Source organism: Homo sapiens, chromosome 9, assembly GCF_000001405.40.
Source record: "Homo sapiens chromosome 9, GRCh38.p14 Primary Assembly".
In the NCBI taxonomy this organism is placed as follows: Eukaryota; Metazoa; Chordata; class Mammalia; order Primates; family Hominidae; genus Homo; species Homo sapiens.
Genome location: NC_000009.12, coordinates 22606440 through 22894797, shown reverse-complemented (window position 1 = coordinate 22894797; position 288358 = coordinate 22606440). Strand labels below are relative to the sequence as shown.

Sequence of the window (288358 nt, the reverse complement as noted above, 5' to 3'; positions counted from 1 at the left end):
AATAAGGGCTTCTTTTATTCTCTTTTCGCTATGATGGGTTTATATCCCTGTTAAAATTCTTAGCATAAAACATTCTCCTTTTATTCTCCTTTTATTGTAAGAGTACCTTCATCCGTTACTTGCTGTGCTACTTAAGTGAAAAATTAAGGGTAAGTATGTTACCTTTTTCCATGGTGTGTTCCCAGATTCTGCCATAATTCCTGATACATAGTAGGCATCCAATAAATATTTATATAAATGATGAAATTAATGACTAAATAGATAAATGCGGCTGGAAATTTTGTAAAAAGTGAATTCATAAATATATTTTTACCTTTATACAGAACACTTGTCTGGAAAAATTTTTTTTTAATTATTTTTTTCTTAAATTCTACACTAAGGGATTTCAAAGTCATAAAGAAAATTTACTGGTTAGAGTTTGAGGGTAGGGGTCTAAAAAGTCATTAAGGTTTTATAAACACAAAAGGGATCTTATATATCAAATTTTTAGAAATGGTATTTGATGAGATTATCACTCACACAAAGGACGCCAGTAGCTGACATGAACCTATAGTTAGCTCCTTTATTCTCCATTGCTGAGGTGCTAATTAATATTTGTTAGTGATGATGAAATGCAAAATTTTAAACAGAAATATTTTTTCTTGCTAGTTGCACATAAATATTGATCAACTGCTTTGGAATAAATTTCCTCTTCAATAAGATAGCATTTCAGTGCTTTTGTAGCCAATATAATCTTATGTATCATCGCAGTAGACTAAATAATGCCCCCTGAAAAATGCCTGAATTAAAATTTCTGGAACCTATGAATATGTTATGTTTTGTGGCGAAAAGGACTTTGCAGGTGTGATTAAGTTATCTTGATAAGGGGAGATTTTCCTGGATTACCCAGGTAGATCCAATGTAGTCTCAGAAGGCCTGATATAATCAGAGAGATAGAGACAATATGACAGTGGAAGCAGGCAGAGGTTTTAAAATGCTACGCTACTGGAGTTGATGATGGATGAAGGGGCCATGAGCTAAGGATGCTGGTGGTCTCTAGCCATAGAAAGTAAACCTGCTGACACTTTGATTTTTGCCCAGTGAAACTGATTTCAGACTTCTGAGCTCAGTATCTATAAGACAATAACTTTTTATTGTTTTAAGCCACTAACCTTGTGGTAATTTGTTACTATGGTGATTGAAAACAAAATCATTATGAGGAGAAGCCTTTTGACTTACTCTTGGTAAGAATTCTGTATTGAATGTGTAACTATATATGTTTATATATCATTTTTCCATTTTCTGTAGGTAAACATTGTTTGAGACTATACACCATTCTATAAATATGCTAGAAGTATTCATCCATTCTTATCTATTCTATCGTCTGTCAAGCCAGTTGCTCTGGGATAGTGGACAACATGGTTAGTACACTTGGGTAGCTGCCCATGTTCAGTGACGCTGTGAACAAGCTTGTATGTAGATCCTGAAACACATGGGGTGTCCATCTATGCCAGAACTATTCTCTTATGATCTGTGTGAAGTATAAAAGCTTTGCAATAAGTATTGCTATCTAGAAGTTCTTATAATTTTATTTAAGTGTCTCGACTAATTTGGCCTTTTGTATTCTTGTGATTTTATGTGGTGTTTCAATGTGTCTATATATTGAAATGGAAAGAAATGACATCTTTATAATATTAAATATTTGGATCTTCTTTACTGCATCTAACAAGCTTTTCTGTAAAGCAAACTTGCACATCTTCTGTTTGATTTACTGTTAGGTACTTATTTACTTTTAATGTAAATGGTTTTTTTTCTAACTTTGTTCTTAGCATATAGGAATAAATGGGCTTTGAATTCAGTAACCTAGATTAACTCTGTTGTAAATTCTAGTAATTTATTAGCAGTTTATTTAGGAGTTTCTATGTATATAGGAACCTTATCTGCAATTCTTTTTCCTCTTATTTCTTGTTCCTGGCTTAAAGAGCTGCTAAGAATGGAAACAATAACAAAAAACCATATCTTGTTTCTGATCTCAAAGGGAAAGCGTTCAACACTTCAATTTATATATGATGGTGCTGAAATGGGTTTTGTTTTATTGTGGAATAATTTGAAGGTAGAACAAATAGGATTTTATGACAGAGTTGATGTGGCAGCGGATTGAAAAAATGTGGTAAAATATGATTTATTTACCTTGGTGTAATGCAGTTACTATGCTAGGAGGATTGGAGGAGGCTATAAAATCAAGAGCTCGGTTTAAACACGTTAAATTTGAGATGTATATTAGATAGGCAAGTGGATATGGAAAGTAATCAGTTAGATATTATATTAGTCAAACGTCTCCAGAGAAACAGAACCAATAGGATATATAGAGATATGTAAGAGAAGATCTAGTCTGAGAATTGGCTCATGTAATTATGGAGGCTGAGAAGTCCCATGACATACCATCTGCAAAGTGGAGGACCAGGAAAACCTCTGGTGTCATTCAGTCTGAGTCCAAAGGCCTAAGAAGTAGGGAAGCTGATGTTGTACATCCTAGTTCAACGCCAAAGGCCTGAGAACTGGGAAGGGTAGGCCATGGGTCAGACAGGGGAGGTGTTATTATGTAAGTCCTGGAGTTCAAAAGCCCAAGAACAAGGAGCTCTGGTGTCTGAGGGCAGAAGAGGATGGATGTCTCAGCTCAAGAACAGAGAGAAAATTTACCATTCTTTTACCCTTTTGTCCTATCCTGGCCTCCAGTGGATGGGTGATGCCTGTCCACATTGATGAGAGTGGATCTTCTTTATTCAGTCCACTGATTAGATTAGTCAAATACTAATCTCTTCCAGAAGCCCCCTTACAGACACACCCCGAAATAGTTGTACCAGCTATTTGGGCATCTCTTAGCCCAGTCAAGTTGAAGCATAAAATTAACCATCACAAGTCCACTGCTTGTCAGCTTGGCATTCATATGTATCTCCTTAAACCATACTTAATCTCTAAATAAAGCAAGCACATAATTCTCCCTAACATGTTAGGATCATCCCGCTTACACCCAGACATGTACTAATCTCTTCAGAAGAGTTGATGAAGTCTTTGAAGACCTTTACCCTTCTCCTGGTATTCTCCTGTAACTTAAACACATGACCTAAAATTACCAATACTCAAATGATGATATAAAATTAATACATCTTATGTTACTAGTTAAAGGAGTAAGAGAGGAAAGAACAAAAACATTTACTTAATATACATGTATATACACACAATATATTCATAACAAAATAAGAAAGAAATGCCCATCACGATTATAGTTTTATTTCCTTAACTGCTCATGTGATTGTAGCTAACATTTAAAACTACACTTTTCTACTCCCCATTCTGTGTTCCTTTTGCTATTATTTCTGATAGTTGGTTATTTGTAGTCCTCACTGAATTGGGTTGCTGTAATTTTCCGTTGACCTTAATCACAGAGCATGGCAATACTAAGAGATATTCTAAGGAATCTTTTTGCCTTAACCCGCAAGGTATCACCAACTAGTTGATCCTACAGCTGAATCTTCAAAAGGCCGTTCCATCATCTATTCAGCCAGTTGCTTTGGGATAGTGGAGACAGTAAGACTAGTGAATTCTATGAGCATGGGCCTATTGCTGCACTTCATTGGCTGTAAAATGTGTTCTTGGTAAGAAGCAATGCTCTGTGGAATACTGTGGTGGTGGGGAAGGTGTTCTGTAAATCTACAACTGATTGTTTTGGAAGAAGCCTTGCATGCAAAGAATGCAAATCCATATTCAGAGTAAGTGTTTATTCCAGAAAGGACAAAATTTCACTTCTTCCAGGATGGAAGTTGTCCAGTGTAATCAACCTACCACTAGATACCTGGATGACCACCTCAGGGAATGATGTTATGTCAGGAGCTCAGTGTTGGTGTCTACTGCTGGCATATGGGCACTCAGCACTGACCAAAGCCAGATTAGCCTAGGTGAGTAGAAATTCATGTTGCTGAGTCAATGCTGCCACCATGGCCACTTTACTTATGAGCCCACTGGGCAGTGATGAGTGACTGAGGAAAGAAGCTGATTGGTTTCCACAGAATGGATCATTCTATCCATGTGATTATTAAAATCCTCCTCTGCTGAGACATCCTTTTGTGAACAATCAAACGGGACACAAATATCTTCATGTTTTTTCCCCCATTCCGAGACATCTATCCATATACCTTTTCACTCAATTTCTTTGTCACCAATTTTCTTTTAATGTTACTTTCAAGTCCCTGATCATCCAGCCAAACTTTGACTACAGCCCATGAATCAGTACACAATCCCATGTCTGGTCATTTCTCCTCCCAAGCAAAGTATACAACCAGGTTCCCTGCCCAAAGTTATGCCTATACCTAACCCACAAATTCATAAAGTGGGGAGTGCATAGCACACTCCATTATCAAATGGAAGTGGTATGTGTGTGATAGGGCCTGAACAGCCCCTGAAGGCACAAGTAAGTTTCATTAGGAAGAGGCCCAAATGCCCATGGTACCCACTCTTGCTACACTGCCTCATTTCTCCAAACGCTCACCTATGGCATCATGAGGAGTTTCCTACGATCAGTTGACAGAGAAAGAGAAGACCTGGTCATGGTTTACATACAGTTTTGCAGAATATGCAGGTAACACCCAAAAGTGGACAGCTGTAGCACTACTGCTCACCTCTAGGACATCCCTGGAGGTCAGTTGTGAAGGAAAATGTTCCCTGTATACGAAATATCGGCATTGGATAATTTGTAATCAACCTCTTATAAGAAGCAAGGATATTTTTGAACATTTGGGGAAAATTAAGTGAGAGATAAGTTTTTGCATCTGGCTCCTAATACAATCAAGAAAGATACACAACATCTAGTGGGCCAGTATGGATTTTGGAGACAATTCACTCAGTTGTGTATACTGAAAATCTGATAGTTTTGAGTAGGTCCCAGAATACCGGAAGGCTCTGTAGCAGGTCCAGTATTCTGTGTAAGCTGGTCTGCCCCTTGGAGCGTATGATTCAACAAATCCAAGGGTGCTTCAGGTGTCCATGGTAGATAAAGATGCTGTTTAGAACCTATGGCAGGCCGCTATAGCTGAATCACAGTGCAGACCTTTAGGTTTTCGGAGCAAGGACTTGCAACCTTCTTCAAATAACTTTTTTTTTTTTAAAGATGGTCCTCGGCCTTGATACTGGACCTTAGTAAAGACAGAATGCTTGACTTTGCGCTGTGTAAGTAACCATGTGACCTGAGCTACCTATTATAACTGAATCTCCATAAATAGTTGCTCACGATGGACCACCAGCGGTCTTTTTACTACTGGAAATAGAGTCATCAGCCTATTCAAATCTAAAAAGATTAAAAAGCCAATCCCAGAAACCCCAAAGCCAACTTAGAAAAGTCATCTTTAAAATTCCGTTTCTCTGGAACCACTCTTAGTATCAAAATGAAATATGTCTTGATTTTAGAGAAAAGGAACAAGAGAAAGAATGAGGCAAATTATCAATGTTTAAAGGCTATTTAAAACCTTAATATTGGATAAAATACCAAGGCATAAAGGGTAGATCAAGAAAAAGTTGAAAGAAGCTAGCCCTGAAGCACTCGACTATTAACAGTTCAAGGTGATGAAGAGAAACAGCCAGGTCTGGAAGCAGTGGCTCAAGAGTTAGAAGGAAAACCAGAAGAATAAATGAAGTATCCTTGAAACCAAGCATAGAAAATAAGGAAATTTGCTTAAACTCCAATTATTATTATATGAATAATGCTTAAATAAATATTCTTGCATCTATATCATAGATCACTTGCAGTAGTTTTTCTGGTAGACTAAATTTCTACAGCAGAATTTTGAGGAAAAAACCTATGTCAATTTACAATATTGATAGGTGTTTTACAATTGCTACCAAAAGAGGGGGATTATACAACCTTACCTATCTGTCCTTAGTATAAGATAATACATATAGAGAAATACATATCTTGCTCCAGATATCTTTCAAGTATAAAGAAATTTTGGCAGGTTGTCAAAGACAGAATCTGAACTGGTTTGCCCATTTACAGACACTGGTTAAGTCAGAAATCTCTGATTTTCATTTGATCCAGACAAAAACCATCATTAAATAGTAAATTCTAAAATTGAACATATAACCAGACACACACTTGGTTCTCCCTGAATGAGACTTTTTTTATAGGATATTGGCAAGCAAATCATATTGGAAGCAAGTGAGATAAGGTTATTATGATTATCTAAGACATCAGACGTGATCAGGAGAGCTGCAAATAAATCACATCTACTTCTAAGTCTATGCTTTCAAAATCTTCAGACATCTAATTATCACTTTCACTATTTTTATTTTATCCACATGTGACCTATACTTTTAATCATTTATTATGTTTAAAATCAATTTACTTTCTTTTGCCTAAATCTACTCTAGAAGAAACATTTATATCACCGTTATGAATGGGGAGAAGGTATCACTTGTCGTTAAAGGAAGGTAACTGTAAGAATAAACACAATCAGTACAAACAATGTTATTAAATTTCAGGTTGATGTTATTGCTTGCCAAAGGCTTTGAACCTATGGAATATAAAAAAGAAATTACCAAGGGTTAGAGAAAAATTAAAGGTATATTTGTTTTTACTTGGTATGCTTATTGAATTGTAGAGGCATGGATTGAAAAAGTCTGAACTATATTTCGTCACAGAATGTTTTACTTAGAGCAGCATTCTAGTCCATTAACAAAATAAAAACTAGTGGTAGCTCTTATTTTTCTATTAGAATTATGACTGCTATTTTACATGAATGTCATGAATGTTACTCCACAGGGCTTAAAGCAAACATCAGTGTCCATCTCCTGAAACCGTAATAATAAGAATTTCTATTTAAAAGGAGCCCTAAAAATTAGATTCTTTTTTTTTTTTTTTTTTTTTTTTTTTGAGATGAAGTATCACTGTGTTGCCCAGGCTGGAGTGCAGTGGCACGATCTCGGCTCACTGCAACCTCCGCCTCCCAGGTTCAAGCGATTCTTCTGCCTCAGGCTCCCGAGTAGCTGGGACTAGAGGCGCACGCCACCACACCTGGCTCATTTTTGTACTCTTAGTAGAGATGGGGTGTCACCATATTGGTCAGGCTGGTCTTGAACTCCTGACCTCGTGATGTGCCCACCTCTGCCTCCCGAAGTGCTGGGATTACAGACGTGAGCCACTGTGTCTAGCCAAGAATTAGATATTTTTAACTCTCTTCTTTTTTTCCAGGAAAGGTTATGCTTAAACCATGTTATTGTCAAAGATCTTTAGAGAAAGACTTTTTAAAATTTATATTTATGTAAGTAATTTTAGATTATTTTTATAGCTGAGAAGTGAGTCCAGAAATCGTCCAGTGCGATAACTTCACTTTTTATATAATAAAACGGAATCTTAGACACATTAGAAGTCTGAGAGTAGAAAAATCACACACAAAAAATGGGTACAGACTGCGAGTCTGTTTAAAGTTAGCATTTCTTGGACATAGGACTCTATCTTATAACATCCTTTTTTAAAAATTTAATTTAATTTAATTTTTTTATTATACTTTAAGTTCTAGGGTACATGTGCACAACGTGCAGGTTTGTTACATATGCATACATGTGCCATGTTGGTGTGCTGCACCCATTAACTCGTCATTTACATTAGGTTTATCTCCTAATGCAATCCCTCCCCCGTTCCCCAACCGCACGACAGGCCCCAGTGTGTGATGTTCCCCTTCCTGTGTCCAAGTGTTCTCACTGTTCAATTCCCACCTATGAGTGGGAACATGTGGTGTTTGGTTTTTTGTCCTTGTGATAGTTTGCTGAGAATGACGGTTTCCAGCTTCATCCACGTCCCTAAAAAGGACATGAACTCATCCTTTGTTATGGCTGCATAGTATTCCATGGTGTATATGTGCCACATTTTCTTAATCCAGTCTATCATTGTTGGACATTTGGCTTGGTTCCAAGTCTTTATTATTATGAATAGTGCTGCAGTAAACATACGTGTGCCTGTGTCTTTATAGCAGCATGATTTATAATCCTTTGGGTATCTACCCAGTAATGGGATGGCGGGGTCAAATGGTATTTCTAGTTCTAGATCCCTGAGGAATTGCCACACTGTGTTCCACAATGGTTGAACTAGTTTACAGTCCCACCAACAGTGTAAAAGTGTTCCTATTTCTCCACATCCTCTCCAGCACCTGTTGTTTCCTGACTTTTTAATGATCACCATTCTAACTGGTGTGAGATGGTATCTCATTGTGGTTTTGATTTGCATTTCTCTGATGGCCAGTGATGATGAGCATTTTTTCAGGTGTCTGGTGGCTGCATAAATGTCTTCATTTGAGAAGAGTCTGTTCATATCTTTTGCCTACTTTTTGATGGGGTTGTTTGTTTTTTTCTTGTAAATTTGTTTGAGTTGTTTGTAGATTCTGGATATTAGCCCTTTGTCAGATGAGTAGATTGCAAAAATTTTCTCCCATTCTGTAGGTTGCCTGTTCACTCTGATGGTAGTTTATTTTGCTATGCAGAAGCTCTTTAGTTTAATTAGATCCCATTTGTCAATTTTGGCTTTTGTTGCCATTGCTTTTGGTGTTTTAGACATGAAGTCCTTGCCCATGCCTATGTCCTGAATGTATTGCCTAGGTTTTCTTCTAGGGTTTTTATGGTTTTAGGTCTAACATTTAAGTCTTTAATCCATCTTGAAATAATTTTTGTATAAGGTGTAAGGAAGGGATCCAGTTTCAGCTTTCTACATATGACTAGCCAGTTTTCCCAGCACCATTTATTAAATAGGGAATCCTTTCCCCATTTCTTGTTTTTGTCAGGTTCGTCAAAGGTCAGATGGTTGTAGATGTGTGGTATTATTTCTGAGGGCTCTGTTCTGTTCCATTGATCTATATCTCTGTTTTGGTACCAGTACCATGCTGTTTTGGTTACTGTAGCCTTGTAGGATAGTTAGGTAGCGTGATGCCTCCAGCTTTGTTCTTTTGGTTTAGGATTGTCTTGGCAATGCAGGCTCTTTTTTGGTTCAGGGAAGAAGTTGAATTCCTGAATAGACCAATAACAGGCTCTGAAATTGAGGCAATAATTAATAGCCTACCAACCAAAAAAAGTCCAGGACCAGACGGATTCACAGCTGAATTCTACCAGAGGTACAAGGAGGAGTTGGTACCCTTCCTTCTGAAACTATTCCAATCAATAGAAAAAGAGGGAATCCTCCCTAACTCATTTTATGAGGCCAGCACCATCCTCATACCAAAGCCTGGCAGAGACACAACCAAAAAAGAGAATTTTAGACCAATATCCCTGATGAACGTCGATGCAAAAATCCTCAATATAATACTGGCAAACTGAATCCAGCAACACATCAAAAAGCTTATCCACCATGATCAAGTGGGCTTCATCCCTGGGATGCAAGGCTGGTTCAACATACGCAAATCAATAAATGTAATGCAGCATATAAACAGAACCAAAGACAAAAAACACATGATTATCTCAATAGATGCAGAAAAGGCCTTTGACAAAACTCAGTAGTGCTTCATGCTAAAAACTCTCAATAAATTAGGTATTGATGGGACGTATCTCAAAATAATAAGAGCTATTTATGACAAACCCACAGCCAATATCATACTGAATGGGCAAAAACTGGAAGCATTCCCTTTGAAAACTGGCACAAGACAGGGATGCTCTCTCTCACCACTCCTATTCAACATAGTGTTGGAAGTTCTGGCCAGCGTAGTCAGGCAGGAGAAAGAAATAAAAGGTATTCATTTAGGAAAAGAGGAAGTCAAATCGTCCCTGTTTGCAGATGACATGATTGTATATTTAGAAAACCCCATCATCTCAGCCCCAAATCTCCTTAAGCTGATAAGCAACTTGGGCAAAGTCTCAGGATACAAAATGAATGTGCAAAAATCACAAGCATTCTTATACACCAATAACAGACAAACAGAGAGCCAAATCATGAGTGAACTCCCATTCACAATTGCTTCAAAGAGAATAAAATACCTAGTAATACAACTGACAAGGGACGTGAAGGACGTCTTTAAGGAGAACTACAATCCACTGCTCAATGAAATAAAAGAGGATACAAACAAATGGAAGAACATTCTGTACTCATGGATAGGAAGAATCAATATCGTGAAAATGGCCATACTGCCCAAGGTAATTTATAGATTCAGTGCCATACCATCAAGCTACCAAAGACTTTCTTCACAGAATTGGAAAAAACATCCTTTAAAAAAATTTTCTGTTTTATCTCAAAGTCTTAGAAAAACCTATTAGGAGCTTTAATTGCTTTAAAAGGGAATAGATGGATGATTATACATTTGCATTAATTATAGAGAGATTGCCCTAGTGGGAACATTTTAAAGATAGGAACTGTAGTTGTGTCAGAACATGGAGAGCCGATGGAATGACATAGAGGAAAAGCTTCATGAAGACAAAACACCTTTTGCTGAATGTTTGAATGCTGGTGTCCCTCCAAATTTCATATATTGAAGCCTAACTCCCAAGGACATGGTATTAAGAGGTGAGGCCTTCAGGAGGTCATTAAGTCATGAAGGCAGAGCCCTCATGAATAGGATTAGTGCATTTATCAAGAGGCTTGAGGGAGCCTGCTAGTTCCTTTCCATCATGTGAGGACACAGCAGCAAAACACTATCTATGGAGCAGAGAGCCACCCCTTATCAGATACTGAATCTGCTGGTAACTTAATCTTGGACTTCACACCCTCCAGAACTGTGAGAAATAAATTTCTGTTGCTTATATATTACCCAGTCTAAGAATTCATTATAGCAAGCTGAACAAACTAAGACACCTTCCATTAAGTTTTTGTACACACAGATGTTCTCTGCCATACCCCAATACACTGGTTTCTTGCTCCAAAAACTAATTCTGTATGTTTATAAGTGTTAACTGCATAGATAAGATCCAAAAAAAAAAAAAAAGAAAATGTCCTTAATCATAATAGCTACTAATTATTTTAAATAACAAATATGTATAGAGTGCTTATTATGTTTCAAACACTCTCTTGGGTGCTGGGTAGACTCTTCATCTCATTGATCTAATAAGAAAAGTCAGCAGTAAATTAACATTGTCTATTAATTTCCCTTTTTGATGAGTCAAGAAAGAATTGCCAAAACCACTATCATCATTTATAGGGTCAATACATGAATTGGTACAGGCTCAATTTGCCAATGATGCTTAGAGGACAAGGAACTGAAAAGGCACAGGATAGCATAAGAATTTCTGTTCCAGTCCCATAACAGTCATATCTTATGTATTACAGTTTTGTTTTTTTGTTTGTTTTACTTTAACCTCATGCCCAATGAGAAACAGCTTTTGCTAGAATGGAGTTGCATTAGCCATGATGACTTCTGCCTGTAGCTAGTCCCACAAATCTTTCAAATTTCACTTGTAGAAAATGTAACTAAGACTAAAATTAAATAAACAAACCAATGCCGATGAGAATTGTTTGTCTTGTAACTTTAAGCATAAAAATGTCTTCTTTGAAACCTGACCTGTTTTTACAAGGGCGAGCATATGTAGTCTTCACATTTCTTACGGCAAACAAAGCTCCACATTTCCCTACTGGAAAGAAGCAGCATTTTAACATTGATGAAGCTTTGTGCTGAGAAGCAACATCCTCCTGATCACTGCTGTCTGGATACTATCTGTGCTTTGTTTACACTTGCATTATCTATTTAAAATGGAAGTTTTGCTCCAGATCACTAACGTGGTAAAAATAGACGGATTCCATTCTTTCCCTTACATCTGTATGCGTTCTTTCTTGCTCTTCACTTTTCCATTAAAACTTAATTTATCTGTAGACAATTCCTGATGGTTTTAGTAAATTTATTCCTGAAGAAATAACATAGAACTTCCTAACTGAACTTATAAGTAGTATAGAAAACAGACACAATACAAAATAAAAATAAGTTTACTAAAAAAGAAGATTGACTAAAATCAACTTTTATATAGGAGCATGGTTACACAAGAACATCCAATTAATATGTGTGTGTCGTGTCTTTGTGTATCTATTTCATTCCAAACTGCTTAATGTTGGAGAGCAAAAAAGGGCTGAAAAACACTAACACCACACTATTGTTTTGGCTTATTCTGTCAGTGAAAAGTAATTTATTATTATTGTTATTATTGCTGGCAATCAACCAGTTAGTAAAATTTATTGAAGACTCATTATTCACTATAATGGTTGATGCAAGGGGAGTATCATGATTCCCATCTTCATGCTATGAATGCTAAAAATTCAGTTTCATTGTTTATCAGTAAAACCTTGAGACATTCAAAGATTCCTAAATACTGGTTATGAAATATATTCTACATTATGATATTGATTCTATGCATGCATACACATTGTATGACTATATCAATTGCATGTGTGTAATGAACACTTTTAAATATATATATAAATATATTAATAATAGTTTTCATTGGGTGCTGTGCTGTACGTGCATTTTTTCTTTCTCAAACTTTTATTTGCCAAATTTTAAACAATAGAAATGTTTTATCAGATTAAAATAATACATTTTTGTATTATTATTAATAATATTATTTATATTTATATAAAATATATAAATATATATATTTTAATATATATTTAATTATATATAATATAATATATAAATATATTATTATTTATATTTATATAACTCATAAAAGTGGGTAATTTGTTTCCAAAAGGTGAGATAAAAGATCCAGTTTGGGCCAGGGATGGTGGCTCACGCCTGTAATCCCAGCACTTTGGGAGGCTGAGGCGGGCGGATCACTAGGTCAGGAGATCGAGACCATCCTGGCTAACACGGTGAAAACCCATCTGTACTAAAAATACAAAAAATTAGCCGGGCGTGGTGGCAGGTGCCTGTAGTCCCAGCTACTTGGGAGGCTGAGGCAGGAGAATGGCATGAACCCGGGAGATGGAGCTTGCAGTGAGCCAAGATCGCGCCACTGCACTCCAGCCTGGGCGACAGAGTGAGACTCTGTCTCAAAAAAAAAAAAAAAAAAAAGATCCAGTTTGACATATTTACAGACTACCTCAATACTGTTCAAATATGAGAGACTATGTCACATGAAAGACTCATAATCACAGCTAATGTTTGTTTTTTTTTTGCAAGACCAAGAGTAGCAAATATTGCATGGTTATTGTATATGGCAACACACAAGGTCTGGGTTTCCTCTGGAGGTTTTACCATAAAGTTCTTTGTTTAATGTATACAACCAGTCACCTGACAGATATCTTCTGCCTAGAGTGAGGTTTAACACTATTAATTTTAATTTAATTTAATCTTTGTCTTTATTTTTATTTATTTATTTTGAAAGCAGATCTCACTCTGCTGCCCAAGCTGAGCTCAGTGACGTGATCATGGCTCACTGCAGCCTCAACCTCCTGAGGCTCAAGTAATTTTCTTGCTTCAGCCTCTTGAGTAGCTGAAACCACAGGCATACTCCTCCACACCCAGCTAATTTTTTTGTTTTTTTGTAGAGATGAAGTCTCACTATTTTGCCCAGGGTAGCCTGGAATTCCTATACTCAAGCGATCTTCCTGCCTCAGCCTCCCAAAGTGCTAGGATTACAGGCATGAGCCACAGTACCAAGCCAGGTTTAGCCTTTTTTTTGTTGTTTTAGACAGAGACTCTCTGTTGTTGGCTTGGGCTGAAGTGCAATGGTGGGATCTCAGCTCACTGCAACCTCTGCCTCCTGGGTTCAAGCAATTCTCCTGCCTCAGCCTCCCCAGTAGCTGGGATTACAGGCGTGTGCCACCACGCCCAACTAATTTTGTATTTTTAGTAGAGACAGGGTTTCTCCATGTTGGTCAGGCTGGTCTCAAACTCCCGACCTCAGGTGATCCGCCCGCCTCGGTCTCCCAAAGTCCTGGGATTACAGGCTTGAGCCATCATGCCTTGCCAGCACTTTTTAACTTAAAGAACTTTCATCCCTCTCTCCCAGAAACATTTTAGTCCCCTAATATTTCTGACACCCCTGTGTTTTCTATTTTTCACAATTGTGCTTCTAAGGTTTATTTTGTGAGGGAGACGTGTGAGGGGAAAAGAAAAGGCACACACACAATACCTTTAAGGGTAAACAAGCTTTATCCCACATAAATGGCAATGCAGATATAATAAGCAAATTAATATAATAAGCAAATTGATATAATAAGCAAATGACATAATAAGCAATTTGATATAATAAGCAGATTGATATATTAAGCAAATTGCAATGGGAAGGGGAGAAGGGAAAAGAGATTTACATTCACCAAACTATGGAGGATTCACCACCAGACTGGGAAGCAACAGCCTGGGCTCCAGAGTGGGCCACTCCTCCATGCAAGATGAGGAGAGGTCTCATGAAGCTTCTGTGCAGTCTGGGACCTAGCTCTTTTTGTAACAAGTTGTTTGGCATGAGGCCCAGTCATGAAGGCCCTCTGCAACTGGGCTCAAGGAACACAAAGAGGTCAACTTGTTTTGGGGATTGTCTATTGTTTTTCAAAAACTAACGTATAGGAATAGATTGAAAGAGAGATTTTTCCAAAACAGTGCTGGATGAACGCTTCAAGGGGCTCACACAACCTGTTCCAGGACTTGGTGACCATTGTGTCCATGTTCGATTGAGTTCATATTTAATATTTAACTTTTCCTCCACAAAGTTCTATTTATTAAATATGGAAACTTCATGGGACTTTATTCTCAGTCCTTTTCTTTTATATCTCTATCTCTTTTCCTGGGACAACTCATTTCCTTTCAGAAAACGAATCACCATCATATTCCCTAATCTATTTCTGTGATTCACATGGTTTCTAGAGTATTTATGTACAGTTCTCCAAACAATCTACCTTGACATCCCATGGCAATCTCAAAAGAACATATTTGAAATCTGCATATTCTTCTGCAGCTCTGCTAAACCTCTACTCACCTAATTGCTCAATATATGAAGACGTTTGTTTCCTTGGCTCCTTTCAAATTTCACTCACTCAGCAATGTTAAGGTCTGTTTGTTCCTACTTCCTAAAAAAAATCCTCAGTGTATCCACTGTTTCCCATCCTCATTGCCATCCCCCAAGTCCCAACTTCAATAATTTCTTTCCTAAACTGCACAAAGAGACTTCTAACTGTTATCTTTACATCTGTTTACTTCCCAGTCATCACAAATGGTCTCCATAATAATGCAAAAATTATCTTCTTATTATTAATTTTTCCATGGCACCAGTTCTTTATAAAACTACCTTCTTTTTTTTTTTTGAGATGGAGTCTCACTCTTGTTGCCCAGGCTGGAGTGCAATGGCGCGATCTCGGCTCACCGAAACCTCTGCCTCCCGAGTTCAAGCGATTTTCCTGCCTCAGCCTCCCGAGTAGCTGGGATTACGGGCATGTGCCACCACGCCTGACTAATTTTGTAATTTTAGTAGAGACAGGGTTTCTCCGTGTTCGTCAGGCTAATCTCGAACTCCCACACTCAGGTGATCCACCTGCCTCTGCCTCCCAAAGTGCTGGGATTATAGGCATGAGCCACCATGCCTGGCCAAACCTATCTTTTAAAGTGGTAAAATGATGTCGTAATTCCCCTAACACAAATAGATTGGTAACTTCTCATCACCTTAAAAAAACTTTCAAAATCTTTAAAATAGATTATATACTGTGTATGGGACAGATTTTATCTCCCTCTCCAGGCCTAGCTCCTAGTATTCTACATATTGCTTTCTCCACTCAGCTCTCTGGGGCTTCTTTCGGGTTCTTGAACATACGACACTCTCTCAATGTCCTAGGTTTTCATACATGCAGGCTTCTCACTCCTGGCTAAATGCCTATCCACTGTCTGTTTAATTAACTCACATTCATTCCATAAAGTTCAATTCAATTATTGATTTGCTTATCCATGAAAAAAATTGTTGCCTGTTTGTTACGTGTCAGGCACTGTAATAGATGCTTGGAAAACAAGGCTGAGCAAAGAAAACAAAGGGTATTTTTTGATGCTTAAGCACAGGGTAACATAACTGTATTCATTAAATGTTATAAATATTTTTTCCGCTGTAGCTATATGCTTAACATCATTTTATTATATTTTAATTTTTTCTTTATTATCTGTCTTTTCCATTAATGGTGAGTTCTATGGAGGCAGAGATAAATTATTTGCTGTATATATAGCTAATATTTTTTGATTAACTAGTACTAATATACTGAAAGAAAATCCCCAGGATAATATCTAAACTACTTGCTGATGTATATAAGGCCACTAATGCCCTGACTATAATTTCTCACTTCTCTACCAAGTACTATCTACTTTTTAGCCATGACAAATAATGATTAGCTTTTTTTTGAGCTGGAGTCTCACCGTGTTGAGAGACAGGACTAGCTGGATTTCCTAGGCCAACTAAGAATCCCTAAGCCTAGCTGGGAAGGTGACTGCATCCACATTTAAACACAGGGCTTGCAACTTAGCTCACACCCGACCAATCAGGTAGTAAAGAGAGCTCCCTAAAATGCTAATTTGGCAAAAACAGGAGGTAAAGAGATAGCTAATCATCTATCCCCTGAGAGCACAGCGGGAGGGACAGTGATTGGGATATAAACCTAGGCATTCGAGATGTCAACGGCTACCCTCTTTGGGTCCCCTCCCTTTGTATGGGAGCTCTGTTTTCACTCTATTAAATCTTGCAACTGCACACTCTTCTGGTCCATGTTTGTTACCTCTCGAGCTGAGCTTTCGCTCGCCGTCCACCACTGCTGTTGGCTGCCATCACAGACCTGCCGCTGACTTCCATCCCTCCGGATCCAGCAGGGTGTCCCCTGTGCTCCTGATCCAGTGAGGCACCCATTGCCGCTCCCGATCCGGTAAAAGGCTTGCCATTGTTCCTGCATGGCTAAGTGCCCGGATTTGTCCTAATCGTGCTGAACACTAGTCACCACTTTCCGTGGTTCTCTTCTGTGACCCACAGCTTCTAATAGAGCTATAACACTCATCGCATGGCCCAAGATTTCATTCCTTGGAATCCGTGAGGCCAAGAACCCCAGGTCAGAGAACAAGAGGCTTGCCACCATCTTGGAAGCGGCCCGCCACCATCTTGGGAGCTCTGGGAACAAGGCCCCCCCCGGGGCAATGTTGTCAGCCAGGCTGGAGTGCAGTGGCGTGATGTTGGCTCACTGCAACCTCTGCCTCCTGGGTTCAAGTGATTCTCCTGCCTCAGCCTTCTGAGGAGCTGGGATTACAGGGGTGCACCACCACGCCCAGCTAATTTTTGTATTTTTAGTAGAGGCGTGGTTTCACCATGTTGGCCAGGCTGGTCTCGAATTCCTGACCTCAGGTGATCCACCTGCCTCAGCCTCCCAAAGTCCTGGGATTACAGGCGTGAGCCACCACGCCCAGCCCATGTTCAGCTTTTCAAACCGACTTTCTTATTATTATTTTTAGCCTTTACACAAACAATTTCCTGTATCTTTTTTTTTTTTTTTTTTTTTGAGATGGAGCCTCGCTCTGTTGCCTAGGCTGGAATCCAGTGACTTGATCTCGGCTCACTGCAACCTCTGCCCTCTGAGTTCAAGCAATTCTCCTGCCTCAGCTTCCCTAATAGCTGGGATTGCAGGCATGTGCTACCACGCCTGGCTAATTTTTGTATTTTTAGTAGAGACAGAGTTTTGCCATGTTAGCCAGGCTGGTCTCAAACTCCTGACCTCGTGATCTGCCCGCCTCAGCCTCCCGATGTGCTGGGATTACAGGTGTGAGCCACCACGCCTGGCCTTGCATGGTGAATTTTTACTTTCCTTTCAGTCTCAATTTTGTGAATAAATTCATAAAGCAATCCATGAATTGTGAATCTAAGTTGTTTTGAGGAGCCACAAACGTAGATGTTAATTCTGGACATTTGACTGTAAGAGGACAAGATAAAAGCAATGATCCCTTTATATTTGCATCATATCCTGGTACATGGTTGACAACTCTGGAGAACGTGGGAGGTTTCTTCCAGTAGATGAAGTAGATGTCGAAGATGTTGCTTGATAGTACCAAAGGAGAAAGAAGAGATGGTTCCTTTCCTTGAAGAATCTACACTATAGTGGAAGAGACAGAGTGGTTAATATGTATAATTATGGTCATGCTTTAAAAATTGATATATGAAGGAAATATAAGAAAAATAACTGAGGGCTGGGTGTGGTGGCTCACGCCTGTAATCCCAGCACTTTGGGAGGCTGAGATGGATGCATCAGTTGAGGTGAGGGGTTCAAGACCAGCCTGGCCAACATGGTGAAACCCTGTCTCTACTGAAAGTACAAAAATTAGCTGGGTGGGGCCGGGTGCGGTGGCTCACGCCTGTAATTCCAGCACTTTGGGAGGCCGAGGCAGATCACGAGGTCAGGAGATCGAGATCATCCTGGCTAACACAGTGAAACCCCGTCTCTACTAAAAATACAAAAAATTAGGTGGGTATGGTGGTGGGCACCTGTAATCCCAGCTACTTGGGAGACTGAGGCAGGAGAATCACTTGAATCCGGGAGGCATAGGTTGCAGTCAGCCGAGATCACGCCACTGTGCTCCAGCCTGGGCAGCAGAGTGAGACTCCGTCAAAAAAAAAAAAAATAAAGAAATGGAACATAAATTTTTCTGGATTATTAAATAAAGTTTCATTAAATAAAGTGACTTCATTAGATAAAGAAGATAAATGTGATAGTGGTAGAAATTGAGGAATAGGGATAAGAAGAAAAAAGCCCTCAATAGTGACTTTGAGTTGAGAGAAGCATAACTGTAGAAAAAAATCACTCCACTGTGCATCCATCTTTCGGGGTCTGAAATGTATATAGTCAGGAAGCCCATCTTTCAGAAAATAAACCTAAAATTACAATCACAAAAGTAGTACAAGCCAAATATAGAATGAGAAAAGAAATTACACAACTTACAAAACCCTTGAAATGTCACAAGGTAACAGCATTTTCAATAATGTTTTTTATTCATCAAGGCATAATTTACATAAAATATACAAATCTTCGTAGAGTTTTGTGAGTAATCAGCTATCTAATCAAGATATAGAACATTTCTATTAGTGCAGAGAGTATCTTTATGCTTCTTTCCAGTTAGTCTTCACTCCCAAAGGCAATCACTGTTCTGATTTCAATAATCATAGAAGGCTGGGTATGGTGGCTCACACATATAATCTCAGAACTTTGACAGGCCATGGTGGGAGGATTGCTTGAGCCTGGGAGTTTGAGACCAACCTGGGCAACATAGGGAGACCCTGTCTCTATAAAAGCAAAAACATTTACAGTATAGGCTGGGTGTGGTGGCTCACACCTGTAATCCCAGTAGTTTGGGAGGTCAAGGCAGGAGGATTACTTGAGGCCATGAGTTTGAGTCCAGCCTAGGCAACATAGGAAGACTTCGTCTCTACAGCCATGGTGGCATGTGCCTGTAGTTCCAGCTACTTGAAAGGCTGAGGTGGGACAATGGCTTGAGCCCAGAAGATTGAGGCTGCAGTGAGCTGTGATCAGGCCATTGCACTCCAGCCTGGGTAACAGAGTGAGAGAGTGAGATCCTATCTCAAAAAGAAAAAAAAAAGAATACTTTTGCTTCATCTTAATCTTTCAATAAAAGAACCATTCAGTGTGTACCTTTTATGTAAATGTATATATATATGTATATGCATATGTTAATGTATGGCTTTTGCTCAATGTACTAATTTTGAGATTTATTGATGTTATTAAATGTATGAGTAGTTTGTTTCTAAAGCTATGTTGTATTCCACTGTAATAATGGGCCATAGATTTCTTATCCTGTTATGGAATATTTTGATGTTTAGTTTGGGGTATCATGAGTTAAGTTGCTATGAATATTCATACAAGTCTTTCTGTGGACATAAGTTTTCATTTTTTATTTAACATGAGTAAATATCTAAGAGAGAAACTAATGGGTCGTGGGTTTAATTTTACAAAAATTTGTCAAACTGGTTTCCAAAGTATTCATGCCATTTTACATTCCCAGCAGAAATTTAGGAATTTCGGGTTTTCCAAATACTCTTTTTTTTGGATGTAAAGTACTATTTAATTTTGCTTCTAATTTGCATTTCCCTGTTATCTATTGATGTGGCTAATTAATGTGTAAAAAGATGTTCAACATTAATATGTATCAGAAAAATGTAGAAATTTTAATTTTCAAAAAGCTCCAATTGATAATTTTTTCTTCTATTATTATTGGTTTTGGTACTTGTTAATTCTTTTCCCACATTAAGATTGGTTCTTCCTTCTACCATTGAGGCAATATTTAGATAGTTTCCATATTTAGGGTATTGTAAGTGAAATTGCTACAAACATAAGTACATAGTTGTGCATATTCTCACATATTTCTCCATTCACATACAAGTATTTGATATGACATAATTCTTCATTTACTATGGGTAAACTCCTGAAAAAGAAACTATGCATTACCAACTACTTCTTTGTAAAGTATGCATTCATATCTCCTATTTTTATTTATTTATTTACTTACTTATATATTTATTTGTTTATAGAGACAGTGTCTTGCTGTATCACAAAGCCAGATCCAGTGCTGGGATCACAGCTTGTTGCAGCCTCCAACTCCTGGGCTCATGGAATCCTCTTGCCTCAGCTTCCCTAGCAGCTGGAACTACAGGTACATGCCACCTCACCCAACTAATTAAAAAAAATATTTGTAGAGACAGGGTCTCTCTCTGTTGCCCAGGCTGGTCTTGAACTCCTGACCTCAAGCAACCCTTCTGCCCCAGACTCACAAAGCACTGAGGTTACAGGTGTGAGCCACCACACCTGGCCCATATTTCCTTTTAAGTTGATTTCCAAAAGTTCTTATATATTATGGATTCAAGTCCTTTTGAGATTCATGTACTGAGAATATTTTTCCTGAGTCTATGACTTGCATTTTTATTTTCTTGGTGTTTTTAATGAGCAAAGCATTTAATTTTGGTGAAGATAATTTTCTGTTTATTATTCTATGTTTGGTATCTTCTCACTCTCAATGAAATTTTTTTCTATAAGATTAAGAAGATATTTTTCTATGTCATCTCAAAAGGACATGCACATTTAGATTTTATGTGTATGTCTTTGATCTATCCCAGATATTTGTTTATGGTATAACAGGCTTGTAAATGTAATTTGTTTTCCCCATGTGGATATACAGTAGTTCAAGCAGAATTTGTTGAAAATGATTTTCTATTACCTATCAGAATATCTTGGAGCATTTGACAAAAGTCAATTTTCTATTTATGTGAAGTTTGTTTCTGAACTCTGTTTTGTCCTATTGATCTACATGTCTATAAGCCAATTACAGTAGCCATGTAATAAGTTTTTTTTATTTTTAGTAAACAACTTTAATTAATAAAATAGGCAACTTTTAGAAAATTTTACAGGTGATTCTAAGAAAAATTTCTATATTGAAATAAAAAGTTGTCTATTAGAAAATATATCGACAAGAAACTGATTAAAATATATAAATATGCATATTCTGTTCATATATTTTTAATGCTCAGATAACTAATAGAAAGTTCTTCTCTACTTATTTTACCCAGATATAGTATTTTAAAAATAATTTTATTTTATTTATTACTTTTTATTGAATCATTTTATATTGAGAAATGGCCAAACTGTCATCCAGGGTGCATGTACCACTTTTATTCCCATGGGCAATGTATGAGTAGTCTATCTTCTCAACATCCTTTCCAGCATTTAGTGTTTTCACTATTTTTAGCCAGGTAAGTGTGTGATGATATCTCACTGTGGTTTAAATTTGCCTTTCCCCATTAGTTAATGGTGTTGAATATCTTTTCATGTGCTTATTTTCATCTAAATGTCGTTTTCAATGAAATGTCTGCACATATCATTCACTCATTTTCTAATTGGATTCTCTGGTTTTCTTATTGAGTTTTTAGAGTTCTTTATATTATGATACTAGTCCTTTGTCAAATATATAGTTTGCAAATTTTTCTTTCTGTCTGTAGCTTGGCTTTTCATCTCCTTCACTGGTCTTTTTAAGAGAACAAATTTTTGTATCTTGATGAGGTCAAATTTATCATTTCTTTTATGCACATCCCATTTGGTGTCAAGTTTAAGAGCTTTATTTGACCTTGGATCTTAAATGTATTTTCTATTTATTTTCTAAAATGTTTAGAGATTTACATTTAAGTTTATGGTAAATTTCGGGTTGACATCTGAGATTTAGATCAAGATTTTTGGTCCATGGATTTCCAGTTGCTCTGTTTGTTAAAATGGCTCTCCATTAGATTGCTTTGGTCACTTTAAAAACTCAGCTGGGACTATTTGAGTGGGGCTCTCTGCTAGGTCCCACTAACAGCTGGAGAAGGGGAAGTGAAGGGAAGTTAATTATTCATTAGCTGCACCTCACACTGTCTCATTAAGTCCTTTCTGCTAAGTGAGGATAGAGGCTCAGCTTTACCAACATGGAAGAATCAGAACACTGTTTGCTTCTGCTGTGCTGGGGACAGATCAGCTTCCTGCATGCTCTGTCAACACCACCCAAGTGGGGGAAATGAGAGTGCCACTTCCTGTTTTCATGGAGTGGGGTTTGTGGCAGTAGAATATCCGTGTCCCACTTTCCCGGGTGAAGCCATAGAATGGGAGCGATTTATTCATTTGTGTTGGGGTAGAATAGAATACGTATTGCCCGAATGTTTTCTGTTGTGTTAGGCCACCCTTTGTCTGGTGCATTGATTAGGAAGAATAGGCTTTTCTTAGAGTTTTTTTTTTTTAATCTGTGCCTGTTAGTGGTGGTTTTGGAGTCTCCTGTGGTATACATGGGAGGCCTTATCTGGTATATATGGGAAGAAATACGAAAACCCAGGGAACTCACTGCCATGTTGATATAGTTTGGATGTATGTCCCTGCCCAAATCTCATTTTGAAATATAATCTCCACTGTTGGAGGTAGGGCCTGGTAGGTTGTGATTAGATAACGGGGGCAGATTTCTCGTGAATGATTTAGCACCATCCTTCTTGGTACTGTCCTCCCAATAGTGAGTTCTTGTGAGATCTGGTGGTTTAAATGTATATAGCACCTTCCGCCTCACTCTCTTGTTCCTACTCTGATCATTTGATGTGCCTGCACCACATTTGCCTTCCACTCTGTTTGTAAGTTTCTTGAGGCCTCCCCAGAAGCCGAGCAGATGCCAGCAGCATGCTTCCTGTACATCCTGCAGAACCATAAGCCAGTTAAACATCTTTTTATAAATTACCCAGTCTCAGGTACTTCTTTATAGCAATGTAGGAACAGACTAATACACATGTCATTGATCAAGTCCTGAAGTTCCTAGGCAGTCTGCTTTTTTCTTTCTACTGGTGAAAGTCTTATTCTTCTTGTTTGTGTTGTTTGTCAGGGCTTTTTAGTTGTAAGAGGGAGAATATGGAAAGAATTGGGCTATTCCATCTTGATCAGAACCAAAGTCCTACAAATAATGTTTAAAATATTGGAAAACATTTGTGTTATCAACAGGTATTATAGTAGTACATTTTTAGAGTTCCTTATATAATTAATAGCTTGATGTATAATTGTATGTCTCTTTACAGAAAAACAGACATTTGAAAGGAGTACTTTGCCATCGTTTTTATTTGTTAATGTTCAGAAATTAATAAATAATACTTCATAATTTAACACTTCTATCTTGAATATATTTCACATATGGTAAGTTCTACCTTTTATTAAAAAACTCCAAGTATTGACTCTATAAGTACATTTATTGCACTTGTGCTACTTCCATTACAAATGTATGATTCCTCTTTTACATGCAGATATCTCTGGCAATCTTTAATTTATATTAACTGAATGTTTCACAGTCTAATAAAAAAATCGCATAACTAAAAGTCATAGATTCCATTCAAACATATTTTTATATTTTAAATTATCTCCTTTTTTTTTAACTTGAAATACTTTGGGAAACCTTATGCATACAAATGGGAGTATTAGATCAAATTATTCCATTTAGCATTTTAAATATGTAGATGCATTTATGCATTTTAAATTTTATATTTATATTAATATTCTGAAGTTTTCTAATCTTTTAAATGAACTTTCACTGTGATATTTTTCTTCTTGTGAGATTGAAGATACATACATCTGTTATATAATTGTTTTTTCACTAGCTGTTTTTCTATTTGTAGTACATTGCAACAAAAATTGGCAATTTTTAAAATAATCTTTAACATTTACAATATCAATGATACATTTGCAATGATGCTATTATGTAAACAACAATACCTAGATTAGTAAACTATAAATGGTTACAAACCCTCCATAGACCTCTTAGGGTTTAAGTAGTCTCCCAGGTCACATTCTGGAACTCAGACTGGCATTTCTTATTTCCTAAATTGCAATTTACAGAAGTTTAAATGTATTTATCTTTTCTATGGAACTAACTTCCTTCTTCCATTAGGCTATTGAACATTGGCTCTTTTCAGTGTCAGATTTTACTGCTAATTACTAATGGAAAATAGGAATAATAAAGAGCAACAGACATGGGACAAGTTTTCAGGATCTTACATACTCCCCTTTCCCAAAAGCAAGAAATTGTTTCCTGTCTTCTCCAATCTATTATTATGAGCAACATTTATTTCTCTTCTTCCTCTCCTGAACTCTGCACAGCTTGAATTTCACTTTCCTCTAACACAATCAAAAGTTATTGCTGAAATCTACTGGTGTGGCCTTTTGCTTGGTCCCAACTAGAATTACAGAAGTGCTTTTAGGAAGCTCAATATACTTGTTACTTATTAAGCAATTCAGTGGAGGGAGGGAAGCCGTTTTTAACAAATGGAGCAATTAGAAATCCATAGGCAAAAAAAAAAAAAAAAAAAAAAAAAGAAATGAACTTCAATCTAAACTTCAGAACTTAACTGAAAATTGATCATAGACTTACATGTAAAACTATAAAACTTTTAGGAAAAAAGAAAAACTTTTAGAAAATCTTTGAGAGCTAAGTTGTCAGGTAGCATAAGATGCATTTCTGAGGTAAAAGAGATACACTATTTTTGACTTATGTGGTGATTATTTCAATGTTCAGTGTTGTAGTGTTAGTTTACATGTACATATTAAGTTATGTATTTATATTATAGTTTATATTATAGTATAAAGTTATTATCAAAGTGCAAGAACAGCCATTGGTTTTAAGAATGGAGCATTTGCTCTTGAAGGCATCATATCCAGGCAGGCATTTAACATGGAAGTGAATGAGACATCCTTGGCCAGCTACTCTGACACTGCTCAACTATCTATGGCAGGTGCATATAAAACACCACATGGTGACCTCAAAACTAAGAGGAGTGTCAGCCTTTGAGGAAAGTCGTGCTTCCTAGGCATTCCCAGGTATTAAGGGGTTTATTATTATCTTGTAGCTAAACTGTACCCCAGGCTATTGAAGCCTACGGATATACTTAATATAGTAACATTAGGCAAATAAATGCAAGTCTTGCTGTTTTACATTCCATATTCATCCAATCCATCTCTCTGTCCATAATTGTTGGAAATATTGTTTTTAGAAAGCACCTAATATATTATTTTTAACTTTAATAACATGTATTATATTATATATTGGAAGTAACATGTTCAGTGAAGACAATTAGGAAACTAGAGAAAAGAACATAGAAACTTTAATGACAAGGTAGTCCAAAAATCCAGATTATTATTCAGGCAATATGTAATGTATATATATCATAAATATATATATGATTATTATAAAAAGCATCTGTATATAACACTTTGACTCCTTGATATTGATATTGCAAACACTATTTCTTGTTTATGATTTGCCTTTAATTTGCGTAGTGTTTTTAATGTAATTTTTAAATTAAATATTTTTATATAACCACTTGTATCAGAGCTTTTAATTATTATCATTAATTATATAATGAAATCATTGTGTTATGTGATTATTAATTATTATTTAATAGTAAATTTATCTTTATTTTTAATGGACACATAATAATTTTACATATTTATGAGGTATGTGTGGTATTTTGACACATGCAACAGTGTGTAATGATCAAATGCCCAAACGTGTAATGATCAAATGCCAAGATGGCAATTGGCATATCCATTACTTCAAACATTTATCATGTCTTTGTGTTGAGAAAATTCAAAATCTCTCATTTAGTTGTTTTAAAATATAAAACAAATTTTTGTTAATCCTAGTGTTATAGGGCACTATATTTATTGCTCCTAACTGTAATATTGTACCCATTAACCAAACTTTCTCTATCCCCTCATATTCTCTACCCTTTCCAGTCATTGGTACTACTATTCTACTCCTCTACTTCTATGGGATCAACTTTTTTAGCTGCCAGTATGAGGGAGAACATAAAGTATTTGTTTTTCTGTACTTGACTTATTTCAGTGAACATAGTGTCCCTCTAAGCTCATAAATGTTGGGCTAGACTAGAATGTTGTACACCAAAAACACAGAATATGTGATGGGCCAATATTAGGAATGAATCTATTGGAATTGTCCAACAGGTGAATAGTGGTATGGACAATAAATATAGGGAAAACTGGATAAAACTGGTTATTATTAGAGGTTATTTAATGATATGAGAAAAGCTCAAAAAGAAACATTCTAAAGGGTTTTTATGTGACATATAAGGTAATTCTCATGCAAATCCATTTATTATATCACTAATTTGCACTTCTTCCCATTGTCCTCAGAATAAAGTATGAACAACTTGGAATGTTTCTGAAGTTCATAGATGATGCAGCCATTGCTTACTCCTTTTAATCTTTAACATTTTCTTATCCAAGTACAGGGTATACTTCCATTCAGACTGAACTATTTTCATATTCCTGAAAGTAAAATTATTTGATCTTCAAGGATTTCTGTACATGTATTCCCTCTGTCTACATAAATCACTTCATTCTGTCCAAACCTTGGCCCTCAATACACCTGATCTTGTGTGTTCACAATTTTAGCCTCAGAAAATATGATTTAATGACTTATCAAGTTTGAGTTAAAGACCCATTGTCTATATTCTCATAGTATATGTATTTTATTCATCTAAATACTCACCAAAATTCATTGTCTCTTATCTGGTTACTCTCCATTATAACTACATGCTGTATGATCAGGGGCCATAATATTTTCATCATTTTTTTTGGCAAAATCATGAACAGTGCAAGACAGCAGTTTTAAAATAGTTTTTACACATTTTTGAATAAATGAGCTTCTTAAAGCTGTTCTTCAAACCACTGATTAATTTTCTACAATATTGATTTTGCAAATTAGGCTTTAGAATATATTTAAAAGTTGTTAGAGCATCTTTATTTTATTACATTCTTCCTTTATATTATGATGCCCATTAAGGTATTGTTGGCCTCTCAGCAAAGCTCCCTTTTAATCTTAATACTTCTGATTTTTTTGGATCTGTGTCTCTGCCCAAATCGCATGTCAAATTGTTATCCCCAAAGTTAGTGGTGGCGCATGGTGGGAGGTGATTGGATTTTGGAGGTGGATTTCCCCTTTGGTACTGTCATCACGATAGTGAATGAGTTCTTGTGAGACCTGGTTGTTTAAAAGTGTGTAGCATCTCCTCCCTCTTGCTCATCCTCCTGCTTGGCTATGTGAAGTGCTGGCTCCCTGTTCACCTTCTGCCGTAGTTGTAAGTTTCCTGCGGCCTCCCCAGAAGCAGAGGCTGCTATGCTTCCTGTTTGTACAGCCTGTAGAAACATGAGCCAATTAAATCTCTTTTCTTTATAAATTACCCAGTCTCAGGTATTTCTTTAGATCAGTGTGAGAATGGACTAATACAACTTCCTACTTGTATCATATTCTATGTCATAATTCATAGTGCCAATATATCTTTGAATTTTTTTCAGAATAAAAGGCAAGATTTGTGGCCCTCAATAGAAAGAAGCAATCTGAATTTTTAAAAACTATATGGAAAAATCACTATAATTGACGCCAAATAAACAAATGGCAAACCCCCCAAAATTTTTTTATTTATCAGTTTGTCAAAAATAAAATTATTTTTATTTGTAGGAAAACATACACTTATTAATTGAGATTTATTTGGTAACAAGAGCCATAAAAACATCAATGCATATATACTTTGAACTATAATTCCAACATAAATTTGGACACAAAATCTAAAACCTTAATCCAAAACATATTACAGAAAGCCATATATGATTTTATATTACTGAAATGACGTATTAGTTCAGTAATACCCAATATGAAATAGTTATTGAGACCTTTGAAATATAGTCATGTTTATTATATTATCTGAGCCTCCCACACACCTTGTCATCTCTACCTCCATGTTTATTAGGGCTCTTTTCCTTGCTGTTGCTTTAAAGTCTTCATCATCTCTCTTTTGAAGAAATATGTAAAGCGCCCCCTCTCATCTTCCTGTCTCAGTTATCTTTCTAAAATATAGATATAATCCTGCTTTTACATATTATTCACCATTGTCTAACACATAAAGACCAAATTCTTTTGCGTGAAATTCAAGGCCCTACAGTTTGAATTTCATTTTCTACCAGCAAGTCTATTGAGGTGCACAGCTTTCCGAAGAAGGACATCTTTCTTCTTTTGTCTCAATGACTTTGCATGCTTTTCCTTTGCTTAGAGTTTCTTTGTATCATCTGTAACTTGTAGGGTTCTACTTATCTGTTATTACTGTGTTAAAAAGTGATCACTCTCTCTCTCCTCCTACAGTTTTGCACACATTGTGCCACAGTATCATATCACCACCATAGCAGCATCCCCACACTGGTCGGACTTCCATGAGCACAGGGATATAGTATTGACACAGATCAAATGTTTATTGAATAAAGAAACTATTTGGTAGAAAAATATGTATTATAGCCATTTTATTATTTTGACATTTCACAGCTTATTAACATATAAATGAAGTACATTAAACTATACATATTTAAAGTATATAATTTGCTAAGTTTTGACATATGTGTAAACCCTTTAAACTCTCATCATAATCAAGAAATGAACATTTTTACCCCCAATTTTTCCACATGCCCCTCTCTAAATCCTCCCCCTCCCCATTCAGTCTTCTCAACATGTTCAGACTATTGTGCCTTTCTTAAAACAAGTTATTGTACAAAAAATTTCAGGGCTGAGCCTTGTAGTTCTCACTTATAATTCCAAAACTCTGAAAGGCTGAGGTGGGAAGATTGCTTTAGCTGAGAAGTTTGAGACCAAACTGGGCAACATGGTAAAACCTATCTCTACCAAAAAAAAAAAAAAAAAAAAAAAAATTAGCCAGGCATGGTGGCACACTACCTGTAGTGCCAACTACTAGGAAGGCTGAGGTGGGAGGATCTCTTTAGCTCAGGAGGTTAAGGCTATAGTGTCACTGCACTCCAGCCTGCATGACACAGTGAGACTCTGTCTCAAAAAATATATATTTAAAAAGTTATGGCCAGGCACGGTGGCTCACGCCTGTAATTCCAGCACTTTGGGAGGCCGAGGCAGGCAGATCACGAGGTCAGGAGATAGAGACCATCCTGGCTAACACGGTGAAACCCCGTCTCTACTAAAAACACAAAAAATTTAGCCGGGCGTGGTGGCGGGTGCTTGCAGTCCCAGCTACTCCGGAGGCTGAGGCAGGAGAATGGCGTGAACCCGGGAGGTGGAGCTTGCAGTGAGCCAAGATTGTGCCACTGCAATCCAGCCTAGGCAACAGAGCAAGACTCCATCTCAAAAAAAATAAACAAAGAAAAGTTATGTGTTATTGCAAACAATAGCATGTAAAATTTAAACATGTAAATTTAGTGCGTAGCTGCTATGGTCTGAATGTTTGTGCCCCCTCAAAATTCTTATGTTGAAATTCAAATCCCCAAGGTGATGGAATTAGCAGGGGAGGCCCTTGAAAGGTTATTAAGTCATGAGGACAGAGCCCTCATGAATAGAATTAGTGGCCTTGTAAAAGTGGCACAAGAATGCTACCTTGTCCCTTCAACTGTGTGAGAACATAGCCAAAATATGGCCGTCTATGAACCAAAAAAAGGCCCTCATCAGACACTGAATCTGCTACCACCTTGATCTTGGACTTCCCAACCTCCAGAAATGTGAAAAATAAATTTCTGCTCTTTATAAGCCACCTAGTGTGTTACGTTATAGCAGCCTGAATGTACTAAGACAGAAGATTTGTGCTGAGAGTGGAGGTACTACTGTAACAAATACCTAAAAAAATGAAAATGGCTTTGGGACTGAGTAATGGTCAGAAGTCTTAGAGTTTTGAGTTGCATGCTAGAAAAAGCTTATATTGCTGTGAATAGACTGCTAAAGGCAATACCGGTAAGGATTCAGAGAGAGGAGAGCTGTAGAGAGATCCCCAATTTTCTTAGGGAATATTGAAGTGGTCATGAACAGAATGTTAGTAGAAATATGATTAATAAGGGTCATTCTCAAGCAGTCTCAGAGGAAAATAAGAAACATGTTATTGAAAACAAGGAAAGAGGTGATCTTTATGATAAAGTGGTAAATAACTTGGCTGAATTGTCCTAGTGTTTTGTGGAAGGTAGTTGTGAGCAATGAAATTGGATATTTAGCTGAATCTATTTCTAAGCCAAGTGTTGAAAGCGTGTCTTGGTTCCTTTTGACTGCTTATAGTAAATTAGAGAACAGAGAAATGATTTAAAGGCAGAATTGTTAATAAAAAGAAAAACAGAACTTAAAAATTTGGATAATTCTCAGCCATCCATATTACAATAAATGAAAAAAAATCTGTTTGGGAGAGCATATAAATCTCTTTATCAAACTTGTGGCCAAATTTGATAAAGAGATTAACATGTATTGGCCACATCAACAGAAGCTGGGAGCTGTTAAGACAATGGAGAGATTAGTCAGCCATCTAAACAAAATCCAGGACCCATTGTTCATGACAATGAAAGAATACTGGGAGGCATTTTGGAGGTCATCAGGGTTGCCCTCCCATTACAAGTCCAGAATGTAAGGACCTGGGGGTCAGAATGATTTCAAAGAAGGGGACACTGTTGCCTGCAGGTCCTTGGCGCATGCTGGCTGGCACTGTGTAAATGCTTCACTTCTCATACTACTGTGTTGCATGCTCCTGGGCTGTGTTGGGTGTGTGGCTCTGGTGCTGTCTCACTATGCCCAGTAAAACTGTGGGGATGTGGCTGCCTCCACCTAGGTTTCAAAGGATGCCCCAGGGAGCCGTGTGGCAAAAAACTGCCATGGGAGCAGGGTCACTGCAAAGAGTCCCCATAAGGGCAATCTCCAGTAGATTCACAGGGGTGAGCTGCCCCTTCTCCACCAGATGAGTAGAGACACCAGTATTATATTCCAACTCACACAGGACAGCCACAGGCATATTGAGAGGTGACAACGTGCTAGCAGCCCTAGCTGGCTCTCGGCGCCTCCTCTGGCTGCACTAGAGGAGCCCTTCAGCCCGCTGCTGCGCTGTGGGGGGCCCTCTCTGGGGCTGGCTAAGGCTGGAGCCAGCTCCCTCTGCTCGCGGAGAGGTGTGGAGGGACAGGCGTGCGTGGGAGCCGGGGCTGTGCACAGCGCTCACGGGCAGGCGTGGGTTCCGGGTGGGTGCGGGCTCCGCGGCCCTGCACTCAGTGCAGCTGGCCTGTGCCTGCTGGGCTTGATCGGAGGCTGGGTCCCATGCGTGGACCGCCGTTCCCTCTTTGCAGGGTCGTTGCCCACAATGGCGGGTCTCCATCTCTTTCGCGCTTCCCCCCTTTTCCTCTTGGTTGTCTGGGACAAGCTCCCTCTGGGCTGCCGGAGTGCCTGGGCTAGGTGCCACAAAGTCCCAGGGCCAGTGCCAGTGAGAGGTGAAGCCGCTGGACTTCTGGGACAGGTGGGGACTTGGAGAACTTTTCGGTCTAGCTAAAGGATTGTAAATGCACCAGTCAGCACTCTGTGTCTAGCTAAAGGTTTGTAAATGCACCAATCAGCACTCTGTCAAAACGGACCAATCAGCTCTCTGTAAAATGGACCAATCAGCTCTCTGTAAAATGGACCAATCAGCAGGATGTGGGTAGGGCCAGATAAGGGAATAAAAGCAGGCCACCAGAGCCAGCAGCGCAACCTGGTAGGATTTCCTTCCATGCTGTGGAAGCTTTGCTTTTTTGCTCTTTGAGATGAATCTTGTTGCTGCTTTGTCTTTGGATTTGCACAGCAGCTCAGTGCGAAGGCCTGGAGCTTCATTCCTGAAGCCAGCGAGACCACGAACCCACTGGGAGGAATGAACAACTCTGTACATGCTACCTTTATGAACTGTAACATTCACCATGAAGGTCTGTGGCTTCATTCTTAAAGTCAGCGAGACCATGAAACCACCAGCAGGAAGAAACTTCGGACATGTCCGAACATCAGAAGGAACAAATTCCGGAGACATCATCTTTAAGAACTGTAATACTCACCATGAGGGTCCCCAGTGTCATTCTTGAAGTCAGTGAGACCAAGAACCCACCAATTCTGGACACAATATGACGCCATTTCATGAGAGCTGAGGGTTGGGCTGTGCCCAGCACAGCTAAGGGAGCATGAATCCTGTCCCAGTATATCTGGAAGGTGAAACTTATACCCCAGTGGGTTTGGAGGGCAGAACATTGAGACAAAAACAATTATTCTTGAACTTTAAGGCTTTGATTTGTCATTCCTTTCTTTTTTTCTACTTCTCTTTGTGATGGGAATGTTTATCCTGTTCCTGTCCTTCCATTGTATTTTAGAAGCACGTATCATGTTTTATTTCATGAGTTTACAGCTGGAAAGTAATTTTTCTCAGGATGAATCACACTTTGAACCTCACTCATATCTGATTTGGATGATATTTAGCATCCTGTGCAACATAGTGAGATCTCATCTCTGAAAAAAAAAAAGTAGGTGGTGCTTGCCTGTGGTCCCACCTACTTGGGAGGCTGAGATGGGAGGACTGGTTGAGTCAAGGATGTCAAGGCTGCTACTCCAGCCTGGGTGACAGAGTGATACTCTGTCCAGACGAAAAAATAAAAGAAAAAAGAACACACAAAAGCTATGAGGGTGGAGCCGTTATGATTGTAATTAGTATCTTTAAAAAAAAGAGTCCCTAGAGAGATTCCTTGTCCCTCCCACTGTGTGAGGACATAGTGAGAAGGCACTGCCTATGAGGAAGTGAGTTTTCAATAGTTACTTAATCACCCAATGCCTTGATCTTGAACTTTCCAGCCCCCAAAACCATGAGAAATGAATTTCTATTTTTTAAAAAAGCCATGCAGATTATGCTGTTTTGTTATAGCAGCCTAAACAGATACTATCTTATGAGATATGAATATTAAATTTAGTCAATAATTTTACCTTCAGAATGCAGGGTTTTTTTTAGGAAAACATTATTTTTTGTATAACAAATTACCTCAAAACTGAAGTCTGAAATAGCAATTATTTTATTTGTTCACGAGTTTCGCGGTTGTCTAGACAGAACTCAGCTGGGATGGCTTAAGTCTTCTCTATGTTGTGTCAGCTGGGCTACTCCTGCATCCACAATTTTAGCTAAAGAATTCAGGATGGTCTCTCTCACTTTCTTGCTTTTCAATGGGACTGGCTCAAATAGTAGACTCTCTTTCCTGTTTTATCATTCTCTAGGACCCCTTTTTTAGACTGTCTTTTAACTTATACATCTGTTTCTCCAGTCTCTAGCAGTCTCTAGTAGTATGAAAACAGAGATTTCCATGAGTCTTAAGGCCTAAGCTCCAGAACTGGTATAACTTTAGTTCAACTACATGTATTTTTCAAAGCAAGTCACAAGATTCAAGAACAGGTTTAAAGGAAGACAAAATTGACTCAATTTCTTGATGGAAGGAAAATAGCCAAAGGGGCTTTGAGTAAAGAACACAACCAGAAACATCCAAAAATGTTTAGGGAAACAGGAACATAGTATCTGAGGTCCTGCAACAGAAGTATATTGGGAACCCATAATAGAAATATTACTTATATCTTCTTTATTTTTTATTAGACGAAGGATGGTCTTCTATTTTTCTGTTTTTTTTTTTTTTTAACTTCTAGGTTCGGGGTACATGTGCAGGTTTGTTATAGAAGGAAATTGCATGTTACAGGCATTTGCTGTACAGATTATTTTGTCACATGGGTAATAAGCACAGTACCCCATAGAGAGTTTTTTGATCCTCACCCTCCTCTCATCCTCCACCTTCAAGTAGGCCTTGGTGTCTGTTCTCTTCCTTGTGTCCATGTGTACTCAGTGTTTAGCTCTAACTTATAAGTGAGAACATGTGGTATTTGATTTTCTGTTCCTGTATTATTTCACTTAGGATAATGGCTTCCACCTCCATTCATGTTGCTGAAAAGGATATGATGTTGTTCTTTTTCATGGTTGCATAGTATTCCATGGTGAATATGTACCACATTTTCTCTATCCAGTTTACCTTTGTTGCACATTTAGGTTGATTCCATGTCTTTGCTATTGTGAATAGTGCCATGATGAACACATACACGCATGTGTATGGTAGGATGGCTTATATTCCTTTGGGTATATACCTAATAATGGAAATGCTGTGTCAAATGGCACTTCTGTTTTAAGTTCTCTGAGAAGACACCTCACTGTTTTCCACAATGGCGGAACTAATTTATATTCCCACCATCAGTGTATAAGTGTTGCCCTTTTTCTGCCACCTCTCAAGCATCTGTTATTTGTTGACATTTTATTAATAGCTATTGTGACTGGTGTGTGATGGTATCTTATTGTGATTTTGATTTGCATTTCTCTAATGATCAATGATGCTGAGCTTTTTTTTATATGCTTGTTGGCTACATGTATGTCTTCCTTTGAAAAGTATCTGATCATGTTCTTTGCTCAGTATTTAATCAGGTTGTTCCTGTTTGCTTGTTTATTTAAGTTTCTTATAGATTCTGAATATTGGACTTTTGTTGGATACATAGTTTGCAAATACTTTCCCCCATTCTGTAGAGTGTCTGTTTACACTGTTGATAGTTTCTTTTGGTGTGCAGAAGCTCTTTAGTTTAATTGGCCCTACTTGTCAATTTCTGTTTTGTTGCAGTTGCTTTTGGTGTCTCCATCCTAAAATCTCTACCAGGGCCTGTGTCCAGAATGGTACTTCCTAGGTTATCTTTCAGGGTTTTTATACTTTTAGGTTTTACATTTAAGTCTTTAATCCACCTTGAGTTGATTTTTGTATATGATGTAAGAGAAGGTTCCAGTTTCAGTCTTCTTCATATGTCTAGCCAGTTATTACAGCACCATTTATTGAATAGGGGGTCCTTTCACCATTGCCTGCTTTTTTCAGCTTTGGCAAAGATCTGATTGTTGTGGGTGTGAGGCATTATTTCTGGGCTCTCTATTCTGTTACATTGGTCTATGTGTCCATTTTTGTGTCAGTACTGTGTTGTTTGGGTTATCGTAGCCTTGTAGTATAGTTTGAAGTCAGGTAATGTAAAACCTCCAGCTTTGTTCTTTTTGCTTAGGATTGCTTTGGCTATTCAGGTTCCTTTTTTGGTTCCATAGTAATTTTAAAATAGTTTTTTCTAATTCTATGAAGAATGCCATTGGTAGTTTGGTAGAAATAGCATTGAATCTGTAAATTGCTTTGGGCAGTATGGCCATTTTAACAATAGTGCTTCTTCTATTTATAAGCATGGAATGTTTTTCAATTTATTTAATGTTATTTCTGATTTCTTTGAGCAGTGTTTTTTACTTCTCATTATAGGGATCTTTTGCTTCCCTGCTTAGCTGTATTGCTAGGTATTTTATTCTTTTTCTGTGGTTATTGTGAATGGGATTGCATTCTTGATTTGACTGTCAGCTTGGGTATTGTTGACGTATAAAAATGCTACTGATTTTTGTACATTGATTTTGTATTCTGAAACATTGTTGAAGTTGTTTATTAGATCAAGGTGCTTTTGTGTAGAGACTACAGGGTTTTATAGGTATAGAATCATATCATCTGCAAAAAGAAATAGTTTGAGCCTCTCTTCTCATTTGTGTGTGTGTTTTTTCTTTTTCTTCTCTGATTACTCTGGCCAGAACTTTTAATGCTATGTTGAATACGAGTGATGAGAGAGGGCATCTTGATCTTGTTGAGGTTTTCAAGAGGAGTGCTTCCAGCTTTTGCTCGTTCACTATGAGGTTGGCTATGGGTTTGTCATAGATGGCTCTTATTATTTTGAAGTGTGTTCCTTCAGTGACTAATTTGTTGAGGGTTTTTAACATGAAAGGATGTTGAATTTTCTCAAAAGCCTTTTCTGCATCTATTGAGATGACCAGGTGGTTTTTGTTTTTAGTTCTGTTTATGTGGTGGTCACATTTATTGATTTGTGTGTGTTGAACCAACCTTGCATCCCAGGGATAAAGTCTGTTTGTTCGTGGTGGATTAGCTTTTTCATGTGCTGCTGGATTCAGTTTGCTAGTATTTTGTTGAGGATTTTTGCATCTGTGTTCATCAAAGATATTACCCTGAAGTTTTCTTTCTTTATCGTATCTCTGCCAGGTTTTGGTATCAGGATGATGCTGGCCTCATAGAATGAGTAAAGGAGGATTCCCTCTTCCTCAATTTTTGGAGTAGATTCAGTAGGAATAGTAGTAGCTCTTCTTTATATAACTGGTAGAATTCAGCTGTGAATCCATCTGGTCCTGGGCTTTTTCTGGTTGGTAGGCTTTATGTTACTGATAATGGAGGGTGTTTTAAATATTTAAAACTGATATCATTAATTATTTTTAGTTTGTTTTATCTGCTGAACTAACACTTGTTACTTATTTTTTTAAAATTAAACTTTTTTCTGAAGACCTTGTGTCAAAGATACTAGCAAGGACATAGTACCAAATCCTTCCCATCCTTATGGCAATCCTTCTCTGCAGTGCTATATAATGAAAATATGCTAGCAAAGGCAAAGTTCTATAGAAGAGCTAAGACCTATGGAACTGAGATAATTTATTCAAAGTAAATACCTGAAATGTGAACCTGAAGAATACGTCTTTGACCAAACTTAAGTAAAAACTTTTAAAATTTCAAACTATTTGGATAAGTTTTTCATACTGAAGCTTTATTATTGTACTTGTTTTTTGTTTGGTTGGTTTTTACTTGCGAGCAGAATTCTAAGACAGTAAAAGAAGTAAAGCCTCTCAAGCTAAGTATGATGTTCATAAATATCCTCAAAATTGCAAAGAACCCTAAACTGACCCACCTACTTGTTTAGGTTGAAATAGTGCATACAAAGGAGATTGATATACTTCATTTATTCTTAGGGTGAGTTATTGAACCAGAATCAAATTTAAAACCCTTGGAGATATGCCCATCCATACAAAAGGCAGAAATACTGGCATTTAGAAGATAAAAATTTGCAAGATGGCACAATGCCTAGAGTAAAATAGAAAATCTGGGCTCATCCCCAACTCCATTGCTGACTTTCTGCATAACCTTGAAGCTTATCATTTAACTCTTTCAAAACCTTTTCCTCGACCACATAATGTGATCCATAAGAAACCTACTTATTTTATTTATATGTATCTGAATATATGTAAAATACCTTTGTGAGGATACACAAGAATCTGGCTACATTCTCTGCTTCTGGGGACAGCTCCCTTGTCGATAAAAAACAAAGATGTGCGGAAGCCATAATTTTCACTGTGTACTCATTTACTTCTTTTGCATTTTGTTCCCTATATGTGAGTTATTGAGAGAGAAAAAGAGAGAAAGAGTGGAAGAATGGAGAGAAGAGGGAGAGAGGAAGAGAGAAAGAAAAGAAGGAAGAAAGGAACAAAGGATATTTTAGATTTATTTACATTCACAGCTAAGCACAAGGCTTTGGAGAACTGACATTTATTTTGTTCAAAAATTTTGAAAAAAATTAGATGCTCATATTATTATGGGTTTTTCTTAATATAACTTGGTGTTATTTTCTTCATCTTATATCTTAAATACTGCCTTGTTTATTTCAGTGTATTTTTTTTCACCTCTTATCATTCACTCTTACGCCAAGAAACTGGGTAAGCAGGTGGACAGTAGCCTCTGAAATAATCACCATGAAATGAAAAAAAAAAGTTGCATTATGTATTTTCTATTAATATAGAAGCATCTGTTATTTGTTAATACAATATATAGGGATTCCTTGGAATTTCACAAGCTTGAGCAGAAAGTTAGACATGCATGACTTCTTAATCTCTCAACTTCTTGATCATGTTATTCTACCTTTGAGTATAAGCTAACTCAGGTCAACTATTTTAAGGGTAGAAAGGAAGGATAGAAGGACATAAGGGACATTTAAAAACAACACTTGACTAAATATAGTAAATTAAAATAAGGTGAATCAACAAACTATATGTTGCAAGTGTTTTATGTTTAGATGCTGGGGGGAAAATTGTGGTACTTCTAGCAATTAAATAATAGGAGATATTTTATTAAGGTTACTCATTCAGCCTGCAGCCTCTAAATTTACCTGGGTATGAGAGATGTGTGATTACTTGGAAGGAAAGATTGCAAGAAAAGAAGTCTTTGGGGGCAAGAATGTTAATGTGTACAAGCCACTACACTTCAAAGATGGGTACCAAATTTGAAATGTTGCTGCACTGAGGTTCACATGAGGCTGAGAGATACAAGCTTAGTCATCCTCAGGCTTTTGAAGAGGAAGCAACAGGGGGCAAATCAAGAAACACATCAAAGTGCCCTCCCTGAATTGCCAAAGAAAGGTGAAACTGCAAGTGGCTCTGTTAGTAGTGCTCTGTGTGCTGAGGCCACAACCAATGGATTGCTTGGAACACAAAGGGCTCTTCTCATTAACTTTCTGTTTCTCCTATGAAACCTCCCAGTGGGCAGTAGAGTTCTGTCAGTGAGTTTACACCCTTCTTCCTTAAGTGAGAACTACTGACTGTGCAATGACTGCAATTTTATATGTTGCCACCTTACTAGGAGGAAACATATTATCAATATTTTTTAAATAAACTTCCTTAAGATATTTTCGAGTTGCTTTAGGCAATCCTTGCATCCCATGCTCTCAGAAAAACTTCAACTCCCTCCCCCAAATATAATACATGATCATTGTAAATGGATCATGCATTATTGTTATTTCCATGTTCTTTGTGCAATGCACTTTTAAAAGTACATTTATATATGGTATCCAGCGTTGTGGCCATTTTAGAAAATTGGGGTATTCAGCATTCGTAAAACTACATGTGGGATGGCCAGTGGACCTTTCCTGAAAACCTGCTATGTTCTTCATACTGTACTACACATCAGTGAGTAAATATAAACATAGTTTCTGCCCTCAACAACTGTATTGTAGTCATTCCATACTGACAATAGTTAGTTGCATGTATTTTCTGTCACAAAGTTTCGAGCATCAGCTCCCTAATCTCTGTATCTCTAGTTTATTTCTTCATGCATCTACCCCATCAACTCCTCACATCAGATTTCTTAAACATTTGTGATCATGTTTAGTGCAAAGGGAAAATCAGTAAGTCCCCATTGGCTCTTTTAAAAATGCAAATGTTTTACTCTTTTCTAGAAAATGAATGGGATCATGGCTTTTAACTCTAGGCTTTCCCCCCGTATGCTTTAAAAGCAAGATAATATTTTGTTCCCTCCTTACTCAACTCCCTGGTTAGTGCTATGTCTCCTTCTGGAATGACCTTCCTTATGTTTGTCCACGTGACACAGCCCTTAACCATCTATCCAGGCCCGATTTCATATTCCTTTTTATAGCTTTCCAAATATTTTCTCATCTGCCACCTGAGAGTATTTACTCCATCATTTGTATTCCTGTTTTACTTTTAAAAATAAAGCCAGGTTGATATTCTGTAGATATTTATTTTCCTGCCAGTTTTAGCCATTGCCTACTGAGCACTTTGTGGTCGCAATGGTAATGGCTTACTCCTGTTTATAAAACAGGGTTAGTTAAATATATTTGTGTTTTACTGACTATGTTTCCAAAAATCTGGATCATTATCAATTATCTTCAAAACCTGTATGTTTTACCAATATCAGCAATGATTATATATAGCAAAATAGAAAAATATTTTAAAAAGGTATTGTACAAAAAGTGAGCACAATGGTTGAAATAAAGTTTGTTTCTGAGGTGTTTCAATCATTTCTTCTCCATCTCAAAGAATAAATAGGCAAAAATATCAATAAAGTAATTCTTAATTTCTAAGTTGAACAAAAAACCAGGCTGGCTTGAAGGACTGGACATCAAGGGGTTCCTAGACCCATTGCTGCTGGCAGCATCACAGGAAAAAAAAATTATAGTGATTTGGATTGATCTGTTTATCTGTTTTGCTTTACTCTCTTTATATTCTGCCTCGACATAGCATAAATCTTTTGCTTCTCTCTGAGTATCATTTCTTTAGAAATAATAATCTTACTTTCTCAAATTTATTAATTAATGTGACATAACACTGTTTTTCTCTTTTGTCCCTATAATTTGGACCAGGAACGTATATTCTGCACTTCCCAGCTCGCTTTGGCCCTTGTTCTGCTCACTTAGATTTCCTCAAGGTATTCCCTGAGTTTTACGTCAGTCGAAGGCTAACTCTATAGGCCATAATGTAGAATCCATAGTAGAACATCTATTAGAATGGGAACAGAGGGCTGGGCATGGTGGCTCATGCCTGTAATCCTAGCACTTTCAGAGGCTGAGGCGTGCAGATCACTTGAGGTCAGGAGTTCGAAATCAGCCTGGCCAACATGGTGAAACCCCGTCTCTACTAAAAATACAAAAAAATTTAGCCAGGCATGGTGCCGTGCACCTGTAATCCCAGCTACTTGGGAGGCTGAGGCAGGAGAATCTCTTGAACCCAGGAGGTGGAGGTTGCGGTGAGCCTTTTCTTCTCAAAAGAAAAAAAAAAGAGAATGGGAACAGAGAAGATTGTGTGTCCTAAGGCATGGAATCTCTCTATTATGAATCCTTTATCACAATCCCAGAAGAATATACATACGGTTCCTTTAAATAATTTTTTAGAAATGTAATAATCTGTATAAATCATAACAGATTTTCAATGTCGATGAAACAGCTTTCTATTAAAAGAAGTTGCCATCTAAGATTTTCATAGCTAGAGAGAACTAAATTGTCAATTACCTATGCTGATAGAGATGTGTTCACAACTTTTTAAATACAATAGACTTTGATACTCATATATAAATTATATAGCATTCTTAAGTATGTATAAAACATAGTATACACATGCATAAGTTGGTTTTCTTACTCCAGGTTGATAGTTTATAAATGTTTGTTAAACTGATATAAAATATATATATTATTTTGACTTTAAAAAGAATGTTTTAATGTTATCTACATTAAATTCAATAATATTATCATAATTGGTTTGCAGTTGAATACACTACATTCTTCACTGTAAACAACTTATGCTGCTAATTATTTAAATTTAATCTTCAGTGATATAAAAAATTTAATAGAAAAATGTCATTTCTCTAGAATTTTAAGTATTGCCTAAACATATGGGGAACATCAACATTTACTGACGCTATGTCACATGAAGCTTTTAGTGAACTGCATTGATTAAAAGTATTAGGAAGTATCTGAATATGTTTTTGTGAGAGAAAGAGAAAGGATCTGTATCATGGTTAATTCTCAGTACTCCCCTTTCCTATATTCCTATTAGACATTCTGCATTTTTTCCATGTATATCATACCAATCTATATTAATGTCAATAAACTTATAAGGTGTTTTCCAGTCAATGATGTTGATTTTTGAGGGAAGTGTTAGAAAAATGCCAACAGATACTATTTTAAAAATATATTCTTTATAGATTTGGTCACTCATTTGCCATAGTATTTTGATGGTAACCATGACTACACTGTGTGAGTTGGACTGTCCAATATCTGTTAATCTCAGCTCACTCTATTCCTGTTTACGTCAAGGAGATGCACAAAGCCATTTTGCTGTAACAGTGAAAATGACAAAATACTATAGGCACAGAGATAGAATAAAGGGCACTCTTCACATCTCTGTATCTTAGGGATTATTTGAAGGGTAATAAAAGCTTGTGGCTTTCAGAAATGATAAAATATTAGCATAAGAAAAAAGCAATAAGACAGTAAGTCAGTACCTAAATAAAATGAGTAAGTGGATACATTCAAGGTACACACACACAGAAAATAAAAAGAAAAGCAGCCCATGAGACAACAAATCTAAACTAATATTATTTTCAGCAGATGAGAATGGAAAATGAACGATTCTAGAGTGTATCAACACATTGTAAAGGAATCAACTGATTTTTTTAAAGCATAAAAATGCAAAAATAACAAAAATTATTTTAAGAAATCAGTACAATACAAGCTCTATTTCATAGAAAAAGCTCAAGGAATAAGACAATTTTTTTTTTTTTTTTTTTTTTTTGAGAGGAGTCTCACTCTGTGGCCCAGGCTGAAGTGCAGTGGCGCGATCTTGGCTCACTGCAAGCCCCGCCTCCTGGGTTCACGCCATTCTCCTGCCTCAGCCTCCCTAGTAGCTGAGACTACAGGCGCCCGCCACCACGTCCAGCTAATTTTTTTTGTATTTTTTTGGTACAGATTGGGTTTCACCGTGTTAGCCAAGATGGTCTCGATCTCCTGACCTCGTGGTCCACCTGCCTCGGCCTCCCAAAGTGCTGGGATTACAGGCGTGAGCCACCGCACCCGGCTGGAATAGGACAATTTTTACACAGTTATTTGCACATCTTATTGTTCAATTTAAAAATTAAAAGAGAACTAAAAGCATCAGATTAAATAACCATTCATATATAGGCGTACCTTGTTTTATTGAGCTTCACAGGTGTTACATGTTTTATTGCAAATGGAAGCTCTGTGGCAAACCCTTGTGGAGCGAATCTATTGGCACTGTTTTCCCAACAGTATGTGCTTACTTTGAGTCTCTGTCACATTCTGGTAATTCTCACACTTTTTCATTATTATTAGATCTGTTATGGAGATCTGTGGTCAGCAATCTTTGGTGTTACTGTTGTAATTGTTTTGGGTCACCACAAACTGCACTCATATAAGATGGCCAACTTAACAAAATAAATGTTTTGTGTGTTCTGACTGCTCCACTTACCAGCCTTTCCCCATCTCTCTCCCTCTTCTCATGCCTCCCTATTCCCTGAGATACAGCAATATTGAAATTAGGTCAATTAATAACCCTACAGTGGCCTCTAAGTGTTCAAATGAAGGGAGGAATCACACATCCTCACTTTAAATCAAAATCTAGAAATTACTAAGCTTAGTGAGGAAGGCATGTCAAAAGTCGAGATAAACTGAGAGCTTGACCTTTTGTATCAAACATTTAGTCAAATTGTGAATGCAAAGAAAACGTTCTTGAAGGAAATTAGAAGTGCTAATCCAGTGAACACATAAATGATAAGAAAGCAAAACAACCTTATTGTTGATATGGAGAAAGTCTGAGTAATGTAGCTAGAAGATCAAACCAGGCACAACATTCCCTTAAGCCAAAGGCTAATCCAGAGTAAGATCCTTTCTTCAATTCTATAAAGGTTAAGAGAGGTGAGGAAGCTTCAGAAGAAAAGTGTGAAACTAGCACAGATTGGTTCATGAGTTTTAAGAAAATAAGCCGTCTCCATAACATAAAAGTTCAAGATGAAGCAGCAAGATGATTCAGAAGCTACAGCAAGTTATCCAAAAGATCTAGCTAAGATCATTGATGAAGGTGGCTACACTAAACAGCACATTTTCAGTGTGGACAAAACAGCCCTCTATTAAAAGAAGATGCCATCTAATACTTTCATAGTCAGAAAGAAGTCAATGCCTGACTTCAAAGCTTCAAGGAACAAACTGACTTTCTTGTTAGGAGCTAATGCAACTGGTGACTATAAGTTGAAGCCATTGCTCATGGACCATTCTTAATATCTTAGGACCCTTAAGAATTATGCTAATTTTACTCTGCCTGTGCTCTTAAATGGAAGAACAAAGACTGGATGACGGTATATCTGTTTACAGCATGCTTTACTGAATATATTTTAAACTCACCATTGAGACCTCCTTCTCAGAAAAAAAAATCTTTAAAAATATTTCTGCTTCTTGACAACGCACCTGGTCACCCAAGAGCTCTGACATAGATGTACAAAGAAATGAATGCTGTTTTTATGCCTGCTAACACAACATCCATTCTGCAGGTCATGGATCAAGGAGTAATTTTGATTTTCAAGTCTTATTATTTTAAAAGTATGTTTCGTAAGGCTATAGCTGCCATAGATAGTAAAGCCCTGATGAATCTGAGCATAGTAAATTGGAAACCTTCTGGAAAGGATTCATAATTTAGATGCCATTAAGAACATTCATGATTCATGGGAGGAGGTTAAAATATCAATATCAGTATCAACAGGTTGGGTGGAAGAAGTTAATTCCAATCCTCATGAATGTGTTTAAAGCATTCAAGACTTTAGTGGAGAAGTAACTGCAAAAGTAGTAGGAATAGCAAGAGAAGTAGAATTAGAAGTAGAGCCTGAAGATAGAATGAATTGTTGCAATCTCATGATAAAACTTGAATGGATGAAGGGTTGCTTCTTATGAATGAGCAAAGAAAGTGGTTTTTGAGGTGGAATCTACTCCTGGTGAAGATGCTATGTTGAAATGACAGTAAAAAATTGAGAAAACTACATAAACTTAGTTGATAAAACAGCAGCAGAATTCGAGAGCCTTAACTCCAATTTTGAAAGAAGTTCTACTGTATGTAAAGTGCTATCAAGCAGCATCTCATGCTACAGAGAAATTTTGTGAAAGAGAGTCAATTACTGCAATAAACTGCATTTTTGTTTTATTTTAAGAAATGGCCATAGCCACTGTAATCTTCAGCAACCACCACCCTGACCAGTGAGCAGCCACCAACTTCAAGGTAAAATCCTTCACCAGCAAAAAGATTATGATTGGCTAAAGGCTCAGATGATCTTTAGCTTTTTTTCAGTAGTAAAGTATTTTTAATTAATGTATGTACACTGCTTTTTTAGACATAATGCTATTGCACACTTAATAGACTACAGTATAGTGTAAACATAACTTTTATATGCATCGGGAGACCAAAACGTTAGTGTGTTCACTTTATTCATTGTATTGCAGTGTTCTTGAACTGAATTTGGAATATCTTCAAAGTATGCCTCTAATAGGTTGAACCAACATGCATCCTGAATGTGCTCAACCTGCTTATATATCCATGGAAACATTCTTTAAAATTATTAAACAATGTAGTGTCCTGCAAACATTATTCACTAATCTGGTTTAAATTCTGTGTCTTTTACTGGTTCTAGTGACTGTAGGCACCAGATTTTAGCTATTTTTGCTTCAGTTTCTGGATGGTTGTAGCTCTTCATATGGTCACGTATCTCTGATTTAAAAAGTAATGTATGACGTTCAGGATGGCACAATTACTTACATTTTACTCATATTACCTTCTTCAAACATTTATAGAAGATAAAGAGACAAATTTGGAAAAGAAAAACAGAAAAAAGAAAGAAAGAAATAGATCTTAGCAAATAAAATTACAGAATGCCAAGTTATATTTAAATGTCATATAAGTAGAAAATAATATTTTAGTGTAAATGTTACTGACCACAGGTTCTTAGGCTCCTATGCAATAGAAATTAAGGCCAAGTAAGTTTCCCAGACTAAGCTTTATTAGGGGCTTGTGCTTGAACTCAAGGGAGACAGCACTGGAACAAGAGTTCCCTGGCTGGCTCTCTGAGAAGGGCTGCTTAGGACCTTTTATTTGGGGAGGGAGAGGGGTCGAGGTTAAAGGAAAAGTAGGTAAGCATAAGTAGGGAGGGGTTTCATTCATGCAAGTGCAATGTAGAAGCATACATCTTTATATATCTCATGATAAAAAAATGGCAGATAAGCCCCTCCCTGGACAGACACTTTAGTACTATAATGAGGTAAGGGGTAAAAATTGGTCATTAATCTGGTCTTCTGCAGGTGATAGGGTTAACTCCCTTGAGTAAGATTTAAGGTGGGGACACTGTGGGTATGGCACCTTGATTAAACTTATGGTGGGATGCTGCTTATCTTAGTTTCTTCAAGTCCCCTAGTCAGTGGGTAAGAAACAATATGTTAGTGGCAGTTGAAGGGCTGAGGTCTGTCCCTACTCTGTCTCATAAGTATGTTTTAAATATTACATGGGACAATCCTACCATAACCCTAAGTAGACTAGAAATGGAGCAATAATGAAAAACAGTTTAATGGGCAGAAGCTATGGGTTTGCTGAACACTGTTGTCTGAAAATATGTGGTATTGTGGGGCTCAGAAACCAATATCTCCAAATCCTGTGTTTTGACATACTAAACTGAAGTAGAAGCCTCAAGGTTTCTCTAACCTTCCCCCACCCTTCACCATTTCTCCCAAAGAGGCTGAAGTTTCCTTATCTGGCTATGATCAGACCCACCAAGAACAATAGTTTTCCTTCCCTCCCTGTAAGACCAAAAGGGTAACTATACTTGAACAGGCCTTTCTTCTCAAGATAAAGACTGCTTCCAAGGATCATTTAAGTTTCAAAGAGAATTATTTACAAGCTAGTCTCTGTTCACTGATCCATTCATTCTTATGTAGTAAGTATGTATTGTCCCTAAATAGAATTCCTCTCTACCCCCTCTCATAATCTGTTTTACCAGGATCCAAGTCCCCATTCTTTCTGTAACCTTTAGATTGTATACAAGTTTCTGTAACTCATTGGGAAGGAGAGTATTCTGAAGGCTCCTATGTATACATCTTAAATAAATGTGTATGCCTTTTCTCTTATTAAACCACCTGCCTCATGTCAATGGCTTTCAGGGACCACTGAGGGGGCCAAGAACCTATGGCTTCCAGAGTAGCAAGAATTTTAGTGCCCATGAGACAAAGTGAACAAAACTGTCAATAAAAGCAAAGTCAAACTTATTTGACATGAAGAGGGGAAACAGAATTCAAAAGTAATAAAACGAAAAGATTCCTGTCAAAATTAGTCTTCAATTCTAAAACTAGTGAGAAATATAATGTTGAAATAAAATGCCACAGTGTAAACTCTTGGTTTATAATTCTATAGAAATAAAATTAATATAGTTTAACAGTGCAAAATATTATCAACTGTTTTGGAGTAAGTATGTTTCTTAAATACACATATAAATTCCATTAAAAGGGATTTATTAAGAAAAAGGTAAATGAAACAAAGATAGATAAAATATATATTTAAAAGATCCCATTTTTCAAGCTTTATTGAGATATTATTGACAAATAAAAATTGAACATATTCGTTATAGCTCAAGCAGATTCTTCTTGCCCATTGCACAGAGAAAGCCAATACACTGAGACAAAAGGTATTGCAGTAGAGAAAGAATCTAATTATCACAGGGCAGCTGAGGGAGGAGATGGAAAATATTTCTTAAATCTATCTTCCCAAGAATATGGAGGGTAAGGTTTTTAAGGGTAATTGGCAGGCAGGGGGCTAGGAAATGGGTACAAATAATTGGTTGGATGAGGGATGAAATCACAGGGGTGTCAAAACTGTCTTTGTTCATGAAGTCAGTTCCTGGGAGGGCATCAAAGATCCAATTGAGTTAGTTCCTTGGTATGGTTCACCAGTCTGGATGGAGTCAGTTGGTCCACCAGGATGCAAAGTCTCCAAAATATCTCACAAAATAGACTTAGGTTTCACAATAGTGATGTTATCTATATGATCAATTGGGAAGTTACATATCTTGTGACGACTATGTGACTTCTGAGCAGTAAACAGTTAAAAAATAAAAGGGCAAGCAAAGAAACAATGACTGGTTATTATATAACTCTCCTTATCTCTTAGCAAAATTCAGAACCCTCCACAGTTTTAACTGGGGCCTTTCATTAATTTTATAAAGGCAGTTTCATATTCAAGGGGGACAGTGTAATGATTTGATATATGTATACCTTGTGAAATGACTACTACAATTAAATTAATCAATACATTCATTACCATACATAGTTACTCTGTGTGTGTGGGGGGGCGGTGTTGAGGACACTTAAGATCTATTCTCTTAGCAAATTTCAAGTAAATTACACAGCATTATTAACTAAGTCACCATGCTGTCATTAGATTTCCAGAATTAATTCATCTATACCTGAAAGTTTGTACCCTTTGACCAACATTTTCTAATTTCCCCATTGTCCCAGCTCCTGGCAACCACCATTTTACTCTGTGCTTCTATCAGTTCAACTTTTAAAAATTACATGTTTGAGTTTATGCAGTATTTGTATTTCTGTGTCTTGTTTATTTTACTGAACATAATATCTTTCAGATTCATTCTTGTTGTTACAAATGTCAGAATTTCCTTCAAAAAAGAAACCATTATTAATGTACTAAAAGCCATTGAATTACTTGTTTTAATTAGTAAATTTTGTGATATGTAAATTATACCTAACTAAAGCTGTTAATTAAAAAGCCCATGATATGTTTGGCTGTGTCCCCACCCTAATCTCATAATGCACTGTAGCTCCCATAATTCCCATGTGTCATTGGAGGGATGTGGTAGGAGTTAATTGAATCATGGGGTCTTGTTTTTTCCATACAGTTCTCATCATAGAAAATAAGTCTCATGAGATCTGATGGTTACATAAAGGGCAGTTTCCCTGCACACAATTTCTTGCCTGCTGTCATGTAAGACATACTTTTGTTCCTCCTTTTCCTTCTGCCATGATTGTGAGGCCTCCCCAGCCGTGTGGAACTGTGAGTCAGTTAAACTTTCTTTTCTTTATACATTACTCAGTCTTAGGCACTTCTTCATAGCAGTGTGAAAATGGACTAATATAGTAAATTGGTACTGGTAGAATGGGGTACTGCTATTGAGATACCTGAAAATGTGGAAGCAACTTTGGAACTGGGTAACAGGCAGAGGTTAAAACACTTTGGAGGGCTCAGAAGAAAACATGAAGATGTGGGAAAGTTTGGAGCTTTCTAGAGACTTGTTGAATGGTTTTTACTAAAATGCTGATAGTGATATGGACAATGAAGTCCAGGCTGAGGTGGTCTCAGATGGAGATGAGGAACTTATTGGGAAATAAAGCAAACTTGAGTCTTGCTATGTTTTAGCAAAGAGACTGGTGGCATTTTGCCACTGCCCTAAAGATTTGTGGAACTTTGAACTTGAGAGAGATGTTTTAGAGTATCTGATGGAGGAAATTTCTAGGCAACAGTGTATTTAGGAGGTGACTTGGGTGCTCTTATAAGCACTGTTTTATTTATTCACAAAGATATGGTTTGGAATTGGAACTTACGTTTAAAAGGGAAGCAGAGCAAAAAAGTTTGGAAAATGTGCAGCCTGATGATGCAATAGAAAAGAAAAACACATTTTCTAAGGAGAAATTCAAGCCAGCTGCAGAAATTTGCATAAGTAATGAGGGGCCAAATGTTAATCACCAAGACAATGGTGAGAATCTTTCCAGGGCATGTCAGAGGACTTCATGGCACCCCTCCCTTCACAGGCCCAGAGGCCTAGGAGGAAAAAATGTTTTCGTGAGCTGGGTCCAGGGCCTTGCTGCTTTGTGCAGTCTTGGGACTTGGTTCCCTGCATCCCAGCTGTGGCTAAAAGGGGCCAATGTACAGCTCAGGCCATTGATTCAGAGAGTGAAAGCCTCAAGCTTTGGTGACTTACACATGGTGTTGGGCCTGCAGGTGCACAGAAGTCAAGAATTGAGTTTTGGGAACTTCTACCTAGATTTCAGACAATGTATGGAAATACCTGGATGTCCAGGCAGAAGTGTGCTGCAGGGGCCAGCCCTCATGAAGACCTCTGCTAGGACAGTACAGAAGGTAAATGTGGGGTGGGAGCCCCCACACAGAGTCCCCACTGTGGCACTGCCTAGTGGGACTGTGAGAAGAAGACCACCATCCTCTAGACCCCAGAATGGTAGATCCACCAACAGCTTGCACCATGCACCTGGAAAAGCCACAGATACTCAATGCCAGCCTGTAAAACAGCCAGAAGGGGAGTTGTACCCTGCAAAGCCACAGCAATAGGGCTTTCAAAGACCATGGGAACCCACCTCTTGCATCAACACGACTTGGATGTGAGACATGAAGTAATGGAGATCATTTTGGAGCTTTAAGATTTGACTACCCCATTGGTTTTTGGACTTGCATGGGGACTGCCCTATGTTTTGGCCAATATCTCCTATTTAGAATGCGTACATTTACCCAGTGGCCTGTACACTCATTGTGTCTAGGAAGTAACTAACTTGCTTTGATTATACAAGCTCATAGTGAGAAAGGGACTTGCCTTGTCCCAGATGAGACTTGGGACTGCGGACTTTTGAGTTAATGCTGAAATGAGTTAAGATTTGGGAGATTCTTGGTAAGGCATGATTAGTTTTGCAATGTGAGGTCATGAAATTTGGGAGGAGTTAGGGGTGGAATGGTAGGCTTTGACTGTGTCCTCACCCAAATCTCATCTGGAATTTTAGTTCCTATAATCCCCATGTGTCATGGGAGTGACGCAGTGTGAGGTAATTGAATCATAGGGGCAGGATTTTCCCATGCTGTTCTTGTGACAGTGAATAAGTCTCATGATGGTTTTATAAAGGGCAGTTTCCCTGCACACACTCTCTTGCCTACCATCATATGAGATATGCCTTTCCTCCTCCTTTGCCTTCTGCCATGATTATGAGGCCACCCTAGCCAGGTGGAACTGTGAGTCCATTTAGCCTCTTTTTCTTTAGAAATTACCCAGTCTCAGGTATTTCTTTATGGCAGTATGACAATGGACTAATACAGCCCACTAAGGCTCTTTTTAAATATGTTAAAAATTATATATACAAAAACAAATTGAGTATTTGTATACTGTGTGTATATGTATACATATAGACGAATTGTGTGTGTAGCGTAGAGAGAGAGAAAAAAAAGAGAGAGAGAAAAGGAGAGAGAGCAGGAGACAAGGAGAGAGACAGAGAAAGTACACATTAAAGTACTAAAACAATTCCCCCAGTATGTCTGATAGACAAAGAGATTTAAAATATCAAAGAAAACTTGTGAACCACCTAAAAGGCACTTAGCTTATCAACTGACTTTTCCAAGTCAGTTGATATTGGGAAAAGATAATATTGGGAAAATAAGACAATGAAATAGTATTTTCAACATTCTGAGAGAAATAACTCTCAACCTCAGATTCTAAACACGTACTTATCTGTCTAAAAGAAAGGTCTGGCAGGGAATGCTCTGATCTCACCAAAACATTGTTCCTTCTCCTTCTGGTACATACTTAGATTATTTCTCCCACACTTGCTTGAAATTAGGTGGAATCATGTTTTAATTCTGGGCAATAGAATGTAGATAGGGCTTGTGTGTACCCTATCCACATTCTTTCCTTTTTCTCTCTTTCTTTCTGTCTCTCTTCCTGGAAAAATATGTAACTGAATAACCCTTCTCTTTTCTTCTTACCCTATGCTGTCGCAAAGTGAAGAATTTAGATTTCTTAATGGGTGTCAGAGACACAGGATAAGAGGGGATACCCAAATCACTGAATGGAGGCAGCCTGCTGAATTCCCCCTTTTATTCAATATGAATGAGAAATAAACTTCCATGGTATCAGATATTGAGATTCGGTGTTTTGCTTATCATGGCATTAGGAAGAATGAAAACATTTTAGGTAAAACAAAATCTGCATTTATATCCAAAAGTTGCACATTAGGAAAACTCTAGAGCAGGAATCCCCAGTCCCCAGGCTGCAGACTGGTACTGGTCGGTGGCCTCTTTAGGACCTGCCACATAGCAGGAGGTAAGCAGGGACCAGCAAGCATTACCATCTGAGCTCCACCTCCTGTCAGATCAGTGATGGCATTAGATTCTCATAGGAGCGTGAACCCTATTTTGAACTGTGCATAAGAGGGACTTAGGTTGTGTATTCTCATTAGGAGAATCTAACTAATGCCTTAATGCCGTATGACCTGAGGTGGAATAGTTTCATCCCAAAACAACCCCCTGCCCACCCCACTCCTCCACCTGTGGAAAATTTATCTTCTACGAAACCGGTTCCTGGTGCTAAAAAGGTTGGGGACTGCTGCTATAGAGGATGTACTTCATTAGAATTAAAAAAAAAAAAAAAAGGCAGACAAGAGCAAGGACATCCTATCAATATTTGGATAAATCTCCACAAAAAGTGCTTGTACATTAAAACAATACATGATACAAAAGTATAAAGGCTTCAATTATTTAGTGGATGAAATATGTGGAAAAATAGAAATTTGATTAAAATAATTTGGAAACTTTTGTATTATTCAAAAGTAGGGTAAAGATAATTCATTGTTATATACACATATTAAAATATCTTGACTTCTAAAAAACTAGCCATGGTGTCAAAAACTTCTGTACAAATAGAAGGAAAAGTAGAAGGGAAAGAAAGAGTTAAAGGGAAGGAAAGAAAGAAAAAGAAAGCATTCAAATAAAAAATAAAAAAAGACACAAAAAGAAATTAAAATCATAATAATGTAGGAAAACATATCCACATGCAATTCTAAACACAGACTGTGAGAATTAATTTTAAAAATTCATCTATATGTTATACATGGAATGCATATAAAGCCAAGGTTACAGAAATAATAAAAGCTAAAGTGTGTGAACATGTGTATGTTGGGATAATGCTAAACAATATTTTATGAGAGATATATTGATACTATGGCAAAAAAGCCAAAATAAAAATGAAGCAGTTCACTTAATAATGAAACAAAATTTTAGTTCTCAAAAACGATTCAGTACACCATGATGACCTAAACAAAGCTTAATTTTTATGGAACATGACACCCCCAAATTAGGGAACATAACATAATATTCCAACAAACTTGTAATATTAAAACAAAATAATTTTATACAACACCAACAAGCTTATTTTATCAAATTTAAAAAGGTTGGAATTTTTGAAATAACACTATCAAGCAACAATGCAATTAATTTAAAACAATATATTTAGAGATGTAAAAACATAGATTTAACATCTCGTGCTTCAAATAAGAAGTCATATTTGAAATTAAAAAATATATACAAGAGAAAAAGTTGTGGGTTGCCACTAAGCACAAATATAAGAAAATAATTTTATACAAAGAAAGACTAAAATTAATTAGTGAACAATGTATTTAACAAGTTATAAGAGAATAACAAAATTGAGCAAAATAAAATATAAGTGAAAATATAAAATAAGAACAATTTTTAATAACATTATGTAATTCAATTATACAAATTAGAGGTAATCAACAGTGAAAAACGGATTGTAAAGAGATTAATAAAACAGACAATTACTTACAAAATTTATCAAGAAAATGAATGAAGACATTAATAATGTCAGGAATACATTTTATATAGCCACAGATGCTGTAGAGATTAAAATAAGTGGATATTAGGAGTGAAGGTTATTGTCTACATTAAGCAAGCAGGTTTAAAATATGAAAAATAAAGTAATTGAATCAGAAGGTAAAAATCTTACTTCAGTAAAACACTGGTACCTGATGAGTCTATGAGCATTTCATCAAATATTCAAGGAATATTTCAAAATTTGCAGTTTCAAAATTATCTACACTATTCCAGAGAACATAAAAAGAGGGGCTACTCTTCATCATTCTCATTTATATTAGTTGGAGAAACCTTTATTTTCAAGCCAAAGAGTCACAAACAAGGTAGGAAAATTACAGGGCATTCTCATTTGTGATTGTAGGTACAAAAGATAAAGAAATCCTAAAGAAAATATTATAAAATGTATTATAACAATATTTATTTTAGCAATACAAATTTGATTTAATATTAGGCAATTTTTTAATGCCTCTTACTCTGCTCTGTAAAGGATGGGAGAGACGGTGAAAACTGAATTTCCCAGACTCCTCTGTCAATTGGCTTCTCAGTAGGAGACTCTGGCAAAAAACATAAACAAAAACAAAAACAAACAAAAAACAGGTAGGAGAGGAGAAAGAGCCTCTGTTCCTTAGTAATCTCTCTTTCTCTCTCTCCCCTGACCTCCTACCTCTCCATCTCCCTGCTTCATGGGCATCTCAAATTCCTGAGTCTTCTTGGGAACTCTACCTTTAGCCTTAGCAACCTCTCCTCAGTCCTCACAGCTCTAGTCTGATTGTTCCCTCTTCAATGGCTACAGCACCTGGAGCAATTACAATGGCACCTCCAGCAGAGCAATAGCATGTAGGCTCTTGGACTCCTACAGCACCCTCCCCACTACCACAATATTCCCATCATTATTATTCTCTGGTTGCTTTTTTTCCTCTTTTATGGAAATATAGTAGTTTGTACATATTTTTGGGTTACATGTGATATTTTGATACATCTATACAACATATAATGATCAAATTAAGGCAACTGAGATATCCATCATTTCAAACATTTAACCTTTCTTTGTGTTAGAAACATTGTAATTCTTCTGTTCTAGTTATTTTGAAATAGACAATAAATTATTTTTAACTATAATTTTCCTACTGTGCTGTTGAATACTAGAACTTAGTATTTGTGGCAATTCACTATTAACAGTTTAAAAGAGGAAAATAACATACTGTGCTCACTAGATGTAGAAAAATATTTAATACAATTCAAAATCAACCATGATTTTTAAAATTTCAAAACAATTTTATAGTAAACTTTGTACTGAAGTGAAAAATTTTAAATTGGTGTAATGCATCTACAGAAAATATACTCATCATACAGGTGATAAAATATAAAAATTATTTCTTTTAACAGGTCAAAGATGTCAGCTACCTCTTCTGATTCAGCATTCTACTACAGGTGTTATTTGTTCAGAAATACTGAAAAAGCATACATTGCCAATTATTGACAGATGATATATTTGCGTGTGTGTGGCAAATTCAAAATAAATAATGAGCTTAGAAGAAAATTTAACAAAATTTCTGGTTATAAAACTGATATTAAAAAGTCAATTGGCCAGGCATGGTGGCCCACACCTGTAATCCCAGTACAGCACTTCAGGAGGCTGAGGTGGAAAGATTGCTTGAATTCAGGAGTTCAAGATCAGCCTGGATAATCTGGTTAGACACCATCTCTATTTTTAAATAAAATATTCTAAAAATTAAAATAAGATAATGTAGGGTATTTGTTGCCATGGGAAAATGTAGGTTGTATATTTTTATTCTATAAATATTATTTCTGTTGTTTGCTATTGCCACAAAGGAACTAGAAAAATAAGAGCAAATGAAATACAAAATAATCAGAAAAAATAAATTATAGAAGAACAGAACTAACATCAAATAACTATAAACAGAAGTATAACCATGGAGTTGATAAAAAATGTAAAGTTAGTTCTTTGAGAAAGACCTCTAGCCAGACTAACAAGGATTTTTAAAATCCCACAAATTACTAATATTAGGAATGATAAGAGACTCAATTGTTAAAAGGCCTGTTCTCCCAAATTGATATGTTTCTTCAACTTTGTTACAATCAAACCCATAAGGATTTTAAAAAGTAATTCTGTAACCTGATTTTAAAATTCTTGTGGAAATGCAAATGACCTTAAAAAAGGCAAAGCAACTTAAAATTTTTTTTTCAAAAGGAGGACCTACAGTGCCTGATATCAAGAGTATTTATAAAGCTGCAGTAACAAAGACAGTGTAGTATTGGTATCAAGATACTCAAATACATCAGTCAAAGATGATACAGAGTTCAGAAACAGACCCATACATTTGTAAAGGTGCAAAGGTAATTCAGTGGGAGAAAGAATCCTCTTTTGACAAATGATTAACAATTGGATATTAATATTATAAATACAAAAAGTGATCTATACCTTGTACAATATGCCAAAAAAGTTCTGAAGACATAAATGTAAAATATAAAACTCAAATATAGTAGAGGAAATAAAAGAACATCTGTGTGACATTGAGTTAGGCAAAAATTCTTAGATTTAATACCTAAGGCAAGACCAATATAAGAAAAATCAATAGAATAGTCTTCACGGAAATTAATAATTTCCCAGAAAAAGACACTGTTAAGGAATGGAAAGACACAGACTGAGAAAAGATATTTGCAAATCACATATTTGATAAAAGATTTATATTCAAAATATGTAAGGACTCTTAAAACTTATCAATCAAACATCCAAAAAAGCTCTTTCAGAATGGTGGAGTAAGGAGCTCTGCTCTCCATAAAAACAGTAAGAAGAATGCCATAAACTCTCAAAATCAACTTTTTCAGAATTCTAGGAATTAGAAAGGGCTTGTAACAATGCAAGCTGCATTTATTCAAGACAGACAGTTAAAAGAACAATGAGAGTTGTAGCATTTTAACTTTACCTAGTTCCATTTTTCTCTCCTCAGATACCTTAGCCTTGAAAATCAGCAGCCTTAGAGCCACTGCAGCTGTGAAAACGAGCAACCTAGAAGCCACTTGATGGGGCAAAATAAGTTTGGCACTCCCAAAGGGTACACCCGAGATAATTGTCACTCTTTGACCTCTCAGCTTTATGAAAAGGCACCATTTATGGCACCAGCTTTATGAAAAGGCACCATTCACAGGGCGTGCCTTTATTTGATCTGACTTAGGAGTCACATAGAGAAGAAAACCTAAACCCTAGGATGTTTGTTGATAATTCTCAATGGCTATTGTTTAACATGGCAAATGCCTAAAGCAGTAATTCTAGTTAAAACTAACAAGAGGCTGACCAAAAAACTTAAGACAAACACATAAACTGGGAATTGAAATGTTTATTGAAGCCTTTGAAAAACTTCTAAATATTCTAAGGAAACTAGGACACCACATGTATGTACAGGGCTGTTTGCATGTCTAGGAAGAGAGAGCTGAGAAGGCCTTCATCTCACCTGGCTAGCCTCAAGGTTTTGCACAGGAACGAGGTTTAAAACTGCCTACTAGAGCACTGAAGATGTTCCCTGACACATTTATTGGTTTAAGACATTTAAGGACATCTATGTGTAATCATTAATTGACATTAATCTAAAAAAGCCACCTTCAGTGACCATGCACAAGAAAGAATACAGACTTTAGAGAGAGACCTGAGAAAGGAACTTTAAAAAAAAAAAAGAGCAATAGAAACAACAACAAAGAACAATGAAACAAACCTGAGGTGGGGAAGATATTGGATTTTCCAATATGCCACATTATATTATTTAAAGTGTTCAGTTTCAACAACAACAAAATTATAAGACATGCAAACAAACTCAAGAAAGTATTGCCTATACATAGAAAAGAAAAACAGTTAATAGAAACTTCCTGAGAAATCCTAGATAAATAATTTAAGTAAATATTATAAATATGTGTGAAAAACTAAATATAATAATATTTTAAAAAGTAAAAGGAATTATAGAAATGATGTCTCACTAAATGGAGCATATCAATGAAGAGGTAAAAAATTGTTTTAAAGAATAGAGATTCTAAAGTTGAAAATTACAATAACTAAAAGAAAACTTTACTAAAGATGATCAAAAGTGGATTAAGGATGACAAAAGAGAGAATTGGCAAACCTGAAGAAAGATCAATTGAGATTACCAGTCTGAGAAACAAGAAGCAAAATAATAAAGAAAAATAAATACACCTTCAGAGATCTTTGGGGAACCATTAAGTATAACAACATACACATAATAGAAATACCAGAAGATAGCTAAGTGAAATTATAGTAAGAATGTCTGAAGGAAGAGTGGCCAAAACTTCCCAAATTTGATGAAAAATATTTATCTGTATGTCAAAAAATGAACTGAGGCAAGATGGTGGAATAGAAGCCTTCACCAATTTTCCCTCCCATAAGAACATCAATTGAATATCTACAAAGAACAGTACTTCCATAAGAATCAAAAATCAGGTGAACAATTACAGTACCTTGTTTTAACACCATACTGCTGAAAGAAGCACTGAAGAGGCTAAGAAAGACAGTTGAATCACTGATGCTGCCTCTCCTCCATCCTCCCACCAGCCACTGCATGGCATGGATAATCTGTGCACTTGGAGGAAGAGGGCAGCAGTGATTGTGAGACCCTGTGTAGAACTCAGTGCTGCCCTGTCATAGTGAGAAGCAAAACAGGGCTAAACTCAGCCAATGGCCATGAACAGAGGGAGCATTTAGACCAGCACTAGCCAGAGGGGACTAGTCCATCCCAGTAGTTATAACTTGAAGTTTGGCAAGCCTTGCCACCACAGGCTAAAGTGCTCTGGGGTCTTGAATAAATTTCAAAGCCATCTAGGCCACAAGGACTGCAATTCCAAGGCAAGTCCTAATGCTATGCTGGGCTCAAAGCCAGTGGATATGGGACACCAGCTAGGGAAGCTATGGAAGTGCTTGTGTCACCCCTCTCCAAAAGCCAGGTAGCTCGGCTCACAGCAACAAAAGTGACTCCTTCCATCTGCTTTCAGGAGACGAAAGGGAAAAGCAAAGAGGACTTTGGTGTCTTGAATGCCAGCTCAGCCACAGTAGGAGAGGCACTGGGAAGAGTCATGTGGTCTTTGTTCTGTGCCCTACCTCCAACATGGTATATTTAGATATACGCTGAGCAAGAAGGAAACTGCCTGTTTTGAAGGGAAGAACCCAGTCCTAGCGGGATTAATTACCTGCTGACTAAAGAGCCCTTTTTCCCTGAAGAACCAGCAGCAATAACCTATAGATAGTAAGCCATGGGCCTTGGGTGAGACTCTAATTCAGGCAGGCTTCAGGAATCAACTTGGCCACAGTGGGGTAGAGCACCAAGTGAGCTTTTGGGGTCCCCAGTTCCAAGCCTTGGCTCTTGGATGGCATTTAAGGACCTACCCCAGGCCAGAGCGGAGCCCACTGCCCTGAACGGTGAGTCCTAGGCCTGGCAGCATTCACCAAAGGCTGACTGAAGAACCCTCGGGCCTTAAGTGAACATTAGTGGTAACCTGGCAGTACCCTCCATGGGTCTGTGGTGGTAGTGGCCAGGGGGAAAGGCCCCTCTGCCTGTGAAAAGGAGAGGTGAGAGTGGGAAGAACTTTGCCTTGTGGTTTGAGCACCAGTTTAGTTGTAATAAAATAGAGCACCAGGTAGATTGTTAAGGTTTTTGACTCTAGCCCCTGACTTCCAGACAGCATCTCTGGACCCACCCAAAGCCAAGGGGAACTCTGCCCTGAAAGGAAGGACACAATCCTGGCTGGCCTCACCACCTGCTGATTGTAGAATCCTAGAGCCTAGAGCAAACATAAGCATTAGCCAGGTAGTGGTTCACATCGGGCCTTGGGCAAGACACAGTCCTGTGCTGGCTTCAGGTCTGACCCAGTGCAGTCCCAGTGATGGTGGCCACAGTGGTGCTTGTGTCCTTGCACCCCCTAGCTCTAGGTGGCTCAGTACAGACAGAGAGACTCCATTTGTTTCGGAGAAAGTAAGAAAATAAAACAAGAGTCTCTGCCTGGTAATCCAGATAAATCTTTTGGATCTTATTCAAGACCACCATAGTGGCTCCTATACAAGGCTGCAAAAATCACAGCACTACTGATCTTCGGGTGCCCCCTAATACAAATATAGCTAAGATCATAATATTCAAGTCCCTTTAAATATTTGGAAAGCCTTCCCAAGAAGGATGGGTACAAACAAGACCAGACTGCAAAGACAAATTAAATACCTAACTTTTCAATTCAGAGTCTTCAATTCAAACCAGAAACTGATGAACATCCACAAGCATCAAGACCATGCAGGAAAACATGACCTCACCAAACAAACTGAATAAGGCACCAGGAACCAATCTTGAAAAAACAGAGATATATGGACTTTCAGATAGAGAATTTAAGGTAGCTGTTTTGAGGAAATTCAAATTCAAGAAAAGACAGAGAAGGAATTCAGAATTTTATCAGATAAATTTAACAGAGATTGAAATGATTAAAATAAAGTAGAAATACTGGGCTTCAAAAAAAGTAATTTATATACTGAAGAATGCATCACAGTCTCTTAATAGCAGAAATAAGCAAAAAAAAAAAAAAATTAGTGAGCTTGAAGATAGGGAATTTGCAAATACTTGATCAGGGGAGAAAAAAGAAAACTATAATAAAAAAAGAATAAGCATACCTATAAAAAATAGCCTCAAAAGACCAAATCTAGGAGTTAGTCATCTTAAAAAGGAGGTAGAGAAAGAGATAGGGATAGATTATCTATTTAAAGGAATAATAAAAGAAAACTTCTGAAATTTAGGAAAATATATCAATATTTAAGTACAAAAAGATTATAGGACACCAAGCATATTTAACTCAAAGAAGACAGAGTATTAGGGTTCTCTAGAGGGACAAAATCAATAGGATATGTACATAGATACAGATATAGATATAGATATGGATATAGATATAGATATAGATATATAAATGAATATATATCTATATGCAACAAAGCCCAGTAACAGGCAAAGGGCAGTCTCTCAAAAGGAGAGTAGTTACCTGCAGAAGATGGCAGGACCTTGCTCCAAAATCCTAGAGGCCTCTGCTGTGATTCACCTATGGGGGCCTGCCAAAGGCTCCGAACAACATGCCTATCTGCCACTGCCACCTCAAGCACCATTGGATCTGCTGGGTCATACGGCCTATGTGGCATAGCAGCTTGCACAGCACCCTGGAACTGTTGCAGAGCCTTCTCCTGTTCTGGACCCACTCAAAACTGGCAGCCTTTTGGGTCACTGGATAAATGGGCCAGAGTAACACACCCAAATGTGGAATGTGGTGCCTCCAAAATCCAAAAGACTCACTAGGCGTTGTACCTCTTTCCTGGTTATAGGAGGGGCCAAATGCAGCAACTATCCTTAACCTTAGAAGGAATATCTCAACAGGCCCCACACTACTGAACCCCTAGACATTCTACGGAGTAAAGGGTCCCTGAATTTTACTCAGATTTATTTCCCGTCCCCTAGCACACAGATGTCTCACCAAATAAATCTGGTGTGTTTGATACTTCTTGCTCACTGGATCCAATCAGCATACTGTAATCAGTGTAATATCTTGTGGAAGTGAAAACCAATCAAGGTCTCTCCAAATCAGCTAATGACACAAAAGCGGAGAGTTGATATACCCCTGATGTAGGAGAGTAAAGGTGTATTGCTGGCCTTGCCAGCTGAAGGCAAGTTGCTTCTGCTGGGCCTTGTGGACAGGAATGGAGACAAAGGTATTTGCCAAGCCAATGGCTGCATACCAGGTACCAAGGATGTGTTAATTTGCTCAAGCAATGAAATCACATCTGGTACAGCACCTGCAATTGGAGCCAACACTTGGTTAAGCTTATGATAATCCACTGTCATTCTCCAAGATCCATCTGTCTTCTGCAAAGTCAAATGGGAGAGGTGAACGGTGATGTGCTGGGAATCATCACCCCTGCATCTTTCAAGTCCTTGATTGTGGCACTAATCTCTGCAATCCCTCCAGAGATACAATGTTGTTTTTGATTTACCATTTTTCTAGGTAGAGGCATCTCTAGTGGCTTCCATTTGGCCTTTCCAACCATAATAGCCCTCACCTTACCAGACAGGGAGCCAATGTGGGGGTTCTGCCAGCTGCTAAGTATGTCTATGCCAATTATGCATCTGGCACTGGGGAAATGATTATAGGATGAGTCCAGGGACCCACTAGACCCACTGTAAGTCGGATCTGAGCTAAACCTCCATTAATTTCCTGACCTCCATAAGCCCCTACTTTAACTGGAGGACCACAATGACGTTTTGGGTCCCCTGGAATCAGTGTCAGCTTGGAGCCAGTGTCCAGTAGCCCCTGAAATGTCTGATCATTTCCCATTTCCCAATGCAGAGTTACCCTTGTAAAAGGCGAGAGATCTCCTTGTGGAAGGACGGGAGAAAGATTAACAGCATAAATTTTTGGTAGTGTAATGGGGTCCTTCCTCAGGGGGACCCAGCCTCCCCTTCATTCAAGGAATTCTGAGTCTGTAAACTGAATCAAGTCTGGAAATTGACTGAGGGGCCCCAATTCTCTGTTTTTTATTTATTTATTTATTTATTTTTTATTTTTTGCTTTTGTTTTGTTTTGTTTTGTTTAGAGGTGGAGTCTCGCTCTGTCACCCAGCCTGGAGTGCAGTGGCGTGATCTCAGCTCACTGCAACCTCCGTCTCCCGGATTCAAGCAGTCCTCCTGTCTCAGCCTCCTGAGTAGCTGGGACTGCTGTTCACTACCACACCCAGTTAATTTTTGTATTTTCAGTAGAGACACGGTTTCGCCATGTTGGTCAGGCTGGTCTCAAACTCCTGACCTCAGGTGATCCACCCACCTTGGCCTCCTAAAGTACTGGGATTACAGGTGTGAGCCACTGCACACAGTCAATAATCTGTTTTTTTAATTCAAATTATTCTTTTGTCCATTTGATCTGGAAGTTTTCTGCTTATATAAATTAAGTAGGAATGCAGTAGGCTTCCTCTCAATTTCACTTCTAGAAACACTGTGCTTAATTAGCCAATGCCAGAGCTCTACCTGAGTCAGACTATTCTGATTGCTGCTTCGCCTCTACTATCCATTACAGTAGCTACACCCACCTTCCCTTTGACAGTTGAGTGCTGCCACTTGGTCCCTGCCACCTCAGGGATCCAATTATTCTCATTGTCTTCAAGTTTTGTAGTTGAGTGACTGCAGTTCCCACCATTAGATCTGACATACAGAGAAGAGCAATTACAGGGTTCTTTAAAGATGCAGGTGCTGCCCTCACAAATCTATTTTGCAAAGCATAGGTCAAGGGTATATTTTCTGGACTCTCCCAGCTGGGATGGTAGGTATAAAGTAACTAATCCACTCCACCATCCCTATTTTCCCAAGCCTTTGGATCCCTTTCTCTACATTAAACCAAGGGAGATCAGGCATTTCCAGCTCACTCACAGTGGACCATCTTTTAATCCTTATCTCAGCCAACCAAGAAAATAAACTATTACAACCTGTTTTAACTCATCAAGCTGCAACGTTAAATGCAGAATCCCTATTTAGTGGGCCCAAATCAATAAATTCAGCCTAATCCAAATCTGTGTTCCTTCCACCATTATTCCATACCCTTAATATCCATTCCCATACCTGTTCTCCAGATTTTTTGCTTATATAAATTAGAAAACAAAAGCAGTTCTTTACGAGTGTAGCATACCTCCTCATAGGTCACACTCTCAACCTCACGTCTAGGAGCCCACCAGGACTTTAGTCTACTTATAGGTCTAGAAGTAAAAAGGGGTATTGGGAGTGGATCCTGAGGAGAATCAACATTATGTTGCCTGGAAACTGCCTCAGAGGAGGCCATCACTGTTGCCTCAGGCAGCTCAGGGTTTATCTCCTAGGACAAAGGTGGAAAGGCTGATAGGAGTGTGGGTCGGGGAGGGGATGTTGCCACTACTGGGGATAGGAAAGCTGTTTCTTCTGGCAAGAAAAGTTAATCAGAGTTTACGAACTCGTTGTCCCCAGCTTCATCAGGGTCCTCCCACATATCCCCTTCCAAGTTGCAAGCTTTCATTCTTTTCCAGTCAATGCCCTCACTTTAACAGTAGCCACCTGGTAAGGCTGTGCATGCACCTTTTATTGCAGGTCAGCCACTTGCATGATAAGAGCTTGTGTCTGTTTTTCCACAATTACAGCTCTTTCTCTGCAGGAGATAAGACTCTTACTCATGGCAATCTTAGCAGATTTGAGACAGTATCTGCTTCTAAACTGGGAGTTAGAATCTCTGAGCTCATCATTTTCTTTCATCACTTTGTCCAGTGAACTTAGGAGCAATCAACCAACTTTTTATGTTCCTTGGTTCTACTCATGTAGTCAAATGTCTTTTGTATAGAGTCACTAAACTCCTTGCCTCTCATGAGTGGTGAATCGGGAGTATCAAATGAATTCATTTTGCATAACTCTCTAAACAGTTCATGCCAAGGACTATCAGTGTTCTCCATACTATTAGAAGTAGAATGCTCAGCATTTTTGGATCTAATCATATTAAGCATCCAACTCCAGAAACCCCAAAATCAATGAAAGAACTCCATTCTTAATATTCTCTTCCTCTAGAATCACTCCTGTTACCAAAATCTGTATTAGTCAGGGTTCTCAAGAGGAACAGAATATATATATATATATATATATATATATGTATATATATATACATGTATTAACTCACACAATAACGAGGTCCCACAGTAGGCTGTCTGCAAGCTGAGGAGCAAGGAAGCCAATCCGAGTTCCAAGGCTGAAGAACTTAGAGTCTGATGTTTGAGGGTAGGAAGCAATCCAGCACAGGAGAAAGATGTAGGCTGGGAGGCTAAGGCAGTCTAACCTTATCACATTTTTCTGCCTGCTTTACATTTGCTGATAGCTTATTAGATGGTGTACATCCAGACTGAGGAAAGGTCTGCCTTTCCAAGCCCACTGACTCAAATGTTAATCTCCTTTGGCAATACCCTCACAGACACATCCAGGATGAATGTATTCATCCAGGATGAATACTTTGCATCCTTCAATCCAATCAGTTGGATTGGATACTAAGCTGACGCTCAGTATTAATAACCTCAACTACCTCAAGGCATTCAATAATAAAATTTCCAAATGTAAAGGATTAAAAAAAAGAATCCTAAAAACAGCAAGAAAAAAGAAATAAATAACATACAATGAAGTTCCAATACATATGGCAGTAGACTTTTCAGTGAAAACCTTACAGGCCAGGAGAGAGTGGAATAACATATTTAAAGTGCTAAAGGAAAAATATTTTTATTCTAGAATAGTATATCTGGAACAATAACTTTCAGATATGGAAGAGAAAGACATTCCCAGACAAACAAAAGCTGAGGGATTTCATTAATGCCAGACCTGTCCTACAATAAATGCTAAATGGGGTTTTGCAATCAGAAAGAAAAGGAGGTTAATGAGCAATACAAAATAATCTAAAGGTACAAAACTCACTAGTAATAGTAAGTACCCAAAAAAACTCAGGCTATAATAACAATGTTATTTGTGGCGTGTAAACTAATCTAATCTTAAGTGGAAAGACTAAAAGATGAACCCATTGAAAATAATAACTAGAACAGCTTTTCAAGACATAGACAGTTCAAAAATATATAAATAGAAACAACAAAAAGTTAAAACGTAGAGGGACAATGTTAAAGTGTAGAGTTTTTATTAGTTTTCTTTTTGCTTGCTTGTTTGTTTATGCAATTAGGGTTGAGTTGCCATCAGTTTAAAATAACAGGTTATAAGACAGTAATTGCAAGCCATGTGGTAACTTCAATCAAAAAACATACAATAGGAGTATCAGAAGGAATACATTTTTAGTGGAATTTTAGAGGTCCTAAATTGTCACCTGGCCAGAGTGGCAGAACAACATGGTGGAATAGAAAACTCCACCAATTATTCCTCTTGCAAGGACACTAAGTTAACAACTATCTACACAGAAAAAACACTATCATAAGAACCAAAAATCAGGGTCATAACAAAGACATTACCAGAGAAGGAGTGAGAACCTGAGCATGTCTTGGGCACAGTCATCAAGTCTCCCTCTTTCAACCTGCTGATAGGACTCCTGCAACTCCAGCTTTGCCAAGAACTTTGTGTGCTTTTCACAGCAGATAGTAAATAATAATGTGAGAGTCCACACACCAGGATGAATGAATCATTCTTGGGGACTAGAGAAGTGCCACTCATTTTGCAAATAGAAGAGAATAAAATTTCAAGAACGTGAAATGGCATGCTTTACAACAGTAGATTGGACAGTCAGGAGCAAGATTGAGGAACAAAAGTCAAACCTCAATATTCTCTCATCAACTAGTAATCAGAATCAGATTACGTGAAAGTCCATTGGAAAGAAAACAAGAAATCAGGCTAATACTTCAAATAAAAAATATGCTTGAGGAGTATTGAATTGTTTACCTTGGCTGTCATCTGCCCTTTAAGTGGCCTTGACCCAATAGGTAGTTGGGATGCTTAAGGTCGATCTCCTAGTCCCTAAGCAAATAAGACTTCACTGCAGTTAAAATAAGTTGAGTACCAGGAAAGGAGAGGATGTGCCAAACCATCTGCTTGTTGATTAATTTCACTTCTTGGTCTATAAATGGCTATTACTTTGGAAATTAAAAGAGTCACTCTGTTGTCGAAAGGTACCAATTGTAGAAAGAAGCAAACAGATTTACTTCTTTATGTCAGGATTTTCTTTTGTGATTTAAAATTGTGTATATTCTACAAATAAATATTGAGCAAGCCTACCCATGCATGGCGCTCGGCACAGAATTATAGGCCTGGATGGAGTTGTAGAGATTACCCAGAATGATTCCTTAATTTAACAGCAGAGGAAATGAAGATGACAGAGAAAAGAAAAAACAAAAACAAAAAAATCCCTCCTTGATGTAACTTTCTCATCTAGTAGCAGGATTGCGACTTGAACCCAGTTCACTTAATCCTAAGTAATCTCAAGTTCTATCATTTCCTCCCACCACCAGCATTCATTTTCAATTCCTCACCTCAAATAAGGTCACTCAACTAATAAAAAATTAAAAAACATAAAATAGATTTACAAAAGATAAAAAACAAGAAATTAATTTATACCACCATAGAAAATAACCTTCACTAAAAGGAAGACAGGAAGGAAGGAAAGAAGGAAGAGAAGATCACAAAACAACAAACCAGAGAATAAATAACAAAATGGCAGAATTAAGTCCTTACTTATCAATAATGACATTGAATGTAAATGAAATAATTTCTCCAATCAAAAGACATAGAGTGGCATAACGGATTTTTAAAAAGACCCAGTCATCTGTTGCCTACAGGAAACATATCTTACCTATAAAGACGCACATAGATTGAAAATGAAGAAATGAAAAAGATATCCCTTACCAATAGGAACCAAAAAATAGCAGGAGTAGCTGTACTTACATCAGACAAAACAGGTTTTAAGACAAAACTATAAGACAAAAACTGTAAGAAGAGACAAAGAAATTCACTAATGTTAAAGGGGTCAATTCAGCAAAAGGATATAGCAATTTTAAATTAATATAGGCACCCAACACTGGCGTACCCACATATATAAAGCAAATAACAGAGGCAAAGAGAGATAGAGACTTCATTACAATAGTAGCTGGAGACTTCATTGCCCCACTTTATGGATTGGACATATTTTCTAGACATAAAATCAACAAAGAAACATTGGACATAATCTGCACTGTAGGACAAACAGAAGGAATAGATATTTACAGAACATTTTATCATATGGCTTCAGAATACACATTCTTCCCCTCAGCACATGGCTCATTCTCAAGGATAGACAATATGTTAGATCACAAAGTGAGTTTTAAAACATTAAAATAATAAAATAATATTAAGCATATTTTCTCACCATAATGGATTAAAACTGGAAATCGATAATGAGGAATTTTTGAAACTATGCCCATACTTGGTGTGATGGTTAATGCTGAATGTCCGTTTGATTGGATTGAAGGATACAAAGTATTAATCCTAGGTATATCTGTGAGGGTGTGGCCAAAGGAGATTAACATTTGAATTGGTGGGCTAGGGAGGGCAGACCCACCCTTAATCTTGACGGGCACCATCTAATCATCTTCCAGCAAATAAAAGGAAGGCAGAAAAACGTGAAGAGGTGAGACAGGCCTAGCCTCCCAGTCTACATCTTTCTCCCATGCTGGATGCTTCCTGCCCTCGAACACTAGACTCTAAGTTCTTCAGTTTTGGGACTCGGACTGTCTCTGCTTGCCCCTCAGCTTGCAGACAGGTCCTACTGCAGGACCCTGTGATCATTTAAATTAATACTTAATAAACTCCTATATATACATATATATATTCCCATATATATTATATACTATATATATTCCCCTTTGTATTTTATATATATAATATATAAACTCCCCTTTATATTGATAAGAAATTACTACACACACTGGTTAGAATATGTGAAATATAAAAGACTGACTATATCAAGTGTTGGTCAGGAGGTATGTAAACTACAACTCTCATCCACAGCTGATGTGAATGTTAGATGTTACTTTGGAAAATATTTTGAAAGTTTCTTTAAAAAAGTAAACAAGTACCTATCTTATGAGGTGGCCATTCTACTTCTAGATATTTGCACAAGGGAAATTAAGTAGATATATCCAAACAAAGACTTAGAAGCAAATGTTTATCTAAGCTTTATTTGTAATAGCCAAAAAAATGAGGAAAACTAAAATGTCAACTTTATCACAATAAACAAATTGTGATATATCTACACCACGAACTACTACTTGGCAATCACAAAGAGTGGGTTATAGATATGTTTAACAATGAGAATAAAACTCAAAATAGGCTGGGTGTGGTGGCTCATGCCTGGAATCCCAGCACTTTGGGAGGCCGAGGCAGACAGATCACTTGAGGCCAGAAGTTCGAGACCAGCCTGGCCAACATGGTGAATCCCCCATTTCTACTAAACGCGCATGTGTGCGCACACGCGCGCACACACACACACACACACACACACACACGGAAAACCTCAAAATAACTAAGCTGAGTGAAGAGTCAGACCAAAAAGAATATGTAGTGCATTATTTTATTTTTATAAAATTATAGTGAATGATTCAAAAAATACTTAGTAACAATACAAATATAAAAATTATGGAAATAAATTCAAGTAATTCAAGTAATATAGTGATGTATTACACATTGTTGACAACATTTCTTGACATCCCTTTAGAAACTATAAAATCAAAAGTATTTATGGATACCAGACCTCCTTAATTCCCAAAATACAACTGTGATGGATCCATGGATAGGTGAGTGATTGGAGGTGTCAGGGAAAGCCAGAGGCGTTAATGAGAGAAAAATGTTAAAGGAAAATTCTTTTTCTCTAATCTTTCCCCTGCACTGCCGTTGGATTATTATACCCTGTAATTTAATCTATTGACACCAACAGTCAAGTTGGTTGGCATCTGTGTGGTTGATTTCAAAGGTGGAGTTGAAAGTTAATGAGAAAGGTAAAGGCTGAACATGACTGACAAGTATTTACTCAATCATTTCCCTCTGTGTTTCGTACATCTGGCTCCTCAAGATTGATAGTTAAAGTCTGACAGTATTGCCACTTTTTGGTACTTCTTCTCCATGAGTTTAAAGATGAAACTGATGAAAGAAAAGCAAACTGCTATTATTAATATTTAGTTTATTGTGCTTCAGTTTATCTACTTTAAGGATTAATCTCTCTCATCTCCTTGAACTCACCAAGACTGAGACAGACTGGGGTTTTGCCATCAGCCATTCCTTTATAGATATTATCGAACAAAGTCGCTCATAGCATTGGGGACTATGACCCAAACAAGCCAAAATAGCTATACATCTGAATAGTTCAAATAGACCTAAACAAGCCAAAATAGCTACGTATCTGAGGAGTTCAAATATTATTATTTTAAAAGATTATTTATTATTTTAAAAGATTAATTATTATATAACATTTTATACCCTCATATACCACCATATTTGTGGAACAGGTGGGGCAATAATATAAAATAGGCAGGATAAACATATTTAATTAGATAAAGAAGCTATTATTCATATAAAGCAAGAATAGAAATCATACAAATAACAGAAATTTTCATTTAGTGAAAATGTCAAGTGTGAAAAAAGTTGCTATCTAAAGAAAGAAATCAATATCTTGAAAATCAAGCATATATGGAAAACAGCAGGATTGATAAACGTTTGGAGTAAATAATAAATTAATGACATATTAAAATTGAGAAAATTTTCCATAGGGCAATAGGAAGTCATAAAATAGATTAAAATAGTAAATAAAATTAAGATATACAGATAGTATCTTTATTTAATATATCTGTATTCTATTGTTTTATATAATTGCACTTAGAAATAATATTTTCTTTTTGGGATTTTCTATTCTTTTTTATTAGAAGCTTTAGCTTTCAATAAATATGTACAATTAAATTTTCAATAAAGATATACAATTTCACACATTTTAATATGGTAATACCATAAATACTATAAATCATTTGAGCTATGTTTTGTTCTAAACAATTTAAATTATGTTTATTATTTAACTACCTATCTGGGAAAAACTTCCAAAAATCTTATAACATTTGTGTGTGTGTGTGTGTGTGTGTGTGTGTGTGTGTGTGTGTGTATTTTCGTTCATTTACAAAAGAGTCAAGAGCAACTACTGATTTTCAGTCGGATACCTAGAAGACTACACTGTGGAAGCAGGGTGAATCCAATTCAGACTCTTACCCCCGAAATGTAGCCAAATGTTGAGTAATCTCAGTTTCTGAACATCATAAAAAAAAACCATGTAAGACACTTTGGACAACAAATACTGAGAAAACGTTTTGCTAAAATATATGAATAAAAAGAAATACTAATAGAGAGAAGGAAATGATGACAGATATAAAAGTAGAAAATTGTAAGAATGCATAGAGAGCAATAAGAAAACTGTACATATGTGGGTAAATATAAGTAAATGTTTGCATAAAAACAACAACAATCCCTTATGAGGTTTCAACTCATGTAGAATGAAATTCAGGACAACAATAACATAAAAGGTAGAAGGAGTTAAATAGAAAAGTTTTGGATTACTGACATTGTCAGTAAATGAAAAAAGTCATCTTTACGTTTAAGACTAGAATAATTGAAAGATGCATCTTTTGAATAACTAAAAAGTAAGAGAAGCTCTACATAAAATGTTAGAGATAAAAAATGGTAGATTAAAACAGCTTGTTGATCAATCAAAGACTCTGGCAAATGAAGAGAAAAAAGCATATGTAATAATAAAGTCAAACAGAAAGAAATACAAGACGTAATACTTTTTAAAAAGTTGGTGTATTTTTATTAAGATTAAAGTAGAAATTGAAGCAATCAACATGTCTAGATAGATAGTAAGTAAGTAAGTCATGCCAGTAATGATCATGGTTTACTCCAAAAGAATGACACCACAATTCTACATTTGTATGCAGGAAATAATACAACTTCAAAATGCATAAGGTAAAAAAAGAACAAAACTGAAAGAACAACTCAAGAAATTCACAATTGAAGTGGACATCTTTAACACATATTCCTGGATACTTGATAGAACAAATAGAAAAATGACCAGTAAGAATACAGAAAACATAAAAAACATCATGGATGAATTTAACTGATATATAAAAAAGTTAATTGTTTTTCTTTTCTTTTTTTTTTTTTTTGGTAGTTGAAAGATTTAATAGAGTGAAAACAGAGCTCCCATAAAATGGGAGGGGACCCAAAGTGGGTAGCCATTGCTGGCTTGAATGCCTGAGTTTATATCCTGATCATTGTCCCGCCCCTTGTGCTGTCAGGCGATAGATGACTGGCTATTTCTTTACCTCCTGTTTTTGCCTAATTAGCATTTTAGCAAGCTCTCTTTACTACCTGATTGGTCGGGTGTGAGCTAAGTTGCAAGCCTAGTGGTTAAAGGTGGGTGTAGTCACCTTCCCAGCTAGGCTTAGGGATTCTTAGTTGGCCTAGGAAATCCAGCTAGTCCTGTCTCTCAGTCCCCCATCTCAACAGAAAACCCAAGTGCTGTTGGGGAGGTTGGCCAACGACCACTCTAACTGCTTCCTGCTGAATTGGGGCGTAGTAGGTGTCATGCAGTTGAGATTTCCTCGGGAGGGGTGCCTTTGATGTCATTAATGTGGGAGCTGGGCTAGCAGGCCGGTCCAGAGGTCCGCAGTAGATCTTAGTCATGGACTGCATCTGGGGCTCCATTTGGAGAACCATTTGTAGTTTTATAGCTTTGATTCTGGAAGAGACAAACTTAACAAGGAGGTTAAAGATACAGAGATTGAAATGTATGGCCTGCATACAGGGGATTATTTCTTTGGCACACTTCACAGGACCTGACTATCTGCTTGATAGTTTTGAAAAGGCCTGGTCCAACAAATAATAATTTGTCCATCTGATGGGTGCTATCAATGCCTAAGTGAAAGGTTTGGTGAAGGATTTTAAGTAATTTCCATTGGTTAGTTGCAGGCAAAATATAGCAGCATCACAAAAATGTGCAAAATAAAATACCAAGTACCATGGAATAAACCTGTAAAACAACAAACTTTATGAATGATATTTAAAAGAACTCAAATATATGGAGGAATAAATCATCTTCATGGATTGGAAGACTTTATAAAGATTTCAGTTATTCTCAGATTGGTTTACAAATTCAATGCAGGACAACTTTGGCTATTATTTTAGGGATAACAACCATACATATATACTTAGATGTCAAGTGGTTGAAAAGTAAGAAAGAGAAGAATGTATAGGGATGACTGAGGTTTTGTACCTAGGTGGCAAGGAGGGTAGAGATGTCGTCATCTGACATTACATGTCCCTCTCCAGAATTTAGGTAACAAAATGCAGGCATGTAGAATTAGTCACATACTTTCTTTTGAAGTTTCTTTCGAAATTCCCATATAAATACCAAAATCATTCTGAGAAATTCTGGAATGTGACAAGAGTTCTGAAGGAAAATGTCTCGAAATTGCTGACCCACTGCTCCTTTGATAAGTTAATGAAATCTGGTTGCAAATCTAATCTATATTTATAGCAGGTTTTGCTTTATAAAAAACACCATTGATCTAATTCCAGTCGTTTTCCTAACACCTCAAATAAGGCATCAAATATTTTGTCAGAACTTTGCTTTGCTAATGAAAATAAACAATTTAATTTTATTGAGGAATTTGGAATCTTCAAATACTGTATCTGTGAACAGACAAGAAACTTAAATAATCGATGAAAAAATGATAGTATTTAAACAATACTGGCCCTATTACTAAGTGCTGGGAGGACACTGAGGAAGTTATTAAAATTTGGAGTTAGGCTGATAGGTTTTTGGATTCTATTCATGTATATATGGCATTCATCTAGCACTGATGCTGCTGACTTTTAAGTCAAGAATTCCTGAGTAACTGTGGTTTTGTTGCTCACAGATCTATTCCATCCGTCCATCAAGCATGGAGTTTACACAAACACACACTCACACGTGTGTATACGTATGGTCAGTATATATGTTTTATATATGTGTGTGTGTGTGTGTATATATATATATATATATATATATATATATATATATATATATATATACTGTTTTACTGTTCACCCAAAAGACATATGCCTGTTATTTTGAATTAAAAGGCTTTGTAATTTAATATTGTTAAATCTATAGTATTAGGTTGATACAAAAATAATTGTGGTTTTGGATTGTGAATTTTAAATTGTTATAGCTAGGCTCAAACACATCTATATTAATCAAAATAGACACCATTACAATCAACACATTTTTGCCAACAAGAAATAAGTTTGCTTACTCCCATGGCATAAAAATCCATGTTTTGGGATTCAGTGAACTCTTGGAAAGCATTTTCTGCATCCTGCTGGTTGTAGAAACAATTTCCCTGCAAAAAATTGTCGAAATACCTGAAGAAGTGGTAGTTGGTTGGTGAGAGGTCAGGTGAATATGGCAGATAAGGCAATTTTGTAGACCAATTTATTCAACTTTTGAAGGGTTGGTTATGTGACATGTGGTCAGGCGTTGTGGTAGAGAAGAATTGGATCCTTTTGGTTGACCAATGCCGGCTGCAGGCCTTGAAGTTTTTGGCACATCTCATCGATTTGCTGAGCATATTTCTCAGACATAATGGTTTCGCTGGGATTCCGAAAGCTGTAGTAGATCAGGCTGGCGGCAGACCACCAAATTGTGACCATGAGCTTTTGTTGGTGCAAGTTCAGCTTTGGGAAGTGCTTTGAAGCTTCTTCTCCATCCAACCACTGAGCTGGTTTTTGCAGCTTGTCATATAAAATCCACTTTTCATCACATGTCATAATTCGATCCAGAAATGGTTCATTGTTGTGTAAAATAAGAGAAGACGTCACTTCAAAACAACAATGTTTTAAAATTTTTGCTCTGTTCATGAGGCATTCACTTATCAAGCTTTTTCACCTTTCCGATCTGCTTCAAATGCCAAACTACTATAGAATGATTGATGGTGAGTTCCTTGGCAACTTCTCCTGTAGTTGTAAGAGGATCAGCTTCAATGATTGCTCTCAATTTGTCGTTGTCTACTTCCAATGGCTGGCCACTACACTCTTCGTCTTCAAGCCTCTCGTTTCCTTCGCAAAACTTCTTGAACCACCACTCCACTGTACGTTCATTAGCAGTTCCCGCGCCAAATGTGTTGCTGATGTTTTGAGAGTTGTCTCTGCTGCTTTACGACCCATTTTGAACCCGAATAACAAAATTGCTCAAATTTGCTTTTTGTCTAACATCATTTCCATAGTCTAAATAAATATAAAATAAATAACAAGAAGTCATTAGCAAAAAAAATTATAAATTGAGAAATGAACAGTTAAATGATGTATAACCTACATTCATTTAAGAATGTATTCCAATATCAAACAGCAAATCTCAACAATGCAAAAAACCACAGTTATGTTTGCACTATCCTAATACTGTCTGCCATTATGCTTTTTCTTTATCAATGATATTACAGGAGTTTATCCACAATAATTTTTGATATTATCGTAATTGATTTTTCGTGATTGAAAATGCAAGAATCACAGCCCAGAATATGATAATAATTGGTCATGGTCATATTAATTATAAAATTATCTTACAATGTGTGATAATTATGAATTTTATATTAACATAATCTCTTAGTGATTAATGTGCAATCTCTTCAGTTTTATAGTATACAAAATGCATTCCTTTATGCTCTCTCATTGACTTTCTAGCTAACTTGGTGAAGTAAATTTTATTACATACAGATGCAGAAAATAAAGTTCAGGGAAATTAAATTGTTTGTTAAAATATCGTATAACTTCTAAGTGTCTGATTTGAAGTTAGTGTTCAAAACTAAGCATCTACCCTACAAATATGTTGCTTCTTTTATTCTGTGTTTCTATGACATCGTGAAGACATTGAACAGGTTTTCAAATTTTATTTCCTGAAAGATTAACCCTCTATCATGTCAAAATATTCAGACTCTTTAAATTCTATTTTAACCCCAAAATGGAGTGGCAGAGGGTAAGTTAGATTGATAATGTAGACATGTTCTGATCATTTTGTAATTGCAACAGCTACTAGCTCTGGTTCTCTACAGCTCTTTTCCCACACTAAAATTTCCTAGGCTCTTGAGATGCAGTAAAATTTGAATGTAGATGGAAATGGATTTGTGTGTGTGTGTGTGTGTGTGTGTGTGTGTGTGTGCGTGTGTGATTCACAATGCTCTACAAAAATCACCTTAATGAAAGAGGATCAGAATTTTTCACATCAATATAACAAAACAGAGCATTTATGCAAATATCCCCATTGAGTGTTTCCATTATCAGACTATTCTTCATTGATTCATGCAATAACAATACCAACTTGATACCATAATGACTCAAAAAGAGCATCTCTAAAGTGTGCTTTTCCTTGAGCAAATAGAACTCAGTGAATACCTTTATTACAACAAGACTCTCCTAAACTCTCTGGGTATCTTATAGCTGCTTCCATTCATAAAAATAAAGGTAAACTAGACCATAGGTAGGGAAGGTACAGATGGTAGCGAAAGGCCCGAAAGAGGAAGTAGCATGAATGTGGCGGCACTGGGGTTAAAAACATAATCTACATCAGGTGTGTTCTGAAAACTGTACATATTCAGTAAGTGTGGAGTGTACATGTGACTATGACAAGAGGCATAGTCAAGAGATAAGCAGAGGTCAGAACACATAGTCGTATGATAGGCATAGGAATTTGAAGATGGCAGATTGGATGTATGGGAACAGTCATTTTGGATTCACTGTGGAGAATAGAATAGAGATGGGGAGAATGAAAACAATGAGAATCAATTTGAATACTTCAGCAGCACAGGTAAAATGTATCATGGGTCTGAAATATGGCAGTAACCATAGATATAGGAAGAGTGAATGCAAGTGGAAATATCAGGACGTAAAACCGTGAAATGATTCACGTGTTCATGTAAGTGGCATTTGTATATTTGAGCTTAAATAACTTGAGTTTTCTCATTTGCCTATTGTTGTTTTGTTGTTGTTGTTTGTCTTACAATATATTGTGGGCAAAATTCTAAAGAGTGCAAATTTGACTTCAGACTTCCTCCCATTCTCCAATCACATGATTTTAATTTGACTTGTTGCCTACATAGTTTCCCACAGCTAGCCCTATATACTCAAGTTTACTTCCAAGGACATGAACAATAGCCTGAGACTTCTATTCTCTAATCAATTTAATTATTTTTTCCAAATGTTTCCTCTATGATAATTGAAAATGATAAAACAAACTAAATCAGAGATGTCCAAGAGTTGACTTTACATTAGAATCACCTGTGTTACTAAGTTGTAGGATGTCTAAGAAACTCAGAGCTATAGAGATGGAATGTATAACCAGGAATGGGGGCTTACTTTTAAAAACATTTAAACATTAATTCCCCAGCAAATCCTTGGAATTTTAATATGATTATCACCACAAAATACAGGCTTACAAGGTAGTTTAATAGTTTGGTTGCTGCTATATTCCCTCTTAAACAACTTATTTCATTTTGAGATCATTCTGATTTGTTGAAGAATATGTAAGTTATAAGAAATATTTTGTAAACTGAGAAAAAATATTGTATTAAGTTTAAAGTACCAGACATGGAAGTATTTTACTGTAGCTGCTTTCTCTGTTAGAGTGGAGAGGGTGTATTGAATTCTGCCTTCTCACTTTGTCCTTCATTATTCTTTCCATCTTTTTTTAGTGTTAAGATCAGCTACTCTGCCTTTATTGTAAAAGCTTCTTTTCTACAGATTACGTTGAGTGTCCTACATTCTTAACCTCAATTGGCTTCCATCTAGAGCACTTTGTGTAAGAAGCTGTATATCAACAACTGTGATATGGAATGCAGCATCACAGGTTTCTTTGTTTCCGAAATAGGTAATGCATGTGCTCAGGATAAGTTCTCAGTGAAAAGCCTAACCTGTTGCAATATTCAGTTGAGGTGTTACAACAATAGATTCCTGGTATTTTAAAACACCATCAATATGCTTTGAGAGAAATAGGCATATGTTATTATTGCCAGCACTCATACAAGATCCCACCAGGCTGCCAAAGAATCTACTTACTATTTAAACATCTAGTAAATATGCTTTCTCAATGAAAGTCAGTCACAGGTAATTATGGAAAACTAATGTAGTCTGTATATTCAGTTCAGTTTTGGAGTGAATACTAACAAACTCAAAGCTATGGCTTTTACCTTATATGGAAGAGAAAGGAAATGGAATACTTTGATCAAAGTCCCGCTACGTTCATACTATATTCACAAAAACACTGGGTAATGCTATTATTCTTAGATTATCAAAGAGAAAGTTGGGACCTGGAGGATTTTTTTTTTCTAAACTTGCACAAACAATAAAACAGTGAAATTTGAAGTTTTTCCAATTGCAAATCTGTGTTCTTTCATCTGTGTGGAAGCCCTATGTATATGCTAGCCCTCTTACTTGCTTTCTTCTTTCCTTTCTCTAGGCTGTTCTAGGGATCATCTGGCTCATGATATCAGAGTTTGAAAGTTCTCAACTTGCTCCTTCAAACCTTCCCCCCAACCCCTAATCAGATGACTTGTTGTCTAGGAATTGCAATGTTGGTTTCTCACAATTTCTTTTGAACTGAGTCTGATTATTATACTTTTCAGCAGGGTGGAAGTGGGAGAGAATGCTGTCATAGCTATGTCACCATCACTCACATTCCTTCCAAATTCCTCCTAACTTTCCTTCATCTGACTCAGTACATTTTCTGCCCATGGCCCCTCAAATTCATGTCTTTCTCACATACAGAATATATACATTTCATTGTAATAGTCCCCCAAATCTTAACTCTTTACAGCATCAGCTAAAAAAATTAAAATCTCATCTAAATATCATCTAAATCTGATACAGGTGAGTCTCAATGTATGATTTATCCTGAGGCAAATTCTTCCCCAGTTGTGAACCTATAAGTAAGTTTTGTGCTTCCCAAATACAGTGTGAGATAGGCATAGGATAAGCATTCCTATTCTAAAGGGAAAAATAAGAAAGAAAGGAGAAACAGGTTCCAAGTAAGTTCAAAACCAAACAAGGCAAATAACATTAAATCTTCAGGCTTAAAAATAATCTTCTTTAAATCCATATCCCACTCCCTGAATATGTTGGGGTAGGGGTTGAGTCCCCAAGGCCATGGGGTTGTTGGGGGGTTACCTTCACTGCTTTTCTAAGCATAGCACAACAGCCGCTCTCATGGATTGGAGTTGGGTAGATGTGGGCTCTTCTAGGCTGGCATTGCATGCTGGTGGCTCTATAATTGTGGGTTCTTTGAGGTAGCCTCACCTGCACATCTCCAAAAGGCTTTTCTCTTGTGGAGACCCTCTTCAGTGGTCTTAGCCCCATGGTGTCACCTTACTGGGAGCTTTCTGTGGCATTTGTCTGCCTGGTCCCCAAGGCTCTTCAAGGCATCTTTTAAAATCAAGGTGGAGGCAGCCATGCTTTCATAGTTCATACACTCTGTGTGCATGCAGAGTTAGCAGCACATGGACGTCTCCAAGGTTTACCACCTGGGGCCATCTAAGCTACAGCTGGAGAGGCCAAGGAGTGCTGTGCCAGAATGTATGGAGCAGAACCTTGAGGCGATGCTAGGCAGTGACCTCTGAGGTCCCATGGGCAACATGAGCCTCTCTCATAAAACCATCCTGCCCTCAAGGGCCTGGCACTCTGGGTCTGTGATGAGAATGACAGCCTCAAAGATATCTGAAATGCCTTTAGGGTCATTCTTTCATTGTCTTACTAAATAGTATCTGGCTTCCTTCTATTCATACTAATGTCATTATCAAATGTTCACTTGGCCACACCGTTAGTGTCTTCTCCCTAACACACTTTTTAATTTTTTACAATCTGGACAGGCTGATACTTCTTCAAATCTTTAACTTTTTTTTTTAATTATAAATTCCATCTTTAAATTATTTCTCTCTTGCTACATTTTGCTATAAGCAGCCAAGATTAGCCATGCAGCTCCTTCCACATTTTGCTTAGATATTTCTTCCATCAAATATCCTAGCTCATTGCTGCAGGTTCTGTCTTCCACAAAGCACTAGGACACAGACATAATTCAGCTGAATTCCTTGCCATTTTATAACAAGGGTAGCCTTTCTTTCAGTTTCTAATACATTGTTTTTCATTTCCACTGTAGACCTTACCAGAACTAGCTCTCATGTCCATATTTCTACCAACATTATAATCATGACCACTTAAGTAATCTCTATGAAGATTCAAGCTTTCTCTACACTTCTCCTTCTCTTCTAAGCCGTCACCAGAATAGCACTTTAGGGTACAGCCTCTATCCATTACCCAGTTCCAGAGTCACTTCCAAATGGTATTTGTTACAGAAGCATGCCACTTCTCTCTCTCCCTCTCTCTCTCTTTTTTTTTTTTTCTCCTCTAGCAACGCCAGCCTGAGATAGCTACCCCAGCCCGAGAAACACACCACTTCTCAGTACTAATTTCTGTCTTAGTCTGTTTATACAACCATACGAAATACTTGAGACTGGGTAGCTTATAAACAACAGAAACTATGAGTTTTGAAGGATGAAAGTCCATGGTCACAGTTCTGGCAGATTCAGTTTCTGGTGAAGGCCTTTCAGCTGGGAGGCCTTGTGCCTTGCAAAAGGGTGCCTTTTAGCTGTGTCCTCACATGGCAGAAGGGAAATATGCTATGTCCTCACATGGTAGAAGGCAGAGGGGCAGAAGGGCCTGAACTCATTCTCTCAAGCCTGTTTGTAAGAGTGCTAATCCCATCCATGAAAGTTGAGCCCTCATAACCTAATCACCTCCTAAATCCACCATATCTTAACACGTTGCACTGGGGATTAAGTTTAAATTTGAATTTTGAAGATGACACAAACATGCAATTCATAGCATCAAGAAATGTAGCATATGTATTCTGCTTATCCAAGTGAAGATAAGAATGTAGATATCTACATAAAATGACTGTCAATTTATCTATTTTCATGTTTAAGTAACCTTTTGTTGAAGGCAGTGAACTGAATTTTAGATATGATAGGATCAGGCCCAGACAAAACTAATTAAACAAACTGTTGATCACTTGTATTTCACTAAAAATAGGCACGATCTTCAGGGACTTGTAAATTCCCTAGGGATCCAAGAAAATCATGATGGATGTACTTAATAAAAGATAATTAAAGTGTAAGAGGCAGAAAAGAATGGTCTAGCTGATTCTGAAATAAACCTTATCAATTACTTGAAGTAGTTTATAATTATTTTATTGAATTGTCAGATAATCATTTCAACTTTATATTGCCTATTGATCCCTTAATTCATATTTTCTTATTTATTCATTCATTGAATTATTTTTCAAAAGTAAATGTCTGAAATATAGCAAACTTATGTTTACTATGTTTTAGAAACTGTGATAGGGGTTAATAATAGAACAAAGAATAAAACAGATATGGTGTTCCCCATAACAAAGGCTAGATTCTGCCTGTAGAGAGACAGTAAAGAAGTGATGACATAAAAATCATAAAATTATAATTGTTAGAAATGTCATAATGAAAGCAATCGTTGTATGCTGTTAAACTATATTATAGGGAAAACCAAATGTAAATTAAGTCTGGTAAATTGGGCAGTTTTGAGTCAAAACTGTGATGGGTGATGAGACATTTCTGAGATGAAGGATCTTAGTCAATCTAGTGTAGTATAACAGAGAATAAAATTATTAAAATATTGGGTAAAAAGAATTAGGGTAGTGTTAAGTGTATGATCAGGTGGACAGTCATATGAAGAATACCTGACTGAAATATTAGATTGATGCAAAAGTAATTGCAGTTTTTGCCATCAAAAGAGAAAGAAATATTAATAGATTCCTTGCAGTCATCCTAAATGAAGAGCAGAATTTAGTTATGTGAAGAAAGGAATAAAAGATGTTCTTGACCTGGAGAAAACAAGAGGCATAAAGATAAGGCAAGGCACTGTAATTATTGTACTGTGCTATTCATGGAATTTGCAAGTAACACTACTGGAAAGGTTGGCAGAGCCAGAAAGCCCACGAGTCTTGATGTCTTTCCTCAGTGTGGATGCCAGATGTTCTTGGTCTTGCCATATCATCGGAGTTGTAACATGTGTGTTCCAATACATGGGTCTCAGAGGGCAACTTAAAGATGGGTTTTTTTACAATGATTCAGAATTCCCTAGCACATTATAGTAGAGATTTTCAGTGCATGGAGATACAGAGCAGGTGCCAGTTCTTTCCCTTGAACAGAACAGCTACTTACTGCCACCATGTGGAAGTCTTGAAGTTTAAATAAACATGAATATCTAACATGTTCTAACACATAGATTATTTTAGATCTACAATTGGAATGTTAATTTTTAAAGAGGTACAAGAAAGTCCAGTGGGTTTTTCAAGGAGAATCATCTGTGTTTTCTGTGAGCCTGAGATTTACATCTGCGGTATTAAATCAGACATTAAGCTACACCTAACTCTGCATTACAGTGAACTTTAAGTATGTTTGTGATTAAGGTTGAATTTGTTCTGATATTTATTAATCGTCTCGTTTTCTTATCATTGTTATGTTACTTAGATTCTTCCATATATTTTAACCCTCCATTCCAATATCCTGCCTCTCTTGTTATTCAAGTGAGAACTGATTCCGTGAAAATCTTTATTTTTACCCTCCCCACTAATATAATTTAGCTCTGTTGTTTTTCCTGTAAATACTAAACTCTTTTTTTTTTTTTTTTTTTTTTGAGACGGAGTCTCGCTCTGTCGCCCAGGCTGGAGTGCAGTGGCGCGATCTCGACTCACTGCAAGCTCCGCCTCCCAGGTTCACGCCATTCTCCTGTCTCAGCCTCCCGAGTAGCTGGGACTACAGGGGCCCGCTACCACGCCCGGCTAATTTTTTGTATTTTTAGTAGAGACGGGGTTTCACCGTGTTAGCCAGGATGGTCTCGATCTCCTGACCTCGTGATCCGCCCGCCTCGGCCTCCCAAAGTGCTGGGATTACAGGCGTGAGCCACCGCGCCCGGCCTACTAAACTCTTTAATGACAAATTTTCTTTGTCTCATCCTGGCTCATGTACAATCTCTGTTGTAGAAGAAACATAGCTAGTTGAATCTGAGGTGTTCTATATATAACCAAAGATTTAATGTCTTGGAAGTTATCAAACATAACTGAAACTTAAAAAGCATATGGATAAAAATAAGACACTTTAAGGCCTAATGCTATAATTTTTTGTGTTCTGTTTACTCTAAGACTCGTATTAAGGCTTTCTTGTCCGAGAATACCTTTATAACAGTGGAACCATGTATACACATTACCATCACTGGGAGCATTTACAAAAATATATCAGCTGTATAGTCCCCACCCCAGATGAATTAAATTAGAATTCTGGCACGGGCATTGGTAATTTTTAAACCCTCCCCAGCTGATGCCAACATGCAATCAGAGAACCACTGCTCTCTATTAAAAAGCTTCCTTAATTTAGGACATTATAGAAACAACAAAGGAATTGATAGAGAATAAGTGGATGAGGAATATTGAATGACAACTGCATAAAGGTCAATATTCAATTAATAGAAATCTATAAATATAAGATGGCCAGGTGCAGTTGCTGACGCCTGTAATCTCAGCACTTTGGGAGGCCGAGGTGGGAGGATTGCTTGAGGCCAGGAGTTCAAGACCAGCCTGGCCAACATGGCGAAACCCCGTCTCTACCAAAAATACAAAAAAAATTAGCGAGGTGTGGTGATGTGCGCCTGTGATCCCAGCCACTTGGGAGGCTGAGGTGGGAGAATCCTTGAGCCTGGGAAGCGGAGTTTGTGGTGATCCAAGATCGTGCCACAGCATTCCAGCCTGGGTGACAGAGTGAGACCCTGTCTCAAAACAAAACAAAAAATATGTATGTGTATGTGTGTGTGTGTGTACATATATAAAACAATATATACACATACACACACACACGCACACACGCATATGTACTCATATACATTTTCTTGTATTACTCCATATATATGTATGATGTAATGCAATAAAATTTAAATTTCCTACTTTTCTTTATAAGAAATTGGTAAAAACCCTTGGTAAATGTAGCTAGGAGAACTGATTTTGTTTCAATACATTCCAGATTTATATTACAATTGTATTATCCAAATTCTGCGGTATCTCTTCATTTTATTTCAGGATACTCCAGTATCATAGCAGTTTGCAGTTGGAGAATTAGTTCAGTATGTCAATCAAGGTTCCTGTTTCTACTTAAAACTGTATTCTGCAATAATTCCAAGTCTTCATTTAACGGAGAATTAATTTACCAGTGAAGTCTACTTTCTTCAAAATGTACTTTGAAAATGTCAGCTTTGGCCGGGCACCATGGCTCACGTCTGTAATCCCAGCACTTTGGGAGGCTGAGGCACGCAGATCACTTGAGGTCAGAAGCTTGAGAACAGCTTGGCCAACATGGTGAAACTGCATCTCTGCTAAAAATACAAAAATTATCCAGGCGTGGTAGTGCCCGTAATCCCAGCTCCTGGAGGCTGAGGCACAATAACCCCTTGAACCCAGGAAGTAAAGATTGCAGTGAGCTGAGATCGTGCCACTGCACTCCAGCCTGGACGACAAAGTCAGACTGTCTAGAAAAAGAAAGAAAGAAAAAAAAAGTCGGCTCCTTCTCTTATATAACTGAAAAATATTTGAGCATACTCTGAACATACATCCTACATTTGGTGCCCTTGAACATACATTCTATGTTCTTGGCCACATATGGGGGGATTTTATAATATTCTCCCTGTTGCAAGAATCATAAATTCTAAAATTCCCTTCTCCATCCCACAGGCTGAAACATAGTTACCATGATATTGTCTGTGTAACATAAATTTGAGTCACCTGTGCTTGCAAGTATGCAAAATTCAACTATTTAACCATTTTATAGTCATTCTGATATATATTGCATAACCAGTAGATTATTTCTAAATGAATGTTAATATCAAATAATATTTGTTCATCTTTGGAATATATACTTTTCTCCTCACAGCCATTTAATTCCCTCTCCCATCTATTTATGTCATTCCAGCTTTATTTTAATATTTTCAGAAAGATCTGGTAAATGAAAACAAATTAAAATATCAAGGAATATTTAAATTATTCCTCCTTCCAGTGGCACAATGGACCCTTATAGACCAATAAATTTGGTTATTAAAAGAATACATCTCTAAGATACATGCACTTTTAAAAATGATAGGTTGGCAAAAGCAGGGACAGTAGATATTTTGTGATAAAATTTTTATTCCGCCAAACTTCTCAGGTCACTTTATTGACTTAAAATACTTGCCTTGCTCTAACTCAGAGTTGTAGTCTCAGACATTTATGTATCACATAAAATCTTCCACAGACTAGGAATCGGTAGCACACGCCCTTGCTCTTAAGGATATATATGTAAAAAGGTAACTTGAAAGCATAGGTCTGGCTCAGATTTATAGGGATTCATGTAAGCCATCTAGAGTTAGGGAAAGATTCTTAGGAGAATACACCTAAAGTTGACCTTAAAAAACAAATAGGAACTACTCTAAAACAGAGAAAGATTATTCAGTTGGATGAATCAATACAGCAAAGGCAGAGAAATGGAGGTCTGAAGTGACATGCTACCTTTCAGGAGCTACAAGTAGTTTGGCATTACTGAAATGTAAAATGCAAGACAAAAAGTTGCTAGAGATGAGGCTGTAGAGGAGCTTAAAACCTACTGGCATGTTAAAGATCTTGAAATTTAATTTATTGCCTTTTCTTTTTGTTCAAATCATGCCTTTTGTAACCTCTCCAAAGATATCAACAAAATAGTTGCCTTCTAGCCCCACCTCTTATTCAAATACAGCAGCTCAGTTTCTGCTTGTTGTTTTTCATTTATATTGGCAACTAATATTTTACCTAATCAAAGCTTGTTAAGGCTAAAACCAAAAATTCATACCTATATTGTCAACAATAAGGAACCAGACTTTTTTTTTAACCTGAGGATGATCATGATCGGATTTAATTGTAAGTGGACCTTTCTGGTAGTCTTTGTAGATTCTGATTTCAAGGTCAAGATTTGTGGCCAGGAGATAAGTTAGCAGGTGAGGCTTTGAATATTAAATGACTTGCCTAAGTGGCCAAAATTACAACAAAACATTAAGATTAATTTGCTGATTACTTAGTCTGTACAATAACTCTTTCTTTTTCTTTGGTAAAAGATATGCTACTAATGAAGTCATAATTGAATTAAGATGATTAATACACATTTTAATAGAGCGTGTTTGTTTTTACAATTCTCAGATTATCTGCTCATCTAGCCTGTGCCATATTAAGTGCTTGTCCTTGATTCCTCTATTCTTTATTCTTGATTGTCTGGGTGCTCCTTGGTCCTGCTCTGAAGGACTTCACTGATATGAGTTGTGGTTGCCTGGGGCAATGAGAGAAACCAGGCACATGTCTTCAGCACTACCAGGCCAGCATTGGTTCTTCATCTTCTGGCTCTGGGGTCCCAAAACAGCAACAGGGAACAAGCCTCGATGCACAGGTCCTTTTTAAGTCTCTAATTTCAGATTTGCTAATGTGCAAACCTAAATCAGATAATCAAGCCCAGATAGAAAGGTAGAGGGAAAGATGCCACAGCTTTATAAGGAAGAGCAACTAAGTCACATTGCAAAGGGGATGCATTAAAAATGGGAAGAATTTGTGGCCTTTTTTTTTTTTTTTTTTTGCAATCTGTCACAAAGTATGTTTTGCCCAAATATTCCATATGAAATTACGTCCTTGCAAACTATCATAGTCTTTTCTATGTTGATTATATATTAATTATACCTTAAATATTCCTTAATGTACAGGCAGTAATATCACTAGCATGAAGGCATTCATAGTCACAGACTGACTTGTTTTGACTTGAAATAACTTGCCTTGGTTTCTTCACACTTTGTCCAGTACCTGCTGTGGCTTCCACAGTGGCTGCCCTTAAATCAAGAGTATCTACTTACTAGTTTTGGAACTAACTAACTGGATTTTGTTTAGACTGAACTCAGCCTTGACCTCATCAAACACTACATTCAAAACAATTGAAATAGCTGTCTTAAACTGACATTAAACATAAATCAGGTTATAAATATCATAATTCTTGGATATGATTTTGATGTTTACTTATAATTTCATTATTGCATCCATACAATGTTTTTAAAACTCAAACTGTCTTCTTTGCTAAGATTTTTAGTAAGTCTTTTAAATGCTCTGTTTTCAAATCATGCCTTCTAAATATATCTTCATCCTTTTGTCCTCAGCCTTACTCGTGAACCTATGTTAACTCTTCAAAAGATTAGTAACTCATGGAATGTTAAATCTAGAAAAAAATTGGGGTATAATATAATCCAAAGTCCTAATTTTTTATGAAGAAAGTAAAATTCAAGTAATCGGCTTATCCAAAGTCATACAGATACGTATAGGAGAAGCAGAAATCTAACTTGCCTTTCCCATTTGTTCTTCTTCAGTATTTTTTTTTCTCTAAATCACCAGATGTTCTCTTTTATTTTCAATTGTAGGGCAAGAAGCAGTATTTGATCATGGCAAGGTAATGAAGGCACAGGAATCAAGAGAAAAGTAATAGTTATTATTTAAGAATAATACATCCCTTTGTTGAGTGATTTATTGGTAATGTGTGTGTATATATGTGTGTGTGTGTATATATACACACATATATATATATATATATATACACACATATAATTTTCACTCAGTCTCTCAAGTAATCAACTGTATCGTAAGAACTCTGGTTTCCTAGTAGATGACACTTCCAAGGCATGGATAAATTTGATGCTTATATTGTTTGTAGGTTATAAAATTATCCCCTGTTTTTAAGCCACTTATTTTAAGGTATATATAATCATATTAGGAATCTTGTAGCATTTTCTAAACTCCTATATATCTTTTTGAACTCTACAGCATCTGAATTTGGCCAAACACAACAAATCAGACTTTTTGTACTCCAGGCATTAATGCCCATCTCAGGTAGTACACGTCAAAGTGTCTGTAGTCCAACTGTTACTGAAAGCCTCACTGGAAAGGTGATAGTTGTGGGGAGTTATATTAAAAACATGTAGATCCTCTATCTCTCTAGATAATCTATGAGTTATTGGATCAAGCTATATCAGTGAAAAGGAAAATGTTGGGCCATCTAGTTTTGGAGCCTTGTATAACTTCATTCAATAGTTTGCATTTTAGTGAGATGGTAGATTTCTGGAAGAGTTACTACAAAATGTTTTCCTGCTGTATCCTGTCAGGTGATGACCCATTGCTCATTATCTCCTATGTAGCTAAGTGCCTACCCCTTTTTTGATGGGCCCTGTAAAAAAGTAAAATGATTTTAGAGCAACTGCAAGAAAAGAAAATAACACAGTTGTTTGGAATGACTAATTAGAACCATGTAGCTAAATACGCTTCCCTTTTTTACTTTGACTTTCAGGAAACAGAGTAAAATATATGACTCAGCTACACGATTTATGTAAGCTCTTAAGACTTCTTCAGTTGTGTATTGTTCATCTCTCCCCAACTCAACCTATATTTCTGATCTACATTTCTATTTCCCCCAATTTAATGTAAAACTAAAAATATTTAGTTTTAATTTCTATAAGCGATTCCAAATTTATTGTAAATAAGGCCTTAAAGTGTGGGTTGAATGGATGAGCGAATGAATGCATACCTAAATGCATATATTCTGAATAACGACCATAATAGTTTTCTTCTGTCATTATTTTTTCTTATGTCATCATACTATTCTTTTCCATGCAGGCTTATGGCATAGGTACTGTTATTTTAGACTAGGAAACTGGAGTTTAAAAGAGTTAAATTGCTCAAGTTTAGATCAGCAATAAAAAAAAAAAAACAAAATAATACTAAAACTCAGGGTTACTAATTACAATACAATCCTCTTTACATTGTACCATGATCCTAATAAAATTTCTTGTGAATTAGAGATAAAGTCAGCTACTGAGGTTGAATTCTTTCAGTAACATAAGTCCTCTGCAGCACAGGAATTTGAATAGACAGTCAAGTCCATGGGTTTCTGCTTTTTTGCACAGAATTAAGAAATATTTAAAAAATTTTAAAGATACTGTGTCATATAATGTGTATTTTACTTTTCAAGTTCATTAGCCAAAATTGAATTTATTTTGTTTTTCTCAACATGACAGTAGAAAATATTCTACCAATACAGTTTCTGTTCTTAAAGAAAAGTACATTAAATTATTTTGTGATTCTTTGCAATATCCTGGTTTAATTCTCTAATTTCTAATATTTTAGATGAAAATTATGTCTTTTAGTTGAGGCATCAAGTTCTTGTTAATTAATAATAATTATAATGGTGATGATTATGGTAAACAGTATTTAGAGGTTTCTCTATGCCAAGCATTTATAATTATTTTCTCATTTAATCATTTCAAAGTATCAATAGATATGATTATTGTTATATAAAAAAATTAAAAAATTAAAAATGGATCTATAATGTTCTGAGGAGTTCACACTAGTATACAGAAGAGCAAGGCTTTGAGTCTGTGTATGGATGGCTAACTGTAATCCTCATACTCAATATATTACTACTATAACAAGTACTGCCACTACTACCACCACAAGGAAACATTGCATAATGCTTATTCCAGCCAGATACTGTTCTAACAGATTTATGTACATAAACCTATTTAATTCTGAACATAATCTTAGATGGTTTCTCATTTTAGAGAAAATAGAGACTCAAGGAGTTAAACTTGTTCAAAATTTCAGTTATTCAATTATAGAGCCCAGATTCTATCCTATACAATCTCATTTAAGAAGATATGGACTTGTCTACCATTTTACATTCTCTGTCTACTAGCAGTTATTTCTTCTCTGGTTTGCTTAACAATTGTTTATATTGTGAATACTTTTCAGAAAGAAGTGCATTCTGATTTTATGAGATGGGGTCCATTTAAATCCCATCTGGTTTGTTTACTTCCAAATTACTCTTGTTGTCTAGAGATATTGACTTTATTTGTAAATTTTGTAAAAATCTAATGGTACAGAAACCTGGAGGAAAGAAGAACTTGGAGATAGCTGTAGAACTTAAGGCATATGTGTCTGACTTTGCATACTATTTTGTTCATAGAAAAATACTTTCTGTAATTCTATGTGTGGTTTGAGAAGTTTGAGAAGGATTGGCATTAGTTCTCCTTTAATGCTTGGTAGAATTCACCAGTGACACTATCTTGTCCTGGGCTTTTCTTTATTGGAAAGTTTTTGATTATTGATATACTTACTAATTATTAGTCTGTTCATGTTTTCTATTTCTTCATTACTTATTCTTAGTAAGTGGTATGCTTCTAGAAATTTGTCTATCTATTCTAGTTTATCCAATTTATTTGCATATGATTGCTCATAGTTTTATGATGCTTTATTTCTGTGGTATCAGTTTTAAATGCTTCTTTCATTTACATTTTTATTTATCTGAGTGCTCTCTTTTTTTCTTGGTTAGTCAATATAAAGTTTTGTCAATTTTGTTTATCTTTAAAAAGAAAACTCTGTTTTGATAATTTCTATTGCCTTTCAAGTCTTTATTTATTTATGCTCTTATCTTTATTATTTCCTTCCTTCTGCTAATTTTGGGCTTAGTCTCCTCTTCTTTTTCCAGTTCTCTGAGGTGTTAAGTTAGGTTGTGAGCTTGAGATTCTTCTTTTTTCATAAAGTAGATATTTATCACTAAAAGCTGCCATCTCAGAACTGCTTTTGTTGCATCCTGTAAGTTTTGGTATGTTGTAATTCCAATTTTATTTGTCTTGAGGTACTTTTAGATTTCCTCTTTGATTTCTTTTAGGATGAATTTGTTGCTAAGGGGTTTAGTTTTTAATCTCTACATATTTGTAAATTTTCCAATTTTCATCCTGCTATTGATTTCTAGTTTCATTCCTTTGTGGTTGAAAAATATACTTGAAATGATTTCAATTTTCTTAAATTTGTTAGACCAGTTTTATGGTCCAACATATAATCTATCTTGGAGAATATTTATGTGTTTTTGAGAAGAATGCATATTCATCTGCTTTTGGATGGAATATTCTGTACCTGTATTCTAGGTCCATTTGGTCTATAATGTTATTTGCATCCATATCTCCTCATTGATTTTCTGTCTAGATGATTTATCTGTTGTTGGAAAGTGGGGTATGGAAGTTCCCTACTATTCTTATGTTGTTATCTATTTCTCCCTTCAGTTCTATTAGTATTTGCTTTATTTATTTAGGTGCTTCAGTGTTGAATATGTGTGTGTCTATGTGTGTGTGTCTATGTGTGTGTGTGCGTGTGCGTGGGTGTGTGTGTGTATCATTGTATCCATTCCGTGTGTATATCATTGTATCCTCTTGGTGGATACAATGACCCCTTTATTATATAGTGACCTTATTTGTCTTTGTGACAAGTTTTTGATTAAAGGTTTAATTGTTTTAAATGCAGCCACCACTGGTCTCTTTTGGTTATCATTTGCAGGGAATATTTTTTCCATCCCCTCACTTTTACTCTATGTATGTTCTTAAAGCTAAAGTGAGTCTTTTGTAGGAAGAATATTGTTGTATCTTGGCTTTTTATCCATTCAGCCACTTTGTAACTTTTGATTGAGAATTTAATCCATTTACATTTAATTGTTGATTGGTGAGTACTTACTATTTCCATTTTGTTGTTTTCTGACTGTTTTGTGAGACCCCAGGTCTGACTGCTCGAGGCTGCTTTAGGTCTCTGCTTCCTGCATTCCAATTCAGCACTCCTTGGCCACCTCAGTTGTGACTCAAGTGGCTAAGGTGAGGCTCAAGCTGCTGCTCCAGTGAGAACAGGTGGTAAGCCTTGGTGTACATGGTGCTAATTCTGCAGACATATAAACTGCACAAATTGTGGAGTCATGGCTTCCTCCAGCTACGTTCCCAAAGGATTTCTTGGAGAGTTTTGGAACCACTGCAGAACCCTGTCACAGGGGTGGAGCTTTCACAGATAGCTTTCACTAGAACAGTGCTTACTGGAGTTGTGGGTACACAGCTGCCCATGAAACTCCAGAACTTCAAAGCCTCCAGCATGCTATGCCATGACAGCCTGGTAGAGCTTCAGCGATCCAGCTCCAAACAATAAGAGCATTATAGGCTGAGCCTAGAAAAGCTATAGGGACAAGGCTACCCTGGGCTTTGGGGTCCCAATCCCTGCCCAGTTGTGTCTGGAAGGTGAGATGTAGTCAAGGCTATTCTCAAGCTTCAAGGCTTAATATTGTTTGCCCTGCTCGGTGTGGACTTATAGGAATTTATTATTCCTTTCTTCTTACCCATTTCTCATTTGGAATGGGACTGCCTACCCTCTGCCTGTCCCACCATTGTATTTTGGAAGCACTTGTTTGATTTCACAGTCTCGCAGCTGAAGGGAAATTTGCCTCAGGATGTATTGTGCCTTGAGTTTCACTCATATATGATTTAGATGAGACAATAGACTTTAAATTTAGTGCTGGAATGAGTGAAGACTTGGGGCTATTTGGATGGAATTAATGTATTTTGTATGTGAGAAGAAAATTAGTTTTGGGGGTGGGGGCAGTGACAGAATACTATTACTTGAGGGTTTTTTTTTTTTTTGCCTTCTAAAATTTATGTTGCAATTCAATCCTTGATGTGTCAGTATCGGGAGTTGTGGACTTTGGTAGGAGATTGAGGAATTAGGGATTAGGCGCTCTTGTAAAAAATAACTTGACAGAGTTACAGAGTCAGTTTGCACCTTTTTGCCCTTCTGCCTTCTGCCTTGTGAGCAAACAGTGTTCCTCACCTCCAGAGGACACACAACATGCTATCCTGAAAGTGGAGAGCAGCCTTCACTAAATGCAGGAATCTCAATCTTGGGCTTTCCAGACTCCAAAACTGTGAACAATAAATTTCTATTCTTCATAAATTACCCAGTATGGGATAATATTCTGCTATAGTAGCCCAAATGGACTAAGAGACTCCATTAACAAATTATTATAGTGTCTTAGTCTCTTTGGGCTGCTATAACAAAATACCTTACACAGGATAAGTTATAAGCAACAGAAATTTATTGCTCACAGTTATGGAGGCTAGGAATTTCAAGATTAAGATGGTAGCATATTTGGTGTCTGGTGAGGGCCTGTTGCTCATAGATGGTGCCTTCTATATGTGCTCACATGTTTAACGGGGCACACATTTCTTCAGCCTCTTTTTATAACGGCCATAATTTCATTCATGAGGGCAGAGCTATCCTAAAAAGTCCAGCTTGTTAACACTATCACATAGATGATTAAATTTTAACATATGAAGTTTTGGGGACACATGCAGAGTGTCACATGTAGCTATTATTTTTAATAATTTTGCCTTTAATGTTTTTTACTGGATTTAAAAATAAGACCCACCATTATGCTATTAAAGTATTCTGAATTTAACTACATATTTAACTTTACCAATGAATTTTATACTCTCATATATTTTTATGTTATCATTTAGCATTTGTTGGTTTCATTCAATTTGAAGACTGCCTTTTAATGTTTTTTGTAAGGTAGCCCTAGTGATGATAAACTTCCTTAGTTTTTGTTTTTCAGGGAATGGACTTATCTTTCCTTCAGATCTGAAACACAATTTTATACAAAAAGCCAACATTATTATTGGCGGGCATTTTCTCTTCTTTCAGCACTGTGAAAATATCGTCTCAGTCCCTCCTGACCTACAAGGTTTCTATAGAGAAATCCACTCGTAGACTTAAGGGTGTTCCCTTGTGTGTAATGAATTGCTTTGCTCTCGCTGCTTTCAAAATTTCCTCTTTGTCTTTTGACAATTTGATTATAATGTGTCCTGGGATAATGTTGCTTGCAGTCCTTTGAGCTTCAAAAATCTGGATGTGTCTATTCCTTTCAAGATTTGAGAAGTTTTCAGCCATTATTATTTTCTTTTTAATAAGCTTTCCTTACCTTTATCTCCCTCTTCTCTTTCTTTAACTTTCATAATGTATATATTTGTTTGAGGATATCCCAAAGGTCCTATGTGCTTTCTTCACTGCTTTTAATTTTTTTTTCTTTTTGTTACTCTAACTGGGTATTTTCAATGACCTGTCTTTGAGTTTGTGTATTCATTCTTTAGCATGTTAAAGTCTGCTGTCGAAGTTCACCATTAAATGTTTTTAGTTCTGGCATGGTATTCTCCCTCTCACAGATTTCTGTTTATTTCCTTTCTATGGTTTCTGTTTCATTATTAATTTTCTCATTTTGTTCATTCATTGTTTTCTAGATTTGGTTTAGTTGTTTTTATCTGTGTCTCTTGTGTTGCACTCAGCTTCTGTAGGATGATTATTTTGAATTATTTCTTAGTCGATTCATACATCTTTATTTCTTTAGGGTTGGTTACTGGGTCTTTGTTTTCTTTGGTAGTGTCAGTTTTGCCAATTTCTTTGTGATCCATGTAGCCTTGCATTGGTGTTTCAATTTTGCATTTGGAGGAGATAACACATCTTCCAGATTTTATAGCTTGCTTTTGGCAAGTAAAGGCCTTCTCATGTTGAGTGTCTGGGCTGATGGGATTACTGCAGGGATTGTAGTCAAATAGGGTTACAGCTAATTATGTGGCTATCGCAGGGCAGGCAGAGGGGTCTGTGGTTGTGACCAGGGGCTTGGGTGAGTGTCAATTATGTCTTATTTCTGGAAGGACCAGCCTGCCTTTTGCACCTTGGTCAGTAGAAATGATATGTAACACTTGATTGGCACACTTCAGGGTGTGCAGTTGAGCCCACAGATAGCCGGCCTGTTATCACATGTACAGATAGTGTGGCTACTGCCAGATCCCTGGGAGGGTTCCTGCCAATTCACTGGGAAGGTTCCTGGGCAGGCAGCATTGACCCTGGACCATGACTAAAAGGGGCTAATACTGAATCACAGGGGGCTGCTTCAGGATCTGCAGTCAGATCCCCTTGGGGCTCCCTGGACAGGCAGGACTGTTCCTGGACCTGAAGCCAAATTACTGGGCCACCTCAGGGTCCACAGTCAGGACCTTCTGTTATCTGAGGTACAATGGGTGTGACTTGTCTCAGTCCCCTTAGTGGCATGCACTGGTGGAAGCATCAATGCCAAATGAAGCCATAGAGTCCACAGGAAGACAGGACTATTTCTGGGTCTGTTTCCAGGACATAGTCAAAAAGCCTGTCACTTAGGCTTGGTCCTGCCTTCTCAAAATGACCTTCCTCAGTCTTGGGCTCCACTGGGTTTTTGCAACCTCCTACCTGGATCCTAAAGCTCCTACAAAGGCACTTTTTTCCCATGATGGCTGTTAAATTATGGTTACTATGTGGGGATACAAGATGAAGGCTTCATATTTCACCTTGCTGATGTCACGAGCCTGTAATTGTCTTATGTTACATCTCTGTAACTCCATCAGCTAATGCTAAATATCTTGCTTTCAACTGTCAAATGTATTTTAGAGAACTCAAGAGAAAAATGGTCTATTAAATTTACCCAGGTATTTCCTAATTCTGTTGCTCTTTATTCCTGATTTTCCAAGTGTCTTTCTGGTATATTTTCCTTATTCTCTAAATAATTAATTTTCTTTGGCAATTCTCTTAAAATAGGTGTGATAGCCACAAATTATTTTAGTTTTACTCCATCTCAGAATGTTATTTCACTTTCGTCCTGAAGGATATTTTCAGGATAAAGAATTATGAGGTGACAATTATTTTCTTTCAACACTTTCAAAATATTGTGCCATTTCCTTCTAGTCTCCATGAAAATATATACGGTTATTTGAATCATTATTTTCCCATTGGTAACATGTCATTTTTTCTGGATGCTTTCAAGATTTTGTTGTTTTTTGTGTTCACTACATTTATTATGATATGTCTAGGCATTACTTTCTTTGGGGCTATTCTGTTTACAGTTCCTGAACCAATTGGACCTATAAGTTTATGTATTTGCCAAAATTAGTAAGTTTTCAGCCATCATTTCTTCAAAAGTTTTTTTTAGAACTATGCTCTTTTTATTTCTCTCTTTCTGGAACCCTAATGACACAAATTTTAGACCATATTATTCAATAGTTTCCTGATGTTCTGTTTATTTCTTAAAATCAGTATTTTCTTTGTTCAGATTCAATCAGGTTTATTGATGTATCTTCACATTCACAGATTATTATCTTTATTTTGCTATTGTGTTCTTCCAGTGAATTTTCTATTTTGGTTATTGTATTTTTCAGTTGGTGACTTGCCATTTGAGCTTTCTTTATATTATATTTTTGCTATTACATTCTAAGTAAGTTTGTTCCAAAGTTGCTCGCTCAACATTTCTTAAAAAGCTGCCTGAAAGTCTTTATTAGATAATTCCAACATCTGTATCACTTCGTCATTGGCATGTATTGGTTGGTTATCATCTTTTGACATGTAAGTAAGTTGAGATTTTCATGATTCTTTTTATTCTGCTGAGTAATTTTGAATTATATCCTAGACATTTTGAATATTATATTATGAGACTCTGGGTTCTTTTTAAATCCTGTGGATAATGTTGATATTTTTGCAGGCAGTTGTCATGTTTTGGTTGAGACCAGAATGTCCAACTCAACTACATGGGCTATGTTTAAATGTTAGCTGAATGGTTAAAGTTTGCCCTGCTACATAGATCGGTCCCCCATGTGTGGCACCCAGAATTCAGCTTGGAAGCTGTGTGGAGGTATGCACATTAGCTCAATTTTCTAATTTGTATGCCAATTAGGATCAGATTCATGCATTTGTAGGTCAGGGCTTACTTTGAGTTTTCTGGCTTTGGGCAGCTCGATGCGTTTTATGTTGCAATCAGAGAAAGGATATAAAAGAAAGAGAACATGTTTGGTTTTGTGTAATGAGAAGTCTAACAAGTTAAATTCAGGACGTGAAAGCACGGGAACGTGAGTTCAGAAGAGAGAGATATCAAAGAGGAAATATCCATTAAGCATTTGGAATTAAAAATCATATCACAGGAGAAATCACAGTGTTACTTCTATCCTCAAGGAAGCTAAATTCCTAGGAATGTAAAGAGCAGTCTTTTATACCCAACCCTCCATGTTAAAATCTGTGATTTGGAGCAAATATTTTGTGTGCATCAAGTGACCAATTTGTAAATGGCAGCAGTCATGTATTTTTGAAGTCCCTTTTAGATCTTGATGAGGGGTCTTGTATGTATTCTAATAATAATTAATATATATTTCCTTGACTCACCACCCTTTGGGGAAAAGAAATATGCTGTCCTATTACAACTATGCTACTGCTATGCCTTTAAACCAAATGGTGCATATCTCTGTAAAGCCTGTGGGAGTTACTGATTATGAATCTCAAGGGCTCTTGTTCGAAACTGGCTTCTTTGAAGTGCAGGACATACACACACACAGCAGTCGTAGATATTGGATGGAGACCCTGCTGAGTGGTTAAGTCTCTGCTTGCTGTGTCTAAACCATTTGGCAGGCACAACAATCTTCTTTTCCTTCACAAGCTTAAATTTGTCCCATTTGGCAAACCAATAGTAGACCTCCATCAATGCATAAAATCATCCAATCATGTTTATTGGCAACTAAAAATATTATACAAGGGTGTGAATCAATTTAGTATCTTGTACTTCACTTAGAATCATTGAAGACCTATCTATCTTTTAGTGTATATTGAAAAGATTATATATCAAGGAAAGGTGAACATCCTAACTAATAATATCTAGTATATTTTGGCAATAAATAATTTCAAAGCCTAGTATATCTTATTTGGCCCTATGCATTTCTGTATAGAAGGTAGGAAAGTCACCCTGAGCAGTGATGCAAAAATTATTGTTTATTTTTGAAATAAATAGAAACCTGACCATATTCCTCCCTTGCCCATAAAAATTCAATTGCATATTCAATATTTGAACAAATCCATGTTTCTTTGTATGGTATATAATTTTGATGCTCAAAATATGAGCATCATTACTTGTGTGCTTGTTAGAAATGCAGACTATCAGGCTTTTCCCCAGACTTTTCTAGTCAGAATTTTCATTGGAATGAACACCTCAAGTAACTCTCATGCACTTTAAAATTTGAGAAGCACTACTATATATGATTCTTTAGAATCCTCCCCCAATCTGATACTTCTTTCCTTATATCTAGGATTCTTTCTTCATGTTCACCAGACTAGCCTGAATATTCTAAATCCTAGCTACAGTAATACCATCTTTCTCTGAACTTCCTTTTCCCTTTTCTTTGCCTAAGTCTTATTATCAATTCCTTCCTCAAGTGGCAATCTACATTTTCATGCCAAGTTCAAATGTCACTTCACCTTTCCCTAAAAGAACTATTCTCTTCAGTTTCTGGACCAAAGGAACCAAAAAGAAAAGTCTAGCACTCTTTGTTACCTCTATCATTGCTATAATATTGTAGTGGATAAGTGAGGCAGTATGGCATGATGTTTAAAAGTGGCCCTCTGGTGTCAAACAGTCCTAACTTTGAATCACTGCATTTATTAACTAGTGGACTTTGGAAAAGTCATTAAAATGTATGTTTTAGTCATTTTGTTTACAATATGCAAATAGTAATAGTACACATGTCATTGAGTTGTTATTGTATTTGAATTATATTATGAATGCAGGGCACAGATGCATATGTGCTAATTTTCCCCATGACTATGGATTTACCAGTTTATTTTGTCAGTAGACTATGTAGATTAGGAGTTCTTTAAGGGCAAATAGTATATGTTAGTCATTCTGTTAACCGTTCCCATTCTGCTCCTACCACATAGTAAGCATTTAAAAAGGGAGGACAATGAGATGCAATGCTTGCCCAAAACTACATTGCAAAGTTATGAATGGCATCAAGGCTAGAATTCATGTCTACATATTTTTAATGTGCACTCATCCCTCTGCCTGTCTCCTATACACTGTGCCTTCATATACATATATATATACACACACAAGTATATTCACACAGAAATGCTGATATACTTTCCAAAAGTTTAAGGCAAGTACTTTAAAACTTTCTCCACAAAAATAGACATTGAACACATTTTAATGAACTTCTCACCACATTGGCTGTGGTGAGAAGTAAACATAGTTCCATAAGAAACATGAAGACTAGTGATTTAAACAAAATCCAGCCAAATCTTCTGAAATAACTGAGAATCAAGCTATCAATGTAGCTCGTACATGGCTTCATGCACTATGTCATTTCCAGTGAGACAATGGAAAGTTTCAGTTTAAGGTTTCAGAGATGAGATGAGAAAATAAAGATAGCAAGAATGAGATCGGGATAAAAGAAAATCAGAACAAGAAAGATGTGATCCTAAGACATGGTGATTATTTGATACTCATCTTGTGGTCTGACAAGGAATAGTATTAAACTAGTTTGGACAGCCTTACTGGTAGGCAATTATCTTTCTCTCTCATGAAGAGCTCTATTTGGACTTGGAAATTTGCATGATCACTTCTATTTGACAATGCGAAAGAGAATTAAAGATGAAAGTAAGGCCAGACATGTCGGCTTACGCCAGTAATCTCATCACTTTGGGAGGCTGAGGTGAATGGATCACTTGAGTTGAGGAGTTTGAGATCAGCCTGGGCAATAGCGTGAAACCCCATCTCTACAAAGAATACAAAAATTAGATGTCCATGGTGGCACATGCCTGTAGACCCATTTACTCAGGAGGCTGAGGTGGGAGAGTTCCTTGAGCCTGGGAGGTCAAGGTTGCAGCGAGCCGAGATCATGCCACTGCACTCCAGCCTGGGCAACAGAGTGAGACCCTGTCTTAAAAAAAAAAAAAAAGAAGACGAAAATAAAAATAAGTTGACTACTTGCTCATAGTTCTTAGAAAATGCCTACATATAGAATGTAAAAATTTTATTGGCTAAAATTAGATTTCCTGATAAACCTCACTGTCCGGTCCCAGAACCTACTGCTACGGATGAAGGAGAATTCATTCTTTTCATGAAGATTATTGTTTCTGTTTGTTTAGTATTAATATACTTTGAGTTAAAGTACTCTTAATCGAAGAGTTCAAGCATAAGTGATATTTTTACAGCAGCTAGTTATGCTTGAATTTTAGCTCCTCTTTCTCAGTAAGATATTTTAGCAATACAACTCAAAACTGAGAGAATAATATCTTGCATTTATTAAGCATTTGCTAGAAACCAAAAGTGGCATGTGTTCCACTGATCTTCTCTAGACAGAGCTAATGTAAGCTTTCTTGTTGTTTAAAGAAAAAAAAAATAGGACATGAGTTCATACTGGTGACTCCCATTCAAATTCAGGATCATGGATTTCCATTTAATCTCCCCAGTTCTGTACAGCTTTCTTCCAGGGTGAGAAATCCAAGAACCCAGCAACACATCATAATTATTCATTCACTTTATTTCACTTTGCACACATAACCTTTTCAGAATAATAGTACTAACACTACCGTCTATAATATAAATACTAAAAAGAGTTTAATAGTTTTTATTCTATTATTTTCATTCTCAGAATGTACAGTCAAATTACCATGTCTTAAAATCATTTGAAATAACTTCTTTCTATGTAGTCATGCCAGTAGCTTGAAAGATAGGTTTATTTATTTAACTGTGCTATTATTTTATAGATTATTTTATATACTTAGCTTGGCTTTAAAATTATTTGAAAGGTTTATATGGTTCCAGAGTCAAATCTACAAATAATTAAATTTAGAGAAGTCTAAATTCTTCTTTTCAAAATCCAGCTATCTGTTCTCCTCTGTATGGAACTAGTTTGTCCTCAATAGAAAACCATTTACATTTTTGACTTCAATTTTTCCTACTTTAAAAACAAATAAGCAATGCCTACCCCACGCAAGACACATATTTGTATTCTTTCCTTTTGTAAGCAGTAGCTTATTATATCCATCTTGTGTATCTTGTTTTGTTGACCCTTCTATACTTGATTTTCTACAGTGCATAAAAAAGAATTTAACTCCTATTAATAGGTAGATGTAGGAATTAGATAAAATAATGTGCAGAAACCAGATTTAATAGTAATTCAGTGACTGTTAGTGAAAGTTGAATATGAAGTAAGATATTTGACATTCTTATGAGAAATTGGAAGGGATAAGTAGTAACATTGTCTTCATATTTGGTGTGTGGTCTTCACAAGCATGACAAGGGCTACAGGGTATAGCTTCATCTGATAAAATTGAAAATTCTTGGGGGAACCAATCAATCCAAGTGTGAATTTTACAAACCATATGGAAGTAGATCAAAAGAATAGCAAATAATCTTCTATATGTTTTTGCAGCACTTCTTCTGGCCAAATCATAACCTAAAAACTGGCAAGACATGCATCGTGAAGCATCATTAGACTAGAGCTGATTTCTTGACATTAAAGTGAATCCTGTAATATTTTCAAACAACTGTGCCTCTATCCCAAGGACATCACTGGCATTCCCCAAGCATTTGATTTTTAAGTGTTTATAGCACCCTTGTTTCTAACAGAGTGGGAGGGAGAGAGGGAGAGAGAAGAGAGAGGAAGGATGAGAACACAGAAAAAGGGCAGAAGGGAGACAACAGAAAATGCATTGATTACTACTGTGGGCAACACATCTCATTCATTTATTTATTGGCCAAATAATGTTCAATGTGGGCTTACTTAGAATCAGGAACTAAATCTGCTATTATATCAATTTTTCCTTCAATGTCTTTGCATTTGCCTACTATTCTGACTTGAGTATCTGCCCCTAGATTTTTATATATATCACTTTATTTCTGTCATAGACATAATAATACAGCCCACACCAAAGACGCTCATGGTCTAATTCCTGGACCCTGTGAATATTTTACTACACATGGCAAAAGGAATTTTGGGGATGTGATTAACATTAAGGACTTTGAAAAGGGGAGAATGGCATATAAAGATGTGATGCTGGAATAAGAATAAGAGAAATGTGAGAAGAAACTTGACTCACTGGCTTTAAAGATGGGTAACAGACACCATATACCAAAGAATGTGGACAACCTCTAGAGGTGGAAAAGGCAAAGAGACCTATTTTTCCTCGAGGACCTCAATACAGCCCTACCGATATCTTGATTTTAGTCCAATGATACCCATGTCAGACTTGTGACCTATAAGATAATAACTTTGTGTTGTTTTAAGTCACTGTGTGGTAATTTGTTACAGTAACATTAGAAAACTAATATAATTTTTTTCAGATCTTTGAATAATGTCACTTTTGTAAATGGGGCTTTTGTAATTTATCTATCTACAGCAATCACCAATGACTCTCTATTCCCTTGCCCTGTTTGGTTTTCTTCATAACAACTAGTATATCAGAGATTATATAATCTGTTTATTGCTTTTCTCTCCCCAGCAACAGAAGGTAAGCTCAATGAAGGCAGTAGATTTGTTTTTTATCTTAGGCACCCCCAGTAATTAGAAAAATGCCTGGCATATACTAAGTAGCACCCCAGAATTATTTATTGTATGAATGAGTGAATGACTTTCAATTCCATAAAATTAGCAGTGTTACATAAGAGAAACCACCTAATCCGCGGGTTCTGGAAGGTGTTTTGGGTAAGTAAATGTTAAACTGAATTAGGTATTTTTATATGTATCTATATGCTTGTCTCCCACAATGGATTACTAAGCTGATGGCAGAAACTTGGTTGTATCTGTCCCTGGATCTGCAGCCCACAGTAGGGGCTGCAAATGTTTGAAATATTTGAAAATGAATATGATATATTTGGCAAATGAATATGTATTTATATGGCAATTTGGGGGGCAGTCATGGAGGAGGTTGATAAATGTTAATTTTTAGCTGAACATTACTGCCTTAACCTGATGTGAAATAGCTATGGGTTTTTCTGCTACCAGTGAGAGAAAAGCTGATTGAAATAATTAGAATTTTTCCCCCAGAATAAGCAAAAATACAATTATATGAAAGTCAATACATTTTTAAAAAGGAATAAAAATGTGCTCTTCATTTGGAAGAACATTTTTTTTTTCTTGAAAACACCAAAGATATTTGTTTTGATATTTTTAAAGAGAAGGAATCCAAGTAGTTCATAAGAGAAAACAAAGTAAAACTAGGGCTTTCAAGACAAGACTTGAAAATACAAACTGACTCCTTAATAACTACCTGGATAAGAGTTTTATAGAATAGTTGTCAATAGGTTTCCCTTTTTTTTTTTTTTTTTCTCAGTAAGGTGTTTGTTTGGGATTGCTGTGACCTAATTTTGGACCCTGCCGGGATGTGTGTGTTGAGCAGTTGTTTTTTTGCAGTTTTCTTCCATCACATCGCAGTCTCGATGTTACTGATGAACTAAACGATGGGGTCTGTGTATAAGCTATGGTAAATGAGTTCTCTCCTCCACCTCTTCCTCATTACTTCTCTTCTTGTTCTTTTCTCATCTCCTATTTACTATAATTTCTATGTTCCATATTAGGTAGTGTGCTTGTTAATTCTGCCAGAAGGGAGCTTGTTGTCTATTTTTACCATGCATGACAGTCATTAGCAAAATTAAGTGATTTGTATTGACTTGATACTGTTTTGTTAATTGTGTGCTTTGTGACTTCTGTTCTCTCATGGCACCATGTGGTTGTTCTTGGGTCTGTGCTATTTTTATTCACATACAAAACAAAAAAGAAATTTTTAAAAACATCAGCCAAATTCCCTCAAATGTGTAACATATATCAACATTTCCAAGTCATTTGGGGGATTATATACATTTACAACTATGTTGCAGTTATTCTGATTTTGTCTTTTTGTAATTATGTTATTAGTTTTGGAATCTGTAAAACTAAATTCTTATCTCTAAAATGTCATGATAATAGAAAGTTTAAGTGAGAATTTCATTTTAGTGGATGAATGGATATTCTCTGAAATGTGCTCACAGGAGAACATTTTGATTGTCAAGGTAATTCCTGGAACTTGAAAAAATACCATTTTTATAGAAACAAAACCTGAATTTAAAGGTCTTAAAATAATGAAAAATTTCCCATATAGTATGATATGACATTATTTTCACACAATATGTAAAGAAATCTCATTAAAACATAAAAGTTAGGTCATATTCTTCTGCCCAAACCCCCAGTGGCTGACCCTTTTTTGAGAGTAAGAGTCTAAATGACTTTGAATGTGGCTGACCCTTTATTGAGAGTAAGAGTCTAAATGACTTTGAATGATGTCTGCCCACACCTCTCACATCCATTGTGTGTCTATCTGCCCTTGTTTCTTACCACTCATTTAGGTTCTCACCCCAGCCACACCGACCTCATGGATAGTCCTTGAATATACCAATCTGGATCTCATGTTAGGTTATGTATATTTTCTATTCTTGCTAGGTAGAATACTCTTCACCAAGATATTTTCTCACACTCTTTCTTACTTATTTCCAGATAATTGATTGTTTTTAGATTTTCACTATTATGAATAATACTGCTATGAACATTTACATACAGGTTATTTTGTGGACATATCTATATATTATCATTTCTAACGGGTAAATATGTAGAAGTAGACTTGATGATTTATATAATAATTAATTATATATTTAACCATTTTTTAACGAAGCTATTTATTTTGAGGCAGTAGTATATATATGCAGTTGTAAGAAATACTGCAGAGATATCCCATGGGTACATGGGATATCTATTTGGCCAGTTTTTCCAGTGTTAACATTTTGCAAAACTACAGTACAATATTACAACTGTGAAATTGACATTAATTTTATTCAGATTTAACCTGCTTTAAAGTACTCTGTGCGTGTGTGTACTTCTTTGTAATCTACCACTACAGTTGTGTGTGTGTGTATGTTTACTTCTCTGTAATCTACCACTACAGTCAAGATAAAAAAACAGTTCCATCACCACAAAGAAAGATCCCTTTTTATACTTTTATAGCCACAGCCACTTCCCTTCCCCAACACCAACCCTTATCTGATCCCTAACAACCACTAATATGTTATTCATCTAAATAATATGTTCAAGAATGTTATATAAATTCATAAAGTATATATATTATTGATTTTGCAGTATATATATTATTGATTTTGCCTTTTTCCACTGTAGAATTTCCTTAAGATTCATCCAAGTTGTTGCTTATGTCAATAATTTGTTCCCTGTTATTGCTAATTAGCATTCCACTGTATGGGTATACCACAATTTGTTTAACCATTCACCTGTACAAGGACATCCAAGTTGTTTCCAATTTTTGGCTGTTATAAGTAAAACTGCTATAATTGTTTTTATTTTTAATTTTTATTTATTTCCTCTTTTTTGAGATGAACTCTTGCTCTGTTGCCCATGCTGGTGTGCAGTGGTATAGTCTCAGCTCACTGCAACCTTTGCCTCCCTGGTTCAAGTGATTCTTCTGTCTCAGTCTCCCGAGTAGCTGGGATTACAGGTGCCTGCCACCACACTCGGCTAATATTTTGTATTTTTAGTAGAGATGGGGTTTCACAACGTTGCCCAGGCTGGTCTCGAACTCCTGACCTCGTGACTCACCCACCTCGGCCTCCCAAAGCGCTGGGATTCCAGGCACGAGTCACTGCGCATGGCCTGCTGTGACTGTTTTCATGTGCACATAGTTTTCACTTTTGTGGGACAGATGCCCAAGGGTACAATTGTTTAATCACATGGTAATTGAGTGTTTAGTTTTATAAGAAATGCCAAATTGTTTTTTCAATATTGGCCTTACAATATTGCATTCACACAGGTAGTGTATGAGTAATTCAATTTCTCTATATCCCCTCCAGCATTTATTTTTTAATTTAGCCATTCAGGCAGGTAAGCTAATATATCTGGTTGTGATGTTAATTTGCATTTGCCTAAAGGTAATGTTGAACATCACTTCCTTTGCTTATTTGCCATCTGTATGTCTTCTTCAATAAAATACCAGCACATTTTCTATTTGGAGTGTTTGATTACTTTAAGGTTGATTTTTGAGAGGTCTTATATATTCTAGGTACCAGTCCTTTTTTTAGTAATGTGTGTGTGTGTTTTCCTGTTCCCTAGTTTATTCTTTTCACCCTCTTTTTTTTTTTCTTTTGAGATGGAATCTCACTCTGTTGCCCAGGCTGGGGTGCAGTGGCGCAATCTCGGCTCACTGCAAGCTCCACCTCCCAGGTTCACGCCATTCTCCTGCCTCAGCCTCCCGAGTAGCTGGGACTACAGGCACCCGCCACCACGCCGGCTAAATTTTTTGTACTTTTTTTTTTAGTAGTGACGGGGTTTCCCCTTGTTAGCCAGGATGGCCTCCATCTCCTGACCTCGTGATCCACCCGCCTCGGCCTCCCACAGTGCTGGGATTACAGGCCTGAGGCCCCACACCCGGCCTTTTCACCTTCTTAACAGGGTCTTTGGGAGAGCAAATGTTTTAAATTTTGATGAGATTCAGATAATCAGTTTTTCAATTTATGGATGACGCTTTTGGTGTCCAATCTCAGAATTCTTTGCCAAGCCCTAAAACCTGAAAATTTTCTTCATTTTGTTCCCTAAAACTTTTATAGTTTTATGTTTTACATTTATTTATTTATTTTATTATACTTTAAGTTCTGGGATACATGTGCAGAACTTGCAGGTTTGTTACATAGGTATCCACGTGCCATGGTGGTTTGCTGCCCCCATCAACCCCTCATCTACATTAGGTATTTCTCCCAGTGCTATTCCTCTCCTATCCTGCTACCCCCCAACAGACTTCAGTGTGTGATAGTCCCCTTCTTGTGTCCATTTGTTCTCATTGTTCAACTCCCGCTTATGAGTGAGAACATGTGGTGTTTGGTTTTCTGTTCCTATGTTAGTTTTCTGAGAATGATGGTTTCCAGCTTCATCCATGTCCCTGCCAAGGATATGAACTCATCCTTTTTTATGGCTGCATAGTATTCCATGGTGTATATGTGCCACATTTTCTTTATCCAGTCTTGGGCATTTGGGTTGGTTCCAAGTCTTTGCTATTGTGAATAGTGCTTCAATAAACATTTGTGTGCTGTGTCTTTCTTTATAGTGGAATAATTTATAATCCTTTGGTTATATACCCAGTAATGGGATTGCTGGGTCAAATGGCATTTCTGGTTCTAGATCCTTGAGGAATCTCCACACTGTCTTCCACAATGGTTGAACTAATTTATACTGCCACCAAAAGTGTAAAAGCATTCCTATTTCTTCACATCCTCTCCAGCATCTATAGTTTCCTGACTTTTTAGTGATCACCATTCTAACTGGTGTGAGATGGTTTCTCATTGTGGTTTTGATTTGCATTTCTCTAATGACCAGTGATGATGAGCTTTTTTGCGTATGTTTGTTGGCTGCATAAATGTCTTCTTTTGAGTAGTGTCTGTTCATATACTTTGCCCACTTTTTGATGGGGTTGTATTTTTCTTGTAAATTTGTTGAAGTTCCTTGTAGATTCTGGATATTATCCCTTTGTCAGATGGATAGATGGCAAAAATTTTCTCCCGTTCTGTAGGTTGCCTGTTCACTCTGATGATAGATTCTTTTGCTGTGCAGAAGCTCTTTAGTTTAATTAAATCCCATTTGTCAATTTTGGCTTTTGTTACCATCGCTGTTGCTGTTTTAGTCATAAAGTGTTTGCCCATGCCTATGCCCTAAATGGTATCACCTAGGATTTCTTCTAGGGTTTTTATGGTTTTAGGTCTGATGTTTAAGTCCTTCTTTCATCTTGAGTTAATTTTTGTATAAGGTGTAAGGAAGGGGTCCAGTTTCAGTTTTCTACATATGGCTAGCTAGTTTTCCTTGTACCATTTATTAAATAGGAAGTCCTTTCCCAATTGCTTGTTTTTGTCAGTTTTGTCGAAGATTAGATGTTTGTAGATGTGTGGTGTTATTTCTGAGGGCTCTGTTCTATTCCATTGGTCTATATCTCTGTTTTGGTACCAGTACCATGGTGTTTTGGCCACTGTAGCCTTGTAGTATAGTTTGGATTCAGGTAGTGTGATGCCTCCAGCTTTGTTCTTTTTGCTTAGGATTGTCTTGGCTATACAATCTCTTGTTTGGTTCCATATGAAATTTAAAGTAGTTTTTTCTAATTTTGTGAAGAAAGTCAACGGTAGCTTGATGGGGATAGCATTGAATCTATAAATTACTTTGGGCAATATGGCCATTTTCACAATATTGATTCTTCCTACCCATGAGCATGGAAATTTTTTTGTTTCCTCCCTTATTTCCTTAAACAGTGGTTTGTAGTTCTCCTTTAAAAGTCCGTGAAATAACCTGCTGGTATCATAATGACAGGATCAAATTCACACATAACAATATTAATCTTAAATGTAAACAGGCTAAATGCCACGATTAAAAGACACAGACTGGCTAATTGGATAAAGAGCCAGGACACATCGGTTGCTGTATTCAGCTGACCCATCTCACATGCAAAGACACACATAGGCTCAAAATAAAGGGATGGAGATTTACTAAGCAAATGGAAAGCAAACAAACAAACAAAAAAGTGGAGGTGCAATACTAGTCTCTGATAAAACTGACTTTAAACCAACAAAGATTAAAAAAGACAAAGAAGGGCATTATATAATGGTAAAGGGATCAATGCAACAAGAAGAGATAACTATCCTAAATATATATTAAATATATATGCACCCAATACAGGCACACTAAAATTCATAAATTAAGTTCTTATAGACCTACAAAGAGACTTAGACTCCCACAAAATAATAGTGGGAGACTTTAACACCCCACTGTCAATATTAGATCACTGAGACAGAAAGTTAACAAGGATATTCAGGAGTTGAACTCAGCTCTGGACCAAACGGACCTAATAGACATCTACAGAACTCTCCACCCCAAATCAACAGACTATACATTCTTCTCAGCACCACATAGCACTTATTCTAGAATTGACCACATAATTGGAAGTAAAATACTCCTCAGCAAATTCAAAAGAATGGAAATCATAATAAACAGTATCTCAGGCCACAGTGCAATCAAATTGGAATTCAGGATTAAGAAACTCACTCAAAACTGCACAACTACATGGAAACTGAACAACCTGCTCCTGAATGACAACTGGGTAAATAACGAAATGAAGGCAGAAATAAAGATGTTCTTTGAAACCAATGAGGACAAAGACACAACATACCAGAATCTCTGGGACACAGCTAAAGGAGTGCTTAGAGGGAAATTTATAGCACTAAATGCCCACTGGAGAAAGCGGGAAAGATCTAAAATGGACACACTAACATCACAATTAAAGGAACTAGAGAAGTAAGAGAAAACAAATTCAAAAGCTAGCAGAAGACAAGAAATAACTAAGATCAGAGCAGAACTGTAGGAGATAGAGACATGAAAAACACTTCAAAACTCAATGAATCCAGGAGCTGGTTTTTTGAAAAGATTAACAAAATAGACAGATACACTGCTAGACAGACTAACAAGAAAAGAGAGAAGAATCAAATGGAGACAATAAAATATTGTAAAGGAGAGATCACCATTGATACCACAGAAATACAAAGTACCATCAGAGAATACTATAAACACCTCTACGCAAAAAACCTAGAAAATCTAGAAAAATGGATAAATTCCTGGACACAAACACCCTTGCAAGACTAAAACACCCTTCCAAGACTAAACGAGGAAGAAATCAAATCTCTGAAAAGACCAATAACAAGTTCTGAAATTGAATAACAAGTTCTGAAATTGAGGCAGGAACGAATAGCCTACCAACCAAAAAAAAGCCAAGAATGGGATGGATTGACAGCCGTATTCTACCAGAGGTATAACAAGGAACTGGCACCTTTCCTTCTGAAACTATTCTAAACAATAGAAAAAGAGGGACTCCTCCCTCACTCATTTTATGAGGCCAGCATCATCCTGATACCAAAACCTGGGAGAGACACAACTAAAAAAGAAAATTTAAGGCCAATATCCCTCATGAACATTGATGAGAAAAATCCTCAATAAAGTACTGGCAAACCAAATCCAGCAGCACATCATCTGTGGGATGCAAAACTGGTTCAACATACACAAATCAATAAATGTAATCCATCACATAAACAGAACCAATGACAAAAACCACATAATTATCTCAATAGATGCAGAAAAGGCCTTTGATAAAATTCAACATTGCTTTGTGCTAAAAACTCTAAATAAACTAGGTATTGATGGAACATATCTCAAAATAGTAAGAGCTATTTATGACAAACCCATAGCCAATATCATACTGAGTGGGCAAAAGCTGGAAACAATCCCTTTGAAAATCGGCACAAGACAAGGATGCCCTCTCTCACCACTCCTATTCAACATAGTATTGGAAGTTCTGGCCAGGGCAATCAGGCAAGAGAAAGAAATAAAGGGTATTCTTATAGGAAAAGAGGAAGTCAAATTGTCTCTGTTTGCAGATGACGTGATTGTATATTTAGAAAAACCCCATCGTCTCAGCCCAAAATCTCCTTAAGCTGATAAGCAACTTCAGCAAAGTCTCAGGATATGTTTTACATTTAAATCCATAATTCATTCTGAGTTTTTAAAAATAATTGTGAATATTATGTCAAAGATATCATTTTTTTTCTTTTTTGCCTCTAGATGTACATTTCTTCTAGCACCATTTTTTGAAAAGGCTATGCTGCTACCATTTCATTACCTTTGCACCTGTTTTCAAAAATCGGTTAAGCAAAAATCTATTTTTGGTTTCTTTATTCTGTTTCATTGATCTATTTTTCTATCCCTCCACCAATAACATTCGTGATAACTGTTGCTATGTGTTAGAATTTTCAAATTTTTAATATAGGTTACCTCTACAGGATGAGCTTAATTCCAAATTTTTTCCCTAGCATTTATTTGCCACAAGTTTTATGACAGCATGATTCATTCATTCTACAAATATTTAAGTCCATATTTTGCTTTTTGTACTCCAGATACATTACCAAACAAAATGTGAAAGAATCCCTGACTTCTTATGGCTTATAATCTAATAAAATGGTCATACAGTTCACAATAACCATTATAAATGCATAAACTATATTGGATGTTGAAAGTAATATGTACTAGGAGAAAAATCACATTAATAAAAAAATAAAGATCAAATTAAAAGGAATTGTGAAAAAATGAGTTTGAAATTGAGCGGGTGTGTTAGTTCTTACTGTGGTAACAAACGACTTTAACAAACTCAATGATTTGCAACAGAAATATTTCTCACTCTCACTTGATATGATCTGCAGCAGTGGTAGGTCAGCTCTGGCTCTGCTCCACATGTCTGGTTAATTTCAGTATTCAGATAGAAAGAATGCCATTTTTTAAGAAAAGGAAGAAACATAAATACAATATTCCTACAGTCAGGTGAGGTGGATATATAATGGGAGCAACACTCTCATACATAGTCTTATCTAATACTCTAATATACCAGAATCTACTATCTTGGTAACAGATATTAAGTTTCCTTCCTTTTTTATTCAACATCATTCGCCCCATCACTAAGAAAGATACAAAGATACCTCAATATTCACTTAATGTCCACAATTTTAAATATGTTTTACATATCACTTTTCTTAGTCTAAAGATATGTGAATAAAATGGAAGGTTATGTCTCCATCCTTAAGATATAATGGAGAAACAAGGACATATTTATGACAATAAACACTTCCTTTGAGAAAAGGAAAGAATAGGAGGAACATTGCCATTACTGGTATGTAAAAATTCTGAAACCAAGAAATACAGATATTTGCAAGAGTCTTCTATGTTGGATGAAAAGCATTTTCTTGAAAGTAAAACTTCTACTGCATAGGAGGAGGACCTCCATCCATTCTTTTTGAATCTTGGCTCTTCCCTTGAAGTTCAGTATCCTTCTTGGCCACATCTGAAAAGGAGACTATATCCTCTATTGGAATAAGTTAATGTCTCAACCTGTTTTTGCCTGTAGAAGTTTAGGAATCCAAGAGTTATTTTAAAATTTGATAATAACAGTCGTTCATTTTTAGCTGATGGTTCATTTGGCAGTGCAATTCACTGAAAAAAGATTTTTTTTGGCTTTTTACCTACTTGATGGCAATTTTTTCTACATGCCAATAGACACATCAAAAAGTATAGAGTATTTTAAAGATTAAAGATATGTTCTATAAATTTCATTCTCATTATGTTTAATTTATAAGGATAATGTGAAAGAAGCTCACTATTAGTTTATTTTCACTAAGCCATTTTAGTCAATTGAAAGGATTTATCATGAATCAACTGAAATTATTCAGAGGCTATAGCAAATAATAAGATTGGCATGCCCTCAAGTTGGCTTTTGCTTTAAGGTTGCCTTAATTATTTGTCATTGTTTCTCAAAGCATTTCTTGATTTTTTTCTTACCTTTTTGTTATGAGAGTTGCATCTTTCTATACTGTAGCTACTGAAATTTTTGGATTCTCTTTTCCCTTTTAGCATGCTTGCTGGCCAGTTAATTGTTTTCTGAGTTTTTGTTTTTTTTTGTTTTTTAAATACCCAATCAGATGTAGCTGATAGAAACTATGTGAAGCCCAGTAACCATCAACTTATTATCTTCCTTAGGTGACATATCACAGTAACAGTTTTACTACATTTTCTGTACTAAATACTACAGGTGACAGTTTTACTCAATGTTCTGTCACTGGATAACATGGCTTTCTATCATTTGAGTGTTCAACAGGAGCTTACTTAAGACCACATTTGATCCCATGTATTGTAGGATTTTTCTTATGAAAGAAACCTACTTCTACTTACCATTTTCTATATCAGTTGATGTACATCTCTTTATATTTTAGTAAAACAAATGGATATAAGAATAAAGTTTTATTTCTCTCTCATAACTAATTAGATTGTAACAGCTCTAGTTTCCTATGGTTCTTCTCTACATGTCTTCTTTATTTTAGGATCCAGGCTTAAATGCTATACTAATGGAAGAGTTTAAAAAAATAAAAACTGAATATTTCAGAGGAATATTCAAAGATTAGCCTAGAATGTGATATACATTTTGTCTTTCTACAGTCCATTGTCCAAAGTAAGACACATGGCCAAATCCAGTGTCACTGGCACGAGAATATTTGTTTCTCTTACAGTGAGGCACTTGAAGTCACACGCTAACAGAGGAGTGTTTTTAGATTGCAATAAAAGAATGTTTTGAAAAAGTGTTTTGAAAAAGTACTGCAAACTACCATAGTAGGAAATGGTGGTGTGCAACTTTAATTGAAGACTTAAGGTAAGACTTAATGAGAAGATAAGATTTAAGCAATACTTTAATGAAGAAGAGAGTATAGGCCACATCGGTACCAGGATTTACAGCCTATATAAAGACTCTGAATTAGGGACATATCTCCCATATTGAGGAAAAGTAGAGAGACCCATATGTCTGGAGCTGAGTTAGGGAAAGTATACTCAGTAAGAGTTTAAAAACAAATATAGCCTTACAATTCCTGTGTAAATATATTCCTTCCTATGGATAATGTCTACATCCCCATTATTCCATATTAAGACTCTTGAAATAGCCTCTCAATGTTTCTCATGTCTCGAGTTTCACTTACTCCTATGTCCACGCTCCACACTATTAAAAATGCAACTCAGACTGTCACTCTTGTGTTCAAAATCTTCTTCTTTCTCCCCATTAGGTACTATAATATTTATAATTCTTTAAAATGGTTTACAACGTTCTTCATTATCTAACTTCAGTATCACAGATACAAGTTAAGTATCTGTTATTCTAAATGCTTGCAACAAGAAGTTTTTAAGATTTTGGATTCTTTTGAATTTTGGCATATTTGCATTGTACTTACTGGCTCAACATCCCTAATTCAAAAATCTAAAATCCAAAATGCTCCAATGAGAATTTCCTTTGAGCATCATGTTTGTTAGTGCTCAGAAACTTCAGATTTTATCAATCACACAATCAGACATGAAATAATCCTCATCAATGCAAAAGAACCAAAATAATACCAACCATTCTCTCAGACCACAGCACAATAAAAATAGAATTCAAGACTAAGAAAATCACTCAAAACCATACAGTGCATGAAAATTAAACAATCTGCTCCTGAATTACTTTTAGGTAAATAATGAAATTAAGGCAGAAATCAAGAAGTTCTTTGAAACTAATGAGAATAAAGATACAACATACCAGAATATCTGGGACACACAACTAAAGCAGTGTACAGAGGATAATTTATAGCACTAAACGCCCACATCAAAAAGTTAGTTAGAAAGATCTAATTGACAACTTAACATCACAACTAAAAGAACCAGAGAAGAAAGAGAAAACCAACCCCCAAGGTAGCAGAAAACAAGAAATAACCAAAGTCAGAGCTGAACTGAAGGAGACTGAGACACACAAAAAATTAGAAAGATCAACGAAGCCAGAATATGCTTTTTGGAAAAAAATAGTAAGATAGCTAGCCAGACTAATAAAAAAGAAACGAGAGCATATCCAAGTAAACACAATCAGAAATTCAGAAATGACAAAAGGGATATTACTACTGAACCCACAGAATTAAAAATAACCATCAAATACTATTATGAACACCTCTATTCACACAAACTAGAATTCTCAAAGAAACGAATAAATTCCTGGATACTACACCCTCCTAAGGCTGAAACAAGAAGAAATTGAATCCCTACACAAACCAATAAGAAGTTCCAAAATTGAATCAGTAATAAATAGTCTACCAACCAAAAAATGACCAGAACCAGATGAATACACAGTTGAATTCTACCAGATGTACAAAGAAGAGCTAGTACCATACCTACTAAAACTATTCCAAAAACTGAGGAGGAGGGATTTCTCTCCAACTCATACTATGAGTCCAGCATCATCCTGATACCAAACCTGGCAGAGACCCAACGCAAAAGTAAAACTTCAGGCCAATATCCTCAATAAACATTGATGTAAAAATTCTCAACAAAATACTAGCAAACAAAATTAAGCAGCATATCAAAAAGCTAATCCACCATGAACAAGTAGGCTTTATCCCTGGCATGCAAGATTGGTTCAACATACACAAATCAATAAAAGTGATATATCCCTTAAACAGAACTAAAGACAAAAACCACATGATCATCTCATTAGATAAATAAAAGGCTTTCAATAAATTTTACCATCCTTTCTTAAAAACTCTCAACACACTAGGTATTGAAGGAACATACCTCAAAATAAACATTAAACTGAATAGGCAAAAGCTAGAGGCATTCCCCTTGAACACAAGTACAAGACAAGGATTCTCTCTCTCACCACCCCTTTTCAAAATAATATTGGAAATCCTTACCAGAGCAATCAGCCAAAAGAAAGAAAGGGCATCCAAATAGGAAGAGAGGAAGTCAAACTATCCCTGTTTGCAGATGACATGATTCTATATCTAGCAAACCCCATAGTTTCAGCCCCAAAGCTCCTTAAGCTGGAAAACAACTTCAGCAAAGTTTCAGGATACAAAATCAAGGTACAAAAATCACTAGCATTCCAATAAACCAAGAACAGCCAAACAAAGGCCAAACTAGGAACATAACCCCATCACAATTGTGACAAAAAGAATAAAATACCTAGGAATAGAGCTAACCAGAAAGGTGAAATATCTCTATAGTGAGAACTACAAAACACTGCTCAAGGAAATCAGAGATGACACAAACAAATGTAAAAACATTCCATACTCATGGATAGGAAGAATTAATATTTCAATGGCTATATGGTCAATGCAATTTACAGATTCAGTGCTACTTTTATTATACTACCAATGACATGTTTCACAGAACCAGAAAAAGACTATTTTAAAATTCATATGGAACCCAAAGAGAGCCCTAGCCAAGGCAATCCTAAGAAAAGAAGAGCAAAGCAGGAGTCATAAAACTACCCAACTTCAAACTCTACTACAGGGCTACAGTAACCAAAACAGCATGGTACTGATATAAAAACAGAAACATAGACAAATGGAACAGAGTGGAGAGCCCAGAAATAAGGCCACACATCTAAGACCATCTGATCTTCAACAATGCTGACAAAACAAGCAATGGGGAAAGGCTTCCTAGTCAATAAATGGTGCTGGCATAATTGGCTAGTGATATGAAGAAAACAGAAACTGGACCCCTTCCTTACACCACATATAAAATCAACTCAAGATGGATTAAAAACGTAAATGTAAAACCTAAAACTATCAAATGCCTGGAAGAAAACTTAGGCAATACCATTCTAGACATAGGAATGAGCAAAGATTTCATGACAAAGATTCGAAAAGCAACTGCAACAAAAGCAAAAACTTTTGGCATCTAATTAAACTAAAGAGCTTCTGCATAGCAAACTGCCAACAGAGTAAACAAATAACCTATAGAATGGGAGAAAGTAATTGCAACCTATGCATCTGACAAAGGCCTAATATCCAGTATCTTTAAGAAACTTAAACGTTCAAGCAAAAAACAAACAATCCCATTAAAAAGTGGACAAAGAATGTGAACAGACACCTTTCAAAAGAAGACATACATGTGGCCAACAAGCATATGAAAAAAAGCTCAACATCACTGATTATTAGAGAAATGCAAATCAAAACCACGATGAGACACCATCTCACACCAGTCAGAATGGCTATTATGAAAAAGTCAAGAAATTACAGATACTGGCAAGATTGCAGAGAAAAGGGAATTCTTATACACTGTTGGTGGGAGTGTAAATTTGTTCAACCATTGTGAAAAGCAGTGTGGCGATTCCTTGAAAAGTTAAATACAGAACTACCATTCAACCCAGCAATCCCATTACTGGGTATATACCCAAAGGAATATAAATCATTCTGTCATAAAGACATGTGTATGCTCACTGCAGCACTATTCACAATAGTAAAGACATGGAATCAACCTAAATGCCCATCAACAGAAGACTAAATAAAGAAAATATGGTACATATATGCCATGGTATACTATGCAGCCATAAAAAGAATGAGATCATGTCCTTTGCAAGAACATGGATGAAGCTGGAGGCCATTATCCTTAGCAAACTAACACAGGAACAGAAAACCAAATACCACATGTTCTCATTTATAAGTGGGAGCTAAATGATGAGAACACATGGACACAAAGAGGATAACACACACTTGGGCCTACCAGCAGTGGGAGGATGGAAGGAGGGAAAGGTTTAAGAAAATTAACTATTGGGTACCAGGCTTAGTACCTGGATGACAAAATAATCTGTCCATCAAATCCCGGTGACACAAGTTTACCTATATAACAAATCTGCACATGTACCCCTGAAACTAAAATACAAGTTAAACAAAACAGAAACTTCAGATTTTGGAGCATTTCAGATTTTGGATGTTCGCTACCCTGTACTCCAAGGTTAAGTTCTGTTATTTCCTCCATTCTCAATCTATCCTCAGAATTGCATACTTCAAACCTACAGAATAATTAATAACCCATTGAATGTTCTATGTTGTATTCCTAGCTGAGTTTGTAATGCTTTCCCTCAGCATGGTTCAAACATATATTTGCATGAAGAATATGTAATTATTTTTAAAAATATAATCAAAGTCTCACCTCTGTGGAGAAAATGCTATGCATTCTATGGGTTTCAACAAATATGTTAATGACATGTGTCCACCATTATATCATTCTGAGAATTTTCACTGACCTAAAAATCCTGTGTGCTCTGCCCATTCATCCTTTCCTGCCCCAACTACTTGACGCCACTGATCTTTTTAATGTCTCCATAGTTTTGCCTTTTCCAGAATGTCATACAGTTGAAATCATACAGTATGCAGCTTTTCAAATTGGCTTCTTTCACTTAGTAATATGTATTTACATTCCCTTTATGTCTTTTCATGGTTTGACAGCTCATTTCTTTTTAGCTCTGAATAATACTCTATTGTCTGGATGTAACACAGTTTATTTATCTTCTTGTCTACTGAAGGACATCTGGGTTGCTTCTAAGTTTTGGCAATTATAAATAAAGCTGCTATAAACATCTGTGTGCAAGTTTTCGTGTGGACATAATTTTTCAGTTTCTTTGGGTAAATATCAAGCAGTGTGATTTTTAGATCTATGATAAGAGTATGTTTAGTTTTGGAAGAAACTGCTAAACTGTCTTCCAAAGTAGCTCACCATTTTGCATTCTCACCAACTATTGAGAGTTCTTGTTGCTCCACATCGTTGCCAGCAGTTGGTGTTGTCAGTGTTCTGGATTTTGGCCATCTTAATAGGTCTGTGGTGGCATCCTACTGTTGTTATAATTTGCATTTCCTTGCTTACATATAATGTGAAGCATCTTTTATATGCTTATTTGCCATCTGTATATCTTCTTTGGTGAGGTATCTGTTTGTCTTTGGCCCATTTTAAAAATGTTATTATTGTTGAGTTTCAGAGCTTTTTGTATATCTTAACAGTCCTTTATCAGATATGTCTTTTGCAAATCTTTTCTCCCAGTCTATACATTATCTTTTCATTCTCTTGACACTATCTTTCACAGAGCAAAGATTTTTAATTTTACTGAAATCAAGTTTATCAATTCTTTCATGGATTGTGCCTTTGGTGTTACATCTAAAGAGTCATCTCCTAACCCAAGGTCATATAGATTTTCCCCTATATTATTTTATAGGAGATTTATAGTTTTGTGTTTTACATTGAATTCCGTGATAAATTTTGAGTTAATTTTTGTGAAAGGTATAATGTCTGTGTCTAGATTATTTTTTTTGCATGTGAATGTCCCGTGGCACCATTTTTGAAAATACTATCTTTTCTCCAATGCATTGCTTTTTCTCCTTTGTCAAAGATTAATTATCTGTATTTATGTGGGTTTATGTCTGGGCTCTGTATTCTGTTCCATGGATTTATTTGTCTATTTTCTTTTTGCCAATACAACACTGTCTTGATTACTGAGGTTTTATAGTAAGCCATGAAGTTGGGTGGTGTCAGTCCTCCAACTTTATTCTTCTCCTTTATTATTGTTTTGACTGTTATGTTTTGATTTACTTTTTTCTCCTGTGAAATCTTCATTGTTTTATGTTCTATATGTGTCCATTATATATTGCCCTAATAATTCTGTATAACAAATAATCACAAAGCCTTAATGGCATATAATAATGATTATTATTAACTCAGTGATCTTAGCTAAATTCATATTATCTGAGGTCTGCGGATGGGTTGGGTGGGAACAGTGTGGTCAAGGATGACCTTACAGCTTGCTCGCATGGGAGAGGTAGCATTCAGAAAGAGTAGAAATGTGCAAAGCTTTTTTTTTTTTAGTATGAATAAGTTCATATATATATTTAATTTTTTATTTCTATGGGCACATTGTAGGTGTATACTTTCGTGGAGTGCATATGATGTTCTGATATAGGCATACAATATATAATAATCACATCACAGTAATTGGAGTATTCATCACCTCAAGTATTATCTTTTTGTATTAAGAACGTTCCAATACTGATCTTCTAGTTATGTTAAAATATACACTGAATTATTGTTGATCATAGTCACCATGTTGTGCTATAAAATACTAAATCTTATTCATTCTTTCTAACTATATTTTTGCACCCACAAACAATCTTGACTTTTCCCTCCCTCCCCACAATCCTTCCCAGTCTCTACAAGACTTCTTGAGGCCTATGTTTGGAACCACCACACTGTCACTTCCATCACATTCTATTTTCCAAAACAAGTTAAAAACTAGTTCAGATTCAACTGTTGTGCAATGTCACACTAAAAGAGGCTTGGCTCTAGTGAAATAATTAATTAAAACCAAAGATATAATCAGCATATCACATTGCATACTTATTTGTATACTTTGCTTATAATCAGTCTCCTTTGTTGGAATCTAAGCTCTGAAAAAAGAATTTTGTCTGTTTTGTTCAATGTCTTATTCAAAATGCCTGTAATTTGCCTGGCACATAACAAAAATTCAGTAATTATTTGTTGAATAAATGGATGAATGGAAACCTTCACAACACCTTTACAGAGGCTGTAAGCTCTATAAGATCAAATACTCTGCCATTATTAAAATTTTGTTTATACCTGATATGATGCTAGGCAAATAAAGGATATGTAATAAAAGTTTCTTGGATGAATAAATGAATAAAAAATAGCAATAGGTCCTAGAAGGGAAATGAAAGAGAAATTTCCTCCCAATGGTATCAACTTGCTTTTATAAATGAATTTTTCCAAATGTTTTTTTCTGATTCAAATAATTTGGAAATAGTCTTTCTAACAAAAGATGGACTTCAGTGCTTTTGAAATAATTATGGAAGTTTTCAGGTGCATACGGCATATAAAGATGAGAAAGCAGCATCTGCATATGGCTATGGAGGAAAATATGAACATTAAGATGTCCACCTAATTGGGAAGATTAATTGTAATTGTAGAAATTAAACTATAATTTGGGTTCCAGGATTATCCCTCGAGTTTCATTAAGGTTAACATGACTCACCCGTAATTGCTTCTATCAACACAGCTTTGCCAGACTGCCAGACAGAAGAGCCTATTGGCTTGGTTTAAGTCCAGGTCTCTCACAGACAAATGACCTAAAGAAGTACCATCCTTTTACTCTAACATTAGCCTGAAGAAAATTTTAACCTGATTTCTTGACTGTCAAGTTAAGTGAAAGGAATTTGGAAAAACAGACTACTTAAAATATTCCTTTATTTTTAGTTTCTTGAATCAGATAATTTTTTTATAAACTAATTTAAAAATACATAGTGTTATGGTTTTATTGGTTTTATGCACTTTATGAAGATTCACTGAGCTGTGCCTTCTTGATTTATACTCTTGTATATATCATTTTATATTTATATACTTTTATATAGTTATATCATATTTTAATAAAATATAAACAACTAATATATTTTTATGTGCATATTCTTAAGAGATTTAAAGCACTTGTGAAATACATCAAAATTTGAAACTAATGGAAGTATGTGTTTAATTTATATTACTTTTGAAACTTATTAACCAACCTGAACTGCAATGTATTACATTAAATTGGTAACATGAATGAACTTTTGAATATACCCTAATTTAGAAAAAACACAAAACTTAATTCCCATTTCCTTTGAATGCCATGAAATGCATTATTGGCTTTCCACATCTCCTTTTTGCCTCTACTTCAGCCTACTAAAGTGGTTTTTCGTATTATTTATGAATTTCTTTATAAATACAGTCTGTTTTTCTCACCATAGTGAGGAAAATAAATTAAACCTAAAGTTCAGTATTGGGACATATTATATTTGATTCTGTATAGTATTTGCATTTTATTCCAATGGGAAAGCTGATATGTTTAAGTTTTGAAGTAAAAATTCTATTTATTTGAGGATAATTTATAGATCTTCTCAATATATTCTAAAATCAATTTGTCAAAATGAGGGGAAACACCACATGGCACATGGGTTTAAAACTAAAACACTAGAGATGATTCTACTAGGGACATGATATTTAAGATAATTATTACTCACAGCTATGTAAGTATCTTTCAGTGAGAGACTAAAAAATTTGCCATGTAGCTTGAACCCAGAGGGCGAGGTTGCAGTGAGCCGAATTCGCACCACTGCACTCCAGCCTGGGCAACAGAGCGAGACTCCATCTCAAAAATAAAATAAAATAAAATAAAATAAAATAAAATAAAAAAATAAAATAAAATAAAAAAATAAAATAAAATAAAATAAAATTACATTATCCTTGTAAAGGGGCTGATAAGAGAACCATTGCATTTAGAAGTTAGTTTTAACTGACTGCCAATGTTTACTTTAAGGTTGCAAAAAGAATTTAAGGACTGAATTCATAAAAAGAGCCGAATTTATCTGACTGTACTGTGACAATGGCAGATACATACAAACCTCCTATTCAGGCCCTTAGCTAAGTTCCAATTTCATGAGTTAGACATTCTGAGACAAAGCAGAAAGAAAGGTGTTAAAGATTAGACTTGCAAATTTCAAAATACATAGTGTCAGTCTAGTGATGTTTAAACATCCATTTAGAATAACTCACAGAGGAACTGTAGCATATTACAAAGTGGAATCATGAATATGCAATCGGCAAATGGTTCTGGAGCCTGATCACCATCTCTGTCAATTACAGCAGTCACTTTCTGTGATGGTACCTTGGCACTTTGACAGTGATTATACCTTTACGTGATGTATTGCAGATATTATGCTTCAGTTGTTTATAAATAGAACCATATCTTTCTTACTGTTTCGCTGTAAGAATAGAGTGTTTTAAGTAAGGAAAATATTCCCCATAATAAATTTTCCACTTAAGTCACTCATGCATGATCAGGCTGGGAATATTGTATGATGCCACTACCACATGATAAAAGCAAGTTCCCAAATCCCTCTTTTTATTATTCCTAAATGCAAAGTAATGTGGAGCTGTTTTCAAGGTAACTGAAAAGAACCTGCACAAAGGATTCATTTACAACATAGTGTCCATCACTCTAAAGGAGTAGGCTAGTAAAAAGAGAAATCCATTTTAAAACCTGAAGCAAAATGCCAAGAAAGAGGTATACAGATGTCAATCAAGGCAAAAATGATCTGGCTGTGAGGTAGTTTGGCTTACTCCTTATCCTAACCAAACATTGTCTATTAGCTTATTTGTAGCCATCAACTTTGTGTATACATGGAAACTCAAGTGGTTTTCTTACAAAATAATATTCTCCAAAGCCCATTTGCTTATGTTTGAGGTAAAACTATTAGCGAGACTAAATTATCAGATAATTCCTCAGCTTCTCACTTAATTTTGTCTATATATCCATATAAATAAAAGCTCCAATAGTTAAGGCTGCTACAGGGTATCTGAACGTACTCAGATACCTATAAATACCAAGGAATTTACTATCATGCAGATAATACATATGAATATTATATTTACTTCTTTGCAAATTTTTTACCCACATAAGTTTTTATAGAGCCAACTTTATATTTAGCCGTTACTCAGGAGGTCCAGAAATTCACAGTTATGGAACACTACAGCTAAATTAAACTGTGGAAATCATATTGTTCAAATCACTTTACTCTCACCACCTTCCTCTGCAAAAATTTTCCAGATGAGAACGAAATTTGCTGCAGGTCACATAGCTAGTGTCAAAAGCAGGTCTTCAAATTAGAGCTCTTGTTTCACAATCAAGTGCCATTTTCAAAAAACCACAGTCTTTTTATATGTTTAACATAATGATATAAAGGAATAGTTCTGAGAGATGGAGGGAGGTAGAGAAGGGGGAGAAGTAAACCATGGGACTATGTTTCCTTGACAAAACTGTAGTCTTAGACTTAACACACAAAGCTACAGAAATAATCCATGGCTTGAAAATGTTCTCTCACAGTTATGGGATCTTCCCCCCAGAGTAGATGAACAAAACCTTGGTACGGGACTTTAATAAACAAAACAAACAAAAGCAATTAGAATGGATTTAAGATATTCTAAAAATAAATGCTTACATTTCAACTCATCTTTTCTTGGTAAAGTCTTTCCACAGTCCACCACCATTAGGCTATACAAGGGGAAATACTGCACAAAATAACAAACTAAAATTTAATGTTTATTTCAAGGAAATGTTTTTACATCTCTCTTGAGAGATGTAAAAAAAAAAAGTGAGAAGAGAGAATGTGAAAACTGCTGCCCAAAAGTGAGCAATATAAGAAAAAAATGGTGTGGCAATTGTGCTTCATAAGTATCAAACAAGAACAAATAGCAAGAGCATAGTATGCAAAAAGGTAGACGAAGTACACAGTGCTGAAGAAAATATTCACGAATCAAGAGTTATATCCAATCACTGCAAAATGTAGAATAATTTGGTATGACTAATTTAGTAAGCTTCGACTTTAAGCATAGGATTGAAAGGTATATTTAATTGAGATTGCAGACTTGCAAAAACATAGAAAATCACTAAAGAACAATAATCTCAAACTGACAAATAAACACAGCCAAAACTTTAGTTACTTCTGAAATTCTCATCATAGAGAAAAAGATTGGAATAACTCTAACCAATGTAGATAAAGAAGGCAAATCAATTAGGCCATTCAGAAAGAACCTGATAAATCCAGAATATAGATAAGCCTAATGAAAATAGTTACGTTTGAAGTAGGAAAGTCATTAAATGAAATCGCAGATACATTTAAATACTTATGATAATTTCTCCTATAGTGAAGAAAGAACTGTATCTGTAAATCAAAAAGTACAGTATTTTAAAAAAGTAAAATCAGACACACAACATCAAGAAAAAGCAGTATTTACCAAGTTCTAAAGACAACCAATTGTGATCCAGCTCAAACCTCATTCTGGTGTGAGGATAAAGTTGTAGATGCTCAACTATAAAAAACAACCCCATGAATAATAATGAGTAATATAGCATGAATCTTTCTTATAAACAATAAAACAAAACAAAAACCCAGGAGTGATAAATTTGAGCTAATTAAAAGGTAAATAAGAAGTCAAAATAATAGTGGAATGGAAAGCCATCATAAAATGATTGTAGATGACATGTGATTCCATTTAAATAGAGAACAGATACAAGATAATTTCTCAAGTTGTGGCTATATAATCAAAGTTAATGTTATGAAACATATAAAATGGAATTAATAAACTAAGGGCATGAGGCAAAGGATCTAATGTCCTTATTTTTCATATCAAAGTGAAGAGATATTGTTTAAATTTGAAACACCATATTAAAAAAGGAAAAAGAAAAGAGATTACAACCACTTACTGTTCTTCATAATCTCATTTCTTACCTTAGGGAGAAAATTGCTTTTAAGATAGAACCTCATATAATAAAGAAATATTTAGCTGATGGTCAATAATTCCTTTATTTTTACTTAAGTTTGATTTTAAAATTAGCTTCTGGAGTGTTCACTTCGGCAGCACATAAAGTAAAAATTAGCTTGTGAGCATTATGAAGTAAAATGGTTGAATTTACCTTCCCACCAAAACAATTAAAAAGCTGAACAAATACAGGACAGAAATTTTTTTAGAATTTGGACAGCAAGCAGCAAAAGACTGTAGTCACTGAGAGAAGCCACATAAGCAGGGTGAGCCCCAGGATCCCACTAGCTTTATTTCTAGAGAAAAATTCTTAACCACACTTAACCATGATATTAAATGGACGACAAATAGAGCGCAGTGGATATGTTGAGTTGAGAAAACAGGGATCAGATTTGAGGGAGGGTGAAATGACTAAAAACTGGGGAGATGCTGTAGAGGGGAGGGAATTACTAAGGAAACAAGCCCTAGAAATCTGTACAGGGATCCCCTTGAATACTAAGCTATGCATGGATGAGGTGGAAGTTTAAGATTAGTAAAACGACCCCTAGTAAGCAGAAAGGTAAAAACTTCTCAGCTTTCATAGTGCTGTGAGCCACCTGAGCTCTGGAAAGGCGGAGTGAATATTTGTTGATCACTCAGTACATTCAGCAGAAACCAGAAAAGAACTATAGTATGGTAGTAGGGATTACCCATCCCCAGAGTAAGAACTATTCCAAATGAGCTCTTACAAAAGGCTTTAAAATAAGCCTGCAAGTAATCAAATTGATCCACAAGTAACAGCTGCATGCCTGTACAAAATCCAACATTTTAAAGGAAGACAACAGACCTAACACACAGCAACATACATTCAAAATATTGCAATTCCCGTAAAATAGGTATAATGATGACAAGAAGTGGAAATATGTGAGCCTTACCCAGTAGAAAATCAAACAATGAAATTATCACGGAAAGACTTTGAAACAAATATTATGTTTAATGTGCTCAAAATGTAAAGTTATACAAGAAAATAATGAAGGAAAATAAAAATTATTTTAAAAGGACAAAGTAGAACTTCTAGAGTGAAAAAAATAAAAAATTTACTGGATACATTTAACATTAGAATAGATACTGCAAAAATAAGAAAAAAAGACTGAAAAAAATTGTACAGAGCTTCAAGTGTATGTAGTATCAGATGGTCTAACATATGGGTCTTTAGAACACAAGAAAAAAGGAAGACAAGCATAAAATTTTTGAAGAAAATAACATCTATGGTTTCCAGGTTTAAATAAAACTCCAACCTTACTTATTTAATAATTTTACTAAACGCCAAGGAGGATAAACACAGTGAAAACCACATTAAGTAGTGCCATAATCAAATTGCTAGAAAACAGTGCTACAAAATCTTTAAAGCAATAAATACTTCTGACTTCAGCTCCTACACGGAGTTTGGAAGTTGTGACTCTCATCTCTACACCAAAGAAAAAACTCAACAAACTGAAAATCAGTGAGTTTTCTCGGACTCATCAGAGAAGAAATTATTTGCAGGATAAAATTTATCACCACAAAATGTAGAGACATGTGAATCAAGAGTCACAGTACAAATCTTCTTACCTGGAGTGAAAACCACTGGAGCCATAAATTGATAAATACACTTAATTGGTCATTTTGATGAAATGTTGATGGCTGATTGCAGATGAGTTTAAGAATGAGAAACTGCTGGGGCTGCAATAGGCAGGGGGAGTGGAAGGGCAGGTGGAACATTGTGTGTCTTACCTCCAGGAACCCTACCAGGACCTCATAGTGAAGATCTGAAAAAGATCCTTTTGTGGCTCTAGCAGAAGAAGGGAAAAAGAAATAAGCTAACAGCATCCTTCTATTACAAACGCCTACTGTCCACAGGATAAAGCTTTGCCATAGCTTTATCCTACTTGGAGGAATGGGCTTACTCTCACTGCAACCCTCTTGAGCCTTCCTGTTTCATGCACAGTGAAAGAAGGAATTTAAGAAACACTTGTGAAGGTCAGAGCCAGGAGCACAGGCCCAATAAAATAGCAAAATTTAATTTTAATATTACAGAATGCTTCCTCTCCTTCACAACTTACCACCAAAAAAACAGGGCTCTAAAATAATACATTGTATTTCAGCTAAAAGAGTTGTGAGACAAAGATTATTTGAGGAGGAATACTGAGGGAAGCCCAAGTCAACCAGTGACACAAAAATAAGGTCACTGGAGAAATTTGAAACCTCTGACACCTGCAGACGCATACACATTAAGCACAGCCCATCAGATATTAAATACAGTTTAAAGCACCCAGATTAACAAAAACCTTTACACTAAACGTGTACTTCAGTTTTTATTACCTGATACATCATGTCTGACTTTAAACATGGCAAAAGGCAAGAACGAACAGATTCTGAAGAGAAAAAAAGTATCAAAACCAGATGCAGATATAAAGTTGACAATGAAATTATCAGAGAGGGGATTAAAATGAACTATAATTAATATATTAAAGGCTTTAATGGAAAAAGTAGAAAATTTTTTGTGAAGTTTATATGAGAAGATAAAAGACCTAGAATAAATAATCAACCTAATAATGAAGAAGAACAAATTTGGAGGACTGACACTACCAACAAAAGGAATCAGGGCTTCTTAGAGAAATATCTAATTCTAAGACGTGGGCAGTTAATATGCAAGATGAGTTTTTGGCATCTTATAGTGTTTGAAAATGAAGAAAAATTTAAAAAGTGAAACAAACATACTAAACACAATGATGTATTATGTCAAAGGGACTAAGAGTCACCTGAAAGAGCTCCCATTGTCCAAAGCTGGAAACATCTGAACAGTAAAATAAAAGGTGGTATTGTATTATAAGCCAAAGTATAAAGTACCCATGTAATTATCCATGAATCCATATTGATATGAATAAATGACTGAACAAATAGAGATGAATGTCAAATAATATATGTAGATACTCTACCTTCAAAGAGGTGAAGCATAAATCTTTATTACTCAATTGTGAATTATGCGTAGTGACTTGCTTCCAAATGGTGCTATATAACAAGGGAGGAAAAAGAATAACTTTACAGTAAGAAAATCTGCAATTGCTACCTCATCCAGGTAATCATGGTTTACATCTACAATGTTATGTACACTTGGCATACTGTGATAAAATAGCTTTTCCACGATGATTTACCTCCATGCCTTACTTCTGTGCCTTCCCTCCATGTATCCCCATCATCCCAGTCTAATTATAGGAAAGCATCATACAACTCTCATTGTGGGAAATACCTGACTGTACTCTAGAAAACTGTCAAGGTTATAAAAACATGATTATCAAAATTCTTGTCTGAGAGTGTCACAGCCAAGAGGAGCTTAAGAAGACATGATGACCAAAAGTAATTTGGTATTCAGATGAAATCCTGGAACAAAAAAGAACATTATGAACAAAATCTGAATAGAATATGGATGTATTTAATACTAATGTATAAATATTGCCTAATTAATTGTAACAAATTTACCACACTAATGTAAGATGTTAAAACAGGAAAAACCTGCATTTATGGGGGTAATGGCAACTCTGTACTCTCTTCACAATTTTTCTGTAAATCTAAAATGGCTCTAAAATTAACAGTTTATTTTGAAAAAGAGAGAACAGGTAAACTTATAAAGACAGGAACAAAACTAAAATTAATACAGACTGTTCATTAGACAGTAGGAAAAAATGCTTGAAGAGCTGAAAGAAGAAAACCATAAACTTAAAATTTTATATTCATCAAAAATGTACTCCAGATCCTTCCTATTACATATAGAAACACGACATAAATGTTAACTATCAGTCTTCCTATCAGCATTGTACTGATGAACTAACTCATCAAACAAAAAGAAATATGAGCTATTAGGTTGGGAAAGTGTGATAGATTGAATTTCAGCCCAAATTCTTTCTCCCCTCTTTATATCTGTTCTTTTCGTATACAAGTTTCAAGTACTGTCCAAGTCTGGGCAGGAAATTTTACTCAGCCCTTAATGTTGTGATTCATAGCTTTGGCCACGTGCTGTTTGTAAACAAGACACAAATAGAGACTTCGCACATACTTAGATAATTGGACTTGTTTACCTTTGCACCTCTACTTTCACCATGAGAACTTGCCCAAGTTATTCTGAAGAATGAATGTGGGACATATGGAGCTTCACTGCATAGCCAGCCAACTGTAGACAGAAAATGTAACTCAGGAAGACACAAACAAACAAACAAACAAAACACAAACCAAACAAACAAAAATCCCACCAAACCTAAATCTCTGATTTTCAAATTCACAATATGAATAATTATTAGAACAGTGAGTTTAAAGTCAACTTTCTACATAGTATTATTGTGGTAATACGTACTAATACAGAAAGAGTAAATTTTTATTCTAAGATGATATAATTTCATGTAGAAAATTCAAAATAATCTACAGACCATTATAATTCAAAAATGGATTAAAGAAGTTGGGTGGATCCAAGGTTAATGTAGAAAATTTATTTGTGTTTGTATATGCCAACAATAAACAATTATAAATAAAAATTTAAAATATGATTAATAATTTCATAAAAATTCACATAGTAATGATGCAGTAAAAGATATACAAGACTTTTATTCTAAAAATGTTGAAATGTTATTTGGAGAAACTAAAGAATACTTAAAACATTAGAAAGTTTATGAAAGTTCAATATTGTTAAGATGCCAAATTACTAAATATTGATCTATAAATTTAATATAGTTGCAATCAACATGTCAGCAATTTTTTTGGTGAAGATTGATGAGCTGATCATAAAACTTATATAGAAACAAAAGTTCCCCCAAAAAACGAAGACAATCTTAAATAGCAAAGAACAACATTAGAGGTCTTATATTCTCAAATTTCAAGACATGATAAAGTTATATTAATTGAGGAGTTAATTGTGCATTGTTAGACAAATAGACCAATGGACAGAAAAGAAAACCTAGAAATATACCCACATATTTCCAGTCACTCCAATATAGTCACCTAATTAGAGCAAAAGAGGATGGACTTTTCTGTAAGTGACAGTAGAATGTTTGGTTATCTATATGGAAAAATTATGAACCTTGAGATTTACTTCATACTATTCTTAAATATAAATGTGAATTTGATCTTAGACCTAAATCTAAAATTAAAGCAGTCAAACTTGTGTGGGGAAAAAAAAAAACAGAATATATTCCTGACTTAGGATTACGCAAAGGTTTCTTAAACAGGAAAAGCAATGACAACAAATATAAAACTCAACTGAATTACATTAAAATTAAAAACTTCTGTTTCTCAAAATCATGATTAAGAATTGAATAAGCAAGCCACAGACTGGAAAAAAATATTTACAATACAAGAATCTGGTAAAAGGCTTATATCCAGAATGCATAATACACTCCTACAAAACAATCAGGAAGAGGTAAACAATCCAAATTTTAAAATGGCAGAGATGATCAGGCAATTCACAAAGTAGCATATTCAAACCAAAGATATATGAAAAGGAACTCAACTACATTACTATCATTATTCATCAGGAAAATGCAAATTAAATTCAAACTAAGATTATAATTACACATTCACCGGAATGTTTAAGTAAAAAATAATGAATACTAAGTGTCAGTGAAAATGCGCAGAATTTTGCTGGTGGAAAGGAACATTTTTACAATCATTTTAGAAAACTCTTTGACACTATCTACTGAAATAAAACATAGACTACTATGTCACATAGCAATTCTTCTAAGTGCATACTCAGATAAATCTGGGCATATAATCACAAAGCACATGTACAATAACCTAATAGAGCTTAATTCATAACAGCTAACACTTAGAAGCAATGCAAATGTCCAACAGCAGAAAAGATAAACAAATTGTGGTATATTCATACAAAGTAACACTGAGCAATCATATTAAAAAGAACAAACTGCTGATATAATAAATAACTTAATAAATCTCTAAAACACTAGGTTGCACAAAGGAAGCCAGGCACAAATGAATATATATTTTATTATTACAACACTATGAATTTGAAAGTCAGGGCAAAATAACCTAATTGTATTTTGTCATCCTAACCTTATACAGGGAATCCAAATTCTCATAAATTCTTGTTCCTGGTAAATAGCCATCTAGCAAGTCCTGATCCTGATTCTCAGCCTCTATTAAGGTCCAGATCAGCAACTATCCTCATGGAAAAATGGTAAGAAATCTTCAGTTGCTTCACCACTCCCTGGAGAACTTTACACCCCTCCCTGTTTTTCCCATGGATTCTTCTTCTTTTTTTTTTCATATTTAATAAAATGTTTTATTTTAAAGTTAATTAATTCATTTAATTATTATACTTTAAGTTTTAGGGTACATGTGCACAACGTGCAGGTTTGTTACGTATGTATACATGTGCCATGATGGTGTGCTGCACCCATTAACTCGTCATTTAGCATTAGGTATATCTCCTAATGCTATCCCTCCCCCCTCCCCCAACCCCACAACAGTTCCCACTGTGTGATGTTCCCCTTCCTGTGTCCATGTTTCTCATTGTTCAATTCCCACCTATGAATGAGAACATGCAGTGTTTGGTTTTTTTGTCCTTGCGATAGTTTGCTGAGAATGATGGTCTCCAGCTTCATCCATGTCCCTACAAAGCACATGAACTCATCATTTTTTATGGCTGCATAGTATTCCATGGTGTATATGTGCCACATTTTCTTAATCCAGTCTATCATTGTTGGACATTTGGGTTGGTTCCAAGTCTTTGCTATTGTGAATAGTGCTGCAGTAAACATACATGTGCGTGTGTCTTTATAGCAGCATGATGATTTATAATCCTTTGGGTATATACCCAGTAATGGGATGGCTGGGTCAAATGGTATTTCTAGTTCTAGATCCCTGAGGAATCACTGTAAATGGGTCTTTTGTTCATTAATCCTGTGAGACTGCAAGAAATTCATCTCTAGTTGTTTTTACCTCCTATCTATCACAGCTTCAAAATTTAACAAAAAATATGGAAGGATAAATTTTCTCTGTGAATGATTCTCCAGTGCTCCAATTTTGTGACTCTTCACTGTGGGACCATCAAAAATTCCTCTTGTTTTTCTGTCTTTCATAAGGATCCTGTCTGTCAGTAGGTTTGTCCTATTTCAGATTCCAAAACTGCATTCCGGTTTAGAATGACCCCAAGGGGATGCAAATTCCCAGCTCACAGCTAAAAACTTATTTCCTATCTGTAATTTTTATTCCTATAGTCCTCATTGCTTCCACCGTTCACTGAATCTTTTTTATTTTTCCCTATCAAATAAATATATATTGACAAATAAAAATTGTTTATATTTAAGATGTATCATGCGATGTTTTGATACGTGTATACATTGTGAAGTGACTACCACACTCAAGCTCATTAATGTATCCATTACCTCATATAGTTACCTTTTGTGTGTGTGGTGAGAACAGTTAAGATCTATTCTCTTAGTAAATTTCAAGTTTACAGTGCATTGTTATTAACTGTAATCATTATGCTGTCTATCAAATCTCTAGAACTCATTCATTTTATAACTAAAATTTGTACCCTTGGAACAAAATTCCTTCATTTCCCTCAATCTCTAGCCCTTGGAGACCACCATTTTACTCCTGTTTCTGTGAGTTAACTTCTTTTGATCCCATATAAAGTGAGACCATGCAGTACTTATCTTTCTGTGTCTGGCTTATTTCACTTGGCATAATGTCGTTTAGGTTCACCATATTGTCCCAAACAGCAGAATTTCCTTTTTTTCTTACGGCAAGTAATATTTCATTGTATATACGCACCACATTTTCTTTATACATTCAACTACTGAGGAACACTTAGGTTGTTTTCATATATTGGCCATTATGAATAATGCTGCAATGAACATGGGAGTGCAGCTATCTCTTCAAGATACTGATTTCAATTTCTTTTGGATATATACCGAGAAGTGGAATTGTTGGATCATATGGCAGTTCTATTTTCAGTTTTTTGAGGAACCTCCATAATGTTTTCCATTATGGTTGTACCAATTTACATTCCTACCAACAATGTACAACTCTTCCCTGTATTTCACACCATTGCCAACACTTGTTATCATTTGACTTTTTGATAATAGCCATCCTAAAAGGTGTAAGGCAATATGTCATTGTGGTTTTGATTTGCATTTCCCTGATGATTAGTGATGTTGAGCACTTTTTCATGTACCTCTTGGCCATTTGTGTGTCTTCTTTGGAAAAAAATGTCTAATCGGGTATTTTGTGTATTTTTTAAATTTGGTTACTTGCTTTTTACTATTAATTTGCATAAATTCACTATATATTTTGGGCACTATTCCCCTACCAGATATATAGTTTGCAAATATTTTTCCCTTTCCATAGGTTACTTTTTCATTTAGTTGATCATTTCCTTTACTTTGTACCAACATTTTAGTTTGGGCCAGATGCAGTGGTTCATGCCTGTAATCCCAGCACTTTGGGAGGCTGAGGCGGATAGATCACCTGAGGCCAGGAGTTCAAGGCCAAACTGGCCAACATGGTGAAACCCTGTCTGTACTAAAAATACAAAAATTAGCCAGGCGTTGTGGCATGCACCTGTAATCCCAGCTACCCAGGAGGCTGAGATATGAGAATCACTTGACCCTGGAAGGAGGAGGTTGCAGTGAGCTGAGATTGTGCCACTGCACTTCAGCCTGGGTGACAGAGTCAGACTCCATCACAAAAAAGAAGAAAAAAAAAAACTTTTTACTTTGATACAATTCCACTTTATTTTTGTTTTTGCTGCCTGTGCTTTTGGTGTTATATTTTAAAAAAATGTTACCAATACCAATGTTAAGGAGCTTTTCCCCTGTTTTCTTCTAGTTTGTTTTTTACCTTTCCAGTTCTATGGGCAAAGGATATGAACAGATACTTCTCAAAAGAAGACATTTATGCAGCCAATAGACACATGAAAAAATGTTCATCATCACTGGCCATCAGAGAAATGCAAATCAAAACCACAATGAGATACCATCTCACACCAGTTAGTCTCTTTTGTACTAATTTTTTGTATGGTTTAAATTAAGGGTACAATTTCATTATTTTGCACAAGAATATAGTTTTTCTACCACCATTTTTATTTTTTGTATTTTTTTGTATTTTTTTATTTTAAGTCCTAGGGTACATGTGCACAACGTGCAGGTTTGTTACGTATGTATACATGTGCCATGCTGGTGTGCTGCACCCATTAACTCGTCATTTACATTAGGTTTATCTCCTAATGCTATCCCTCCTCCCTCCCCCCACCCCATGACAGGCCCCGGTGTGTGATGTTCCCCTTCCTGTGTCCAAGTGTTCTTATTGTTCAATTCCCACCTATGAGTGAGAACATGTGGTGTTTGGTTTATTGTCCTTGCTATGGTTTGCTGAGAATGATGGTTTCCAGCTTCATCCATGTCCCTACAAAGGACATGAACTCATCATTTCCTATGGCTGCATAGTATTCCATGGTGTATATGTGCCACATTTTCTTAATCCAGTCTATCGGTGATGGACATTTGGGTTGGTTCCAAGTCTTTGCTATTGTGAATAGTGCCGCAATAAACATACATGTGCATGTGTCTTTATAGCAGCATGATTTATAATCCTTTGGGTACATACCCAGTAATGGGATGGCTGGGTCAAATGGTATTTCTAGTTCTAGATCCTTGAGGAATCACCACACTGTCTTGCACAATGGTTGAACTAGTTTACAGTCCCACCAACAGTGTAAAAGTGTTCCTATTTCTCCACATCCTCTCCAGCACCTGTTGTTTCCTGACTTTTTAATGATCGCCATTCTAACTGGTGTGAGATGGTATCTCGTTGTGGTTTTGATTTGCATTTCTCTGATGGCCAGTGATGATGAGCATTTTTTCAGGTGTCTGGTGGCTGCATAAATGTCTTCTTTTGAGACGTGTCTGTTCATATCCTTTGCCCACTTTTTGATGGGGTTGTTTGTTTTTTTCTTGTAAATTTGTTTGAGTTCTTTGTAGATTCTGGATATTAGCCCTTTGTCAGATGGGTATATTGCAAAAAATTTCTCCCATTCTGTAGGTTGCCTGTTCACTCTGATGGTAGTTGCTTTTGCTGTGCAGAAGCTCTTTAGTTTAATTAGATCCCATTTGTCAATTTTGGCTTTTGTTGCCATTGCTTTTGGTGTTTTAGACATGAAGTCCTTGCCCATGCCTATGTCCTGAATGGTATTGCCTAGGTTTTCTTCTAGGGTTTTTATGGTTTTAGGTCTAACATTTAAATATTTAATCCATCTTGAGTTAATTTTTGTATAAGGTGTAAGGAAGGGATCCAGTTTCAGCTTTCTACATATGGCTAGCCAGTTTCCCCAGCACCATTTATTAAATAGGGAATCCTTTCCCCATTTCTTGTTTTTGTCAGGTTTGTCAAAGATCAGATGGTTGTAGATGTGTGGTATTATTTCTGAGGGCTCTGTTCTGTTCCATTGGTCTATATCTCTGTTTTGGTACCAGTACCATGCTGTTTTGGTTACTATAGCCTTGTAGTATAGTTTGAAGTCAGGTACAACCTGCTTCTGAATGACTACTGGGTACATAATGAAATGAAGGCAGAAATAAAGGTGTTCTTTGAAACCAATGAGAAAAAAGACACAACATACCAGAATCTCTGGGACACATTTAAAGCAGTGTGTAGAGGGAAATTTATAGCATTAAATGCCCACAAGAGAAAGCAGGAAAGATCTAAAATTGACACCCTAATATCACAATTAAAAGAACTAGAGAAGCAAGAGCAAACACATTCAAAAGCTAGCAGAAGGCAAGAAATAACTAAGATCAGAGCAGAACTGAAGGAGATGGAGACAAGAAAAACTCTTCAAAAAATCAATGAATCCAGGAGCTGGTTTTTTTAAAAGATCAACAAAACTGATAGACTGCTAGCAAGACTAATAAAGAAGAAAAGAGAGAAGACCCAAATAGACACAATAAAAAATGATATAGGGAATATCACGACCGATCCCACAGAAATACAAACTGCCGTCAGAGAATACTATAAACACCTCTACGCAAATAAACTAGAAAATCTAGAAGAAATGGATAAATTCCTGGACACATACACCCTCCCAAGACTAAACCAGGAAGAAGTTGAATCCCTGTATAGACCAATAACAGGCTCTGAAATTGAGGCAATAATTAATAGCCTACCAACCAAAAAAAGTCCAGGACCGGACGGATTCACAGCCGAATTCTACCAGAGGTACAAGGAGGAGCTGGTACCATTCCTTCTGAAACTATTCCAATCAATAGAAAAAGAGGGAATCCTCCCTAACCCATTTTATGAGGCCAGCATCATCCTCATACCAAAGCCGGGCAGAGACACAACAAAAAAAGAGAATTTTAGACCAATATCCTTGATGAACATTGATGCAAAAATCCTCAATAAAATACTGGCATACCGAATCCAGCAGCGCATCAAAAAGCTTATCCACCATGATCAAGTGGGCTTCATCCCTGATGCAAGGCTGGTTCGACATACACAAATCAATAAACGTAATCCAGCATATAAACAGAACCAAAGACAAAAACTACACGAGTATGTCAATAGATGCAGAAAAGGCCTTTGACAAAATTCAACAACTCTTCATGCTAAAAACTCTCAATAAACTAGGTATTGATGGGATGTATCTCAAAATAATAAGAGCTGTTTATGACAAACCCACAGCCAATATCATACTGAATGGGCAAAAACTGGAAGCATTCCCTCTGAAAACTGGCACGAGACAGGGATGCTCTCTCTCACCACTCCTATTCAACATAGTGTTGGAAGTTCTGGTCAGGGCAATCAGGCAGGAGAAAGAAATAAAGGGTATTCAGTTAGAAAAAGAGGAAGTCAAATTGTCCCTGTTTGCAGATGACATGATTGTATATTTAGAAAACCCCATGGTCTCAGCCCAAAATCTCCTTAAGCTGATAAGCAACTTCAGCAAAGTCTCAGGATACAAAATCAATGTGCAAAAATCACAAGAATTCTTATATGCCAATAACAGACAAACAGAGAGCCAAATCATGAGTGAACTCCCATTCACAGTTGCTTCAAAGAGAATAAAATACCTAGGAATCCAACTTACAAGGGATGTGAATGACCTCTTCAAGGAGAACTACAAACCAGTGCTCAACGAAATATAAGAGGACACAAACAAATGGAAGAACATTCCATGCTCATGGATAGAAAGAATCAATATCATGAAAATGGCCACACTAATGGCCCAAGGTAATTTATAGATTCAATGCCATCCCCATTAAGCTACCAATGACTTTCTTCACAGAATTGGAAAAAACTACTTTAAAGTTCATATGGAACCAAAAAAGGACCCGCATTGCCAAGACAATCCTGAGCCAAAAGAACAAAGTTGTACGCATCACGCTTCCACCGCCATTTTTAAAACAGACCATTCTTTGCTTATTATGTATTCTTGGTGACTTGTTGAAGATTAGTTGACCACAATTGTGTGAATTTATTCTATTCTGGGATTTCTGTTATGTTTCCTTGGTCTATGTGTCTGTATTTATGCCAGTACTATACTCTTTTGATGACTAGCTTTATAATATACTTTAAAACCAGATAGTATGAAGTCTCCAGCTTTGTATGTCTCTTCTAATTTTGCTTTGGCTATTTGAGGTTGTTTGTGGTTCTATATGAATTTTAGGATTGCTTTTTCTATTCATGTGAAAAATGTGATTGGAATTTTGATGGAGATTCATTGAATATGTAGATAGCCTAATTACTAACATTAAAATATGTAAAAGTTAAAATATCCTGGCAAAGGCAAATATATAGGTCAATTCAGAATACTCTAATACTGTAAAGTTGGTTTATAAATCATTTTTAACTTCAATATAAAGTTTAAAAGACAGAAGTGCTAAAAATAACATTCGCTACAATATTTTATTAATAAATACACAATAAAAGATATATATTGTGATATTAAAAGCATAACATTTGAAGGTGGAAGAAGAAGCAAAAATGTCAAGTTTTTGTATGCAATTAAACTTAACTTATTTACAGCTTAAAATAGACTGGTATAACTGCAAGGTGTTGTACACCTCTTAGTAACCACAAAGTAAAAACCTATAGTAGATACACACACACACAAAGTAAATAAATATAGAGAAAGAAACTGAAACACACCACTGAAGATCATCAAATCATAATGGAAAATAACCTGAGTCAAAGAAAGGAAAAGGGAAATACAAATGAGTCCGAAAACAATTAGCAAAATGACGCTAGTAAGTCCTTACATATCAATAATTACTTTAAACATAAATGGATCTTAGAGAGTCTAAGTGGATTAGAAAAAAAAAAAGACCTAAGTATATCCTGCTTACAAGAGACTCACTTTAACTTTAAGAATATACATAGGCTGAAAGTGAAGGGATGGAAAAATATTCCTACAAATCTAAACCAAAGAAAAGAGGTGTAGTTTTATTATTTTCAACAAAATAGAGTTCAAGTCACTGATGCTTTTAAATATTTATATCTTTGGTCATTTATCAGGGTTGTTTTTAGTTATTCCCCATGGAGGACTGACTTTCAAAATCCCATCATTCATAGAAGTAAAAGTTATCCCATCCATAATATTTTGAACACAAAGCTGACAGGATTTCTGCTGGATTAGATGTGAGTTTTGAGAGAATCAAAATATGACTTCAAGTTTTGAGTTTGAGCATTTAACAGAGGACAGTTGCTATTTACTGAGAAAGGTACAGTAACTCAGAAAAATAGAAATAGGCAAATATGTAACAGGAACATAAATTAATCAAAATAGAGCAAAGTGCTAGAGAAAAGATCAAAAAGGAAGTTCTTTAAAAGACTGATATAATAAACAATTTTATAAAGATTGAACAAGAAAAATGTCAGATGCCAAGGCTATCAACAAAGACACTGCAAACAAATATATTAAGCAAAGTGTATGAACAATTTAAAGCAAATTTGAAAATGAATATGAAATGAAAAATTATCTAAAACAATGTAACTGATAAAAACCAATAGATATATAAATGAGACACTTTGATATTTAGACTTCATAAATTAGAAACTTTAATATACTTGAATAGAAATATTTACCCACCAAGAAACCATAAACCTGAACCAGTTTGTGTTTTTCAAAATACTTTCATAATAAATTATACCAATGCTATATAATATCTTCTAGTAGAAAACACCTTAAAATACACTTTGTAAGCATTACAATAATATAAAAACCACAGGCTCTCAGAAGACCAGAAAATTATAGGCCTACCTAATTTAACATGAGAATTTTAAGCAAACTAACAGCAACTGAATCCATTCACATATCAGCAAGAGACCACCTCTTCAGTCCTCAAAAACAAGAAAAAGCAAGATAATTGCTGAAACCTGAAGGAGACCCGAGGATTAGATGTTATTAATAGTTCAGTGTTAACTTCATGATGTTGTTTGTGATACTGGATTTTGTAGGAGGAAGACTTACTTGTAGAAAATGTACACTACATTACTAGGAAGTTATGTGAAATTAGGTTAGAAATTTACACTTAAGAAAAATTATTTGTAGTGGTTTTGCAACCTTTTTATAAATTTCAGATTTTTTTTTCTCAAAATAAAATTTAAAAACTAATGGGTATGAATAGACAAGCCACAAGCTGACCAGTGAGATACAGTACTTTTACTTTTTCTACTTCCCCTTTCTTCAGAAATTATTTTCAAAGAAAAAGCAGCCTTCTTTTGATTTGGAGAAGACAAGTGAATAATGATGGCAGATGGAAGAGATGGAAAGAGGTTCTTAAAGCAGGCTATATCTTTGATGTGACCCTTGACTTTCCACCTCTTGAGACAATACCTTGTTTCTAAGCCTCTTTTAATATGTATCTCTGGTACTTATAGAACATTAATAGTTATATCAGTGCTTAAAATAATTCAAATCTCTCATAATCAAATAAGCTAAAATTGGGACTAACAGTATGTTGTTAAAACTGATAGAGAACAAATCGGAAAAATATTAGGTAATAAAGAACAACTCTCTAAAAACACATTTGATATTATAAATGAAGTGGTCTGTTTTGGAGGAAACTAGATATTATTCAAAAATAAAGACTAAATGATAAAATTGAAGAAGTCTGAAGTGACTCAAGAATAAAACCTGATAATCTCATGGAAGAAATTGGGAAATATTATTTTTAAAAATTCCTAAAGATACATTGGTGGAGGCTCTTTTACTTGTGAATTTTCTTAAATTTAAGAAACATTTAATTCCCAGGCCAGACACACTGATTCAGAATATAAAAAATGGTGTCAAGCTACACAATGTAACTCATAATGACAGAACACAAAATCTAACAAAGAACCCCTTGAAATAAAACTACAGGATAATTGTACTTAAAATATATACATCATCAAATGGAAGTGAGTTAAAATCAATATTTCAAAATAATTTTTTACTGATATTGATAAAGATTTACAACAGCAGTCTGCTCGCATAAAATATATTAATATAGTAGTTAATATAATGATGAAGGAAACTGTATATTACAGTTGACAATAAGTACTGTCAACTAGGCTTCGTAAATTACAGATAGATAATTCCCTTAACATAATCTTTCTCTCCTGTCCTCTCCTCTTTCCTTTTCCTCTCTTCTTTTCCCTTGGAGCTAGTCCCACATTTAATAATACAAAAAGTTTAAAAGCATTTGTTTTAATATCAAAAATAAACGATGATGGTTTCTATCCCTTTCAAAGGACACTTGAACCTGCAAAGAGAGTTATCTATCCAGAGAGCTATATAGGAACTGAAGCATAGAGGATTGGAAATTTGCTATAAGCAAGTCATTTATAACTAGGAATCCTAGAGAATATCTAATTCCAAAAACAATTTGTTGCATTCATTTTAGTGAACTGAGCTTAAGAAACTGTTACAAGTTTTCTGCCGCTAAATATAGAAGATTATGAAGACTGATACTAAGAAATCCAAGCAACAGCCTGCAGCTTCATTACAAATACCACCTGATTGAACCATTTTGAGGGGCTGTCTGTCTTCAGTACTCATGTGTGCTATATTTTAGACTGAAGTGGGAGAAAATTAAGGAACTTTCAAAATGAAAACTGATTTCAAAAATTACAGCCCAGAAAATAACAAAAAGAGCTGTCATGCTCTCTAGCAGCTTTTCCTTTAATTTCTGCAGAATCTTTTGTCTTCAACCTTTGAGCCTTCCTATTGTCTCTATTGTAGTCAAAAGAGGCCTTTTTTCTTTAGTGCAAGTGCTAGAAAAGACACATGATGATTTTGTGCTGATTAGAGGAGAATGTGCATGTACAGCTAACTTTTGCAAGACCACAAATTGTGCAAGTTAGAATACATGAAAGCCTGAGAAAAACGACAACCAATAAATTAGTATTAGCCAAAATAAAGTTATATTATATTGTATGATAAACACATAAAAGATAGGCCTAATTCATTAACCTGTTATCAGAAGGGCAGTTATATAAAAAACTGTGGCCAAATATCTTTGGACAAATGAAAATGATAGTGTCTCAACCTCCATATTTGAATGGGTATACCCAAGAATATGAAGAAAATTTTGTGATGAACAATTTCTTAAAGGCTGGTGTTAGTTTTAAAAATTCAAAACTGTATTATTTGTTTTAATTTAAAGTTTGTGTATTGTCAAAACCTATATCATAGACCAAAGTAGAAGGGAAAGTATATATTGTTGCTTGTTTGTTATCATTTCATTCATTCATTCACTCATGTATTTATTTACTAAAAAATAATATATCAAGTACATCTATGTGCCAGGCATTGTAAGTAAACACAAAGAGGACTAATAAATGCCATCTACCTTAAAAGAATATAGTTGACATGTTACATACATTTAAATAGATTTGTTTTATTAACAAAACATGCTATAAGAGGACCCTATATTAAAGTATAGTGAAATCGTTTACCATCAAACTGAAGATTTTTGTTTAAGAGGAAAAAAAAGTCACTTCATTTGTTTTTATCAAAGAATTAAGTGTTCTTAATAATGAAGGTAGACAGATAAGAAATGTAAATGAGACAGGCAAATAGAAGGAAGGAAGTAAATAAAAACAGCCTCAAATCACAAACCCAGAAAGTTGAAAAAAAATCATTGATGTTTTCTTGGAGTTGTGTGTGTGTGTGTGTGTGTGTATGTGCATATACAGATAGTGAGTGAGACGAATATGCAGATGACATCTCGACTGGCTGTAAAGAGTGGGTCATGCTTTTCTTTTTAAAATCTGTAGATGTTAACCCATTGTCTAAAATATTGCTGTAGAGAAATAGAAGGTAAAAGACTAGACTTCTAATACCTCTCACCCTACCTTAGTTCACCTTTCTTCCTGAGTATCTGAATAATAATTCTTCTTAAAAACATTTCTTCAAGATTCAATAATGGAAAGAGAAAACGTTTTGATTTGCAAGACGCACTCTCAAATCTTTCTGGATCATGGTTGGATTTTTTATTTTAAAATCTAGTAATTAAATATTTCAGGGGTTACTTATTATCTTATTTAACATTTTTACCCACTATAATTTTCCTTCTATTGGTAAATTGCTGATCCAGGGACACAAAGTATGGAATACTGAAATATATCTTCAATTAGCATTCTTTTAGGTTCATGTTTTTAAAATATGCACTAGGTAGGCTTATCTCAAAACTCCTTCCTAAATAATTCAACTTATAGTTTCTTGATGTTAAGTTCCTTAATAATAATTTTTCCTAAAATTTGTTTCTTTAGGCAATCAATCCTCTATAATTGAATTATATGTTTATATTTACCTCAAATCATTTTTTTCCTGGGAATAAGTTTTCTTGAATGATACTTTTAATGTACACAAAATGAGTTTTCCTTTTGCCTAAGTTATATTTTCTTCTAGACTGGACTCGTTTTTTTTTTTTTTTTTTTTTTTTGTCGTATAATGGTATGTCCCTAATTTCTTTTTATTTATTTTCTTTTACTTTATCAATGTTCTTGTTATAATTAATAGAACATTTCTATATGGACTATGCCATTTTCATTCATCTTTCTCATGCTTGAGAAGCTATATTTCCTGATTTAGTGTAAGTACACTCTTGACTTTCTACTACATCTGATGACTGCTTTGGATTTTGTTTTTTTAACTTCAGTTTGAAGACAAATATGGCTGCTTTCCATTCCTTTTCCCCTAGCTTGAGGGCATGAGGCAGGTGGATGTTTATCTGAGAGTTAAAAAGGTTTTGTGCTGCACGTGAGATGTACCATCAATTCTGAGGTACTGTTAAATACCCCAGTACTCATTCCACTGGGGAAGGAGAGGGCTCTTATCCTATTCCGATGATAGGAGGAGGTGGATAAATATTGGTTTGGCTTTTCTCCTGGAACAGGAGGACACAGGATACTTACTTCTCTTCCTATTTTCTTGCCATGTTTCACACATTTCTCCACAGTAACGATTTCCATCACTCTTTAGTGAAACAAGGTTAGAGATAAATTAGAAAAATAAATTCTGTTCCCTTCCTTGCAGTTTTGGAATATTTCTGAGAAGGCTCAAGATTTTGTTCTCATCAATTCAACTTCAAGGGAGAGGGTAAGCTCTGTGAACCAAGTCATGCTGTATTCCTCAGCTCTGCCTCCAAACCCGGATTTTATTCCTTGCCCAATTATTTGCTGCTACGGGGGGATTTTATTCATTTTCTTATTATCTTAGAAAATTCATTTTGTTGATATTTTCGGAGGGGGGTCTAAATCTTTTAAATCATTTTAAGAATTCTTTTTCGCATGACATTATACACAAAACAATTTTTTTGAAAAAATAGCTTTATGACATGCCATAGAAGTAAAACGATGCATCAATTTCTAAATATTTATACTAAGAATAATTAAGCACAAAGATACAAATGCTATAAAAGGAGTCTCATTAAGAGACTACAGAAAACTTTTAGTCTACTAGGTCAGAGAAATTAGTCTCTATCATAATATGACTCAGTCATCTTTCTGTAATAATACCAATTTCATTTCATTTTGGAGGACAAACTACAACCAACCATGTGTAGAATAAATAAAAACAAATTTATAATATAAAATCCCCGAACAAAGGCAGCACATGTTCATTAATTTGCAGCCTTTTATAACACCCTGAGCATGTGGGATACTGCACAAATAGGAAATAATGGAGAACTAAAGAAACATAGGAAATACTGGAGTGGGGGTGTTAGATCTTTATGAGGATTATAGAGAATGGCTTTAAGCAGAAGAAAGAGCCACCACATAGATTAATATATGTGTTTTATCTCTAATGCTTTCTATCTCACCAAATGGTGTTTGAAAAAGGAGAAATCTTAAATTATAAAATCAAAGGATGCTTTTGAATATTCAACTTGGAGTTAGAAAAAACTGAATTCAAACTCCATATGTGTAGATTTGGGTATTTTGTTTATGCTATCTGAGCATTAACTGCAGAAGGGGCAAAATGGAAATGATGCTTATCTTACAGAAATATGGTGAAAATTGTGTGGCATAAATATGAAGAACTGAGCACAATGTTCGACATATGTAAATATTCAATAAATCATGCCATCTAATAGCATTAGTGGTTGGTTGAATGATTTGTAATTACTGTAACTACTTATGTTAGTATTATTCTACCATCTGAATACTCTTTAATTTTCTTCCTCTCTCCCACCCTGCATTCTGTCAGCAGTGGTTACAGCTTTACAAATGGATGGATTGAGTTACAATGCTGCTGGTATGGCGAAGTCTGCCTAAATGAGGCATTGTGTTTTATGGTCCATCTTTGTGTAGAGTACAAATAATTTAAGTAGTAAAATTTACTCTTTAAAATAAAATTATCAGCCAAAAATTAACAGGAAGAAATTAAGTGATAGCCTAAAATCTACTCTCCATCTAAGTAGGTTTTATCCTTTGGAAAATATATCTTCCTGGATACTTCAATCTTAATGAGTCTGCTTCCTTGGATTATCAAAAAGCCAGAAAGCAGAACTAAGTAGCACTCAGTTTTTGCATGTTTATAAAAACCTTATCTAGTTTCAAAATTATAAACTAGGTCAATGCTGAACAATCTATACCACTGGCTTAGTAAACATGTATTTCATTTACATCTGTATAGTAGTATAGACAGAAATTATTTGTTTTGAAACCCAAAGTACATTGTCAACCCTAGGCAAAATTGTAAAAGAAGTCTAGTTTTTCTTGCCTCAACCTCTACTCTTCTAGTTTTGGCCCATTTTACTATTTTCTGTTGCTGTGTATTACCTCCGTGTTTAACAACCACTTACTGCAATGAACTGGTACCCTGGCCTGCCCTTCCTGACTGTCTCTACTGAGCATTTTAATTCTGCCCATTCTCCTTTTTCGCAATTTCAAAAATTGTTTGTTGAATGCATCATTCTCCCAGAGTTCTGCACTTAATTTTCAAGGTAAGAGCTAGCTAATGAGTTAGTTCCTGTGTTTGTTCTCCACCTTTATCTCAACTACTTGTAAGCGCTATGATGCCAGGAAATTTGTCTAATATTTTAGAGCCTAAGTATCAAGCATGGTATTTTTATATTGATAATTTATTTTTATTTTTATACTAAAGGTAAATGTTTTGAAATGAGGTAAATTTATTATCCCCAGTTGTTATAAACATGAGAAAACTAAGATTCAGAAATATATATAAATTTCAAGATGACACAGACACCAAAAGACAAACGTACTGTGTTATAAAGTTATCTGATTCAAAAGCTTTTAGATTTTTCATTATACTATGGTAATACTCTAATGTGTTAAATCAAAGGTTGATACATAAAAGACTTTGAGCCCCATGGCAGACAATTCAAAATGTTACTTTATGGTTGTTTGATTTTGCAGATGGGCAATGACTACTTTATCAATAATTAGTCTAGCCAGTGTATGTCCAAATATAAATATTAAATTACTTCTATACTAGTCAGAAGTTCCTAGTACTTATGTCATTTGGTTTTCTGTTTGTTGGCAACTTTATATTATTTATTTCTATTTCTTCAACAAATATATATTTTCTGCTATCTTATGTTCTTATGAAAAATACTTTATGTTCACCCATTAAAAATATGATTGTGCTAGAAATACTGGCACTCCAAATTTTTCTGAACTAGAATAAATTAGTGTGATGTGGAATAATATTTAAAAGTTCAAAATGTTTTGCCTATTGATTAATACGTGCCAGAGAAGCAAAATTGTTTTGGCTGGAAAAGTAAAATCATAGATATTTTGGACATTCCCCAAAACAAATGCCTCACTGCCTTTATCACAAGTAGAATAAAATATGATCATATTTGTTTGGAAGGGAGGATCTTTCTTTTTACTTCAGAAATTATATATATATATATTTACCCCCAGTTGTCATTTATTTTCATGAGGGAGGAAAAAGAATCCTTTATGATAGTGAAAATATACATTTTTTTAAAATACAATAGCTGTCAGCAATACACTGGTTTTGATATTCCAAAGAGAAAAGTAAATACTTGCATTCTATAATAAGCTTTAATTTGCCTGTTCAAGAAATTCTAAAGAAAATACTCCAATTCTATTCAACATTATGACTTGAGGAGTTGAAATTTTTCCATGATAAAAATATAATTTTTGTAGCCCAAACCTTGTCTATTTATAAAGGATGGAATTTTTAAAAGTCCATATATATCAATGAATGCTCCTGTCTCTTTGAATTCAATGCTTAATTCAAATTAATGTAAGAAATTGGTGAATCATTAAATGATGAAATTTGTATCAAAATGTTCATTAAAAATACATTTCTATTTCCTCTCCATTTTCACTTTCCGGATATTTTCTTTTTTTTTTTTTTTTTTTTTTTTTGAGACAGGGTCTCACTCTCTCACCCAGGCTGTAGTGCCATGGCATGATCTTGTCTCACTGCAGCCTCTGCCTCCCAGGTTCAAGTGATTCTCCTGCCTCAGCCTCCTGAGTAGCTGGGACTACAGGTGCACGCCACCACGCCCAGCTAATTTTTGTCTTTTTAGTACAGACAGGGTTTCACCATATTGGCCAAGATGGTCTCGATCTCCTGACCTCGTGATCTGCCTGCCTCAGCCTCCCAAAGTGTTGGAATTACAGGCATGAGCCACCACACCCAGCCTACTTTGTAGATATTTTCTAATTGACTGTAAGCGCACAGAAATAAAAGCTACCTACATGCAACTCTGGAGAGATTCAAAACACAACAGAAGTAAAGTTAACATGCCTAAATCCTAGAGTTGATCTACTCAGTTTAAGAATAAATGTGAGAAATCTCTTAATTGTATACAGATTGCTCAAGGATTTAAAGATAAATTGTGAAAACCAAAATTATCAAGAAATAAAATCTTATTTGAATTTTATCACAAAAGTTAACAGTCCTAGTAAAAGAAGACAACAGAACTGTATAGAAAATCTGCATCTACATCAAAAAAAGGGAAGTTTTATCAACTAGAATGGAAGAGAGCTTTCCAACTCCTGAATACAAAAATTTCTCAGTATCCCCCGGAAAACAGACTTTCTATTCAGACTCCAATCTCTTCATCGAAGTAAAACACAACAGGTGTTTAAATTAAGAGGAATGGATTTGTTAACTGTAAAAATAAAATCAGATTTTTCCATAATGTCAGTTCATATACTCCATGAACTGTCTACCATGAAAACTTTTATGTCCCAAATTTCTCAAGATTTTAAGCTATGGTCTTTCCACAAACATGCAATGGGGTTAAAGCATGTTGTTGGATCTTTTTCCTAGCTAGCTTTTGACCATTTACCAATTTCCATTTCATTTGACTAACTTCCCTGATAAAGTAGTATTTGTCTTTCTACAGAGAAAAATAATTCTGTCTTCATTAAAATCACAATAGACATGCCTTCCTCGAACATTTAGAGGGATAAAATGATTTTAAAATAATACTGCTTAGGAGTGTATATCTTAAGATAACTACTATACCTTGTCTATGCTTGATCCTAATCTTCAATAATTGCATGTTCATGCAAAATACAATTTCTACTCTACAGGAAGAGGAGTAGCCTGTTAGGAAAAGCAAATTCTTAGAGCAAGACATGAACACATCTCTTTCAGAAACGCGATTTTACTTGGTGAGTCTTTTGGCTACATCACTATATGCTATTTCAACCTCCTCATCACTGGGACAGGTACTGGTGAACTCATCCCTACTGTATGCATTAGTTAGTTAGGTATCTCCAGATGACAGTCATTTCTTTTGGAATATCAAAGTTGCGATTTTTTTGGCCACAACCTTGACAATATGCAGCTTTGACAGCAGATTGCAATCAGCTAATGTCATTTCATTGCTGTCCAGAAATTTACGTTTAGAAAACTTAACGTCCTCCATACTATTTTCATCAATTTCATCAGGGAGAGGAGAATTCAGATATTCATCCAGTTTCTGCAGGGTTTTCAGGAGACCCCTCTCCAGTGCTTCATTAGCCTCTGGCCTTGAATTCTTGATATATGCAGAGAATTTGGCAAAGATGTCCATTCCAGCAGTATTTGATTCTGGGTGTTTTGGTGAAGGCTTTAAGTACGTGGGAGGGCTTAAGACTTCTTCAAGAAATTCCTCAATCTTATTTACATCTGTTTTGACTTCACTGTTGAAAGTTATGTTCCCCTCTCTTTAATTTGGAGACACTCCACCACAGACTTTTCACTTTAGAGGTAGCTTGCCATCTCTCAGGAGCCCTCACCATTGTGTCCATTCACTGTGTATAGATGGCAGAATTTTTGAGTTGTAATGTTTAATTGTTAAAATACTAGCCATGACTTTATCAGGCAGCCCCAAACTGGTGCATAATGCATGGTACAAGGGATATTTATGTATTTTTTGGAATTTTGTAATATTTAGTAACAGTATATGAAAGTATTGCTATTGTATCAGAAATATTGTTTCAATTTAATCTATCCTGGATATATACTAAAGAATATTACCATCAGAGAAGGGAGCTTTCTACAAAAGTCACTACAGATTTTGCTATATTGCTTTGTAGATAGATTTTTACTTTTGCCTGAAAGCATTTATCCTTCATATCAATTGTAACATCTGACACCATGTAGGAGCTAAACATTTAGAGGGAGGGAGGGTTCTCTCAAGATCTTCCTCAAGCATTTATCTTTATAAGAGAAACTGATGGGCACCGAATACTGTCTAAATATGTTTTGATATATGTGTTTTGCCCTGTGCCATTCATTTGGAACATTGTTGCTTTCTTCCTTTATTTTAAAAAGCTTGTTTTTAGGTAATCATAGAGCTGGCTATTTATACATCTTTTGAGCAACACTGCATAAACTGATATTCAGATGATTTAGCTACAGCAGTACAATGATTAGCAATGTAAAAATTAACACAGAAATTAACCTAAGGAATGAAGGGTGGGTTTGTCAAAATATCAAGTAAATTTTTGTTTCTAAAGCATATGTAATGTAGATGATATAATGAATGCATTATTTATCCTATATATATTTGTTTCTAAAGCACATTTAATGTAGATGATATAATGAATGCATTATTTATCATTCATATATATATATGAATGATATATATATATATCATATATATATGATAAAACACAGGTCATCAACTTTCTCATTTCACCTCATTTACCTTGTATAGAAGATTGTTCATTCCTTTTGGACTAAGTTATAGTTATGGTGAGTGTGTATTTACTGCAGTTTTGCCTGATCTCACTCACTGCACTTGCTTGAGTTAAATTTTTCTACAGCCATGTTGAGGAATAGCACTCCACATGTTTTTGTTTTGTTTTGTTTTGTTTTAATTGAAGCCCTAAACCAGAAATTATATATAGCTTTTAGGCCATAGCTTTTTTTCCTCTCACCAGTTCTAAAATCTTAATCATTCAATTTCTCACGAAGTGTTTCAGAAATATATACACAAATGATTCTATACGTAAGAAATGGTTCTCATGTTGACAGCTGCACCAGTAGATTGTGATGTAATATTACTTTTAACCTTCATGTCATGTGTTATTGTTGTTTTAATAGTTTATTGTTCTTGTCATTAATCTCACAAAATATCCAGAGAGGTTTTTGGGTTTTGTTTGTTTGCTGCTTTTGTTTTTCTGTTTGCCAGCGAACTATTTACTCTATTACATTTTGCTTAAAAGAAAAAGAAAAATAAACTCAAACAGTATTTGAGATATGTATACCTATATAGGTATAGTTATAAACATTTCCTGTGTTAGTCTCTTTATTCAGGTAAAATTTATATACACTGAAACACATAGATCTTAAGAGTTCAATTCAATAAGCTTTAAAGAATGTATTCACTCTGATAGTTAATCCCAGTCAAAATATGACAGACAGGCAACCACTGTACTGATTTCAATCAATATATATGTTTTACTTTCTTTTGAACTTCACATGAATGGAATCATAGGGAGTGTACTCTATTCTGTCTGGCTTCATTCACTCAAAATAATATTTTTGCAATTCAACAATCAAAAGTTCATTAAGGAGAAAATCTACTCAGCAATAACTAATGGACTATTGATACAAGTTGTGATAAACATTTTTGTACAATTCTTTTTGTGCACCATATGTATTCCTTTTTTCCCAGATAAATGTCAAAATGTGAAATTTCTGGCTCACAGTCTACATGTATGTTTATCTTGAGAAACGGATAAAGAATTGTCCAGAGTGGTTGGTCTATTTTATATTACCACCACCATTATAGTATGGTCCCCGTTGTTATACACCATCATCATAATTTATGGTTGTCAGTCTTTTGAATTTGAGACACTGTAGTTGGTGTGAGAAAGTATCTTGTAGTGGGGAATAAAGTATCTTGTAGTGGGGAATAATTGCATTTTCTTATTTATGAACTTACTGGGATTTGTATACCTTCCTTTACAAAATTTCTTTTTCTTTTTTTTTTTTTTTTTTTGAGACGGAGTCTCGCTCTGTCGCCCAGGCTGGAGTGCAGTGGCGCGATCTCGGCTCACTGCAAGCTCCGCCTCCCGGGTTCACGCCATTCTCCTGCCTCAGCCTCCCGAGTAGCTGGGACTACAGGTGCCCGCTACCACGCCTGGCTAATTTTTTGTATTTTTAGTAGAGACAGGGTTTCACCGTGTTAGCCAGGATGGTCTCGATCTCCTGACCTCGTGATCCGCCCGCCTCGGCCTCCCAAAGTGCTGGGATTACAGGTGTGAGCCACCGCGCCCGGCCACAAAATTTCTTGTAAATTCATTTGGGATTATCATTGATACAGAAAAGTAAATTTCATATATTGATTACAAATCCTTCAAAATACACATTGCAAATATTTCTTCAAACTTGTGTCTTGCCTTTTCATTGTTTTAACAAAATGTTTGATGAATGGAAGTGTTTATTTTGAGTGGAATCCATATTATCACTTTTCTATGATATTTTTTGTATTCTTTCTAAAATGTCTTTACCTACTCCAAATTCATGAAAGTATTCTTAGGTTTTGTTTTAGAAATAAGGTTTTGGCCTTTATATTTGGATACCAGTTATTCCAACGCCAGTTATTGAAACTGTTCTCCTTCCTCCATTGAATTACCTTGGTTTCTTGCCTCTGTACAGAATCTCTGTTCTGTTCTATTGATCTATTTGTCTATTCATAAGCATATCATGTATTGTTACTTTAGACTTAAAATTTAGGCAGTTAAAGTAATGCAACTTTGTTCTGTTATTCAAGTCTGTTTTGGCTATTCTAGGTTTTTTTAATTTCTATACATTTTAGAAACAATTTTCAAAATAATGTTAGGATTTCAAGTCAAATTGCCTTGAGTCTGCAGGTAAATTCAATGATAGACAAATCTTCACAAAATCAAGTCTTCTAATTTATGACCTTGGTATATCTCATTGTTAGATCTTTAATTGCACTTAACAATTTTTTGTAGTGTTCATTGTATAGATTTTGTAGATATTTTAAATTTTATGACTAAGTACAGTATTTTATGTTCTTGATGGCATATTTTTAAGATTTTATGTTCCAACTATTTTTTGCTAGTATGCAGGAATGCAAATGGCTTTTGTACATTGATTTTGTATCTTGGGACCTTACCAAATTTATGTTTTAGGAGTTTTTAGCATCTAGAATTTTTCACATAATCATATTGTCTGTAAATGGAAACATTTTTGCCTTTATTTTCCAAATTGTATTTCTTTTGTAATTTTTTATTGCCTTCATCTGCTGAGCATGACCCTTATTATAGCACAGTGTTAAATGTAAGTAGTAAAAGAGGGCAATTTATCTTTTTTCCAATCTTGGGTTAAAGAATTTAATATTTCAATATTAAATGTGACATCAGCTATTTATTTTTGTAGATGCCCTTCATCAAATTGAGGAAGTTGCCTTCTAGTTTTAGTTTGCTAACAATTAAAAAAAAAGTTTCTTATACTCTAAGTTCTGGGATACATGTGCAGAACGTGCAGGTTTTTTACATTGGTATACACGTGCCATGGTGGTTTGCTGCACCCATCAACCCGTTCTCTACATTAGGTATTTCTCTTAATGCTATCCCTCCCCTAGCCCCCCAACCCCTGACAGGCCCTGGTGTGTGATGTTCCCCTCCCTGTGTCCTTGTGTTCCCATTGTTCAACTCCCACTTATGAGTGAGAACATGTGGTGTTTGGATTTCTGTTCCTGTGTTAGTTTTCTGAGAATGATGGTTTCCAGCTGTATCCATGTCCCTGAAAAGGACATGAACTCAACCTTCTTATGGCTACATAGTATTCCATGGTGTACATGCGCCACATTTTCTTTATTCAGTCTGTCATTGATGGGCATTTGGGTTGGTTCCAAGTCTTTGCTATTGTGAACAGGGCCACATTATTGTGGCACGCATACGTGTGCATGTGCCTTTATAGTAGAATGATTTATAATCCTTTGGGTATATACTCAGTAACGGGATTGCTGGGTCAAATGGTATTTCTGCTTCTAGATCCTTGAGGAATTGTCACACTGTCTTCCACAATGGCTGAACTAATTTACACTCCCACCAACAGTGTAAAAGCATTCCTATTTCTCCACATCCTCTCCACATCTGTTGTTTCCTGACTTTTTAATGATCACCATTCTAACTGGTGAGAAATGGTATCTCACTGTGGTTTTGATTTGCGTTTCTCTAATGACCACTGCTGATGAGCTTTTTTTCTATATGTTTTTTGGCCACATAAATGTCTTCTTTTGAGAGGTGTCTGTTCATATCCTTCGCCTACTTTTTGATGGGGTTGTTTGCTAACAAACAATTTTTAATCATGAAGGTACTGTTAACATTTTATCAAAAGCTTTTTATAGATTTATTATTATGGCCATATGATTGTTCTGTGTTATTCTATTCTTTGGTGGATTATATTGATCAGTTTCAAATGTTGACTCAATCTTCCTGCTCTTGATAAATTCTACTTTGTGATAATGTATGTTAATTTTTCTTCTGTAGTGTCTTTCAATGTGTTTCAAGTTCTACTGTAATGTGAATTTCTGGATTTCGAATTTCAATTTTTGTTAAGCAATGTCAACTGTGTTTTCTAATCTGGTTCCAGAGGGCACATAACTTTGCTTATCAGGGGCAGTGGTGCTCATCAGATTCCATCTGTTCCCTCACCACCTTCCCCACCCCTGAAATTAGTCAGGGCTGTTTGGCAGGTTTTTGGTCAATGGGCTGTGAGTGGAAGTCACCTGGACCATTTTGAAGCCAAAGCATAAAAGAGCTGGTGCATGACACTCCAGCTCACTCACTCCTCCCCTGCAAACTGTGGTTATGGGGTTTTCATGCTCCAGATGATATAGTGCCAAGGTGGTGTTGTCATTCTCAGCTCACTTTCCCAAAGTCTATGTGGACCAAACCCTCTAATGTCTTACAATATAAGTTGATCATAAACAGAAAATAAACTTAATTTTATGAAGCCACTGAATCTTTAAGGTTATTGGTTACTGCAGCATAGAGCAGCTCAATCTGATCAATACTAATCATGGAAATTGAGAATATAACATTTTTATCATAAAATTAAAACAATAAATGTTTGCAGAAATTAATGGAGTATTTATATAATGCATTCAGCAGAGGAGCTCACTCAGTAATTATCAACAGTAGCTATACACAAGATGGAAAGCATAACAATGGAAATAAAATAGTTTTAATTGCTAACAGTCATTAAATTTCATAGGTCTCATCTTCAATGCAGTAGTGGTATTTCAAGCAAATTGAAATAAATTATTTAACTTATTTATTACTTTATTCAACATATATTTTATTGACTACTGACTATATTCTATTCTAAGAATAAAATAGTTCCTCTTCTCATTTAAGAAAGAGTGATATAAAGATTCGTGTATCTACATTTAAAGGAGCTCAGTAATCATGTATAGAGACAATATGGATACAAAATTCACTGACAACTGGCTTCACTGGTCCTTCCTAACCATACTCTGAAGATTGTATCCATTTTATTCCTTTGCCCTTCTAAAAGCAACACTCCTAATGTCCAGCAAACCAGTCCAAAGGCAAAGAGCCAAGGGAGGAAGGGACAGCAGCAAAGGATAGCACTACTCCACTGTACAATCAGTTCTTTATAAAACAGAATTGACTGTGAATTGAAATGCTTCATTAAATTACCTGTTATTCAGAGGCAATCCTCTCAGCCATTTTGGAGAGAGCACAAAAATAAAGTATAAATTTCTACAAGTTTTTTCTTCATTTCTGACCTTTTTACATAAATTAAACTACTTTACCAGACACCTGGGAGGAAGATAAATACCTATGGCTAATACTTAAGTTGGGTTGACTTCTGGTTTCTGTTCTAGCTCTAATGAAGAAATGGTGGTGACAATTCTAGAAAAGAAAATGCCAAAGATGGAAAACCTTTAAAATATAACTTAAAGGTGAAGAAGACCACCTGGACCGGCCACCATGCAAGATCAAAGAAAAGGCCCAAAATATGGCAAAAGTAAGATTGCTAAGGCTGTCCAAACACTCCCACCTCCAGTTTGAAAATTCTAGATACTGATTTTGCTTTTGATTTTGTTAGCTGTCTTGCAAGGACACTCTGCATATAGGTAAAATCTATATTATGCCTGTCTAGCTGTGAGCTGTCAAATGATGTTGCACTTGCTAATTCATGGACTATTTATCTTTGTGTTTATGCTCTAACAAAATGATGGCTGTTTAATTATACTACAAATGAGTTTTGCCAGCCAATTGTATGGCAGATGTTATTTACTTCCAGAACAACTGTCAGAAGACCAAAGCAGAACATCTAACAAACTAAAATGTACTGTATTGGGTTACATTTCACAGGCAACCGCCTCTATCACCTAGCTACAGGCTTTCCATTGTAATAAAAATGGGAGGGGCAGCATCATTGAGTATAACAGCCAGCCAGAAATCTGGTTGTCAATATTGAATAAGATTAAGAGTTGTAACTGAGTAGATTCTACCTGGAGAATAAAACAAGGAACTGTAGTAAACATGAAAAAAAAGATCCTTCAAATTTGCTAAATGCTATGGTGTTACAGCATTCATTAACTAATTCCATAATGGCAGATGGGAAGAAAAAACATCTATCTTCTCTATTTGTATGGTAACTGAGCAATAGTCACTGAAGTATCATTTTTCTCATGAAATTTATGAATGATGTAAAGGTGGAGAGAATGCCTATAGTTGGAGGGTACCATAACTTGAACCCAGGAAGCAAACTCACAATAAACTTGTTCTGTGTATTGTTTAAACTTTTCTAAGCTTGTGGGAACATTTTATTATGCCTACCACTTGCTTCAAATAAAATTTTCCAGGGAGAGCGCTGCTATGGCCCTCTTTTATGTAGTGTGCTGGTAACATGCCAAGGTTTTTAATAAGGAGAAAAAATAAGAACTCTTAAAAGTTTAAAGCCCAATAATCTAGGAGCTAAAATCTGATTAAGTATAAAATAATGAATTAAATGATTCAGTAGCAGATAAAATAGAAACAGAGTCCAAGAAATAACTCTTACCAATTTAATTTTGCCTACTGCAACAAATTGGAATAATATATCCCTGTTTTGCAAGAAAATATTGAGGCAAAAAATAGGCCCTCATTTCTTTCAGCCAGAATTACATGCCATTGTGAAAGATCAACTGCTTGACTTTCTTACTGCGAGTAATGTGAAAGATTTCCCTATATAACCCTTGTCCATAGCTCATTTCTATATAACATATTGGCTTTATGAAGAGACAAGTGATTTATAATGATTTATAGACCTCTAATGTATGCCCATAAATCCAATCCATTATTCCATAGTTTCTTCCCAGTTTGCCTCATTCTGGGAACAAGCAAAATGAAAGCTTTGTTTAGCTAGGGAAAATGGATGACCTAGTGTTCTGTCTTTTCTGGCATTTCTTACAAGTAGGAACCTCATGTTTGAGACACAAGCATCTGCTGACTTAGCAGGAAAACAGAGCGACTAATCATAGAGCTGAGGGTAGCTGTCAGATTTTGAAGCATTTATATTTACATTCCAAACCAAAATGATGAGAATTTACTTAACAAACTCTTACCTTGGCTTCCTTATTCTTCTTTTACTTTTTCTCCTGCATGCCCCTTATATATTATTATTTTACAATGAGAATACAATTTATTAGCTACTAATATCTATAAACTGAAATTATTCTGGATCATGTGACGAAAAAGTTACTTTTCTAACTTAACTAAGACACAGAGATACAGGGTGTGACTTGAATGAATATTAATATGCAGAAGCCTCGGGAGCCGATGCAATCAACTGGAAGAAAGGGTATCAGTGATGGAAGATGAAATGAATGAATGAATGAAATGAAGCAAGAAGGGGAGTTTAGAGAAAAAAGAATAAAAGAAACGAACAAAGCCTCCAAGAAATATGGGACTATGTGAAAAGACCAAATCTACATCTGATTGGTGTACCTGAAAGTGACGGGGAGAATGGAACCAAGTTGGAAAACACTCTGCAGGATATCCAGGAGAACTTCCCCAATCTAGCAAGGCAGGCCAACATTCAGATTCAGGAAATAGAGAGAACACCACAAAGATACTCCTCGAGAAGAGCAACTCCAAGACACATAATTTGGTCAGATTCACCAAAGTTGAAATGAAGGAAAAAACGTTAAGGGCAGCCAGAGAGAAAGGTCAGGTTACCCACAAAGGGAAGCCCATCACACTAACAGCGGATCTCTTGGCAGAAACGCTACAAGCCAGAAGAGAGTGGGGGCCAATATACAACATTCTTAAAGAAAGGAATTTTCAACCCAGAATTTCATATCCAGCCAAACTAAGCTTCATAAGCGAAGGAGAAATAAAATCCTTTACAGACAAGCAAATACTCAGGGATTTTGTCACCACCAGGCCTGCCCTAAAAGAGCTCCTGAAGGAAGCACTAAACATGGAAAGGAACAATTGGTACCAGCCACTGCAAAATCATGCCAAATTGTAAAGACCATCAAGGCTAGGAAGAAACTCCATCAACTAACGAGCAAAATAACCAGCTAACATCATAATGACAGGATCAAATTCACACATAACAATATTAACTTTAAATGTAAATGGACTAAATGCTCCAATTAAAAGACACAGACTGGCAAATTGGATAAAGAGTCAAGACCCATCAGTGTGCTATATTCAGGAAACCCATCTCACGTGCAGACACACACATAGGCTCAAAATAAAAGGATGGAGGAAGATCTACCAAGCAAATGGAAAACAAAAAAAGGAAGGGGTTGCAATCCTAGTCTCTCATACAACAGACTTTAAAGCAACAAAGATGAAAAGAGACAAAGAAGGCCATTACATAATGGTAAAGGGATCAATTCAACAAGAAGAGCTAACTATCCTAAATACATATGCACCCAATACAGGAGCACCCAGATTCATAAAGCAAGTCCTGAGTGACCTATAAAGAGACTTAGACTGCCACACAATCATAATGGGAGACTTTAACACCCACTGTCAACATTAGACAGATCAACGAGACAGAAAGTTAACAAGGATACCCAGGAATTGAACTCAGCTCTGCACCAAGTGGACCTAATAGATATCTACAGAACTCTCCACCCCAGATCAACAGAATATACATTTTTTTCAGCACCACACCACACCTATTCCAAAATTGACCACATACTTGGAAGTAAAGCTCTACCTCAGCAAATGTAAAAGATCAGATATTATAACAAACTGTCTCTCAGACCATAGTGCAATCAAACTAGAACTCAGGATTAAGAAACTCACACAAAACCGCTCAACTACATGGAAACTGAACAACCTGCTCCTGAATGACTACTGGGTACATAACGAAATGAAGGCAGAAATAAAGATGTTCTTTGAAACCAACGAGAACAAAGATACAACATACCAGAATCTCTGGGACACATTCAAAGCAGTGTGTAGAGGGAAATTTATAGCACTAAATGCCCACAAGAGAAAGCAGGAAAGATCCAGAATTGACACCCTAACATCACAATTAAAAGAACTAGAAAAGCAAGAGCAAACATATTCAAAAGCTAGCAGAAGGCAAGAAATAACTAAAATCAGAGCAGAACCGAGGGAAATAGAGACAAAAAAAAAAAAAAAACCCTTCAAAAAACTAATGAATACAGGAGCTGGTTTTTTGAAAGGATCAACAAAATTGATAGACCGCTAGCAAGACTAATAAAGAAGAAAAGAGAGAAGAATCAAATAGACGCAATAAAAAATGATAAAGGGGATATCACCACCGAGCCTACAGAAATACAAATTACCATCAGAGAATACTACAAACACCTCTATGCAAATAAACTAGAATAAATTCCTCGACACATACACCCTCCCAAAACTAAACCAGGAAGAAGTTGAATCTCTGAGGAGACCAATAACAGGCTCTGAAATTGTGGCAATAATCAATAGATTACCAACCAAAAAGAGTCCAGGACCAGAAGGATTCACAGCCGAATTCTACCAGAGATACAAGGAGGAACTGGTACCATTCCTTCTGAAACTATTCCAATCAATAGAAAAAGAGGGAATCCTCCCTAACTCATGAGGCCAGCATCACCCTGATACCAAAGCCGGGCAGAGACACAACAAAAAAAGAGAATTTTAGATCAATATCCTTGAGGAACATTGATGCAAAAATCCTCAATAAAATACTGGCAAACCAAATCCAGCAGTACATCAAAAAGCTTATCCACCATGATCAATTGGGCTTCATCCCTGGGATGCAAGGCTGGTTCAATATACGCAAATCAATAAATGTAATCCAGCATATTAAACAGAACCAAAGACAAAAACCACATGATTATCTCAATAGATGCAGAAAAGGCCTTTGACAAAATTCAACACTCCTTCATGCTAAAAACTCTCAATAAATTAGGTATTGATGGGACATATCTCAAAATAATAAGAGCTATCTATGACAAACCCACAGCCAATATCATACTTAATGGGCAAAAACTGGAAGCATTCCCTTTGAAAACTGGCACAAGACAGGGATGCTCTCTCACCACTCCTATTCAACATAGTGTTGGAAGTTCTGGCCAGGGCAATTAGGCAGGAGAAGGAAATAAAGGGTATTCAATTAGGAAAAGAGGAAGTCAAATTGTCCCTGTTTGCAGATGACATGATTGTCTATCTAGAAAACCCCATCATCTCAGCCCCAAATCTCCTTAAGCTGATAAGCAACTTCAGCAAAGTCTCAGGATACAAAATCAATGTACAAAAATCACAAGCATTCTTATACACCAATAACAGACAAACAGTGAGCCAAATCATGAGTGAACTCCCATTCACAATTGCTTGAAAGAGAATAAAATACCTAGGAATCCAACTTACAAGGGACGTGAAGGACCTCTTCAAGGAGAACTACAAACCACTGCTCAATGAAATAAAAGAGGATACAAACAAATGGAAGAACATTCTGTGCTCATTGGATAGGAAGAATCAATATCGTGAAAATGGCCATACTGCCCAAGGTAAAGTATAGATTAAATGCCATCCCCATCAAGCTACCAATGACTTTCTTCACAGAATTGGAAAAAACTACTTTAAAGTTCATATGGAACCAAAAAAGAGCCCACATCGCCAAGTCAATCCTAAGCCAAAAGAACAAAGCTGGAGGCATCACACTACCTGACTTCAAACTATACTACAAGGCTACAGTAACCAAAACAGCATGGTACTGGTACCAAAACAGAGATATAGATCAATGGAACAGAACAGAGCCCTCAGAAATAATGCCACATATCTACAACTATCTGATCTTTGACAAACCTGAGAAAATCAAGCAATGGGGAAAGGATTCCCTATTTAATAAATGGTGCTGGGAAAACTGGCTAGCCATATGTAGAAAGCTGAAACTGGATCCCTTCCTTACACCTTATACAAAAATTAATTCAAGATGGATTAAAGACTTAAACGTTAGACCTAAAACCATAAAAACCCTAGAAGAAAACCTAGGCATTACCATTCAGGACATAGGCATGGGCAAGGACTTCATGTCTAAAACACCAAAAGCAATGGCAACAACAGCCACAATTGACAAATGGGATCTAATTAAACTAAAGAGCTTCTGCACAGCAAAAGAAACTACCATCAGAGTGAACAGGCAACCTACAAAATGGGAGAAAATTTTCACAACCTACTCATCTGACAAAGGCCTAATATCCAGAATCTACAATGTACTCAAACAAATCTACAAGAAAAAAACAAACAACCCCATCAAAAAGTGGGCAAAGGACATGAACAGACACTTCTCAAAAGAAGACATTTATGCAGCCAAAAAACACATGAAAAAATGCTCATCATCACTGGCCATCAGAGAAATGCAAATCAAAACCACAATGAGATACCATCTCACACCAGTTAGAATGGCAATCATTAAAAAGAGTCAGGAAACAACAGGTGCTGGAGAGGATGTGGAGAAATAGGAACACTTTTACACTGTTGGTGGGACTGTAAACTAGTTGAACCATTGTGGAAGTCAGTGTGGTGATTCCTCAGGGATCTAGAACTAGAAATACCATTTGACCCAGCCATCCCATTACTGGGTATATACCCAAAGGACTATAAATCATGCTGCTATAAAGACACATCCACAGGTATGTTTATTGCGGCACTATTCACAATAGCAAAGACTTGGAACCAACCCAAATGTCCAACAATGATAGACTGGATTAAGAAAATGTGGCACATATACACCATGGAATACTATGCAGCCATAAAAAATGATGAGTTCATGTCCTTTGTAGGGACATGGATGAAATTGGAAATCATCATTCTCAGTAAACTATCGCAAGAACAAAAAACCAAACACCGCATATTCTCACTCATAGGTGGGAATTGAACAATGAGAACACATGGACACAGGAAGGGGAACATCACACTCTGGGGACTGTTGTGGGGTGGGGGGAGGGGGGAGGGATAGCATTAGGAGATATACCTAATGCTAAATGATAAGTTAATGGGTGCAGCACACCAGCATGGCACATGTATACATATGTAACTAACCTGCACATTGTGCACATGTACCCTAAAACTTAAAGTATAATAATAATAAAATTAAAAAAATAAAAATATTAATTATGTTCTTGATAATATAGAGTGAAACTGACATTTATAAATCATGTATTTGCCAAAAAAAAGTATACCTTCACAAGCATCTTAACTAGGCCCCTGCATTTCTCTGAATTTCCTAACAAACCTCTTCCCACCTGACAGTGGAGTTTTTGTCAACTTCTGTTCAGATCATCAATAAATTATTCATAGATATGGTCTTCTTTTCCTTTTCATTCTTTCCTACTTCTTATAGGGTTGTATAAATACTAATAAATAACTCCAAATATGTTATACATTATATCCATTGACTCTAGCGTAAGCCAACTACTGAAGATAGTTGCTTAAACTTGGGGATAAATGATCAAATCCATGCTCTTAGTCTATTGGTTTTAAGACCCTCTACCTTTCAGTCTTAATCTACCTCTGACTCATCTGATACTGGAAGCTCATAGGCTTCACGGTAGCACCAGACATTGGGGATTACCAGAAGTATGCACAGTCCCTGCAACTGGAGATTTCACAGATGAAAACTACAAAGAGGAAGTTACAATCCAAATAATGAACCAAACAGGGTATATCTTCCTGAAGCATAAATATTGCCCAAATTTAGGAAAACATGGCTCAAATTTGGGAAATTAAGTAATTTTATTACTGAATACTTCAAGACATTATCCTTACATTAAAACAAGTGTGATATGTTTTAGTATAAGAAAAATATCTTACTGATATAGAATAGTTAGGAGTGAGAAAGGAACATCTATTTTTTTTTAAAAAACTGTGCATATTATTTTGATGCTTAGCCTAATGCAGAATGTAAAAATCAGAGGAACATTAATGATAAAGCACAAGACGAATAGACTAACTATTAGTGAGGGGCTGAATGTGACATTACCCTGCAAGTAGGACTGTCTTGGAGATTTCTGAGGAGAGTTGGCTATTGGATATGTGTCCAAGCACATATCATAGGACCATTTGATACAGTTAAGTAAATTTCTTAAGGCACAGCATACTGAAGACAATTGGTAGAACTGGAAGAGTCCAGCGTTTGGAGTGAGGCAGACCTACCAAGTTTGTTTTCTTTTGTTTTGTTTGTTTTTTACTGATTGGTTATATGGAATTATGTAAATTATTGAGACCTCCTAAGTCTCAATTTATTTGTCTTTGATATAGGATTACACTGCTTATCTCAAAAAATTGTAATGACTATTAAATAAGATAATGTTAAGTGGCCAATATGTTACTCCAAACTTCTTCAACATATACAGTGTGATTAAACTGTTTCTAGAAACAGTAAAATTCCGGATTTATACCTTCAGTGAGATTACAAATTTGTTGAACATCACAGAACACTTAATTCTGACATAAGATGAATATTAAACCATGGGACACTAGAATAAAATGATTGAGATGAAAATTTTACAAATAAGACATAAGGACCTCTATTCCATTTCAAGTTACTGAGTACTCAAGTTCTGAGTTTCAATAACCAATGGATTAGGTTGCAATTTAAGTCCCAAAATTTACAATAATTAACACCTTCTTTGAACTACCTCTATCATCAGAAAACAAACCTCTTTCCTCAGTTGTGTTTTCCAAGCTTTGTTTAAATTAAATGAATCATATATTTTGGAAGTTTTCCCATTGTGTTAGAATTAACTGTGTGAAACATCCACAGAATAAGAGATGTAAGACAATGGATAAAATGTCCATTTGTTGTTGATTCTTGGAATACAGATATCAGTAAGGACAGCACATTCTTCTATTTGTGTAAAATGTGATAAACATATATGCATAGATTTATCTAAGAAGACAATGAAGTGGTAGAAACACAAGCAAACATTTAAAGTGTCAGGTAATATAAATGCATATGTTCATTTCTGCACTATTCACGAAAGCAAAGGCATGGAATCAACCTAAACACTCATTAGTGATCGACTGTATAAAGAAAATGTGGTATATATACACCATGGAATACTATGCAACCATAAAGAGAATGAGATCACGCCCTTTGTAGGAACGTAGATGGAGCTGGAGGCCATTATCCTTAGCAAACTATCACAGGAAAAAAAAACCAAATACTGCATGTTCTCATATGTGGGAGCTAAATAATGAGAATACATGGACACAAAGGAGGAGAATAACACACACTGGGGCCCAGCAGAGAGTGGAGATTGGGAGGAGGGAGAGGATGAGGAAAAATAACTATGGGTACTAGGCTTAATAACTGGGTGATACAATAACTTGTACAACTAACCCCCAAGACACAAGTTTACCTATGTAACAAACCTGTCCATGTAACCGTGAACTTAAAATAAAAGTTTAAAAGAAGTGTCAGGTACTGAAAGTCTATTTCCGTTATAATGGGAATTTTATAATAAATAGAGCTGGTTCAATGGGTTGTCAAAGGAAATTGGTGAGATCTCTTCATAGTCATTTAATGTAAACTTTCTGAATACATATAAACATGAGCTGCAAACACAGACTATATCACTTTTATGCATTGTTATTCAAATATTATCACCCATCAACATGAAATGGAATCCATCAGGAAAGATAGAAAAGGAAATTAAGCAAATATACAGTGTGTACAGTAACCTCTCTTAAATTTTAGTCGCCTTTACTTTCAGATACCTAACTGATATTTACATTTGAAATTCCTCAGAGAATCTTATACTCAGAAGATCCAAAAAGAAATCCGCTATTTTCATCTTGCAACCCCAAACCTAGTACTTAGCTTACACTCCTTTCCACATTCTTTAAATCTTGCCTTATCTCGTATATCTAGTCACTCTACAGTTCCTGTTGATTCAGCCACTTTAACATTTCTGGAATTCTTTCTCTCTACCCAATTCTACCTTGCCACCACTCTTTTAGTCTCTGATAATTTCTTGCATGGATTACTATAACAATTGCCCAATTTGTCTCTCTGCCTCAATCTCAACCACTATATTCAATTGTTTAAACTGTGCCTTTCATGGCACCTTCCTCTCACCTACTTATTCCAAAGAAAAATGTATCTTTACAATGAAGAGATACGTAAATCTCGCACTCACCATTTTAAGTGATTAAAGGTGACATCAACAATAGTGGGGTAACCTGATGTCACATTTCTCATGACACAATGCAATAAAAGACAGTTCACCAATAGTTTCTTGCCAAAAATGTATAATCATAACTGAATCATGAGGAAATAATTTTTTGAGAATAGAATATGGAAAGTTCTACAAGACAACTATCGGTTTTCTCAAAAAAAAACAAATTAATATTGGGGAAAATTCTAATTGCAATACTGCAATCTGGTTGCTTGCCAAGGAAAAGGAATTTACAATTTATTTTCCCATTTTCTCCCTTATTCTGTAAACTGTTGAATGTGAATTTTACTTAATGAAAGGTGGTGGATTAACAATCTTCAGAGATGTGCTGGATATTTGCACAAAATGCTTGTTGTTTGGGAGAAATGCATCACTGGTATCTTCTCGTGGGCAGAATGTGCTGCAAACATTACCCACAATGAATATTCTGTCACAGGGGAGACTGGGCACAAACATCTGTTAGAGTCTTTTATGACAGATCAGTATATAGGCAATGTTGCCAGCAAGGGTTTTTCTCCATTATAAAACAACAATCTTCAGTAGAATTGGAGTCACTAAAAGCAGGAAAACAGCTTGCTTTATGAAAGATGCCACATTTTCTGCAGCCAAGAAATCACCGATCTGATGTTAAGTTCCTGCTATTAGTCTTTCTTCAGCTGTGCAGGTGGCAACTGTTCTGTGTTCCAGTTCAGCTCCCCAAGGTTACAGCTGTGAACTTGGGTAATGGTTGTGTTTATTCTCTGCCAGGCTTAAAAATCTTCAGGGTGAAGCTTTTTTCTTTTTCTTGCTGTTCATTGAAAATTCCTTCTGGAGCAGATGTGCCGCTCCCCGTCTTCTGTAATTTCTGTGTTTTTATTAAGTTCAGCAGTTTTTTGTTTGTTTGCTTGTTTGTGGCCTTACTTTCTAACTACTCATGACATAGTCAATTCTGAAGTTAGTTTCTGTATATACAAAGGCTCTTATCATGTTACGAATAAAAAAAAATCTTGGTAATCTGGATGGCACATACCTTATGCCCTGAGTATTATAAGTCACTGTTGTGTTTTATATTGTAGTCTATGTTTGCTTACGCCATATCAGCCTGAGTTTAAGAATTTGGATGAATGGGACAATAATAACCCTTATTTTTTACTATTTTATATAATTGTATTTATTTCAGGGACTCTGGTCCCTGCAAAGTGGCCTCCCTTAACCCAATGATTTATAGAAGTCCGTAAGTGGCATCCCATAATGGCTCTTGAGTAAGTCCTGTCATTATATGGCAGGCATCATTTCTTCTCTCTGGTGTTGGCTTCCTGAAGGAGCATTACGCATCCTCATTTCCAGCAACACTCCTACTCTTCCAATACACTGGAATCCCCATAGGTCTCAAAGTAATGCCAGGATATTCTCTGGGGTTCCCATGCAACAAAACTAATAGAGAATAACATCCCTCCTTTTCTTCCTTTCTTCCCTCCTTTACATATACAATTAAGAATCTATCACTAGATGGTGAGGGTAGCATTGTGTTAGAACTGAAGAGAGAAAAAGAATGATGTGCTTCTGGCTTCATGTTTTTGATTTATCAGGGTAAAATACATTAAACAAATAACAACAAGTTCATTGAGTTTCATTATTGGAGTATTACAGGGTGTAATGAAAGCAGGTACTTGGGTACTAAACCAAGTCCAAGAGTTCAAAAAGGCTTCTCTGAGGCAACCGAGAACTCAGATGAGTATAATTTAGCTAGGTGAAGAGGAAAAGATAAAGTATTCCAAGTAGAAGAACATAGTTTCAACCAGACACTATATCTTCATTGTTTGTAGCTAGCTTTTTAATGAAATGTGCTGCATATGTCAATATTTCAGAGACGTTTTTTTAGTAAATATCCTCTTAAACTTCGACTTTCAGTAAAGGAAAAGGTTATAAAATGAACACTCATACACCTATCACCCTTTTGTCAGTCTGATCTATCAGTTACTGAATATAGTGTTTTAACATCTCTGTGAATAAAGGCAGACTTGCCCATTTATAATTAATTTTGCATATGTTTTCAACCCATGTTAGATATGAATTCAAGTTTAAATATATAATCCCTATGAAATGAGTTTCGTGCTTATCTAGTAATAGATTTTTAAGTTCTCTTCCTCTAAAATTAATATAGCTACACCAAATTTTATTTTAAAATCTATTTTTATGTCCTTACATTTCAAGTGTACCTAATGTAAATAGTATATTGGCAGATTTCCTTTTTAAACTGTCTGAAAAATACCTTTTGCACTGGAGAACTTAGGCCCATCATTGCAACTGATATATCTGCACAAATTTCTACTATTCTATTCTGGGCTTTGGGCTTATGTCATTGTTTTTATTTGTTTTTATTTTTTCTTTGTTGCCTTCTCTTGAATTTTTTTAATTGCACTTTTGAAGGCATCCTCTGTATTATATTTATTCAGGGTTGACCTTAGATAATTTTCCATGTATACTTAACTCAATACTAAATAAAGATATTTTATATCTTTATTTTCCACAGAGTGCCTATAAAATTACAAAGACATTAGGATTTTGAAAACTGACTGTCCCTTCCTCCATTTAATGACATTGTTGTCAGGTATTTTAATTTTTTACTCACACATAATTAAATGATTATTATGTAAAATGTTATTATTGTAGTCTTATGCAATCAGTTTGTTTAGACTCACCAATATGTTTATCATTATTATTGCTTACTATTTCCCTTTGCATCTTATAAGTTCAATCTGAGATCATTTTTCTTCTGCCTTAAGCTTATTTTTAATAATTGTTGATAATGAGTATGTAACTTACTAGATACTCAAAAGTAGAAGTTTCTGTACTTTAATAAAAGGTCTTAATTTTGTCCATATTCTTTGAGATATACTGGGCATATGATTTTAATGTTGACAGTAATCTTTCCTCAACACATGTAAGATATTATTCTATTAGGCTAAAAAGAAATCAATTATCAATATAATATGTATACAGTGTAGGTTCTCTTTATCTTTCATGTCTGTCAGTTCACTGTCATGCGTCTAGGTATAGATTTATTTTTATTTACTATAATGAAAATACATTGGGTTTTCTGGGATTGAGGTTAATGTGTTACAACAACCCTGGAAAAAAATCTCAGCCATTATCCCCTCAAATATTGTTTTTGTTCCACTCTTTCCATTATCCTAAACTTGAGTAGACAAATGTTAATCTTTCTCACTCTATAAGCTATGTGTTTTAACCTCTCTCTCACATTTTTCCTTTTTTTTTTCTGGCTAACCCTGGATAATTTCCTCAGACCACAATTTCAGTTTGTTAATGCTCTTTTTAAATTTTGACTACTCTGCCATTTGATTTATCTTTTATTTTAAAAAACCTTCTTCGTCTCTTTTGATCTTTGTTGGTTTAAAGTCTGTTTTATCAGAGACTAGGATTGCAACCCCTGCCTTTTTTTGTTTTCCATTTGCTTGGTAGATCTTCCTCCATCCCTTTATTTTGAGCCTATGTGTGTCTCTGCACGTGAGATGGGTTTCCTGAATACAGCACACTGATGGGTCTTGACTCTTTATCCAATTGGCCAGTCCGTGTCTTTTAATTAGAGCATTTAGCCCATTTACATTTAAGGGTAATATTGTTATGTGTGAATTTGATCCTGTCATTATGATGTTAGCTGCTTATTTTGCTCGTTAGTTGATGCAGTTTCTTCCTAGCCTCGAAGGTCTTCACAATTTGGCATGTTTTTGCAGTGGCTGGTACTGGTTGTTCCTTTCCATGTTTCATGCTTCCTTCAGGAGCTCTTTTAGGGCAGGCCTGGTGGTGACAAAATGTCTCAGCATTTGCTTGTCTGTAAAGGATTTTATTTCTCCTTCACTTACGAAGCTTAGTTTGGCTGGATATGAAATTCTGGGTTGAAAATTCTTTTCTTTAAGAATGTTGAATATTGGCCCCCACTCTCTTCTGGCTTGTAGAGTTTCTGCCAAGAGATCAGCTGTTAGTCTGATGGGCTTTCCTTTGTAGGTAACCTGACCTTTCTCTCTGGCTGCCCTTAGCATTTTTTCCTTCATTTCAACTTCGGTGAATCTGACAATTATGTGTCTTGGAGTTGCTCTTCTTGAGGAGTATCTTTGTGGCATTCTCTGTGTTTCCTGAATCTGAATGTTTCCCTGCCTTGCTAGATTGGGGAAGTTCTCCTGGATAATATCCTGCAGGGTGTTTTCGAACTTGGTTCCATTCTCCCCGTCACTTTCAAGTACACCAAACAGACGTAGTTTTGGTCTTTTCATATAGTCCCATATTTCTTGGAGGCTTTGTTCATTTCTTTTTATTATTTTTTCTCTAAACTTCTCTTCTTGCTTCATTTCATTCATTTCACCTTCCATCACTGATACCCTTTCTTCCAGTTGATCACATCGGCTACTGAGGCTTGTGCATTCGTCACGTAATTCTTGGGCCTTGGTTTTCAGCTCCATCAGGTCCTTTAAGGACTTCTCTGCATTGATTATTCTAGTTAGCCATTCGTCTAATTTATTTTCAAGGTTTTTAACTTCTTTGCCTTGGGTTCAAACTTCCTCCTTTAGTTCAGAAAGGATTCCCTATTTAACAAATGGTGCTGGGAAAACTGGCTAGCCATATGTAGAAAGCTGAAACTGGATCCCTTCCTTACACCTTACACAAAAATTAACTCAAGATGGATTAAAGACTTAAATGTTAGACCTAAAACCATAAAAACCCTAGAAGAAAACCTAAGCAATACCATTCAGGACATAGGCATGGGCAAGGACTTCATGTCTAAAACACCAAAAGCAATGGCAACAAAAGCCAAAATTGACAAATGGGATCTAATTAAACTAAAGAGCTTCTGCACAGCAAAAAAACTACCATCAGAGTGAACAGGCAACTTACAGAATGGGAGAAAATTTTTGCATTCTACTCATGTGACAAAGGGCTAACATCCAGAATCTACAATGAACTCAAACAAATCTACAAGAAAAAACAAACAGCCCCATCAAAAAAGTGGGCAAAGGATATGAACAGACACTTCTCAAAAGAAGACATTTATGCAGCCAAAAGACACATGAAAAAATGCTCATCATCACTGGCCATCAGAGAAATGCAAATCAAAACCACAATGAGATACCATCTCACACCAGTTAGAATGGTGATCATTAAAAAGTCAGGAAACAACAGGTGCTGGAGAGGTCGTGGAGAAATAGAAACACTTTTACACTGTTGGTGGGACTGTAAACTAGTTGAACCATTGTGGAAGTCAGTGTGGCGATTCCTCAGGGATCTTGAACTAGAAATACGATTTGACCCAGCAATCCCATTACTGAGTATATACCCAAAGGATTATAAGCCATGCAGCTATAAAGACACATGCACACGTATGTTTATTGTGGCACTATTCACAATAGCAAAGACTTGGAACCAACCCAAATGTCCAACAATGATAGACTGGATTAAGAAAATGTGGCACATATACACCATGGAATACTATGCAGCCATAAAAAAGATGAGTTCATGTCCTTTGTAGGGACATGGATGAAGCTGGAAACCATCATTCTCAGCAAACTATCGCAAAACAAACAAACAAACAAACAAACAAACACTGCATGTTCTCACTCATAGGTGGGAATTGAACAATGAGAACACATGGACACAGGAAGGGGAACATCACACACCGGGACCTGTTGTGGGGTGGGGGGAGGAGGGAGGGATAGCATTAGGAGATATACCTAATGTTAAATGATGAGTTGATGGGTGCAGCACACCAGCATGGCACATGTATACATATGTAACTAACCTGCATCTTGTGCACATGTACCCTAAAACTTAAAGTATAATAAAAAAGAAAGAAAAAAAACCCTTCATATTTTCTCATTTCTACAATGGTTCTTTAGGAAATCTGCTTGGTCATGTTTACAGCTCCTTAATCTATGCTCATTCAAGGATTCTTATTTCTTTTAGAATATTAAATGTATTTATTGTATGTTTTGTAGATAATTCTAACACAAAAAGTTTTTACATGGCTGATTCTGCTGTTTGCTTATTTTTTTATTAGCTCAAGCATACAGGGCTAGGCAGTATACTTGGTCTTCATTTATCATGGGTTCTGTAATTGTGAATTTATCTACTTGCTAAAATATATTTGTAACCCTAAAATCAATACTCATGGCACTTCTGTGGTCATTCGTGTATATTCACAATGTAGCAAAAAAATTTTGAGTCACCTGATAGATTCCCAGCTGAGGTCAAACAGAGTGAAGTTCTGCCTCTTGTTTCAGATCTCCTACTATAAATAAATGACCTTTTTTGCTGTCTATTTAGGGCCATATTTTTCACATTTATATGGTTTTTTACATTTTAAAATGGCCCACAAGCGTAGTGCTGAAGTGTTTTTTAGTGCTTCTAAACAAATGAAAATTTTAGTGTGCCTTCTGGAGAAAAGGCATCTTATCGGCTATGAGTTCAATGTTAATGAACTAGCAATATATATTAATTAAGGTGTCTTTAAACAGAAACATACATAATAAAAAATGATGTATTTATCAGTTAATGAAAACATTATGACCACAAGCTCATAGGAACCTAACCCCACATTTCCCTTAGGAGCAATTGTTCAATATTTGCTAATCCAGTGTTCACAGCAACTTTATGGAGCATAACTACTGCAAATAATAAGAATTGATTGCATTTTCTTACTTTGCTATGAATTCACATTCATTGGACTTTATCTGTTAAGTTATTATATAAGAAAACTTACATTTCTCCAGAAATGGTTTGTATTTTCTTTGCTAGTAGCCTAGAAGCAATACAATCCCAAGATGGCTTCAAACAAAGCTATCTGCTTGATGTTTTATAACTAAACAGTGTGAATGAATTCAGGCCACACAACTTTGTGGACAACTATTTATGTTTACAAATTCTCAATAGATTTTTTTATCCTACCATATACTAGGGTTGGGAAATTCAACTTTTCTTTCACTAACATTTTCTCAGAAAGAGTAGCACTTTGAAGGCCCCAGATTCATGTGGGAGCCTGCTATTCTCTTTCCAGACTGGCTCCAGGAATTATTATTTCCCACAATTTGTACAACTGTCAAAATGGAATCTCAGTGTTATCAGTCTAGGTAGATTATCACAAGAAACATTCTCATTTTGGTACTTGTTTCTATCCCAGGATTCCCATTTTTGCTTGATTAAAAATAAAAAATAAAAATCTTTGTAGATGTGTTATTAATTATAAAACCAGGGACTAATGTTTAAAAACATTAAAATAAATTTTAGCTTTCTTATTTGTTTTTTTCAAGAGATACACTTAATATGCTGGAAACAAAATTCTTCTATTCCAGAGGGTTTATAATTCCAAGCTACAGCCAAAATATTAATATAGAAAGAATTGTCAGCATAAAGCAAGGAGATCTCCCACCAAATCTTTTTTTCTGTTGCTTTCCAGTGCTGTGAATTAAGGTTATTGATACAATTATCTGATTTTCATTGTGTATTTCTTCAAAATAGGGTACACTGATGTGTCATATGAGTTGTTATGGACTATCAAATGAGATGGTGCATGTGAAAACATATATCATCGTGCTGCAATGTGTTTGCATATTAATTAAAAGAGGGAGTGTGATCTAATACAAATTTCCAGAGTTTTGGAATGAGAAACATTTATCTTTTATCATCTATGAGAGCTTCAGAGAATCAAGTCAGTGCTCATGTGCTTATTTCTAAGAAGCTGGATAAAATCTCATTCCCTTCAAAGACTTATAAGCAACCACATACTTTATACTTGATTTCTGTTTATAAAATAAGGAGAACCATGGATATGCTCCTGCTGCTCACATTATAAGAATATTGCTAACTTGATGGTTAAGCTTGCATGCCTTTATGTTTGCTGTCTTTATGATTCAGATTTTGCTACATTGTCATTAGTAATAATCATTGTCTTGTGTTTATTTAAGTAACAGTAATATTAATAAGTGAATATCAATGCTAAGTTTGCATTCATTATTCAATTATTTTAAAGTCCAAATAAAAAAGAAATAATTATTACACTGTTATATTAGAGTGGACTAAGCTGCAGTACAATTAGCACCAAAGGTGTATTATGTCTAAAACAAAATAGAAGTTTATTTCATACTCACATTACCATTCAACATGAGTTTTCCCAGCCTGAGTCTGATTCAAGTAGCCAGTCGACTATCTGTGGTTTTAGCATCTCTTACAGACGTGTTGATATATAAGCAGTGGAAAAGAAAAAATAATAGTCAGTGGACATACCTGCTTCTTAAAGCCCTGGGTCAAAAATGATGCTTATACAATCTTCTACTCATATTTCTTTGTTGGAACTCAGTCATATGGTAAAACTCGACTGCATAGGAATCTTGAGAATTTTAGTCTGCCTGTATATATGAGAAGAAAAGAAATTGGATATTTTGAGACAAGTAGTATTTTCTGCCAAACCAAAAATGAGTAATATTATCTTGCATTAAAGCAAAATTATCTTTAACATCAACATCTGAAAGAGCACTAAACCATTTTCTACCTAAAGTTAAGATTAATTTGCAATACACATTAATTTTTAGGAAATAAAGTGTAGTTGAGTAAAAAAATAAGTGTTCTTTATTATACTTAAATTTCTTCTTAGGTAACACCTGAATAGTAAATTTAGTATATATAACTTATGCATTATAACTATGGTTGTTGAATGATGTTTATCTTTTAGCTCAAAGTAAAAGTTCTGAATAGATGCATTACAGAAATTTCTTCTGTAAGTATTTAAGTTCTTAAAGAAAATTTGCTTTATTGTTAGGTGCCCGATTCAGAGTATGTGTAAGTAAAATAGTTAAAATGGCTCAAATACTTGATAGTAGAAACCTAAATAAAAGTCCCTTTAAATCAAATGTCAAGCACCATCCTTGGGCACAAATTCTTCCTGGGAGCAAAGATGTACAGTATGAGAGTTAAAGGAATGTGTTTTAACAATGACATGTCGCTTTGTCAGGGATGTCTTTGTAATGACTAAGAAGCAGGTTAATAGGATGATTAGAATGAAGGCTAAATATGACAAAAGCACAAAACACTTTCTTCATGTCATTCCTCTGAGATATGTGGGTGGCAAATATTATCTCTGTTTCGTAGATTGAAAAATGAAATAGTTTAAGCACTCAGAGGCATTTTACTGACATTCAGATTTTTACACAGGTGTAATTTCTTTTTATAGATCTCTAATAGTAATTACATCAGCTTTAGGCTCCTGAAATATTTTCAAATGTCTAGGGTTGTTGAAACAATGAATGTTTCATTCTTCACTCTTTTTAATTCTTCATAAACCCTTTAACTCTCTTTAGGTAATAAGAGTTACACAAAAATAAGAATGTTATTTCTAATTGCAAAGAGAATATGTAAGATTTAGAGGTGTTTTTTAAAGAACATTTGTAAGATGTATCTCATTATTGGCCTTTATACAACTGATACCAAAAATGGCTATTTGACACATTTATCATCTGCGTTTTTGACCAAAAGGCAAAAAATATCCAGAAAAGCCAAATCTTTATCTATTATAATAAACTAGAAAATTGAACATCTAATCTTAAAAGCCCTATAATAAGTGCTATAAGTTTACCATTAAAAATGCTGTGGAACTCTGAAGAAAATTAATGGAACTTAAATGATTTTAATGAATTAAAATCACAGTGTTCAGCAGTCGTCAGTTATGTAACTAATATGTCCTAACAGCAATTGTTCTCTCTCTGCCAATTGATTGAGTGTTGCATAGGGATCCTGTAGGTCTCATTTCTGACCAATACAATCATTGCTCAGACTCCTGTTGAGGCTACACCCTCTCACCCAAACAAATTTACCTCAATCCATAATGATTATTATAAATATTAGTATCAACTTTCTGAATTAGAAAAAGAGCATGAGTATTGTCTATCCTAATAAGGATACTATTCTATGATCTTCATCTGGAATTCCCTGAAAGTTCACTAAAATTCTACATAACCCAAGCAGATTTGTACAACAGTATCTAAAACTTCACTTGTTTTTATATATGTCTCTAGGGGGAATAGATAGTAATGTATTTTATAAAAGTCAATTACTTTATCTCTCATTTATTAGAGATAAATTATATCACTTTAAATTTTTAACAACAAAAAAGAATTGTGGTAATAGCAATTTATCTATGGTAATTGTAAAACAAATTAAATTAATTAGAAATCCAATTATATTATCTATGTTGGCCTTCATAGCCCTTCTAAAGCAATTAGTCTTCCTCTATCTTTACTTAAGAAATGATGCAATTTAGTTTTATGGCATTTTCTGTGAAAGGTGTTATATGATATTGCAGTTTAGAAATTTGACATTGTTCAATAATAAATTGTGTGTTGCTTTGTATAGAATGAAAATTGTCAACATAAAAATGTTCATCTATATGTGGTAGATATTTAACTCTCAAAATTAGCTTAATCTGTTTAAGGCTAATAATTGTTAATTGAATTATTTTCATAAGCAAATGAATCTTTAATAAACTTAGCTTTCTGGATTCTATTACTATTTTTTTCCAAGTCGCATTAATTTCCCTTCTTTATTTGTTATAATAAACTCCAAGGACCTAAACTTTTACTTATTATAAATAGTGGATAACCCGTTTGGATCCAGTTAGCAACATCTATAACTTATTTATTGGTGCTGATTTCATAATTTGTGTTGGAAAGCTATAATATAGAAAGGAAGGAAAGGAAGCAGGAAGGTAGGAAGGAAGAAAGGGAGACAGAAATAAGATGTAAAAATTCTGTATGCTAAGAGAGTTCTACCAAGTGGAATATTGAAAAACAAAAACTGGAAATAATCTAATGCCTATCAGTTGATAAATGAACAATATGTGGTATATCCATAGAATGGAGTATTATTTAGTGATAAAAATGAAGCAAATACTGACCCTTGCTGTGTCATGGGTAAAACTCAGAAATGTTGTGCTACATGAAAGAAGTCAAACATAAGAGACTAAATATTGTCTTGTTGTATCTATTTATAACAACTGTATAGAAAAGGTAAATTTATGAAGTAAATTAGTTTTTTTAAATTTTAGTTGAGGTGGGGTTCCTCATGTTGGTCTAGCTGGTCTCAAACTCCTGACCTCAAATGATCCACTCGCCTTGGCCTCCCAAAATGCTAGGATTATAGGTGTAAGCCACTGCGCCTGGCATGTGAAAGACATATTTACAGAGTCACGATATTTGCGTCTTTTTTAGGACAGAAGATTACGTTCTTTAATATAGTTTTTCAGCATCTGCAACAATAACGTCTTCTTCTTTACCAAATTTAAAGCTTGTTTTTGATAGATCAATTTTTGATGTACAAATCAGAAAATTAAGATATACCCTACTGAGGTACTTGATTGGCAAAATTACCCCTTCTCTGATTAACTTCAAAGGTAGTAAACAAGTCTATGGAAGCACCTAATGTTATATAGTAAGAATAAATAGAGTACTGATTATAATCAGATGTCTAAAAAATGCAAATGCCTGTCTACACAGAAACAAAGACTTGCTCTTTGGGAGATATTGTAGATTATAGTGCAGGATGATTATACTGCAAAAATTGGTTATAAATATTTTATTATGTAGAGGAAAGATGGAAGAAACTAATGTTTTTTATATAATCTAGCTTATTTTTGACATAGTGTTGAGCAATTTTATTAACTCTATGTATTTTAATCTTCATTTTTTAAATGAGAAAAATTGTGTTCAGTGAGTGTAATATAATACAAGTAGTGACACAGTCTCACCATAAAGGATCTCATTTCTCACAAAAATAATATAAAGAAGGAAAAGTTGAATATTCACTTATTTTTATGAGATGAAAAAAATACATGACAAAATTTTAGCAAATGTCAACAGAACACATTGCAGAGTATTGAAAATGGTATGCTTGGAGCATCATTTTAAAACCTGAATAATTCAAGAAGCATATATGTGTTCTTAACAAATCTCTGTTTCTGCATATTTTCTGTTGTTAGTATTGCTGCCCAAGAGACAGTATAGTGGTCTGTATAAAACATCAAAACACATCAAGTGATTTGCTTGACAGTTAATCCACTACGATAAAACATAGTTATATGCTTTTCAAGGTTTTATAAAAACCTGATCAAACCCAGAGCATATGTATTCAAGGTAGTCATCTCATATTCAAGGTAGTCATCTCCCATGAAACATTTTCTAAAACACTTAATCAAAATTACAAAACCTGTTCATGTCGTTGTATTAACAAAACTATTTAAAGTTATTTCTTTTTCCTTTAGTTTTTAAAGGTTTGAAATATTAAGCTCATAGAGACTCTGAAATATTTTACTATTCAGTGGAGAACATTACCAGTGCTATTGCCAAAATAGCATAGTAATATTTGGGCAGAGTGTGTTCTGTGATAGTAAGTTTATACACGACTAGAACACAAAAACAATATTTAACTTTCATCTCTGAGCTTAGTGAAGTGGAAACTATGCAATTTTTTCTGTCATTATCTAGTAGCTTTCTGACTCTGTGGCAGCTTTTCCATAAAGTAGGTTATATAACTATAAGGGAAAATTTAAGAAGGCAACAGAAAAACTACAGTGTCAAGCCATAAAATTCTCTCTAAGCAGCTGAAAAATTTCTTTGGAGTCTTAAATTTTTTTGTCCAGATGAATATTTATGTGCATGAATATCTAGTCATTTTAAAATATGTCGCTATTCAAAACTTTGTATAAAAAGCTACTATTTAAAGCAGAAAATGTTGTTCTCAAATTATAAAAATATCAGTGTATTAATGAGAATCAATACATTTCTTTTAAAATTTAAAAATAATTTTAAGTTTTGCTCCCCCTAGAGGAAGCAAATAGCTTGCTATGTACAGACACATATATATACATCAATCTTGGGGTCATATGTTATTTCATATATATATAAATATATTATCTATATTCCATATATTGAAATATATTTTACATATTAAAATATAATTCATATCTATAATAAATGACAGGTGATATCAAAATTAACTTATCACAGTGTACAAAATAAAATATTGCAAATGAACTTTGGTGTTAATAGTGGTAAACTGATGAAGGTTAATCCATATCAGTTTACCTGCCAATAATCTATTTTTTAACTTTATCAATATTAGTTAAGATGTGTTTATGAAATATATGGATAAACATCAAATAAGAATGAATGGGGATTCTGCGAAGTTGATGGCAGGGGTCATAGTTTTTCAATATCCTTGGATCCCCAGACAAAAACAGACTCAGCAACTAAATGTGAAAGTCAGGAATTTATGGGCAACCTGTTAATAAAATTTAGTTAAGAGGTGCCTGATGAACCCCAAAATAAGTGAATTGGAAAAAGAAATCACAACAACAGCCAGAAGTCCAGCCTACTATCACTGTCTGGAGGGGAGAAAGCACAAGAAAGCAAGTGGGAATCTGAAATACTTGAGAATGGAAAAAAATCCAAATGACCAACAGGTATTTATTTAAAACCACAATGGTGTAGATTTTAGTTGTGTGCAGCAACTAAAATTGGAGAGTTTTACCTACTGGAAATGTGGGTAAGTGCAAGTGTGTTTAAAAAGATGTAAAGGGGCTGAATCAGTCATCAAAACTGAATGGCCAAGGATCATTCCAGAATAGCTAAAACACATTAAAGCTCTGGTACAAAACATGAAAGAAGGTAAATAAGAATTATTCAAAATTCAAAATGAGACTATGCAACTCAGGACATAATTAGAAAGGATATTTCTGGTTATGAAAACCAAACTAGAGAGAATGAAAAAAACCAATAAATACAAAAGATTAAAGCCTTAATAGAAATAGTCAAATGGATGAAAATTTTAAAAATCAAAAAGAAATTGAAAAATTGCTTTAAAAATGGATTTGAGATAAGTAATAATTACAGAAGGTAGTAAAAAAATCCAAAATAGGTAATAATGTTTTCAGGAATAAATACAAAACAAAGGAACACAATAAATAAAACCAATTATAATTTTAGTAACTTTCCTGAATAATTAAACAAATTGAGGTGACATCAGTGAAAATGGCTGAATAAGGAATTACAAAAGACTGTCCTTGCATAAAAAAAGTGAAGAAACTGGTAAGCACTGTCAGAAGCAACTTTATTAGAACTCTGGAAAAACTCATCATAGGTTTTAGTAATCAGGAAAATGCTTAATTAAGAAAAGAAAAACAAGAAACTTGATTCTTGCTAGTATACGTTTGTGGAGTCTTAATTTCTCTGGGCAGCGTCTCCCACCTGTGCAGCAACTTTGAGCACAACAATTCTCATTTTTGATATAGGTTATAGGTGCCTAGCACTAGGGGGAGCAAAATAAATCTCATTTTCAAAAAAGTATGACTTTGTTTTGATACATCTGCTGGCTCCCTGAAGGACCACTAGGCTTGTCTTTATTTTACTGAACTCTGAACTCTCCCAGTACTGAAGTGGCTACCAGGAAAAAAATATTTTAAACAAATGCATTATTCATTGCCACCTAGGGCAAGGGATAACAGTTGGGGTAAGCAATAGACAAAGCTAAAAGTTTGGGAGGAAAGCTTAGAAAATTAGATGCTTCTGGTAATAAGGGAATTAAAAATCTTCCACATACTACTGAGAACCTCTGAGGCTACAACATACATGTTCAGAAAAAATGGGTTAAGGCCCCAAGCTCTCACTGTGACTTGAACTCTACTCAATCAGAAGTAAAGCATTAGGCAGAATTGCAGTCTTCCTGTCTGAATGTGAAACATGTGCTCCAACACAGAAACAGAGACTATCTTCAAAGACTGGGGTTTTGGTGTTTTGTTGTTGTTGTTTCTACAAGTTTAAGGAAATCACTATTAAATCACAAGCTGACCAACAATATAATGAAATGGAGATTTTAAGGAACACAAAGAAGAAATTTAGACTTTACAAAATTAGTGCAGAAAATCCACTTGACACTCAGGCAAAACAATGTCAATATGAAGAACATAAACCTCTGGGGAGGAGGAGAACATGATCCTGAGAGTTGTTACATAATAATATTCAAAATATCCCCTCTTCAAGAAAATAATTATAAGTTATGAAAGGAAATAAGAGTATATAACCCATATACCAAAAATACAAATAGAAATTATCAAAAATTTTTCCTGAGAAAGCCTGGACATTGAATTTACTAGACCAAGACTTAGTCAACTATTTTATTTTATGTATATTTTTAATATCTCATCTAAAATGTATAATCAACTATTTTAAATATACTAACATGGCTGAAGAAAATCATAGACAAACAAATAAAGGAAGTCATCAGAACAATGTCTCACCAAGCAGAGAATACCCATAAACAGATAGAAATTTTGAAAAGAAACCAAATAGAAATTCTGGTGTAGAAAAATATAACTAAAATAAAAAATTCACCAGAGGAATTCAGAAGATTTGAAAAGGTATAGGGAAGATTTGAAGGTAGATCAAATGAGATTCCCAGGTCAGAGGACCATAAAGGAAAAATAATAAAGAAAAATAGAGAGCCTAAGAAACCTGTGGGATACCAAGCATACAAAAATATCCATAATGTTAGTTCTAGGAAGAGAGGAGAGACGAAAAAAAAAAAAAGCGGCAGAAGGAATATTTAAAGAACTAGGCCAGGTGTGGTGGCTCACGCCTGTAATTCCAGCACTTTGGGAGGCTGAGGCAGGTGGATCACTTGAGGTCAGTAGTTTGAGACTAGCCTGGCCAATATGGTGAAATCTCGTCTCTACTAAAAATACAAAAATTAGCTGGGTGTGGTGGCACATGCCTGTAATCCCAGCTACTCAGGAGGCTGAGGCAGGAGAATCACTCGAACATGGGAGGCAGAGGTTGCAGTAAGCCAAGATCGCACCACTGCACTCCAGCCTGGGCAACAGAGTGAGACTCCGTCTCAAAAAAAAGAAAAAAAGAAAAAAGAAAAAGAAAGAAAGAAATAATGACTGAATTTCTCAGATTTGGTGAAATACCTGAATCTGCATATACAAGAAACTTAATTAATGTCAAGGTGCATAAACGCAAAAAGATCAAAACTGAAAATAAACCCAAAAAGAAACCTAAAACCAGCAAGAGAGCAGAGACTCATCATATACAAGGGATTCACCATAAGATTAACAGCTGAATTCTCATTAAAAAAAAAAAAAAAAAAAAAAAAAAAAAAAAAACTATGAAAGCCAGAAGACTGTGGGAAGGCATATTTAAAGCGCTGAAAGGAAAAAAAAAATCAACAAAGAATTCTGTATTTGGCTAAAACCGACTTCACAAATGAAGAAGGAAGTAAGATATTCCCACAGACACACAAACTAAAAGTGTGTTTCTGGTAGATATGCCTTATAAGAAATACTAAAAGGAGTCCTTTAAACTAAAGTGAAAGTACACTAGGCTGTAGCTGAAATCCACACAAAAGAATAAAGGCAATCCACACAAAAGGCAACTACACAGGTAAATATAAAATTCAGTATTAATATAATTTCGGTTTGTAATTCTTTTTCTTGTCCTTCTTGATTTTAAAAAAACAGTTAAACAAAACAGTCATCATAAATCTATGTTAATGGGCACACTATAAATAAAAATGGAATTTGTGGCATAAAAATCAATAAAGGGGAGACAGGAAGAAAGTAACTAGTGTACACTATATGACATTAATTCAAATGATATAATAATGTTGTTATAAATTAGGATTTCTTTTGTAATCTCCAAAGGATCCACTAAGAAATAACCAGAAATCATTTAGTAAAGGTAATAAGAAAGGAATTAAAATGGAACACTTAAAATAGTTATCTAACATAAGAGAAGGCAGCAAGGGATGTGTTGTGAGACAAAAATAAAAGTACAAGATATAGAAAGCAAATAACAAAATGGGAAAAATAACTTATTCCTTATTAATAATTATATTCATTATAATTAATTACATTTTAGATATATTAAACTCTATAATTAAAAGATACCTTCATAAGATGAGCTAAAATAATCCAACTATATGCTGTTTGTCAGAGATTCACTTTAAATATAAAGACACAAGTAGTTTGTAAACCGAAGTATGAAAAACATATTCCATGAGTGACTATACTGAGCCAGAGTGGCTATACTAATACCAGGCAAACTAGACTTTAAGTCAAATTTGTTACAAGGGACAAAGAAAAACATGACCAGTACTGATTACAAGATCTATTTAAATAGATGTAGTAAATAGTAAAGATAATAATAAAAACTTCCAACAAAGAAAAGCCTAAGACAAGATGCTTTCAATGATAAATTCTACTAAAGATCTAAAGAATTAACACCACTTCCTCTCAAGTTTTTGCAAAAAATAGAATAGGAGATGTATTAGTCTGTTTTAATGCTGCTGATAAAGAGATACCTGAGTCTGGGCAACTTACAAAAGAAAGAGGTTTAATTGGACTTATAGTTCCACATGGCTGGGGAGGCCTCACAATCATGGCAGAATGCAAGGAGGAGCAAGTCACATCTTACGTGAATGGCAGAGGCAAAGCTTGTGCAGGGAAACTCCCGTTTTTTAAAACCATTGGCTCTTGTAAGGCTCATTTAGTATCATAAGAACAGCACAGGAAAGACCCGCCCTCCCCCCACTCAATTCAATCACCTCCCACTGACTTCCTCCCCTGGCACATAGGAATTGTGGGAGTTACAATTCAAGATGGGATTTGTGTGGGGACACAGCCAAAGCATATCATTCTGCTCCTGGACCCACCAAACCTCATCTTCTCACATTTCAAAACCAATCATGTCTTCCCAACTGTGCCCCAAAGTCTTAACTCATTTCAGCATTAACCCAAAAGCCCACAGTCTAAAGTCTTTTCTGAGACAACGCAAGTCCCTTCCACCTATGAGCCTGTAAAATCAGAAGCAAGTTAGTTACTTCCTAGATACAATGGGGGTACAAGCATTGGGTAAATATAGCTGTTCCAAATGGGAGAAACTGGCCAAAACAAAGGGGCTACAAGGCCCCATGCAAGTCCATAATCCAGCAGGGCAGTCAATTCTTAAAGCTCCAAAATGATCTCCTTAGATTCCATGTCTCTCATCCAGATCATGCTGATCAAGAGGTGGGTTCCCATGGTCTTGTGGAGCTCTGTCCCTGTGGGTTTTCAGGGAACAGCCTCCCTCTCAGCTGCTTTTATGGGCTGGCATTGAGTGTCTGCAGCTTTTCCAGGTACACGATGCAAGAAGTTGGTGAATCTATCATTCTGGGTTCTGGAGGATATGGCCCTCTTCTCGCAGTTCCACTACGTGTTGCCCCAGTAGGGACTCTGTGTGGGGGCTCCAACCTCACATTTCCCTTCTGCACTGCCCTAGCAGAGTTTCTCCATGAGAGCCCCTCCCCTGCAGCAAACTTCTGCCTAGACATTTAGGCATTTCCATATATACTCTGAAATCTAGGCAGAGGTTCCCAAATCGCAATTCTTGACTTCTTTGCACTGGCAGACTCAACACAATGCGGAAGCTGTCAAAGTTTGAGGCTTGCATCCTCTGAGGCCACAGCCCAAGCTCTACATTGGCCCCTTTCAGCAATGGCTGGAGTGACTGGGACACAGGGTACCAAGTCCCTAGGCTGCACACTGCAGAGTAACCTATGGGCAAGCCCACAGAACCATTTTCTCCTCCTAGGCCTCCAGTCTTGTGATGAGAGGGGCTGCTGCTAAGACCTCTAACATGCTCTGGAAACCTTTTCCCCATTGTCTTGGGGGTTAACGTTCAGCTCTTTGTTACTTATGCAAATTTCTGCAGCTGGCTTGAATTCCTCCTTTGAAAATGGGATTTTCTTTTCTATTGCAATGTCAGGCTGCAAATTTCCACTTTTATGCTCTGCTTCTTTTGTAAAACTGAATGCCTTTAACAGCACCAAAGTCACATCTTGAATGCTTTTTTGCTTAGAAATATCCTCTCTCAGATATCCTAAATCATCTCTTTCAAGTTCCAAGTTCCACAAATCTCTAGGCCAGGGGCAAAATGCTGCCAGTCTCTTTGCTAAAACATAACAAGAGTCACCTTTGCTCCAGTTCCCAACAAGTTCCTCATCTCCCTCTTTGACCACCTCAGCCTGAATTTCATTGTCCATATTATTGTAAGCATTTTTGTCAAAGCTATTCAACAAGTCTCTAGGAAGTTTCAAACTTTCCCACATTTTCCTGTCTTCTTCTGAGCCCTCCAAACTGTTCCAATCTCTGCCTGTTACCCAGTTCCAAAGTCACTACCACATTTTTGGGTGTCTTTTCAGAAGTGCCCCACTCTACTGGTACCAATTTACTGTATTAGTCTGTTTCCTTGCTGCTGATAAATACATACCCAAGACTGGGCAGTTTACAAAAGAAAGAGGTTTGATGGATTTACAGTTCCACGTTTCTGCGTAGGCCTTACAATCATGGTGGCAGGTGAAAGACACATTTCACATGGCAGCAGATAAGAGAAGAGAACTTGTACAGGGAAACCCTGATTTTTTAAAACCATCAGACCTCATGAGACCCATTCACTATCATGAGAACAGTGCAGGAAAGACCCTCTCCCATAATTCAATCACCTCCTACCAGGTTCCTCCCATGACACATGGGAATTGTGGGAGTTACAATTCAAGATGAGATTTGGGTGGAGACACAGCCAAACTATATGTGGAGGGAAAAATTTTCAAGTCATTCATGAAGCCAGTGTTATCTTCACTTCTAAGTCAGACAATGACATCATTAGAAAAGGAAATTGAAGACCAATATACCTTATGAATATAGATATAATAACCTCCAACAAAATGCTAGCAAGTTATATTTGGCATCATGTTAAAAGGATTATACATCATAACCCAGTGGAATGTATTTCAAGAACGCAAAGGTGGTTCAACATAGAAAAGTCAATGTATGTAATATACCATAAAAATCCACACAATTACTTCAATTAATGTAGAAAAAGGATTTGAAAAAATCCAAAACTCATTTACGATAAAAAAAAAAAAAAGCACACAATCAACTAAACATAGAAGAAAACTTCCTTAAATCAGTAAAGGGTATGGAAAGGTTTACACTAATTTCTGCAAGGGTTTTTAGGTGTGGATGGACCAAAAAACAGACCCAGTTGCCACAGCAGTCCCAGTTTCATGAGAGCACCTGTGAGCAGCAAAAGAAGCCCCAGTATCTTTACTACTTGCATGAGTCTGAGAGACAGAACACTTGCACAACAAGGCAGGCAAAGCACCTCTATTAATGAGAGGCACCAAGTATAAACAGAAGCCAAGGAACCCTGGTGAATAAGTCCCCTAAGTCTCAGGAAAGCTGCCCAGGGACATGGAGCTTTTTCTGTTCATGTCCCCAGTCATACTATATCTGAAGGATCATGAAACCACTCAGCTCTGTGTTTTATACCCTGGACACAACTTCGATTGTTGAGCTCAAGCATTGCAGAATATTCTGTTCTGGAGGAAACAAGGACATAGTCCAAGTTGTTTCAAACATTTCTTCATTATTTCAGAAATTTGCATTCTCAGTACATTATGCATAAAAGAGGGAGAAAACCTACTTAGGTCAGTCAAAATTATTCAGGGACTTGTCTTCCTGTGGGGTATTTATGAAAAACTAGCAGTTAACATTATGCTTAATGGGTAAGGGTTAAGATTTCTCCTAAAGATCAAAAACAAGTCAAGGAGGTTGACTCTTGCCAATTCTATCCTACATTGTACTGGAAGCTCTAGAAATGAAATTATAAAAGAAAAAATAAAATATATTTAATTGAGAAAAAAGAAATAAAACTTTCTATCTAAAGATGATGTGATTTTTACACAGAAAACCCTAAAGACTGCATGTACAGAAAAAAATAGGTTAGAGTGAATTAGCACATGTAACAAAGTATCAGGATATAAGATCAGCATACTAAAGTCAATTGTATTTCTATACATTAGCAATTAGCATTCCAATAAGGAAATTAATGAAAAATCCATTTAAATACTATTAAAAACCTAAAATACTTACAAATAGATCTAATGAACAAGTTACAAGATATGTACACTGAGTACTGTAAAACACTATGAAAGTAGATTTTAAAAAACCTAAATAAATTGAAAGACATCATGTGGTATGAATTGGAATACACAATATTGTTAAGATTAGTATTCTCCCCAAATTGATGTACAGATTTAATGCAGTCTATATCATATTTACTGCCTTTTTGTAGAAACGAACGTGCATATGCTAAAATTCATATGGAATTTCTTCAAGGAACACAGAATAGCAAAACTCTCTTGATAAAAAATAACAGAGCTGGGGACTCATACTTCCGGATTCCAAAACTTACTATAAATCAACAATAATCAAATCAGTGTGATATTATCATAAGAATAGATATAGAGAACAATGGAATAGAAAGGAGAATACAGAAAATTGGCATCTATGATCAACTTATTTTTGACAAACATGCCAAGAAAATTTTCTTTTTTTTTGAGATGAGTTCTTACTCTGTTACCCAGGCTGGAGTGCAGTGGCACAATCAAGGCTCACTGCAGCCTCTACCTCCCAGGCTCAGGTGATCCTCCCACCTCAGCCTCCTGAGTAGCTGAGACAACAGGCACATGCTGTCACACTTCACTAATTTTTTGTAGATACTGGGTTCACCATGTTGCCCAGGCTAGTCGTGAACTCCTGGGCTCAAGGGATTTTCCAGCCTTACCCTCCTAAAGTGCCAGGAACAGGAATGAGCCACCGCTCCCAGCCCCAAGAAAATTTTCTATGGTTTGAATGTGTCCTCCAATTAGCATGTGTTGGAAATGTAATCCCTAATGTAATAGTGTTGGGAGGTGGGGCCTAATGAGAGGTGATTAGGCCATGAAGACAGAGTGAATGAATTAATGCTGCCATTGCAAGAGAGGGTTTGTTATTGATAGGGTTTATTATTTAGCCATTATTAAAAGATTTTGACATTTTCACTCTCTCCTTTTATTCTCTCTCTCCCCTTCTCTTTGCCCTTTCACCATGGGATGATGCATAAAGAAGGCTCTTGCCGCATGTAGCTCTTTGATCTTAGACTTCCAGCCTCCAGAATTGTGAGATAACAAATTTCTGTTCTTATGAATTACGTAATCTATGGTATTCATCATACCATCACAAAATGGACTAAGACACGATTCAACTGGGAAATAATAACACTTTCAACAAATGGTGCTGGGATATCTGGATATTCACATACAAAAGAATAAATTTGGACATCTTTTTCATGCCGCTTGTAAAAATCAATTCAATATAAGAGCTTAAACTATAAAACTCTTCGAAGAAAATGTGAGGTAAATATTTATGACCTTGTATTTGGCAATGGCTTCCTAGAGATGACCCAAAAGGACAAGCAACTAAAGAAGAAAAATATGATAATTAGACTTTAACAAAATTTAAAATGTTTGTGCATTAAAAAAACTGTTAGGAAGGTGAAAAGACAATTCATAGAATGGGAGATAATATTTGCAAAAATCCAAAATATATAAATAACTTACATAATCCAACAACAAATAAGAAAGCCAAATTCTAAAATGGGCAAAAATATTGAGTAGATATTTATCTCAAGAAGACATATAAATCGCCAATAAGAGCATGAAAAGATGCTCAATATCATTACTCATTGATGAAATGCAAATTAAAACCATAACGAGATACAACTTCACATTCATGAGGATGCCATAATTTAAAGAAAAAAGAACAAGAAAAATACGTGGATATGAAAAAATTGCAACTCTACTATATTTCTGGTGGGAACACAAAATGGTGCAGCTGTTGTGGAAGAATTTGATGATCCTCACTATTCCAATTATTGCTGTATATCAATGGGAATTGAAAACAAAAGCTTGTACCTAAACATTTACAGCAGCATTATTTATAACAACAAAAATGTGGAAATGACCCAAATGTTCATCTAATAATGAATGGTTATATAAAATATTGTATATGCATATAATGGAAAATTACTTAGCCACATAAAGGAATGAAGTACTGATACATGCCACAATCTGCATGAACCTTGAAACATTATGCTAAAGAAAACAAAGACAGACATAAAAGTCCACATATTGTATGATTTCATTTGTACAGATTAATCAAATTCATAGAGGTGGAAAGCAGATTAGTGGTGGGCGGGGGCTAAGAGGAGAGTGGAATGAGAAGTGGTAGCTTAATGGCTGTCAGGTTTATTTTGGGATGATAAAAATATTCTTGGATTAGAAAGTAGTTGTGGTTTTGTAACCTTGTGAAGTACTAAAAACCACTGAATTGTACAACTTAAAAATGGTTAAAGCTGTGAATTTTATGCTAGTGTAAAATAGAAATTACATAATAAAATGCATAGCTGCATACCTGAAAATACTGACTACAACAACCAACATTGAGTCATAGCCTATTAAACGTAGTTGACTTTACATAAAACTCATTTAGGCATATAAATAAAAAGAACAAATTATAAGAAAAAATAGATTGTTACTGGATTTTTAATAGCAATATTTCATATTAGAAGAAAATTGAGATGTTTAAGATACTCAAGGAAAGAAAATGGGAGCCCAACATTTTATAACTAGAAATAGTGACATTCAAGTGAAAGGGCACAAAGTATTTTTAACAGTCAAAAACTCAAGAAATATGATTTCTATAAGCCCTTCTTGAGTAATCCATCTAGAATGAAGTTCAGACAACAGAAAAGTAAAAAGGCACCAACATAAGATCTAGTGGTATTATGTATATATTTATTATAGAACTAGATGAAATAAAGGTTAAATAAATCTAATATGTAATAAGGTATTTATCTGACAATGGATATATAGCACAGATATAATAATTGAGTTCATTTGGGTGTTTTACAGTTTTTCAGGTGAAATGGGAAAATTTATGGACATAAAGTCGGCTCTATTAATCTCATTTTAACTTTTTTTCATATTGAGTTTTGTCTCCTTTTTACTCCTTAATATCATTTATTTTCTCTTGCTTTCTCTTTTTTTCTTGCTCAGTCTTGCCTAAGGTTCATCATCTTTATTAGTTTTAGCAAGGAACCAACTTCTGCCTTTGATGACACCCTATTATATTGTTCCCAGTAATTTCTGTTCTTTACTGTTTCATTTCTTATAGTTTCTTTGCTTTTCCTTTTCCTTAGGTGTTTTGTTGTTGTTGTTTCTTAAGTCAATTACTAGCACATTAGCTTTTAGCCTTTTTAAAAATACCAATAAACCTCTTAGGGCTATAAATTTTCCTCAAAAATCACATTAGCTGCTCTCAAAGTATTGGTAAGTGTTACTTTAACTATTGTTAATTTTCCATTGTTAGTTCTCTCTCGGATCTGCTCAAGCTCCAGACCTCCCCTTTTTTTCCCTGTGATCAGCCCAAGGGCTGTTAAAATCCAGCCTCTAAGTCCCTTACAGATGGTAGATATCTCTAGAGGTAAGCTTGACTCCAGCATTCTCTTAGCACTATATATTGTCTCTTGTCACTTGTGTTCTTTGAGGGATTCACTTGAATTCTGATACATATTTGAAAACATTACACTATGTAAAACATTTTTAGGTACTTTTATAGAAATTTATCTGTTTATTTCATATACCATCTTACCAAAAACAGATGTTCAGCAATTATTCCTACCAATATCTTGTTTTTTTTTTTTTTGTTTTTTTTTTTTGTTTGTTTGTTTTTTTTTTTGAGATGGAGTCTCACTCTGTCACCCAGGCTGGAGTGCAGTGGCACGATCTTGGTTCACTGCAAGCTCTGCCTCCTGGGTTCACACCATTCTCCTGCCTCAGCCTCCCAAGTAGCTGGGATTACAGGCACCCGCCACCACGCCCGGCTAATTTTTTGTATTTTTAGTAGAGACAGGGTTTCACTGTGTTAGCGAGGATGGTCTTGATCTCCTGACCTCGTGATCTGCCCACCTCGGCCTCCCAAAGTGCTGGGATTACAGGCATGAGCCACCGCACCCGGCCCTCCTATAAATATCTTGATAGTCTGAATGTCTAAAGGGCAGAATTTGTGCCTAAATGATCCTATCTCCTAAGTTTGAAGGCCTGACATACTGCACTATATTTTGAATTGTGAATAAATGAATGTGTGCCTGGTTTTGACAAACATTTAGAAACCAAATTAAGAAAATTTATATTTATCTACTAAAGATCACTTATTTTAGAATATGAACAAATGATTTACATCCTCTAGCATCATTTTAAATAAACATTCTAGAATCAAATTTTATTAGAATTATTTTTACATAATAAAAAAATACTTGTTTGATTTCTTAAAATACCCTGAAGAGGGAAACAGTAATTCAAGTTTTAGTAGCTTTTCAAAAAGATTAAACTCTAAAGAGTTTCTGAATATTATTTGGAAGTGCAACTTTAGGTATTGTGATTTTCTGCTTTTATCAATACTAAAACATCAAAGAGAAGAAAAATTCCCTTACCAGTTAAGAAAATAGGGAGAGGAGGATAGTTTTCCATGGCTGCAACACAAAGTTTATTTAAAACACACACACACACCCCCGTATGTGCACACACACATACTCCCTATGTGGACATAGACATAATTTCTTTGCTGGAATCTGCCCAATGTACAAAATTAACTTCTTTATGTTAGCCAAAATACTATGGGACTTTTAATAACCATGATTCTTTATGTCTAATCTAAGAGATAGGACCTCCAACCAGCTCAATTCACTGATATCCCACTGTGGTTGTGAATCGCCACTGACTCAGATGCATACCCCCCAGTGTATCCCTCACAACACATTTTACTTAGCTTTTAAAAACTGACAGATCAATTGGGTACAATTGCACAGGTGGAACATTTAGGTTTAAGTTTTTTTTTTTCATGTTCTGTCATTTTCCCCTGCATCATTAGTCTCATTCTCCCTGCTACTAAAAGAGAATGATTTTCCCCCAAATCTCCTGTTTCATTTATTTTATTCTTACATTCTTCCCTTCTCTTCTACCTCTTTCTTCAACTTCCCTCTTCTTCCTTCTAAAATACCATATATCTTCTTTTTCTTTTTCTATTTGCTTCTCTGCTGTTCTCTACAGTTGTTTGATGCTAGTATTGAACTTTTTGCTTCTTTCCCCTATCAAGGTTCGATTTAATCGACTTCGTGAGAGGATATACAAGTAAAATGTGCTTCTAAATCTTGCTTCCTATTTTCAGTCTGAAGGGGAAAAACAGCTTCAGTTGTTAAAAGTCTAATTTCCTTAAAAGCTTGAATTTTACTCCTTTAAGTTTTGTCCTAAAGCAGATTCATTTGACTTGTAATTGATATGTCCCTCTGTTGGTCAGACTTCAGTTCTTCTTAGAGCCCAGAATAACTTTTCTCTACTTATTGCTGTTTTGGTTACTGTTTATGCTTTCTCATGTCAAAGTCACAATGCACTGACTTCTACTGACAATGGGTCTCTCTGTTTTTCTCTTCACATTTTCCGTGCTGAGTGGTGTTTTCTGAATAGGGTGAGTCTATACTTTCTTTTTGTCCTGCAGAAAAATGGACATGAGGAATCCAATTATGGTAGTCACAATGTCTGTGACAGATATGTTAGTTACGAGCAATATGCATGATGTTTCTAGGATTCTCCAGAGACAATTGAATTACTAGCTCTGTCCTGCTGTTGTTATTGTACATGTACCACATCCTTACCACTGTTCTAAAGAGGATTCGTTATAGTTATAGGACTAAAAGTTTGGATTTTTTTGAAATTTTAAAACTTTTCATATATATTATCACTATCTAACATATACTGAAGACCTACAATGTGCCAGGCATTGTTCTAAATACCTTACACTGTTATGTCATTTAATCTCCACAGACACTCTGTGAAGTTGGTAAAATTGTCTATATTTATACCTACAGAAATGGAAGCACAAGGAGAAGTCTGAAGTCACACTCCATAGGAATCTTAGTGGTCTAGCACCAAGTCCTCAGGATTAATTATTATTCCACAGCGACCTGTTTGGATAATCATGGTGACCTTGATTTGGGGAATTTAACATTTATCGTCATTGAATTTTATGACTGGTGAGAATTAAGCAGTTTGATTTTAGGTGTCTTGATGTTTCCCAGCAATGACGCCCAGTTTGCTGCTTTACAGAGCAGCACACATTTTACTTCTCAAGATAGCATGGGAACATTTAGACTTTATTAATAGAAAAGTAGTCATAGTAATTTTATTCATGCAATATTGTTACATTTTAGTTAGGAAAAGTGAAAATTAGGGAAGTCTAAGGAAAATTACATATAGCTATTTAGATAGTCTTACAATCTCACAAATAGCAATGTAAATAAAAACAAAAGGTGAAAATATTGTTTATGCAGATAATCCCAAAATGTATTTAACTAGCACTTATTATATGTGTTATACTATTACTATTTGACGATCACTGTGCAAGGTACAATGAGGAGAGTGGCATCAATTGTAGGGGAACTCCTTTTAGAGGGAGGGCTTTATGAGTGTCACCAGCGTATAGGACTGGTCACTCTCAAGACCCTCTCAGAAGTGTGAATGATGATAAAAATACCCCAAAGAATCTTTATGGACTGTCATTTAATAGTAAATTTCAATGTCTTCTCTAAAATCCATTTTTTATCTCAGTGACTCTGTGATCAGAAATATAAGAAACACAAATATGGATAAGATAGGAATGAAAGCAGTCAAGTGAAAATGGCAATTGCTCTGGTGGCCAAATCAAATAGCACAATATAAAAAGGGTCAGATTCATTAAGTCCTTCATTAACCAGCCCAGTGGAGTTCCTCCCAGTTCCCCATTGTCAACTGCCTATTCAACGCCAGGGATAGGCATTCTGACAACAGGATCTCATCAGCATCCTCCAAATATTTGAACTAATGTTCATTTTAAAACTTACATTGTAATAAAGAGAGATATTTAAATCCCAAAGTTATTTAGAATTTAAAAGATGACTTTCAAATTTTTCCCTTAAGGTCTCCATTTCCATTTGCTGCCATCCTGAAAAATCTTATAAATGACTGATCAATAAGTGATTCAAACATCACAATTAAAAGAACTAGAAAAGCAAGAGCAAACACATTCAAAAGCTAGCAGAAGGCAAGAAATAACTAAAATCAGAGCAGAACTGAAGGAAATAGAGACACGGAAAACCCTTGAAAAAATTAATGAATCCAGGAGCTCGTTTTTTGAAAGGATCAACAAAATTGATAGACCACTAGCAAGACTAATAAAGAAAAAAAGAGAGAAGAATCAAATAGATGCAATAAAAAATGATAAAGGGGAAATCATCACCGATCCCACAGAAATACAAACTACCATCAGAGAATACTACAAACACCTCTACGCAAATAAACTAGAAAATCTAGAAGAAATGGATAAATTCCTCGACACATACACTGTCCCAAGACTAAACCAGGAAGCTGAATCTCTGAATAAACCAATAACAGGATCTGAAATTGTGGCAATAATCAATAGCTTACCAACCAAAAAGAGTCCAGGACCAGATGGACTCACAGCCGAATTCTACCAGAGATACAAGGAGGAACTGGTACCATTCCTTCTGAAACTATTCCAATCAATAGAAAAAGAGGGAATCCTCCCTAACTCATTTTATGAGGCCAGCATCATTCTGATACCAAAGCCAGGCAGAGACACAACAAAAAAAGAGAATTTTAGACCAATATCCTTGATGAACATTGATGCAAAAATCCTCAATAAAATACTGGCAAACCAAATCTAGCAGCACATCAAAAAGCTTATCCACCATGATCAAGTGGGCTTCATCCCTGGGATGCAAGGCTGGTTCAATATACGCAAATCAATAAATGTAATCCAGCATATAAACAGAACCAAAGACAAAAACCACCTGATTATCTCAATAGATACAGAAAAGGCCTTTGACAAAATTCAACAACCCTTCATGCTAAAAACTCTCAATAAATTAGGTATTGATGGGACGTATCTCAAAATAATAAGAGCTATCTATGACAAACCCACAGCCAATATCATACTGAATGGGCAAAAACTGGAAGCATTCCCTTTGAAAACTGGCACAATACAGGGATGCCTTCTCTCACCACTCCTATTCAACATAGTGTTGGAGGTTCTGGCCAGGGCAATTAGGCAGGAGAAGGAAATAAATGGTATTCAGTTAGGAAAAGAGGAAGTCGAATTGTCCCTGTTTGCAGACGACATGATTGTATATCTAGAAAACCCCATTGTCTCAGCCCAAAATCTCCTTAAGCTGATAAGCAACTTCAGCAAAGTCTCAGGATACAAAATCAATGTACAAAAATCACAAGCATTCTTATACACCAACAACAGACAAACAGAGAGCCAAATCATGAGTGAACTCCCATTCACAATTGCTTCAAAGAGAATAAAATACCTAGGAATCCAACTTACAAGGCATGTGAAGGACCTCTTCAAGGAGAACTACAAACCACTGCTCAATGAAATAAAAGAGGATACAAACACATGGAAGAACATTCCATGCTCATGGGTAGGAAGAATCAATATCGTGAAAATGTCCATACTGCCCAAGGTAATTTACAGATTCAATGCCATCCCCATCAAGCTACCAATGCCTTTCTTCACAGAATTGGAAAAAACTACTTTAAAGTTCATATGGAACCAAAAAAGAGCCCGCATCGCCAAGTCAATCCTAAGCCAAAAGAACAAAGCTGGAGGCATCACACTACCTGACTTCAAACTATACTACAAGGCTACAGTAACCAAAACAGCATGGTACTGGTATCAAAACAGAGATATAGATCAATGGAACAGAACAGAGCCCTCAGAAATAATGCCACATATCTACAGCTATCTGATCTTTGACAAACCTGAGAAAAACAAGCAATGGGGAAAGGATTCCCTATTTAATAAATGGTGCTGGGAAAACTGGCTAGCCATATGTAGAAAGCTGAAACTGGATCCCTTCCTTATACCTTATACAAAAATCAATTCAAGATGGATTAAAGACTTAAACGTTAGACCTAAAACCATAAAAACCCTAGAAGAAAACCTAGGCATTACCATTCAGGTCATAGGCATGGGCAAGGACTTCGCATCTAAAACACCAAAAGCAATGGCAACAAAAGACAAAATTGACAAATGGGATCTAATTAAACTAAAGAGCTTCTGTACAGCAAAAGAAACTACCATCAGAGTGAACAGGCAACCCACAAAATAGGAGAAAATTTTCACAACCTACTCATCTGACAAAGGGCTAATATCCAGAATCTACAATGAACTCAAACAAATTTACAAGAAGGGAAAAACAACCCCATCAAAAAGTGGGTGAAGGACATGAACAGACACTTCTCAAAAGAAGACATTTATGCAGCCAAAAAACACATGAAAAAATGCTCATCATCACTGGCCATCAGAGAAATGCAAATCAAAACCACAGTGAGATACCATCTCACACCAGTTAGAATGGCAATCATTAAAAAGTCAGGAAACAACAGGTGCTGGAGAGGATGTGGAGAAATAGGAACACTTTTACACTGTTGGTGGGACTGTAAACTAGTTCAACCATTGTGGAAGTCAGTGTGGCGATTCCTCAGGGATCTAGAACTGGAAATACCATTTGACCCAGCCATCCCATTACTGGGTATATACCCAAAGGACTATAAATCATGCTGCTATAAAGACACATGCACGTGTATGTTTATTGTGGCATTATTCACAATAGCAAAGACTTGGAACCAACCCAAATGTCCAACAATGATAGACTGGATTAAGAAAATGTGGCACATATACACCATGGAATACTATGCAGCCATAAAAAATGATGAGTTCATGTCCTTTGTAGGGACATGGATGAAATTGGAAATCATCATTCTCAGTAAACTATCGCAAGAACAAAAAACCAAACACCGCATATTCTCACTCATAGGTGGGAATTGAACAATGAGAACACATGGACACAGGAAGGGGAATAATACACTCTGGGCTCTGTTGTGGGGTGGGGGGTGGGGGGAGGGATAGCATTGGGAGATATACCTAATGCTAGATGACGAGTTAGTGGGTGCAGTGCACCAGCATTGCACATGTATACATATCTAACTAACCTGCACAATGTGCACATGTACCCTAAAACTTAAAGTATAATAATAAAAATAGAAAAAAAAAAGTCTTGAAAGTGAGAAAAAAAAAACAAACAAAAAAGAAGTGATTCAAAAGGTCACCCATTCCCAGACATCCAAAGAGCAGAGCAGGCAAAAAACTACTCTTCTCAATTAAGTCAAGCTCAGAGTTCCTGGAAAGCTTATTGACAGCTTACCCAAATGGTTATGGCAGTTTTAAAACCTTGGACCATTTCCAACTTGCCCTTCAGTAAATGAATGAAATTTGGACAAGCATTAATTTGCAGTATTGTCATTGGCAGGGAGAATGTTAATGTATTTGTCATTACAGAAGAATTACAAATCCCTGATTATAGCTCATCTGTGTCTACTCAGAGAAAGTCAGATGGAGAATGGAACAGATTGGACATTGAGAGAAGTGGAATATTTTCTGTTTTAATGAAATAAAACAAAAGTCTGAGTTTGAGCCTTAGTCATCCAGGAGTCTATCTTTGTATTTCATCTTACCTGTTTCTATAGCCAGAGAATTTAAGATATATAGTGTAATCCAATGCAATTTAATGAATTGCTGTCCCACCATAATAGCTCCAGCAGTTTATCCAGACTCTTTATGAATACATCCAGTGACAGCATATCCCATCATGAAAAAGAACTACTCATTTTTCTGCTTTATATGTCTTACAGTTTAACAATAAATGATAGCTTTCCTATTTTTGAAAAACTTCCATTCAACTTAGTAGCAACCGTAGACATACCTCATATATGTGACCAACCTTCACATATTTGGAAATAGTTGTCAGTTAGTCAATCTCAATGATCCACTTCTCTGTGGCTAAAATCCTCAATCCTAATTCAAATTCTTTAAAGCATTATTCATAAAATATTGTTTTTAAATCCTTCACTACCCTGGTCACCCCCTTGGACATGATTTTGTTGTACAATAGCTTGCAGCAATGTGGTATACTGCACAGTGAGAAAGAGAAAAGCAACCTCTCAGCCAGGAGGAGCCCGCACACTCACAGAAAGGCTATGCTGTTCTTCTGTTGTACATAAACAATTTACAGAATTGTTTATGTAAAACGACTTTAGACAAGTCCACTCTGTGATCATGGTGGATTAAGCTAAAACCATTCTATAAATATTACACAGAAGTGACAAAATATTCTTTGTTCTAGCTAATATGAATGCCTGCTGGATTTTTCTTTTTTTTTTTCTTTTTTTAACCAATTATAGCTTTAGTCTTACTTCATTCCTCCAATCTTCTCAATAAGAATTATTAAAATACCCAGTCATGGAACTGACAACTGGGTAAAAGTAAGGTTAAAAAAATTATGAGCAATCATTTGATATATGACCCGAGAGATTAAAATAAAGCAATAATACTATACTATTACCATTATTATTATTATTACAAACAAAATAATAAAATCAGAGCTAGTATTCATTCATTGAGTGCTTGGTCTGGATGTTGGCAGACCATGTGACAGACAATTTACCTACATTACTCTTTAATGTACACGATTTATAAAATAAGTATAGTTATCTCATTTTACAGATTAGAAAAAGTGAGGTTTGTGAAATGAAGTAGCTAGCTCAAGATCTCTCTGCTAAAATTAAATTTTGAAACCAAGACCTAAAATCTACAAGCCAAAATTTTATTGCCTCAGTTCAAGGCAGTAAGTAGGACTGATGTACTTGCAGGAGTTGCATCTAACCAAGGAGAAATGCCTTTTGAAATGTGTTTGACCAAAAGATGTGATGTCTTTATTGCACATTCTCAAAAAGTTGTCTGTGTGCCAACTATGAATCCTCTTAATGCAGGAAGAACCCCTGATGGTCTTAGCTTAAAGATACCTTTTTGAAGAATTTCCATAAAGTTTAAGCATTTTAAAAACTTTTCTATTAACTCTCAGTTCCAAATAGGTGTGCCAATTCTTATATGCCAAGTATCAACTAGAAGATTGTTCTGTATCAGCCAAGTTGTCATGATGTTTCATCCCTCTCTAAACTCCCACTGTCTCACCAAAAATTGGAAACATTGGTACCCAAATTCTACTGTGTAACTTTTCAAGATGATTGTTTGTCCCTATAATCCTACTTTGACCAAGAGGATGATGCTATTTTATAAAAATATTTTCCGGTCTACCTTTAGAAATTCACATATTCTTCATGGCGATTTATACTGATTAAAAAAGGACAATAATCCAGTCATATTAGTTAGGAAAGGTTAGCAGCAAATTGCCCACCAAACACACAGATTTGCCTTCGTGAAAAGTCTCAAAAGTACAAACATTACAAAATGACAAAAATAACTACCAATGTATCAAAGACACTGGGTGAATCTCTAATGTTAAGAAAAGACTCCAAGTCTTTCTTAGAAAAACAAAAGAAGCAAAATGTGTTATTCACCCATTCCGAAAAATATCAACCAACTCTGTCAGTAATTTCATGAAATAGCTAATATAGACAATATCAATTTCTGAGAAAGAAAGAATTTAGTTGTGTAGTTACCAAGACAGTAACAATTTGTTTTTGGCTCCCACTTTGTGCCAAATTGTGCCACACTAAATGCTTTGGGTATGGAACTCACTCTCTGTAAGTATTCCTTAATCTTGTATGATGAAAGATGGCTACAGGCAACTGACTCCCTCCAAAGTCTGAAAACAGTAGTACAAATTAGCATAAGGCCAATGATCTGTGAGAAATTAGAAATAATGTTATAGGCAAGTGAGAAATGAGTTTACTAGATGCTGAAAAGAGTGCCAAGCTAAGCATCATAGAATAAGAGATGTTACATATAATTACATAGCTTTATAGATTTTCATTTTAATATATCTCTCTTCCATTTATTGTATGTTGCATGAAGACAAAGACCATGTCAGTCTTGACCAATATTGTATTACAGTTCTTTAAGAGAACAAATGAGTGAATGGAAGAATGGAAATCTCTTCCAGCCCTGTTACAATATACATCTGTTATTTTGTGTGTCCAGCATTCACTCCACATTTATCTCATAGCAGGACTTCTGTTTTCCCAAGGGACTTTCAAGTTTCCTACTCTCAGCCCACTATTTAATTAGTCTTGTTAGGTGATGCTGTGTTAACTCATTAGTACACTCCATCTCTCTGGCTACAGAACCTAAGTCTCAGGGATTTGGGGAAAACTTTTAGGCTGGAATTTTTGGTTGTAAGAAAACCTGTGCATTTTAAAGGTTACCATATGGTAAATTCCTTGCTGAGAATGAAGTTAACATAGACTAAGAAAAAGCAACCAGAAATAGTGCACACACACACACACACACACACACACACACACACTCAAAGCAAGAGAAAGAAAAAGATAGAGAGAGAGCATTCTGGTGAATTTGGCTTGTTTTGGCCATTCTTGTACCTTGGTTTTCTGAGCAAATAAATCATTTTTTATGCTTGAATTATTTTGGGTAGGGTTAATTTTAGTCGTAATAAAAAAGAGTTAATAATACACTCTTCTCTCTGCAAATGGAGAAATGAGTACAGAGGAGAAAAGTGCCTTATACTTTCGTAGGTGCAATATTTTATAGTGAAAGAATTATGACTGGGACCATGGTTCTTAAACTTCCAATTCTTTCTACCATGCTCCATTGCCTTTATTAAATAATAGATTTGTTAAAGACATGGAAGATTAAGAAAAGAAATATTACAACAACTTTCTTGGAGAAAATAACCAAAAATCTACTACCTCCATAGGATGGTCTCCGTTTTCTCACTTACATTCCTCCAAATAGGAGGCAGGATTTGAATCTCCGAATTCATTTGGCCATGTAACTTTCTGCTGAGACTGCCTGAAGAGGAGACAATTATACCCAAAAGGCAGTCTAATTAATAAATTAAAGTAAAATTACTCATTGAAATTCTTATTATCAAATACAGCATTAGTCCATTTGTCAGGTAATTCGTAGTAATGTTTAGTAGTTGATAGTAATTTGTAGTAATTACATGTCAAGCCATTTCTTCACTTCATATTGGTTTCACTTAGTAAACTCAATACTAAGAAAAGGAATTAGTGGTTGATGGCCATGTCTGCTTTTTAATGCAAAGTAAGTAATATAATATAATATAATAAGAAGCAAAGTAAATACAGAGTTGAGAAGGAAGTAGCTAATGTACAGGGCCAGATTGCGTAAGTGGTTCTGTACTGAAGTAAAAATCTCATACTATTTTATTAGCAAACATTGAATTTGGGTAAAAGAAAAAAGAACACAAACATGGAATACATTGGGCGTTTAATAGTTATGAATTTCCAGCTAATCTATTGGCTTTTAATTCCCAAATCTCCATTTTTTCTAGAGGGATTAAATAAACCTATTAAGGTTCTAGGAAAGACTTTTGAGACCATTATTTGAGTCCATAATTGTCACTGTGATAATTTATGGATCAGTAGATCAGAACAGAATCTCACTTGCTAGAATGGAATTTCCTTTGCAATGTGCTTTCATTTTAGAAGCCATAGAAAGACTTTCATTTTAGAAGCCGTTGAAAGACTTTCATTTTAGAAAACATAGAAAAAAGACTTTCATAGCCAGGATTATATTTGTTATACTGAGCATTATGCAGTTATTGAATTGCTTGATTCCAAACTCCCATGGGCATAAAATATCATCAATCAACTTCATATAAATGTATAAATCTTCAGAAATAAGTTTAAGTTGAGCATGTGCAAGCACAAATGTCACAAGATACAAATTTTCAGTCAGGTGTTTAATTTTCATTTTAATGTACTGACCACTACCCTCGTCTCTCTTTCTACCTTCTTGGTCCCTTCTCCATTGTTTCCTTATTACCAGTTCATCCCACAACTGCAGCATCTTGTAGGGGTATTGTTTATTGTTGTTTTATGACCTACTTCTCAGGGTTGCATTGTTTTCATTTTGCAAAAGCCCTTTAAAATTCCACAGCTCTAAAAATTTAAGTACTACAAAGTTCAAAAATCAATATCTTATCTTGAGTGATACACAAGTTTCCAGAAGAGAAATTTTGGCATTCATTCCATCTTAGTAAATAAAAAGGAATTCACATATTAGTAATTTAAAATCCTAAATAATGTAAAGCATGTAGAGATGAAGCAATCATTATTCAATTGCAAGTGAGAGAACTGCCCTGAATCAGTGGTTATAGATGGATATATAACTTTTTCTTTTAGGCCCTTTTCATAATATGGTTATTTGTGGTCTGAGTAAATCATTGAAATCATAATATAACTCTTTTCAGTCTCTAAATACGTGAAAAAAAATAACATTTTGAAGCCTTCAGTAAAGTAGGCTGACTGAAAGGCAGCAAAGGGAGAGAGGCTTCTTCCTACAATTCTCTTCTGCAAGAACAATATTGTGTATTCCGAAACAATTACTCTTTTCACAGTAAATAATTTGGAATAATTGTTCATAATTGATAACAATTTCTAGAAGTAATAGAAGACTGTGGTAAAAGAGATTGGACTCTGTAGACAGACAACCTTATATTTAGATCCCTGGTCTTAAGTCTACTAACTTGTGTGGCGCGGGAAAATTACTTTCATCTCTTTCAGAGACGTTTATTTGTTTTCTTTCCTCCCTCCCTCCCTCCCTTCTTTCCCTCCTTCCTTCCTTCTAAAAAATGAAGACAAAATTCATCAATTTGATGTTGCCTTAAGGAAAAAATGTGATTAAGTTTTCAAAAGCGCAGTGTTCAGCCAATGTTATAAACTTTTCCATTAGTATTCAGATAGGTATCAATTAAGGAAAAACTCACCAGTAATAATGGTAATATTTATTGAAGGCTTGCTATATACTAGGCACATTTTAAGACCTATTTTGGATGTTTCCCTCTTCCTAAAATATTTAATAATATCCCCAGTTACTATCTTTTCTTTTTAATTTGACCATCATAAGTACTTTTTTATTGTGAAACTATTAGCATTTATATTTGTCTTTCTTACTTTCCTTACAAGACTATAACTTCTTGAAAACAAATAGTCTGTTTGGACATCTTTTAGACAGGACATCTTTCCTATCTAATCACACATTTTTAGCCTAGAATTGCACTTAGTCAACAATAAATTGAATCAAGTTAACTTTAAAGAAATTAATTAACAACCCTATGCTGAGGTGTACCTTTTTCACACATACAAACACACATGTGAGTATCTCTTATGGTGCTGAAATTTAAGACTCAGAAAGTAATTGCTGAAGGAAATGTTTTTGATTAATCTTGGTGAAGAATAATATCCTAACTTACATTCTGCAAATTACTTCTTCAACAAGTACAATACAAACTCTTTAAATGGTCTTACAATATGTCAACCGTGAATATGATTATGTTATTTTTGTTTTTAAAGCATGTGAATCTTCTTTTGATAAACACAATGTCTACACTTCAGGTGCTTGGCAAAATAAGAATCATAGGTAGAACAATTTTGCCATTGTTACAAAACTTTTGAAGTTACAATCTAGAATATTGTTCAGTGCATTTTATAATGAATCTCACAATAATGTCTTCTCAGAGTTCAAAGACAGGAAAGAGTTACTTTACTAGGAAAAAGAAAAACCCAGGATTCCTTTTATTAGCTAACAAAAACCATGTAAACCTTTGTAATTCTGTATTTTGTTAAGAGTCAGAGCTAAATTTCATGCTCAAGTAATTTACTGCGTTTTCCTCACTCTATCGCATTGCCCCTTGTTAAACCAGTGTTTTAATGTTTTTGTAATATCTTTGCCTTCTAGTAGAGTATGAATCCTTTTATGAAAGTAAAGATAAACAAATGAATATAATGCTTACTCCTTTTTATATCCCCACCTTCACAGTTAGACTGAATGCTTTATAATTACTCTGGTAGACTCTCTGATGTCCTGCCAGCAACGCCTTCAATGAAAACTTATTGCCCATCCCATAAGAGTGCTTGGTAAACAGATTTCTGCATTTGCCTCTTCCAGAATTGCCTCACCTGCAGACTGCCACAGCCACATTATTTAAGTTTACACTTCTTCCTAGGGTGGCCCACAAGTAATGGCATCAATCATCAGTGAAAATCGGGTCATCTCAGTGTAACTTAGACAATTCCGAGAGAACTGTCTAGCTTTAGAGCATCCCATGGCATTGCCCTAGTTTTTCACTGGGATTGTATCACAGATCAACTTCTCCCTCTGTCCAATCCTATCTACTTACCCTATCTTTTACAAGTCAGGATCCTGTTTGGCAAAGGACCAAATAAGCTAGAGACATCAGGGATGACGTCCATGCATATTTAGAGTCTCCAGATTCTCCTTGATCTTGCAAGTTTGCAGAAGTGGATGAAACATCTCTATGAAAAGGTAGTATTCCCCTCTTGCTTGAAGATGATTCAGACATTACTCAAGACAACACATGCTCCTACTACCCTTTTTGGCAAGAAAATCTATAATTAGAGTTATGACATAACATAAACCATCTAGAGATATGATGGGATGGTGCATTGCAAGTACCATGGCATAAAAACCTGGGAGACTTTATGACATTAGTGGTATGAGTGATGAGAAAAGATGCCATTTCGAGACTATGGCAAGTATCAATGAGAAAATCACAACACAGATTGCTGGTAGTCTGGAGCAAGAGCATTCCATCAGAATCATGCCTTTTAAACAACAACTGTTGACATACTACTGGGCCTGCCATAGATGAAGTAGCTGACCATGGAGCACCAAGTGATAACTGAGCCACACCTGTCTGTCATGAGCTGGGTTCTGTCAAACTCACTAAGCTCTAAGATCAGAAGATTCTTGCAACAATTTATTGAGAGTTCTAAGTGTTACATCTAGAACTAAGCTCAAGCAGATCAGAGGGTCCATGCAAGCTGTATAAGCAAATTACCAAACCACCCATGTCATCCACCGCACCTCTCCCCCAGCTCACACCCATTACCAAAAAGAGGATCCTTACACTCAGTAAATAGTGGAAGACAAAGCACATGATTCGTTCATAAAAGGGTCAGTTAAGCATATGGGTAAAATGTGAAATTAGATAGCAGCTGCATTATAGCCCCACTCAATGAGGGCATTGAAAGAATAGTGAGAGAAAATCCTTGCAATGTACAGATTCTTGGTTTGTGGTGGGGGTAGGGGGCAGAATGTAGTCATATATTTTGTGTAAAAAAATAAAATTAACTCAAGTTCAGAGCATATGTGAATTCAAGGACAGTAGCAAATGGCTTGGCTAAGTGATTAGGAGCCTGAAGAAAGATAGGAGAAGATACTGCATAAGAACTTCTGTAGTAGATGCATTTAGAATGGGTACCTGGAAGAGAGCATGAAGTATGACGAAGTTTTTTTGTTGCACACTAATACTCACTAGAGAGCACCCACCACGGAAGAAGCACTGAACAATGAAGAAGACAAAAACTCGCCCAGTTGATATTAGTCTCTGTCATCAGCTACTCCAGCTGGCATTATGATTACATGAAATGGCCAAGGAAGTAAGGATGGAAGCTTTACATGGGTCCAATCTCTTGGAATCTAAGTAACTTAATTGATCTTGCTATTTGTGTTAGCTGATTTTGCTACTGCAAACACAAATATCCAACTGTCATCAATAAAGGCCAATGCTGAGTTGCCATTAGAGCAGCCTGCTTCAAGAAGACCATCTTTGTCTTTTCTTATTGTCTTTTTTGCTTGCAGGACATCAAACAGTATGACTGTCTGAAGACTTAGGGAATCCTAGGTACTGGATTCCACATGAAAAAATGACCAACCAGGAAACCTAGTTTATAGCAAAGGAGGTGCTAAGGCAAACCTCTGACCATGAGATGAACTAATCATTTAACATACAACACCACTCATTAACTGGAAGACTAGAAATCCCGCTTGGAGGCAATACTTTATGAGGATGCAACACAATCCATGCTGTGGTATGCTCATTGAATCAGTAACATGTATAACTGTGCCTCCCCTTCACAGTAGGAAGAATACATGGGTCTAGGAACCAAGAACAAAAAGAACAAGTAGGCTCACTTAAATCACTTCAAGTAACCCACTTGGGAATTTATTTTTCCTATTCCTTCTATTCTAGGCTTTGTAAATTTAAAGGTCTTGGTTCCCAAAGGCAGGACACTTCTGCCAGAGGACACAGCAAAGGTCACATTGAATTGTAAGCTGTGACTGCCAACTGGGAACTTTAGATCAGCAGGCAAGAATAGCAGGGATCATCTTGGCAGGGGCAATAGACCATGATGCTTAGGAAGAGGTGGGGTTGCTGCTACACAGTGAAGATTGAAAGAATGTATGTGACACTCAGGTGGTCTACTTGGGTACCTCTGGTATTCCTTTGCCTAGTTGTGAAAATAGACAAGAGCAACAACTTTAGCCTGAGAAAGGTGTGGTGGCTAGGGACTTAGAGCCCTTAGACTCCAGTAGAAATGGTAGTAGAGAGTGAATGGAATATAGACTGGATAGTGAAAGAAATCATGAGCATCACTTGTCCCCCTACACCCAGGGCAGCTGTGGTGATAGTACCTATTGCTTCCCACAAACTTGCTTATAAATTTTCTCCATGAATAGATGTCTAAAACAGTCTCTGGGAAGCTTCCAGAAATTTTATGAAGAAAAGGATCTAAGCAGGCAAGAGATGGACTGTGGGGGATCACCACATTTGACCACATGTTGGTCAAATATCCCTTCAATGAAGAAATTGTTCCCCCAGAATCTGGGAGTGCTGACAATAGTCGGTCTTTAGCTGTCAGCCCTTTAAGGGACTATCTCAGCTGCAAAGAGTCTCCTTGCCCAAGGAAATGCCTCTTCCCTGGGTAGACTGCATCCAAAATTAATAAATGAGAAATTATAAATATCAGATCATTAGTCCAATTTAGAACAATTCTGAGGGTTATCCTAGCTCCAGAACTTCTCATGGTAACAACTATGGCTGTCAATGAGTCTACATCACAACTTGACGTTTCTCTACGGATGACTACTTCTTTCTTCCTTTCACAGGTATTGATTACAAGAGTACTATTTAATAAACATCCTATATGCTAAACTCTGTTTTAGAGTTTGGTTCCTGGGGTACTCAAATTGTGCACCTGCCAAGCAAAGCAATGATTTGTGTAAGTATTCCAGTTAATGAAAATATATCTGATTCATTTAGGGAGTAAATGATTAGGATTTAGGTTAGATTCATTTAGGGAGTAAATCGTTAGGCTTTAGGTTAGAATCCCAATGTATTTCTTGAATTTGTTACAAGGTATGTAAGTAGCCAACAAATCACTGACAAATTATTCAACCTTCTAAAAGATTCCTCTTCATAACCAATATTCTCTTTAAAGTAAGAATTGGTTTACATGCTTTTTGCTAGGTTTAACATATGCTCAGAGTGGATCAAAAGTCAATTTTGATGGCTATATTTTGTGTTATTTTTTAAAGAACTTTTTACTGTACTCCACCTCAAAAAAGGCAAGGCATAAGAAGTTTTAATGATGCTAGAGGATAAAATATCATTTCCAGCTATTATAATTTTGTACCATTTAAATAATATTTTAAAAGACTATTCAGTTGGGTTTAAAAAAAAAAAAACCTTCCATTTATAAACCTCAAGAACTTAATAAATATGTTACTATTTTAGGTGTAGTCAAAGCCAGGTAGTTCAAGGTACAGATACTGGACTTTGTTTCAGCCTTTGAAAACCAATAACCTAGAATAATTTCCGAAATTGTATTGTTAGATAAATCTGAAACAATCAATGATTTTATCATTTTATTCCTTTTCAAAGTGTTTATTGAAATAAAACCTATAAAGAAAAGAACACATAAAATTGTGGTTAATCAATTTTCACAAAGTAAATGCAATTTTAAAATCATAACTGGCACCTCAGAAGCCCTTCTCATGCACTTTCCAAGTTGCTACTTACCTCGCCAAAGACAATTACTATTGTGACATGTCACCACGGAATTTTGCGTATTTAAAATATTATATAAAAACAGCCTTATGGTATGTGCTTTTTTGTACCTGGCTTACTTTACTGAACATTATGCTTGTGAGAGTCACCCATATTGTTGAACTTACGTATCATTTTCATTACTTTATAATATTTCATATGAATATTTCACATATTTTCCTAACTCATCATTCTGATTTTAATTTTTTTTCCAGTTTTTAGCTGTTATGAATCTTTTGTTGTAAAATGCACTCATTTTTCCTGGGTATGTATCTAAGAGTAAAGTCAGTAGCTCATAAGACAAAGTTTGAACTTTATTAGGTACTGAATATTGTTGTTGAATGCTTTTTACAAAATAATTGTCCATATTTACATTTATACCAGAGTTCTAGTAGCTCCACATCTTTACCACTACTTAGCCTTTTGAGGTCTTTACATTTAGCTGTCATTTCTGTGAAATGATAGTCCCTCCAACTAAACTCACAAAGTGCTTATCATATGTACCATGCAGACAATACTTATCCCATACTGACCTGTTCTTTAAATGTGTGTCAATTATGTAAGGGGAGGACCTGTCACATAATAATTAACATTGACTAAGTATTTATTATTTGCATGTATTTCCCTAAGTAATGTAAAACGATAGGTAATAAAAGCAACAAAGAACAAGAACACTAACATTGATTGAGGACTTATGTGTGCCAGATGCTTTTCTAAACATAAGGCATGTTTTAATTCATTTAATTTTTACAGTAATCTACTTTATAGAAAACAAAATAGAGGCACAGAGAGGTTACATCACTTACCCAAGTTCACAGAACAAGTAAATGGCAGAGTCAAGGTTTGAACCCCAAAATCTGGGTCGTCAGCCTGAGCTTCTATTATCTTCATTTGACATTCTATGTGAAAACATTCTACATTGTACATGTTTCATTGCACATTCTAAATTAATGTTTAGATATTTCAGGTAATTTTCCCACATGGCCAGCAAATAGTAAAGCTAGGGTAAGACTCGAAGCAGTCTGACTACAACTTCTGACCTCCTGTTGCTCTACCACTTCCAATAGCGGTGGTGATCGTATACCATTTATCACACATTCCAAGGCACAATAAGGCAGCAGTATGTTTTTTATTGGATTGGTGAGTAATTTTTTAAATGTACGTGCATAACATGGCAGAAAATACTATAGCAGGATAGGAATAAGGAAAAAAAAAAAGAGAAGGGAGGGAAGAAAACAATCTTTTATACTGAACCCACTATAATTTAGTTAAATAGTTTTCAAAGCTCCAATTGTCTCCAGAATTGGTTCCTTCCGGTGGGTTCTTGGTCTCACTGACTTCAAGAATGAAGCCGCTGACCCTCGCAGTGAGTGTTACAGTTCTTAAGGACGGTGTGTCTGGAGTGTTTTCTCCTTCAGATATTCAGATGTGTCCCGAGTTTCTTCCTTCTGGTGGGTTCACGGTCTTGCTGACTTCAGGAGTGAAGTTGCAGACTTTCGCAAGTGATTGTCACAGCTCTTAAAGGTGGTGTGTCCAGAGTTGTTTGTTCCTCCCGGTGGGTTCCTGGTCTCGCAGACTTCAGGAATGAAGCCGCAGACCCTCGTGTTGAGTGTTACAGCTCATAAAGGTAGTGCGGACCCAAAGAGTGAGCAGCAGCAAGATTTATCATGAACAGCAAAAGAACAAAGCTTCCACAGAGCGGAAGGCTACCCGAGAGGATTGCCGCTGCTAGCTTGCGTGGCCAGCTTTTATTCCCTTATTTGGCCCCGTCCACGTCCTGCTGATTGGTCCATTTTACAGAGCGCTGATTGGTCCATTTTACAGAGTGCTGATTGGTGCGTTTATTTTAGCTAGACACAGAGCGCTGATTGGTGCGTTTTTACAGAGTGGTGATTGGTGCATTTACAATCCTTTAGCTAGACACAGAGTGCTGATTTGTGCATTTTTACAGAGTACTGAATGGTGCCTTTACAATCCTTTAGCTAGACACAGAGTGCTGATTGGTGCATTTTTCCAGAGTGCTGATTGGTGCATTTATAATCCTCTAGCCAGACAGAAAAGTTCTCCAACTCCCCACTTGACCCAGGAAGTCCAGCTGGCTTCACCTCTCACAATCATTTGGTGGTTACTGTCTAGAGGTCTCACCTGAAGATGTGGAAGTTCCACTAAAACTTAGGGGGAAAAGTCATTGATATATTAATAGTTTAGGGGTGCAGGGTACAAGGAATCATATTAGCACATATTCCATGTAGATGGCATATTCTTAAGGATGACATGCTAGGACTTTCACATATGCTACTTCAAAAAGTTAGCATAATTCCCTGAAAGATAGGTTTAATTATTTCAGATAAGGAAAATAAATAAAGTCATTAAAGCTTTGGTCTCTTCTTACATACAACATAATGATTGAATAAGAAAGTAGTAGCAAACCAATTGGAAAATGCCTAATTACACTTTTAAACGGGACAAGTGAGTATGTGACTATCCTAGAAGTTCCAGAGGGTTATACTATCTAATAATAATCTCTCTCATCATCTATTTTTGTAGCTATTCCCCTTTCTGACCCTAACACATAGTCTTGGTCTCAGGAAACTGAGTCCAATATCAGGTAGATGCATTTCAGCCTCCAGGAAAGCATAGAGAAGATCAAAATGAAAGTATTTGCTGCCTTTTCCCCCTCGCAAAGAAAATACCTTTTTTTTTTTTTCTTGTGAGATGCTCGCTCTGTCACCCAGGTTGGAGTACAGTGGCGCAATCTCGGCTCACTGCAACCTCCACCTCCCGAGTTCAAGGGATTATCCTGACTCAGCCTCCCAAGTAGCTGGGATTACAGGTATGTGCCACCACACCTGGCTAATTTTTGTACTTTTAGTAATGATGGGGTTTCGCCATATTGGACAGGCTGGTCTTGAACTCCTGGACTCGAGCAATCCACCCGACTTGGCTTCCCAAAGTGCTGAGAATACAGGTGTGAGCCACTGCGCCTGACCACAAAGAACAAAAGAACATCTTCTAGGAGATAAATCCTGTCATCTGGCGGGAGCTGTTCTGACAAAGAACCCCTGGTGTACAGTTTTATAATAAAATAGTAGTGTTTTCCAGGTTACTAGATATCCAGAGTCAGACACTTTATAAACTTGCAAACATTTTCTGTATGTGCTCCATAGGACTTCAGACCTTAGAAGTATTACTTAGTGCCTATATAAAACACCTTCTATTTTTGGTTCAATAAATGGTCACGTATTTCAGGGTAATCATCTCCTTGCTGCCAGAAACACAAATCTTAGGGAAGTAGATTTTGCCAAAGTGGAACACTTTCCTTCCCACCACTATCCTTTAGTACTCAGTAATCCTGAGCACCAGGGGTATAACTGAGCAATTAACTCCTGACAATGGTATAAATGTAGGCTTGTTAAAACAAGTATTATTAATATTCCCTCAGGTTATCACCCTGGCCTAATTTACTGAACCATAAAGTACAATAAGACACAGACCTGTAATTTTGTGGTTCACATAAAATGCCCAAGGAAAGAGACAGAGTGGGAAAAAAAAACGAAAAAGAGAAAGAGAAAGAAACCCACAAACACAGTGTAAGAGCCCAATAAAATGAATTGTATTAATCATACATTAAATAGCTGAGACTTTGCATTTTATTTTACAACCAATAACTGCAACAATAGTTAATGATTGTGATAACTCATTATAGGCCAAGATGACATATTTATAATAGACTGGTAATTAAAATTCCAGAAGCCGCAACTCTTGCCTATCTCTGGCTTTTATTTATTTTTATTTATTTTTTTTTTTTAAAGAAAAATGACCTTCTCTAGGCTTCTCTGATAGAAAAAAATCCAAAAATGTTTAATTACATCATTGCAATTTAGTGTCCTTATCTCTCTTGGAGGTAGTGTTATGGATGAAAAACTCTGGTTCTCTTACATGAATCTTTTGAGATACCAGATAAATCTGACAAGTCCAGCAGAGTAACAGGAATGTGTTAGGAAAAACATCAACTTTAGTGTGAGAGAGACTTGAATTCAAAACTAAGTTTTGCCACTGACAAACTGTGAGACTGTAGCTAGTCTCTTCTGTGGACTTCACTTTCCTCATCTGTAAAATAACGACAGAAATGCCTCCATCACAGGGCTCGTATCTTTAACTTAGAGCATGACATATAGTTAGTCATTCATGGTAATACATTTAAATGATAAAATAATTATATTAGGTAATTACATAAAGTATACTAGATATATTATACTTTAAATATATTAAGTACCTGGCATGTAGCATGATCTGAATAAATGGTGGCTTCTATCTTTGTTATGTATCGATTAGTTTACTGTGTTGGATGGTCAGCAATATTTTTGTGAAGCAAGGGATAAAAAGCAAACCTTTTTTAAAAAGTGAGATCACATATACACGCGCGCGCACACACACACACACAGAGAGAGAGAGAGAGAACAGATCAGAATACATCGTTTTGGATGTATACTGCTATAAGCTAACTATTTAACTCATGGTTTTACCCCATTTACTTTTCTTCCTGTTTTTTTTCCCCACTGCAAGATCAGACTGTTGCACTTAATGAGGCAAGGAAGCATAGCAGTATATCTGAGCAATTAAAGCCCCTTCATTCAGACAATAATAAAATCCGCAATTGTCTCCTTTTGCCTGGAAAAACAACTTTATAGTTTATTGAATAAGTAAGATTTTGATCTAACTCTAACTCTTCTCCTTAAACATCTCTGCACTTTCCTGTCCTCACCTAACTCTCCAAAAGGATTCTTTAGATGGAAAGAATCACAAATCAATATTATCAGAATACATCCAGGTTGAGTACTTTCTTCAGGCAAAGTGTTATTGTAACAACCCCAACAAAACAGACTTCTCTCACTGATTCTCAGCTTTCCGCTCTTCATCAAAGTTTGCTTTTTTTCTCCTCTCCTAAGTATGAAATAAACATGGTAGCATCCAAGGATAGCCATGTTTTTTCTCTATTCTACATGCTGTATTATTTCCTGGCAGTCAAGTCATCTCCCTTACCAGAGTCTTGTACTAGCAAATCCTCACCTTTACTAAACATATTCTGCTTGGCAAATGTGACCATAAGAGTTTGAAGAACATGAATAGGGCTTTTTAAAAATTTTTGAACTTTACCATTGACTTGCCCTGGGCAAATATCTTTTGGAGACACATGTACAGTTCTACATTCTCTGACTTAAAGAGGATCTGAAAAACTGCAAAGGAGGCTCTGAAGAGTGCCATAAATTGATAAAAAGTTTAGAGATAAAGCTAATGAAGCTTTAATTCTGCTTCCAATTAAATAGGCTGAAAGAGTGATTTTGCAGTCTGAGTAAGGAATGTTTCAGAAAATGGTGACAAATTTCTTGTGCTCTCTAAGCACATTATAAAAGGAAGCAGGTTTAAATAGCAGAATAAAGGATTTTGTAAAAGTTGTTAAGTGATGGCATGGATTTCTATAAGGATGGTATCTGAAGTTACTTTTAAGTGGACTAGGTTCTTATCTGTCTGGGGGATTTGAGTAGATGTGTGTAGCCTATTACCTTCTCATGTCACTTTTTAGTCCCCTGAATCCATTATTAACCAGTGCAGAGAAGAATAAGAACAAGAAAAAGATGGAGAGAAAGAAAATGGGAAGGAAAAAAAGAAAAGATGGAGAATCAGGAAAAAGAGGAGAAACAGAACCTAGGTTTCTCTACGTTAAAAAAAAAAAAAGTGCCTGCTGCTTCCTGTGACCAGATGAAAGAGATAGCACACCACATGCAGACACTGAAATCTCTCTCTGATCTACTTGCGAAAGTCATACTGTCATCAGTGAACAAGGCATCTTAGACATCCTGACTCACTCCATTTATAGTAAATGCTTCAGGTTTCTGAAAGAGCAAGCAACCTGACTCACTGTGATATAAAACCCTATACACTAACAAGAAAATAAAACTCACCATCACTCCTCAGGTGATAAGAGCTTATGACACTGAAAATTATATGAACATTAAAAAGAAACATACAAACAGCATATTTACACACTCATTTATTAATATCAATTCTGGACAGAGGATACGCTTTTAGAAAGCAGAAGTGCCTGAAATTACCAATCAAATAGTAACATCATTGAAACCTCCCTCCCCTGCTAAAGATAAACAAACAATTCAATACCAGCTTCATAATGACCACATATTTTCAGCCACAGCAGGTTGCTGCCTAGTCCCCGAAGGAAAATGACAAATGAATGCTGTTTAATATTTTGTTTGAACAGTTTTTTCTTTCAGAGAACTATTTGCAATACGATAATGAGAAGAGCATAGCTGCAGAGCATAGCATTTTGTAAGGATGACAACCTTTCTAGGGCACATCATCTGATACACACTTTGTTTATCCAGAGTGAATTTAGTGGTTAAAATGATTAATTGAACCCATCTTGTGTTACTCATACTAGCTCTTGCAAAGGAGGTGATTGCTATTTTTTCTTAGTGACTCATACGAAGATGCTAGCAGTTCACTGGCAATAACAAAATGACATTTCTAAATTTAGCAGTTCATAAATCTTAGAAGATGCCAGCCACATCCAGCCCCCTTCCCCCATGCTCCTCTCCCAGTCCCTTCTCAAATGTGTAAAAGACTTAAATGTGCATGGAGACAAAACAGAGACTTCCTCAGGGCACATGTGTCTCTTCCTCCCTCAGTACCTACCAACACCACTGTGCACTCAGATAGGAGCAATGTGTATATTTCCCAAATGATAGCTTTTATTATGCCATTACGATGCTAAATGTGTCTGGTAAAAATACATGCAGAATATGTGAATGTTTCCAAAGGAGCCCAATTCGATGAATTATTTTCAGGGGGCACTGTGTAAACTAGCAAATTTCTTCCTGTCCTCCTATGTTATCTATTCCGTGACAAGAAGTATGCAATAAATCACCAGCCTTAGGAAAGAAAAAAATTGCCTCTATCATTTTCTGTGGTTTACATAAGGCACTTACCAAATGTATCATGCCCTCCGTATTTCTTTTTGCCATTGTTCTGAGACTTCAGGGCTACAATTGACCTCCAGAAATTGCACTGACATGTGACTCACACAGGTAGCCTGCAATAAAGGATACAAGAGAATTAGACTTGATGAACTAAAAATCCACATGGCTAAAAAGACATTACTGAGCAAAGTGACACGCAAGTATTGTTTTGTAAAATAGTTGCCTAATTTTAATCCCTCCCTCTCACAACTTCCTCACTATGGAGATCTTCTCATCAGTGAATGAAGGAACAAATAGAATTGCTTTCCAACTACTTAAAATGACTTTCTAAAAATGGTAACTGGGTAATAACTTTTTTGCCTCTATTCCATTTTTCTTCACATCTCCCATTAAAAATACACCCTGCTTCAGGTCAACAACAATGACAAAACTGTCATTTAAGAGTAAACGTATTCAGCAAATATGAGATTATTATATCAAAAGCCCAAAATTAATAAAGAAACTCTTTACAAAATATTAGCTTCTCAGTGGCAAAGCTGAATAGTAGAATATGCAAATTATGGGAAGCAGGAAGTTTTATTTAAAGTAGGGGATGAATGTTTTTTGACTGTAGAGAAGTATAGACATTTCCAAAAACCCTTCCCCACTCATATTTTCTTTCTTTCTCTATATCTAGGATTATGTTTCTACTATTTTTTTCAACTTATTTACTGGTGACCCCTCCCCGAAATGCTTTTTATTGATGCAACTTTTGGAATAAACCCAGCAGGAGTAGCCATTTATGCCTAGTGTTCCATTATTGGAACATTAAGCATGTGGGAATTATTTATATCCTACTGCTCAAGGCCATCGCCAAGGTCTGATTGCAAAAATTCAAAGAATTGCAACCTCAGGCAGAAATGGGTTAACTTTCAGAGTTAATAATTATATTCATTTCACTGATACCCAATTTTGACAAGATTTTGTGAGCAAATAAATAATTCTCTAAAGAGATCCAGCATTGTGATAGAAAAAAAAATATGTTTGATACAAGTGACTAGGCTAAGCAAAACTTTCATCTCTCTTTAATATACCATACACCTGCATTGATAGAATTTGTCCTAAACATAAGGGCTTCTCAATTAGTCTCTCTGTTTTGCCCGCTGTGCTTGCTATTTATGTTACACAAATAGAATGTTGTATATTTGGAAGCAATTGAGCTAAACAACTAATTCCTGACTTAGAGTATCTGTGATAACACATTTCAAAGACCCAGGGTATGACACATTATGCCCAGTAACTGACTCAGTTAAGTATCTCTCTGGAAAGCATGTAAACTTCACTGAATCTATTGAACACATTTGCCTATGCATTAGTAAGACATCTGGAAAACTAGACAAGCAATAAAATAAAGGCATCTGAGTACAGTGTACCCACTGATTTAAGAAAATAAAGTAATCAGCTTTCCAACTGGGTTCAAGATAATGGTCACTCTTTGATTGGGAAGCAATAAGGTCAGATTCTATTTCTACAAAGAATCAGGTAGTTTCCAGGCTCCCCTCTGAAGACCTAGTAAGGATAAATAGTGCTTCCAAATATGTTTGAAGATAGGATACAGAGAAGAACACGTCCAAAACACATCTTTGAGATGATAATTTTGCTGAAGTTTGCTATTGACTTTATGACAATAATTAAAATTGGCACTACTTCTTTCTACTCCCAGTTCCTTTGTCTTAAACCATGGTGGGGGGGAAAGAAATATCACTCAGAATTTTTCAGTGTTGGTCTTGCATCTCAAGATGTACACAGCTATGCTTTTCTAAAAAACGGATTTTAGCTACTATGAATCATTTGTAATATACATGGTATATTATACCAAGTATAATATATGATGGCTGGGGTTCCTTTACAATTGGTTCACCCACTCCTGGTCTCAAAGTGATTTGTAAAATGATGGGTTGGATGCTAGGAGTGCAAGGGATTGTTAAATTCTGGGTTTTTGTTTGTTTGTTTGTTTGTTTCTGTTTATGGTGGTTACTGCTGTAAAATAGTAATTTGACTTTTTGTTAACCAGTAACAAAAATCCTTCCTACTTCCCTTTCATTCTCCCTAAGGGAAAAAAGTTACTCGCTGGATGCTGAAGATATCCAGAATTGTTAGCAGAACAGCTATATGGTCTTTTTGTCAATATAGGACTTTAAAGTTAGGTTAAATTTTTATTTAAGAGATCTCTGTGTGAAGGTGGTAGTCCATCAGCTATGTGTGCGTGAACTGTGGGGAGGAAGCACTGACTGACTGAGGTCTCAGGTGTTGATGAACAGCCAATGTCACAGGAAACAATGATATGACAAACTGGCCTACATTGATTAAGTTGGGCTATTTTCACAGCTAACTTTAGTAAATTCAGGGCAGCAGAAAAACTAAGCTGTCAGTCCAATTCTACCTCTCTGTCCCCAGATATCACACTTGCTCCAGCATTCTAAGAAAAGCAGATGCTCACTCTGCCCCTGATACAAAGTCACTATTTACTGGCATCAGTGCAATTTAGCCAGGCTACTTCAATCCCTTTGGACTCAAAGCTTTCAAAATAACGAGGGAAATAGACAGACATGGCTTGTCATGAACAAACTCCTCAATAAATCGACAGGCAAAATGCTTTCCACCTAAACAGATGTTGCAAAGCAAATGTGTGAAACCAATGTAATTTTGTTTTCCCTTTTTTACTGCCTATCGTGGATCCTCCTCTGTCACAGAAATTCTACACCTGCACAGTGCAAAAAATGAGGCCTTTGATCTACTATAGTTATAATGTACATCACAGAATTTTATTCCTCTTGAATAAGTTACAGCCATTTCTTCTTTAAAAATGTGAAATCTGAGATAATTAAAAAGCAGCTCAAGGAGCTATCCAAACCCTAATCTCTTTCCTGTATAAGAAATGGGACCAACCAACCTCTCATTAAATTAACCATAAAGAAGAAAAAAAAGATGAAAGCTCACAATACTGAAAAATACGACTTTAGTCAACCTTATGCCAGTATCTGGGCAGCTGGAATGGGAATTTAGTTCATAGCATATTTCTGCTTTGCATTGTGAAAGAGATTACTTGGTAGACTTAGGAAAGCAGGGAAATAATACTGCCTTTTATTAATAAATCAAGCTGGAAGAGATTTTATAAATAATTTAGAGCAACATCTCACCCTTCTGATAAGCAAGGTGGGACAGAGGGCAGTTAGTGATCTGCCAATGGCAAACATTTACTTAGAAACAGAGCTAAGACTGGCGAGCAAAGCTTGAAAGAGCAAGGGCTCTGGAGTCAGAGGAACTCTCTTTGAATGCCACCTCTTACTTAAGAAAAGTTACTAAACTCAAGCATAAATTATCCAACTGTAAAACAGAATTATTAACACCTAGAGTTGAAACTTAAAGAGTTACAGGATAAGATGGAATAATGCAGAGCTCCATGGAAGATATTAATAAAGCAAACAAACCTGCCTTCTTCAAATTACAATCTGAAAAAAATGCATCAGAACTGAACAATAGTGAAGTTATTTCTGTACTCAGAGAGACCCTGTGATAATTATCAATAACATCTAAAGAATGAGAACACTTCCTTGGTTTTAGGTTGGTCAGTCCAAAGACACGGAAAAATAAGAGACCTAGGCAATTTTCAGCAATGACCATTCATGCATTGCCCAGGGTAAGAGGCACTTTGTCAGGCTGACCTAAACATTTGATTCTCTGGACAAATAAGCAAGTGTAAAAATGGACAGGGTTGCTTGAAGCATTGAGCATTTAAGTCTTAACAACTATTTCTTTTCTAGTGTGTACCAAACAAAGCTTTGCTGATGTGACTTCCCATAGTAGTTTGAGTACTGAGAAAAATATCTCAGTAAATTAAATTATTTCTATATGATTTTCATAAGAACTTTATTAGTGTGAGATAGCATCTCTGAATCTGATCCAATTGGGAAACCTGATGAAACTTTATAAGACTGCATGAATGAAAGGCAAGCCCTGACTATGAAGACATAAGAATCAAGGTCAACTTATGTGTCTCCATAGCCAGCTAGCTTTTCCCAGATTACTCCATTCTGCATTTTCACATACCATATAGCTTTTCTATTTGTAAATTCTCTAATAACCACTTCACAAAACTTTTCAAATGACTTAGCGTATATTATATTTAAAGCATATAGGACAAAATCTTAGCATATAATGTCTCAATAAATGTTCCTTTCTTTCTCATTTTTAATCCAATGCATTTTCTTCCCCAAGGAAGTAAAGCAGAGCCTAGCTGTGGGGAAGAGGAAGAGTTCCCTAGAGGAGGTGATAATTTAAATTTCATAATAAAGAGCAAGAAATATGTTTGGAGCAGAAGAAAGAAGAGGATAAGGGAGTAATAAGAGATAATATGAACAAAGAGCAGACAGCGAGAAAGAGTACAGGGCACTAAGGGAAATTAAAATTATCCAGGGTATTTTGGAAGTTGGGTATTTATCTAGAGAGAATAGTCAGCCATTACAGGGTTTTGAAGTAGGACAGTTAATAAAGTGAGTTTTTATTTTAGAATGAATCCTCTGGCTGTAGCCTGGATGCTTAAATAGAGAGAAGTAGGAGAGAAGCTTGAGACAAAGGGTCTAATTAGTGATTTGTTATATAACCAAAATAGGAGATTATGAATTAAGGATATGCCAATAGGTATAGAGAAATATGGACTGATTTAATAAATGTTTAGTTGGTAAAATTTCTAGCATTTGGTTGGTTTTTGTTTGAAACTGTAGATAAGATGACTTCCAGGATTATGGTTCTTGCAATTGATGGGATACTTTTGCCCTTCTCTGATGTTGGGAGCAGAACAGAAAGAGTAGAAGTAGAAAAAGAGTATAGATAATAGGCCAGCATGAAGTGTTTTGTGTTTGAGAGTCCTGTAGATCAATAGGTATTTGGATTGATGAGGAGAAATTTCTAAGCTAAAGATAAAGGTTTTTTAGTTATTGGGAAATAGTAGCATGGCAAACAAGAAAGATATTTAGTACCTGAGTCAATGAGCTCATACAGAATGATCAAACCTCTTCTTCATCTTTTTGAATTTTTCTAAAACTGCATATTTAAAAAATGACATCTCTAAGATCATAGAAAATGGTGTAAAAATGTGAGCTTTCCTCACCCCTCTTTTTTGACGTGTCATAGGCAAAATACGTAACATCATCAGTATAATAATCTAGTTCTTACAGGTAAGAAAGTCTGCTTAAATCCATGCGAGACAAGAAATAATTTAAGATTACAAATGGCACGTGTATTCGGCAGAATAATTCCCACCCCCCAAATATGTCCATTTTCTAATCCCTGGAATCTGTGAATATATTACAAGACAAAAGGGACTTTGCAGCTGTAATTAAGGTTAAGGACCTTGAAATGGGGATATTTTCCTAAACAATCCAGGTTGGCCCAGTATAATGACATGACTTCTTAAAAGTTGAGAACATTTCTTGCCTGTATTCAGAGAAAGAGATGTGACGGCAACTAAAGCAGGGTCGGTGGGATGGGACATTAAATCTCAATCCACTGTTGCTGGCTTTGAAAATGGGAGAAGGGAGCCACGAACCAAGGAATGTGAATCCTCTTTGGAAGGTGGAAAAGAATAAGGACATTGAGTTTTTCCTAGTGCCTCCAAAAAGGAAGACAGCCTAGATGACATGTTGATTTTAGCCCAATGAGACACATTTCAAATTTCTGAACTAAAGAAATGTAAGATAAAAATGTGTGTTGTTTAAGCCACTAAATTTTATAGTAATAATTTTATACTATCAATAGAAAATCAATATAGCATGGTATAGAGGTGATGTTATATAGTAAAGAGTATGTTAGATTGTAGGTTACAAAATCTACTTTGGTACATTTCTCCCTTCATTTATCTGACAAACTCATATTTACCAAACAAAATGTAATTCAGGCACCAACCACTCTATAAAGTAGTCCCTGACCCTTGCAAGAAGTACAATTAGTTACATCTCTATACTTTTGTTGTTTGAATATATTTTACATTGTACATATTTGAGACTCTACCTGCCTGTTTGCACATTTGTGATTAATCCTGCAAGTGTAGGTACTTAAAAAATTGTTTGCAATATCCTAATGAGTTAGAAAACTACCTGTTATATAGCATATGCCTGATAAATGCTTTATAATTGAACTACTTATAAATTGTGTGAACTTGAGCAAGTCACTTAATCTCTTCAAACCTCCACTTTCTCACCTGTAAATAACAAAATTGATATTCATAGCTGCTCAGGAGATCAAATGAGATAATATACCTGAAGGGATTAGTGAAAAGGAAAGCACTATACACAATTCATTATTTAAAATATCTGTAAAACCCTTAGCACTGATAAATTTGGATCAGGTATTTATATCACTGCTAATAAATACCTCAGAAGGATTCTTCCTACCCTGTGTAACAGTACCAAAGAATTAAAAAATTATCTAATAGTGGGACTTTTAAAAACACAATATAAGAAAATGTTGAGAACCAATAATAGTTTTCAGCAGTATATTATTTTCATGCATAAAAATCTGGAAAAAAATAATAATAATTCTAAAGGGCTTTGCTGTACAAAGTTAATTTTCTGGAGACAACTTGAGGAGGAAAATGTCCCCAATGGCATGGAAAGAAGCTGTAAAAAGCTGTAATAAGAGTAAATGATCTGGTGCAGATAATTGCAAAGATCAGTGAAGAACAGGAAACACTTTGCTAACTATTAATTTAGACACTACTGTCAACGTTGGTTCACATAACGTTAAGTTCCATCTATTATTCAGGAAATTAGCTATTCTTTTTTAAAGTCCTCTTTTCACCATTTCATATCAATGGATGACAGAACAGAGAATTTTCAAGTGCATTATTGAGAAAAACTTTGAATGCTTTGACCATTGTACTTTTTTAGTAAAAATTATATTCTATGTATTATCCTCAAGTGCCATGGTCATCCAATCACCTAGGGTAGATTCATTTTTGTTCTTGCTTTCTATAACATATACAAAGCCACCTATCTCAAAATAACTAATCTTTCATATTCTTTTACTTTTTACTTTTCATGAGGCATATTTCCATTGGCAGTAATGTTTTCATGTTATTGTTATCTCCTGACTATAAAAATGAAATTATGTGCCAGTGGAGCAAAGTTTTCACTCTGCACATAAAAGTTAATGGTTTTTAAAACTCCATGAACTTCAATCAGATAGTTTTGTAGCTAACATTAAGTTGGCTTTTGGATGGTTGACTTAGAAAGTCGGTTACCCAATGTGATATGCCAATTAAGTATAAAACTAAAGTGATAATTATTATTCATCAATAACTGCAAATGAAGAAATTATAATCATAGCAAAAAGTTTACTCTTTTTCCATCTAAATATAGAAAATAAAAACTAGAAAGTATTTTTGTTTCACAGTGGCTATTTGTTTTATAAAATATGTTATTGTTTGAAAATGTTACAGGGATGAATATAAAACATGAAAAAGGGGTATTTTAAAATTTTCAGAGACACTAAAATAATGTATAGTTAAAAATTTCTAAAGAGTATAATTTGGGAATTTTGTGGCTTCTGTCTATTCAGAAGCTTTTACTTTATACTGTTTTCTTTCAATGACCTTAATGATGAATATTTTCATTCTCATTAAATGAGTTTATGAAAACTGCATAGTCAGTTTCCATACCTCTTAATGTAATAATAGAAGTAGGCCATTAGAACTTTATTCCTCATAGAACTTGGAACTAACCTTTTCGTCATAACCCAAATGGCAAAATCATAGGTAGCTGTGCAAATAATGACTTATACTAAGACAGTAAAGGATAGATATACACTCAACATTAACCTACAGGAAATCTGACTAGATGAATACAACTTTAACAAAATTGACTTAGGCAAAATGGTGAGTTCATGATTCTGATAGCGAATTAAATGATTGAAAAGTGCAGAGAAATTACAGCAGAGACTAAAAGGAAAGTAAGGATATTATATGGTGAATACAGGTTTGGTGTTTGTTTAATTTCAGCTTCTTTAATGTATAACATGAATACAAAAATACCTGTAACTTACATGTGAGTTCCCTTCTCCTCTTCTTCTTCTTCCTCCTCCTCCTGCTCCTTCTTCTCCTTCTCCTTCTCCTCCTTCTTCTTCTTCTCCTCCTCCTCTACCACCATCTTTTTCTCCTCCTCCTCCTCCCTTTCCTTCTCTCCTCCTCCTCCTGCTTCTTCTCCTTCTCTTTCTTCTTGCTTATTCTTCATAACATGCTGGTACCTAATAGAAGAAGAACATCATAAAATTGCTTGACTCCTCAGTCAAATTTCATTTTTAGTATTTTTTTTCCATATGTGGTTGAACAAGATAGGCTTTGATATTATTAAATTCATTGGCAGTTATTCTTTAAAGTCTTTTAAAAATAAGGCAGAAGTGCTACAAGGAAATGACATTAAAATTATTTTTTCCTTTTAAATCACTTTTGTGCTGCTAAGGATGCTCTAGGAATCACAATTTAATACTACTAGTAGTAATATTATTAAACAAACATGAACATTTTCTAATTCTTATTTTGTATATTTAGATGTTTATAGTTAGATATTTGACCTATTATTAAAATACCCTTGATTTATAAACAAAAATTTAACATGATCAAACATAAAAAGAACTAAGTTTCTGTTGAAATTTGCTACTAGGATAGATGAGGACAGGACCTAGAAATAAATTACCAACAATGAAGAAAAGGGGAAGATAGGAAGGAGTCTCCACAAAAAGGAATGGATGAGCCAAACTGAAGAGTACTGTGTGAAAACTGAACTAGAGTCTCATAAAATATCCTAAAAGCAGATGAGTTGTTGAGAGTTGAGGGAGAGAAATGCAGGGGAGGACTAGAAGGTACACAGAAGATAAACCATTTTTTCATTGATTAATAACAAATGTATTAATCAATAGTTTTACGGTTAGATGAAATAAAAATGAGTTAGAGATTCTGGTGGGCGCCAACAGCAATTGTTATATGGAGCCAAATACATGATGCAGTGTAAACTAACTAGCCTAATTCCAAGACAGGAATGGGCCTTGATGTGTTCCCTGTTAGTAAGGGGTTCATTTTCCTGGTCTGTTTCATCTGAGCATGTTATTGTTCTGCATTTGTCACCCGGACCCTCCCAGTATAGATTAACAATAACTGAAAAGGATCTTTTCTTTCATACTTTACGGTCACATTAGAAATACTTCATTGACAGTGTTTGAAACTATATTTTGAAAGGAATGATAAGCAGCTTACCAGACAATATGCAGTAAGCTAAGGTCTTTGAAGCAAAAATTCATCACTAGCTATATAACATCCTAGAGAAAACTCTGGCCATTTTTCCACAGGAGGCTGCAGGTAGATTTGGGGCACACTAAGGGTAAGGGTCTAACTTGAAGGACAAATTTCAGTTTTGTAGCCAAGTATGTGTAGACACATACATATAACCCATATGTGTAGACACACATATATATAATCAGAAGCTGAAAATATTTAATACAGTTAAATTCAGGTGTTAATTTTAATCCCTTGCCAATATAGGATAACAAAATCATCTGTCATTGCTCCATTTAAATCATTTTTCATCATCATAGTTTTGCACTATTCATGAACGTGCTTCAATGATCCGTATGGTTCCAATTTGTATTCTGGTCACCACTTCCTTATTATCACAGTTTTTATACATAATTTTTGGTCTCTGTCATCATTTTGCCCATGTTTAGATTTTCACTTCATTGATCGCAGATCTGAAATATTAGCTACTGTTATTCCTAGTTTTCTACTACCCAGACCTAGGCCACACCAGTGTTCAAGAAAGTGTGTATTCTTCAAAATTATTCTCTGCAAATGCCAGCTAGTATTTCCCAGAAATGATTGTATCCTTACCTTTGGAAATCACACTGTGTTTTCTTTGAAATAATAGGGAGGAATTTGTAAATCATACTGGTCTTTGGCAAATAAAAACCAACTATCTGATCGAGTGCAATTCAAAACATTAAAAAAAAAGTTTCTCTACAGTGCAGCCATCATTAATTCCCTGTTATTTACTGTTTTGTAGTATAAAGCCTTTCCATATCTGCAGTAAAGAAGGTAGTTTTACATAACAATGATGACTATGGGCACTGGAATTAGCAAGTCCTGGATTTGAACCTTGGCTTTGCCACTTACTAGCTGTGTGGTCCCAGGTAAGTTGACAAGTTTTGTAATCTCATTAAACTCATCCTGTTAATTGAAATAAGAACTTACGAACAATCACATGTAAAGCTCTTACCACAGGATTCACTATCAACTAAGTCCTGATGGCATTTGTTGTTTTCTATTGGCAGATAACCTCCATCCATTATGTAAATACTACATAAACATAGAAAGTTATTAGCAACTTATAAAATTAGTGAAGTAGTAACATTATATAACCATTGGTCTATAACCAAACTCAAATTTGAAGTAAAGTAATATCCCTGTTGGTATGCATTTACATAAAATCTGAATTGTACCCCAATGAAGAAGGCATAATAAGAGAATATCAACTGTGATAAGCCAGAGGTATCTAGAGGAATACTAATCACTATCTATGTAGTACGTTTCCTAGAGAAAACTTCGGCCTCTCTTCACAGAAACAGCAGGTACTTTTTAGCCATGTCAGTGTGTATCTATTTCTACAGCTTACAGATGTCAGTTGTATTATGATCTACATAAACTGTGAACTACTGATTTTAGACATTCTTTGGGAATTTTTAGAAACAGGAGAGTACTTAGCACACTGATCCAGACATCTCTCCTGAGAAAAGTGACAGGATCCACCATAAAATAGGGGCTGACATGCTTCTATAAGCAGTACCTTTCAAGTTGGCTTTTCCTGGTCAGTGCTATGCAGTTATACAGATTTAAGGTTAGCATGGATTTTCTTTCATTATTAGAATAGTTCACTCATATCATACAGCAAAGGCTTTTATTCTGCAAAACAGAGTCATACATCCTGAGAGATCTCAAGATATACAGACAGAGATAAATGTTAGTATTTTCATAAATAAAATTGTTCTTTTGCAATCATGAATACATCCATTCCTTTTGATTTTTTTTCTGAATTTCAAAATCAAAGATTAAGTCATTATTTAAAAACTCTCAAAACTCTGTGAATCATAGCTGTTAAGATGATGGGGTATAAAATTACAAAGCTTTAAAAGTGACAGTTTATTTTGATTTTATCATGATGTTAAGAAAGTAATTTTAAATGATAGTATACTTTGTCACTTTCCACGCAGGGGAATGAGGAAATATATACATACACAAGCACACACACACACACACACACACACACACACACGAAGTATATATATCCATAGTATACACATGGCAATATGTATGTGTTTTTGTGTGTTTGGGTGTATGTTTGAAGTGTTAAAAACACGAAAGGGTGGGTAAGGCGATGAAATTATTTACCTACTTTTTCTTTCACTGTAACCTTAAGCCAATGTCTGGGATTAAGATAAAATTTCAGATGCAATTAAGTAAGTTCACAATAGTATTGTTTTGTTTTTGCAATACCTAGAACCTCTTAGGATATAAAAAAATTAAAAATCTTTGGTTACAAACCTTGGTTTCAGAAATATTGCAATGTTATTATCTGGTTTTATTAATTTGTTCTCTGGTTTACAAACTTTTAATGAATAGTTATTAGGTTCTCAAATTTGTGCTAGGACTAGAGATAGAGAAATGTAAGATAAAAGACCTCTATCAGGTTGGTTTCAGTCTTCTGAGGTAAACAGAAGTAAGGAAGGGTCACCACAGATTATGGTAAGTGCCCAAATAAAAGTATGTGGATACTGATGAGAGACAGAGAAATGGTTACTTCCCCATACTGGGCTTTATGGAAAGCTTGAAGCTGACTTGAAGAATGAGTAGAAGTAAGTGACAAAGAGAAATAGAGAAGGGCCCTTCAAGCAGAGAAAAAAGCAAGTGGGAAGTTGCAAAAAGTAGCTGGCATTTAGGAAATAACCAAGAATTCAATATAGTAGAAAGAGGGAACATATGGGAAAGTCCTGAGAAATAAGACTGTGGAAATAGGAGAAATTTTTTCAAATGTTTCACAAACTTCTCTTCCTAGGATAGAACAAGAACACAGTTCTCCAGCACCGAGAAGCATTTTATGTGAGGCAGCATAGCTCAATAATTTATGAGTATGGACTTCAGAATCAAATAACCTTGATTGCAATCTTGGTTCTGTCACCTACTAGCTAAATTTTCTCGAGTAAATGCTTTTAACTCATTGTGTCTCACAAAATCATCTATAAAGTGAAGATTAACATAGCACCTACCTCCTGGTTTGTTGAAGATTAAAAAGACCTAATACATACAAAGCATTTAAAAGAGTGTCTGACATAATAAACTGTTTTCCTACTTTTATAAAGAGAACAAAGGAGACAGAGTTCACAGGAGGCAGGCCTGTTTCATCCAACTATGTTATGAGAAACAATTTTGTAGAGTCAAAATAGAAAGTGGGGCTTCTTGACATATTGATAAGGGAATGAAAAAGAACTCTGCTCAGAGGGAGGAGAACAACTAAAGCACCATTCATTGTTTACATGTTAGTGAAAATGAGCATGTAATGTCCATTCTTTGGAAAAGGAAATTATATGGAGAAAAGGTAGGGGAAATTAATAAACCTAAGCCATAAAATGGAAGAGGACATAGGAAGGACAAAATAGAAATCATGGTTAAGCCCTTCTTATTTTCCCAAAAAATCTGTTCAAGTTTTAAACCTGTGCATGCAGTCTTTATCTAGTATTTTATCAGACATAGGGTAGTAAAACCTCTTAAAAGCCTTCCTCAAACCCCAGAAGAATAGTTTTCCGAGGGGATTAATAGTGCTAACTGTGTATTGGTTTTGTTCTGAGATTGGGCAAGACAATAAAAGCACTTCATGGTAAAGGTGTAAATCTCTTTTCCAAACCATAAGGATTGAGAATCTTTGCTGCCACTATTAATTAGCGACTCTAAGATAGAAATATTCATATATTTTAACACACATATTTAACACAGATTATCTAATACTGCAAGTCAACTATGTCAGTAACTTCCCAGAGTTAGTGCAGATCCCACAGATCAAGGGCATAGTCCCCAACAAGACTGCTCTCATTTTAGATGCCAGAGGAAGAGGTCTAGGAGGGTCTTGAAGGCCCTCTCTCCATGGAATCAGGACCATGTCACCCTCCCAGCACATTGATGTGTCCCCAACCAAGAAGCTCATCTGAGCCCCAGTGTCCAGAGTTTTTACTGGAGTCTTGCTATGCAGTGCGATTGCACAGGATTTAACTCAATCTCCAATCCATCTCTCTTGCCCAGAGGTTGAACTGATATCATCTGGTTCAAAGCACCAACCTTCTAATTACATGGTTGGTTTTTCTGGCATAGTCTGCCTTCATGCTGAGCTATCTTGTTAACATAAGCTATCTAAAAGTCCACCATAAGTGACCTTATAAGCATAAACCCAGAGACTATCATGAACAACACAAATACTCCTCTCCCTTAAGAAATGTCTGGGGTTTAGAAGTTCTATCCCAGGAATCTGGGACAAAGACCAGAAAATTTTCTATTATTATACAATACACATACACACATGTGCACATATGTAAATACATGTATACACATGTGCACATATACATATTTATTTAAGTGTCAAGTAGCTAAATAATAGATATGTTACATATACTGTTGGAGATACTGAAAGAATAATAAACAACCTCTAAACTTATGAAACTTAGAGTTTGATTAATGAGCTGGAGGTGGATAGAATGGTACCAGAATATTTAGTACTGTCAGAATCCAGGAGGAAAAGACAGCAAAATGGAAAAGATCAAGAGAAATCCATCATGTGCCCACAAATAAAAACATTTTCCTTAACACCAATCTCATCATTTTCACTCTTTCTCTGGCACACTTAGGCAAAAAGAGAATGAGATCAGAATTCCATTTACCCAGTAGGTTTGCTGTCTTTAACTTAGCTTCTTTTTATACGATCAGTAAAATTATAACCCTTTGAAACAAAAAAATTTTGGTTCGCTTGGAAGCTTTTATTAAGATATAATTAATAGTTAGGAGAAATTTTACTAGGCATTTGGAATGAATTGAACTATTGCCTAATTATTATACTAAGAAATTCTTTTATAGAAAGAGACTTGGGCATCCAAATCATTTAGGAAACTAAAAAATACCATTTTAAATGAATTGTTGTGGTATTTATGTATTGAAGCTCTCCAAAAAATGTATAAACTGAAAACTATAAGCCTAAAATGAATATTTAAAACCCATTAGCACATTGTTCCTTGCTAATTGTACAATTTTGTATACAGTGAAAATTTAAAATACCTTAAGGGTTTCATGACATAAGCCATTTTGAATTTGAAATTTTGTTTTATTTCATTGCACTCTTAATTTACTGGTTAGTACTATGTTAATACAGTCATTTAACTTTCAACTTTCTTTTTTCTAAATTTCTTTTATTTTTAACTCCCCAAGAATCTTTAAAACGAACGATAGCGCATAGGCAAGGCACTCCAGCTCTACTTGTCTAACCCTAGATGAAAAAAGACATTAAGTAAAGAAAATAATCATTAAAGCATCTTTTACAGTTGGCTGAGGGACTGTTATGATTGGAATGGGAGGGACATTAACTTGCACATTACTCAAAGCAAAGTATAATAATATATTTTACAAGTTAAAGAGGCTTTGCATTGTAAAAGATAATTTTCAACAATATAGAGAAAAGAGCTGAGAAATTTCAGAATATCTTTCTATCTGAGTACACTCAATTTAAACACATTTGATCTCTAGTAGGTCTTAGGAGTTGGGTACAAATGTTCACTGTGAATGCAGAACCAACATGAATATGCCTCCACCATAACAGCACACTTCTGTTTATATGATCTACTTGGGTCCTTAGACCAGAAATCTTTTTCTAACAGAGAAGCCTATTTAATATCATGACAAAAAGCTCAGTACAGCCCCATGCTGTCGTGACAATCACATTATAACCTTTTTTTTTTTTTTTTGGTGGGGGTAGGGTGGCAAACAAAAATTAAATTAGTATTAACATGACTTAACATTGCTAAGCTTCTCTTTGGATCCCATGTTTCTGGTTCTCCAATGCCACTAATGGAAAAAGAGTATGGCCACAATAACTAGTCTTTGGCATATAATCCTTACCAAGATAAGTGGAAAGATTCAAAACCTCACTAATCTATTTTTTTCTGTTCTAAGAATATCCACAGTTTCCCAAATGTGATTATGCATCCCCCTCACATTTTCCCTTTTCACTAATGTCACCTAAATATTCGGCTCTATCCTATTCAGGAAACCAAAGTTCAGAGACATAAACAAAAGAGAAAAAACCCACAAAACTTCCTCAAGTCATAGGTCCAGTAATAAGGTAAGCTGGGAATTTAACTCACATTTTCTGACACTAAAACTATTGTTCATTCTCCTGCACTAAGCTTCTACCATAATTTATACACAATGGACTTTACCTAAGGTTAATATAATTTTGCAATCACTAGACAATTGGGATCATCTTCCTCTATCTCTGAAGGTTGGTTCTATTCGGATTATGTTGTGGTTGAGAGGTTTTATTACAGCTACCATGTATTTACCCTAGGCTGAAATAATGCAAGCAATTTTAATGGAGTGCCAATTATATGCAAATTTCTGTCCCAGTACTGGTGGAGAAGAAAACAAACATTTATGAATAAAATCATCATCAAAGGATCTCTTTGTTCAGATTTTTAGAGAATAATATGATATTGCAGATGCAATCTTACCTTCAGATATTACATTGAAATATTGCCAGTGGCATGGCATCTATCCAATAACTGGCTTAACTTCCCCTAAATACAAGCTATGCTTTAGTTAAACAAATATTTATTGTGTGCCAACCATGGACTCGGTATTCGGGGCACAATAACGAACAAGGCATGCAGTGAAGGTATTGTCCTCATCAAGTTTACAATGTAGAGGAAGATGGGATACAAGAAGAGCGTATACAAGAGAACAGAAAAGTGAGCAAAAGAATGATAAGAGATGTAAGGAAAATTTTAAAGAATGAAGGGATAGAGATTGAATTGGGAGGTTATTTTGAATTATATGGTAATTCAATTAGATGAATTTTTTTTTCTAATTGAATTAGATGGAGAATCTTTTTCTAATGAGGTAACACTTGGACTGAGACCTGATGAATACTGAAGGAGAGTACTAGAAAATCCCAGGCAGAGTGTTATTAGTAGCCAGAGGAATTGGGCAATTAGAGAAAGAAATAAAAGGCATCAAACTTGGAAGGGGCAAACTTAAATTGTCCCTGTTTGTGAATGACAGAAAATATATATAGAATCATATAGAGTGTGCATAGAAAACCCTAAATACTTCACTAAAATACCATTAGAACTAATAAACAACTTTAGTAAAGCTTCAGAATACAAAATTAACATACAAAATGCATAGTATTTCTATATACTACCACAGAACTATCAGAAAAAGGAATCAAGAAAATAATACCATATACAATAGCTACAAAAAAAGGAATAAATTTAACCAAAGAGTGGGGAGACCTATATTCTGACTACTATAAAACGCTGATGAAAGAATTGAAGAAGACACAAATAAATGAAAAATATTCTATGTTCATGGATTGGAATAATTAATATTGTTAAAATATCCATATTACTCAAAGCAATTTACAGACACAGTGCAATCCCTATCAAATTACAAATGACATTCTCCACAGAATAAGAAAAAACAATTCTAAAATTTGTATGGAACACAAAAAAGACCCCTAATAGTCAAAGCAATCTTGAACAAAATAAATATACCTGGGAGCATCACATTGCCTGACTTCAAAATACGCTACAAAGCTATAGTAGCCTAAAAACAGGGTACTGGCATAAAAACAGACACATAGACCACTGGAACAGAATGCAAAGCCCAGAAATAAACCCACACATATACAGTCAACTGATTTTTGACAACAATTCCAAGATACACAATGGGAACAGAATAGTCTGTTCTACAAATGGTGTTGGGAAAACCAGATATCCACATGCAGAAGAATGAAATTGGACCTTTGTCTCACAACATATACAAAAAATGAAGTCAAAATGGGTTTAAGACTTAAATGTAAGACCCAAAACTATAAAATTATTAGAAGAAAACATAGGACAAAACCTCCATGACATTGATCTGGGCAATAATTCTTACATATAACTCCAAAAGCACAAACAACAACAGGAAAAATAGATAAATGGGATTACAATGAACAAATGCTTTTGCACAGCCAAGAAAAAAAATCAACAGTGAAGAGACAATCCACAGAGCATGAGAAAACATTTCCAAACTATCAATCTGATAATGTATTAACATATAAAATATATAAGAAATTTAAACAACTCAATAGCAAGAAAACAAGACAATTTAAAAATGGATGAATAGGCATTTGTCAAAAAGAGACATATAAATGGCCAACATGTATATGAATAATTGTTCAACATCACTAAGTATCTGGGAATGGCAAATTAAAACCACAATGAAGCCGGGCATGGTGGCTCATGTCTGTAATCCCAGCACTTTGGGAGGCTGAGGCAGGCAGATCACGAGGTCAGGACTTTTGAGACCAGCCTGGCCAAGATGGTGGAACCCCATCTCTACTAAAAATACAAAAATTAGCTGGGTGCGGTGGCATGCACCTGTAATCCCAGCTACTCAGGAAGCTGAGGTAGGAGAATTGCTTGAACCTGGGAGGCCGAAGTTGAAATAAGCCAAGATTGTACAACTGCACTCCAGCCTGGGTGACAGAGCAAGACTCCATCTCAAAAATAAATAAATAAATAAAAATTAAAAATAAAAATAAATAAAACCACAATTAGCTATCACCTCACACCTATTAAAATGGCTATTAACAATAAGACAAAAGAAAACAAGTGTTGGGAGGATGTGAAGAAAAGGGCTACTTTGCACACTGTAAGTGGGAATATAAATTCATACAGCCATAAGGCAAACAATATAAAGGTTCAACAAAAATTTAAAAAGCAGAACTACCATATGATCCAGCATTCAGCGTTACTGGGTATACATCCAAAAGAAAGGAAATCAGTATGTCCAGAAGAGAACATAGCCCTGACAGTGCCTTGATTTTAGCTCTGGGAGACCCATGCCAAATTTCTGAACTACAGACGATGAAATAATAAATGCATGCTGTTTTAAGATAATGAATTTACGGTAATTTGTTATGGCAATAATAGGAAATCAATGCAACACCTCTGAGAATTTTTTTATACATAATCTCCAGTGTAGCATCTGTATCTGCACCTTCTCCGGTCTAATGCATGAATATTCCATGTGGGTAAGATTGGCTTAATCACTTTAGCATCTTTCAACCTAAATATGTGGTATATTTGTTTGTTTGTTTGAGCCTTTTGCTTTTTAGTCTGTAGTTAACATTTTAGCTTGTGAATCTAATTTTCATACTTTTGCTATCATACTTTGGTGTTTACATATCAATTCCCACTGTGAACTTTGAAATGGCCAAGTCTATGTTTCATTCAGCTAGTGCATGGCATATGAAAGAAACTTCAAATATATGTGGAAACTGTCAGGCCTCTAAGCCCAAGCTAAGCCATCATAAACCCTGTGACCTGCACATACACATCCAGATGGCCGGTTCCTGCCTTAACTGATGACATTCCACCACAAAAGAAGTGAAAATGGCCTGTTCCTGCCTTAACTAATGACACTATCTTGTGAAATTCTTTCTCCTGGCTCTTCCTGGCTCAAAAGCTCCCCTAATGAGCACCTTGCGACCCCTACTCCTCCAACCAGAGAACAACCCCCCTTTTTCCTTTACCTACCCAAATCCTATAAAACGGCCCCACTCCTATCTCCCTTTGCTGACTCCCTTTTCAGACTCCCTTTTCACCTGCACCCAGGTGAAATAAACAGCCTTGTTGCTCACACAAAGCCTGTTTGGTGGTCTCTTGACATGGACGCGCATGAAATTTGGTGCTGTGACTCAGATGGGGGGACCTCCCTTGGGAGATCAATCCCTTGTCCTCCTGCTCTTTGCTCCATGAGAAAGATCCACCTATGTCCTCAGGTCCTCAGACCGACCAGCCCAAGTAACATCTCACCAATTTCAAATCTGGTAAGTAGCCTCTTTTTACTCTTTTCTCCAACCTCCCTCACTATCCCTCAACCTTTTTCTCCTTTCAATCTTGGCACCACACTTCAGTCTCTCCCTTCTCTTAATTTCAATTCCTTTCATTTTCTGGTAGAGGCAAAGGAGACATGTTTTATCAATGGACCCAAAACTCCGGCGCCGGTCACGGACTAGGGAAGGCAGCCTTCCCTTGGTGTTTAATCACTGCAGGGACACCTCTCTGATTATTCACCCAGGTTTCAGAGGTGTCAGACCACACAGGGACACCTGCCTTGGTCCTTCACCCTTAGCGGCAAGTCCCGCTTTTCTGGGGGAGAGGCAGGAACCCCGACCTCTTATCTCTGCACCCTGATCCCTTATTTCCATACCGTGACCTCTTATCTCCATGCCCTGACCCCTTCTCTGCTTTTTTGGAGGGCAAGAACTCCCCACCCCTTCTCCGTGTCTCTACTCTTTTTTCTCTGGGCTTGCCTCCTTCACTATGGGCAACCTTCCACCTTCCATTCCTCCCTCTTCTCCCTTAGCCTGTGTTCTTAAGAACTTAAAACCTCTTCAGCTCTCACCTGACCTAAACTCTAAGCATCTTATTTTCTTCTGCAATGCCACTTGACCCCAATACAAACTCGACAGTAGTTCCAAATAGCCAGAAAACGGCACTTTCAATTTTTCCATCCTACCAGATCTAAATAATTCTTGTCGTGAAATGGGCAAATGGTCTGAGGTGCCTGACATCCAGGTGTTCTTTTACACATCTGTCTCTCCCTAGTCTCTGTTCCCAATGCACCTCATCCCAAATCTTCCTTCTTTCCCTCCCACCTGTCCCCTCAGTCCCAACCCCAAGCATCACTGAGTCTTTCTAATCTTCCTTTTCTACAGACCCATCTAACCTCTCCCCTCCTCGCCAGGCTGAGCTAGGTCCCAATTCTTCCTCAGCCTCCACTCCTCCACCCTATAATCCTTTTATCACCTGCCCTCCTCACACCCGGTCTGGCTTACTGTTTCGTTCCATGACTAGCCCTCCCCCACCTGTCCAGCAATATCCTCTTAAAAAGGTGGATGGAGCTAAAGGCCTAGTCAAGGTTAATGCTCCTTTTTCTTTATCCCAAATCAGATAGCGTTTAGGCTCTTTTTCATCAAATATAAAAACCTAGCCCAGTTCATGGCTCGTTTGGCAGCAACACTGAGATGTTTTACAGCCCTAGACTCTAAAAGGTCAAAAAACCGTCTTATTCTCAATATATATTTTATTACCCAATCTGCTCCCGACATTAAATAAAACTCCAAAAATTAAATTCCGGCCCTCAAATCCCACAATAGGACTTAATTAACCTCACCTTCAAGGTGTACAATTCCTTGCCTCCGCTGTGAGACAAACCCCAGCCACATCTCCAGCACACAAGAACTTCCAAATGCCTCAATCACAGTGGCCAAGTGTTCCTCCAGGCCCGCCTCCCCCAGGAGCTTGCTACAAGTGCCAGAAATCTGGCCACCAGGCCAAGGAATGCCTGCAGCCTGGGATTCCTCCTAAGCTGTGTCCCAACTGTGCAGGACCCCACTGAAAATCAGACTGTTCAATTTACCTGGCAGCCACTCCCAGAGCCCCTGAACTCTGGCCCAAGGCTCTCTGACTACTTCCCAGATCTTCTCGGCTTAGCAGCTGAAGACTGATGCTGCCTGATCGCCTCAGAAGCCCCTAGACGACCATCACAGATGCCGAGCTTCGGGTAACTCTCACAGTGGAGGGTAAGTCCGTCCCCTTCTTAATCAATACGGAGGCTACCCACTCCACATTACCTTCTTTTCAAGGGCCCGTTTCCCTTGCCTCCATAACTGTTGTGGGTATTGACAGCCAGGCTTCTAAACCTCTTAAAACTCCCCAACTCTGGTGCCAACTTAGAAGACACTCTTTTTGCACTCTTTTTTAATTATCCCCACCTGCCCAGTTCCCTTATTAGGCCGAGACACTTTAACTAAATTATCTGCTTCCCTGACTACTCCTGGGCTACAGCCACACCTCATTGCCACCTTTTCCCCCAGTTCAAAGCCTCCTTCACATCCTCCCCTTGTATCTCCCCACCTTAACCCACAAGTATAAGACACCTCTACTCCCTCCTTAGTGACTCATCATGCACCCCTTACCATCCCATTAAAACCTAATCACTCTTACCCTGCTCAATGCCAATATCCCATCCCACAGCACACTTTAAAAGGATTAGAGCCTGTTATCACTCGCCTGTTACAGCATGGCCTTTTAAAGCCTATAAACTCCCCTTACAATTTCCCCATTTTACCTGTCCTAAAACCAGACAAGACCTACAGGTTAGTTCAGGATCTGCGCCTTATCAACCAAATTGTTTTGCCTATCCACCCTGTGGTGCCAAACCCATATACTCTCCTATCCTCAATACCTCCCTCTACAACCCATTATTCTGTTCTGGATCTCAAACATGCTTTCTTTACTATTCCTTTGCACTCTTCATCCCAGCCTCTCTTCGCTTTCACTTGGACTGACCCTGACACCCATTAGGCTCAGCAAATTACCTGAGCTGTACTGCCGCAAGGCTTCACAGACAGCCCCCTTTACTTCAGTAAAGCCCAAGTTTCATCCTCATCTGTTACCTATCTCAGCATAATTCTCATAAAAACACACGTGCTCTCCCTGCTGATCGTGTCCAGCTAATCTCCCAAACCTCAATCCCTTACAAAACAACAACTCTTTTCTTTCCTAGGCACGGTTAGTGCAGTCAGAATTCTTACACAAGAGCTGGGACCGCACCCTGTAGCCTTTCTGTCCAAACAACTTGACCTTACTGTTTTAGGCTGGCCATCTTGTCTCCGTGCAGCAGCTCCTGCTGCCCTAGTACTTTTAGAGGCCCTTAAAATCACAAACTATGCTCAACTCACTCTCTACAGCTCTCATAATTTCCAAAATCTATTTTCTTCCTCACACCTGACGCATATACTGTCTGCTCCCCGGCTCCTTCAGCTGTACTCACTCTTTGTTGAGTCTCCCACAATTACAATTGTTCCTGGCCCGGACTTCAATCCGGCCTCCCACATTATTCCAGATACCACACCTGACCCTCATGACTGCATCTCTCTGATCCACCTGACGTTCACCCCATTTCCTTCTTCCCTGTTTCTCACGCAGATCACACTTGGTTTATTGATGGCAGTTCCACCAGGCCTAATCGCCACACACCAGCAAAGGCAGGCTATGCTATAGTACAAGCCACTAGCCCGCCTCTTAGAACCTCTCATTTCCTTTCCATCGTGGAAATATATCCTCAAGGAAATAACTTCTCAGTGTTCCATCTGCTATTCTACCACTCCTCAGGGATTATTCAGGCCCCCTCCCTTCCCTACACATCAAGCTCAGGGATTTGTCCCCACCAAGGACTGGCAAATTTGCTATTCTACTACTTCTCAGGGATTATTCAGGCCCCTCCCTTCCCTACACATCAAGCTCAGGGATTTGCCCCCGCCCAGGACTGGCAAATTAGCTTTACTCAACATGCCCTGAGTTAGGAAACTAAAATACCTCTTGGTCTAGGTAGACACTTTCACTGGATAGGTAGAGGACTTTCCCACAGTGTCTAAGAAGGCCACCATGGTCATTTCTTCCCTTCTGTCAGACATAATTCCTCGGTTTGGCCTTCCCACCTCTATACAGTCCGATAGCAGACTGGCCTTTATTAGTCAAATCAGCCAAGCATTTTTTCAGGCTCTTAGTATTCAGTGAAACCTTTATATCCCTTACAGTCCTCAGTCTTCAGGAAAGAACAGAATAATGGTCTTTTAAAAACACACCTCACCAAGCTTAGCCACCAACTTAAAAAGGACTGGACAATACTTTTACCACTTTCCCTTCTCAGAATTCAGGCCTGTCCTCAGAATGCTAAAAGGTACAGCCCATTTGAGCTCCTGTATAGATGCTCCTTTTTATTAGGCCCCAGTCTCATTCCAGACACTAGACCAACTTGGACTGTGCCCCAGAAAACTTGCCATCTCTACTATCTTCTGTCTAGTCATACTCATATTCACCGTTCTCAACTACTCATACCTGCCCTGCTCTTGTTTACACTGCCAGTTTACACTGTTTCTCCAAGCCATCACAGCTGATATCTCTTGGTGCTATCCCCAAATCGCCACTCTTAACTCTTGAAGTAAATAAATAATCTTTGCTGGCAAGGCTATACTGAACCTTCTTAGGCACTCTTTACTTAAATGTCCTAGGTCCTCCCAATTCTTAGTCCTTTAATACCTGTTTTTCTCCTTCTCTTATCCCATTTAGTTTTTCAATTCATATAAAACTGTATCCAGGCCATCACCAATAATTCTAAATGACAAATGTTTCTTCTAACAACCCCATAATACCACCCCTTACCACAAAATCTTCCTTCAGTTTAATCTCTCCCACTCTATGTTCCCACGCCACCCCTAATCCCACTGGAAGCAGCCCTGAGAAACATCGCCCATTAACTCTCCATACCACCCCCAAAATTTTCACCATCCCAACACTTTACCACTATTTCATTTTATTTTTCTTATTAATATAAGAAGACAGGAATGTCAGGCCTCTGAGCCCAAGCTAAGCCATCATATCCCCTGTGACCTGCACATACACATCCAGATGGCCAGTTCCTGCCTTAACTGATGACATTCCACCACAAAAGAAGTGAAAATGGCCTGTTCCTGCCTTAACTGATGACATTATCTTGTGAAATTCCTTCTCCTGGCTCATCCTGGCTCAAAAGCTCCCCTACTGAGAACCTTGTGACCCCCCACTCCTCCAACCAGAGAACAACCCCCCTTTTTCCTTTACCTATCCAAATCCTATAAAACGGCCCCACCCCATCTCCCTTCCCTGACTCTATTTTCAGACTCAGCCCACCTGCACCCAGGTGAAATAAACAGCCTGTTGCTCACACAAAGCCTGTTTGGTGGTCTCTTCACATGGAAGCGCATGAAAGAAATGGAAGGGAAGGAAAGGGAAGGGGAGGGGAGGGGAGGGGAGGAGAGGGGGGAACGGAGGAAGGGAGGAATGGAGGAAGGGAAGGAGGGAAGGAGGGAGGGAAGGAAAGAAGGAAGGGAGGGAGTGATGGAGGGAGGGAAGACAGGATATGAAGCTAAGACATGAGAAACATCATGATAGTAAATATATAACAAAGTTCAAGTTTACAGCTTCACACAAAGAACAACGCCTGCCTAGTCAAAAGTAGGCTTTTAAAAAATATTTGCTGAAAAATGGTCCACATTTGTTTAAGTAGGTTTTGTTGTTGTTGTTGTTGTTGTTGTTGTTAAATAAAAGCATATCAAGTTTTCTTGAGTCTATTTGACCAGCACATTTAGGAGTACTGTATATTTTATCATTGAGCCTTTAACTTTTTACAAGTAAATAATGGATTTTGGTCAAAGATTCTAAAGGAACACGTACAGTCAGGAAATAAGATAACATTATGAAATTTGCAAACATTTTAGCTCTTGTAAAGACAGATTGCACTTTGCTCCTATTTCAAAACAGACTTGCAATTTTATGTTGAAAGTTGGAAAAATCACCAAGGGATTGACAATTTTACCATGAAAATTCCAATATAGTATGAATCATATGATCCTCCAAAATTGCACAAGAAATTGTTTCCTTATCCCTTTAGAAGTTTTAGTAACATTGGCAATGACTGTGCCAAACCATTTTTAAATGCAGTGCCTGAACTCCTGCCTCTTAACTCTATGAAAGATACTGATAAAATACTTCAGGTAATTTAGTTCATAGGAGATTATTGTACCAAATTTTTCTGCTGCTTGAATTTTTCCTGTTAGACTCACCTCTCCTTAGGTGAGTTGTTGTTGTTGTTTTATTGAGCATGCAAAACTGATATGCTCCTTTAAAGGGCTGACATTTTTTACCAATTATCTTACAACCAAGTCTGTCCTCATCTGGCTTTTGCTAAAACAGAGCTGTTTATCTACAAGCTGCAACTATATTTTCCTTTCCTAGTGATTAAAACTTTGACAGCCATATGCTCATTCTTGTGTAAGTCATATCCTTTTGGGTTTTAGCCTTAGTCTTCACTGCTATTGGCAAACAAAAGGAAATGCTTCTAATATGTAGGGCTCCCCTCTAGTGAAACCTATAAACACAAATGGGACACTCACTTCTAAAGGTGGATTTAGTTTTAAATTACCTTTCCAAAGTAGGTAAATCTCCAGGCTCCCTCTCTGATTGATCTGCCAAGCCAGCCACTTTGTTAGCATTAGCATGGCTTGAATTTGAGAACTACAGATGGTGAAGGCATATACACTTCGTGGAGGAAAATCAGGTTTCAATGAAGGTTCCTAACCAGCATACACTATTAAATGAATTCTTCATTTGCTTTTTGATAATAGGTACTACATGCAACTTAAATGATTTACTGTAGGAAATCTAGTCCTAGTTATAGTTGCCAATCCTGGCCTGTTCAGCAGTTATGAACACTAAGACAGAAAAACTATTTCTTTCTAAGTGGGTCAGAGATCTAAATACTACTAATGAGTTGAACATACGGTATTTTCTATTAATAATTTACTTTATCACTGCAGTTCCTTTAGTCATTTTACATATCCGTTCTAGTTTCCATTTTACCACTATATTTATTAATATAATACAAGAACAATTATGTCCATTTTCTTTTGTTTATACGTCATGTTTTCCTGATCTCACTGTCTCTCATTCAAGCAGAAATGTGCTATTGATCCTGCAATCTTTAAATACTGGTCTTTCACACAAAATGAAAAAGAAATTTCTCCTTTTTTTTTCATTTTACTGTATCACTTTATTCTCTAAACTGGCCCCTCTTAGCATCTATGATCTTTAAAATTAGCACAAGATTTGTTTTCATTTATTACAATGGAACTATGAAAATCAATGGAGTCTGGTTAGTTGAGATTATTTATATTTCCTCATAAAACCATTATCCTTTAATGCGCATATCTGTTTTCTCAAAGTTTAAAGCAGGTCACACTGGGATCTGGATATCTGCCATTATGGACATACTAGAGCATCACCAGTTATTTGAGAAAGTCAGTGATCTTACTGGATGAAGAAAACATTCTTTATTTAGTTGTTATTACTTTTAACAAAATTAAATCCCTATTAAAGAGAGAAATTCATTGTAAGAAAAATTTATTTTTTCACCAAGTTGATGTTCACTATTAGCTACAAATCATGCTTCCCACAGTGGATTGCATTCGGGAGAGAGGGAGGCAGAGAGGTCTGTATGTATGCTGCACAATTGTTCAAAGAACTAAACACTTAAAAATTATTGTACCCCAGATGCACAATCCCACAAACTCATGGGATAAATAAATACCTAAACCATTTAGTAAGCCTACACAACAGCCATGTATTTCTTAAAATTAAATAAAGCACCTTTTAAGTTTCCAGAGTAAAACACACTCATTTTTGGAACTCTAAAATTTATATATAATAGTGTATCATTTAATCATCACAAAACCCTAAGAGTTGGGTACTATCATATTCCCGTTTTATTTATGGGTACACTAAAGTCCAAAGAACGAAAAATTAGCCCTAAGTACAAAAGCCATAACTGGTAGCGTCATTGAGCCTGAATTGTTATCACATTGTTTATCATGTTGGTTAAGAGAGCAAACCAAAGATATTTTGTCAGTCTAAATTTCCCTTTTAACTTGGATTGTTATATTATCCATAGTGCCTTATATCTCCCCACTTAATCACTCTCTTCTCCATCCCCTTTCTTTAAACTCCAAGTTTGTAGATGACAAACTAGACGAATAACCTTTTCTCAATGCTGCTTCTTCCTAAGGTATTGATGATAAATCCCAATCACAGCAGTTGCCTGGTGGAGGACTGCAAAGAGAAATAATAGTCCTGAGCTCTCTTTCCTGAAATTAAGCCCGTTTTCTTTTTCTAAATTAACTTGGACATACAGAGAGGAAGGCATGGCCTTGGGCATTCCATAGTACATATTACCAGACACAGTAAGTATACCATCATGGTGAAATGAGCACCTAGGGAAGATAACTAGATGTATAAAGATTGCAAGGACTGTTAAAGAAAGACAAACTCAATAAACTGTCTGAACACTGGAATGGATGGATCAATAATGTAAAATAACTGTAATACTTTAGAAGATAAGGAAATATATTAGTAACATAAGAACAAGAAATCTGAAAAGTAAACTGGTGGAAATGATAAACATAATAACTGATCAAAGAAGATGATACACTTAAGAATAAATATGTGAATTAGAAGATGACATTAAAAATTCCAGAAGGCAGAAGAAAAATATAAAAAGAGGGAAGCTATAAAATCAAAGCTAAAATATATGAAAAACAGAAGTAGAAATGATATTCTGATGTCAGAAGTTTTGCTATAAAAAGACTCACATTGAAAACATTCTTGCTAGAAAAGCTCAAGTAAGATAAAAGAATGATGTCATCAGGATTCTTAGTATCCCAAACATAACAATAATCATGAACAGTGAAATCAAGGAATGTGGAATAGGTGGCCATGCTATGTGCCTCCCTAACACCTCATACAAAGCTCTGTCAAGTGACTTACCATTCTGTTTTGTTATAATCTGCTCATGTACATGTTTCCTCTGATAGTAATACTGCTTAGAAAAACAAGTGTGAAATTATTTTACTTTTGTATTCTAAATTTTCATAATCTATCACAAGTCCTGGCATACAATGGCCATTCTCTATATTCAGGCGAAATGGAACTGAGCTGATTTATACCTACCTCTTTCAATTCTATCATTCATTTACTTGATCTTTTGTGGTCTTCTGGTTTTCAGACCTCAGAACTTAGTTGACTTCAGATAGCTGTTTTACAATCTAGCTAGCTAGCTGTTTAACTGTCCTGCAATTGGTCCAGTGCTGCCCCATTCTCTGACCAGTCTGCCTGGTCTTCTGACCCGTTATATTGCCTGGTGGAGACAAATAGAAACATGGGATAGACAATTCTATTCTCCGTCCTGTTCTTAAGTGCCTATGCTGGCACTGATATTTAGAAAAGTGTTAAGTTTTAGGTGGGATAGAGAGAAGAATGAAAGGAATAATAGAATGAGAAACACTACCATACACACTGTACAAAGTATTGAGGGAAACGTGCTGTCAGACAGCCTTAGAAATAAAGCAGTCCCTTCCTTATGTAGTCTTGTCACCAAAATAGAATACACGTGCACACCTGAAGAAACTTTTTTGAGAGACAAATTAGATGAAAGTATAGCCTATTCTCTGATTTTCTTGCCTTGCCTATTTAAATGTTTAGTAGTTTCCCTTGCTGTTGATTAGGAGATAGATGTAGAATTATCTCTGCAGTTAACTTTGTGTTTGAAGTTCTCACATTACTACCATCTTTCTGAGCCAATTAAGCATACTTTTATCATGCCTCCTGATGAGGTTATTCAGTATGTGCTAAATGGTTTAATTAAAATCTGTCCTGTTTCCCTAATGCCCATTTGGAGGAATACCTTTCTCAAAATAGCAATTAAATATATAATAATCCATATAATCCATTACTTGGGAAGAAAAAAGAATCACTGAGTGTCTCTGAAAGATAAACAAGTAGGATTTCAATGATCTCATTTAAAATCTTACTTTACAAATATATAATGGCATTTCCTTCTTTATTTCTAATTGTATTAGTCAAACTTATCACACGGTCTTGGAAATTTTGATATCTCATAATGGAAATTATCTTGTGACTATTATTAGAGTGACAGGGAAATACATAGTTACAAATACAGTGATGTTGCCAATAGGAAGGATCTATGGTATGGTAGGGAGAGTGTAGGCTTTACAGCTGAGTCCTCACTAAGTCTACTATTACTTAGGCACTCTGCCAACCTCTTTATAAATGGTCTTGCAAATTGTTATGAAGTTTAGTATTATTCCCATTTTATCAATGATGGCAGTGAGTCCTTGAGAGGTTTCGTAATTTCCCCCAAATCACTGTGCTATTAAGTAGTGGGACAGAATTTGAACCCAGGCTTGCCTGACTCAAAATCTGTATGTTCCATAAATGTTCCCTTCCTTCCTTTGTGGCAGAAACTAATACAGAATGCAATACCTAATATGAATTCACAAACCAAGTTGATCTATTACATGTCACATATTCCAATATTTGTCAAAACTTTACCTTACTTCTTTTTTCTAAAATCTGAATTTAAATCTCTGCTCTTCCACTAACTAGTGATATGACCTTATGCTAGTAATACCCCTACTTTGGACCTCAGGTATGGTGGGATTTTCCTAACTTTACAGTGTAAGATGCCTTCTTTAGGAGACAATACAGCAGTCAGAACATGCCTATGGTTGCTTATAGAAATCAACACTATGTCTGAGGCCTAGAGCCTATATAGAAGAGGAAGTTGAAGTCAGTAAGCTAGACAATGGGCCCCAACCTAAGGGATAAAAGACATGAGCTATTATGATTGAGGTAAATTGCTGAGATATTCAATCCTTACATTGTTGTGCACTTAGCCAAATTCTTAGCTTTCATTCCTTAAACAGGCCCTGACACAAGGTGGTTTCACATACTTTACAGAGTTCAATACATCCCAGCTTCAGTTGGCCCTCTCTAATCATGCCTAATGTAGACTGGCAGAACAGCACTCATGAATCCTAAATAGCTAAACATTTCTGCTAGATCCATTATGTAGGGAACAGAAGACTTAATTCTCCAGTCCGGACTCTCATGCATTTTCTGCCAACAATAAATTCACTCTAAATGCAAAGAAAACATTAAATTTTAAACCTGTGAATATCTTTAAATGGTGAAGATACACACCAGAATTGAGTTGTCTTTGTACTTACTAAGTCTATTCAGTGATTGAAAATCATTTCAAAATGGTGTTCTAAATTCAATGACTCATTTACAATTGTTCTGGGAATCTCTACTTTTGGCTATTTCTTCTGTGGCTAATAAAGCAATTTTTGAATATAGTAGCCTAAAATTCTCTCCACATAGAAAGAAGATGCTTAGATTTGCTGGTTCAAATTATGCTGGACTTCTAGAAATGCATTTTTAACAGGCTTGGTTTACAAAGGGAATTGCTGTTAATCCCAGAGCACATTTGTTTTCCCAAAATAGCATCATTTAAATCAAGAATCAGGAGCATAATGAAAAACAGAGAGAAGTGGGATAGAAGATGCTGCTTAGGAATATGTCTTGAACAACATATGTTTGCTTATATAGGATATGTCTGATGTGGATTTAGAATCACTAAGGCAGAGATTGAATTTACAAAAGCCAGGGCATAAGGAAGGAAACATAACCAGGAATCTACTTGAAAAGGTTATTGGAACAAGTTCACTATATGTAACAGAAAAATGGAAAGGAAGACAGTATTTGAAGTGGCAGATAGGATTCAACCAGGCTCACATAGAATTCTCTCAGAAAACTAAATGAAAGGAACCTCTCAATGACAAAAACAGCTCCCTTCACTCAACTCTGCTTCTATGGGCATATCAAGGCAATAGAATCTCTCACACCAAACTCCCACTTGCTTTTCATCTTTGTTTTAGTTTTCTGACATTTTCAACAGTAGCCCATGTGCTCCAGCCCTGTACTATGGTCTGCTTCAGGGTAACACAGCCATGTTGGAGCATGAGTAGTAATTAGAATTGTTCAATTGTTCACTCTTTTTTTTTTTTTTTTTTTTTTTTTGAGATGGTGTCTCGCTCTGTCGCCAGGCTGGAGTGCAGTGGTGTGATCTCAGCTCACTGCAACCTCCGCCTCCTGGGTTCAAACGATTATCTTGCCTTAGCCTCCAGAGTAGCTGGGACTATAGGCACCCACCACCACGCATGGCTAATTTTTTTTTTTTTTTTTTTTTTTTTTTTTTAGTAGAGATGGAGTTTCACCATGTTGGCCAGGATGGTCTTGATCACTTGACCTTGTGATCCGTCCACCTCAGCCTCCCAAAGTGCTGGGGTTACAGAGGTGAGCCACCACGCCCAGCCTGTTCACTCTTTTTTAAAGCACTAACAAGTCTCCTTAAAAGTTACTGAAAACGCTTTCTTTATTCCCAACCACCAGTCTTTCTGAACAACTGTATTGCTGGGTGCAATTAGAAATCAGATAATCATCCTGAAAAAGGATTGCACTTATTCCATATTTTAACATTTCTCCCCCATTCTAAATTGTTAATTATGAATTTCAAGCATTAAAAGAAAAAGCCTTGCAGCCTGTACAGAAACTCTTAAAGAGATTGTTTTCAGAAAAGTGCCAAAAGTACCTCATCTTCTCCCATAAAAGCCAGAGAAGATGATGACAGTCCAGCTGCTTGGTAAGGATTGCTCACCCTTTATGGGCTCCCAGAAGCTTCTATGCAACATAAAGAAATTCATATTTTTATTGCCTCATATTCTCTCAGCATGAAGAAGAATTTACATTTCTTAATTGGATTTCTTTCTCTCAGCACAAGAAATTGCAACAATCTCACTAGACTCCATTGCTTAACAGCCCCAAGAAGCAGTTGTATAACTTATTTATAAGGCAGGGTGTAGGGCAAAGTTTTTCAGTAAAGTTCAAGGACTACTTACATCAAGATTCCTTAAAATGCATTGTAAAAATCCAGAGTCTTAGCCTATGCTCCAGAGCTACTGAAGTAGACTCTCTAAATTTGAGACTCTGAAATCTGTGTTTAGAAAAGCTCTATATGATCTTTATTTAGTCATAAATTTGATAATTACCAATTTAACAGAAATGACAGATTTTGGAACACATCTGGGAAAGTCTCTATTTAACTGTTTCCCCTACCTCCACGCCCCACTGGGGCTGATCGGTATGAAATGGTAACGTACACCTGTGCTATTTAAGTTGTAAGGGTACTACTATTTGAAAGGACACAGAATTTATGTAGTTAAAAGAATCCTCAACTTTTTAATCCATGAAGGAAACTCGGAGAGTCTTCTAAGCTTATTTTTCTATGTTACAGACAGAGTATTTTCACTACAACTTAAAATTCTGGAGGCAAACTCTTATGCCTTAAAATATACTCTAAAATGAAACCTGCCCCATTTCAAAGTGCCTGTGAAGATGGGCATTGTTGTTCAGGGTCTATAATCATGTATCTGTGTCATGGTTCTGGGATGTAGTAATAGAGCCAGAGCTTAGTTGTTGATTTGGAAGTTCAGGTTAGCACTTTTGTTTATGAAAGCACAACTATGGGAGATTGCGAAAAGCATGGTGGGCCAATCTTACTGTAATTCTTGCTCTATAAGCTGTTTAGGTTCTTGTATTTGTACGAAATAATTGTATAGTTATTAAAAGTATTAAATTGCTAAGCTGGAAACTCCTAGCTCCTCCCCGTTGATAACTACCTCATCTACTACAGAGAACTGAGCTGATTGAGAAGCAAAAAAAAAAAAAGAAAAGAAAAAAAAAAAAGAAAAGAAAATGAGAAAATGTGTGTGTCTCTCAGTTAATTCTAATCCTAAGTGTAGAGTATATAGTCTCCATTTGCCGTATGAAAAAACAGAGAGGTTTTAGAAAGGAAATACTTTTTCCATAGTTATATGTGACCAAGATAAAATTTGAGCTAAATTCTAAACTGACTAGCTCTAAAGGCTGTGCTTTCTCCAAAGGAACAGAAGAAAAACAAATGCCAGAAAAGAAGGGAAAGACGCAGAGGAGCAGATATAAGAGAGGGAACAAACAACCAAATAAGTTTCCATGGTAGGCTTTATTGAAATTAGGAAATTTCTAAGAGAAATTATTGTGGTGACCCCCAAAGCACAGAATAGGGGCTACAGTACATGAGGCAATGTAGTTTGTCTGTAAAATGTGTTGTGATCATGTCTGTAAGAATCTGCTATTTCCTAAGAAAGAGTACAGCTCTGGTATTTCATTCTGGCATTAACCCCACAGAGCTACAGTGACTTATCAGCATGCCTTTATCCATTAGTATAACAGAGAGAACAAAAATATCCGCTAGCCATTCATTTCTGCAAACAGAGCTCAAGTGTTTTGCAACAAAGTTATTTTCCTATGCTTATGCCAACTAGAGACGTTTTGACTCCTATCACAACACTGTCACTAAATCTTTTCAGTTAACCATTTCTTCTTTCTCTTGGATAAAAATAAGTTACAGTGCCTAAAAAGTAGAATTATCCTTTGAAATGTAAGTCTCCAAATAGTTTGAATCTTTATACATAGAAATTTTCATTATGAAATGTAAAGGATTCTGAAATTAGCCATCAGAGCCTATGATTGTTTTCCCCATTTTAAAGTTCAGAAATTCATGTGACTGTTCCATATTTTATTAAAATTTTAGCTGCTTAAATCTTTTTTCTTTAGGTTTTGAGAGGCAGGTGCAATGGAGCGGGCGTGCAGGAGGTTGTATAATAATTGCAACCAAAAGAAAAAAGATGCGTGAGTTAGACTCATTGGTAGCTGAAAAACATTAACAGCCAGAAAGTTTCCTTCTCAAGCTTTAAATAAATATTTTATGAAATGTCAATAAAATTTTTCTAAAGATTAGATCTTGCCTCCTAAGAACCTTCTTGGTGTCTATGAGTGGAGTATTTATATTGACAACTCTCAAACTATAATGAAATGTATGTCACCAGTAGCAGCCAACTTAGAATTGGGCACTCCAAAAATAACCTGATTTAGTGAAATAACAGTTATGGTCAGGCCCATGGGCAGGGTGAGTATGAAAGCCACTGCTTTGGGACAAAATGATTATATAATGGGCTGTTTCGGAGCTACCTTAAAAGGAAACATATCCTTCTATTGCAATGGGATATTTCTGAGTTCTCTGCACCCCTAAAGCTCTTCTTGTTGCATTATTAGCTATGTGAGGAAATCATAAAGGGGATAAATAAGGGAGTTGGTGGGGGACAGGAATCTATTACCTCATACTCCAAAAACACTAATGGCTCACTTACATTGGTTATATATGAAATTTGAACAACATAACATCTTTTAAAAAGTAGTTCCCCTAGGTGGAGGGAGATGGGTGAACAAATAGGATCAATGTGGAAAACTTTTTGTCTACAGCACTATTGAATTAACACTTTCCCAACATTCTAGACACCTCACATCAAATAGTGGAGTTTCTATCCATTTGACTCATACATTACTAAGTAGCAATAGCTTTCTTAAAATGTCCATTTGTTCGAGTCAGTCTTTTCCTTAGAAATCTAAAAGAATTTTCATATAACTCTCTTAAAATTAGTATTATTTTCTCTCTATCATATACACACACACTCAATATTTTACTATACCCAGCACTTTGGGAGGCCGAGGCGGGCGGATCACGAGGTCAGGAGATCCAGACCATCCTGGCTAACACGGTGAGACCCCGTCTCTACTAACAACAATACAAAAAATTAGCCAGGTGTGGTGGCGGGCGCCTGTAGTCCCAGCTACTCGGGAAGCTGAGGCAGGAGAATGGCGTGAACCTGGGAGGCTGAGCTTGTAGTGAGCCGAGATAGGGCCACTGCACTCCAGCATGGGCGACAGAGCAAGACTCTGTCATAAATAAATAAATAAATAAATAAATAAATAAATAAATAAATAAATTTTACTATAAAAGAAGACATTCCTGTGTGTGTATGCTAACATCAACTGATACTATTATTTGCACTTTGTCCACTTGAAATACTTTCGTATTATCACCAAACTCACTTTCAAATCCCTTTGTAAAGTACTGAAGAGAAAATTTAGAAAAGGGTATGAGAAAGCAATTCACATAAGAAAATAAACAGGTAATATAACGGAAGTAGTATCTATATTTGTGAGTCACAAAAATGAACTAGAAATCACAGTGAGATATCATTATTCACTTTACACAAATGAGAAGATAGAAATAAAAGCATCGGCTGGGCGCGGTGGCTCACGCCTGTAATCCCAGCACTTTGGGAGGCCGAGGCGGGTGGATCACAAGGTCAGGAGATCAAGATCATCCTGGCTAACACAGTGAAGCCCCGTCTCTACTAAAAATACAAAAATTAGCCGGGCGTGGTGGCGGGTGCCTGTAGTCCCAGCTACTCGGGAGGCTGAGGCAGGAGAATGGCGCTAACCCGGGAGGCGGAGCTTGCAGTGAGCCAAGATGGCACCACTGCACTCCAGCCTGGGCTACAGAGTGAGACTCCGTCTCAAAAAAAAAAAAAAAAAAAGAAAAGAAAAGAAAAGAAGTAAAAGCATCAATTTCACCACAAAAAATTAATTTGGAGGATAAAGTATAATATGAGAACCCACTGGCATGATAATAATCCAGGAATTATACAGACTTCCCCCTGTTAAAAGCAATGCTAAGCTAGATCATGTGTACCAATTTACAAAGGTAAAATCTTGCTCTCTGAGGGCAGCTGTCTTCTAAGACAAAAAGGGTGGAACTATTCGGAGCATGTCTAATTGATTTTTTCCAAATTTATTAATCAGAGTGAATCACTCCATCTTCTCTGGTAGATAGTGAATAGAAGAGCAGAGAGAGGCAAGGAGTGTAGCACACGGAAGACCACATTCACCTGGAAAGAAATATCAGGACTGAGGACAAGAATTCCTCTCCACACCTTCTCCCCACCCCATCACCCTGCCAAATTCCAGTACAAAATAGTTTCACTAGCTGGTCTATCATAGCTTTGGAAAATCCAATAGTAGAGATTCAGTTATTTGAATAGAGTTTCTTTTTTAATAACAAATGACCCCAGGAGGCAAAATACCGATAAATCCTATAACCTTTAGTATGTTATCAGAAACGAAAGTAGCCTTGAGAAAAGGAGAGATCAGACTGGAAAAAGGAAAACGGACTCAGAAACTTAGTTATCTCAGCTATGAAAATTAGGTAGTTGAACTCCTTGAAATACAGGGCTCCATCCAATACTATGTACCAATTGTGGGATAACTAGAAGTAAATACAGAGTTAAAACTGTAGTCTCAGTTGTTGTCGGTAATAACAGCAGAGATTGCAACCTAAAGGGAATGTGCAGCACGATCAGATGCACACAATCTATTTTCCACTTCTCTAGTGTGTCTCAGCTTGTTAAGGTTAAATACAGAATTTTTTTTCTATTTTGCTTTATCTGTCAGTATAAGATAATTAAAAAGAAGTGAACTTCCTTCATCCATTTATCTTGGATGGCATGCACACTTTATTCTGTTATCACCAAAAACATAAAACCTAGAGAAAATGCAAATTAAAATTTTTATAAATGTACATACCACATAGTTTTATAGACATCTATGTTCCACTCTTAAGCCAGGGTCAAAGTAGAATTCTCTTTGGTCTCTCTTCCCTTAGAGGAACAGAAAATAAAAGACCGAGAAAACAGACTGTGATGGAGGATTCATTATAAGCCAAAACCTGAATCACCATAATTACACACAGTTCATAAGTGCAAATCGTACCCATCTCTTGGCAGATTAAAAAGCCAAGTGATGAGTAATATTGCTGAGCTAAACATGCCTGTTTCATAAGCCACTCAAATCAACACTCCTGTTATCCCTTGACACACAGGCAAAAATTCTATCTGTAAGCCTAATAAAATCTCATTTGTTTTACCTGAAGGTCCTATGAACCACCTGGTGCCTCTCTTTGCACTTGTTTTTCTCTATTAACTTATGCTTTGTAGAAATTAAGGCTTTAATCTGATAATTCTTTCCACTAGCTTTTAATTATTAGGTTAATGTGTGAATTTGAAGCAAGCAGTCCAATATGAAACTATTAAGAAAAAAGTTGAAAATGCTGAATGATATTAGAAATTCTAGACGGTAAAATTTAGACAATAATTAGTCTTCTGATTTTTCCTAATGACAGTTTGTAGGAAATACAGGTTGAGCATCTCTAATCCAAAAGTTCAAAACTGGAAATGCTCCAAAATCTAAACTTTTTGATTGCTGACATGATGCCACAAGTGGAAAATTCCACACTTGATTTCATATGACAAATCTCAGTCAAAACACAGACAGAACTTTGTTTCAGGTACAAAGTTACGTAAAATATTATATAAAATTATCTTCAGTTTTGTGTATACAGTGTATATTAAACATAAATGAATTTTGTGTTTAGACTTGTGTCCCATCCTTAAGATGTCTCATTATGCATATGCAAATAAATATTCCCAAATCTGAAAAAAAAAAAATCTGAAATCTGAAACACTTTTGGTTCCAAGCATTTTGCATATGCGATAGTCAATCTATACTGTACAATGCTAGGTTATATTCACAAAAGAGTTGTTCACAACAGTCTCAACTTTTGATTAGAAAGTTGTTATTGCGGTAGCTAAATCTATAAACTTTTTAGCACATCAATATGGTAACTGCTACACATAAATATAAAATTTATTTTTAGCTTTAAGTTTAATGACTTCTCTTTAAAAAAAAAGCTAATAGTCAAATACAATGTATGTTTTCAAATTTAAAATATTTTTGCTTAAGAGTAAGATTTAAGCTTAGTGACGAGAAAAAACCTGAGACGTTTCTTGAGATATAAATATTGTAGCCTTTAATTATTAAGTGTTTTCAGAAGCAAAAATTAGCAGCCAACTATTTGCTAATAAAGAATTAAGTAACTTGTACTTTAAATACCTTATTGGTAAACTTACATCCTTTTTCTTGAAGAAATCAACCATACTAAGAAAAAAACTCACAGAAAGTTTTGTAAGTCAAGTAAAGGTTTGGTCTTAACACAGGCTCAGTTATGATGCCTCCACTGAAATTTGTTCAAGTGTGGCAGAATATGACAAAAATATTCCCAGTTTCTGTCGATGTATGAGCAGAGAAAGAAAAATGTCTATTGTTTGTCAAGTCACTAAAATTTCATGCTCCCTATTTTGTTCTTTTTATTTTTTCATTCTATGTTGCTCTGTCTCATCTGAGATTAGTGCCCTTATAAAAAGAGATATGAGAGGGCTTGCTTCTTTTGGCTTTCCTCCATGTGGGAATATAAGGGAAAAGCAGCCATCTGCAAACCAGGAAGCCAGCCTTCACCAGACACTAGATCTACTGACACCTTCATCTTGGACTTCCCAGCCTCCAGAACTGTGTGGTCACATAAGCTACCCAATGTATGGTGTATCTGTTTTAGCTGCTCAATCTAACACACATGGAGGAAAGCGGACAGGACACAAGCCCTCTCATATCTCTTTTTATAAGGGCATGAATCTCATTCCTAGGGTTCCACCCTCATGTCCTAATTACCTCCCAAAGGCTCCACCTATAAATACCATCATTTTAATGATTAAACTTCAACATACTAACTTGATTTGGGGGTAAGGGTATGCAGATATTCAATCCATAGCATCCTGCGACCTCCTCTTCTCTAACCCTCCACCAACCCTTGACAATCATGAGGAAACTGACACAAACTATATAACTATATGCTTATATTTTTTCTATCCCCATCTATTGCTGGATCATTTTCTATTACATCTTTGCCTTATTACATTCCAGAATATGAGTTTATCCACAGAGAGCTCATTGCTTCCTGAGACTGTTCAATTATGATTTAGACAACACTAATTACATTTCTTTTTAAAAATATTTTTTTCTGGTGTTGAACCAAAATCTTCATCCCTTAATTTTCCTCCATGGGTTCTAGTTCTGCCACCTGTTTTCTACATAGCAACTCTTTCAAAATATTAAACTTCAGATTTCACATGCTTCTGAGTTATTTGACTTTTCTCCATAACAAGTATCAACAGTTGTTTATGCCATTTCTCATATAAAGCACTCCTTGTAACTGAGGAACACTGTGGCTTCTACCCAAGGAGGAGAAACTATGCATATTTGAGTGGTGAAGAAACTGAAACTGAGTGTGAGAAATCCAGTTGATATAATAATCCTGAAAAAACATTAATGTTAAAAGCATGCATTCAAAGAAGATATTCTTAGGCAATTTTCTTTGAAGTCCATGTAGATTTCCTGCTTTTTTGAAAGTATTTAAAATCAGAGAATGTAATGAAAACACCTGGTTTCAAATGCCAGCTCCACAACAGCATAGGTTTGTGATGTTAGGCCAGCTTCTCTACTTCTCTGAGTATCATTATCTAAAAGTAGGGGAAAAGAGTCATTAATTTGAAGTTAAATGAGATAATATTAATACATTTAAAGTGCTTTAGTCAGTGGCGAGCTCATAATAATTCACTACATATTAGTTATGTTTTTATATTCACTGGAAAACAATCAATAGTTTTCTGTAAAGTTGATGGATTGCAAAATGGGGAGGAGGGAATCTACAGATTTCATCCTTTTAACTGGGAAAGATATTTAATACTGAGAATGGTAATAAATAGGTTCCCAAATTTTAAAATTAGATTTTTTTGCTAATACCTGAAGATAATTACCATTTATTAGCATCTTTTGGAAAGCCTGGAAAAGGAGCAGTTTGACAAATGAATTTAAATGACTTATTTGGAATTCTAATTTCTGATTATTATAAAGATGGTTTTGAGGTAGTAGCTGCCAAAGATGGGACCACAAGTTAGTAGTGGTAAAACTAATACTATTTTCCTGAAACAAAATTGTAAAATACATTATCAGAGAATAAAGCAGTAAAAGCTGATGGTTGAAATGTGAAAATCTAAACTTCTGATTACTGAAATAGCCAGTAGCATCCAAGTTTAAATTACCACTGAGTATATTTTAAAGTGCATTTATATTTATTTATATATCTATATAATATGTAAAGTATTATATTTAAGGTATATTTACATATAATATATAAAATTTATATTTACATGTAAAAACAAATTTGTGAGTTTATATATATAAATAAAAAGTAAAAATGGAATAATTGAGTATTAGAATATTTCATATTTACTTTATGCATATAGCAAGTTATAAACACCCTGTGTTTTTAATTTATCCACTTCTATTAGATTTTTAGAGAGTTCATGTGTCTGTGAAGAATTTTACTCCCAATGCACTGGTTTAATAATTGCATGGATAAATCCTAAATGAACTGATAACCACATATTTGTTGTGCAATTACTATATACTATGTGCTGTCCAATGGACATTATATAAATCATCTCATTTAACCATCTCAACCACCATGAGATATAATTAAAATTGCCTGTTTTAACAAATGAGGATCAAAAGAGAAACCACAACTCTCTGAGAATGAATAATTTACCCAAGACTTGGAGCCGAAAGGGTCAAATTTGAATTCAGGTCTGTCTGAGTCTGAAACCTATGCCTTATCATAGGTTTGGTATGGGTATTTTAATGAGAAGGAAGTAAAACCATGAATATTTGCATGACCTAGAAAATTATTATCTGGTTCAGGTCCCACTTTTTCATGATGTAACAATGTATGACTTTCAATTTTGTTGGGAACATTTTGAAACTCTTGTGATATTTCAAAGTTTTACCATATAAAATATTGACAAGAATGCATTCTATAGGTGCTTTCCAAAGAGTTCAAAGCATCTTGCTAGAGCCTCCTTATCTGTGTTTATATGCGTTTTGTGTGTTCTAAGAAAAAGTGCTTTCTCTACAATGCAAAATACATAAGATCCATAAAATGACTTTATTAAGGAGAAAAGGAGACAATACCGTGCCTGATACCGTCCTGGTTCCCCTGCTTCACTACAAACTTTATTTTATTTTTACCAGATGGTGCTGTATTTTCTTTTTCTTTATAAAAGAGGCTACTTGAAGAATTATATTTCAGACCGTGCACTCTACTCTGTTAAATGGATAGTCACTGTTATGTCAAAAACAGACAAAAAGTTAATTTGGGTTTCCTAGGCTGTAGAGAATTTTAGGAGTCTCTCTCACAAATAGGGTCTCTTTTTTCATGTTATACTCTACTTCTGTTTGAAACTCTGATTACAGTAATATTAGATATCATTTTTAAATCTTGTTTTAAAAGTCTAAAGTTGCTAAAACTGAAATCATGTACTGTTCAACGTATCATGTGATCCCACGAGGGTGGCTATTTGGAAGGTAAGTGTTTTAATTTACATGGCATATTTTCAGGCTACATAATCACCCTAATATGGTAGTCTGATTAGAAATATTTGGAGTGTATGCTTTCTGGTTACCAGATGATCATTAGAAACTACATGACTCTTTTTTCTTAATATGTTGACTTTAGAGAAGCCATTTCTTTTACATCTGAAAAACATCTTTCCTTCTATTTTAACTTAATTCATCTAAGGTTTACCCATACAATTATTATATACATGCAATAATTTCATGGATAAATCCTTGATAAACTAGTAATGAAACATTTTCTGTAGACTTGTAGGGTGCCAGTTAACTTAGAATATGTGTTACATAAATCATTCCATTTAATCTTTTCAACAACTTTAAGGTATAACTAATATTGCCCCATTTCACAAATGAGGAATGAATGAGAAACAACGATTGAGACTATGTGGATTACAATTTTCTCAGTCTAATAATAAATTATCAATAACATTGTATTTAAAACTAAAAACACATAATAGTTTATTTAAAAAAGAGAGAGAGAGATGGTTTAAAATAGTACATAATGTAGATTCCATGAATTGAATTAATTAATTCAACCTATGCTTTTTGAGCAAGCACTCCAAGTCCTTTTGTGGCATACCAGTCACCCTGAAGCTGAGATTATAATTTGTTTACACTTAACATTTATAGGACCTAGCATCCTTATCTCAGTTTTCTTGTCTGATCTATAGCTTCTCATTTGGGAAGTTCTCTGTTGCTGTTTACCTCCTTAGAGTGTTTACTCCTGTTTTTGCATTTCACACCTCCAGATTCTCCTGTAAATCCTCTAAGATGTGTCTGGTTTCCTGTCTCAATCAAACAGCCAAGTAGTCAGCACCAAAAAGTCCTTGGTGCAGAAACTGTGAACAAGAAAAGGAAACTGAGTTATAGATCAAACTATTTGTGATCTGATCCATGCATCCTGCCATGAGTGGAAACTTGTGCCATTTTCATTTGCTCAGGATTGCTGTGTAAAATTCAGACACTTCTAAAGGAAGTAGAAAAAAATAAACTAAAACTCTGCCATGTTCCACCTCAACTCAACTGCTGATTAATGTAGTTATCCCTGTGAATTGCATGCACACTGATTATGTTTCCTATATAGCAGGGGGTGGAAGATCTACTAGATTAGAAGATGGCCATGTGCATTGGGACAAGCATGTAAATAACTGTCTGATCACTGGTCCATAATGTGAACATGGTGTTCCCTTTTCTCATCTTAAATTCCTTGAAATTATGCATTACACTCCTGCCTTCTGCTTCATCCCAGTGTGAAATAACCTAACTGGAAAAGAGAATCTAGTAATAATCAAGTGCTTGGAGGTCAGCGGCTTAGCGGTGAAGATGATGTGAAATCACTTGATAGTGTCTGAGTTCCTGAGCTGTGAAGTTAATTTTTTAATACCATTTCTAATTAAATGGGAGCAGAGTTCTTCCTTTACAGACTCTGTTAGATCTGAAAACGACAGTGAAGCTTTCTATCCAACCAAATAAATATTTAAAAGGCACTTACTATGTGTGATTTGGTTTGAATACCAAAAATAGCTAATATTTATTTCAGATAGTATCTTCCAGGTACCATATTAGAAACTTTACATGCATTATCACAGATAAGGAAACTAAGCTTTACAGAGGTTGAGTAACATGTCCAAGTAACATAGCTGGCAAGTGGCAGAACCAAAATTTGAACATAGAACTGTTTCTTTTCAAGACATGCTCCTTAACTGCTACTCTAATACTGTTTTCCTGAAAACTAACTACCTCTAACGTTGTGCTATCTGCCTACAAGCTCATTTTCAATGAAAGAGATGGATAGGTACAGAAATAGAAGCAAGCAATCCATTAATGAAGACAGCAAATTATAGATGCAAACAAACTTTAAGACAAAATAAGCAAAGTAAAATCCAAAAGAGATGAAGGAAAGGATAATTGCAAATGATAAAGTTATATTCATTCTGCATTACAAGGAGCCAGAAAAAGTTGTTCCACATACTCATAGTTTCCTTTGTCTTTTTAAGCTATTATTTTCCTCATCTTGCAAGAACTCCTATCTGTTATAGACATGCCAATTATCTCTCCGTATTTGGTTTTCTTCACCAGAAAAAGATACTTGGATGTTTTAGTTTGACACACGACTATCTGGAATAGAGGCTCAATTTCAATGTGAATCAATTCTGGCTTATAGAATGTAAAAAGAAATATGTGCACAATTTATACAAAGTTATCTTAGTGGGAGGATTATTGTGTGTGCCTTCTCTCTTCTCTTTCCTAATAGGTAGAAAGTGAAGCTAGACCAGTATCTTGGGCCATGAAGTGAAAGTGGTGGCTACATAAGGAAGAGCAATAAAATCTATGAAGCCTGACAGAATGGGTTGCCCCACTTTCCCTAAAATGCTTACCTCAAAATTTTTAATTGACAATGAAATAAACTCAATATTGTTGATTTTTATGATAACAATAATCAAAATCTTATAATTTAGGCTTTCTGATTCTCACCCTGCATCAAATTCTAATCAATTTACCCTCCTTTTGGGGGGCTTATGAAATCAGTATTGATTATCGTTCTCAATGCCATCATCTGTTAACTTCTTTATTAGTTCTTCATATTTATTAAAGACATGGATGGAATCTGGTCCTCGTAATTTCTCTCCACCCTAACTCCCATCATCATGATGAATAACTTCAATGTTCCTAGAACTGATCTTATTGGTTTAAGTTTTCTAAATACTGTATATATGCCATGTCTTCTACCAAAAAAAATGTGTCATCTCTTTTGTCTTAAACAGTAAGTCATGGAGCTTTATATGATGATGAATATCAGATGATTTTGTAAAATTAATGATATTAGGTAAACTAAATTATACTGAATACTGTGACAATGTACCCAGTAACATGGAGGAGCTGGTTGGCCTATGACCCCCACTTTTTATAGGTAATTTCTGAGACCCTACCTTTTCCCTTTTACCCTTTAACCTTTATTTTTAATGTCTTTGTTTGTTCATTTGTTTGTTAGTTAACGTACTTTCTTGTTTCATCCTAAACGGAGTTTTCTATAGCAAATTCTAAAATATATTAGTGCCTCATAGACTAGGAGAAATTCAGTACTTCACTGATACAAAGGTCCCTGTAGCAACTCATAGGCTTTTTTTTTCTATTTGTACCTATGAATACAAAATTTATAGGCTTACTGATCAAATTTCTAACTCTGCTTTATTCATGGGACAATGCAATATAAGTGCTCAGTAGACAATCTATGTGCTCACAATGGTGTCTAACTGATATTTCTTAGGCATAAGGGCTTGGATCCCAGGGGTCACTTACCAAGTGGATCCACATAAATATAAAAACATTCACATTACCTAGGTTATTATTAGTGTTCCATTTTGAAATAAGAAATCTGTGTTAATTTATTTGAGAACCTGCCATCCATTAAACATTTATTCAGCCACATTCCCTAAAGAATATTTTTTTTTTTTAGTAACCGGGAAATATAAATGGCATTTGTATCAAATGTAATCATAGAATCTCTGTCAGTTGGGCATCAGCATTTAAACTTTAAAAAATGTAGTTGACTGATGTTGGGAGTGACACATTTCTCAGGTCCTTTTATTCTTTCACATTCTTCTGTCTAGTGGATTTACTTTGGTCTATTCTTTTTTTGCTGTAGCAATGCAATTTTCAAGGTCTTGAATTTCATTTTTATGCACAGTGATTGCTATTCTTAGTCCCAAAGTATACTTCAGTGAGATATTTGATTTTGGTGATCCTTTTGTTGTTGAATCCAATATGTGTGATTATATTTTATTGTTTGGATTTTTAAAATTTTTATGGTAGAAAAAATTATAGCAGCACATATTGAACATTAAATAAGAGAGCAAAAGAATGTCATTTACGGTATAGCCATTGCCTTGCTCTACTTTTTTTTTTTTTTTTAAACAGAGTCTTGCTCTGTTGTGCAGACTGGAGTACAGTGGCAGAATATTGGCTCACTGCAACCTCTGCCTCGTGGGTTCAAGCGATTCTCCTGCCTCAGCCTCCCAAGTAGCTAGGATTATGGACGCACACCACCATGCTCAACTAATTTTTGTATTTTTAGTAGAGATGTGGTTTCACCATGTTGGCCAGGCTGGTCTCAAACTCCTGGCCTCAACTGATCTGCCCACTTTGGCCTCCCAAAGTGATAGGAATAAAGGAGTGAGCCACCGCGCCAACCCTGTACTTTGAAAGCTTGTATTTAAGTTATGAGAATCTAGCTTTGTTTTTCTTAGTTTGAGGTGCCATTGAAAATTCCTTTGGTGGTGCCCACCAAGCTCACAATGACCCCCTTTTCTGAGAGTTGTGTCTTTGTATGTGATTGTGCTTACTGTTTTTTGAGTCGGGGGAGCAAACTGGAACCAAATTGAGCCAAAGCTATTCTTTCTTAGAAATTTGGAATTGCAATTGAGGAAAAAAATATGGCAGTCTTGGCTCTTGGCTGGACTCATAAATGGGAGAGAAACTTGACAAATTGGGATGGTTGTATGCACACAAAAAATAAATAGAGAAAGAAAATTTGAAGAAATAAGCTAACGTGCAGTGAGAAATAGAGACAAAGGGTAGAAGCAGCAAAGCCTCCAGGATTCCTGTTGGTTTGCTTGTCTTTGAATTCTGCAAGATTCCCAGGACCCCTTCTCTCTCTCTCTCTAGCTCTCTCTCTCTCTGTCTGACTCTTTTGGGGGATACAGGTGGAGGGTAGGTGGGAAGGAGACTTAAGTCAGTACAAAGTGTTTTTCTTCTATTTTTAACACATGCGGAATAGAAAGCCAAATTATTCCTAGCACTCAAGCCCCAATCAAATGATGATATCAGAAAAGTAATAACTCTATGAAGAAAAACATTCAGCTGTTACCAAATCCCTGGCCACTCCAGCCCAGTCCATGGAGTCTGCTATAATATTTAGAAAGAGATTAAGAGTGCCTTGTTGAAGGATTGTGTGAAAAGAAGAATTATCAGAAAAATCATCTCACTTAAATATTCACAATAGATTCCACTAGTCACACTATTTCACCATGACAGAAACAAAAAGCCCACATTTCTAAGATGAATATATATCGACTCAAACACACACACATGCACACACACGCACACACAGGGAATCCACTATGTCTGTATATGTATACATGTAGTCTGCACACTGTGCATATTTATGTATGTGTATAACATAGTCATCTTATAATAGGTATATATGTACATATTCTTAGAATATACGTATTAATGCAATTCTATAATGATATTTATAACAAACATGACCATAGGGAGGGTCTAGTTTACCCAGCACCATATCTATTTATACAACTCTGTGACATAATTTCAAATAGTACCCCATTAACTCACAAAAGTATTTATATTGGATGATAAATGTTATAATCACTCATGTTCATATTTTTTTAAGTTTTAAAAAACGTAATATAGCTAGGAGTAAATTGTTACACTGCACATTAAAAACAAAAATAAAGCAATTAGTAATTTAAATTTGTAATACTTCTATGAAGTATGAATTTTATGACCCAAAAGTTTTAAGAACTGGAGTCTCTCATACCTTATATTTTCCAAGGTACATCACAGTCTGTCCATGAGGTCTCATAAGGACTTGTAAAATATAATAAGTTAATATATAAGGATATTCATCTTATAGATACACAAGTTATAGGTTACTAGGTATAAGTCCTGTGGCATTAGACTAAGACTGATCCAGCAAGAGGTGATGTACTAGGTGACCATATTATAGAAAAAATGGCTGTGGTTTTACAAAATGTGTGGGTTTAAATGATTCAAATTCCAAAAAGAAATTTTTTCATAGAATTTCGAAGTTAAAGATTGTGCACTCAGAGTTGCCAAGTTTTGATTTTATCAATAAAGGATTTTACAAAAATAAACCACTTCCTTTATTAGCTTATTATAGCAGGATAGGTATTTTCAACTCCAAACAGTAGAAAGATATTTATTTCAGCAACAGTACCTTGATATACAAAGAATAATAATAATAGAAGTTTTTTCTTCAAATTTTAAATCTAGAAAAATAACAATATGACAATTTGATATAACATGATATGATACATAATTTGTCTTTACATAAACTTGCCTGAATACATTCAGCAGCAATATAAAGTAGCACTTAAATACCAGATTTGCTCAGGTACTTTATTACATCATCAAATATTGAGGGTTTTTTTGGTTTTGTTTTGTTTTGTTTTGAGAGGGAATCTCACTTTGTCACCCAGGCTGGAGTGCAGTCACGCGATCTTGGCTCACTGCAACCTCTCCCTCCTGATTTCAAGCGAGTCTCCTGCCTCAGCCTCCTGAGTAGCTGGGACTATAGGCGTGCGCTACCACACCTGGCTAATTTTTGTATTTTTAGTATAGACAGCATTTCACCATGTTGGTCAGGCTGGTCTTGAATTCTTGACCTCAAGTGGTCCGCCCACCTCGGTCTCCCAAAGTGCTGGGATTACAGGCATGAGCCATCATGCCTGGACATCAAATATTGAGTTTTGAAGTGGTAGGTGTATTGACGAAGCATTAAGCAAACGTCCCCTCTATTTACATTAATTTAGGAAAGTATGGTGAATTGAGGGAAGAATGGAACCTTTAGCCTTCAGCATTCTAATCATTTCTCTTATCTCCTGATAGATTTAGGGATGGGGTTGCTTAGAGTATTTGATTGCTTTGGTAAATATAGTGCTCTTCACATTTACGGCGGTATTAACAAGAAGTATGTGGTTCACCATGCATTATTTTTTTTACTGCCACAACAGTTGGCAATGTTCCAAATGGTGGAATCTCCATTAACCACGGTCTCCATATCAGGAGACATGAAAGAGTGCTCCCAGTTGAAGTAAAATGGTATTTATTGTAAACAAGAAATAAATTTATATTATTGTAAGCCATTTATGGTTGTTTATTACCAAATAATATCTATACTGTATGATAAGTTTGCCCATGTGGAGATAGAAATATACCTGAAATGAAAGCAGTCAAATGGTCACAGGGATCAACTTATTAAATACACTCTGTAATGGCAGAAACAAATAGTAAGAAATAATCAGATTTTTTTGGTAAAATAGATGATGCTGGATAATATGTGACAACTGAGTTCCAAAAACACGATAGCAAAAGACCAAATTCTTGGTGATTATAAAACCATGTATTCTAAAGAGTATAACAAGTATTTGCTTCCTCTCTAGTGATTAGATTTCTCAGTAGCTGAAAATCACTGAACTTGAAGACGGAGTGGTTGGAGGATAATTTACTTTTAGATTGTAAGCAACCACTAACTAGAAAACTAGGATTGGCAAGTATTCAATATGTTTTCATATTGGCTTTGTTGAGGCATATTTAGCATAGGATAAAATTAATCAATTTTAACTGTACAATGTAACGTATTTTGACAAATGATGTCAAAAGAAGTGATGCATATCACCCAAATTAATCAGTATTTTCTATTTAAATGTATTAATTAAAATTAAAATGTAAAATAGATTTAATCGACCACATGAGCCACATTTTAAATGTTCAATAACTACAGATGGCTAGTGGCTACTGCATTTGGACAGTGAAAATTTGTAAAACAATACCATCATCACAGAAAGTTATTTTCGATAGTGCTAATATACAACATTTTCATCACCTACAAATATTCTTTCCTGCCCCTTTGCAGCTAAGCCTCCTCCAAAGTGGTCTTAAACAAGAATTGATCTGTTTTCTATCATTATTATTTCATCATTTCCAGAACTTCACAAAATTTACATCATATAGTGTATAATATATTGTGCCTGCCTTTTATTATTTAACATAATACTTTTTAGATTCATTTATGTTGTTGCATTTATCAACAAATTGTTCCTTTTTATTGCTGAGTTGTGTCCTAGTGTATGGATATATCATAATTTGTTTACCCACTCATCAGTTAATAGGCATTTGAATTGTTTCAAATCTGTATTATTCTAAATAAAGCTGTTAGATTATTGATGTTATTATATATAGTATTCTTATTTAATTTTAATTTTTAAGTACCACACTGTGTGGATTTATTTTTGTTTCTCTTGAGTAAAGACCTAGGAGTATAAGTGATAGATCATATGGTAAATATATGTTTAAAATCACACACAAAAAATGACAACCTATTTTCCAAAGAGGCAGATGATTTTACATTTCTTTATTTATTTATTTATTTTATTTTAAGTTCTAGGATACATGTGCAGAATGTGCAGGTTTGTTACATAGGTATACATGCGCCATGGTGGTTTGCTGTACCCATCAATCCATCATCTAGGTTTTAAGCCCAGCATGCATTAGGTATTTCTCCTAATGCTGTCCTTCCCCTTGCCCTCCACCTCCCAACAGGCCCCAGTGTGTACTGTCCCCTCCATGTGTCCATATGTTCTCATTGTTCAACTCCCATTTATGAGTGAGAACATGTGGCATTTGGTTGTCTGTTCCTGTGTTTGCTGAGAATGATGGCTTCCAGCTTCATAGATGTCCTCACAAAGGACATGATCTCATTCTTTTTTATGGCTGCATGGTATTCCATTGTGCATATGTGCCACATTTTCTCTATACAGTCTATCACTCATGAGCATTTGGCTTGGTTCCAAGTCTTTGCTATTATAAATAATGCTGCAATAAACATACAGGTACATATGTCCTTTTAGAAGAATGATTATAATCCTTTGGTTGTATACCCAGTAATGGGATTGCTGGGTCAAATGGTATTTCTGGTTCTACATCATCCTTAAGGAATCACCATACTGTCTTCCACAATGGTTGAACTAATTTACACGCCCACCAACAGTGTAAAAGCATTCCTATTTCTCCACAGCCTCACCAGCATCTACTGTTTCCTGACTTTTTAATAATCACCATTCTGACTGGTGGAGATGGTATCTCATTGTGCGTTTGATTTGCGTTTCTCTAATGATCCGTGATGATGAGCTTTTTTTCATATGTTTGTTGGCCACATAAATGTCTTCTTTTGAGAAGTGTCTGTTCATATACTTTGCCCACTTTTTGATGGGGTTGTTTGCCTTTTTCTTGTAAATTAGTTTAAGTTCCTTGTAGATTATGGATATTAACCTTTGTCAGATGGGTAGATTACAAAAGCTTTCTCCCATTCTGTTGGTTGCCCGTTCACTCTGAAGATAGTTTTTTTTTTGCTGTGCAGAAGCTCTTTAGTTTAATTAGATCCTATTTGTCAATTTTGGCTTTTGGTGTAATTGTTTTTGGTGTTTTAGTCATGAAGTCTGCCCTTGCGTGTGTCCTGAATTTGTGTATTGCCTAGGTTTTCTTCGAGAGTTGTTATGGTTTTAGGTCTGAAGTTTGAGTCTTTAATCCATCTTGAGTTAATTTTTGTATAAGGTGTAAGGAAAGGATCCAGTTTCAGTTTTCTGCATGTGGCTAGCCAGTTTTGCCAGTACCATTTACTAAATAGGGAATCCTTTCCCCATTGCTTGTTTTGGTCAGGTATGTCAAAGATCAGATGGTTGTAGCTGTGTGGTGTTATTTCTGAGGCCTCTATTCTGTTCCATTGGTCCATATATCTGTTTTGGTTCCAGTATCATGCTGTTTTGGTTACTATAGCCTTGTAGTCAGGTAGCATGATGCCTCCAGCTTTGTTCTTTTTGCTTAGGACTGTCTTGGCTATATGGGCTCTCTTTTGGTCCCATATCAAATTTAAAGTAGTTTTTTCTAATTTTGTGAAGAAAGTCAATAGTAGCTTGATGGGAATAACATTGAATCTATAAATTACTTTGGGCAGTATGGCCATTTTCACAATATTGATTCTTCCTATCCATAAGCATGGGATGTCTTTCCATTTATTTGTGTCTTCCCTTATTTCTTTGAGCAGAGGTTTGTAGCTCTCCTTGAAGAGGTCCTTGACATTCCTTGTAAGTTGTATCCCTAGGTTTTTATTGTCTTTGTAGCAATTGTGAATGGGAGTTTATTCATGATTTGGCACTCAGCTTGTCTATTGTTGGTGTATAGGAATGCTTGTGTTTTTTGCACACTGATTTTGTATCCTGAGACTGCTGAAATTGCTTATCAACTTATGGAGCTTAGGGGCTGAGATGATGGCATTTTCTAAATATGGAACCATGTCATTTACAAGCAGAGAAAATTTGAATATCTCAAAAAAATAAGAACTATTTATGACGAACCCATAGCCAATATCATACTGAATGGGCAAAAGCTGGAAGCATTCCCTTTGAAAACCAGCACAAGACAAGGATGCCCTCTCTCACCACTCCTATTTAACATAATATTGGCATTTCTGGCCATGGCAATCAGGCAAGAGAAAGAAATAAAGGGTATTCAAATAGGAAGAGAGGAAGTCAAATTTTACATTTCTAATGGCAGTTGCTCTACATCCTTGCCAACACTAGGTAATGCAAGCCTTCAGTCTCTTTACCCCAGGAAAGCCTCTTTGGGGTTTTAATTTATATTTTCTTAATAAACAGGTTACTGAGCATATTTTTACAAGTCTATTTTTAGTATATTTTCTTTGGTAAAGTGTCTGGAAATGTTTCCCCCTTTTATAAATATTATTATTATGTTGTTGCTATTATTCTTATTATTGTTGGTGTAATGAATGTTCATACATCCTGGATAAAAGTTCAATATCACATAATTGTTTACAAATATTTTCTCCCTGTAGCTAGTTTTTTGTGTGCTCAAGAGTGCTTTTTATACTCAAAGTTTTTAATTTTGACAAATTTGATTTATTTATTATTTTATGGGATGTTATGTCCTAATCAAATCCAAGTTCAGTGAAATGTTCTTCCATTTTTCTACTTTAAAATAAGTTTTATAGTTTTACTTCTTACATTTGGTTGTACGATCTATCTTTAGTAAATATTTACATATGGTTTAAAGCAAAGGACAAGGTTTAAGGTTTTTTGTTTGTTTCCTTTTGTTCTTTTCTTTTCAAAACGGATATCCAACTGTTCTAGCAACATTTGTTGAAAAGATTATCCTTTCCCCCATTGAACTGCCTTGACACTTTTGTGAAAGAAACAACCACATTAACCAAAATTAATTCCTAGATTGTTCTGTTGATCAATACAACTCCTTATGCAAATATAACAGTTATGATTGGTGAGGCTTTAAACCAAATCTGAAAATCAGGTAGTGTAAGTTCTTCATATTTGTTATTATTCAAAATTATTTTAAGTTACTTTGTTTTTCATATACATTTTAGAATCTTTTAATATCCACAAAATGCTAGCATTTTAGTTGGTATTACACTGTATAGATTAGTATAGAGAGATGTATGAGAATAACAATATTGAGTCTTCTGAACTATGAACATGTATATCTTACCTTTTTTAGGTCTTTTAAAATTTCATCAAAGTTTCATAGTTTATGTTTAGAGAGTTATACATATTTTGTCAATTTTATCCCTAAATATTTTATATGCTTTATGGTATTATAAATGGTATTGTCTATTTAAATTTAATTTTCTATTGTTTGTGGCTAGTACATAGAAATACAGTTAGTACACTTTTAGTACACAAACATACTAAATTCATTTATCATTTTTAATTGTTTTTGGAGAATCCTTAGCATTCTCTATATAGAATACCATGTCATTTTTAATAGAAAGTTTTAAATATACCTTTTATTACTTTTTCTCTTATTATTCTGACTACAATCGCCAGTAAAATACTAAATGAAACTGGTGAAAGCAGAAGACATCCTTGTCCTGCTTTTAATATTGGAAAAAAGCATTAATTTTCTTACCATTTATTTTTTAAATTCAGTTCAGAAATTGATCAGAATTTACCTCCTGTTTCACTGCAACTAGAAAATGACAAAATATGTGACCCAGTTGTTTTCAGATATGGCAAAACAAGCAGCACACAGCAATGAACCTGAAAGACGGCAATGTGAGCATCAGCATTTCCCTGGCTTATTTCCAGGAAGGATCTTCAAGGAAACATCACAGGAGAGCTTTCAAAATACAAATAGATCTTAAGAGTTTTGCTGACTTGTGAAAACAATGAAAAATTTGAGAAAGCCAGGTTGGATGGAATTTATGGGAAAGAATATGAAGTGATACAGAAGTAAAGAGAGAAAGAAGAGCAAACTACGGCAGAGGCGAACCTGTGAGTCACTGCTGAACACTGAACTGAGCCAACATATTAGAAAACTACATGGTACGAGAAAAAGAACCAATAAAAAATAGGCAAAATTGTCCCTGGACTTCACACAGGCCTGAAAATACATTGGGATCACACTAGCCAAAGTGGACAGACCTCCTAATACAGGAGACATTGAGTAAACTCCTCACAGTATAATCGCATTAAAAGTGAGCCCAAATTAGCCTTAGAATAAAGAGTCTTATTGGCTTGTTTCAACAATTTTAAGATCGATGCTTATTACCTGACTCCAGGTAATGAACTACAACCCCAAAAAACTCAATGGTATTTAAAGAAAGACCCCAAATCCATCACCCAATAATGTAAATTTCATAATGTCTAGTATGTCATGAAATAACTAGGCATGTGAAGAAGTGGGAAAATATGACAAAACCGGGAGGAGAGATCACACAAACAGTCCTAGAAATGTCATAAATGGCAAAATTAACACACAAAATAATGAATACAGCTATTATAAATAAACAGTATATTCAAAAAGTAGAGCAAAATGTTAACATGAGGAGGAAAAGAATGGAAGGTTGAAGGGTCTATAGTAGACATTCTAGAGCTGGTAATATAACTGATAAGAAACTACCCTAGTTATGATTTATGGGAGATCAGAGACATAATAAGAAAAACAATACTAAATTTGAAGACCTAGGCAAAGAAATAATCCAAAATTAAATACAGAGGGGATAAATAAAAATAATGGAAGAAAAATGAGCTGAGTATCAATTACGTGTGGGGAAATGTTAAACATGCTAATAGAAAAACAATTGGAGGCACAGAGAAGGGTAAATAGAAAGGACAGAAGAAAGTATTCAAAGAAATAATTGACAAAACTTGCCAAATTTAATAAAAATTAGAAGGTCACAGATCCAAGAAACTCAATGAATCACAGGCAGAATAAACACAAAAATAATCATATTTTTAGGTTATATTCCCACTTTTGTAATATTATTGTCAACCACTTCTACATATGCTATAAATTTGATAGTATAATACTTTGTTTTCATTTCAGAGAATGAATTATCTATTAAAAATTTGAAAAAAATAAAAATATTTACCCACACAGTTATTCTGACATTTTTCGTTGCTTAATATGAATTTGTGTTCATTTTTAACTATCATTTTTCTTCAATAAATACCCCTCAATAATTTCTTTGATATTTGTTATAGTGTAACTTTACTAGCGAAAAGTTCTTACAACTTTTATATATTTGAAAAAGTCATTAATTTGTCTTTATTTTTTAAGACATTTTCTTGGTTGACAAATTTGGGTTTTATTTTGGCATTTTAAAGATGGCCTTCTCATTGCTTAATACCTTGCACTGACTTCAGGAAAAGTCAAGGTAATTCTTTCAGTGTTCCCCTGTATGCAATGTGTTTTTTATCTGGCAATGTTTTTAAGATTTTGTATTTATATTTTCTTTTTAACAATTTTGACTATGCTATGTGTGATGTTGGTTTTTTTTTTTTTAAATCTTTATCCTGCTTAGTATTCCTTGAGTTTCTTGGCTTGGCTTAATAGTTATCACCAAATGTGAATTTTTTCCAGCCACTATTTCACTAAATTTTTTAATCCAATCTTGCCTATATTTCTTGGACTTCAGATGCACATATGGCAGACGTTTTGGTTTGTTGTTGTTGTTGTTGTTATTTTCTCTCCATATCATTGAGGCTTTGTTCACTTTCATCAGAATTTTTATGTCTGGATATCACTTTCTGTTCCTCTTTCTTCATGTTCATTGATCATGTTTTCTGCGGTGTCCAATTTGCTACTAAACTCATCTGTGAATATTTCAATTCGGATATACTTTTCAATTTTAGAACCTTATTTTTTTTACAGTTATAATCTTAGATTACCCACACATCAACTTAAACAGTTTTTCCTTTAAAATTTTACAAATATTTTAAAAACTGTTTTAAAATTTATTTCTGCTAATATTAACAATTCTCATATCTGATTTTATTTATTTCCTTTTCTTGGATTAGATTATATAATCTTGGGTTACATTTTACACAGGTCTAATAATTTACATTGTATTCTGGACATTGTAAGGAATACATTGATGAGAATGCAGACTTTTTCTGTCTTCTTTCCAAAGTATTAAGTTTTGTTTTTGAGAGCAGTTAATTTAACAGCAGATCACATTATTTTTTAAACTTTGATAAAGTTTAATATGACCCACACTCTTGCACTAGAGTAGTCCTAGTCATAATGCATGGCTTTTATGGGAGTCTCAATTGAATGCCCAGCTCTCACCATGCTACCTGGTCTGACCTCCTACATTTTCAAGTACTTTGGGATGTCTGGAATTGCTGTTCAGCTCATTTACTGGCGGTTCTCTGCTCACTTTATAAAAACTTTACCTGTATATGTAATCTTGGGGTTCATCCAAAGAATTCATGTTACTGCTATGATAAGTTTTGGAGCGTTTTCTCTGTGCATTTCTCACCTCTCTGTAACTCTGCCCACACCAAATTGAGCTTTTCCAGAAGCCCCCAACTTACATCTTTAACTTTTCAGTTTAATAAAACCACTATGATGCATTTGGGCTCTACTTTCTTACACTGTGGTTCAGAAAGGCCATCCCGGGTAAAATCCTAAGAAATCATAAAGGTTACTGTTTTCTTAGGAATCATAGTTCTTCACTACCTGTGGTAAAATTCCTAAAACTATAGCTTCATAAACTTTGTCCAGTTTTTTGTTTTTTGTTTTTTTGAGATGGTGACTCACTTTCTGTTCCTCTTTCTTCAGGTTCATTGATCATTGATCAAAGTCTCACTTTGTCACCCAAGCTGGAGTTCAATGCAGTGATCTTGGCTCACTGCAACCTCCAGCTCCCAGGCTTGGACGATTCTCCTGCCTCAGCCTCCCAACTAGCTGGGATTACAGGTGCACGCCACCACACCCGGCTAATTTTTTGTATTTTTAGTGGAGATAGGGTTTCACCATGTTGTCCAGGCTGGTCTTGCACTCCTGACCTCAGATGATCTGCCCGCCTCAGCCTCCCAAAGAGTGCTGGGATTACAGGCATGAGCCACCGCGCAGCCTGTCCAGTTTTATATAGCTGCTTATGTCAGGATGGTTAGAGATGTTACCCTTTATTTCAGCATGGTCAGAGCAAAAATCCATCTTAAAACAATTTTAAATCATAGGATAGATGGCTTATTTTTTTCTCACCATTGAATTGAATTGCAGCTTAATCTCTACAAAAAGAGTGATTGTTCCCTTTTGCAAGTAAAGAAGATTTAAGAGAAATTACTTCAAAGAGGATTTATAAGGACCCCAGTCTTACATTGTACTTCATCTTCCATCTCTCTGCAACTGCTAGTGCTAATGTGAACTTGTGTTAGGGAATTTGGCTTTTTCAAATTTGCAAGCTCTAAATCAACAGCCTCTCTTGGTCAAAGTGGATTTCAGGCTGCCGACTGAAAAGACTGCTCTTAGAAATGCTACATTTCCTTCTCTTTTCACTTCCAGATCAATCTTATATAAAAAGCAAGCTTATTTCATGTAATGTTAAGGGTCTAGAAGAAGGATAAGCTTCAATCATGCTTGATTGGGGTTCTCGCTCTGTGATTTTCTGGGTTTCATTCTTCTGTGTGCCAGCTTTATTGCCTTGTTGATTGCGTCATTTCTGAGCTTTATATGTATGCACAACGCCATATAGAAGAAAGGTTACTTGTGTCACAGAATGTTTATAAAAAGTCTTGAGGGACACATAATTGGCTTAATCTAGATCATATGCTTCTCCATTGAATCTAGATAGATCCCCATAGAAGACAGAGGGTTATGTAAAAGGAAAGAACAGCTGAACTCTTGGGAGACCATCATTCTGTTTATTACGTTCATATTCTGATTTTATTTGTTTAATGTTGTATCACAGGCACTTTTCCAGTCTTTAAAATTTTGGGTTAAGATAATACTGACACAATAAAATATACTAAATAAATTTCATGTTTGAAAACTAACTTATTTTCTTAAAGCCTCAAAGAGTAAAAATATCTTCAGAAAGATCCGAAGAGTCCCTGCTGATAGATTATTTGAGAGGGCTTATGGTTTTTTCTTTATTATTATTCTAACCATGTCACTATAAAAATGGTTAAAAGAAGATTATTCTAACCACCTTCTGTCATTTACAGAAAAAAATAATTTTGTCACAGTATGGTTAAATGTTCAGTCCAAATTTACGGAGAGACTAAATCAGTACAATGCTATTACATCAAAATTTCATTCATCAGACTACAGAGACTTTAAAACATTTACCTATATTATAGAAAATATGGATAAAATCATAATTTAGATCAGTTTACTTACATTTCAAATAAAGAGTTTTAGCACTTTTCAAATTATTGAAGACAGGATACTATAAATCAGTCGAAAAGTACATAGTGGAAATGTATTTGTAAAGGTTAATTTACAGTACATTTTAATGATAAACAATCCTTTGTCCTATTGTTCTGTTAATCATTACTTTATAAATTATGTTCCACCAGATATGCATTATTCATTCTTCAGAATTTTTTTGTTTTATTTAATTAGTACTCAGTTCTTCCTCCCTCCCTATTCTCTTCTTTCTTCTTTCCTTTTATTGTTCCTTTCTCTCCCCTCACCCCTAATTATCTCACTGCCTCAAAAACATTATAGGTAAAATGAAAAGGCTTGAGTAGCAACAATTCTATTGTCATAAAACCCCACCACTGTATCAAGTAATAGATTATTACTATAATTGTTACCCAACTATATCCAGCGTAACTTTATGCCAGAACACTGCACGACATGCTACAGTACTATATCTTAATTATATAAGTATATCTTACATAAATTTTATTACCTATAAAACTCATACCTATTGCTAATAGTCAAGGGAGAAATAAATCAGATAATTTATATATAGTAGTACATTGCCTGGACAAAGTAAATACTCAATAAATATTAACTCTCTTCATTAAATGTTACAAGAAAAGTACAAATAACTGTTAATTAAATTATATCTGAAACAATAAATAAAATATAGGATAAAATTCTTAACCAAAAACTCGCCTACTGCAAAGCTATGCTATTCTAAAGTTCTGTGTGTCCAGTTTAGCTTGTGGATGGCACTACAGAGAGTCCCCAACTAATGATAGTTCAACTAACAATTTTTTGACTTTATGATAGTGGGAAAACAATACACAGTCAATAGAATCCTTACTTCAAGTACCCATACAACCATTTTGTTTTTCATTTTTAGTATAGCATTAAATAAATTACTTAAGAGATTCAGTATTTCATTATGAAATAGGCTTTTTGTTAGATGATTTTGCCCAGCCATAGGCTAATATAAGTGTTCTGAACATATTTAAGGTTGGTTAAGTATGATGTTCACTGCATTAGGTATATTAAATGCATTTTAACTTAAAATATTTTTAATTTATCATGGGTTTATTGGGATGAAATTCCATCATGAGTCAAAAAATATCTGAATTCTGCACAGAAAGTCAGAGTTTTCCATTACTCCTCCCAGGAATCTAGGCTATCCCTGTTTAGGGATTTCAGGGGAAAAATCCAATGAGTTCTATGATTGGAGCCATAAGAAATTCAATAGAGGAATCTAAATTGTATTCAAGAAAGAGATTTGGTGATTAGAAGAGGCTGAGAATTGATATTCTTAGGCTATAATTAGCATTTTAAAAGAATGAAATTCTACTCATCTTTTTGAGTTGCTTGATTTATCCTATTACTTTATTCAGATGATAAGAACAGCTGAAAATTGCACAAGATGAAATGTTTTGCATGAGGCCAAAGACTTTGTAACCTTAAATAAGATTAAAGAGCTTTTCTCTTGAGAATCAACTTAGACAGACCCTGAAGTGTTTTCCTGGTCCTCTAACCTCAGACAGAGCTCTATAGCTCAGCCTCCCACTGGGCTACTGGTTACCACCCCTCACTGTGGGGCAGAATTAATTAGTGTCTCTGAAGCTCTTCCAAACTACTGTCCGAAGGACATACGTAACAGTGGCCCCTCAAGCATAATCATCCTGTCAACCTTTTACCACCCCATGGCCCATTTACACGGCTGGCATTTTAACACTTATAGTTCCTGCAGTAAATTTAGCACAGCCACATGCAAAGTGTTTGTTACTGTTCTCCAGAGAGAGCATATTTAATATTTTCTTTTGCAGATTAGCAGACCCAAATTTACTCCATCCTTCCTGTTATTCAGACTAGCCTGTGTTTTGGCATACAACCTTAATAGAACTGTTTTTCTAAGCATTTGAAACATAAACAGCATCAGAACAATTTCCAGGCAAAGCACCAAATGAGGGCCTGTTGGAATAAAGAAGCACAAGCTGTAAAAGGATTGAAGATGACTACACACACACCATTCATCATGTTTCTGTCTGAGGCACAGAGTGGGGAGAGTTTGTTGCCTCTGCTGCTCCTGGGAGTGTAGAGCCTATCAATCTAGCCATTTCAGCAATGCCCGCTATGCTTTTCACTCTTTACTCATGTTGGAGATCTGAAGTCTTTCTGCAGATGATCCCTGCCCTTCCATCTGCTTTGGCATCTGTGCTAGGAGCAGGAGCAAAGCTTCACAGCTGTGGTTTCCCTCACCCAAGCCTCCAGGACCAACTCTGCAGATGCTCTAAACACAATATAATTGGGATATTCTTTCAACCGCTGTTCATGTGTTCCTTTTGAGTTATGAAGAGAAGAAAATAAAACACATCAGAAGTAATCCTAAAAAGTTCTCCTTTTTATCAAAAGAGCCACAACAAATTACCGAGCAAACAATATACCAAGATTTCCGCTAAGGATGATTCAAAGCACTGATGGTCTCCTGTGGGACATGTAGGAATAAACACTCTGTGGCACTGTAGATAAGAAAATAAATATGAATCAAAGCAATAGATTTAAAATTCTTTCTATTTTATAACTTGTTTGTGTGTATGTCTTACTCTATATTGTGCTACCATAACACAATAACACACATTGAGTAACTTATGAAAAACCTAAATTTATTTCTCACAGTTCTGGACCCTGGAAAGTCCAAGGTCAAAGAGGTAGCATCTGGTCAGGGCCTTGCTTCTTCTACACATGGTGGAAGATAAAAGGACAAGAGTAAGCAAACCCACTCTCACATCTCTTTTCATAGCAGGGTTAATCAATTTATAAGGGCTCTGCCCTCATGACCTAAATACCTCCCAAAAGGTCCTAAATCCCAAAATGTTGAGTTAGGAATTAAGTTTCTGACACATAACTTTTGGGAAACATATTCAAATAATATAATGATGCTCCTGGTTCCCCAAATTCATGTTCTGCTCATGAGCACAATACATTCATTCCGTCCCATAGTCCCAAAAGTCATAACTCGTTCCTGTATCAGCTCAAAAGTCTGAAGTCCAGAGTCTCATTAGAATCAGATGTGAGAGAAACTCAAGTGAAATTTATCCTAAGCCAAATTTCCCTCCAACTGTGAGCCTGTTAAAAAAGGCTATCTACTTCCAAAATACAATGGTGGAGCACGCATAGGACTGACATTCCTGTTCCCAAAGTGAGAAACGGGCAAGAAAAAAGGGATAACTGGTCCCTAGTAAGTTTAAATCCCAATAAGAAAAATACTAAATTTTAAGGCTCAGAATAATCTTTCTTAAATTCATGTCCCATATTCTGGGCACACCAGGGTGGGGATTTGGCATTCAAGAACTCAGGCAGCCCTGCCCTTGTGACTTTATTTGGTGTAGCTCATGTAGCGGCTCTCCCAGGCTGGTGTTAAACACTGGTAGCACTACAGTTCTGGGGTCTTCGGGGTGATACCTTTAGTGAGGATTCTCTGTAATGGCCTCACCACATGTGATAAATCTCTGCTACTTGTGCCTTAGGTATGGCCTGAGCCATACCTAAGTCCCATTAAGCCACATCTGGAGCCACTAAGTAGTACCGAACTAAAATGCAGGGAGAAGACGGGAGGCACCCTTGAGCACTGAACACCAGCTCTCCAGGAGACCCTAGGCCTATCTTTTGACATATTTCCTTCCCTAGGCCTGGGCACTTTATACCTCTGATGACAGGAGAGGCACCTGTAATCGCTAATGTACTTATAGGATCATTCTCCTAATTAATTAAAAGCCTCTGGTTTTGTTCCATCCATACTAATCTCTTTGTCAATCAGTTGCTTAGCCATGTGCTTAGCTTCCACTCTTGAAAATGCTCTTTCATTCTCTACCACATAGCCAGGCTAATAATTCTTCACGTCTCTAAATTCTGCTTTCTTTTAATTATAAAGTCTATTTTTAAATCATTTCTTCCTCTCTCAATTTTACTGCATGCAGTTAAAAGACGCCATGCAGCATCTTCAATATGTTCCTTAGAAATTTCCCCACTGAATATTTTAGTTCATTGCTCTCAAATCCTGCCTCCCATAAAGCCCCCGGGCATGGACACAATTCAGTCAAGCTCTTTGCCACAATGTAATAAGGATGGTCTTTAATCCAGTTTCCAATACCTGTTTCTTTTTTCTGTCTGAGACCTCATCAGAGTGGCCTTTACTATCCAAATTTCTACCAACATTCTGATCACAAACATTTAAGTCATCTCTAAGATTACTTTTACTCACTTCACCGTACTTCTTTTCTGTCTTTGTCCCTTTTGTGCTCCCAAAACAGAATATCTGAGACTGGGTAATTTATAATGAACAGACATATTTTGGTTCCTGGTTCTGGTGATTGGAATTTCAAGATCCAGGGGCCAAAATCTCACAAGGCCCTTCTGGCTGTGTCATCCTGTGGCAAAAGGGTAAGAAAGGTCAAAGAGGAGCAAGAGCTCGAACTTAAGGCCTCAAACTCTTGGCCAGGAGCAGTGGCTCATGCCTGTAATCCCAGAACTTTGGGAGGCCGAGGTGGGCAGATCACTAGGTCAAGAGTTTGAGACCAGCCTGACCAACATGGCGAAACCCCGTCTCTACTAAAAATACAAAAATTAGCCGGGCATGGTGGCACGCATCTGTAATCCCAGCTACTCAGGAGGCTGGGGCAGGAGAATCGCTTGAATCTGGGAGGTGGAGGTTGCAGTGAGCTGAGATCATGCCACTGCACTCCGGCCTGGGCAACAGGGCGAGACTCCATCTCAAAAAAAAAAAAAAAAAAAAAAAAAAGCCTCAAGCTCTTTAGCGATTAGCATCAATATATTCATGAGGGTGGATTCATCATGATAAAAAAAAACACCTCCCATTACGCCCCACCTCTCAATACTGCTGCATTGAGAGATGGGGGCTAATAGGAGGTGTTTGGGTCATGAGGACTCCACCCTCATGAATGTGGGTGGAGCTTCCAACACATGCTTTTTGGGAAACACATTTAAATCATGGCTGACTCAAAACTAATTTCACAGGTAAAATCAAAAGTATCAACTTGGCCATGCACAAACATGTACTGGTTTTATTTCTCTTAATACATAATATTACTTTTTTGCTGAGATCCTACAAACCTTTATAATACATGCATTTTTAAGCTTGCAGTTAGTAATAACTTCACTATTTCTTGTAGTCATTTTTGAGTTTCTATCAGGAAGAAATTGCAAACATCTGCTGTGAATGACTTTTGAGATCACTAAGGAAGGGAAAGATCTAATCCTTCTTACTGTTTTTTTCTTGGATTTACTAGTATTGATAAGGAAAGGGAGAGTAAAGTGTGATATTTGACACACATTCTTGGTGGGGAGAGTGTACTCTACTTGCTTTTCTGTTAGCTTGTGATGATAGTCCAACTCATAGTCTTGTCTATGGAATCAGTATGGGCAGGTAAAAATCCAATAGGTCTAAATACATCAGATACAGTCCATTGGGGCACAAGGATTTCAGGCATCAATGTGAGAAGATACAGTGCCACTTCCATCTGGGAGCCCTTTTCTGCATTCTTCTAATGAAAAATACAGTGCCACTTTCATCTGGTAGCTTCCCACTCCAACTCCTAGCCCTATGTCTGCATTCTTCCAATGAAAATGTCTATTTGCTCTTCACTAAGGTGGACTTTGATAAGACTAATAAGCCCCATCTTCTATCCAAAGCCCCATTTGGAGATATATAAGGATTGGTGATATCCTTTTTCTTGTCAAAGAGAAATGACAGGGAATGAGGGAGAAAAAGGGAGACAGAGAAAAAGTTTTCTTCTTCTATTCCCATATGCTATGCCCCTACATCATCCCTCTGGCATTTTTCCTCCTTGGTGTTATATATTTGAAATGGATCTGCATCTCCTCTCAGTCAAAACACTCCAGTCAAGGAATGGCATACAGGGCTCCTCATCTTGGATATAACTCCAAATTTTAATAAAAGATAAACCCAGTTCCATCATTTTTCCTGAAGACCCAGGGAAAGTACAAGGGAAAAGCATTATTCCTCCACAATATTGTCCTGTCCCAGCTCTTCTTCTTTGAAAATGAGATTCTTTTTCCCTTTATTTAACCCATCTTAAGAGAAAAGATAGAGTAAAATGCAGGAGTTCTACTGGACTACCCCTGCTCTGCAAACTCTATGTTGGGATGGATCTCTAGCATTTCTATTTTAAATCCCCAAACACCTAAATATCAGCACCTCCATAGCACATCCTTCCCATTAAGTGATATCTGGAAATTATTTTTAAAACCTGGCTTAATCTTTCCCTCAAGAACAAATTCACCAAGTTGACAAAGTTATGACTTATTAAAATGAACACGAAATACCTTACACACCACAGCATAATAGATTTTTGTGCTGCTGTTCATATTACTCTTGTCTTATTTCAATTACAGTCTAGTACTTTACCATAATTACCTAAGTAGCTGAAATAATACATAGGACTAAACAAAGATCCCACTTCCAATATTATTGAAATGTACATAATTACAAATATCTTTGAAACTGTCAAAATGCTACATCTGACAAGGAATTACAGTTTCATTTGTTTCAGAGCGAACATGTTTGTGAAATTAAGAAAACACTCAATAATGGAGATCAAGCTTAAAATGTTGTGGCAATCCTGCATATTAAACACAGAAAAGACATGGGGAGCTGAAAATACACTATTTTACCCTTGCTTTTATTCTCATATATTTTTACTGTTAATAAGCATTTATTATATTCAAATTCAAGTGCACCCTAAAAGAATTATATAAATGATTAATTTATTAAACCATTGTTTAATAAGAATTTTAATAAGACTTTTTCATTAAAGCTTTTTAATTGAAACAAGGGAAATGGAAGAGAAGCTGAAGAATATTTACAAAAATACCTCAAATAATAAAATTTGAAAGGCATGCTTCATTACTAGGACATTTATCTTTAGAGGAACAGCTAAAATATTAGACAGAGCTTCAAGCATGGTAGAAGAGGGAGGAGGAATCACTCCTTCCAGCACTAGCAGGCTTCTAGCTTTCTCATGCTTCTCTTGAAATAATTCTCCATGCATAAAAGAAACAGAATGGAACTGCTATAAGTAATAGTGCTGTTTGACCATCATGAATGTGGCCTCCTTTCAAGCATGGCTCAGGTCTTACCCATGCCTGAGAAGATTTTCTTAGCTGGGAATTATCTGGTTGCATGGAAGAGAAATAAAGTTATACCAACAAAGTTAAATGGCAGGGAGAGAAGGAGTTGTTGGAAAATTGCAGGAAAATCTCAATGAACCCCAGAAAAAGAGAGCAAATTAGGAATTTAAAATTAGCTGGAACTAAAGTAGCAACTCTCAGGAGCTAAAGGGTCTTATTTTTCTGCTTTTCTCTAAATGTTTCTACTTTATTGTCTTTCTTTCTATATAACAGCTTTTTCTGATCTACTTTCTTATGAGGAACCACTGGCTATGTCAACCACAGCTTGCTTAAGTGTTCTAAAAAGAATGACCAGAGTAACTGCGCCTCAGATCCAAATTCCTGGGAAAAGAAGCTAATTGGGCACTTTCAAGCCAAAGGTAAACTCCTGCTGGATTAGCTGTGGTCAGGGAGTCTAAGTCATTTAGTACTAATGTTGTCCTTCCTAAGACTAACAGGGAAATTTGAGCTGGGCTGAATATTTGACCTAGTTTCTACCACAGGCTGTAGCTAAAAGAGCACCACGGATTTCATGTTAGCCAGGGCCCCCATAACCCAGCTCCAAGAGAGCTAGAACCTTGCCTCACTCTATCTGTATAGAGATTCATCTGTACATCTAACTTTGTTCCCAGACTATTGACTGGTTGACATTTTACCAATTATAGTGACCAAGAAAATTGTTTTCAGAAAAGACTTTATCCAATAAATTCTTAATTTTGACATCTTTTAGCATGGGGTTAGAGTGCCACCTATATCAGTAAGCATTTCGTTAACAGGCCTTAATTTTGGCTGCCAGATTTACTTTACCCATAGTTCCAAATCCCTCAACTAGCTCTATGCACACCAAGACAAAAACAAAATGCTAAATAATCAGAAATCAAGGAGTATCGCCATTCTTTGAATTCTAATTCTGATACAGATTTTCTTAAGAATTTGTACATCTCCCCCTCTTCTTCTTCCCTCTTCCCTTTCATTCTCTTCTCTTCTCTCCCCTCCGTTGCAGTCCAAAGGCCATTCAGTGGATCCAAGGAAAGTAGGCACCCACATCCTAGGGAGGTCACAGTAGCCTAGCCTGGGATGCTGGAACCCAAGAGGGATGACTATGACGTCTGTGGTACAGAGCTCTGAAGAGAAAAGTGAGTGGGTATCCTTACAGAAGGGCACCCTAAGGTGGGTTTTCAGAGCCCAAGCAAGTGGTGAGCATTCCCACTCAAAGGGCAATAGTGCAAGCAGCCTGATGTTCAGAGCATGAATGAGGTAAGGAGAGTGTTCACTCAAGTGGAGAGGTAATGTAAGGCTTTGGCGCAGAGTGCCAGCGCTTAAGCAAGGTGAGGGAGCATTTAGGTGTAAGGTGACGTGGATGAAGCAGTGGCAATGGCAGTTACAATAATTGCTTGAATATGTAACCAAAATGAAAACTGGATCAAGTAAACAACAATATTAAGGATAATGGGAATCAAGTTTCTCATTGTCAAAAAAGGGAGAAAATGAGAATTAATCCCGTTGTGTTGGATTTAAATTGCAGATATTGGAGTCAACTCATGGTTTAAAACATGCAGAGATAGAACTATGTAAAGATATATATAGAAAAATAAATATGTTTATAGTTAGATATGTAAATATCTACATATAAAGATGAAGTATTTCCCAGGCCTATCTACTGAGAGGGTCAATCAGCAACACCTACAAAACCATAAGCATACCTGCTTCCCAGATCTTGATTGCTAAAGCTATTCTCCACAATAAGAAAGCATGGATTCCTGGAAAAATAGCTGATACCACAGTGGGAGCAGACAAATATTAGATTGTGAGGAGAAATACTTGAAGAGTGATGAGGGCAGGGCAAAAGGACACACAACTGAGACTGAAGACACTCCTACAAAACAAATCTGGAACAATTTGAGTATAAACATTAATAGTTACAGATTATAACCATTGAATAAACTTGTATCCTATGAGACCATAGTGATATAAAAATGTAAATGGTATAAATTAATTCAACCATTGTGAAAAGAAGTGTGGCACTTCCTCAAAGAGCTAAAAACAGAACTACCAGTCAACCCAGCAATCCTGTTACTGGGCATATACCCAAGGGAATACAAATCATTCTGTCATAAAAACACATGCACACATATGTTCACTGCAGCACTATTCACAAAAGCAAAGACATGGAATTAACCTAAATGCCCATCAGTGGTAGACTGATTAAAGAAAATGTGGTGTATATATATAGGTATGTATATACCGTGGAATACTATGCAGCCCTAAAAAAGAATGAGATCATGTCCTTTGCAGGAACATGGATGAAACTGGAAGCCATTAACCTGAGCAAACTAATGCAAGAACAGAAAAGTACCACATGTTCTCACTTATAAGTGGGAGCTCAATGATGACAACACGTGGATGCATGGAGGGGAACAACAGACACTGGAACCTACCTGAGGGTGGAGGGTGGGATGAGGGAGAGGATAAGGGAAAATAACTACTGAGTACAAGACTCAATACCTGGGTGACAAAATAATCTGTACAACAAACCCCCATGACATGAGTTTATAACATACCTACACATGTACCCCTGAGGTTTAAATGAAAGTTAAAAAAATAATAATCACAAAGGGCAAACAAGTAAATTTACAGTGGAAAAATCTGTCATATCCCACCTTAATCTGGTAATCAAAATGAATATTATTCATAATGAGATACATCAAAAATATATTCCACTTGATGGCATGAGAAGAATATGGCATTACTTATTTGATATTCTTGTCAAAAACATAATTTAAATATAGTTTATTAGGATACATCAAAAATCCAAATTGTGGCATATTCTATAATACAGATGGTCTGTAATCTTCAAAATCAGCAGGGTCATAAAAATTAAGGAAAGTTTGAGAAAGTACTCCAGATTTAAAGGAAGTAAAGTGTAATAAAAACTAAACGTGTGTCTTTTTGTTATAAAGGATATTATTAAGAGAAGAGGTAAAACTTAAATGGGAAGTCAAATGATAGTAATAAATAAATGTTAATTAACATCTGAATTTTAATACTTGAATTTTTGTAATGTAGAAAGATTCTATTGATAAAAACAGAAGATCTTTAAGTTCCAGCACTGCATGAGTCTAGGAGGCAGGAAATTAGAGGCAGACAACAGAAATGAAAGGCACATAGAGTGATGAAGTCTTAGTGTTAGCTTTAAATAACTAAATACATAAACTGAGAATTCTCCGCAATTAATGGAAGAAAGCATTTATTAAGCACTTTTAATACAAGTCACTGCAATATATGTTCTCTTACTAGAAAAAGAGAAGCAGAAGAAGGACAAGAAGAAGGAGAAGGAAGAAGAAAGAATTATAATTTTCCTCATTTCCAATGCAAAAAAACAGGTAATAGAATGGTTACATGTCCAAGATTACATCATTTAAAAACATTAAGACCAGTGGTATTATAGTAAATGCTTAAGAGCTGGCTCCTTTGAAGGAAAAAACAAACAACAGCAACAACAACAATAACCAAAAACAGAAACAAAACCCTGCTTCGTAGCATTTGCCAGTTTCTGTGTTGTAAGTAACCCCATGAAGGCCAGTTTCAAGCCACCAACAAATACGATGTCTCTGAACACAGGAAAAGATGCATACACTCTCCTCATCCAAGCCAGGGCAAACCAGCTTCAGGACAGCACTGGTTAAAGCCAGGCTTTGCAAACAGATTTAAGTCCACAGCCCATTACGGTATAATGTCTGAATTTAAACCTTGATATAAAGGGGGGGAAATCATTTCAATGTGGAGCACGGAGGTACTGAAAAAAAATTAGAGGATTGCCTCCTCCCAAAACAACACAAAACCAGAATTTAATGAGATCCATAATACTTGGTTACAGATTTCACCAATTACTAGTCAAAGAAATAAAAAAAAAATACAAAATCACACTATATATTATTCTTTACACACAAATAAACATTTAATATTTGATTATATATGTATATGTGAGATATGTTTGTGTATAGGTTTGGGTCATAATCCTAAAAGACAGTCTCGAATACCATCATCCCAAATATTGAAATTCTAAAAGATCAAAATCCCTAAAGTCTAAAATCCCCAAAATCACAATCTTGAAAGATAAAAGTCCCAAAAATATGATTCTGGAAAAATTAATTTAAAAACATTTTAAAAAGACATTTATGTAAAGCCTGACAGAGAAGGTCAAATATCACATGTTCTCACTCATATGTGGAAGATTAAAAAGTTGATCACTTGCTGGTAGAGTGTAGAATGATGGTTACCAAGGGCTACAAAAAGTGGGGGTGGAAGTTGAAGAGAGGTTGGTTAATGGGTACAACATATAGGTAGAAGGAAAAAGTTTCAGTGTTCGACAGCATGATAAAGTGACTATAGTTAACAATAACTTATTCTATATTTCAAAAGAGTTAAAAGATAAGGTTTGAAATGTTCTCAAAGAAATGATAAATATTTGAAGCAATGGATACCCTATATATCCTGATTTGATCACTACACATTGTATATGTGTATCCAACTATCACATGCACCCCAAAAATATGTACAAGTTTATGTACTGATTAAACAAGAAGAAAACAATGAAATAAAATGGATCATATATGTAAAGAAACACATTTAATTACATTTCTAAAAGGAATTTATTTGGGAAACAGATAAAAACATGACAGAATATGTCATAGGCCACTTTACACAGTAAAATAGGTGATAATATTATTTTTGGCAAGCATAAGCACTCAGGTATACTAACAACAGTCACATGATTATAACAGTTGTGAGGAGACAAACTATACTCATAGAGAAACAGGCCAAAAAGTAATATGTGTAAATGCATATCACTGCGGTTGGTAATTGTATGCACTCAGCTTTATATTTTTGGTCATCTGAAATACTGTGAAAGACAATCCAATTTTTTTGACAGGATCAATCAAAAACCACAGTGGGTCACCACCACATATGAAGTCACCCAAGGAGCTGAGATCTCAAGAAGTTTTATATTTCACAAATGAAGATGTTCAAAAAGGACATCTCTTAATTTACTGAGGAAGTTTCAACATTTTTATGTACACACACAATGCTTAGCCACAAAGTCGATATCATGAAAATGCACTTTTGTGCAACCAAATTTGCAAAAAATGCATAAAACAAGTAAGAACTCTAAAAGTCTTTACATAATTCATACCTGCAGGATTGGAACTAATATGAAGATGTAATACATAGCAAATTGGTGCGATATGTGAAGGGGCAGAAGTTTGCATAATTGAACAGTTTGGCAGGGGAGGGGTAGTTTTTGGATTTTTCACCTACATTTTCTCTTCTATGATCTTTGAAACACTCACTGCATTTGTAATTGAAGAGTGGTTGTGGTCTCCAAATTTTGCAAGTATATGCTGTCCAACTGTAAGTCTGGTTTTTGCTTGGCCATTGCAATTAAGCAATTTCCTGCTTTTGCAGCACCAATAATAATTAGCTTTTAAACATTTATCTAAGTAGCCTCATAAACTTAACATCACAGCCTTTTTTTTTTTTTGAGGGAACAGTTTCTACTGTAGGAATAGATGCCCTATTGTAGGGAATACAGAAAAAGAAATTATATTTGGCTTCCTCAGTATCAGATCTGTATAAGTCAGCGTTCTTCAGAGAAATGGAAACAATAGGATACGTATAATGATATATGAAGCAATTTATTAGGGGAATTGGCTCATGTGATTATGGAGGCTAAGAAGTCCCATGACAGGCCACCTGCAAGCTGGAGAACGTGGGATGGGTCTGGTAGTGCAGCTCAGTCCCCCAAACTCCTAAGAGCCAGGGAAGTGAAAGGTGTAACTCTTAGTCTAAGACTAAATACCTCTGGAACCAGAGGGCCACTAGTGTTAAGTTCTGGAGTCCAAAGGCTGGTGAACCTAGAGTTCTGATATCCAAGGCAGCAGAAGTCAAGTCTCTGTCAGTTCTCAGAGAGATCAGCTCATCTTCTTTATTTGTTTTCTCCAGGCACCTGGCTAATTGGATGGTGCCTGCCAACATTGAGGGCAGACATTCCCCACCTAGACTACTCAGACACACACACTAATCTCTGGAAACATTCTCATAGATATATCCAAAATAATGCTTTACCAGGTTTCTACGTATTCCTTAATCCAGTCACATTGACATCTAAAATTAAGGCCACAAGTTCACCCTTTGTCAACCTGGCACCCATATGCATCTCATTAAAACATATTTAATTTCCAAATATGAGACAGTAGCAAGGAAATAGTTCTGATTGGCATAGTACTACTAATATGATGCAACTATCTTGCATCCAACTAAAAATGCACTAATCCCTTCTCCAGTGTTTGGCTTTCAGGATTTCAACACTTGGGAATTTTAATCTTTGGAAATTGTTATTTTCAGGATTTTAGACTTAAACTTGATCTTTTAAGATTTCAGACATTTAGGTTTATGTTCTTCAAGCCTGTGTCTCAAGATTATGGTTGGCACCTGATTAGTTGTTATATTTTTTGAGATTGGTTGACTGACAATATGTAAGTAGATAGATAGATATGGACAGAAAGAGATAAAACTGAGATTAATGCATTGTAATGTGATATATTGTACATTATAGATTATATTATATTACATATTGCATATATAATACCGATATATGAGATTGTTTGACATACCTTCCAACCAGTGTTTGAATTATGTGTCACCTTGGCTGGGACCATTCTGTTTGTTTTTGTAAGGGTATCTTTGAATGAGATTTACATTTAAATTGGTATAGCCAAATTGATAATCACTCACTCTTGGAGGCTACTTCTAGTTAAATTTTTCTTTCAGAGTCAAGAAACAACTAAAGCAACAACTCTTTGACCTCCAAAACATTTGTTTTTGGCAATCATTTAACTGTTGCTGATATCTTTCACTCAGATTCACTGTATGTTGTCATCAAACTATCTTCCAAATTAGAAATATCAATTAGTTTATCTTTTTTTTCAGACTCACTGCACTTGTAAAGTGAAAAAAAATAGCACAAAAATTAATTTATCAGACTCTGGGGTGAAAAATCAGACTCGTATTTGTGGTGAAAGGGGCACTCATAAGTTTAAGCAAGTCAAGCCTTCAGATAGTCCAAGCTGCTGTCAAAACCTTGTCCCTCTTAATTTTTCCCAAGACTATACCACATGATCACAACACTATAAATGCATCTCAATCATCTCTGGACCCCTGCTAATGTTATCCTTAGTGTGTTACCTTTTTAGTGCTGGTTTCAGATTTAAAATCTTGGTTCTTCTCTATTTGCTTCCTCTGCTTTCCCTAAACATGGCAATTATGAGTTTGTCTTCTCAATTAGTGACATCTAGAGCAGATTATGATACCATTTAGTCAATAGATAAGGAAATGTAGGCTCAGGTAGAATAATCACTCTGCCTGAAGATAGGCCCAATGATAGATAACTGGTTTGTAGAGCTGGCTTTACAATTCTCAGTTCAGAGTAGAGTACTGGGGTCAGCAGATTCTTACAACTGAATTTCTTCCCTTGGAAAACATTTATCTTTAGCAACCCTCAGACATGTTTTATATTATATTAATATGGCAACTAACTTACAATTACTGAGCATTTTTAATAAATGTCTTTATTTTCATAGAACATTAAACAGGCTATGCTGTTATAAAGAGAACCAATGAAAAAAACAGCTCCGATTTTGTAGCACATATCACATAATTGTGGATACATATAAAATAGATGGAGATTGATGAAAGGAGAATATATTGTTCTGGATCTGAACAAAATTGTCAAAGTGTGGCTGTCTTTCTTTCTTTCTTTCTTTCTTTCTTTCTCTCTCTCTCTCTCTCTCTCTTTCTCTCTCTCTCTCTCTCTCTCTCTCTCTTTCTTGCTTTCTTTCTTTGAGATAGAGTCTCACTCTTGTCATCCAGGCTGGAGTGCAATGGCATGATCTCAGGTCACTGCAGCCTCCACCTCCTGGGTTCAAGCAATTCTCCTGCCTCAGCTTCCCAAGTAGCTGGGATTACAGTCACCCCCCAACTACACCCGGCTGATTTTTTTTTTTTTTTAGTAGAGATGGGGTTTCATTATGTTGGCCAGGCTGGTCTTGGACTCCTTACCTCGGGTCTTCCACCCACCTTGGCCTCCCAAAGTGTTGGGATTATAGGCATGAGCCACCGTGTCCGGCCCTTACTTTCATTTTTAGTACATTCTTTACACCTCATGTCCCTAAGAAGGAGGGGAACTAAGAATAGATACTTAAAAAAAAAAGTTGTATAAAGCAAAAGAGACAAATAATACAATAGAAACACAAGATGGGAAAAGAGAGTCCCTTTCAAATTATTCTCTGGAGTAGCAACCCAACCCCCCACCCTGCCCCAACAACAGCAAGGAAGAGTTGAAAGGGCTGCTCTTAATCTATTCCTCTGGTGCCTTATTTCTTGATTGAATTTAACAACACCAATATTATCAAATAATATAAAACTTGTTTCCATGCTGTATGTTTTTATGCATGAGTTCACCTAATCACTATAACAACGAAGTGAGGTATTATTATTCTTAACTTATAGAATAGACAATAAAAATCAGGAGATTAAATAATATTTTTAAGTGTTAAGTGAGAAAGTGAGATTAAGCACTTTAAACTGAGATCTTATGAAATCAAACCAGTGTCTTTCTACCATGGCTGTTTCCTCTACTTTGGAATCTGGTGAAACCAACCAATATGTGGGGCAGGGGAGAGAGAAGCAGTTATGCTGATGTAAGAATTTATATTGATCTCAATGCTCCAGCCTCAAGACAACATCTCACTCTAGGAACACAGTTTAGAAATAAAAGAAATTCCAAACAATTTAAGATCTTTAGTTGCATTTTTCAAAGTACAATGAAGGGAGCTTGCAACCCACAGTGATGCTTCTTTAAATTGTCTTTTTTGTTTCCAATTTTTTTTTTTCATACTAATATTGCTCCTATGCATCAGAACTCCCAAAGTCTCTGCAAAGCCTACCTCCAAGCCCTCACCTACACTCGCCTTTTCCTTTTTTCTGTTGATTTTTGTTTCTTGTTCTACATTTCCAAGTTCTGAAAATCTTTGCATAAATTACCTTACTTACTCCTAACAATGTGGGAAGATAAATATTGTCCTTAGAGAGGTTGATGTGCCTAAGGCCTTACATCTAGAAATATCTAAACAGATGTATCTAATTTCAAAACCATATTCTTTCCAGTATGCCCCAGTACCACTTTTATACATCAAAAAATCCTAGAAGCTATTATAGAAAACCTGAATTTTTAATTTTCAGATATTTCCTCTCTGAATAGTTAATGGCTTCATTTCAAACATATATGGATTGTTGTCCTCTAGCCGAAACAGAACTACAAAGTCTCCCATTAGAATAACCAAAAGATGCTGGTTGTGTTCACACTGATGCTTTAATATGAACTAAGCTTGAAACAATCCCTAGAGTGGACAGAAATCTCTCCACTCTATATGTAAGAGTGTCCATGTGGCTTCCGAAGTTTAATGTTAAGGTCATTAGTAGATAGCATGCTGAAGCTCCTTCAGTCTTGCTTATATAGAAATAGCTTACGAACCTGCTGGGGGTGGGAAGAAAGGAGTAGCATTTATTTTCCTACCACTAATTAACCCTTAGAAACCCTTTCTAACTTATTTTCTAAAAGGGCATTTTACTAAAAAGACAATAATTTCCCAATTTAGATATCTAATGACTGAACCCCAGTTGTGCTTATCAGCATCGTAGTCCGGTCTAAGTTAAAGATAACGGTTTAGGGAATTTAGATGATTCTTAAAGCCCTTAAGATTGCAAATAATGGAGCCTAAGTGATGCTGCATTATTGGCAATCATCCTGGAACTAATAACAGTAGTTATTGGGCCTATAATCTCCTAGGAATTCACAGTCAACGTCTTTTTTCTCAATTTGCAGGACATCACCATTACCATTAAAAGGCAGTTAAGATGATAATGTGCCACTGTAAATTCATACAGTGGGCAGCAAAGGGTTATAAATGAAAGAGCTGAATCTCCAGTTCTGACTCAGCCTATAGTCTTGAATGTTCTTTCTTTGGGGCTGCTGCTTGGAAAAATTTTTAAAGTGACAGGAGAGTAGGCATCCAAGATAAATGGTTTTTTTTGTTGGTTTGTTTTTTGGAGATGACTCCTATCCTAATGGCACTGTAGAAATTTGGTATTTTCCCACCCAAATGACAGAGTTTCCTGTGGGACCACTTCTGCAAAAATTTATAACAATAACCAAGAATTTCAGAACAAAGGAATGCAATTACAGCACACAAAGAGAGTAGACAAACAGGCCGGGTGCACTGGCTCTCGCCTGCAATCCCAGCACTTTGAGAGGCAGAGGCGGATGGTTCACCTGAGGTCGGGAGCTTGAGACCAGCCTGACCAACATGGAGAAACCCTGTCTCTACTAAAAATACAAAATGAGCTGGGCGTGGTGGCACATGCCTGTAATCCCAGCTACTCGGGAGGCTGAGGCCAGAGAATCGCTTGAACTCGGGAGGCAGAGGTTGCGGTGAGCCAAGATCACACCATTGCACTCCAGCCTGGACAACAAGATCGAACTGCTGTCTCAAAAAAAAAAGAAAAAAAGAGAGAGAGAGAGTAGAAAAACAGTAGACTTAAAGAAGCAAGAGCTATAAAAACCATCCACGAGAAGGCAAGGCAAGGGATGTGCAAAGTGCAGAGTAGAAAAAAAAATGACAGAAATATGATTGACATCAATAAAAATTTGTTGAATCCCTACTGTGCTGCAGGCACTATGCTATGCATGGGTGATGATACAGAGAAAACAACTGATGTGGTCTCTTTCCTTGTGGAGCTTATATTTGTCTGAGAAAAACACGTGTGGTACATATTCTAAACGTGATAAATATTTGAACGTTATAATAAAATGAAAAGTATGAGAACATACAGCATAGGATTCTAAGCAATGAAAAATGAAACAGTAAACAGCAGTACAACAAAACATGCAGAAGTTAAATGAACCAATAAGGATTGATGGCAAGAGCAATAACGCCTTAGAAATCACCAAAATAACTGGAAATTCAATAACCTGCAGAAAGGTAGTTAAATCACCGCCATAGTAATAATAATGATCACTGCCAATTACTTAGCTCCTGCTTTATGCCCTGCTATGAGCTTTTATAAGACATTTTATTTTAATCTCTATGACAACCTGATTGAGTGGGTATTAGCATCCCATATTTACAGATACATAAAGTGAAATTTAGATAACTCTCCCAAAGTGACATAGCTAGTAACCAGAATTTGAATTTAAATCAGGCAAACTGTATAGTCCATTCTCTTGACCAATATACTAAATTTCAATCCCCAATACCAAA

At 35.8% G+C, this 288358-nt stretch overlaps 2 long non-coding RNA genes and 1 pseudogene across 2 annotated transcripts; 1 reads left to right on the top strand and 2 right to left on the bottom strand.

Annotated features, from left to right (window-relative positions):
- Window positions 1-70584: 70584 nt before the first annotated feature.
- Window positions 70585-248598, bottom strand: LINC01239 (long intergenic non-protein coding RNA 1239). Its single transcript, NR_038977.1, has 6 exons — window positions 248502-248598; window positions 220155-220355; window positions 212085-212188; window positions 171368-171489; window positions 73200-74060; window positions 70585-71546 (listed from the first exon to the last, which is right to left on the bottom strand). It is a non-coding gene; the product is annotated as a long intergenic non-protein coding RNA 1239 (long non-coding RNA).
- CLIC4P1 (chloride intracellular channel 4 pseudogene 1) lies at window positions 146367-147097 on the bottom strand (annotated as a pseudogene).
- LOC107987054 (LINE-1 retrotransposable element ORF2 protein-like) lies at window positions 188041-228412 on the top strand. Its single transcript, XR_001746635.2, has 3 exons — window positions 188041-204253; window positions 222164-222290; window positions 227455-228412. It is a non-coding gene; the product is annotated as an LINE-1 retrotransposable element ORF2 protein-like (long non-coding RNA).
- Window positions 248599-288358: the final 39760 nt, after the last annotated feature.